The following is a 288,358-nucleotide window of genomic DNA, read 5'->3' on the forward strand; positions in this document are numbered from 1 at the left end:
CTAACGGAACTGCGCAAGCTATCGAAACACTGCCAGTTTGGAGCGGGACTAGCAGATACGTTAAGGGACAAGTTTGTGTGTGGGCTACAAAGTGAAGGAACCCAGAAATGGCTTCTATCAGAAAAGGACCTTACGCTGGACAAAGCTTTCAGTATGGCAGTATCACACGAAGCAGCCGCAAGGGGCGCTGCAGAGATACAATGGAGACCGCAAGAATATGGCACCAATGAAATGTCCTATGGAACAGGGAAGTGCTATCGCTGCGGCAGAACAACACATGACCAGAAAGATTGTTGGTTCAAGGACCAAGTGTGCAGACAGTGTGGGAAAGCAGGACACATAGCAAGAGTCTGCAGGTCTGGGAAGAAAACCAATAGTAAGAAATCTCCACAGGAGAAGTACAAAAAGGTACACCAGGTGATGGACAGTGGTTCAGACGAACAGAAAAGTGACACAGACTCCGGAAGCAAGGAGCTGGGTTGTCTGAAACTACATAAGGTAACCGAAATGGAGGATCACCAGACTATCTGGGTTACACTCCAGATAGACGGAGTCCAAGTGGAAATGGAATTGGACACAGGGTCAGCTCTAACAGTCATAAATCAAAGAGACTACAAGCGGCTATTTTCACACATACCCTTGAAAGCTACAGAGATTGTCTTGAAGACATATACGGGGCAAAAAGTCTACCCCAAAGGAAAAATAAGGGTGAAAGTGACATATAATGGCCAGGAAATACCTAAAATGGATATATATGTATTGCCAAATGGAGGACCACCACTGCTAGGACGTGAATGGATCCGGAAGATACAATTAGATTGGCATTCCATACAGGCACTGAAGAATGACGACGTCACACCTGGACGATTGTCAAAAATGCTAACTGACGCAAAAGAAGTGTTCCAGGAGGGACTAGGAACACTAAAAGGAATAACAGCAACGACTAAAATAGAGGAAAATGCAAGCCCAAAGTTTCTGAAGGCCAGACCACTGCCTTATGCGATCAGACCAGCTGTTGAAGCAGAGCTGGAAGGGTTGGAACGTTCAGGAGTACTGTCCAAAGTGAACTGGAGCAAGTGGGCTACACCCATCATTCCTGTAATGAAGAGGTCATTGAGTAATACGCCTGGGGAACCAAAGAAGGTCCGCATCTGTGGGGATTTTAAGGTGACAGTGAACCCAATCCTTCACACGGTGCAATATCCGCTTCCACGAATTGAGGATATTTTTGCCTCGTTATCTAGAGGTGAACGCTTCACCAAAATTGATCTAGCCCAGGCGTACTTGCAAATGGAGGTAGAAGAAGCTTCGAAACATTACTTTACGATCAACACTCATAAATGTCTCTATCAATACAACCGGCTGGTGTTTGGAGTAGCCTCGTCTCCAGCTATCTGGCAAAGGGCGATGGATCAGGTTCTGCAAGGGATTCCAGGGACCCAGTGTTATTTGGACGACATCTTGGTCACGGGCGGAAATGATGGTGATCACCACGCCAACTTGGAAAAGGTGCTCACCAGATGAAAGGAGTATGGGCTATGAGCTAATCGCCGCAAGTGTGAGTTTTTCCAGAAACAGATCTCGTATTGTGGCCACGTCATCGATGAAGAGGGGTTACATAAGTCCCCTGACAAGATTGAGGCAGTAGTCAAGGCTCCAGCACCGGAAAATGTGTCACAACTGAGGTCGTTCCTCGGGCTGTTAAACTACTACCATAAGTTCTTACCAAATTTGTCTACGGTATTACACCCGCTGAACACCCTACTGCAAACAGGGGTACCATGGAAGTGGGATGACGAACGTAGACGAGCTTTCCAGAAGTGTAAAGAATTGATCACACCAAAAGAAGTGTTGGCCCATTTCAACCCAGCACTACCAATTCGTTTGGCATGTGATGCATCACCCTACGGTATTGGAGAGGTGCTGTCGCACAAATTCCCAGACGGGTTGGAGAGGCCAATAGCCTTTGCATCTCGGTCACTAACCTCAGCCGAGCGCAACTACGCCCAGATTGACAGGGAGGCCTCAGCCTAGTATGGGGAGTGAAAAAATTCAACCACTATCTGCATGGGCAGAAGTTCACCTTGCTGACTGACCACCAACCACTTCTCTCCATCTTTAATCCTAAGAAGGGTGTTCCAGTGATGACTGCACAGTGGTTACAAAGATGGTCCCTGTTTCTAGGGGTGAATCAATATGAAATAGAATATAAAGGCACGAAACAGCATGGGAACGCTGATGGGCTATCGCGCCTGCCACTGCCTACTGTGGAGGAAGCACCAGCAGTGGACCCTATCGAGATATTTTATTCATCAATAATTGAACGATTGCCAGTAACAAACGCGGATATAGAGAAGGAGACCCGCAATGATCCGACACTGTCACGGGCATATGAATTGACGGTGAGGGGATGGCCAACACATGGCGACTCACTGTTGCCAGCATTCTCATCCAGAAGAGAACAGCTGTCAGTATGCCAGGGGACAGTGATGTGTGGATCCAGAGTGGTGACTCCGCCCAAGTTAAGGGAGAGAGTGCTAAAGGAGCTACATGAAGGTCATCTGGGGGGATTGAAAATGATAAGCCTTGCTAGGGCTTATTTGTGGTGGCCGGGAATCGATCAACAAATTGAAGACCTAACTAAGAGCTGCTTAGGATGCCAGAAGTTCCAAAATGCACCACCACATGCCCCTCTACACCCATGGGAGTGGCCCTCCTCTCCATGGCAACGGGTGCATATTGATTTTGCTGGTCCATTCATGGACTCAATGTTCTTAATAGCAGTGGATGGTCATTCAAAGTGGCCTGAGGTGATAAAAATGTCTTCAACCACTACAGAGAAAATGATTGCAGTCCTACGGACCATATTTGCCAGAAACGGTTTGCCAGAGCAGATTTGCTCTGATAATGGACCACAGTTTGTGTCCGACGAGTTCCAAAAATTCATGAAAAGGAATGGGGTAAGGCATTACACATCCGCCCCGTATCATCCAGCCACAAATGGATTGGCTGAGAGGTTCGTACAAACCTTTAAAAAGGCGATAAGGGCCATGTGCGATGATGAAATTCCACTACAGCATAAGGTGGACAATTTCCTGTTAGCTTACAGGAATGCGACACATGCAGTTACCAACCAAACCCCGGCCATGATGTTCTTTAACCGAAGGTTGAGATCTCGTCTGGACTTGCTCAGACCAAATGTGCGAAGAAATGTTGAGGACAAACAATTCCAGCACATCAATGAGAATCCGACAAGGAGCTTCAATGTAGGGCAACCAGTCTTGGCCCGTGACTATCGAACAGAGAAATGGCAACCCAGAACGATATGTACAAGGCAGGGGCCATTAATGTACACAGTGGATGTCGGGGAGAACATTGTGAGATGCCACGTCGATCAGATCTTAGCGTCACAGGAACGCGTCAACCCCATGTCTCGAGTACCTGGGGATGAACCCAACATACCAGTAGCATCTACTTCAGACCCAGTAGCAGTGGAACCCGATGAACTACCCGATGAAAAGGGGTCAGGATCGCCTCTGCACCAAGAACAAGAACCTCTGGAAAGGCGCTATCCCGAAAGGGTCAGGAAGCCGCCCCAAAGACTGAATCTATAAATGGACTTTTGTTGTTTAATGTACATGTTGAAATGTTAATTGTTATTTGAATATTAGGGGTATTACTAATTTAAAGGGGAGGAATTGTAGTGTATGTGCCTTTAAGTCAGAACTACTTTTACAGCTCCTGCATACTGTAGTACCGGCAGTGACCACACCGGTATATAAGCTTTGCGCATGCCTCTGTACCCCCAGTCTAGAAGCTACCCTCCTCCAGTAAAGACCTGTTATTTGTTAATGAACAGCATCTGTGTGATTATTTATCCACTGAACCACGCATCCAACACGCCCCACTTCTCGGCCTCTTTAGGCGCTAATTGGAGGTGCTGCCAACCGAATTTCTCCCCCTACGTGCCATTGTTCAGCCCACTTTTCTTTAATGGCCCGTAATTTGCAGTCAGCAGTGAGGTACAGGTGTTCGTCGCTGGCCGCGAAGGAAGCTGCCAACAGGGATCTCGCAATCTTTGTGGTGAGAATTTGCCTTTTTCGACATTCAACTGATTGCAGCGCTGTGAATAGGGGATTCCTATGGCAATGCTGCAGTGACAGCAAAAGCTGTCTCAGCAGCCAATCACATTGAAGAATTCTCACAGCCAGGAAACCAGGAGATGAGAAGTTGCTTTTATCCGCACTTTTTAAAAATGTTACAGAGAGCAAAATAAAGATTGGGACTTTCACATGGGGATAAGGTAGAAGCTGAAATATCATAAAAAAACTTTAAAAAAAAATTAAAACATTTTAAAATTTGTAAATTTTATCATAATGGAGAAATTTGGCACTCCACAAATATAAAAATTAGTTTTTCAGTGCCAGAATGTTTGTTTACCAGTCAACACGCTGCTAAAACCCCAGTTACACCTATTCCAACAAGGCACATGGAAATGTGAAATAAAAAGAGAAAATGCTGGAAATTAAAGACATGGTGATGGGATTCAGGCAGCTCCTGTGGAGAGAGAAACAGAGTTCATGTTACAGGTCCATGACCTTTCGTCAGAACTGCAAAAAGTTAGAGATGGAGATATCTGATCAAACACGAGAACAAAAACAGAAAGTATTGGAGACGAAGAAAGTAAAAGCCCAAACTTTCGTCAGTTTCACTGATTGCCTGCTATATGGCGGAGGTGGGGGGGAGGGAGGGGGGTCCACAGCGCAGTCAGTGTGGGGGGGGAGGGAGGTCCACAGCACAGCCAGTGTCGGGGGAGGGGGGTCCACAGCGCAGTCAGTGTGGGGGGAAGGGGGTCCACAGCACAGCCAGTGTCCGGGGGGGAGGGAGGTCCACAGCACAGTCAGTGTGGGGGTGGGGGTCCACAGCGCAGTCAGTGTGGGGGTGGGGGTGGGGGTCCACAGCGCAGTCAGTGTGGGGGGGGAGGGAGGTCCACAGCACAGCCAGTGTCGGGGTGGGGGTGGGGGTCCACAGCACAGCCAGTGTCCGGGGGGGAGGAGGGTCCACAGCGCAGTCAGTGTGGGGGTGGGGGTGGGGGTCCACAGTGCAGTCAGTGTGGGGGGGAAGGGGGTTCACAGCACAGCCAGTGTCCGGGGGGGAGGAGGGTCCACAGCACAGTCAGTGTGGGGGTGGGGGTGGAGGTCCACAGCACAGTCAGTGTGGGGGTGGGGGTCCACAGCGCAGTCAGTGTGGGGGTGGGGGTGGGGGTCCACAGCGCAGTCAGTGTGGGGGGGGAGGGAGGTCCACAGCACAGCCAGTGTCGGGGTGGGGGTGGGGGTCCACAGCACAGCCAGTGTCCGGGGGGGAGGAGGGTCCACAGCGCAGTCAGTGTGGGGGTGGGGGTGGGGGTCCACAGTGCAGTCAGTGTGGGGGGGAAGGGGGTCCACAGCACAGCCAGTGTCCGGGGGGGAGGAGGGTCCACAGCACAGTCAGTGTGGGGGTGGGGGTGGGGGTCCACAGCACAGTCAGTGTGGGGGTGGGGGTGGGGGTCCACAGCACAGTCAGTGTGGGGGTGGGGGTGGGGGTCCACAGTGCAGTCAGTGTGGGGGGGAAGGGGGTCCACAGCACAGCCAGTGTCGGGGGAGGGAGGTCCACAGCACAGTCAGTGTCGGGGTGGGGGTGGGGGTCCACAGTGCAGTCAGTGTGGGGGGGGAGGGAGGTCCACAGCACAGCCAGTGTCGGGGTGGGGGTGGGGGTCCACAGTGCAGTCAGTGTGGGGGGGAAGGGGGTCCACAGCACAGCCAGTGTCGGGGGAGGGAGGTCCACAGCACAGCCAGTGTCGGGGTGGGGGTGGGGGTCCACAGCACAGTCAGTGTGGGGGTGGGGGTGAGGGTCCACAGCACAGTCAGTGTGGGGGTGGGGGTGGGGGTCCACAGCACAGTCAGTGTGGGGGTGGGGGTGAGGGTCCACAGCACAGTCAGTGTGGGGGTGGGGGTGAGGGTCCACAGCACAGTCAGTGTGGGGGTGGGGGTGGGGGTCCACAGTGCAGTCAGTGTGGGGGGGGAGGGAGGTCCACAGCACAGCCAGTGTCGGGGTGGGGGTCCACAGCGCAGTCAGTGTGGGGGGGAAGGGGGTCCACAGCACAGCCAGTGTCGGGGGAGGGAGGTCCACAGCACAGCCAGTGTCGGGGTGGGGGTGGGGGTCCACAGTGCAGTCAGTGTGGGGGTGGGGGTGGGGGTCCACAGTGCAGTCAGTGTGGGGGGGAAGGGGGTCCACAGCACAGCCAGTGTCGGGGGAGGGAGGTCCACAGCACAGTCAGTGTCGGGGTGGGGGTGGGGGTCCACAGTGCAGTCAGTGTGGGGGGGGAGGGGGTCCACAGCACAGCCAGTGTCGGGGGAGGGAGGTCCACAGCACAGCCAGTGTCGGGGTGGGGGTGGGGGTCCACAGCGCAGTCAGTGTGGGGGGGAAGGGGGTCCACAGCACAGCCAGTGTTGGGGGAGGGGGGTCCACAGTGCAGTCAGTGTGGGGGGAAGGGGGTCCACAGCACAGCCAGTGTCGGGGTGGGGGGGGCTCCACAGCGCAGTCAGTGTCGGGGTGGGGGTGGCTCCACAGCACAGTCAGTGTCGAGGTGGGGGGGGCTCCACAGCACAGTCAGTGTCGGGGTGGGGGGGGCTCCACAGCACAGTCAGTGTCGGGGTGGGGGGGGTTTCCACAGCACAGCCAGTGTCGGGGGGGAGGGGGTTTCCACAGCACAGCCAGTGTTGGGGTGGAGGGGGATCCACAGCACAGCCAGTGTCGGGGGGAGGGGGGTCCACAGCACAGCCAGTGTCGGGGGGGAGGGGGTTTCCACAGCACAGCCAGTGTTGGGGTGGAGGGGGATCCACAGCACAGCCAGTGTCGGGGGGAGGGGGGTCCACAGCACAGCCAGTGTCTGGGGGGAGGGGGATCCACAGCACAGCCAGTGTCGGGGTGGGGGGGGATCCACAGCACAGCCAGTGTCGGGGGGGAGGGGGATCCACAGCACAGCCAGTGTCGGGGGGGAGGGGGGTACACAGCACAGCCAGTGTCGGGGTGAGGGGGATCCACAGCACAGCCAGTGTCGGGGTGAGGGGGATCCACAGCACAGCCAGTGTCGGGGTGAGGGGGATCCACAGCACAGCCAATGTCGGGGTGAGGGGGATCCACAGCACAGCCAGTGTCGGGGTGGGCGGGGGGGTCCACAGCACAGCCAGTGTCGGGGTGGGGGCATCCATAGCACAGCCAGTGTCGGGGTGGGGGGATCCACAGGACAGCCAGTGTCGGGTGGGGGGGGTCCACAGCGCAGCCAGTGTGGGGGGGAGGGGGTGGTCCACAGTGCAGCCAGTGTTGGGGGTGGAGGGGGGTCCACAGCACAGTCAGTATCAGGGGGGGCGTCCACAGCACAGCCAGTGTCAGGGGGGGTCCACAGTGCAGCCAGTGTCGGATGGGGGAGGGGGTGGTCCACAGCGCAGCCAGTGTTGGGGGGAGGAGGGGTTCACAGCACAGTCAGTGTCGGGGGTGGAGGGGGGTCCACAGGACAGCCAGTGCCGGGGTGGGGGGGGGATCCACAGCACAGCCAGTGTCGGGGTGAGGGGGATCCACAGCACAGCCAGTGTCGGGGTTGGGGGGGGCGTCCACAGCACAGCCAGTGTCGGGGTGGGGGCATCCACAGCACAGCCAGTGTCGGGGTGGGGGGATCCACAGCACAGCCAGTGTCGGGTGGGGGGGTCCACAGCGCAGCCAGTGTGGGGGGTGTTGTGTATGTAATAGGTATGTTACTTTAAACCTATGGCCAGGGCAGCAATACTTTGTAGGGCATAGTGATACTGTAGTACCACTCCTGGCCATAGGGGTATAAATAGTACTGTGGGTACTGATCTCCCCTCAGTTTCCTGCCTGTTGGTATTAAGTAAAGACCTACGTTGAATCTTCCAAGCTGTCTCGTCATTATTGCATTAAGTATAGACACATACTTTATACTGGCGACGAGTAAGGTTCGAACTCACCAGTACACGGTGCAACAAAGGAACGGTAGCAGTACGGAGAGAGAAGGAGAGAGGCTTCTTACCAGCCAGCCTGCAGAGCCCAGCGTCGACCGAAGGAGGCCGCCCAGCACTCCGGGTTCGGGAGGAGCGGCAGCAACGGAGCGAGAGAGAGAGGTTTCCAGCGGAGGCTGTGGCAGCTGAGAGAAGAGGCTGAACGGGCGCTCCAGCCACGGGGCAAAAGTCCACCCAGGGCCAGATAAACTGAAATTCTTCCCGGGGAACGGGAGCTGCAAGGGCCAGGACGGGCAGGCGATCTGGGGAACAAACGGAGCCACAAGGACTAGCGGGCCACGAGAGGGGAAGGTCATTGTTAATAGCGGCGGTGGCAATAACGGGAGCTGCAAGGGCCAAAAATAACGACGCTGGAGAGAGGTCGCTGACAGCAGAGGGAGAAAAGGCGGGAAAAACGCCATCTAGTGGAGAAAGCAGGAAAAGTTTTTTTTCTCTTCAAAAGTTTAAAATGGCTAAAGAAGGTTGGTTGTCAGCATTTGTTGAGGACACAGAAGAGTGGGATGCCTATATCAAAAGGCATGAACTTTATTGCATAGTAAACAAGGCGGAAGATGACCAAAAGGTAGCAACCTTATTAAATTTAATGGGGGCAAAAACATACGGTCTGCTGAGGAATCTTCTTACTCCAGAAAAGCCAGCAGACAAAACGTACGCCCAAATTGTTGATACGTTAAGGGAACATTTAAACCCTAAGCCACCATTTATAGCGGAAAGGTACCGCTTCTACAGACGCGACCAAAGGAATGATGAGTCGCAGGCAGCCTATTTAGCTGAGCTCAGAAGGTTGTCCAAACATTGCCAGTTTGGAGCCATATTGGCAGACGCGATCAGAGACAGATTTGTCTGTGGCATGTTAAATGAGAATACACGTAAACGGTTGCTAGCCAAGAAACAGCTCAGCCTAGATCAGGCGATTGAAATAGCATCGGTCCACGAAGCAGCAGCACAGGGTGCTGCTCAAATACGACAAAACACAACCGGCTATGACACCCATGAGGTGACATTTCACAAAGGTAAATGCTACCGTTGTGGCAAAACCACCCACGACCAAAGTAATTGTTGGTTTCGTGATAAAATATGCCGGCAGTGTGGGAAAAAGGGGCATATAGCGAAAGTTTGTCAGTCTGGTACGAAACCCAATCGTGGGGGCAATCCGAGCAGTACCAAGGCAAGGACAAAAATACATAAGATGTCTGACAGTAGCTCAGACGAGTCACAGGAAGGCACAAAAGCAGAGCCTAAAGGTCTGGGATGTCTCAAGTTATATGGTGTAGACAAAACGGAGGACCACAGCACAATGTGGGTTAAAATGAAGGTAGCAGGTGTCGAAGTTAATATGGAGCTGGACACGGGTTCAGCCCTATCAGTAATTAATGAACAAGATTATAACAGGCTGTTCAAACGCATTCCCTTAAAGGATACGGAAATTAAATTAAAAACATATACGGGATAAAAAGTTTACCCAAAGGGAAAAATGCAAGTAACAGTTAAATACAACGGCAGAAAAGTGCCAGGACTTTATTTATACGTCCTACCAAATGGCGGACCACCACTTTTGGGTAGGGAATGGATAAGAAAAATCGATTTCGACTGGAAGTCAATACATGAGTTAAAAGTAGAGACCACCACGGATGATACAACCATTACAAGCAGGCTGTCGAAACTATTGGCAAAAACGCCAGAGGTGTTCCAACAAGGGCTGGGGACCTTAAAGGACATTAGAGCAAAAATAACTATTGCTCAAGACGCATACCCCAAGTTTTGTAAGGCCAGACCGGTGCCTTATGCCATTCAGCCAGCGGTGGAAGCAGAACTGGATGCCTTAGAGAGTGCAGGTGTCCTTACAAAGATTGAGTGGAGCTCGTGGGCCACACCCATCATCCCAGTTATAAAGAAATCTGCAAATAATACACCGGGGGAACCAAAGAAGGTTCGCATTTGCGGGGATTTTAAGATAACTATTAACCCAGTCCTGCACACGGTACAGTAGAGGACATATTCGCATCGTTAGCTGGGGGTAGACACTTTACGAAGATTGACCTTTGTCAAGCTTATTTACAGATGGAGGTGGAGCAGGACTCGAAAAAGCTCCTAACGATTAACACACACAAGGGATTGTACCAGTACAATCGCCTGGTATTTGGTGTGGCGTCCGCCCCGGCAATATGGCAGAGGACCATGGAACAGGTCCTACAGGGCATTCCAGGAACGCAATGCTACCTGGATGACATCCTGGTGACAGGACAAACGGATAACGACCACCTCGCTAACCTGGAGCGAGTACTTCTGCGGTTACAACAATACGGACTCAGGGCGAACAAGCAGAAATGTGAGTTTTTCCAGGAACGTATCTCATACTGTGGTCACATTATAGATAAGGAAGGCCTGCATAAGTCCCCGGAAAAGATCGAGGCAGTAGTGAAGGCCCCGCCCCCTGAGAATGTATCTCAGTTACGATCATTCTTAGGCCTTATAAACTATTACCATAAGTTCCTCCCGAACTTATCGTCCATTTTACATCCACTAAATTCATTGCTGCAAAAGGGAGTCTCCTGGAATTGGGACGAAGCGTGTGAGGCTGCTTTTAAAAAGGGTAAACAACTCATTACATCAAAGGAAGTGCTCGCACACTTTGACCCAAAAATGCCAATGAGGTTGGCATGTGACGCCTCCCCGTACGGTATAGGGGCAGTGTTGTCACACAAATTTCCCAACGGGACGGAGAGGCCAATAGCATTTGCCTCAAGGTCGTTAACTACAGCCGAAAGAAACTATGCGCAAATCGACAGGGAGGCCCGCAGTCTGGTGCGGGGTGTAAAAAAATTCCACCACTACCTGCATGGGCAACGTTTCACACTACTGATGGATCATCAACCGTTGGTGTCGATATTTAATCCAACAAAAGGGGTGCCCCTGATGACGGCCCAAAGGCTACAGAGATGGTCACTGTTCTTAGGAGCACACCAGTACCTTATCGAATATAAGGGTACCAAACAGCATGGCAATGCGGATGGCCTGTCGCGGCTACCCTTGCCTGCCGAGATCGAGGAGATAGTACAGGACCCCGTGGAAATATATCATACGGCTGTTATGGAACACTTGCCCATCACCAGCCAATGTATCGAGCAGGAAACACGGAACGACCCGACATTGGCAAGGGTTTACGAATTAACCGTGAAAGGCTGGCCGGCGCAGGGTGACGCATCATTGCCGGCGTTTTCGGCAAGGAAGGACCAGTTGTCCGTCTGCCGGGGCACATTGATGTGCGGAGCCAGGGTGGTGGTCCCTCAAAAATTACAACATAAAGTGTTGCAGGACTTACACGAAGGTCATCTGGGGGGTGTCAAAATGAAAAGCCTCACCAGAGCCTACGTCTGGTGGCCCGGCATTGACAGGGACATTGAGGAAGTAGCAAAAGCGTGCCAAGGGTGGCAGATGGTACAGAACGTACCACCACAAGCCCCACTACATCCGTGGGAGTGGCCCTCAACGCCGTGGCAAAGGATCCACGTGGACTTCGCTGGCCCCTTCCTGGATGCGATGTTCCTTATTGTAGTGGACGCCCATTCAAAATGGCCGGAGGTCATAAAGATGTCATCAACGACAGCCGAAAAGACGGTCACAGTCTTAAGGACCATTTTTGCCCGAAACGGGGTGCCTGAGCAAGTCTGTTCGGACAATGGGCCACAATTTGTGGCAGAAGAATTTCAAGCATTCCTAAAAAGGAATGGAGTGCGACATTATACGTCCGCACCATATCATCCGGCTACAAATGGGCTGGCAGAGCGATTTGTACAGACTTTTAAAAAGACCATCAAGGCGATGGGGGAGGAAAGGTTGCCACTACAACACAAGGTGGACAACTTCCTATTCGCATACCGTAATGCTGCACATACGGTGACCAACCAGGCCCCCGCCGTCATGTTCTTTAATAGAAGGTTACGGTCTCGCCTTGAATTGCTCAGACCAAACATTCGGAGAGAGGTGGAAAACCGACTATTTCGTAGGGCTCCTGACAGACAGACACGGAGCTTCGAGGTGGGGCAGCAAGTGTTGGCCCGTGATTATAGGAATGAAAAGTGGCGGTCTGGTACGATAAAGGCCCGCCAGGGACCCTTGATGTACACAGTTGAGACAGGGGAAGGCATAATCAGACGACATGCTGATCAACTTGTGGAGTCCAGAAACCCAACTGATTCACTAGCTCAAACGTCTCAGCACATTGTTACTGCGGAATCACGGCCCAGCTCGTCGTTACAGAGGTCTCAGGATTGCGAGGAGTTCAGCACTCCAGTGATCTCCACGGCACAGGATGTGCCATCAGACACCGACGAGTCCAGCGATGAAGGGGTGATGGAAGTACCGCCGCCTACACCGAGACCGACTAGAGAAAGACGTTATCCTAGTCGAGACAGGAGGCCTCCTCAGAGACTGAATCTATAACATGTTTCTGTTTATATATATATAAGTAGACAACTCTTGATGTAAATATGTTATGTATATTGTGTTACCAAATGTTATTAGCCCTAGTTATGGAGCATCTATTGACTTAATTGCACGGGTACGTTTTAATTAAAAGGGGAGGAATGTTGTGTTAATAGGTATGTTACTTTAAACCTATGGCCAGGGCAGCACTACTTTGTAGGGCGTAGTGATACCGTAGTACCACTCCTGGCCAAAGGGGTATAAATATTACTCTGGGTACTGATCTCCCCTCAGTTTCCCGCCTGTTGGTATTAAGTAAAGACCTACGTTGAATCTTCCAAGCTGTCTCGTCATTATTGCATTAAGTATAGACACATACTTTATAGGGGGGAGGGGGGGTCCACAGTGCAGCCAGTGTCGGGGGTGGCGGGGGGGTCCACAGCACAGTCAGTATCAGGGGGGGGGCGTCCACAGCACAGCCAGTGTCAGGGGGGGTCCACAGTGCAGCCAGTGTCGGATGGGGGAGGGGGTGGTCCACAGCGCAGCCAGTGTCGGGGGGATGGGGGAGGGTTCACAGCACAGTCAGTGTCGGGGGTGGAGTGGGGTCCACAGTGCAGCCAGTGTCCGGTGGGGGGGTCCACAGCACAGCCAGTGTGGGGGGGGAGTGGGGGGTCCACAGTGCAGCCAGTGTCGGGGGTGGAGGGGGGTCCACAGCACATTCAGTGTCAGGGGGGGGGCGTCCACAGCACAGTCAGTGTCGGGGGTGGAGGGGGGTCCACAGTGCAGCCAGTGTCGAAGCAGTGGACTTGCTCCCACAACTTCAGGATTTCAGTGTTTAGATGCGCGTGCGCTAAATCCTGAAGTTGTGGTTAGAGGGATAATGATGGTGAATACTAACAGTTCGCCGTCATTACCCACTGCAAATTCCGGGCCATTATGTTTAGCTCATCTTGCCTCCTTTGAATCCACTACCCCTCTGGATTCGGTATCATCTGCAAATTTGACCAATTTGCATTGAGTTTCTGAATCCAACTCATTGGTGCAAATTAAAAACAGTAGTACTCCCAACATTGAGCCCTGGGGAACTCCACTCAGTACTTCCCCCACATTGACATAGACCTTCCAAAGGGTACCCTTAATTTTCTACGCTTCAATTAACCTCATATCCATACCCAAGTTTTGCCCTGAATTCCCACAGCTTTATAATTAATTAGTAGCCTTTCATGTGAAACTTTATAAAATGCCTTGTGGAAGACTAAGTACACAATGTAATAGAGTTTACCACAGTCAAATTAGCTTGTCACTTCATCAAAGAAATCCATGAGATTGGTCAGGCAAGATCTTCCTTGTCTAAAGCCGTGTTGACACCTGTTTATAAAGTTGTTGTTTACTCCTGATAGTTGATTCCATTATTTTACACAGGATAGGTCTGTAATGAACTGTTTTGCTATCCTTTTTGAATATGGGCTCCATGTCAGCCTGTTTCCAATCTACGGGCTCTTCTCCAGTGTCTGTTGACTCTCTCATAACGATTATCAGTGCCTCACAAATTTTCTTCTTGTTACCCTATCTCAACACTCAGGCGTAAATACCACAAACACTTGGGGATTTATTTAGCTTGTCCAGAACTTCCATCTCATTTTATATCAAAGTCCTGAACTTCACCTTGGTGTTCTTCTTTATTTTGATTGCGTTTTTAAAAATGTTATTATTCAGAGTAACATTAGCTATATTCCTACTCTTGTACTGTAGTATTTCTGCATATTATTTTATCTCACACACTCTGCTTATTGCACACAAAGCTTCCATTATCTTTGAGTAAGCATTGCCTAATTCCCTCCTGGTACCTATTAACAAAGCCCCACTTGCCATCATTCAGCAAAAGAAGTAAAACTGATATAATTTTACAAAGAATCAAAATGTCCAAACTTGATATGTGAAAGTGAATCATCTGCTAATGAACATCCCGAGTTAATTCTCTTCTGTCTCCTATTTCCAATTCTAAAGATGAAAATCCTGTCAATGGAGAATAGAATATCAGCATGTGAAGAGCCAGCAGTGTCAGCCAGGCCATTATCGTTAAATCTGCCGCATCGCCACTAAATGAAGTGAAAGATCAGTTACAGCAATCATTCCCCAAACCAAAACAAAACAGGCACCACCTGCAGAGTATTCTTGAGGGAGTTTAGCTTGTTTACTTTATAGGATGGTTTCACAAAATGGATGCAGCACCAACTTTCTGTGACTGTCATCTGAGGCCCATAAACTGTTCCAGTTGTGTTTCAATTAGTTCTGAATAAAATGCTTTACGCAACAGGATACAGAAAATGAGGAGAGATAAAATCTTGGAAAAGTAAGTTAAGCTGGTGCAAGTTGAGAGAGTATTTGGGGCTAAAGGCTAGAGGTTGAGGCACTGGAAGAAATGCGGGTGCTGCAACCTGTTGTGGTTTGGATCAGGCTGAAGCAACCAGGGGGTCTGTGGGAATGGGCATTCTGTGGCTCAGGCCAAGGTTTGGGAGCATAACAGGTAGTCTGGGGTCTGGTAGCATTTGTTAGGAAAGGACCTAGTGTTGAATCCGTGAATCTTAAAGTATGGTGTTTTCCAATAACTAGACGGAGGCTGTACATTAACAATCAACAGGTGTTTACTGGAGGAGAGTAGCCTAAAGACTGACAGTACAGATGCCTGCTCAAGGCTTATATACAGGTGTGGTCACTGCCGGTACTACAGTATACAGGAGCTGTAAAAGTAGTTCTCTCTTAAATGTACATACACTACACCTAGGACCTCAAAACAGTTGTGTTGGAGGTGAGGGCTGAGAGATGGTGGTACTTTGGGGAAAAATTGGAAGTGGAATGAATGAGATAAAAGTTGTCAATGATCAGATTTCCCTTCAACAGAAAAGACTTTATAATACCCACAACTGGACAATAGAGGAGCATGTCAGAAATGCGCTTACAGCAGATTTGAATTTAAATATAACAACATTCCATGTGATATTGTATAGCACAGCACAGAAAGCACATATAGAGAGTACTGATAAATATATATCTGATCTCTGGTAAGTAGTAGGGTGCCTCAAGGAAGGATCAGTGCTTGGGCCTCAGCTATTTACAATCAATAGCACCACACTATCAATTTGCTTGTCTGGCATCAATACCTGGATGAAGCTAAACTTCCTCTAGCTGAATATTACAAAACGGAGGCCACCATCTTTCGCTCCCATCAGCACTTCTGAGCCTCTGGTCTCAAGTCCATCAAATTCCTACCTAACTGCATTGTGGGTGCAACTTCACTGCATGGACTGTAGTGGTTCAAGTAAGAAGGCCCATCACCACTTTCTCAAGGGCAAATAGGGGTGGGCAATAAATGCTGGCCGTGACAAGGACACCCACATCCTGAAGATGAATTTTAAAAGGCAAACTGCTCACTAAGATTGCCTGTGGAGACTTTTGGCCATATCTTGGAACTCACTGTAGACATTGCAAAAACATAACCCTAGCTCGTAATTTTTATGCAACAGACCCATCGCAGGGAGCCACAGGGGACCATTGTCAGATCAGCCAATTTGCTGTGCATTCTTCTATTAGGCAAGTCACCAATGTCCTCTCTGCTAGGACAGCTCAATGATATACAGTTTGACAGTTCTCCTGCACAGATAACCGACAGGGCCATCAATTTTTCAGACTTGTTGAATTCCCCAAGGTTGCCTTGGTTATTGATTACAAACATGTGTCATTCTGCTCCCCAAATATAAACCCCTATATTTATAGGAAAGCTTCTGTTCCCTCAATGTGCAGCTCATTTGTGATGGCAGGCACAGCTTTTGTGAATTCATAACATGCTGGGAGCTGTGCTAATGCTTCTATGCTCCTATCAGTCCACTATATTAGCTCTGTTTCAACAGCAGAGGCAAGGGCCAGAATGGCTGCTGGGTGACAACAACAACAACTTGTCTTTATATAGCACCTTTAATGTAGTAAAACGTCCCAAGGCGCTTCACAGGAGCATTATCAAACAAAATTTCACACCGAGCCACATAAGGAGATACTGGCCCGTATTTTCCGATCGGAGGCTTCCTCCGTGCGGAGTCCTCCGATCTGGAAAAAATCTACGCCCTTACCTGAGGGCTCCAGAGGTTCGGCCATTTCTGATCCTGGGCCTCTCCACAACGAAATGCGCAGGGCCCACATATCCCAGGGGCGCATGCGGTTCGCAAGCATCCCTGGGATCACGTGGGCCATGGGGAATCAATGAAAGAAGGGAATCTCCCTTCATACTTTTGACAGCTCAGACCTGTCAAAAGTATGAATGGAGATCACTCCAAAAACACATCAAAACATTAAATAATTTTTTTTTAAATATCATGCATTTAAAATTAGTTAAAATTACATTAAATTAAATATTTTAAACAAAAATTTAATTTTTGGAAAAAAAATTAAAGTTTTTGATGGGTTTAAAAATAAACTTACCTTTTTTTAAAGTATTTTAAAATTGTAAATGAGTGAAAAAATGTTTTTAAACATTTTTAAACTGTTATGCTGGTAAAAGCAGGCCTTATGCCTGCTTTTACCAGGTGTAAGATTTTTAAGGGATTTCAGCGGGTGGAGGTTCTGCAGAAAGCGGAACTCTCCACCCGCAGAGGCCCTTCTCCAGGGCAGGCGTGCGATCTGTCAAGAGGCTTCGCATGCCTGAAACCAGCACATGCGAGGTCTCTACGGGTGTGTACACAGCTCGTACACATCCGTAGGGATTGGAAAATATGGGCCATTAGAGCCATTAGGGCAGATGGCAGATGGTAGAGGAGATAGGATTTAAGTAGTGTCTTAAAGGATGGAAGAGGGGTAAAGAGGTGGAGAGGTTTAAGGAGGGAATTCCAGAGCTTAGGGCTTTGGCAGCTGAAGGCACAACCACCAATGGTTGAGCGATTAATATCAGGGATACACAGAGGCCAGAATTAAAGGAGCACAGATATCTCAGAGGGGTTTGTGGGGTTTGAGGAGATTACAAAGATAGGGAGGGGCAACGCCATGGAGGAATTTGAAAACAGGGAACAGAATTTGTTTCTCCCATGGCTCATAACACCTCTTTGTAGGACCACCAGTGTCGTAGAGTAGCATTACAACAGCATGAAGACACGAATAAGAATTAACCAAGCCATTGGGCTTCTCAATGAAAAGTTCTGATGTCTGGATAGGTGCGGAGGCCACTGCATTATATTCTCAGTACTGTCACACAAATTGTGGTAGCATGCTGTGTACTTCACAACTTTGCAATCATGAAAGGACTGATGTCCTAAGGGATGTTAGAGAGCTTGATTATGACACTGCTGATGCTGAAGACCCAGCCCATGAAGAACAGGAAGCAGATTTAGGCAATGGCTGTTCGACACCTGAGAGACTGATTCATTTGGCACATCTGGCTGTGAGTGCACAGAGCTGGGAGTATCTGCTAAACAGAATGGCAACGGGAATTTGGTGAGAGTGGGAATTAAGTGCAGGGGGTGAAGGAGGTGGCACGTGTTTTAAACCAAGGGGTAACAGTAAATATATGAATAATCAGTAAATAATTAGATCGAAGGGGATAAAATTAAAATTAATTAAAAGAAGGATAGCAACATTAAAGGGATCAAAATTGGATTAAATTAAAATCTGGTGTACATAAATTATAAGTAGGAATAGGGGGATACTAAATTAAAAACATATATATAATGTAAGTAGATAAGACTTTTAAGCAAAATGATGGGACAGCTGAGTCTCATTGCCTGCAATTCCTGTGCCATGTGGGAACTCCAGGACGCTTCATATGTCCTGGATAACCACGTGTGCAGGAAGTGCTTCTAGTTGCTCGAACTCGAGCTCAAGGTTTCTGAGCTTGAGGAGCGGCTGGAGTTACCGCAGGACACATGGGTGGCTGTAATTTCCTGGCGCGCACGTTCCAGGAGGTGGTCACCCCGCAGCTACGGAAAGTTCAGGAGAATAGTAAATGAGTGGCGATCCAGCAGGTGTAGGGAGAGGCAGGCAGTGCAGGAATCCTCTGGGAGTGTGGCACTGTCAAACCAGTTTGCAGTACAGAACAACAGAGAGTTACAGCACCTTGGGGGAGTGCAGTCTAGAGCACATTCACAGCACTATGGGGCAAATGACTGCACGGGGGGAACAGCAAAGTGTAGAAATGCAGTGGTCATAGAGGATTTGATAGTCAGGTGGATAGACAGTCATTTTGTAGGGATTTCGCAATAATTTCAAGATTTCCTACAGTTCTGAAGATTAATTTTGATTAAAGAATACCTGGGTGATTATACCTTTAAAAATCCAGGGACCAAAATGGCCGTTGGTCCGCATGGCAGAAGATAAAGGACTTGAAAAGGCAGCTTGGATGTGTCTGTGAAAAGGTTCAATGGGGCAGTCAATCTGCCAATCAAAGGGGAGTTCCCCTCCCTGCAGCAGACAATCGATGTGTTTACAGAAACTGCTACTTTGTGTACACAAAGGATTAACCACTTGACTGCAGTTTCAGTTGACCACAGGACAATGACTTTCTGTTTACAATACCTTCAAGGCTATTTACTCAAGCAATCAAGGAAATGGACACATTTCAAACCACTGCAGCTTTATTCGATAGCCCATCACAGACAATGAGGACACATTCAAACCACTGCATCTTTATTCGAAAGCCCATTCACAGACAACGAGGACACTTTTAAACTGAAAAGAGGAACAGTTTAAATGAATGGGTAATTCATCCAAACCCATTCTAGACAATGGGACAGTTTGGATCCCTTTTGTTTAGCCCAGATACATCCGGATCTGGGCGGGAAGATTTTGGCCCCAAATGGGGTATAAAAGATAGCTTCTCAGAAGCCATCACTCTCTCTCTCTCTCTGTGGCCTCATCTCCATGCCTCTACAATGTGGGAGCCTGCCTAAAGAAGTGGAACACCAGCAGTTTACTTTTAAAATACTGGGGTGTTTTACTTCGGGGCAGTGAAGATCAAAGATCGCAGGGCACGGAGCAGGCAATTTCATTGGTGCGCATATATTTTTCTGGCCCATTACAAGGCAACTTAGAATAGGTATGGGGTGGGAATTAAGTGGGAATTTTGTTAGAACTGTGATTTTAGTCGATTTTCCCTCATTGTGTCCGTTCTCTCCTCCCCTATTTAAGTAACAGTGTTGCACTAGCAGTTAAGGCTGTAGTGAACACTGAGAGTAGCTGTATTAAAGTGCTGTTTTTAAGTAAAAGCCACTAAGCAAAGGTGCTGTAGTGAGCGAAGTGTTTCTATATTAAAAGTGCTATTAAAAAGGGTGTTGCACTAAGCAGAGAAGTGCTTCAGTGAACACTGAAAGTAGCTGTATTAAAGTGCTGTTTTAAGTAAAAGCCACAAAGCAAAGGTGCTGTAGTGAGCAAGGTGTAGCTGTTTTTAAAGTACTGTATTTAAAGGAGTGTTGCACTGAGCAAGGAGCGCTCTAGTGGACACTAAGTGTACTGCGTTAAACAAAAGTGCTGTACCAGGCATAAGTGCTGTATCGTTTACATTTTAAGTTGTTTCTTTCTTTTTGTTTCAATAAATACTGGTCTGTTTTGCACCCAAACCACGAGTCACGTTTTTCTGTCCACATCGCTACCGAATAAGTCCGGTGGTCAGAACCAGGAATAGGGGAGCGCTTTGAAACCGCACGGGGGTCCCTGGAGCAGCTCAGAGGCTTCTGACTGGCCAGAGACAATAACCCCAACCACGCTGTTTAATTCCTACAGTTTCTGCAACCGTCGATGTGAGTGTGACATGGTGTGTCGCCTCCCTGATGCCAGGGTAAAGGACATCACTGAGAGGGTGCAGAACATTTTGAGGGGGGGAAGGGGAACCAAAGCCAGAAGTCGTGGTCCATGTGGGAACCAATGACATAGGAAGAAAAAGTTTTGAAATCCTGCAGTCAGAGTTTCAGGAGCTCGGGAGGAAATTAAAGGTAGTAATCTCTGGATTACACCCAGTGCCACATGCTAGTGATTATAGGCATAGTAGGATAAGACTGTTTAACATGTGGCTGGAGAAATGGTGCAGGAGGGAGGGCTTCAGATTCCTGGGGCATTGATAACAGTTCAGTGGCAGGATAGACCTGTTCAAAGTGGATGGGGGTAGGGCGGGAAAGTGGAGTTGATGTAAAAGTTCAGCCATGATCTTATTGAATGGTGGAGCAGGCTTGATGGGCCATATGGCCTACTTCTGCTTCTATTTCTTATGTTCTTGCAGAGCTGGGACAATGTCCTCCTGGGAAGGTTAACTAGCGCTGTGGGGGAGGGTTTAAACTAATTTGGCAGGAGGATGGGCACCAGGATGAAACATTAGAGGGGAGAAGCAAGGTACACAGAGAACTATGAGCGACAAATGGCACTAGAAGTAAAGAATAGTTCAGAAATAGGAGGGACCAGACAAGGGGCAAAGATGAGGCAGTCTAAGATGGCTTTGGAATGCAGGTGCATAAATGCATGTAGCGTGGTAAATGAGGTTGGTGAGCTGCAGGCACAAGTTGCCACATGAGACTGTGATATAATGGCAATAACAAAGACCTACCTCAAAGAAATGGAGAATTGGGAACATAATATTCCTAGCTACAAGGTATTCATGAAAGATAGGGAATGAAAAAAGGATTGGGTGGCAGTATTGATCAAATAAACTATTATAACATTGGAGATGGGTAATGTAGTTGAGGGGCCAAGAACAGAATCTATTTGGTTAGAATTAAGGAATAATAGAGGAGCTATCACACTACTAAGTGTGTACTATAGGCCACTAAATAGTGGGAAGGACATCGAGGAGCAAATTTGCAGGAAAATTACAGAAAGATGCAAGAACTACAGGGTAGTGATAATGGGGGACTTCAATTATCCTAATATAGACTGTGATAGTAACAGTGTAAAGGGCTAAGAGGGGGAGGAATTCCTGAAATTTGTATAAGAGAACTTTCTTGATCAGTGTGTTTCCAGCCCAACGAGGAAAGAAACCATGCTGGATCTAGTAATGGGAAGTTAAATGGGCAGGTGGAGCATATTTCAGTGGGAGAGCATTTGGGGAACAGTGATCATAATATCACTAGGTTTAGAATAGTTATGGAAAAGGAGAAGGTATAAACAAGTGTAAAAATACTTAACTGGAGGAGGGCTAACTTCAGTGAGTTGGAAAGGGAACTGGCCCAGGTAGATTGGAATCAAAAATTGGTAGGCAAAACAGTCATTGAACAATGGGAGGCCTTCAATGAGGAGATGGTTTGGGTACAGAGTAGACACATTCCCATGAGGGGGAAAGAAAGGGTATCCAAAGCTAGAGCTGCCTGTATGACTAAAGATACAGAGGTTAAAATGAGAAAGAAAAATGATGCTTATGATAAATGTAAGGTTCATAATACATTGGAGAACCAATCTGAATATAGAAAGTACAGAGGAGATCTGAAAAATGGAATGAGGGGCAAAGAGATAATATGAGAATAGATTAGCAGCCAACATAAAAGGGAATCCCAAAGTATTTTATGAAAACATAAATAGTAAAAGGGTAGTCAAAGGAAGGGTGGGGCTGATTAGGGAACAAAAAAGAAATCTTCTTGTGGAGGCAGAGGGGATGGTTGAGGTACTAAATGAGTATTTTGCATCTGTCTTCACCAGAAAAGCGGATGCTGCCAATGTAACAGTAAAGGAGGAGGCAGTAGCAATATCGGATAGGATAAAACTAGATAAGAAGAGATACTTAAAAGGTTGGTAGTTCTCAAAGTAGAAAAGTCACCCGGTCCAGATGGGATGCATCCTAAGTTACCGAGGAAAGTAAGGATAGAAATTGGGGAGGTTCTGACTACAATCTTCAAATCCTCCTCGGATAAAGGTGTGGTGGCAGAAGACTGTAGGATTGCAAATGATACACCCCTGTTCAAAAAAGGAGAGAGATAAACCTGGCAACTACTGGCCAGTCAGCCTAACGTTGGTGGTGGGGAAATTTTTAGACACAATAATCTGCGGCAAAATGAATTGGTATTTGTAAAAGTATGGGCTACTAAATGAAATTCAGCATGAATTTGTTAATAGCAATTCTTGTTTGACTAACTTGATTGAGTTCCTTGATGAAGTAACAGAGAGGGTTGATGAGGTTGATGTTGTGTATATGGACTTTCAAAAGGCATTTGACAAAGTACCACATAATAGACTTGTTAGCAAAATTAAAGCCTATACGATTAAAGGGACAGCGGTAGAATGGATACAAAATTGGCTGAGGGATAGAAAGCAGAGTAGTCATGAATGGTTGTTTTTCAGACTGGAGGGAGGTCTCCAATGGTGTTCCCCAGGGGTCAGTATTAGAACTGCTACTCTTTTTGATATATATTAATGACCTAGACATGGGTATACAGGGCATCACTTCAAAGTTTGCAGATGACACAAAACTTGGAAATGTAGTAAACAGCAAGGAGGATAGTAACAGAATTCAGGAGGACATAGACAGACTGGTGAAATGGGCAGATACATAGCAGATGAAATTAAACGCAGAGAAGTGTGAAGTGATACATTTTGGTGGGAAGGAGAAGAGGCAATTTAAAAAAAAATTAATTCATAGGATGTGGGCGTCGCAGGCAAGGCCAGCATTTATTGCCCATCCCTAATTGCCCTTGAGAAGGTGGTGATGAGCCACCTTCTTGAACTACTGCAGTCCGTGTGGTGAAGGTACTCCCACAGGGCTGTTAGGGAGGGAGTTCCCGAATTTTGACCCAGCAACGATGAAGGAACGGTGATATATTTCCAAGTCAGGATGGTGCGTGACTTGGAGGGGAACTTGCAGGTGATGGTGTTCCCATCTGTCTGCTGCCCTTGTCCTTCTAGGTGGTAGCCAGACCTGAACCATTCATTTCTTTTTCCACTTTTTTCTCCAACCCTTTTCCTTGGATAAATACTTGAAGGGAAAAAAATTACAGAGCTATGGGGGAAGAGCAGGGGAATTTTCTCTGCCGCTTTGATCTAAGGTGACCTCCAACTTATGTCAATTTCACCATCATCTTTCTGCACCACTACCAACTCTCATTCCTAAGGCAACACACTCAATCCTCAAACTCTCTACCCTTCAAATAGCTTCTGACCTTCACTCGCCTGCTTTGGATAGCAGTTTGTCGATGCTCCGTGCCGGCTCCATCCTGCTTATGTCAGCTTTGTCCCTCCATGTGACCTCTGACTTTGATCCTGGTCTCCTTACTATTGTCTCCAACCTATTCCCTGCTACCAGGAAATATGCATCCTATTAATTACTACATAACCAGTCCTATGTAACCTGAGCTTTTCCCGTGTCCATTCATATGTGCACTTTGGCTGCCGCTCCAGACCCGAGCAGTTCATTTCTTTTTCCACTTTTTCTGCCCCCTTTTCCTTTTCTCTCTATCCCTCCCTGCCTGCTCTCTCCTGTTATCATGCCTCCTTTCATCTCTCCTCTCTCGGGTAATCTGCCCTCCTAAATCTCTACCCTAATCCTTCATTCCTCTTCCACCTTCCTACTCTCCTGCTGCCATCCCAGGCTTGACTTCCTCTTAGATAAGACTACAGCTTCCCTCTTTGCCTCTCTTGGTATCCTACGAAGGGCACTCATCACTGCCTCCTTATTAACAGCAACCCCAACTGTCCCACCCCATTCCCTCGCCGACCTTCCCGCCCAGTGCGCCCACCGAGGGCTAATGTTGCCAATCTCCTCCCCATCCAACTCACCCCTCCCAGCGCTGACCCTGTGGACACTGGCAGTGGATCAGCCATCACCGACCCTCTCTGCATCTCCCTCGAGAGTGTCTGTTCACTTGTGAACAAGGCCATTGCCATCCATAAGCTTATCGTGGATGATTGCACGACATCATGGCCCTGACGGAAACTTGGTTGAGGGGTGATGACACCTTACCCTTAATGAAGCCTCCCCACCTGGCCATACCTTCCACCACTTGTCCCGCTCAGACCGTCATGTGGCTCTCATCACCAAATCACAACTTGGCCTATCCCCCTACTCCTCCAGCACTTTCTCCTCCTCTGAGCATCTCACCTTACTCCACCCCTCTCACCTCTCATTTAAAATTCTCGTTCTCTACCGCCCACCCAATTACCATAACAATTTTATTACCAAGATATCTTCACTGCTTTCCTCCCTCAGCCTTTGCACTGAGCAACTTCTCATCCTCGGTGATTTCAACCTCCATCTCAATTCACCATGCTCTCTCTCCTCTGAGTTCACTAGCCTTCCATCCTCCATTAACCTCTCCCTCCATTTAAACTCCCCAACCTATATTCATGGCCACACCCTTGACCTTACCATCTCTCGTAGCCTCACTACTCCCATCGTAACAATCGCAGATAAGGCCATCTCTGACCACTTCCTCATATCGCTGTCCACCCATATCCGCCTTCCCCCCTCCCCCACCAACCCTACTTCCTTCTGTGTCCACCCCTAGAAAAATCTTTCTCCCAACTCTCTTACAACTGCACTTACGAAATCCCAACTGTCCAGCCTTTGGCTCTCCATTCACCAAGACATTTCTGCAGCTACTGATCTGATCAACCATGCTCATCACCAGCACCTTTGATGCCCTAATCCCTATTAAAACAATTACTCTCTCTCGCCCTGGCCATTCCCCTGGTACGGCCCTCATCTTCGCTCCCTTAAATCCAAGGGACGCAGACTTGAACAGATATGGCAGACAACTGGTTTAGCCATTTACCGCCAGATCTGGCTGGACTACATAAAGCACTATCGGGCCCTGCTCTCGTCTGTCAAAATTGCTCACTATTCCAGAATCATTCTGGAATGCAAACATAAACCCCGGCTTCTATTCTCCACTGCTAACCATCTTCTTAAACCCCTCTCCCCTGTCGCCTCCACCCTCACCTCCGATAACAAGTGTGAGGAGCTCATGGACTTCTTTGTTTCTAAGATTGAGGCCATCTGTTCAGCTGCCTCTGCCACTTATCTTCATTCCCCTAGCCCAACAGGCCAAACTTCCTCTAAGGTTCCCCCCTGCCCTAGTCCTGAACTTGCATCTTTCTCCAGTTTCTCTCTGATCTCCCCTTACGACTTCTCCACACTCATCTTGACCATGAGACCCACTTCCTGCTCCCTCTACGCTATTCTCACCAAACTGCTGTCCTTTTCTGGCTCCCATGTTAGCTGACATTGTTAATGATTCTCTCTCTTCAGGTACAGTCTCCCTCTCCCTCAAGTCTGCCATGATTGTCCCCTCCTCAAAAAAACAACACTTGACCCCTCTATCCTTGCAAACTACCGCCCCATCTCCAACCTCCCTTTCCTCTCCAAAGTTCTTGAGCATGTTGTTGCCTCCTAAATCTGTGCTCATCTATCCCGCAACTTAATGTTTGAATCCCTCCAATCAGGTTTCCACCCCTGCCACAGTACCGAAATGGCTCTCATCAAATTCACAAATGACGTTCTTTGTGACTGTGACAAAGGTAAACTATTCCCCCTCATCCTTCTTGACTTGTCTGCAGCCTTTGACATGGTTGACCACTCCATTCTTCTCCGACACCTCTCCACTGTCGTCCAGCTGGTGCTCTCACCTGGTTCCATTTTTATCTATCTAATCATAGCCAGAGAATCACCTGCAATGGCTTCTCTTCCCACTCCCACATAGTTACCTCTGGAATCCCCCAAAGATTTATCCTTGGTCCCTGTTACGTCCGTGTAATAATAAGAGAAGGACTGCAGAGAACGGTACAACAGGTGTTTACTCAACGTGGTTCAAACTGCAACTGAAACAACAGATTACTACTCAGGGTTATATACAGGTGTGGTCACTGCCGGTACTACAGTATACATGAGCTGTAGAAAATAGTTCCCCCCTTAAAGGTACATACATTACAATTCCTCCCCTTTTAGAATAACAGTACCATAACACTCATTTAACAATTAAATATCAAACTAATTACAATTAACACTTTTAACATGCAACATTAGCTGAAAATAGTCTATTTATAAATTCAGTCTTTGGGGAGGCTTTCTGATCCTTTCTGGATAGCGCCTTTCCCGAGTGTCTTGCTCTTGGTGCGGAGGCGATTCTGGCCCCCTGTCGTCGGTTGGTTCATCAGCTTCCGATGCTACTGTTTCTGGGGTAGATGCTACCTGTACGTCGGGTTCATCACCAGGTACGTATGGGTGAGGCATGGGGTTGACTCGTTCCTGTGACTCTAGGATCTGGTCAGCATGGCGTCTCACGATGCTCTCCCCAACGTCCACTGTGTACATTAGTGGCCCCTGCCATGTGCATATCATTCCTGGTTGCCATTTCTCTGTTCGGTAGTCGCAGGCCAAGACTGGTTGCCCTACATTGAAGCTCCTTGTCGGCTTCTCATTGATGTGCTGGAATTGCTTACTCTCAACATCTCTTCGTACATTTGGTCTGAGCAAATCCAGACGAGATCTCAACCTTCGGTTAAAGAACATCATGGCCGGGGCCTGGTTGGTGACTGCATGTGTCGCATTTCTGTAGGCTAACAGGAAATTATCCACCTTATGCTGCAGTGGAATGTCGTCATCGCATATGGCATTTACTGCTTTTTTAATGGTTTGTACGAACCTCTCAGCCAATCCATTTGTGGCTGGATGATACGGGGCGGATGTGTAATGCCTCACCCCATTCCTTTTCATAATCTTCGAAACTCTTCGGACACAAACTGTGGTCCGTTATCAGAGCAAATCTGCTCTGGCAAGCTGTTCCTGGCAAAAATGGTCCGTAGGACTGCAATAGATTTCTCCGTGGTGGTGGAGGACATTTTGATCACCTCAGGCCATTTCGAGTGCGCATCCACAGCTATTAAAAACATTGAGTCCAAGAATGGACCAGCAAAAGCAATATGCACCCATTGCCATGGAGATGAGGGCCACTCCCATGGATGTAGAGGGGCATGTGGTGGTGCATTTTGGACCTTCTGGCATCCTGAGCAGCTCTTTGTCAGGTCCTCGATTTGCTGATCGATCCCTGGCCACCACACATAAGCCCTAGCAAGGCTTTTCATTTTCACTCCTCCCAGATGACCTTCGTGAAGCTCATTGAACACTCTCTCCCTTAACTTGGGTGGAATTACCACTCGGGATCCACACATCAAGGTCCCCTGGCATACTGACAGCTGTTCTCTTCTGGATGAGAATGCTGGCAACAGTGAGTCGCCATGTGCTGGCCATCCCTTCACCGTCAAATCATATACCCGAGACAGTGTCGGGTCATTTCGGGTCTCCTTCTCTATACCAGCGTTAGTTACTGGCAAGCATTCAATTATAGTCGAATGAAATATTTTGACAGGATCCACTGCTGGTGCTTCCTCCGCAGTAGGCAGTGGCAGGCGTGATAGCCCATCAGCGTTTCCATGCTTTGTAGCCGTTGCGCAGTCATCACCGGAACGCCCTTCTTTGGATTAAAGATGGAGAAAAGTGATTGGTGGTCAGTCAGCAAGGTGAACTTCTGCCCGTGCAGATAGTGATTGAACTTTTTCACTCCCCACACTAGGCTGAGGGCCTCCCTGTCAATCTGGGCATAGTTACGCTAGGCTGAGGTTAGTGACCGAGACACAAAGGCTACTGGCCTCTCCGAGCCGTCCAGGAATTTGTGCGACAGCACCGCTCCAATGCCATAGGGTGATGCATCACACGCCAACCGAATTGGTAGTGCTGGGTTGAAATGAGCACGGTGGCATAGTGGTTAGCACTGTTGCCTCACAGCGCCAGGGACCCGGGTTCAAATCCGGCCTCGGGTGACTGTCTGTGTGGAGGTTGCACATTCTCCTCGTGTTTGCGTGGGTTTCCTCCGGGTGCTCCGGTTTCCTCCCACAGTCCAAAGATGTGCGGGTTAGGTTGATTGGCCATGATAAAAAAAAAAAATTAAATTGGCCCTTCGTGTTAGGGGGGATTAAATACGTGGGGTTACGGGGTTATGGGGATAGGGCTTGAGTGGGATGGCTGTCGGTGTAGGGACCGGGTGCTAGGGTTTGGATGATCAGCCATGATCTCGTTGAATGGCGGAGCAGGCTCGAAGGGCCGAATGGCCTACTCCTGCTCCTATCTTCTATGTTTCTATGTAACACCTCTTTTGATGTGATCAATGCATTGCTCTTCAGGAAAGCTCGTTTACATTCGTCACTCCACTTCCATGGTACCCCCGTTTGCAGTAGGGTGTTCAGTGGGTGTAGTACGGTAGACAAATTCGGCAAAAACTTATGGTAGTAGTTCACCAGCCCGAGGAATGACCTCAGTTGTGACACATTTTCCGGTGCTGGAGCCTTGACTACTGCCTCAATCTTTTCAGGGGACTTATGTAACCACTCTTTATCAATAACGTGGCCACAATACGAGATCTGCTTCTGGAAAAACTCGCATTTGTGGCGATTAGCTCGGAGCCCATATTCCTTCAATCTAGTGAGCACCTGCTCCAGGTTGGCGAGGTGATCACTGTCATTTTCGCCCATGACCAGGATGTCGTCCAAATAACACTGGGTCCCTGGAATCCCTAGCAGGACTTGTTCCATTGCCCTTTGCCAAATAGCCAGAGCTGATGCTACCCCGAACACCAGCCGATTGTATTGGTAGAGACCTTTATGAGTGTTGATCGTGAGGTACTGTTTTGAGGCTTCTTCTACCTCCATTTGCAGGTACGCCTGGGCCAGATCAATCTTAGTGAAGCGTTTCCCTCCAGATAGCGAGGAGAAAATATCTTCAATCCGCGGAAGCGGATATTGTACAGTGTGAAGGACTGGGTTCACTGTCACCTTAAATTCCCCATAGATGCGAACCTTCTTTGGTTCCCCAGGCATATTACTCAATGACCTCTTCATTACAGGAACGATGGGTGTAGCCCACTAGCTCCAGTCCACTTTGGACAGTACTCCTGAACGTTCCAACCCTTCCAGCTCTGCTTCGACGGCTGGGCAGATTGCATAAGGTACCGGTCTGGCCTTAAAAAACTTTGGGCTTGCATTTTTCTCTATTTTGATCGTCGCTGTTATGCCTTTTAGTGTTCCGAGACCCTGCTGGAACACTTCTTGTGCATCAGTTAGCATTTTTGACAGTCATCCAGGTGTGACGTCGTCAACCTTTTTGGCATCTACAGTCAGTGCTTGTATGTAATGCCAATCTAGCTGTATCTTCCGGATCCATTCACGTCCTAGCAGTGGTGGTCCTCCATCTGGCAATACATATAGGTCCATTTTTGGTGTTTCCTTGCCACTATATATAACGTTCACCCTTATGTTTCTTTTGGGGTAGACTTTTTGCCCCGTGTACATCTTCAAGACAATCTTTGTATCTCTCAAAGGTATATGTGAGATTAGCCGCTTGTAGACCCTTCGGTTTATGACTGTTAGGGCTGGTCCTGTGTCCAATTCCATTTTCACTTGGACTCCTGTTATCTTGAGCGTGACCCAGATAGTTTGGTGATCCTGCATTTTGATCACATTAGGTAGTTTCAGACAACCCAGCTCCTTGCTTCTGGAGCCTGTATCACTCTTCTGTTCATCTGAACTACTCTCCGTCACCTTATGTACATTCTTGTACTTCTCCTGTGGAGATTTCTTGCTGCTGGTTTTCTTTCCCGACCTGCAGACTCTTGCTATGTGTCCTACTTTTCCACACTGTCTGCACACTTTGTCCTTGAACCAGCAATCATTATGGTCGTGTGTTGTTCTGCCGCAGCGATAGCACTTCACTGTTCCGTATGACATTTCATTTGTGCCATATTCTTGCGGTCTCCATTGTATCTCTGCAGCGCCCCATGCTGCTGCTTCATGTGATACTGCAATGCTGAAAGCCTTGTCCAGCGTAAGATCCTTTTCTGATAGAAGCCGTTTCTGGGTTCCTTCACTTTGATGCCCACACACAAACTTGTCCCTTAAAGTATCTGCTAGTCCCGTTCCAAACTGCCAGTGTTTCGATAGCTTGCGCAGTTCCGTTAAATACTCAGCATTACTTTCATCTTTATGCTGGTTCCTTTTGTGAAACTTAAATCTTTCTGCTATCAGCAGTGGTGTGGGGTTTAAGTGGTCCTGTAGGATTGACACTATGTTTTCAAAATCCTTTTCTACTGGCTTCTCTGGGGTTACTAGGTTTCATAGTAAGCCATACGTTTTTGCACCCATTGAATTCAACAATACCAGCACTTTCTTGTCATCTGGCACTTCATTCGCCTTGCAGTATACTTCTATGCGTTCGACATATATCGTACAATCTTCTATTTCATTGTCGAACGCTGTGATACTGCCACTCTTCGGCATTTTTGGATGTGGTTAGACTGGCTTAAAATGGCGTCTCCCGCGCTGCAGCCAACGCCGCTCTCTGCGGTCCTCGTGGCAATGGCAGCGCCTCGCGTTTTCCTGCGCGCCTCTCTCCCCCGTTGACGCTGCTTGGCCCTTGACCACCGGCTGCGCTCTGCTCTCTCTCGCCTCTCTCCCCAGTTGACGCCGCTCGGTCCTGTACACCGGCTGCACCCTGTGCGCTCTGCCCTCTCTCTCTCCCCCGTCGACGCTGCTCGACCTTTTTCTGTGCCGCTCGGTCGGGCTCTAGCCCATCGCTGTCCGGGAAGGGCCTGCGCAGTACCTGTTGCCAGCCCGTTTTGCTGGACCACCGTGACTGGAAAGCCAAGCCTGGCTCTCGACAGCCTCCCCTGCGATGCTCAAATCTCCGCTGGATGACTGGGCGGTTGCCCGTGGTCGACGCCCGTGCTTCTGGACTCGACCTTCTTCCACTGTTCTCCAGGAGCGAATCCCTGGGAGGTGATGCAGAGTTGCAGGTAGGTTCGAACTTGCTCGTCGCCACTGTTACATCCGTGTAATAATAAGAGAAGGACTGCAGAGAACGGTACAACAGTTGTTTACTCAACGTGGTTCAAACTGTAACTGAAACAACAGATTACTACTCAGCGTTATATACAGGTATGGTCACTGCCGGTACTACAGTATACATGAGCTGTAGAAAATAGCTCCCCCCTTAAAGGTACATACATTACAGTCCCCTCCTATTTATTATCTACATGTTAGAACATAAGAACATAAGAAATAGGAGCAGGAGTAGGCCAATCGGCCCCTCGAGCCTGCTCCGCCATTCAATAAGATCATGGCTGATCTGATCCTAACCACCAATCCACTATCACAGAACCATCTCCTGAATCTAACAGAATTAGACACACGAAATAGGAGCAGGATCAGGCTACACGGCCCCTGGGCCCGCTCCGCTACCCACAGGGCCATGACCGATCCGAACCTAGACTCATGTCCAAATTCCTGCCCGCTCCCCGTAACCCTTAATTCCCTTTACTTCTAGGAAACTGTCTATTTCTGTTTTAAATTTATGTAATGATGTAGCTTCTACAGCTTTTTGGGGCAGCATATTCCATGGACCTACCACCCTCTGAGTGAAGTAGTTCCTCCTCATCTCAGTTTTGAAAGAGCAGCCCCTTATTCTAAGACTATGCCCCCTAGTTCTAGTTTCACCCATCATCGGGAACATCTTCCCCGCATCCACCCGATCCAACCCCTTCACAATCTTATATGTTTCAATAAGATCGCCTCTCATTCTTCTGAACTCCAATGAGTAGAGTCCCCATCTACTCAACCTCTCCTCATATGTCCATCCCCTCATCCCCGAGATTAACCGAGTGAACCTTCTTTGTACTGACTCGAGAGCAAGTATGTCCTTTCTTAAGTATGGACACCAAAACTGTATGCAGTATGCCCCTTAACGATATCATCCGAAAACACAGTGTCAGTTTCCACATGTATGCTGACGACACCCAACTTTACCTCACCACCACTTCTCTTGACCCCTCCACTGTATCTAAATTGACAGACTGCTTGTCCGACTGGATGAGCAAAAATTTTCTACAATTAAATATTGGGAAGACCGAAGCCGTTGTTTTCGGTCCCCGCCACAAATGCTGCTCCCTAGCCACTGATTCCATCCCTCTCCCTAACATCTGTTTGAGGCTGAACCACGCTGTTCGCAACCTTGGTGTCATATTTGACCCTGAAATAAGCTTCCGACCACATATCCGCAGCATAACTAAGACCGCCTACTTCCACCACCGTAACATTGCCCGTCTCTGCCCTCGCCTCAGCTCATCCGCTGCTGAAACCCTTATCCATGCCTTTGTTAACTCTAAACTTGACTATTCTAGCGCACTCCTGGCTGGCCTCCCACATTCTACCCGATGTAAACTTGAGGTCATCCAAAACTTAGCTGCCCATGTCTTAACTCACACCAAGTCCTGTTCACCCATCACCTCTGTGCTCGCTGACCTACATTGGCTCCCAGTTAAGCAACACCTCGATTTCAAAATTCTCATCCTTGTTTTCAAATCCCTCTATGGCCTCGCCCCTTCCTATCTCTGTAATGTCATCCAGCCCCACAACCACCCCCCCTCCCCCGAGATATCTGCGCTCCTCTAATTCTGCCCTCTTGAGCATCCCTGATTCTAATCACTCAACCATTGGTGGCTGTGCCTTCTGTTGCCTCGGCCCTAAGCTCTTGAATTCCCTGCCTAAACCTCTCCACCTCTTTTTCCTCCTTTAAGACATTCCTTAAAACCTACCTCTTTAACCAAGCCCTGTCCTTATGTGGCTTGGTGTCAAATGTTTTGTCTTATAACATTCCTGTGAAGCGCCTTGGGACGTTTTACTACGTTAAAGGTGCTATATAAATACAAGTTGCTGTTCTTGTTGGCTAATTGGATAGCTCTACCAAAGAGCAGGCATAGGTACGATGGGTTGAATGTCCTCTTTCTGTAAGGTATTATTCCATGATTCTATAATTCTATCTTCACAGATGAATATAGCACTATTATTTGGGAGTTTCAGCCCATCAAGTATCTGCCTCCTCTCACCAACCTCTCTCTGATCTAGGTGAAATCCTTGCTCCTCCCAGCTCGCCATCACATCCTAATCCTGAGCCTCAACATCAGTACTTTATCTGTTCCCTATTTTCATACAGGAGAACCAAACACCGAGCAGTCCTTACATCAAATAGTCTAGTGATTTTTTACAACTATTTATAAAAACACCATTAGGTTTCGTCAGCATGCCGCACCCCTTATGACCACATAAGTTTTTCTTTGCCCTATTCTAACACTTCTGCTGCACGCCACCTGAGGGCTTAGCCTGCTGCAAAATTTTTGAGCCTCTTAGGGTAGAGGTGGCCCTTCTTTCAGAGTCCCCAATTCCTGAGATGGATGCAGGACAGACTAATGCTTTATCAAGCGCCATTGAAAACAGCGGTGAGGGACAATTTGCTGCAATTAGGCCTGTTGTATCGCCACTGCAGAGAATCATAGAAATTTAGGGCACAGAAGGCGGCCATTTGGCCAATCATGTTTGTGCTGGCCGAAAAAGAACTATTCAGCCTAATTCCACTTTCCAGCTCTTGATCCGTAGCCTTGCAGGTTACGGTGCTTCAAGTGCATATCCAATTACTTTTTAAATGTGATGAGGGTTTCTGCCTCTACCACCCTTTCAGGCAGTGAGTTTCAGACCCCCACCACCCTTTAGGTGAAAACAGTTCTCTTCAACTCCCCTCTAGTCCTTCTACCAATTACTTTAAATCTATACCCCTTCGTTATTGACCTCCCTGTTAAGGGAAATAGGTTCTTCCTATCCATTCTATCTAGGCCCCTCATAATATTATACACCTCAATTAGGTCTCCCCTCAGCCTCCACTGTCCCAAAGAAAAGAACCCCAGCCTATCCAATCTTTCCTCAAAGCTAAAATTCTCCAATCCTGGCAACATCCTTGTAAATCTTCTCTGTACCCTCTCTGGTGCAATCACATCTTTCTTGTAATGTGGTGACCAGAACTGTAGTAAGTACTCTAGCTGTAGCCTAACTAGTGTTTTATACAGTTCAAGCATAACCTCCCTGCTCTTATATTCTATGCCTGGGCTAATAAAGGAAAGTATCCCGTATGCCTTCTTAACCATCTTATCTACCTGTCCTGCTACCTCCAGGGATCTGTTGCCATTCACTCCAAGGTCTCTCTGTTCCTCTACACTTCTCAGCTTCCTACCATTTATTGTTAGCCCTCCCCAAAAGCATTATCTCACATTTCTCCGGATTTAATTCCATTTGCCACTTTTCTGCCCACCTGACCAGGCCATTGATATCTTCCTGCAGTCTACAGCTTGCGGGAACACCATTTCAGAAAGGTAATGGAGAGTTGGACTCCACAAATCTGTTAATATCGGGATGATTATGAGAGAGACAACTGATGAAATTTAACACGCAGTGCATCAATTGATGCCACAGCCACACAGTGTGGTTCCTTCAATGATAATATAGTGTATATATAGTCTAAAAGTACAAAAACGATACATTCTCCTTTGGCTGTTTTTAAAAGGGTTGAATAATTTTATTCAGACGATGGCCAACCAAGTCACTGCAAGCAGTTAGCTTTTTGAGTAATCACTATTCAGGTTTTGGAATTAATCTCCCATTTGCCATTAGCAGTGTTGAACCAATAACAGAAAGGTAAGATAAATTACACTTTTGACTTGGCCATGATCATTGAGAATTTGTGAATTCTCAACAATATCCTGGAGATAACTGCGGAGGTACTTTTAAGGAATATACGAGGCAGTTTGATATGAGTTCATTTCAAAGCACTGCTGTTTTCTTCCATTTTGTAACAGTAATAGGATCCCCTTTGAGCAGTAGTACCGCTGTCTCAAATTAAACTGACTTGTGCATACAGCTGACCCGTTTCAGAGCTCCTTGGATTGACATGCTGATCACTGTGATGTATAATGATGAGTTTCCCAGCAAATTTTGGCTTTGGATCAGCCCTGGAGGATCAGGGTGAACAACGGTCTTACTTATGGCAATCATCGCTAATAACGCTGTTCCACAAATTCCAGACCAACATGTTTTACCTTGTGATGTGTACTTTTATATTGATGACCACTTTGCACGTTGTGGGGAGATGAAAATAACATTTCCTTCTGTGTGTGCATGCTGTTATTTTGGGGGATACTGTCATCGGTTTCTTTACTGATCATGCCTGCAGTTGAATTAATGGCTTCCACCTGTGCACGGAACCATGGCAGGAATTCCTTTCACCAATATTCAGTAGAGATACAGCCATCAAAGCTCCATGGTCTGGGACAAACTGATGTATCAAAGCATGTTCACCAGTCCGAAACAAAGGATGCAATAGACTGGCAATCCAAGTGTTGGACATTAAGATAAATACCTGAAGTGTGTTTAACTTTTTTTTGAAATGTACATTTAGGCATCATTGAAAATGTATCTGTTCTTACATGTATCCACTTTCTATTACAATGATGATATTAATTAGTGTATGTAGGCTAGGACTTCTTAAATGGCTCAATTCTGTAATAGCATAGACCAAATTGTGGTTTTGAGGCAATTCTATTATTCACAGATCATAAAATCACAAGAGGATTACAGACTAGGAATACCAATTGGCTCATATTAACTCAGCTGTCTCAAAAGGAAAACCTATAGTGCCTCTATAACAGCATCCAACTGGCTCCTGAATGATCATGTTTCTGCCTCTGCTGTCTTACCCAGAAGTATAATCCAAGTATTGTTTACTCTGTGTGATTACTCTTTCTTCCTGACAGCAGTCCTAAATTTTTCTTTCACCAGATTGTGATCATTGCCACATTTGTTCTACAATCATGGCTCACCTTCAAGTAGTACACTGCACTTTCTTTTTTTCATCTTATAAACGTGTTTAAATTCCCCTCTCAGTCAATGCTTTTAAGGCTAGAGTTCCAGGGGCCTAAATTCCTTAGTGCCCCAAACTGGGCACGATTCTGGTGGGACGTTGGAACAGAGAGGCCTGAGGACCAAAGCAAATTCATCCTCGGCTTCATCAGAATAAATCAGGCAAGGTGCAAGCACCAATTTTAACCTCTGTAATTCCACATAAATGTGTACAATTAGGACATTACAGAGAGGAAATGTGGGTGAAGATAATTTACTCTGCATCTTTGCCTACAATGCATGTGATGCACATTTCAAACAGGCAAAGTGAATCGTGCTGGAACTTCACATCAGAAATGGGTTAGAGCTTCACTTCAATATGGCAATGCAGCAGACGTGATGTTATTTAGATGTCAACACAATTTCCCAGGGATTACACTGGAAGTGCAAGGTTTCATCAGTTTGCCCATATAAAATGAGCACCACAGTTGATAGGGACTGTTTTGGAAGTGAATCCCATTTCAATGGAAACATAGCTAGTTATATTATTCAATTTCTCAGCCACTTCTTTATATTTTTGACTTTTTCTTTTAATGATTTTTTTATCACTACTCAGTTACTGAAAAGATTTGTGCCCTAGGTACTGCACCATCATTATTTTTTATTTGATCCTAGAATTGGAACAATGTGTATTCCCATGGGAATCCTGCTACATTTAAGGATGAACCAGTGGAGGAGCAATGAAGGGTGGCCAGACAGGTTGAAGGGATAATTACTAGTCCTAGCCCCTTTAGGGCTACCCCGGATCAGGCGTATTCCTCAGACGTTCACTTTCAACTAAAGTTTGAGGTAGCCGAATCCTAAAGATGCTTAATTGGGTCTAAAGGTCTGGACTATCTCTCCCTAAAGGAAAGGAACAACCTGAAAATGTTACCGTCCTCCAGATGGCACTTTTAATAAGTTTAGCTAGACTGTAAAGTTCTGGATATTATGAGGGTCCGGAAAAATCCCCCAGAATTCTGCAACTCCTCACCAAAGAGTTTTTTTTTAATTCATTGATGGGATGTGGGCGTCGCTGGCTAGGCCTGCATTTAGTGCCCATCCCTAATTGCCCTTGAGAAGATGGTGGTGAGCCGCCTTCTTGAACCGCTGCAGTCCATATGGTGTAGGTACACCCACAATGCTGTTAGGAAGTGAGTTCCAGGATTTTGGCCCAGCGACAGTGAAGGAACGGCGATACAGGTCCAAGTCAGGATGGTGTGTGGCTTGGAGGGGAAATTGTAGGTGGTGATGTTCCCATGCGTCTGCTGCCCTTGTCCTTCTAAGTGGTAGAGGTCGCGGGTTTGGAAGGTGCTGTTGAAGGAGCTTTGGTGAGTTGCTGCAGTGCATCTTGTAGATGGTACAAACTGCAGCCACAGTGCGCCAGTGGTGGAGGGAGTGAATGTTGAAGGTGGTGGATGGAGTGCCAATCAAGCGGGCTGCTTTATCCTGAATGGTGTCGAGCTTCTTGAGTGTTGTTGGAGCTGCACTCATCCAGGCAAGTGGAGAGTATTCCATCACACTCCTGAATTGTGCCTTGTAGATGGTGGAAAGGCTTTGGGGAGTCAGGAGGTGAGACACTCGCCGCAGAATTCCCATCCTCTGGCCTGCTCTTGTAGCCACAGTATTTATATGGCTGGTCCAGTTCAGTTTCTGATTAATGGTAACCCCCAGGATGTTGATAGTGCAGGATTCAGCGATGGTAATGCCATTGAATGTCAAGGGGAGATGGTTAGAGTCTCGCTTGTTGGAGATGGTCATTGCCTAGCACTTGTGTGGTGTGAATGTTACTTGCCACTTGTCAGCCCAAGTCTGAATGTTGTCCAGGTCTTGCTGCGTATGGACACAGACTGCGTCAGTATCTGACGAGTCTTGAATGGTGCTGAACAGTGTGCAATCATCAGCGAACATCCCAGAGATTGAGTTCGCGAGTTTGATACAGAAGTATTATGTGAGACAATTCTAAAAATATATAGATTTATTAAAGGACCAACATGTATTTTACAGTTGGTGATTCAATCGCAACATTAACAGTTCCAAAAAGAGAAAGCTTACAATTCTTTTATCAGAGATCCTTTTTATCAAATCTTAACTTCGCTACAGTTTTACAGTTTTTTAAGTTTATTCAGGATATCCAACAAAATCAAATACAGTACCTTGATCCCTGAGATACAAAGAGTTGTAGCCTTACAGAGCTGCGTCTGAAGACTGAGAATCGCTTTGCCCCTTTACAGCGAATCTAGTATCCTATTTGAGAGCTCAATAATTATACCCTTTTCCAGTGGTATTCCTTTAAGGTTTTCTGCTGATATAAGCTAATTATCTCTCATCATTTTTCTGCTGACCCCTGCAATTCTTACTCATCTCAGCTGGTAGCATTAAGAATCATGTCTCTGCCCTAGGTGTTCGAAGCTTACCATAAAAAATGGTGTAACAGCAGGTGCATTTCATTTGATGTCATTTTTACTAAGGCCTTCTGTTTGTGTCTCTTTACGAAGTGTAAATTAGAACACCTCAACCAGGGTGATCTATGCAATTCTTAGTCACCTCAGCTGGTTGCAATACAGAATTATGTCTCCTGTGTAGGTGTCTTAAGCTTAACACAAATACGGTGTGACGGCAGGTGTTCCTTTTACTTGATTTCATTTTTACGAAGGCATATGTTTCTTAATTTTATGTGCCTCTTTACGAAGTGTAACTTAGAACACCTTAACCAGGATGCACCATTGTCTTCTTTCCAAAGATTCAGACCATTGGGAGCCTCCAGCCTTCTGTTTCAACAAGGCCATTGACTCAGTGTCAACAACCATTCCATCCCCATAGCCAGAATGCTGTTAACAATACAGCTTCTCCACTGTTGGGTTTTTAGATTTCCAGACCCAGTTTGTCATGTTTTAATAAGGCCAGAGTTATTTCATAGAATGGTGTATTTTTCTGAATGGGTATAATGGCTTATTCCATCACAAGGTGAGACTGCACTACAGGTGGACTAGGACCACCCACTGTTGCCATTCCACCCACAATCACAAGCAGAGACCTGGATTAGCTGGAGGAATTCTAGTGGAATGAAAATTGGATGGGTTCTCTAACGGGCAGGCAATCCACCCTGCCAGATTATAACCCATGTGTGAAGACAACGATTTACCCTCGTGTTTCCCAATAAATTACATTAACATATTGCTGTCTATCTACTATGAACATGGAAAGCAGGACCAGTGAACAGGGAAGAACAAACTTTCTTTTTCAATTTTGTTCATTATTTTACTTTTCTGAGTTCAGATATGGATATTAATGGCACACAGATTAATAATTCATCCTGAACAACTGCAGGAGCTTGTTATATGTCACATTTTTCAATGATGAGTTCCATATTTCAGACATTTTGCCATGTTAGAAAATAATAGCCAGCAGGAAAATCCATCAACATTTCCAGAAAAACAGCCTGGAGCGAGAGTGGGCCCACATAGGATGATCAATTCTGCCCCCACCTCACTTAAATAACTCACAGGAAGAACAAACATCCAGGTGTAATTCTCTTTCCAACACTTTTGCAAAAAACAAATAGCTATTGCCAATAAATGTGTAGTGAGGAATTCATCCACCGTACACAACAAAAGCTACAAAATAAACATTTAAAAGACAAACATGATCAAGTGGATGGAATAAATGTTGGGGGCCATTTTAACTCCAGCTGCCTACAAAAATGGGGCAGTAGTGGAATTAAAATTGAGGTGGTCGACTTACTTGCCTGTTCCCACATTTTAAACCTGGCTTTCTGCTGAACGCTCCAGGCACCCATCTGAATCAAGTTGGGCCTCATCAATCTATGAAATACAGGGCCCTATGAGGTACATAGGACCCCAAAGCAATTTTAAGAGCCTATTGGGTGGAGCGTGCATGAGGAGACATGGGCAGAAAAAGAGTTAAAATGTATTTAAAAGAAAGGTATCTCATGCTTTTACTTTTCCCACTAAAAAGCAAAAGCCAAGCCTCAAGTGTAGATAAGCACATGCAAGCTTATCTTGTTCAGTATAAAAGAACCCATACATAGTACTGCATGCTGCTGTGTGAGACTTAATGAAGTGGATCTGGTGACCTTGAATGAGGAAGATAAGATGTATGGGACAGTGAAGGGAAATAGCGCTATGAGATGAAGTCATCTCACCCATGAAAATCAACAGTATAATTTTACCCATTGGTTATATGTACATCTTGGAGTTTAAAAAGGTAGTTATGTTGAGATACCGCGGCAAACGTAGGAGTCGAGACCATAGCTCGTAAAACACAACTGCTTTATTCAACCTCATGGCAAAGAGAAACTGGAAATGCCCGTGCATCCACTTAAATACTCCCCAGACAGGAAGTGCTCCCGGCAGCCTGTCCCTGCGGGAAACAAGTTGCTGGAGGAAAGGGCCCCCGGCTGGGAGCATCTGCTTAAACTGTTCGTGCCGCCGTGAGCGGATTATGTCCAGTGGTGGCGTGTCACCACAGAGCTCCCCCCAGAATCTGCTTAGGAGGAGTGGACGAGTCGTGACAGTGGTCTGATGGTTCTGCCGCAGCGGCTCTGAGTGGTCGCCGGTCTAGTTGGTGGGGCCGGGCGGTTCACCGCCGGCTGTGCTGGCTTGCTGGCGGGACAGCCTCTATTTGGAGGCCGGGCCAAGGGGACCTGTTCCCCTGGTTCTGTGTGTGCTGGTTTGAGCCGGTCGATGGAGACTGTGTCGACCCTGTCGCCGAGTCACAGCTTGAAGACCTTGTCCCCGGTTTGTAGTACCTCGTACGGTCCATCGTACGGGGGTCGCAGGGGCCCGTGGTGCGCGTCATGTCGCACGAAGACGAAGCGCGCCTGCTGTAAATTTGGCGGGACGTGAGGTGCGAGTTCGCCGTGTCGGTTGACCGGAAGTGGGGCGAACTGCTGAGCGGAAGAGAAAGAGTTGAGCCGCTGCTGTTCGGCCGACCAAGGCATGGTAGCCTCCGGAAGGAATTCGACTGGGACGCGCAGCGGTTGTCCATAGACTAACTCCGCTGCTGAGGACTGGAGGTCTTCCTTGACCGCGGTGCGTAGGCCTAGTAGCACCCACGGTAGGCGGTCAGTCCAGGTACTGTCCTGCAGGCTGGCGCGGAGTGAGGCCTTGAGTGACCTGTGGAAGCGTTCACACAGCCCATTGGCCTGCGGGTGGTACGCCGTGGTTCGGTGGAGCATCACCCCGAGGTTGCGTGCTGTGGCCGTCCAGAGTTCGGAGGTGAACTGGGCGCCTCTGTCGGAGGTTATGTCGGCTGGTACGCTGAGCCTTGTGACCCAGGTGTTAACGAACGCCCTGGCGATGTCGTCTGTAGTGGTGGAGGGCAGCGGCACTGCTTCAGGCCAGCATGTGTAGCGGTCGACCATCGTGAGGAGATAAGTTTGGCCTTGCGATGGCGGCAGAGGACCGACGATGTCGACGTGTACGTGGTCGAAGCGGCGGCTGGGTACCTCGAAGTCTCCCAGGGGTGCTTTTGTGTGTAGCTGTACCTTAGCCCGTTGGCAGGCGAGGCAGGAGGTGGCCCAAGTCCGAACATCTTTGCTGAGGCCGCGCCAGACGAAACGCTGGGAGAGGAGTTTGACGGATGCGCGGGCACCCGGATGGGAGAGTGTGTGTAGCGCGTCGAAGATGCGACGGCGCCAGGTTGCAGGGACGACCGGCCTGGGTTGGCCGAGTGAGACGTCGCAAGTGACTAACGTGGCTTCGGGCCCGTGCGCGACCTTGGCAAGGCGTAGCCCTGGCAGGCTGGTAGCCGCTGAGAGGAGGTCTGGGTCCATGAGCTGGGCCGCTGCTAGTTGCGCGTAGTCGACCGCAAGGTGATTCGCGCAGATGGCGGGGCAGGAAAGGCAGTCGGCGACAACATTGTCTCTACCGGAGACGTGCTGGATGTCCGTAGTAGACTCGGACACGGCCGCGAGCTGGCGTTGCTGCCTAGCGGACCAGGGTTCGGTGTGCTTGGCCATCGCGTATGTGAGCGGATTGTGGTCCACGTACGCGGTGAAGGGGCGGCCTTCCAGGAGGAACCTGAAATGGCGAACCGACAGGTGGAGCGCGAGAAGCTCGCGGTCGAAAGTGGAGTATTTGACCTCCGGGGGGCGCAGTTGGCGGCTGTAGAAGGCAAGTGGCTGCCACGCGCCATTGACCCACTGCTCGAACACGGCTCCGACCGCGTGGTCGGAGGCGTCGGTGGTGAGCGCGACCCGGGCATCGGCCCTCGGGTGCGCGAGCAGGGTGGCGTCGGCGAGCGCGTTTTTGGTGGCGTCGAAGGCGGCTGACGTGTCAGTGGTCCAGGCTACGTCCATCTTGCCGGATTTACCTCGGAGGGAGTCGTATAGGGGCTTCATGAGGGCTGCAGCTCTGGGGATGAACCTGTTGTAGAAGTTCACCATCCCGAGGAACTCCTGGAGGCCCTTGATGGTTTTGGGGTGGGGGAATTGCTGGACGGCCTGCACCTTGTTGGGCAGGGGGACGGCCCCAGCAGGGGTGATGTGGTGACCGAGAAAATCGATCTCGGTTAGGCTGAATTGGCACTTCGCCGGGCTGAGGATGAGCCCATGTTGGGCTAGGCGCCCGAACAGGATGCGAAGGTGTTCAAGGTGTTCCTGTTTGGAGGAGCTGGCCACGAGAATGTCGTCTAGATAGATGAATAGGAAGTTCAGGTCCCGGAGGACTGAGTCCATAAGGCGCTGGAAAGCCTGGGCTGCATTCTTGAGGCCGAAGGGCATCCTCAGGAACTCGAACAGGCCGAATGGGGTGATGACAGCCATTTTGGGGATGTCCGTGGGGTGTATGGGGACTTGGTGGTAGCCGCACACCAGGTCGACCTTGGAAAAGACGGTTCGTCCGGCCAGTCGGGCCGAGAAGTCCTGGATGTGTGGCACCGGGTATCGGTCGGGGGTGGTGGCGTCGTTGAGGCGGCGGTAGTCCCCGCAAGGGCACCAGCCTCCGCCGGGCTTGGGGGCGATGTGGAGGGGCGAGGCCCAAGGGCTGCTGGAGCGGCGGATGATGCCGAGTTGTTCCATGGTGGTGAACTCGGCCCGCGCGATTTCCAGCTTGGCCGGGTTGAGTCTGCGGGCGTGGGCAGAAACTGGGGGGCCGGTGGTGGGGATATAGTGCTCCACACCGTGTTTGGCGGCTTTGGCCGAAAAGGTCGGGTTAGTGAGGGCGGGAAACTCGGCTAGGAGTGCCGAGTAGTCGTCCGTGGCTCTGGCAAGGCAGTAGGTCGTCAGGCTGGCCGAACGGGCCGGGGTGAATGCGCTGGGGATGGGGGCCATAGTGTTGATGTCGATGAGGCCGTGCCTCGGAATGTCGACAAGTAGGCCGTGGGTGCGTAGGAAGTCGGCGCCGATGAGTGGGCAGAGTACCTTGGCTGTGAGGAACTCCCAGCGGTAGCGGCGGCCTGCGAGGTCGAGCGTGACCATGCGGGTGCCATATGTGCGGATGTCAGAGCCATTGGCTGCAGCCAGCGTGATACCCCATGTGCCGCGTTGGATTTCGAGGGCGGAGGCGGGGGTGATGCTGTGCTGGGCCCCTGTGTCGCACAGAAATTGGCGGTTGGTTCTGTCGTCGGTGACGTACAGTAGAGGCCCCTTTTGCCCCGCGGCTATCGCGGGGGCCGGTGCGGGGGGGTGTTTGAAAGTGCACGGTGGCGTGCAGCATTGGGCCCTAGTGCCAAAACGGGTGTGGTAGTAGCAGTGACCCGGTGTGGTAGGGCGGTCGGGCCTAGTGGGCCGGGAAGACCGCGTGGTCGTTGCCGTGAGGTCGGGCGCGACGTCGCGAGCGGACTGCGCAGAGAGCAGCCGGTCGGCCTTTTCGGCTATGTCATTCAGGTCCGTGGAGCCAGACTCCACAATGAGCGGGCGGATGCTGGCGGGGAGCTGCCGAATGAAAAGCGTGTGAAAGAGGGCGCCGGTGTTTTTGTCGTCCGAGAGGGACAGCATGTGGGAAAGCAGATCCGAGGGTGAAGCGTCACCAAGGCTGGGGAGGTCAAGGAGTTGGCAGTTGCGCTGGTAAGAGGACGTTTGAAATTTTTTAAGGAGCGCAGCCTTCAGATGTTCGTACTTGCCTTCCACTGGTGGATCCTGCAGCGCTGCCCAAACCTTGGGGACTGTGGCGTAGGTGAGAGAGGAGACGAGGTAGTCGTACTTTGTGGCATCGACTGTAATGTGTTTCAGCCGGAATCTGGACTCAGCTTGAACAAATCAGGCTTCGGCCAGGTTCTCCCAAAAGTCCGGTAGTTTAACCGTGACTTCGTTTGTATCCGCCATGCTAGCTTAGGATTCGTCCTGAGCGTCGGGGTCATCAGTGTTGAGGTACCGCGGCAAACGTGGGAGTCGAGACCAGAGCTAGTAAAACACAACTGCTTTATTCAACCTCATGGCAAAGAGAAACTGGAAATGCCCGCGCATCCACTTAAATACTCCCCAGATAGGAAGTGCTCCCGGCAGCCTGTCCCTGCGGGAAACAAGTTGCTGGAGGAAAGGGCCCCCGGCTGGGGGCGTCTGCTTAAACTGTCCGTGCCGCCATGAGCGGATTATGTCCAGTGGTGGCGTGTCGCCACAGTTACATGCTGTATAAGGATATTTAGATAGTGCTCTGTAGCTCAGAAAGGTATAAAAAATAGTGGAGAACTCAAGCGGGATTTTGGATTCGACTCTGCAAGTTTGAGCTCAAAGAGTTCTATACTCAATAGAACCTTATTTTCCAGAATCAGGTTTTCTTGATTTTGTAAGGAGCATTAAACTTTAAGTAAGTGAAACTTTGCTTCTGAGCATATTGTCTTCCTTTCGTTGAATGAACTCACCTAAAGTTAGCCACCGAACACGTGCACCACAGACGCTGCACTCAGTAAAACCTGGCGCTCAACAGGAAGAGGCCCCAAAATGATTTGTGGAGCCAAGAGAAGCAGGAGTGCTCCTGCGGCTTTTAGGAGAATAATGTGGGGCATTACCACCCAAGGCTCCTCTGACCGCCATTATGCTTCCCAACCCCTGGCAAGCTGCACCGAGACACCCGTTTGGAGTGTGCAGCTCAGCGGTGACCTTCAAAATGGACTTGGGCCTCCTGTCGAAGGGGTAGGGTGGCCGACCCATGTGCTCTGTTGGCCAGCTGCCCGATAGTTAAAATCACCCCATTAACTTCTGATATATACAAATGCAGCTTGCCTCTTTGTCGCAATAATAAGTAAGATCCAGGTGTTTCCATGGTTAACAATAGCTTTTTGAGAGAATAACAAAATTATCACTATAATCTTTTCAATACTTTTTTAGGACTTGGATTTAGTATATTTAACTAAAGCTGGACTTTAAAAATGAAATAGCTTAATCCGTTTGACAACAATCCGTAGGAAACCCGCTGTCAACCAGCCTCCATGCGAGTCTCCCAGGTGTCGGGTCTGTCTGCGCAGAACTGACCCGACACCAAGTGGCGGGGGATACAATTCAGGTACTTAAAAGGTTAGTTAAGATTATTTTGAGGTTTAATCTAATTTTACCTTCTCCCCCACTGGTTACCCGCTGTTCGGGTAACACGCCAGCTCAACCTGGTGTGTTTTAAATTTGCTCTGATGTTTGTGAAAAGTGACAGCTGCAGAAGTGGTGTAAAGGATTCCATGTTGCAAATGGTGAGTTTAGAGCGCAGAAAATGTTGCTTACTGCATTTTTAATACATATAGAGATTAGTTTAGCTTACAAGTTTTTAGATCTAACTGTATGTCCAGTGCCATTCGGCCCCTCCAGCCTGTTCCACCATTTAATGAGATCATGGCTGATCATCCAAATTCAGTACCCTGTCCCTGCTTCCTCCCCATATCCCTTGGTCCCTTTAGCCTTAAGAAATATATCTAACTCCTTCTTGAATATATTTAATGAATTGGCCTCAACTGCCTTGTGTGGTAGAGAATTCCACAGGTTCACCACTCTCTGGGTGAAGAAATTCCTCCTCATCTCAGTCCTAAATGGATTACCCCTTATCTTTAGACAGTGACCCCTGGATCTGAACTCCCCCGCCATCGGGAACATCCTTCCTGCATCTAGTCTGTCTAGTCCTGTTAGAATTTTATAAGTTTCAATGCGATCCCCTCGCATTCTTCTAAACTCTAGCGAATACATAGAAACATAGAAACATAGAAGATAGGAGCAGGAGTAGGCCATTCGGCCCTTCGAGCCTGCTCCGCCATTCAATGAGATCATGGCTGATCATCCAAATTCAGTACCCTGTCCCTGCCTTCTCCCCATATCCCTTGATCCCTTTAGCCTTAAGAAATATATCCAACTCCTTTTTGAATATATTTAATGAACTGGCCTCCACCGCCCTCTGTGGCAGAGAATTCCACAGGTTCACCACTCTCTGGGTGAAGAAATTCCTCCTCATTTCAGTCCTAAATGGCTTACCCCTCATCTTTGGACTATGACCCCTGGTTCTGGACGCCCCGGCCATCATAAACATCCTTCCTGCATCTAGTCTGTCCAGGCCTGACAGAATTTAATTGGTTTCGATGAGATCCCCTCTCAATCTTCTAAACTCCAGGGAGTATAAGCCCAATCGACACAATCTCTCCTCATACGTCATTCCTGCCATCCCAGGTATCAGCCTGGTGAATCTTTCATGGCAAGAACGTCCTTCCTCAGGTAAGGCGACCAAAAATTCACACAATACTCAAGGTGCGGTCTCACCAAGGCCCTGTACAGCTGTAGCAAAACATCCTTGTTCCTGTACTCGAACCCTCTTGCTACGAAGGTCAACATACCATTTGCCTTCTTAACCGCCTGCTGCACCTACATGCTTACCTTCAGTGACTGGTGCACAAGAACACCCAGGTCTCTTTGCACTTCCCCTTCTCCCAATCTATTGCCATTCAAATAATAATCTGCCTTCCTGTTTTTGCCACCAAAGTGGATAACCTCACATTTATCCACATTATAGTGCATTTGCCATGTTTCTGCCCAATCACCCAATCTGTCTAAATCGTACTGGAGTTTCTCGACATCCTCCTCACAGCTTACCCTCCCACCCAGCTTTGTGTTGTCTGCAAATTTGGAGATATTACATCCAATTCCCTCGTCCAGATCATTAATATATATTGTGAACAGCTGGAGTCCTAGGACCAATCCTTGCAGTACCCCACTAGTCACTGCCTGCCACTCGGAAAATGACCCGTTTATTCCAACTCTCTGCCTTCTGTCCGCCAACCAGTTCTCTATCCAAGTCAATACCTTGCCCCCAATCCCATGTGCCTTAATTTTGCACGCTAATCTCTTATGTGGGACCTTATCGAAAGCCTTCTGAAAGTCCAAATACACCACATCCACTGGTTCTCCCTTATTTATTTTACCAGTTACACCCTCAAAAAATTCCAGTAGATTAGTCAAGCATGATTTACCTTTTGTAAATCCATGTTGACTTTGTCCGATCCTGTCACTGCTTACCAAGTGCTCTGCTATTACATCTTTTATAATAGATTCTAGCATTTTCCCCACTACCGATGTCAGGCTTACCGGTCTATAATTCCCCGCTTTTTCTCTACCACCTTTTTTGAATAGTGGGGTAACATTAGCTACCCTCCAATCCCTGGGTACTGTTCCAGAGTCTATCGAGTTCTGGAAGATGACCAGCAATGCATCTAATATTTCTAGGGCCACTTCCTTAAGTACCCTGGGATGTAGATTATCAGGCCCTGGGGATTTATCGGCCTTCAGTCCCATCAATTTTCCTAACACCATTTCCCTACAAATACTGATTTCTTTCAGTTCCACCCTTTCATCAGGCCCTATGTTCCCCGGCATCTCTGGGAGGTTATTTGTGTCCTCCTTTGTGAAGACAGAATCAAAGTATGAATTTAGTTGGTCTGCCATTTCTTTGTTTCCCATTATAAATTCCCCTGATTCTGACTGCAAGGGACCTACGCTTGACTTCACCAATCTTTTTCTCTTCACATATCTATAAAAGCTTTTACAGTCAGTTTTTATGTTCCCTGCAAGCTTACTCTCATATTATATTTTCCCTTTCTTAATTAATCCCTTTGTCCTCCTTTGTTGAATCCTAAACTGCTCCCAATCCTCAGGATTATTGCTTTTTCTGGCCAATTTATATGTCATCTCCTTGAATCTTATGCTATCCCTAATTTCCCTTGTTATCCACGGTTGAGTCACCTTTTTTGTTTTATTTTTATGCCAAACTGGGATGAACAAATTCTGTAGCTCATCCATTCGGTCATTGAATGTTTGCCATTGCCTATCCACCGTCAACTCTTTGAGTGCCATTCCCCAATCAATCCTACCCAACTCGCTCCTCAGACCATCGTAGCTTCCTTTATTTAAATTGAGGACCCTAGTCTCCGAGTCAACTACTTCATTTTCCATCTTAATGAAGAATTCGATCATATTATGATCGCTCAGACCCAAGGGGCCTCGTACAACAAGATTGCTAATTAATCCTTTCTCATTACATAATACCCAGTCTAAGATGGCCTGATCTCTGGTTGGTTCCTCAACATATTGGTCCAGGAAACCATCCCGTAAACACTCCAGGAATTCCTCCTCCACAGCATTGTTACTAATTTGGTTGGCCCAATCTATATGTAGGTTAAAGTCACCCATGATGACTGCTGTGCCCTTATTGCACGCTTCTTTAATTTCCCTTTTCATGCCATCCCCAACCTCCACCTTACTGTTGGGAGGTCTATATACCACTCCCACTAATGTTTTTTTCCCCTTAGTATTTCTCAATTCTACCCATACAGATTCCACATCATCAGAGCTAATATCCTTCATTACAATTGTATTAATCCCTTCTTTAACCAGTAATGCTACCCCACCTCCCTTTCCTTTTTGCCTATCTTTCCTGAATATCGAATACCCCTGGATGTTGAGTTCCCAGTCTTGGCCATCCTTGAGCCACGTTTCCGTAATCCCAACCAAATCATATTCGTTTACGTCTATTTGCGCAGCCAATTCATCCACCTTATTACAAATGCTCCTCGCATTAAGACACAAAGCCTTCAAGCTTGTTTTTTTAACGCTCTTAGACCTATTAGAATTATTATTTACTGTGACCACGTTTGATTTAAACCGTTGATTTCTCTGACTGCCACTTTTGTTTTTCTCCTTCCTATCTTTTGCTTTTATCCCTGTTTCCCTTTCCTCTGTCTCCCTGCTCAGGTTCCCAACCCCCTGCCATTTTAGTATAAACCCCCCCGAACAATGCTAGCAAACCTCCCCACAAGGATATTTGTCCCGCTCTGGTTCAGGTGCAACCCGTCCGACTTGTACAAGTCCCACCTTCCCCAGAAGCAGGCCCAGTGATCCAGGAAACCAAAGCCCTCCCTCCTGCACCAACTCATTAGCCACGCATTCATCTGCTCTATCCTCCTATTCCTATACTCACTAGCACGTGGCACCGGGAGTAATCCAGAGATTACACCCTTTGAGGTCCTGCTCTTTAATCTGCTACCTAGCTCCCTAAATTCTTGCTGCAGGACCTCATCCCTCTTCCTACCCATATCATTGGTCCCAATGTGAACCACGACCTCTGACTGTTCACCCTCCCCCTTCAGAATGCCTTGCAGCCGTTCAGTGACATCCTTGACCCTGGCACCAGGGAGGCAACAAACCATCCTGGAGTCATGTCTACGGCCACAGAAACGCCTATCTGTTCCCCTTACGATAGAATCCCCGACCACTATTGCTCTCCCACTCTTTTTCCTCCCTTCCTGAGCAGCAGAAGCACCACTGGTGCCGGGAAGTTGGCTGCTGCTGCCTTCCTCTGGTAAGTCATCCCCCTCAACAGTATCCAAATCGGTATACCTGTTTGAGAGGGGGATGGCCACAGGGGTCCCCTGCACTATCTGCCTGCCTCTACTGCTCTGCCTGATGGTCACCCATTTCCCTTCTGCCTGTGCAACCCTACCCTGCGGCGTGACCACCTCATCAAATGTGTTATCCACGACCCTCTCAGCATCGTGAATGCTCCAAAGCCCATCCACCCGCAGCTCCAGCGCTGCAATGCGGTCTGCAATAGCCGCAGCTGGATGCATTTCTGGCATACGTGGCCACCAGGGATACCAGCAGTGTCCCTGAATTCCCACATAGAGCAAGAGGAGCATAACACGGGGCTGGGCTGTCCTGGCATGACTTACTCTTTAATTAATTTAAATTAATTCACTATCACCAATTAAAGATAAACTCTAAGGCGCTTGTATGGTTTACCAACAGTCCCCGCTACACCAGAAAAGACCTTAGCAAATATAAACCACAGAGTTAAAGTTTAAAAAAGAGAAATACTCACCAACCAATCACTTACCTGCTCCCTGGTGACGTCACACCCTGATTACTTTTTACCTCTCTCCCCGCTGCTGAGTTGGTCGGGCCTCGCCTCGCTCCTCCTTTTAACTGCCGCCTCGGTGCTCTCCTGGTCCGATCTGGTCGGGCCTCGCCTCGCTCCTCCTTTATACTGCCACCTCGGTGCTCTCCTGGACCGATCTGGTCGGGCCTCGCCTCGCTCCTCCTTTTAACTGCCGCCTCGGTGCTCTCCTGGTCCGATCTGGTCGGGCCTCGCCTCGCTCCTCCTTTTAACTGCCGCCTCGGTGCTCTCCTGGTCCGATCTGGTCGGGCCTCGCCTCGCTCCTCCTTTTAACTGCCGCCTCGGTGCTCTCCTGGTCCAATCTGGTCGGGCCTCGCCTCGCCTCGCTCCTCCTTTTAACTGCTGCCTCGGTGCTCTCCTGGTCCGATCTGTTCGGGCCTCGCCTCGCTCCTCCTTTTAACTGCCGCCTCGGTGCTCTCCTGGTCCGATCTGTTCGGGCCTCGCCTCGCTCCTCCTTTTAACTGCCGCCTCGGTGCTCTCCTGGTCCGATCTGTTCGGGCCTCAACTCGCTCCTCCTTTTAACTGCCGCCTCGGTGCTCTCCTGGTCCGATCTGGTCGGGCCTCGCCTCGCTCCTCCTTTTAACTGCCGCCTCGGTGCTCTCCTGGTCCGATCTGGTCGGGCCTCGCCTCGCTCCTCCTTTTAACTGCTGCCTCGGTGCTCTCCTGGTCCGATCTGTTCGGGCCTCAACTCGCTCCTCCTTTTAACTGCCGCCTCGGTGCTCTCCTGGTCCGACCTGGTCGGGCCTCGCCCAATCGATCCAATCTCTCTTCATTCGTCATTCCTGCAATCCCAGGTGTCAGTCTGGTGAATCTTTGCGGCACTCCCTCCATGGCAAGAACATCCTTCCTCAGGTAAGGAGACCAAAACTGTACACAATACTCAAGGTGTGGTTTCACCAAGGCCCTGTACAACTGCAGCAAGACATCCTTGCTCCTGTACTCGAATCCTCTCGCTATGAAGGCCAACATACCATTTGCCTTCTTAGCTGCCTGCTGCACCTGCATGCTTACCTTCAGCGACTGGAGCACAAGGACACCCAGGTCTCATTGCACTTCCCCTTTTCCCAATCTATTGCCATTCAGATAATAATCTGCCTTCCTGTTTTTGCCACCAAAGTGGATAACCTTGCAATTATCCACATTATACTGCATCTGCCATGCATCTGCGCAATCACCCAACCTGTCCAAATCATACTGGATTTTCTCTGCATCCTCCTCACAGCAAATACGCCTGTAGGGGGTGGCGTGTGTCCATTCAGCTTCACCTCTGACTGTCTCTGAGCGGTTCGAATCGCTCCCACACCCCTGGGTTCTAGATACCGGACTTAGGTACAGACGGCGATACAGAAAATAGACTAGACAAGTGGTTTGGTGCAGGAAAACCGCAATTTTTATCAAGGCACAATAAAGCACAATCTTACTGGGAATTACTGAAATAATTACAGGCATATACAATTACACTTATATGGGAATGGGGAATACACGGCACATCGAGGGAATCAAATACATTAAAAATCCCCTTATCCTTATCCCACCCCCAATACCTAACTAGATTAAGCTACGAGGGGTCAGGAATTTATGCTCACCAACTCGAAACCTGTTGATTTAACTGGTTGTAGGTTTTGAGGTTCACTCTTGTTGTCCTTTGGGGTTCGTCGTTGCCACGTGGTCACAGGGTGCGGCGATGGAGTTGTTTGTGTGAAGCACCCTCCCTTTTCCTCCGTTAACATCTTCGTTGAGTATCTTGTCGTGATGGGTCTTCTTCTTCTTCGGGCGGTTGGTCGTCGACGGGTTTGCTGTGGTTGGGGCTCGGTTGGCGGTTTTTACCGTTACTATGATTTTCCTACCCAAGCCTCGAACGCCAGTTTATTCTTAATTGGGCTTTACTGTCCATGCTTCAAACGCCAACTTATTCATCAAACGCCTGCTTATAACTAGGCCGTTTGTCCCCTAACGCGTCTTTCCGCTGCCCTTCTCTGCCTTTACCGGTTTTACCGTTTTTCTCATTTCATCTTGTCTGTTCGTGGCTCTGTATGTCCTGTGCATCTTCGATTCAGGTCACGTTCTCCTCCTGCGTTTGGCCCCAGTGTAGTAATGGGCATCCTTGGTGTCGAGCGGCGTGGGGAGGGAGAAGAGGGCCCGCAACGAGGCACGAAGCAAGAGCGAGAGGCAGGAGGCAAGAGAGGCAAGCAACAAGAGGCAAGAGCAAGAGATAAGAGACCAATCACTACCGGTGGGCCTACAATTATAATCGGTTCTTCACCCCTTATCTGCGCGCCAAATCAGGTCAGTCCTTTGTCTAACTTTTGGTGGGCTCGTCTAAAATGATTACAGCCATTTACTTTAATGACTTCTGGGGCAGTTGTCCCCTTGTATAATGGCTTCGATATCCTGCCTGTTTGTTATTTATGAAACTTAATCGTCTTTCCTGGCTTGGCACCTACCTGTGAGCTGTTACCGATTATTTATGCGAAGACTTGATGGCCTTCAGATTAGGGCCATCTTGACTTGATCTGTTCCAAGGTGAAAAATGCCTATTCTGTGTTTACCTAGCTGTCTGGCTTTACAAAGTCTTTTCACAGATCCATGCATGTTAGGTTTCGTTTCAGGGCCTGCCTTTTTGCAGTGCCTTGCTTTTAAAATCCTGTCGGTTTTGGTCACGAGGTTTCAGAAGCCATTTTGGGTACCCTTTTTAATAACTTATCCATACAGGGTCCCTTTATCCATTACTTTGGGGAATGTGGGAATTTTGAGAACCCTACACGCCCACCCAGCTTTGGGTCATCTGCAAACTTGGAGATATTACATCTAGTTCCCTCGTCTAGATCATTAATATATATTGTGAATAACTGGAGTCCTAGGACCGATCCTTGCGGTACCCCACTAGTCACTGCCTGCCACTCGGAAAAAGATCCATTTATTCCAACTCTTTGCTTCCTGTCTGCCAACCAGTTCTCTATCCAAGTCAGTACCTTACCCCCAATCCCACATGCTTTAACTTTGCACACTAATCTCTTATGCGGGACCTTATCAAAAGCCTTCTGAAAGTCCAAATACACCACATCCACTGGTTCTCCCTTATCTATTCTACCAGTTACATCCTCAAAAAATTCCAGTAGATTAGTCAAGCATGATTTACCTTTTGTAAATCCATGTTGACTTTGTCGGATCCTGTCACTGTTTTCCAAGTGCTCTGCAATTACATCTTTTATAATGGACTCTAGCATTTTCTCCACTACCAATGTCAGGCTTACCGGTCTATAATTCCCCATTTTCTCTCTACCACCTTTTTTAAATAGTGGGGTTACATTAGCTACCCTCCAATCCATGGGAACTGTTCCAGAGTCTATAGAATTTTGGAAGATGACCAGCAATGCATCTACTATTTCTAGGCCACTTCCTTAAGTACCCTAGGATGTAGATTATCAGGCCCTGGGGATTTATCGGCCTTCAATGCCGTCAATTTCCCTAACACCATTTCCCTACAAATACTGATTTCATTCAGTTGCTCCCTCTCATTAGAACCTATGTTCCCCGACATCTCTGGGAGGTTATTTGTGTCCTCCTTTGTGAAGACAGAACCAAAGTATGTATTTAATTGGTCTGCCATTTCATCACCTGCAGCTGCCATCTATTCCAGCAACATCAGAGCCAATGAAACAATTAGACCTTGGTCCTCCGAATCCTTCTACGACCAGTCCCAACACCAACATCAGTAATACGATAGCAAAATACTGCGGATGCTGGAAATCCGAAATAACAACAGGAAACGCTGGAAAAACTCAGCAGGCCAGGACAGCATCCATAGAGAGAGAAACAGAGTTAACGTTTCAGGTCGATGACCTTTCATCAGAACTGGAAAAAAGCGGGAAATGGAAAGCAGGTTTAGTGGCTGGGAAAAGGGGGAGGGAATGAAAGAACAAAAGGGAAGGTCAGTGATAGGATAGAAAGCAGGAGAGATTAAGGGACATTGAGAGACATTAAGAGATATTCAAGGTGAGAGGAGGTGGTAATGGAACAGGTTAAAATACAAGGGATGGCTCTAGATGGGGTGTGAATTGCGCTGGCAGAGTGAAGGACAGCTGCCATGTGGGAGGGAAGAAGAAAAAAAAAGAAAATATTTAAATGTGATAGGGGCACCAACCTTATCACCAACCTTCTCCGCCATCACCTGATGCTGCACCTGGGCTGGATTTTGCCAGCCCTGGGGAGGTGGGTTTGGAGGCAGGACAGTTGGCAAAATGGCAGAATCTGGGGGTGGGTGCCTAACCCGCCCCCAACACGCCTCCATGCCATCTTGCCAAGAGGCGGGTAGCTGTCCCGCACCGGGTCCCCTCTACTTGGAGGCGGGAAGGGATTACAGCCACTTAACTGCCTGTTATCAGGTAGATAAGACGATTATCCCCATTTTGCCCACAAAAGTGCGGGCTTCCCGAAGGCTCTGAAACCCACCTGGGTCACCAAGGCGAGTAGTGCGTCTGCGCGGTCGGAGGGGTGCAAAAGTGCGCTGTGAATGTAAGTGATGGGTGCAAGTGTGGAGAGGTGATTATCTGGGGTAAGTAGAAAGTGTTAGAAAAAGTGTACTTACCTTTGTTTCTTCCTGCAGGCTTTAATCGGTGGGTATGCGGAGAAGCTCGCACCTCCGCGGCAGAGATGACATATAGCCTTTGCACTCTCCAATGCAACAACCATCTAATTTCTGCAAAAGAAAGAGGTTTGATGATTTCTTTTATTCAAGAACTCATCAAACTACAGAGAATGTCAGTGTTTGACAGCTTCACAGAGCTGTCAAACGATGACAATTCACCTGTCAAAAACTCACCTCCCCAGGGCTGGCAAAATCCAGCCCAGGTGCAGGGTGGGCTTTAGAAGGTCAATCAAGGGAAAATAGCGTGGGTTGGCCAGAAGTTGATGGTGGCGGGACTGAAACCCGACAAGTGGGAGTCCCACCTCCAAAGGCTCCCCATTGGCAAAATCCAGCCCAGGGCATCAGCCCCTGATAAAATTGCTGGCCGGGAGGCCAACGATGGTATCACCATGGCCAGATTTTTTTCACTTGATGCTGTAAACCTTGGCTGCCACATGATGCGCCAGGTTGACACCATCCCACACCACTGGAACTCAGTAAGACACTTCTCAAGGTTTGCTCAGATCTGTCCAATAAGGGGCACTTTTGAAAAAGAGATTTCTCTGTATGACAACGTATTACCAGAAAATTCACATGGACATTGGCCAAACCTCTCAAGTGCCCACACTGTGTGTTGTTAGTTGGTATGCTTACAGTAGGAAGAGGGAAAAACCTACTTGATCTCGTCCTCACCAATCTACCTGTTGCAGATGCATCTGTCCATGACAGTATTGGTGGAAGTGACCATGACAGTCCTTGTGGAGACGAAGTCCCGTCTTCATGTTGAGGATACCCTCCACTGTGTTGTGTGGCACTACCACCGTGCTAAATGGGACAGATTTTGAACAGATCTGGCAACTCAAAACTGGGCATCCATGAGGCGCTGTGGGCCATCAGCAGCAGCAGAATTGTATTCAACCACAATCTGTAACCTCATGGCCCGGCATATCCCTCACTCTACCATTACCATCAAGCCGGGAGATCAACCCTGGTTTAACGAAGAGTGCAGGAGAGCATGCCGGGAACAGCACCAGGCATATCGAAAAATGAGGTGTCAACCTGGTGAGGCTACAACACAGGACTACTTGCATGCCAAACAACGGAAGCAACATGCGATAGACAGAGCTAAGCGATCTCACGACCATCGGATCAAATCAAAGCTCTGCAGTCCTGCCACATCCAGTCGTGAGTGGTGGTGGACAATTAAACAGTTAACAGGAGGAGGAGGCTCCAAAAATATCCCCATCCTCAATGATGGTGGAGCCCAGCATGTGAGTGCAAAAGACAAGGCTGAAGCATTTGCAACTATCTTCAGCCAGAAGTGCCGAGTGGATGATTCATCTCGGCCTCCTCCTGAGGGCCCCAGCATCACAGATGCCAGTCTTCAGCCCATTCAATTCACTCCACGTGGTGTCAAGAAATGGCTGAAGACACTGGATACTGCAAAGGCTATGGGCCCTGACAACATTCCGGCAATAGTACTGAAGACTTGTGCTCCAGAACTAGCTGCGCCCCTAGCCAAGCTGTTCCAGTACAGCTACAACACTGGCATCTACCCGGCAATGTGGAAAATTGCCCAAGTATGTCCTGTCTACAAAAAGCAGGACAAATCCGACCCGGCCAATTACCGTCCCATCAGTCTACTCTCAATCATCAGCAAAGTGATGGAAGGTGTCGTCGACAGTGCTATCAAGCGGCACTTACTCAGCAATAACCTGCTAACTGACGCCCAGCTTGGGTTCCGCCAGGGCCACTCAGCTCCTGACCTCATTACAGCCTTGGTCCAAACATGGACAAAAGAGCTGAACTCAAGAGGTGAGGTGAGAGTGACTGCCCTTGACATCAAGGCAGCATTTGATCGAGTGTGGCATCAAGGAGCCCTAGCAAAACTGAAGTCAATGGGAATCAAGGGGAAAACTCTCCATTGGTTGGAATCATACCTAGCACAAAGGAAGTTGGCTGTGGTTGTTGGAGGTCATTCATCTCAATCACATGACATCACTGCAGGAGTTCCTCAGGGCAGTGTCCTAGGCCCAACCATCTTCAGCTGTTTCATCGATGACCTTCCCTCCATCATAAGGTCAGAAGTGGGGATGTTCGCTGATGATTGCACATTGTTCAGCACCATTCAAGACCTGGACAACATTCAGACTTGGGTTGACAAGTGGCAAGTAACATTCGCACCACACAAGTGCCAGGCAACGACCATCTCCAACAAGCGAGACTCTAACCATCTCCCCTTGACATTCAATGGCATTACCATTGCTGAATCCCCCACTATCAACATCCTGGGGGTTACCATTGATCAGAAACTGAACTGGACCAGCCATATAAATACTGTGGCTACAAGAGCAGGCCAGAGGCTGGGAATTCTGCGGCGAGTGTCTCACCTCCTGACTCCCCAAAGCCTTTCCACCATCTACAAGGCACAAGTCAGGAGTGTGATGGAATATTCTCCACTTGCCTGGATGAGTGCAGCTCCAACAACACTCAAGAAGCTTGACACCATTCAGGATAAAGCAGCCCGCTTGATTGACACTCCATCCACCACCTTCAACATTCACTCCCTCCACCACCGGCGCACTGTGGCTGCAGTGTGTACCATCTACAAGATGCACTGCAGCAACTCGCCAAATCTCCTTCAACAGCACCTTCCAAACCCACGACCTCTACCACTTAGAAGGACAAGGGCAGCAGACGCATGGGAGCATCACCACCTACAAGTTCGCCTCCAAGCCACACACCATCCTGACTTGGACCTGTATCGCCGATCCTTCACTGTCGCTGGGCCAAATTCCTGGAACTCCCTTCCTAACAGCATTGTGGGTGTACCTACACCATATGGACTGCAGCGGTTCAAGAAGGCGGCTCACCACCATCTTCTCAAGGGCAATTAGGGATGGGCACTAAATGCAGGCCTAGCCAGCGACGCCCACATCCCATCAATGAATAAAAAAAAAATTAAAAAATTAGGATGAGGGTGAGTGTGAGGGGTGGCTAGTGAGATGGGGAAGTGATAAAGTAGATAGAGAGGGTTGGGTGGAGATGCAAGGTAAGTTGGTCTCCTGGGGAGGGAAGAGAACCTGCCTGTGTGCTGTGACTCCCTCCATAAGCATATGGAGGGAGTCATTGGAGAGCTTGGGCGCAAGCGTTTACCTTTGTGCAGTGATTGTCAGTGTTTGCAGCACCTCAATGCTGTCAAATACTGACAGAACAACTGTCAAACTCCATGTGGATGTGGTCACTTTAAGGAAACTGGCTGATGACGCGTCTTCAAATAACGTTGCGTCATCAAATGACGTCACCAGACCCGCTTCCTGTTAAATGGCCGGTAAACCCGCAGGGTGGGCTTAACAAGGCCAATCAAGGTAAAATCACGTCTGCAGAGTTGATGCAGCTGGGAGCGGGACCAAAACCCGGAAACCAACTGTCCCGTCCCCATCCCACCTCCTCAATTAATTTCGCGGCCTGAGTTTTAAAAATGACACAATAGTAAAAAAAAGGCTGAATGTATAAATTAAATCTACGCTAAACAGTCTAAACTCTTCAGTCTCTTCCCCTACTAGCTCAGTTGTACAAGAACATTTTAATCATTCCCATACATCATGCTTTGCTTAGTCATCTTGGTTCTATGTTACTTGATGCCCTTCTTTGACAGGTGGGTAAGTTTGATCTGGCCATTTCCTTTTCTAACAAGCCTGAGCCAGTCAAGAAAGTATTACTGATACACTGAAAAAAATGTAAGAAAGAAATATCCCTTCTTTTAAAATCACTCCCTCTCTATGTTCAAATAGGATAAGGCAAAAAAGGGAAGCTTATGTCAGATACCAAGAGCTAAATACTGCAGAAAGCCTGGAGGAGTATAGATAGTGCAGAGGTGAAATTAAGAAGGAAATTAGGAAAGCAAAGAGAGGGCATGAAAAAATATTGGCAAGTAAAATCAAGGAAAACCCAAAGATGTTTTATAAATACATAAAGAGCAAGAGGATAAATACAGAAAGGGTAGAGCCTATTAGAGACCATAAATGTAACCTGTGTGTTGAGGCAGAAGACATGAGTATAGTTCTTAATGAATACTTTGCGTCTGTCTTCACAAAAGAGCAAATTGTTGGAAAAAAATCTGAGGGACAGTATTAATCATTATTTAGAAAGGCACAGATTAATCAAGGACAGTCAGTATGGATTTGTTAAGGGAATGTCATGCCTGACTAACTTAATTGAATTTTTTGAGGAGGTAACAAGGAGAGTCAATGAGGGTAGCATGTTTGATGTAGTTTACATGCAATTTTGCAAGGCTTTTGACAAGGTCCCACATGGCAGGCTGATCAGAAAAGTAAAAGCCCATGGGACCCAAGGGAAAGTGGCAAGTTGGCTCCAAAATTGGCTCAGTGGCAGTAAGTAAAGGGTAATGGTCGACGGGTGTTTTTGTGGCTGGAAGGTTGTTTCCAGTGGGGTTCTGCAGGGTTCAGTACTAGGTCCCTTGCTTTTGTGATATATATAAATGATTTAGACTTCAATGTATGGGGCATGATTAAGAAGTTTGCAGATGATACAAAAATTGGCTGTGTGATTGACAGTGAGGAAGAAAGCTGTAGACTGCAGGAAGATATCAATGGATTGGTCAGCTGGGCAGAAAAGTGGCAAATAAAATTCAACCTGGAGAAGTTTGAGGTAATGCATTTGGGGAGAGCTAACAAGACAAGGGAATACACACTAAATGATAGGATAGTGAGAATGGTAGAGGAATAGAGGGACCTTGAAGTACATGTCAACAGATCCCTGAAGGTAGCAGGGCAGGTAGATAAAGTGGTTAAGAAGGCATATGGGATACTTTCCTTTATTAACCGAGGCATAGATTATAAGAGCAGGGAGGTAATGCTTGAACTGTATAACACTCTAGTTAGGCCACAGCTAGAATAATGCGTGCAGTTCTGGTCACCACATTGCAGGAAAGATGTGATTGCACTAGAGAGGGTACAGAGGAGATTTACGAGGATGTTGCCAGGAATGGAGAATTTTAGCTTTGAGGAAAGTTTGGATAGGCTGGTATTTAAGAAAAGATATACTTGCTCTCGAGGCAGTTCAGAGAAGGTTCACTCGGTTGATTCCGGAGATGAGGGGGCTGACTTATAAGGAGAGGTTGAGTAGGTTGGGCCTCTACTCATTGGAATTCAGAAGAATGAGAGGCGATCTTATCGAAACATATAAGATTGTGAGGGGGCTTGATCGGGTGGATGCGGTGAGGATGTTTCCACTGATGGGTGAGACTAGAACTAGGGGGCATAATCTTAGAATAAGGGGCTGCCCTTTCAAAACTGAGATGAGGAGAAACTTCTTCACTTAGAGGGTAGTAAATCTATGGAATTTACTACCTCAGAGAGTTGTGGAAGCTGCGACATTAAATAAATTTAAAACGGAGGTAGACAGTTTCCTAGCTGATAAGGGAATAAGGGGTTACGAGGAGAGGGCAGGGAAGTGGACGTGAGTCTAAGTTTGGATCAGCCATGATCCTGTTGAATGGTGGAGCAGGCCCGAGGGGCCGTATGGCCTACTCCTGCTCCTACTTCTTATGTTCTTATGTGCTTATGTGTTGTTTTCTTTGGAACAGAGGAGGCTGAGGGGAGACTTAACTGAGATGTATAAAATTATGAGGGGCTCCTTTTTGATCAGCACAGACATGATGGGCCAAATAGCCTCCTTCAGTTTCATAAATTTCTATGATTCTATGATTCCATGAAATACAACAATGACAGAAGAATGTTAGAAAATGTTATGACAATTATCCAACTTACAGATCAAGGTGTCAGAAAAAAGTACTTGTGTGAGGCACAGACAAGCATCAACAATGCTTCATTGTTGTAGGAAGGAAGGGTGAAAGTATTCCCTCAGTGCTGTTAGGAAGGGAGTTCCAGGATTTTGACCCAGTGACGATGAAGGAATGGTCAAATCAGGATGGTGTGTGACTTGGAGGTGACAGTCTTTTATACGAATTTTGACTTTATGAACAAAAATTTTTTTTAAACATATATGGTTAACTTCACCCACAATGCCATCTGCTTAGGAATGCAAGCCCTCAGAAATTTAATATCAAATAATTCAGAAATATTCTCACTTCTAACTTCTGGAATACTTGCACATCAAATAGCAGCAGCTCATGGTTGTTTTACAGAGAATAGATCAGACTGGTGGTAGGGGATTGTTCTCTTTCAAATACACATTACTCCTTCAGGGTGGGTATTGGTACAATTTGGAATTAATTGTATTATTTTGTTTCAAGCAGAAGCAACCCTAATTGGGCCAGTTCAGGTTAATTTGTCCAATACCCCTATTTGACCAAATTTAAATAATTCTGAGTTCCAGTTGATATTCTGATAGATTCCCACCAAGGTTACAGCAGGACTACACTTCAAAAATAATTCCTTTGTTGTAAAACAATTTAGGACATTGTAAGGATGTGATGTAAGGGCAATTCTTTTGTGTTTCTAAAGATGGTTGTTCATCAACAAATATCTAGCTTTACTGAATCCCTCATAGTTATTTTTTTATTCATTCACAGGAAGTGGGTGTTGCTGGCAAGGCCAGCATTTATTGCCCAACTCTAATTGCTCTTGAGAAGGTGGTGGTGAGCTGCGTTCTTGAACCGCTGCAGTCCGTGTGGTGAAGGTACTCCCACAGTGCTGTTAGGGAGGGAGTTCCAGGATTTTGACCCAATGATGATGAAGGAATGGCGATATATTTCCAAGTCAGGATGGTGTGTGACTTGGAGGGGAACTTGGAGGTGATGGTGTTCCCATGCGCCTGCTGCCCTTGTCCTTCTAGGTGGTAGAGGATGTGGGTTTGGGAGGTGCTGTCAAAGAAGCCTTGGCGAGTTGCTGCAGTGAATCTTGTAGATGGTAGACACTGCAGCCATGGTGCGCCAATGGTGGAGGGAGTGAATGTTTAAGGTGATGGATGGGGAACCAATCAAGCGGGCTGCTTTGTCCTGGATGGTGCCGAGCTTCTTGAGTGTTATTGGAACTGCACTCATCCAGGCAAGTGGAGAGTATTCCATCACATTCCTGACTTGGACCTTGTAGATGCTGGAAAGGCTTTGGTGAGTTAGGAGGTGAGTCACTCACCGCAGAATATACAGCCTCTGACTCGTTCTTGTAGCCACAGTATTTATGTGGCTGGTCTAGTTAAGTTTCTGGTCAATAGTGACACCCAGGCTGTTGATGGTGGGGGATTCGATGATGGTAATGCCATTGACTGCCACAATGAAGTGGTTAGAATTTCTCTTGTTGGAGATGGTTATTGCCTGGCACTTGTGCTGCATGAATATTACTTGCCACTTATCAGCCCAAGCCTGAATGTTGTCCAGGTCTTGCTGCATGCGAACACAGACTACTTCATTATCTGAGGAGTTGCGAATGGAACTGAACACTGCAATCATCAGCAAACATCCCCACTTCTGACCTTATGTTGAAGGGAAGGTCATTGATGAAGCAGCTGAAGATAGTTGGGCCTAGGGCACTGCCCTGAAGAACTACTGCAGCGATGTCCTGGGCTGAGATGATTGGCCTCCAACAACCACAACCATCTTCCTTTGTGCTAGGTATGACTCCAGCCAGTGGAGAGATTTCCCCCTGATTGGCAGTCAAATGCTGCCTTGATGTCAAGGGCAGACACTCTCACCTCACCTCTGGAATTAAGCTCTTCTGTCCATGTTTGGACCATGCTGTAATGAGGTCTGGAGCTTAGTGGTCTTGACAGAACCCAAACTGAGCGTTGGTGAGCAGGTTATTGGTGAGTAAGTGCCACTAGATAGCACTGTCGATAACCCCTTCCATCACTTTGCTGATGATTGAGAGTGGACTGATGGGGCAGTAATTGGCTGGATTGAGTTTGTCCTGATTTTTGTGGGCAGGACATGCCTGGGCAATTTTCCACATTGTCGGATAGATGCCAGTGTTTTAGCTGTACTGGAACAGCTTGGCTAGAGGTGCAGCTAGTTCTGGAGCACAAGTCTTCAGCACGACAGCTGGGATGTTGTCGGGGCCCATAGCCTTTGCTGTATCCAGTGCACACAACCATTCCTTGATATCACATAGCGTGAATCGAATTGACTGAAGACTGGCTTCTGTGATGTTGGGGGCCTCAGGAGAAGGCCAAGATGGAACATCCACTCAGCTGAATATGGTTGCAAACGCTTCAGCCTTGTCTTTTGCATTCGCGTGCTGGGCTCCGCCATCACTGAGTCTTATCTACATTTACCTATCAGTTTTTCATCTTGCTCACTCAACGTCAATGGCTCTTTCTAAATTTTAACAATATAACGTGCAAAGTCCAAGACCAACTTGAAATATTTTTTTCTGGCGTTAAGAAATACCTTGACATAATGGAGCTAGTTCTGCTGTGGTCTAAACTTCAAAAATGTATGCTTTCCAATAGTAGGATTGCCTGATTAAAATCGTGGCCTAGAAATTGAGTTTGCGCTGCGCCAGGGCTTTAGCGCCGGAAGTTAGCGCCGGCGCTAAGTCCCTTTGCGCGCGCCAAAAATTCAGTAGCGCCGCGCCCAAACGGCTGCCGGCGCTACTGAAGGGTTTTAGCGCCTGAAAACTGGCGCAACGCGCTGCATTGCGGCACTATTCCGGCGCTGCGGCGCCCGCTGCGGTGCGGCAGGCTCGGGAAGTGCAGGCCTCCTCCTTCCGTTAAGGAGGAGCTGCCTGCACCCGGCCGCGGCCCGCGCAAATCTCCTCAAAAATGAGTCCGGCACCTCGGACAAGTGCCGGGCTTGCATCTGCTGGGGGGGGTGGGGGGAGAAGTCCGGGGAGGGAGCTGCGGGCAGGCGGCCGGCGGGAAAGCGGCCGGCCGCCGCGCCTCCTTAAAGCGCCGGCGCAGACTCCGGCAACACTCGTTTGCCGGAGTCTTAGTTGCGGCTGCCACTGGCGAGGCGGCTGCAACTGAATTTCGGCTTGGGGCCGGGTTACCACGGCAACCGGGACGCTGCGCACACCGATGATGTCATCGGTGCCGGCGCAGCGCTACCGGTCTACCACCGCGGAAGGGCCCCAGGCAATTTAGAAACCGGCGCCAATTGCAGCGCTAGGCCCTCTAGCGCCGCAAAATCGGTGCTAAGGGCACTGAATTTCTAGGCCAAATCTTTTCTGTTATTATTACCAGAATGTATCTCAAGAGGCTTTAACATCTTGTTTAGGTGGAGCACTGGCTGGTTCAGTGCATTGGAATTTATATATGGCCTGCTGTCACTCTGCAAACAGATGTGCCTTTACTCCATCCAGATAACATTATCTTGCTGGATGTGAAAAATTCCATGGTTGATATGCATCTAAGGCTTTTGCAATAGAATTGTAAATTGTTGTAGATTGTTTAAAATGGAATAACTTGTTATCCAACTTGCTTTTTTTTTTAAATGTTAGGTTTCTAGCAAGAATGTCATTATATTCATGTTGAAAGAAAGCCTGAATTTTCGGCAGGCCCACTCCACTGTTGGACCTTCTTCTGCCAATTTGGATCCAGCCCTGACCCCTACCCTCCATCCAACCTATCAATTCCCAGGGATGGATGAAAAGGGTTCATGCCATTAACAAAACACTCTACGGGCCTGAAGGGTGCCAGGAATTTTGGACCAGTAACTTATCACTCCATCGACAGAGTGGGCTGACAGGGCTGAAGATCTCTGTATTTTAAATTATCTATCTCACTACAGCTGCCCCTGATGCCTGTTGCAACAACTCTCTGGCTCCATATTGGAGCAACTCCCCAGACAGGGCAAGGTAACCCACCCCTAGATGTAAACAATCCCAGGGGTCAGAGATATGACCAGGTCAGCAGAGCAATTCCCACTGGAGATGTATCCAAAAATAAGTGTAGACTGGGCCAGAAGGCCTAGACCATTGCTCTATGGTCCAGAAGCTGTATCTCCCTCCCATTATCTGCTCTTGCATGTGAATTACCTTATTTATAGTAATCTGCACACTGGATAGGTTTGCACCATCTTAACATTTGAACTTCAAAATAGGAATCCAAATGGGGTAGAAGAGCAAAGGGATCTCGGAGTACAAATGCACAAATCACTAAAAGTTGTGATGTAGGTCAATAAGGCCATAACAAAAGCAAACTAAGCACTAGGGTTTATTTCTAGAGGGATAGGATTGAAAAGTAGAGAACAAAAACAAAAACTGTGGATGCTGGAATTCTGAAATAAAATCTGTATCTGTTATCCGTGGAGAGAGAAAGAGAGTTAGCCTTTCAGGTCAATGACCTTTCATCAGAAGAAAAGTAGAGAAGTTATGCTAAACTTGTATCAAATCATTGGTTAGACCACACTTGGAGTACTGTCTGCAGTTCTGGTCGCCATATTATAAAACAAAATAGAGGCACTGCAGAGGATACAAAAAAGATTTACAAGGATGATATCAGAACTGTGAGGTTATACCTATCAGGAAAGGATGAACAGGCTGGGTCTCTTTTCTCTTGAAAAGAGAAAGCTGAGGGGTGACTTGATAGATATCTTTAAAATTATGAAAGGTTTTGATAGGTATTGTCCTCTCCTTCAAATCTGCCATCATCACTCCTCTCCTCAAAAAAAAACACTTGACCCCTCCGTCCTTGCAAACTACCACCCCATCTCCAACCTCCCTTTCCTCTAAAGCCCCTGAACGTGTTGTCGCCTCTAAAATCCATGCCCATCTTTCCCAGAACTCCATGTATGAATCCCTCCAATCCGGTTTCCGCCCCTGCCACAATACCGAAACAGCTCTCATCAAAGTCAAAAAAGACATTCTTTGTGACTGTGAAAAAGGTAAAATATCCCTCCTTGTTCTTCTCAATCTGTCTGCAGCCTTTGACACAGTTGACCACTCCATCCTCCTCCAACACCTCTCCACCATTGTCCAGCTGGGTGTGACTGCACTCGCCTGGTTCCATTCTTATCTATCTAAGCGTAGCCTAAAAATCACCTGCAATGGCTTCTCTTCCCACTCCCGCATCATTACTTCTGGGGTCACCCAAGGATTTATCCTTGGCCCCCTCCTATTTCCCCCTCCAGATTCTCACCAACTTCTACCGGTGCACCATCGAGAGTATCCTGTCCGGCTGCATCACTACCTGGTATGGCAACTGCACCGCCACAGACCGCAAGGCTCTACAGATGGTAGTGAATGCTGCACAACACACTATAGGAATTAAACTACCTGCTGTGCAGGATATCTACCCCGAGAGGTGCCGGGGGAAGGCCCTGAGAATCATTAAAGACGTGAGTCACCCCAGCCACAACCTCTTTGCCCTGCTCCCGTCCGGTAAGAAGTACCGAAGCATACGGTCTCATACCAACAGGTTTCGAAACAGCTTCTACCCCCAGGCCATAAGACTCATGAACGATTAATTTATTATTATTTATTACTGTTGTTTTATTTATTATTACTGTCTTTCTATTAGTATTTCTATTAGTATTTTTATCATTGTTATGCTATATTTATTCCGATGTTGGGAGGACTCGTAAAAATCAACATTTCATTGTGCAGTACACACGTCTGCTGCATATATGACAAATAAAATTGAATTGAATTGAATTGAATTTCTCATCTATATGTTGCCCCTTGGTGACATCATCCGAAAACACGGCATCAGTTTCCACATGTATGCTGACGACACCCAACTTTACCTCAGCACCACTTCTCTCAACCCCTCCACGGTCTCTAAGTTGACACACTGCTTGTCCAAAATCCAGTACTGGATGAGCAGAAATTTTCTCCAATTAAATATTGGGAAGACCGAAGCCATTGTCTTCGGTCCCCGCCACAAACTCCGATCTCTAGCCATCGACTCCATCCCTCTCCCAAGCATCTGTCTGAGGCTGAACCAGACTGTTCGCAACCTTGGTGTCACATTTGACCCTGAAATGAGCTTCCGAACACATATTCGTTGCATAACTAAGACCACCTATTTCCACCTCAGTAACATTGCCCGTCACCTCCCCTGCCTCAGCTCATCTGCTGCTGAAACCCTCATCCATGCCTTTGTTACCTCTAGACTTGACTATTCCAATGCACTCCTGCTGGCCTCCCACATTCTACCCTACGTAAACTTGAAGTCATCCAAAACTTGGCTGCCCGTGTCCTAACTCGTACCAAGTCCCATTCACCCATCACCCCTGTGCTCGCTGACCTACATTGGCTCCCGGTTAAGCAACGCCTTGATTTCAAAATTCTCATCCTTGTTTTCAAATCCCTCCATGGCCTCGCCCCTCCCTATCTCTGTAATCTCCTTCAGCCCCACAACTTCCCAAGAGATCTGCACTCCTCAAATTCTGCACTCTCGAGCATCCTTGATTATAATAGCTCAACCATCGGTGACCATGCCTTCAGCTGCCTAGGCCTTAAGCTCTGGAAATCCCTCCCTAAACCTCTCCGCCTCTCTACCTCCCTTTGCTCCTTTAAGACGCTCCTTAAAACCCATCTCTTTGACCAAGCTTTTGGTCATCTGTCCTAATTTCCTATGTGGCTTGGGGTCAATTTTTTTCTTATAACACTCCTGTGAAGTGCCTTGGGATGCTTTACTATGTTAAAAGTGCGATATAAATGCAAGTTGTTGTTGTTGATAGAGTAGACACACACGTAGGGCTGGATTTTACCAGCCCTGAGGAGGCGGGTTTGGAGGCCGGACTGCTGGTCCCAAACCCACTCCCAACCCACCCCCAACCAATCTTTCCGGAAGTCAGGTGCCCGATTTGTGCAGGGACCCGACTCCTAGCGGCGGGAAGAGGATTATAGCGACTTAACTGCCTGTTAATAGGTAGTTAACAGGCAGTTAAGAGGCTTTTTCCGATTTTTAGACTTCTGGTGCGGGCTTCCTGACTGTGGGGAACCCTGCCAGGGTAAGTGAGGTGTGCTGTGGGTCTGTTGTAATGTTTGTGTATAGATGACAGCTGCAGAAGTGGTGTGAAGGATGCAATAGGACACTGGTGAGTATCAGAGGTAAGGAAATGTTTGGAAAGTCATTTTAATGTGTTTATAGATTTTTCTGTAGGTGACAAACTTTGAAGTGTTTGTGTGGCCTCACCTCATTGGGAGAAGTGACAGATCGCTTCTGCACCCTCACCTACAGCTGCCATCTGTTTTATCCTAAGGAGTGAGCCATTGGAGAGCCTGGGTGCAAGGGCTCACACTTGTACAGTGATTGTCAGTGTTTGACAGCACCTCAATGCTGCCAAACACTGACAAACCATCTGTCAAAAATAAATGGTTCATGTGCCTTTAAGAAAACCGGCAGATGAAGCGTCATCAACTGACGTCATCTGACTTCAGCTTTCCCTTAATTGGCCAGCAAGCCCACAGCACAGGCTTAACAAAGCCAATCAGGGGAAAAAAGGTCTGTGTGTTGGATGTCGCTGAGGGCGGGACTAGAACATGGAAGGCAGCAGTCCCACCCCCCAGCTCGTCTCGGTAAGTAAATTCCAGACCAAAGTGTTTCCACTTGTGGGGACGAGCAAAACTAGAGACCATCAATATAAGATAGTCACCAAGAAATCAAATAGGGAATTCAGAAGAAACTTCTTTACCCAGAGAGCGGTGAGAATGTGAACTCGCTACCACAGGGAGTAGTTGAGGTGAATAATTTAGATGCATTTCAGGGGAAGCTAGATAAACATATGAAGGAGGAGGAATAGAGGGTTAGGCTGATAGAGTTAGATGAGGAAGGAAGGGAAGTGGCTCGAGTGCAGCATAAACGCCAGCATGGACTGGTTGGCCTGAATGGGCTGTTTCTGTACTGTATGTCCTATGTAATTCTATGTAACTTAGTGGAACATTAAACCAATGCAGGTTTTTCAGTCTAGAATAAATAAAATATTTATTTATGATTTAAAATAGACAAATGAAAAACCAAAAGAATTCAACAAATACCAATAAACTGGATAATAAACAAAAGTAGATGCAATGAGCCATGCCCATATAGAGTTAATTTATCCTTAATGATTTCTTCTGAAGTAGTGAAGTCAGCGAAAGGAAAATCAGCATAAGTCCAATTTTTAACATTTAGAAAATTCCTTTGATGTAAAGGAAGCAGTCATAAAAATTAACCTTCTCAAGTACAAAAGCTAAAGATTACAAAAGATGTTCAAGCAATTGTTAGGTCAAAAGGAATGCACAGGATGTTCTCTGGAGCAGAAGATGAGCTGCTGAGTGGAACAGATATGGGCAGATTTTCTGTTTTAATTATGATGTTTTTTGGCCATTAATTAGTTTTGTGGGGATGGAAATCAACCAGAGAACCATTGAGTCAGTTTCCTGCCCACTTGCAGCATTTTCCATCAGAAGTGATTCAGACATACAATGACTCCAACCCCGTCTCCAAATATGGGCAGGTGTAATTTTAAAAAGTGGTAGCGATTCAGGACGTCAGGGGAGGACAATTGTGTACACTTCTCTTGGACTTGTGGCTGTCAGGCACCCACTGGGCACCCATAGAGGATAATGTACCATTGCAGGTCTGCATTGACAGGGTGGTTTATGGGTAATAATTTTGGAAATTTAAGGATAGGAAAGATTAATGGGGAACAATGTTGTTACAGCTTGGTATTCTGCCAACTTCTGCTTGTATTCACAGTGAAAAAGCTGTTTCCCTAAGCAGGTCCAAAACCTAGGGGGTAATTTTTGACTTTGGGTGATTTCAGCCGCCCATTTTACATTTTTCCCGATTTTCATTTCTATTGAAGTCGCTGGAAATGAAAATTGGGAGAAATGTATAACAGATGGTTGAATCAATATCATCAGACCAATGATTAGAGGTTAAAACTAAAGTCAGAATTAGTTACAAGTTCAATAATATATAAAGGTCGCAAGACACCAAGCTCGTGGACACAACTTAAGGCCGGATTTGGTCCGTCTGATTAATTAAAATAAGAACATAAAAAATAGGAGCAGGAGTAGGCTATTTGGCCCTTCGAGCGTGCTCCGCCATTCAATAAGATAATGGCTGATCTTCTACCTCATCTCCACTTTCCTGAACTATCCCCATATTGCTTGATTCCCTTAATTTCAAAATTCTATCGTTCTCTGTCTTGAATATACTCAACGACTGAGCCTCCACAGCCTTCTGGGGAAGAGAATTCCAAAGATTCACGACCCTCTGAGAGAAGAAATTCCTCCTCATTTCCATTTTAAATGGGTGCCCCCTTATTCTGAAACTATGCTCCCTAGTTTTAGATTCCCCCACAAGGGGAAACATCCTCTCTGCATCTACCCTGTCAAGCCCCTTCAGAATCTTATATATTTCAATAAGATCCTCTCTCATTCTTCTAAACTCCAATGAGTATAGGCCCAAGCTGCTCAACCTTTCTTCATAAGACAACCCCTAAATCTCCGGAATCAACCTTGTGAACGTTCTCTGAACTGCTTCCAATGCAAATACATCCTTCCTTAAATAAGGAGACCAAAACTGTACACAGTACTCCAGGTGTGGTCTCACCAACACCCCGTTCAGTTGTAACAGGACTTGCCTACTTTTATACTCCATTCCCTTTGCAATAAAGGCCAACATTCCATTTGCCTTCCAAATTACTTGCTGTACCTGCATGCTAACTTTTTGTGATTCCTGTACAAGGACCCCCAGATGCCTCTTTACCTCAGCATTTTGTAATCTCTCCCCATTTAAATAATAATTTGCTTTTTTATTTTTCCTACCAAAGTGGATAACCTCGCATTTTCCCACATTATACTCCATCTGCCAGATTCTTGCCCACTCACTTAGCCTATCTATATCCCTTTGGAGATTCTTTGCGTCCTCCACACAATTTGCTTTCCCACCTATCTTTGTATCATCAGTAAATTTGGCTACATTACACTCAGTCCCTTCATCTAAGTTATTAATATAGATTGTAAATAGTTGAGGCCCCAGCACTGATCCCTGCGGCACCCCACTAGTTACAGTTTGCCAACCTGAAAATGAGCCATTTATCCCGACCCTCTGTTTTCTGTTAGTTAGCCAATCCTCTATCCATCCATGCTAATATATTACCCCCAACCCCCGTGAGCTCTTATCTTATGTAGTAACCTTTTATGTGGCACCTTATCGAATGCCTTCTGGAAATCCAAATACACTGCATCTACTGGTTCCCCTTTATCCACCCTGCTCATTACATCCTCAAAGGACTCCAGCAATTTGTCACGCCTGATCTCCCTTTCATAAAACCATGCTGACTCTGCTTGATTATATTATGATTTTCTAAATGTCCTGCTACCACTTCCTTAATGATGGACTCCAGCATTTTCCCAATGACAGATGTTAAGCTAACTGGTCTATAGTTGCCTGCTACTGTCTCCCTCCTTTCTTAAATAGGGGCATTATATTTGCGGTTTTCCAGTCTGCTGGGACCTCTCCAGAATCCAGGGAATTTTGGTAGATTACAACCAACGCATCCACTATCTCTGCAACCTAGAAAAAGTACTAGGCAAACTCATAGGACAATCCCCTCATCCCAGGAATCAATCTGGTGAACTTTCGTTGCACTCCCTCAATGGCAAGTATATCCTTCCTTAGGTAAGGAGACCAAAACTGTACACAATACTCCAGGTGTGTTTTCACCAGGGCCCTATATAATTGCAGTAGACGTTTTTACTCTTATACTCAAATCCTCTTGTAATAAAGGCCAACATACCATTTGCTTTCCTAATTGCTTGCTGTACCTGCATGTTAACTTTCAGTGATTCGTGTACAAGGACACCCAGGTCCCTCTGAACACCAACATTTCCCAATCTCTCACCATTTAAAAAATACTCTGCTTTTCTATTTTTCCAACCAAAGTGGATAACTTCACATTTCTCCACATTATATTCCATTTGCAATGTTCTTGCCCACTCACTTAGCCTGTCTATATCCCCTTGAAGCCTCCTTGCATCCTCCTCACAACTTACATTCCCACCCAGCTTTGTATTATCAGCAAACTTGGATATATTACATTTGGTCCCCTCATCCAAATCATTGATGTAGATTGTGAATAGCTGAGGCCCAAGCACTGATCCTTGTGGTACCCCATGAGTTACAACCTGCCAACCCGAAAATGACCCGTTTATTCCGATTCTCTGTTTTCTGTCCGTTAACTGACCCTCAATCCATGGTAGTCTATTACCCCCAATCCCTTGAGCCCTAATTTTGTTTAATAACCTCTTGTATGGCACCTTATCGAATGCCTTCTGAAAATCCACATACACTACACCCACTGGTTCCCCCTCATCTATTCTGCTAGTTTCAACTTCAAAAAACTCTAATAGATTTGTCAAACACAATTTCTCTTTCATAAATCCGTGTTGACTCTGCCCAATCCTATTATTATTTTCTAAGTGCCCTGTTACCACATCCTTAATAATAGATTCTTGCATTTTCCGTACTACGGATGTCAGGCTAACTGGTCTGTAGTTCCCCGTTTTCTCTCCTTTCTTAAATAGTGGGGTTACATTATAAATAAAATAGGCGGGGTGACAGTGCTACTTGCACTGTTAATTGGTAGCTCACCTAATGGGGGTTGTCAATATCGCGCATTGTTGACACCATTTAAAGGCAGCCTGCACCTTTTAACGGGGCGGTGCTCCTTGGCTGCAGGCAACTAAAACTGAGGATTGCAGACAATGGCAGGTACAGGAGAAGCTGCAATGGACCCCTGTTTTTATGACACTGCACTGAAGGTATTGATGGATGAGGTCGGGAAGAGGAGGGACATCTTCTGTCCATCAGACAACAAGAAGATGTCAAGGTAAGCTACTCAGCATGAGTGGGCTTACTTGGCAGCGTGGGTCTGTGCCAGAAGTATCGCTCCAATGACATGGCTGTAATGCAAGAATAAGTTTAATGACCTCACAAAGAAAGCCTTCTAACTCACATCTCTCATTACTTTCTGATTAGCCTTGCACGCACTAGCTGTTGCCCCAGCGTCACAATCCTTCACTCCCATGATTACTAGCACTCTCCTCCAATCACTACAGCACACTTCATTCCATATCCTTTTGCCACTACTGAAGCATTCTGCACCTGCTACGCTCCTCACTATTACTTCCTTCACCTCCTCACACCTCTGCCATCTTTCACACACCAGAAAAACTATTCTACCCTGACATGCACATGCTGTGTAACATATAAAACAGATACTAATAAAATTCTTCATTGCGACATAATATTGCAAAGTGTAATATATTTAATAGAGGCGTTCAAAATCATGAATGGTTTTGGTAAAGTAAATAAGGAAAAACTATTTCCAGTGGCAGAAGGGTCGGGAACCAAAGGACACAATTAAAGGTAATTGGCAAAAGAACCAGAGGCGAGATAAGGAGACTTTCTTTTTTACACAGTGAGTTGTTGTGATCTGAAATGCACTGCCTGAAAGGGTAGTGGAAGCAAAGTCAATAATAACTTTCAAAAGGGAATTGGATAAATACTTGAAGGGGAAATATTTGCATGGGCTATGGAGAAAGGGCAGGGGAGTGGACTAATTGGATAGCTCTTTCAAAGAGGCAACACAGGCACGATGGGCTGAATGCTTTCCATCTGTACTGTATCATTCTATGATTCTATATTTGTGGAATTCTGGTATGTGGCCTTCATAGGAAGATGTGTACTCAGACAAGTCAGAATGAAAAATATCAAAACTGACCATGAGCCAGTGGTATGTCATTGTTAGCAGTAGGGCGGGTGGCCCAACATTATACGTCTCCGCCGTATCTGCTCCGATGATGCCACCTTCCACACCAGTGCTTCAGACATGTCTTCCTTTTTCCGCAACCGAGGATTCCCCTCTACCGTGGTTGACACTGCCCTCGACCGTGTCAGTTCTACCTCCCGCACTTCTGCCCTCACCCCTGCCCCTCCCTCCCGGAACCATAATAGGGTTCCCCTTGTCCTCACCTTTCACCCCACCAGCCTCCACATTCAACGGATCATCCTCCGGCATTTCCGCTACCTCCAAAGTGATCCCACCACCAAACGTATCTTCTCCTCCCCTCCCCTTTCAGCATTCCGCAGGGACCGCTCCCTCCGAGACACCCTAGTCCACTCCTCTATCACCCCAAACAGCCCTTCCCCTTCGCCTGGCACCTTCCCGTGCAAGTGGAGGAGATGTAACACCTGCCCCTATACCTCCCCCCTTCCCACTGTCCAGGGCCCCAAACACCCCTTCCAGGTGAAACAGCGATTTACTTGTACTTCTCGCAATCTAGTATACTGTATTTGCTGCTCACGATGCGGTCTCCTCTACATTGGGGAGACCAAACGCAGATTGGGTGACCGCTTTGCGGAACACCTCCATTCAGTCCGTAAGGGTGACCCCGAGCTTCCGGTCGCCTGTCATTTTAATTCACCGCTCCATTCCCACTTGGACCTCACCGTCCTTGGCCTTTTGTACTGTTCCACGGAAGCTCAATGTAAACTCGAGGAACAGCACCTCATCTTCCGATTAGGCACTTGCAGCCTTCCAGACTCAATATCGAGTTCAACAATTTCAGATCATAACCTTGGCCCCTATTTCATTTTTTCTTGTAATTTTTCCACTCCTTTCCCCCCTCCCCCTTTCCTTTTGTTTCTCTCTCACACCTGGCAGCTATCTCTTGCCCTGCCAGTACACTTTACACCTAATCTCAGCCTATTACCATCTCGTCTAGCTTCTAATACCTTTTATTGTCTCTTTTACTTCTTTTGTTTCTTTTATTCTTTTGTCCGATTGCAGTCCTGCCTCCGATCTATCTTCTTTTCTTTCCAGTTTTGAAGAAGGGTTCGACCCGAAATGTCAACTCAAATTTCTCTCCACGCATGTTGTCTGACCTGCTGAGTTTTTCCAGCATTTTCTGTTGTTATTTTGTTTTTCATCATATATGGCATGATGTTGTATTCATTACAGTAGACAGCTTAATGATAAATGGAGGTATTGTTATCAACATCTCAATAAACCTGGGCTGGAAATTTCCTTGGAGCTGCTCCTGCTCTGTTGCCATAACTTCGCTGGGAGAGCAGTGGAATCCCGCTTTCCAGGCATAAACGTGGTTTCCGCCACACGTCTGAGGAAGTTACAGTAACAGAATGGGAGAAGCTCCGAGGCAAGTACTGGCCTTACCTAATTTCATCCTATTTGTGATGGAGTTCTGAAGCTAAACCTCAGGAATATTGTATGATTGTCATTCACATCCGGTTGCACATACAGTATACTGGATCAACTGGGCAATTTAATTGACAGATATACAGGAAACTTTCTTGTATCCGGCACGGACGGGACCGAGCTGGTGCCGGTCTATCAACAATGCCGGAGAATCGAGCGCTATAGTTAAAACATACGGAGCTTCTGAGCTCCGTATCTAGCAACAAACCCTGTTGCTTAGCAACAGCTTCAAAACAATCAGCACAGCTTGCAAGCATCTCTGTAGCTTAGCAACAGCTTCAGTTAGACGCTTGCACAGCCAGAAATGAGTAAAAAAAAGGTAACTAAAAGTAAAAAAAGTTATCTGAACCGACTCCTGAATTTTGCCGGTTAACCGACATTTCCGGTTATTTAGTGGCCGTTAATCGAAAGTTTCCTGTACTTTAGTAAAGCTTTCACTGGGCAAACAGAATCCTGATTAACAGGTTTTTTCAGAGCACCATTAAGGCAAGCCCCTCCTTAAAACAGTGGCATTTCATTTCTAGCAGAGAAAAAGCAGCAAGCAAAGCATGCAACATAATCTTTCTTCTTTGGCTACAATTACCTACTGGCTGGGAGATGATAAAACAAAAGATTCTGAAAACAATGTGATGTTAGGTCTCTCACATGAAAAGCTGATGCCTGCAAAGTATTCAGGTCATCAATCATAATTTAGCTATGAATATCCCCAGAGTTTGCATACAGCTTGGAGGACAACCTTCCTCTCTGTTTCCTGACACTATGGGCTGAATTTTGCCGGCGCTCAGAGTGCGGGTTTGGAGGCAGGTCCACTGTCAAAATCGAAATGATTGACAACGGTTTGGGCACCCACTGTGAACTTGCCTCCATGTAAGTTTCCAAAGTGTCGGGTCTGTGATTTCAGAACAGACCCGACACCAAGCGGCGGGGGAGGCATTTAAGATAATTAACTGCTTGTTAAATGCATGTTAACTGCTATTTTGCCAGCCTTTTTCTATTTTACCACATTTTTAACGGGGCTCACATCGTTCGAAGATCACATCAGGTAAGTAGGTTGGGTTCTCTATGTCTCCCTATTGCTGTGAATAGGTGACAGCTGCAAAAGTGGTATGAAAGCTCCCATTTCACAGCTGTTCACTTTCTAATGTCAGAAGCTTGAGCCTTCAGGACGTGGAGACACTTTTGAGCTTTATGCAGTTTGGAAGTGTTTGGAGCAAACTTTCTATCCACTGTCACCTCCTTGGAGCAAGCTCTCTCACCATTGACAGATCGCTTCTGTCATCTCAACTTCAGCTGCTATCTATTCCAGCAACATTGATGCCCTTGAAAAAATCTCGCCTTGGTCCTCTGAATCCCTCCACGATCAGCCCCAACACCAACATCACCAGGCACACCAACATCACCAACAACAATACCAACCTTCTCCGCAATCACCTGATGCTGCACAGGACACAGGGCATCAGCACCTGACTACATTGCTGCCCGGGAGGCCAGGGATAGTCTCACCATGGCCAAATTTATTTGACTGGACGCTGTACACCCAGGCTGCCACATGACACACCAGGTTAACACCACCCCACGCCAACAACATAAAGCATTCCTACAATGACCAAGTCATTCCTTTCACACTCATCACTATTGCGGGGATACCGTTATGTCTCACCATTCACTGCAACTCTCTAAGACACTTCCAAAGGTGAGCACATACCTGTACAATAAGGCAAAGTGTTGAAAATAAAGATTTAATTGTTTGACAACACATTAACAGAAAATTTACATGAACATTGCATAAAACATCCAAGTTCCTTGTGTGTTGTTAGTTGGTATGATTGGACTAGGATGAGGGTGAGTGTGATGGGTGGCTCGTGTCATGGGTGTAATGTATATACCTTTAAGGGGGGAACTATCTTTTACAGCTCATGTATACTGCAGTAACGGCAGTGACCACACCTGTATATAGCACTGATAGTAATCTGTACAGATCAGTTCCAGTGTGATCCACGTTTAGTAAACACCTGTTGTACCGTTCTCCTGCAGTCTGTGTCTTATTATACACGGACACAACATTGGCGACAAGGCAAGTTCGAACCTACCTGCAACTCTGCATCACCTCCCGGGGATTCGTTCCTGGAGGTCAGTGGATTGGAGGTCAAGGCCAGAGACTCGGGCGTCGACCACGGGCAACTGCCCAGTCATCCAGCAGAGACTCGAGAATTGCGGGGGAGGCTGTCGAGAGCCAGGCTTGGCTTTCCAGTCAAGGTGGTCCAGCGAAACGGGCTGGCAACAGGTAGTGCGCAGATCCTTCCTGGACAGCGGCGGGCTAGAGCCCGACCGAGCGGCACAAAAAAGGGCTGAGCAGCGTCGACGGGGGAGAGAGAGAGAGAGCAGAGCGCACAGGGCGCAGCCGGTGTTCAGGGGCCGAGCAGTGTCGGAGAGAGGGAGAGAGAGACGCACAGAAACCCGCAAGGCATCGCCAATGCCACGAGGACCGCCGAGAGCGGCGTTGGCAGCAGCGCAGGAGAAGCGTGCGAAACCTACAGGGCACCACCATTGCCACGAGAACCGCCGGGAGCGGCGTTGGCAGCAGTGGGGGAGGAAGGAAAGCACGGGAGATGCCATTTTAAGTCATTGGGAGACGCCATTTTAAAGCACACCCAAAATGCTGAAGAGTGGCAGTATCGCCGCATTTGACAATGAAGTCGAAGATTGGACTACATATGTCGAACGAATAGAGGTATACTGCCAGGCAAATGAAGTGTCAGATGACAAGAAAGCGTCGGTATTGTTAAATTTAATGGGTGCGAAGACGTATGGTTTATTACGAAATCTAGTAACCCCAACGAAGCCAATGGAAAAGAGTTTTGAAGACATAGTAACGATACTACAGGAACATTTAAACCCCACACCGCTGCTGATAGCAGAAAGATTCAAATTTCACAAACGGAACCAGCATAAGGATGAAAGCAATGCTGATTATTTAACAGAACTGCGCAAACTATCAAAACACTGCCAGTTTGGAGCGGGACTGGCAGATACATTAAGGATCAAGTTTGTGTGTGGGCTTCAAAGTGAAGGAACCCAGAAACGGCTTTTATCTGAAAAGGACCTTACGCTGGAAAAGGCTTTCAGCATTGCGGTATCATATGAAGCAGCAGCACGGGGCGCTGCAGAGATACAACAGAGACCGCAAGAATATGGCACAAACGAAATGTCATATGGAACAGAGAAGTGCTATCGCTGCAGCAGAACAACACACGACCAGAATGATTGCTGGTTCATAGACAAAGTGTGCAGACAGTGTGGAAAAGTAGGACACATAGCACGAGTCTGCGGGTCGGGAAAGAAAACCAGCAATAAGAAACCTACCAAAGGAAAGTACAAGAGGGTACATAAGATGACGGAGAATAGATCAGATGAACAAAAGAGGGATAACGACTCCGAAAGCAGGGAACTGAGTTGTCTGAAATTATATAATGTGATCACCACGGAGGATCACCGAACCATTTGGGTCACTCTCAAGATAGCAGGAGTCCAGGTAAAGATGGAATTGGACACAGGATCAGCCCTAACAGTCATAAACCGACGGGACTATGAGTGGCTATTCTCACACATACCCTTGAGAGACACAAAAATTATTTTGAAGACGTACACGGGGCAAAAAGTCTACCCCAAAGGAAAAATAAGGGTGACCGTTATATATAACGGTAACAAAACACCAAAACTAAACCTGTATGTATTGCAAGATGGAGGACCACCATTACTGGGACGTGAATGGATCCGGAAAATACAACTGGATTGGCATTCCATACAGGCACTGACTTTGGCTGACAAAAAGGATGACGACGTCACACCTGGGCGACTGTCAAAGATCCTAACTGATGCGAAAGAAGTGTTCCAGCAAGGGCTCGGAACACTAAAAGGCATGACAACGATGATTAAAATTGAAGAAAACGCAAGCCCAAAATTTTTTAAGGCCAGACCGGTACCTTATGTGATCCACCCAGCCGTCGAAGCAGAGCTGGAGTTCTGGAATGTTCAGGTGTACTGTCCAAGGTAGACTGGAGCAACTGGGCTACACCCATTGTCCCTGTGATGAAAAAGTCATTGAGCAGCACGCCTGGGGAACCAAGGAAGGTTTGCATCTGTGGGGACTTTAAGGTAACAGTGAACCTGGTCCTTCACACCGTACAATATCCACTTCTGCGGATTGAAGAAATATTCGCCTCGCTATCTGGAGGGAAACGCTTCACAAAGATTGATCTGGCCCAGGCGTATCTGCAAATGGAGGTAGAAGAAGCATCAAAAAAATACCTCACAATCAACACCCATAAAGGTCTCTACCAATACAACCGGCTGGTATTCGGGGTAGCATCAGCTCCAGCTATTTGGCAGAGGGCAATGGAACAAGTCCTGCAAGGGATCCCAGGGACGCAGTGTTATTTGGACGACATCCTGGTCACGGGCGAAAATGACAGTGATCACCTTGCCAACCTGGAGCAGGTGCTCACTAAATTGCAGGAATATGGGCTACGAGCTAACCGCCCCAAATGCAAGTTTTTTAGATAACAGATCTCGTATTTGTTAGATCCGTGATTCTGAGGGTATGCTGTTTTTCAATAACCACACGGATGCTGTAACTTAACAATAAAACAGGTATTTACTGGAGGAGGGTAGTCTCAAGACTGGGGATACAGAGGCATGCGCAAAGCTTATATACAGGTGTGGTCACTGCCGGTACTACAGTATAAAGGAGCTGTAAAAGTAGTTCTGTCTTAAAGGCACATACACTACAATTCCTCCCCTTTTAGGTTAGTAGTACCCCTAATATTCAAATAACAATTAACACTTTAACGTGTACATTAAACAACAATGGTCCATTTATAGATTCAGTCTTTGGGGCGGCTTCCTGACCCTTTCGGGATAGCGCCTTTCCTGAGGTTCTTGTTCTGGGTGCCGAGGCGAGTCTGACCCCTTTTCATCGGGTAGTTCATCGGGTTCCACTGCTACTGGTTCTGAGGTAGATGCTACCGATATGTCGTGTTCATCCCCAGGTACTCGAGACATGGGGTTGACGCGTTCCTGTGACGCTAAGATCTGATCGACGTGGCATCTCACAAAGTTCTCCCCGACATCCACTGTGTACGTTAATGGCCACTGCCTTGTGCATATCGTTCCGGGGTGCCAATTCTCTGTTCGATAGTCACGGGCCAAGACTGGTTGTCCTACATTGAAGCTCCTTGTCGGCTTCTCATTGATGTGCTGGAATTGTTTGTCCTCAACATTTCTTCGCACATTTGGTCTGAGCAAGTCCAGGCGAGATCTCAACCTTCGGTTAAAGAACATCATGGCCGGGGTCTGGTTGGTAACTGCATGTGTCGCGTTTCGGTAGGCTAATAAGAAATTGTCCGTCTTATGCTGTAGTGGAATTTCATCGTCGCCCATTGCCTTTATCGCCTTCTTAAAGGTTTGTACGAACCTCTCAGCCAATCCATTTGTGGCTGGATGATACGGGGCGGATGTGTAATGCCTTACCCCATTCCTTCTCATAAATTTTTGAAACTCTCCGGACACAAACTGTGGTCCATTATCAGAGCAAATCTGCTCTGGCAAACCGTTTCTGGCAAATATGTTCCGTAAGACTGCAATCGTTTTCTCTGTAGTGGTTGAAGACATTTTTATCACCTCAGGCCACTTTGAATGAGCATGCACTGCTATTAAGAACATTGAGTCCATGAATGGACCAGCGAAATCAATATGCACCCGTTGCCATGGAGAGGAGGGCCACTCCCATGGGTGTAGAGGGGCATGTGGTGGTGCATTTTGGACCTTCTGGCATCCTAAGCAGCTCTTAGTTAGGTCTTCGATTTGTTGATTGATTCCCGGTCACAACACATAAGCCCTAGCAAGGCTTTTCATTTTCATTCCCCCCAGATGACCTTCATATAGCTCAATTAGCACTTTCTCCCTTAACTTGGGTGGAAACACCACTCTGGATCCACACATCACTGTCCCCTGGCATACTGACAGCTGTTCTCTTCTGGATGAGAATGCTGGCAACAGTGAGTCACCATGTGTTGGCCATCCCCTCACCGTCAAATCATATACCCGAGACAGCGTCGGATCATTGTGGGTCTCCTTCTCTATATCCGCGTTCGTTACTGGCAATCGTTCAATTATGGACGAATAAAATATCTCGATAGGGTCCACTGCTGGTGCTTCCTCCACAGTAGTTAGTGGCAGGCACGATAGCCCATCAGCGTTCCCATGCTGTTTCGTGCCTTTATATTCTATTTCATTTTGATTCACCCCTAGAAACAGGGACCATCTTTGTAACCGTTGTGCAGTCATCACTGGAACGCCCTTCTTAGGATTAAAGATGGAGACAAGTGGTTGGTGGTCAGTCAGCAAGGTGAACTTCTGCCCATGCAGATAGTGGTTGAATTTTTTTACTCCCCATACTAGGCTGAGGGCCTCCCTGTCAATCTGGGCATAGCTGCGCTCGGCTGAGGTTAGTGACTGAGACGCAAAGGCTACTGGCCTCTCCAACCCGTCTGGGAATTTGTGCGACAGCACCACTCCAATACCATAGGTTGATGCATCACATGCCAAACGAATTGTTAGTGCTGGTTTGAAATGGGCCAACACCTCTTTTGATGTGATCAATTCTTTACACTTCTGGAAAGCTCATCTACGTTCGTCATCCCACTTCCATGGTACCCCTGTTTGCAGTAGGGTGTTCAGTGGGCGTAAAACCGTGGACAAATTTGGTAAGAACTTGTGGTAGTAGTTTACCAGCCCGAGGAACGACCTCAGTTGTGACACATTTTCCGGTGCTGGAGCCTGGACTACTGCCTTAATCTTTTCAGGGGACTTATGTAACAGCTCTTCATCGATGACGTGGCAACAATACGAGATCTGTTTCTGGAAAAACTCACACTGGTGGCGATTAGCTCGTAGCCCGGATTCCTCTAATCTGGTGAGCACCTTCTCCAAGTTGGCGAGGTGATCACTGTCATTTTCGCCCGTGACCAAGATGTCGTGCAAATAACACTGGGTCCCTGGAATCCCTTGCAGGCCCTGATCCATCGCCCTTTGCCAGATAGCTGGAGCCGAGGCTACTCCGAACACCAGCCGGTTGTATTGATAGAGACCTTTATGAGTGTTAATCATAAGGTATTGTTTCGAAGCTTCTTCTACCTCCATTTGCAAGGACACCTGGGCTAGATCAATTTTCGTGATGCGTTTACCTCCAGATAGCGAGGCGAAAATATCCTCAATTCGTGGAAGCGGATATTGTACCGTGTGAAGGACTGGGTTCACTGTCACCTTAAAATCCCCACAGATGCGGACCTTCTTTGGTTCCCCAGGCGTATTACTCAATGACCTCTTCATTACAGGAATGATGGGTGTAGCCCACTTGCTCCAGTCCACTTTGGACAGTACTCCTGAACGTTCCAACCCTTCCAGCTCTGCTTCAACAGCTGGTCTGATCGCATAAGGCACTGGTCTGGCCGTAAGAAACTTTGGGCTTGCATTTTCCTCTATTTTAATCATTGCTGTTATGCCTTTCAGTGTTCCTAGTCCCTCCTGGAACACTTCTTTTGCATCAGTTAGCATTTTTGACAGTCATCCAGGTGTGACGTCATCATCATTTTTGGCCTCAACCTCCAGTGTCTGTATGGAATGCCAATCTAATTGTATCTTCCGGATCCATTCACATCCTAGCAGTGGTGGTCCTCCATCTGGCAATACATATATATCCATTTTAGGTATTTCCTGGCCTTTATATATCACTTTCACCCTTATTTTTCCTTTGGGGTAGACTTTTTGCCCCGTATACGTCTTCAAGACAATCTCTGTAGCTTTGAAGGGTATATGTGAAAATAGCCGCTTGTCGTCCCTTTGGTTTATGACTGTTAGGGCTGATCCTGTGTCCAATTCCATTTTCACTTGGACTCCGTCTATCTTGAGTGTAACCCAGATAGCCTGGTGATCCTCCATTTCAGTTACCTTATGTAGTTTCAGACAATCCAGTTCCTTGCTTCCGGAGTCTGTGTCACTTTTCTGTTCGTCTGAACCACTGTTCCTCACCTGGTGTACCTTTTTGTACTTCTCCTGTGGAGATTTCTTACTGTTGGTTTTCTTCCCAGACCTGCAGACTCTTGCTATGTGTCCTGCTTTCCCACACTGTCTGCACACTTGGTCCTTGAACCAACAATCCTTCTGGTCATGTGTTGCTCTGCTGCAGTGATAGCACTTCCCTGTTCCATAGGACATTTCATTGGTGCCACATTCTTGCGGTATCCGTTGTATCTCTGCAACGCCCCTTGCGGCTACTTCGTGTGATACTGCCATACTGAAAGCCTTGTCCAGCGTAAGATTGTTTTCTGATAGAAGCCGTTTCTGGGTTCCTTCACTTTGTAGCCCACACACAAACTTGTCCCTTAACGTATATGCTAGTCCCACTCCAAACTGGCAGTGTTTCGATAGCTTGCGCAGTTCCGTTAGGTACTCAGCATTGCTTTTGTCTTTGTTATGGTTCCTTTTATGGAACTTAAATCATTCTGCTATCAGCAGCGGTGTGGGGTTTAAGTGGTCCTGTAGGATTTCTTCTATGCTTTCAAAATTCTTGTTCACCGGCTTCTCTGTGGTTATTAGATTTTGCAGTAACCCATACGTTTTTGCACCCATGGAATTTAACAAAACCAGTGCTTTATTAGCATCTGGCACTTCATTCGCCCTGCAGTACACTTCAATACGTTCCACATATGTCGCCCAATCTTCAACTTCATTGTCGAACGTAGAGATACTGCCACTCTTCGGCGTCCCTGGGTGTGATTTAACTGTCAAAAATGGCGTCACCCACGCTTCCCCTTCTTCTCCGCTGGCACAAAATGGCGTCCCCTGCGCTTTCCTTCCTTCCCGCGCTCACCCTTCTTCTCCACTGCGGCTTCTAAAAATGGCATCTCCCGCGCTCTCCCTTCTTCTCCCCGCAGACCCTGTTCAGCCCGTGAGCCCTGGCTGTGCTCTGTGCGTTCTTCTTTTTTTTTTTATCTCATAGAAGATAGGAGCAGGAGTAGGCCATTCGGCCCTTCATGCCTGCTCCGCCATTCGATGAGATCATGGCTGATCCTTTAATTCAGTATCCCGTCCCCGCCTTCTCTCCGTAACCCTTAACCCCTTTTGCCCGTAGAAATATATCTAATTCCCTCTTAAATATATTTAATGAGCTGGCGTACACTGCCCTCTGTGGCAATGAGTTCCACAGGTTCACCACTCTCTGAGTGAAGAAATTCCCCCTCATCTCTGTCCTAAATGGTTTAGCCCTTATCCTTAAATTATGTCCTCTAGTTCTGTTCTCACCCGCCAAGGGAAACATTCCTTCTGCATCCAGTCTGTCTAGACCTGTCAGAATTTTATACACTTCTATGAGGTCCCCTCTCAATCTTCTAAACTCCAGTGTGTACATCCCTAAACTACATAGTCTCTCCTCATAGGTCATTCCCGCCATTCCTGGTATCAGCCTGGTGAATCGCCGCTGCACCCCCTCCATGGCAAGAACATCCTTCCTCAGATGAGGCGACCAAAACTGTACACAGTACTCGAGGTGTGGTCTCACCAGTGCCCTGTACAGCTGCAGCAAGGTATCCCTGTTCCTGTATTCTAGCCCTTTTGCTATGAAGGCCAGCATACCGTTTGCCTTCTTGACCGCCTGTTGCACCTGCATGCTCGCCTTCAGTGACTGGTGTACAAGAACACCCAGGTCTCTCTGTACTTCCCCCTCTCCCAATCTATTGCCATTTAAATAATAATTTGCCCTCCCGTTCCTGCACCCAAGGTGGATAACTTCGCACTTGTCCACATTATAGTGCATCTGCCATTTATCCGCCCAATCGCCCAGTCTGTCCAAATCGCTCTGGAGCTTCCTGGTCTCTTCCTCTGAGCCCACCCCCCCTCCTAGTTTAGTGTCGTCTGCAAATTTGGAAATGCTGCATCCGACTCCCTGATCCAGGTCATTAATGTAAATTGTGAACAGCTGGGGGCCCAGGACAGATCCCTGTGGTACCCCACTTGTTACTGCCTGCCATTCAGAAAATGAGCCGTTTATTCCAACTCTCTGTTTTCTATCTGACAGCCAGTTCCCTATCCACGCCAAAACTTTCCCCTTTATCCCATGAGCCTCAATTTTCCATGCTAATCTTTTATGTGGGACCTTATCGAAGGCCTTTTGGAAGTCCAGGTACACCACATCTACTGGCTCTCCCCCATCTATTCTACCAGTTACTCCCTCAAAAAATTCCAATAGATTAGTCAAGCACGATTTACCCTTTGTAAATCCATGTTGACTCTGTCCTATCCTGTCCCCATTTGCTAAGTGCTCCGCTATTTCATCCTTAATGATGGACTCCAGCATTTTGCCCACAACTGATGTAAGGCTTACAGGTCTGTAATTACCTGCTTTTTCCCTACCCCCCTTTTTGAATAGTGGGGTAACGTTAGCTACCCTCCAATCCATCGGCACTGTTCCCGAGTCTAATGAATTCTGAAAAATCATCCTTAGTGCATCCGCTATCTCTAGGGCCACCTCCTTCAGTACCCTAGGATGCATGTTATCAGGCCCTGGGGATTTGTCCACCTTCAATCCCTTTAGCTTCCTTAACACCATATCCTTAGAGATATTGATTTGCGTCAGTTCCTCCTTTGCCAATGTCCCTATTTTTCCCGATATCCCAGGGAGGTTTTTTGTGTCTTCCTTCGTAAAGACTGACCCAAAGTATGCATTTAGTTGATCTGCCATTTCCTTATTTCCCATTATATATTCCCCCGTATCTGACTGCAATGGACCAACTTTGGTTTTCACCAGTCTTTTCCTTTTGATATATTTATAAAAGCTTTTGGAGTTAGTTTTTATATTTTCCGCCAGCTTGTTTTCGTAAGCTATTTTGCCCCTCTTGATCATGCCCTTTGCCCTCCTTTGCTCTATCTTAAACTGTTCCCAATCTTCCGCTCTGGCGCTTTTTTTGGCTATTTTATACGCCCTATCTTTGGATTTTATGCTGTCTCTAATTTCCCCTGTTATCCACGGTTGAGTCACCTTTTTAGATTTCCTTTTATGCCAGATTGGTATAAACAATTTTTGCAATTTTGTCATTCTATCTCGACGCCACTCGGTCTTGAACCCGGCTGTTTCTTTACCCTCTCTCTCTCCGGTTTGTTTTTATTTATTTATTTTTTTTCTCTCGACGCCGCTCGATTTTCAACCCCCGGCTGCACCCTGTGCGCTTCACCCTCTGTCTTACCCCATCGACGCTGCTAGGCTTTCTCTCCGCCGTCGGTCAGCTCCAGCCGCCGCTGCCTGGGAAGGGTCTGCGCTGGACCTGTCGTCATGTCTCCTGCTGATCGTCGTGGCTGGGGAACCAAGCCCGGCTCTCCCCAGCCTCCCCTGCGATGTTCACTCTCTGCCTGATGACTGGGCGGTTGCTTGAGGTCGACGCCCGTGCTCCTGGCCTCGACTTTTTTGTTGTTGTTTGCAGGTAGATTCGAATCGACACTCGTCGCCACTGTTAGATCCGTGATTCTGAGGGTATGCTGTTTTTCAATAACCACACGGATGCTGTAACTTAACAATAAAACAGGTATTTACTGGAGGAGGGTAGTCTCAAGACTGGGGGTACAGAGGCATGCGCAAAGCTTATATACAGGTGTGGCCACTGCCGGTACTACAGTATACAGGAGCTGTAAAAGTAGTTCTGTCTTAAAGGCACATACACTACAGTATTGTGGCCACGTTATCGATAAAGAGGGTTTACATAAGTCCCCATAGAAGATTGAGGCTGTAGTCAAGGCTCCAGCACCGGAAAATGTGTCACAACTGAAGTCGTTCCTCGGGCTGGTAAACTACTACCATAAGTTCTTGCCAAATTTGTCTACAATACGACACCCACTGAACACCCTATTGCAAACTGGGGTGCCATGGAGGTGGAGTGACGAATGTAGATGAGCTTTGCAGAAGAGCAAAACACTAATCACATCGAAAGAGGTATTGGCCCATTACAACCCAGCATTACCAATTCGGTTGGCATGTGATGCGTCAACCTACGGCATTGGAGCGGTGCTGTCGCACAAATTCTCGGACGGCTCAGAGAGGCCAATAGCCTTTGCGTCACGATCACTAACCTCAGCCGAGCGTAACTACGCCCAGATTGACAGGGAGGCCCTCAGTCTAGTGTGGGGAGTGAAAAAGTTCAATCACTATCTGCACGGGCAGAAATTCGCCTTGCTGACTGATCACCAGCCTCTTGTCTCCATTTTTAATCTGAAGAAGGGCGTTCCGGTGATGACTGCACAACGACTACAAAGATGGTCACTTTTTCTAGGGGCGCACCACTATGAGATTGAATATAAGGGCACGAAACAGCATGGAAATGCTGATGGGCTATCACGCCTGCCACTGCCTACTGCGGAGGAAGCACCAGCAGTGGATCCTGTCGAAACATTCCATTCGACTATAGTTGAATACCTACCAGTAACGAACGCTTGTATCGAAAAGGAAACCCGAAATGACCCGACACTGTCTCGGGTATATGATTTGACGGTGAACGGATGGCCAGCACATGGCGACACACTGTTTCCAGCATTCTCGACAAGGAGAGAACAGCTGTCAGTGTGCCGGGGGATCTTGATGTGTGGATCCCGAGTGGTAATTCCACACAAGTTAAGGGATAGAGTGCTCAATGAGCTTCATGAGGGTCATCTGGGAGGGGTAAAAATGAAAAGCCTAGCCAGGGCTTATGTGTGGTGGCTGGGAATCGATAAACAAATCGAGTACCTGACCAAGAGCTGCTCAGGATGCCAGAAAGTCCAAAATGCACCACCACAGGCCCCTCTAAACCCATGGGAGTGGCCCTCATCTCCATGGCAACGGGTGCATATTGATTTTGCTGGTCCATTCGTGGACTCAATGTTTTTAATAGCCGTGGATGCGTACTCAAAATGGCCTGAGGTCATCAAAATGTCTTCCACCACCACGGAGAAAACTACTGCAGTCCTACGGACCATTTTTGCCAGGAATGGCTTGCCAGAACAGATTTGCTCTGACAACGGACCACAGTTTGTGTCCGAAGAGTTCCGGAGGTTCTTGAAAAAGAATGGGGTAAGGCATTACACATCCGCCCCGTATCATCCAGCCACAAATGGATTGGCTGAGAGGTTCGTACAAACCTTTAAGAAGGCAATAAAGGCTATGTACAATGACAACATTCCGCTGCAGCAGAAGGTGGACAATTTCCTGTTCGCCTACCGGAATGCGACACATGCAGTTACCAACCAGGCCCCAGCCATGATGTTCTTTAACCGAAGGTTAAGATCTCGCCTGGATTTGCTCAGACCAAACGTACGAAGAGATGTTGAGAGTAAGCAATTCCAGAACATCCATGAGAAGCCAACAAGGAGCTTCAATGTAGGGCAACCAGTCTTGGCCCACGACTACCGAACAGAAAAATGGCAGCCAAGAACGATATGCACGAGGCAGGGCCCACTAATGTACACAGTGGACGTTGGGGGGAGCATCGTGAAATGCCATGCTGACCAGATCCTAGAGTCACAGGAACAAGTCAACCCCATGCCTCGCCCATACGTACCTGGTGATGAACCCGATGTACAGGTTGAATCTACCCCAGAAACAGTAGCATCGGAAGCTGATGAACCAACCGACGACAGGGGGTCAGAATCGCCTCCGCACCAAGAGCAAGACACTCGGGAAAGGTGCTATCCAGAAAGGATCAGGAAGCCTCCCCAAAGACTGAATATATAAATAGATTATTTTCAGCTAATGTTGCATGTTAAAAGTGTTAATTGTAATTAGTTTGATATTTAATTGTTAAATGAGTGTTATGGTATTGTTAATCTAAAAGGGGAGGAATTGTAATGTATATACCTTTAAGGGGGGAACTATCTTTTACAGCTCATGCATACTGCAGTACCGGCAGTGACCACACCTGTATATAGCACTGAGTAGTAATCTGTACAGATCAGTTCCAGTGTGAGCCACGTTGAGTAAACACCTGTTGTACCGTTCTCCTGCAGTCTGTGTCTTATTATACATGGACACAACAATGGGGAAGTGATAATGTAGATAGAGAGGGATGGGTGGAGGTGCAAGGTAAGTTGGTGTGAGTAAAGATGTGCAGGAGTAGGGTAGGGAAGACAGAGTGATGGGGATGTGATGAGTGGCACAGCAGGATGAGGTTGAGTGTGGCTTTGCAGTAACATTTCGTGATCTACTGCAGCCTGGTCCTCCTGATGACATCCCTGCTTCTGTCCTCCAGTGCAATGTGCAACCAGGCTGCGTTGGTGTCCTGGGGAGGTCTTTTCTGCCCATGGGAAGGGAAGAGCACCTCCCTGTGTGCTGGGACTCCCTCCATAAGCATATGGAGGGAGTCATGGGAGAGCCTGGGTGCAGATGTGCACCTCTGTGCAATGTTTTTCAGTGTTTACAGCACCTCAATGCTGCAGAACACTGACAGCACAACTGTCAAAATCAATGTGGACATGGTCCCTTTAAGGAAACTGGCTGATGATGTGTCATCAAATGACGCCATCAAACCCACTTCCTTTTAATTGGCTGGGAACCCCACAGGGCGGGCTTAATAAGCCAAATTAACGGAAAATACTTTTTACAGAGCAGCTGGAGCTGGGAGCGGGACTGGAACCCGCCAACCACCTCTCCCGCCGCGATCCTGTGTCCGCCGGAGAAATCGCGGCCTAAAAGAGCAGAAATGAACACATGTAACATTATTAATATTGAACATGAGCAATACGAAATTAAATAAATATATAATTTGTTTAATCTATCTCCCCATCCCATGTCACATTGCAGAAATGAAGCAGCCTGTCAGTGTAAACCTCCAACAGTAACTTATATTTACAAAGCACTGCTTACATCAAAGAAAAACATCATAGACTGCTGTACAAGCAGAAGATGCTGCCTAACAGCAATTAAAGGAAGGGGAGAGACTGCAGGCATGGTCAGAAAGAGGGTTTCTGCAGTTTTCCGCAGTTCTTGCTATGAACTAGCTTATTGCTTTATAGCTATTGTGATATCACCACAAGTTTAAGACTACCCCACTTTGACCCAATAAAAAGGCGGAGTCATTCTACATTAAATAAACAGTTCTTTCAGTCGCAAATCAGGATAAATTCAGTAACATTTTTATAGATTTTAATCACACAGATATTTCATACAAATTGTGAGCTTGATTTAAAAAAAGGCATGGGGGCAAAATTTGGTTGCTTTGTGCCTCCCGTTAGCGCCCTAGGGCGTTAATGGAGCGTAAAGCAACTAGTGCGTGGGCACGGCACTACTAACGCCCCCGCAAAATTCAGCGGGAGGTTAGCGGTGGCGGTAGCCCGTACCACCTCGGGGCGCTGCGCCTCTGGCGATGATATCATCGCCGTGCGCAGCGCCCCACAAATTTTGGTCACACCCCTTGACTTACCTCCAGACGCTATGTCCGACAGGGTCAGGGGGGCGAATGTGCAGCCAGGGTGGCGATATTTAAAGGGGACGTGCCAGGTGGCCATTTTCTTTGCTGGCCGCCTGCCAGCACCTGCCTCCTCTGCCGTCACCCCACGGGGCACCGGTCGCGAACGGGCAGCCCGGCACTCCTCTTGAGTGCTGGCACCCTGATCCCTGGTGGCCCAGCTGGGCCCCAGGTTGCGCTGCGCAAGGCTCTTCCCCTTTAATCATGGGAGGGAGGCCTGCAATAACGTGACGCTACGTGCTGGCGAGCGTGCCGCCACGATATTGCCTGGGAGCATCCCAAGAGGGAGGGGGAGCACTTTCAGTAACGCCTCCTTCTTGGGGTGCAACCATTCAATTTCAGGCTCGACTTCAGCTGAGATATTTAAAGGAGCAATCGACAGATATCACTTGAAGGCTGGTTGAGGTGGAAGCCAGGTTGTGGGAATAGTGAGTTGGTTGTGTTGTAACAATTTAATAAAGCTGAAACCTTAAAAAGACAGAAAGCATCCTGTCGAAGTCTCGACTCCCTAGTAAGACTCTTAAACACAAAGTATCGTTAAAGACAGGCTTTATTTGCTTGCAAGGGAAGAGTTGTGTAGACAAGGGCTACATCAGACCTCTTCAAAGTAATGCAGAATTTGTAACATATTTATACAGTACAGAAACAAAACAGGCTTTCTATGCCACATGACATAGTATTGAATCATACCTGGTTACAAAGGCACAGACCTTGCGAATTATTGGAACCACATATTCCAGGCTTCGTTAGAATAACGAACAGAAATACCTTGAGATAAGATTAATTAATCCTTTATTATGGGATCCTTCTGTTCTCCCACTGTACCAACTGAGCCTGTGGGCCGATGTTTACCTTAACATGTCCTTGGCTATTTGTTTGGTGAATGAGGCTCTTTGTAAGCTTATTACAGATAAGGAGTACGTATATAGCATTCCTAAATTATCTCGTTCCCTTGAAACATGATTAGTGAATCATGCTGTTGGCCATTTTAAAGTTTAAATGGATTTCATTCTATGCCCAGGAAGCCATTTTATGTCTAAATGAGAAACTGTACTTCCACATTCTTCCCTTTTGTCCTTACTAGGACAACATAACTGAAATTAACCTCTTCCTATCGGTCCTCGTACTAAATTTAGATTTTAGCCAAGGATACTGACTTCTTTTCCGTTTGGAACCATCCCCGGGATTTACCTGTATTGATGGTTGACCTTGTTTAAGATCGTCTTTCTTCTCTGTCTATTCTTAGTGTTTGGGCGTGTGTTTTTGTAGGGGTATAATTGTGTTTGATTTGATTTCAGGTTTATGTCTTTGTATATTTCTGCAGCTTATATTAGCCTGCAGTGTTCTAATTTTCCTGCAGCTTATATTAGCCTGCAGTGCGGGTGCCACTATGCACTTTCTAAAAGATAGGGAACAGCAGCTTATAGAGGAGGACTAATTCATGGCCCACACAGTTTATAACTAACCTGTGGGGTTCTCCTAAGCACAAGTGCTTCTATGTAAGCCCCCAAAGTGCGGACCAAGTGATATACAAAGTCGATGACACTGGCTTGTTGTTGAAAGGAGTCCTCTCTCTTTTTCCTAGCCTGCAGTTCCCATTTAAATGGAAAATGTGTTTTGCAGAAAGAGGAGAGCATGTGGAGTATATATATGTATATATTTGTCTAAGTTTTCTAATCCCTATAATTGTATTTTATTCAATCGTCTCAGTTCCTCATCCAGGGGACCATTCTTTTCCTCTACTGACTTTACTTCTCTCTGTATCATCATATTCATCGCAGGCAAGACTGCCTTACCCAACCTATTGCAGCAACACTTAATCGTTGTGACAAACAGAGCAATGCATACGATCAGGGCTATCACTATTACTAGTCCATGCAATAATATTTGTCCTGCTGATCCCAGCCATCCTCCCAATATCCAGTCAGCCCAGCCTTGGTTCTTTGGGTTTTCATACTGACTTACTGCGTCTAGCATATTCATAAGACATGTACAAAAAAGTATGCACGTGTAATTCTCGTTTCTTTCGGGATCTTTCCCCATCTCCTTGGCATATTAGACTCAGTAGTCCGATTAGTATACAAAATATAAGTAACGTCTTCATTGTTAGAGTCTTTCAAAATTCAATTGTCTCTATTCGGTGCCTTCTTGCAGTGGGATGCGTGAATCCAGGAAGATCTTTCCTTGACTTTTACGGCTGTGTTTGTTGTTAGGAGCACTTGATATGGTCCTTCGAAGCGTGGTTGTAGACCGTTCTTTCTTTTAAAAACCTTCACGTGGGCGTCATCTCCTGGTTCCAAGTCGTGGCACTTTCCCTCTGCTGGGCTCGTTTGAGCTTCCTTTACCTGTTGGTGAAAGCTGGAAATACATTTAGTTAATGCAATGCAATAGTTTAGCATAGCCTCGTCCATTTTATGAATGTCCATTTGTTTCACCGTAAATGGTGCTGAGAATGGCAGTCTTAGGGGTCGTCCCATAACAATCTCATGTGGAGACAGTCCATTTGTCCTGTTAGTTGCTGCTCGCATTATCATCAATGCTAAGGGTAATAGTTCGACCCATTTTAGTCCAGTTTCATTGCAAAGTTTAGAAAATTTATTCTTCAGCACTCCATTATGTCTTTCCACCAGTCCTGCGGATTGTGGATGATAACTGCAGTGAAGATGCTGGTTAATCTGCAAAGCTTTACATAGTTCTTTTATAATTGCTCCAGTGAAGTGCGATCCTCTGTCGCTTGAAAGCTGCATAGGTATTCCAAACCTTGGTATGATTTCTTTTAACAAGCACTTTGCTACTGTTACAGCATCATTCTTTTTACATGGGAAAGCTTCGACCCATCTTGAAAACATATCTATAATTACTAACACATACTTAAATCCTAAACATGGAGGTAATTCAGTAAAATCCATTTGTAAATGTACGAAAGGGCCTGATGGATTCGGGTGGGAGGCAGCCTGTACTTTCTCTGTCTTGCCTGGATTCATTTCCTGGCAAATGGTGCACCTTTCACTAATTTGTTTTGCAATTGCCGAAATACCTGGTGCATACCATGTTTGATTAATATAGTCTGCCATCCCCCCTTTGCCCACATGCGTGAAAACATGAACGCATCGGGCAATCCATGGAAGTAAAGACTTTGGAGCCACCATGCGGCCGTCATGGTGAACCCATACCCCTTCAGGCGTTTTAAAGCAAAACTCCCTTGCCCAAGCTAACACTTCGTCCGGGTTAGCCTGTGACTGAAAGGCTAAAACATCATTAATAGAAGGTGGGTCATTATCTGATTTTTGTTGACGCAAAACAAAGGCTGAGATGAGTGGCCCTGTATCTGACAGAGCGGCTGATTTAGCAGCTCTATCTGATCGCTCGTTACCCAAGGATATCTGATCCTGACTACCTGGATGAGCCTGACATTTAATAACTGAAATCTTAGTGGGACACACTAGAGACCTGGAGTCGGTATAAATGTTAACAGTTTGATCAGTAGCCAATATACAAGCTCAGGTAAGAGCGAAGAGTTCTGCTTGTTGCGCTGAAAAGGATTGAGGTAGTGAGAGTGCCTCCACAATCGAGTGATCATCTGATATGGCATATCCAGCCCTAGGTGATCCTTTATCATCCCTAAGGGCCGATCCATCTACGTAGAATACCAAGTCACTATTAGGAACAGGAGTTTCAGATAAATCTGTTCGGGGCTTAGTAGCTAACTGGGTAACCGTGTCACAGCAGTGGGGGATTCCGTCCTCTTCTGTGGGTAGCAGCGTGGCTGGATTCAAAACTGAACATCTTTGAATTAGGAGATTGGAGTTGGATAACAGTTCAACCTCATATTTGCTGCTACGGGCTGATGTTAGATGCTGAGTGGCGTATTTTGATAACAGAACTTCCACTGAATGTGGTACAAACAAAACAGTTCGGTGATTAAGCGTGAAACCTTGAGCCTGTTGTACAGCAGCAGCTAGAATTGGCAGGCATCCAGGCAGGCCGCATGCAACGGGATCCAATTGAGTAACTGTCTTTTATAGTCGTGTCTTTTCCCGTGCCTTCATAAAAGGCAGTGCAATGCACATTCATGTGCCAGCTGTCTAATTTCAAATCCTTCTGGTACTCTGAGACTATTCTTGAGGCACGGTGTAGTGCTCCTACAATTATCATTAGTTTATGGCTTATTTCTTGGTTTTCATTTGCCCACTGGTAGACAATGGGAGGAGAGCATTCTTGTAAAAGGCACATAGTACATCTATCGGTCGGAACGTGTATCTGCAGTCCCTTTTCTGAACAAATTATTGTTGCCTGCATTTTGCACAACAAGTCTCTCCCTAAAAGGTTCATGGGGGCGTCGTCTGATAACAAAAAAGCATGTTGGCCAGAAAAATTATCTGCTCGTATTTGTAACGGTTGTGACCATGTCAGAGTCTGTGAGACACCAGAAAGTCCTATGCAGGTAACATCCTTGTCAGTGCATGGAATTCCTGTAGCGTATTGTTTTGTCAATAGTGAGGTTGTGGCTCCTGTGTCGACGAGAAAAGGGACTTTCTTGCCTTGCATATTTATGGATAGATATGGCTCATCTCTAGAATTTAGCGATACTAGTGGTAATTGGAGAGTGTGGGTATTGTTCGGGGCCGTTTCTCTGTGTCATGCTGAATAATTTTGCCCTGGGGGTCCGAATTGTCCTTCCATAATCTGACCTCCCCAAGGATCCCTTGTTGTAAAGCCTGCTTGTGGACGAGTGTGAACCTGGGCTTGGGTATTTACATTGTTGGGTGCACCTTCCCAACCTTGATTGTGCGGTTTTGGGTAAGGGCAATTGGCTTTCCAGTGGCCGATCAGACCACAATTAAAACATGAGCTTGTATTTCCTCCTCCGTTCCACTGGCCCCTGCCACCACCTCCTCTACCCCGCCTCTGAATCTGCCTCTGTTATACCCTCTACCTCGTCCCCTGTTTTGACCCTGGTAGTAAATAGTAGTCTGGGCGGTCGGGGCTGGAGAAGCTGCCTGCTCCATTAACAAAGAAATTTTACTCTTTTGATCTTTATTCCTTTCCTGTATTCATTTCAAGATTTGTGTCAATTCAGGAATGGTTTTATGTCTCCAGTCAAGGCAAACTAAAGTCAACGGTTCCTTAAGTTCTGTTCTGAGGCCGTTTACAAGGGCGTTAATTAAAGGGATTTGGTCATTTTCTTTTGTCATACCTGAATGCTGTCCCATAACTGTTTCCATTCTTTCTATATAATCCTCAACGTCTTCATCCCTTTTCTGAGTTGTCTCAATTATCTTATCTAGTGTTGATTATATTCTCCTGACTTACAGCACTGGGGTCGGGTGATTCACCACCTGCTGCGCCTTGTTGTTGTGCTTCGTAGTCAGGAGGCGGGGCTGGTCTTCTGAACCATCCCTGATCCTCGTTATCACTGGAATGAGTCGTGGGCATGGGAGGATATTCACAGGGAGGAGCGGTAGGCTTCGGGTTTTGTCTTAAAGGCATTAGCGTAACCTTTTCTTGTTTAATCAATTTATTCATTAGATCTCTTTTCTTATTTTTGTTCTCAATTTTACTAGCTAATATGCTGCGTTCCTTACGTTTTTCTGCTTCCCTTTTCCAATCTGAGAAGGCAGACCAATTTACTGACTTTGCACCCCTTCTACGTGGGTCTCTGCCTGCTAGGCAGTTTTCTAGACACGTGATTCTGTCTAGATTGAATGTACCATCCATGGGAAAGGGTGTCTGTCTTTCTTTGTCCATCTAGCCCACTTAGGTAAATCATTTGTGGATATCTGACCATAGTAGGTAAAGACATAAGAAGCGGGAGTTCCTTTTTTTTTTCTGGGATCTTGCTCTGTGTAGCTCCCATCTTAGTTTGTATGTTTTTTTTTTAACTAGGCTCTCTTCTTCTAGATCGCAAGTTTCACCCCTTACCCCCTTACGATTATTACTGACTGTCCAAAGGACCACAAGTGATGAAAAATAACAAGTAATAACAACAGTCAAAGAAATGATAAGCAATGCAGCTGCCCAAACAGGCAAACAGACCAAATATTCAGACATTTATCTTATACTCTAAACTAAACAAATAGTCAATTCTCAGTTTGCGTTGTACGCCACTACAAGCTGAGTCCTTAACATTTAACTTATACTTTATGTGAGAGTCTTCTGTCTTAACGTTGTCAATAATCAACAAACAAAACGGAAAACAATGGTTGCGATAATTCTTAACCTCTATATTCATATAAAATCCTTATGCTTTAATGCGAGTGGCTTGAACCCTCGTAGAAGGTATCTCAACGGAGAATAATCCTGGACCTGATAATACAGATCTTAAAAAATTACAGTGACAATTCTCAAATGATACGTTCTGCCGCGGGACTCAGCCCCGGCTCAAGGGACCCACCCTTGATCAAGGGACCCACCCTTGATACTGCAGTTTTAACTTGGTACCTTATCTGTCTGGGACTCAGCCCTGTCGACTTTCCTCTTGCCTTCTTTGCCCGATACTTTTTTTTTAAAGACTTGAGTTGTCAGTATTCTCCTCCTTTCAGTGGTCAACAATAAAAGAAGCAAAAGTTACAGAATTCAACTCAAGTCTAAAACATGAGTCTTAACTAGATCGCAGTACTCCCGTCGGAAGAAACAGACCACACCAATTCAATATCTAATGAGAAATCCTTTTATGTGATAAAACATCACTGTGGCCATTCAGGATCTGTCATTAGAGATTCACGATGTCGTTGTCCGTGACTTACCGAAAGGCAGCAAGCGATCTCGGTGGAACCTCCAAGTAATACTGTCGAAGTCTCGACTCCCTAGTAAGACTCTTAAACACAAAGTATCGTTAAAGACAGGCTTTATTTGCTTGCAAGGGAAGAGTTGTGTACAGAGTGGAGCTATAGTAGGGGGTGATTTACGGCCAAATACAGAGGGAAAAACAAGTCAGCTGGGAAGGCAGAGCAAATATGTGAAGGCAAAAGAGAATATGGCAGGGCTGGAAGGCATTTATTTTAATGCAAGGAGTCTTGCAAATAAGGTGGATGAACTGAAGTTGTTGTTGAACACATGGGAGTACGATATTGTTGCTATCACGGAGACATGGTTGAGGGAGGGTCAGGACTGGCAGCTCAATATTCCGGGGTATAGAATCTTCAGGCGAGACAGAGGGGGGTGTAAAAGGGGAGGGGGTGTTGCAATATTAATTAAGGAGTCAATTACTGCTGTAAGGAGGGATGATATATTAGCGGGTTCCTCTAATGAGGCCATATGGGTAGAACTTAAAAACAAAAAGGGGGCAAGCACTTTGCTGGGAGTGTACTATAGGCCCCCAAACAGTCAGGGGGAGATAGAGGAACAGATATGTAGGCAAATCTCCGAGAAGTGCGAAAATAATAGGGTAATAATAGTGGGGGATTTCAACTTCCCCAATATAAATTGGGACAGTCAGAGTGTGAAAGGCTTAGAGGGTGCAGAATTCTTAAAGTGCATCCAGGAGAGCTTTTTGAGCCAACATGTAGAAAGTCCTACAAGAGAGGGGGCGGTACTGGACCTAATTCTGGGGAATGTAGCCGGGCAAGTGGTGGAAGTGTCAGTAGGAGAGCATTTTGGCGACAGTGACCATAATTCGGTGAGATTTAAGGTGGTCATGAAAAAAGACAAAGACGGCCCGGAAATAAGGGTTCTAAATTGGGGGAAGGCCGATTTTAATATGATAAGGCAGGATCTGGCCAAAGTGGACTGGGAGCAGCTGCTTATAGGAAAATCCACATCAAAACAGTGGGAGACTTTCAGAAGGGAAATAGAGAGAGTACAACGCCAACATGTTCCTGTAAAGGTCAAGGGTGGGACCAACAAGCAAAGGGAACCTTGGATGACAAGGGATATACAAAAATGCATTAGAAATAAGAGGGGGGCTTTTGGCAGTTACAAAAGACTAAAGACAGAAGAAGCCCTAGAGGAGTATAAAAAGTGCAGGGGCATACTTAAAAAAGAAATTAGGAGGGCGAGGAGGGGCCATGAAATAACACTGGCGAGCAAAATAAAGGAAAATCCTAAGATGTTTTATAAGTATATTAAGGGCAAGAGGATAACCAGGGAAAGGGTAGGGCCCATTAGGGACCAAAGTGGCAATCTGTGTGTAGAGCCAGAGGAAGTAGGCGGGGTTTTAAATGAATTTTTTGCATCTGTGTTCACTATGGAGAAAGACGATGCAGACATAGAAATCGGGCAAGGGGACTGTGACATACTTGAACATATTAGCATCGAGAGGGAGGAGGTGCTAGCGGTTTTAGCGGGCCAAAAAGTGGATAAATCCCCAGGCCCGGACGAGATGTATCCCAGGCTGCTGTGGGAGGCAAGGGAGGAGATTGCAGGGGCTCTGACACTAATTTTCAGAACCTCTCTGGCCACAGGGGATGTACCAGAGGACTGGAGAACAGCTAACGTAGTACCATTATTCAAGAAGGGTAGCAGGGATAAACCAGGGAATTACAGGCCAGTGAGTCTAACATCTGTGGTGGGGAAATTATTGGAAAAAATTCTGAGGGACAAAATTAATCTCCACTTGGAGAGGCAAGGATTAATCGGGGATAGTCAGCATGGCTTTGTTAAGGGTAAATCATGTCTAACAAATCTGATCGAATTTTTCGAGGGGGTGACTAGTGGGGTGGATGAGGGAAATGCTGTGGATGTGGTGTACATGGACTTCAGTAAAGCTTTTGACAAAGTCCCGCATAGGAGACTGGTCAAGAAGGTAAGAGCCCATGGGATCCAGGGTGCCTTGGCGCGTTGGATCCTAAACTGGCTGAGTGGCAGGAGGCAGAGGGTGATGGTCGAAGGTTGCTTTTGTGACTGGAAGCCTGTGTCCAGTGGGGTACCTCAGGGATCGGTGCTGGGTCCCTTATTGTTTGTGATCTACATTAATGATTTGGATGAGAATGTAAAAGGTATGATCAGTAAGTTCGCAGATGACACGAAAATTGGTGGGGTGGTAAATTGCGAGGAGGAAAGCCTCCGGCTACAGGACGATATAAACGGGTTGGCCAGATGGGCGGAAAAGTGGCAAATGGAATTTAACCCTGAAAAGTGCGAGGTGATGCATTTTGGACGGACAAATAAGGCAAGGGAATACACAATGAGTGGTAGGACCCTAGGAAGTACAGAGGGTCAGAGGGACCTTGGTGTACATGTACATAGATCCCTGAAGGCAGCGGAGCAGGTAGATAAGGTGGTTAAAAAGGCATATGGGATACTTGCCTTCATTAGCCGAGGCATAGAATATAAGAGCAGGGAGGTTATGATGGAGCTGTACAAAACGCTGGTGAGGCCACAGCTGGAGTACTGTGTGCAGTTCTGGTCGCCTCACTATAGGAAGGATGTGATTGCTTTGGAGAGGGTGCAGAGAAGATTCACCAGGATGTTACCTGGGATGGAGCGCCTCAGCTATGAAGAGAGGCTGGACAGGCTGGAGTTGTTTTCCTTGGAGCAGAGAAGGCTGAGGGGGGACCTGATTGAGGTGTACAAAATAATGAGGGGCATAGATAGGGTAGATAAAGAGGAACTTTTCCCCTTAGTGGGGGGGTCAATAACAAGGGGGCATAGATTCAGGGTAAGGGGCAGGAGATTTAGAGGGGATTTGAGGAGGAACTTTTTCACCCAGAGGGTGGTTGGAATGTGGAACTCAATGCCTAAAAGGGTGGTGGAGGCAGGAACCCTCACAACATTCAAGAAGCATTTGGATGAGCACTTGAAATGCCATTGCATACAAGGCTATGGACCAAATGCTGGAAAATGGGATTAGACTGGACAGGGATGGATGGGCGGCGCAGACACGATGGGCCGAAGGGCCTCTTTCTGTGCTGTAAAACTCTATGGCCTAGAAATTGGGTTTTGGCTTAGCCAGGGCTTTAGCGCCGGAAGTTAGTGCCGGCGCTAAGTCCCCTGCGCGCGCCAAAAATTCAGTGGCGCCACGCCCAAACGGCTGCCGGCGCTACTGAAGGGTCTTTGCGGCGGTACATCGGCGCTAACTGCCGTTTTGCGCCGCAATTCCGGCGCTGCGGCACCCGATGCGGTGCAGCAGGCTGGGGACGTGCAGGCCTCCTCCTCCCGTTAAGGAGGAGCTGCCTGCACCCGGCCGCGGCCCACGCAAATCAGCTTAAAAATGACCCCAGCACCTCGGACAAGTGCCAGGCTTGCATCTGTTCCGGGGGGGGGGGGGAGAAGTCCGGGGAGGGAGCTGCGGGCAGGCGGCCGGCGGGAAAGTGGCCGGCCGCCGCGGGGCCTTTAATGCGCCGGCGCAAACTGGAGTAAGGCACCTCTGCCAGAACGTTGCTTGCGGCTGCCACGGGCGAGGCGGCCGCAACTCAATTTCGGAGTTCGGGCGGGTTACCACGGCAACCGGGACGCTGCGCACACCGATGACGTCATCGGTGCCGGCGCAGCGCTACCGGTGCAACGCCGATTTAGGGCCCCAGGGAATTTTTAAACTGGCCATAACTCTGGCGCTAGTCCCTCTAGCGCCTCAAAAGCGGCGCTAAGGCTCGTGAATTTCTAGGCCTATGACTCTATGACAAGGGCTACATCAGACCTCTTCAAAGTAATACAGAATTTGTAACATATTTATATAGTACAGAAACAAAACAGGCTTTCTATGCCACATGACATAGTATTGAATCATACCTGGTTACAAAGGCACAGACCTTGCGAATTATTGGAACAACGTATTCCAGGCTTCGTTAGAATAACAAACAGAAATACCTTGAGATAAGATTAATTAATCCTTTATTATGGGATCCTTCTGTTCTCCCACTGTACCAACTGAGCCTGTGCGCCGATGTTTACCTTAACATGTCCTTGGCTATTTGTTTGGTGAATGAGGCTCTTTGTAAGCTTATTACAGATAAGGAGTACGTATATAGCATTCCTAAATTATCTCGTTCCCTTGAAACATGATTAGTGAATCATGCTGTTGGCCATTTTAAAGTTTAAATGGATTTCATTCTATGCCCAGGAAGCCATTTTATGTCTAAATGAGAAACTGTACTTCCACAATCCCCAAGATTCAGTGATGCCTCCTTGGAGATATTACTCCAAGGAGTCAGGGCCCACAATTACATCCACTTCCCAGCTGATGGGAGGAACGCGCCTCTCAGACTAAAAACGCATGGCTGGAGATTGCTGATGAAGTGAGCAGCAGAAGTGTTGCTGGCAGGACTTGGATCCAGTGTTGGAAATGCTTTAACCACCTCATGAGGTCAGGAAAGGTGAGTACAATGCCACATTGCCCTACATCCTGATGTGCATGTCACCCCAACCCCCTCACTCTGCTTTCCCAAGCCGACTCCTACTCACACATCGGTGGGTCCAGTAAGTGAGAAAGTAGTGTAATCACCTGGGCCTAGAAATTCAGTATAGCCACTTTTGGGGCGGTAAAGTCGGGCGGCCGCTAAAGTTTGCGCCCGGCGCAAAGTGGAGGCCACTTCGCCGATATTCAGTAGCTTTGGCCAAGGAGTTTGCTCGAGCGCTAAAACTGGCGATGCACGGCTATCTTTAGGTGCTAAGCCGGCGGTGCAGAGTGATACCGCCGAGGCCGGGCGCAGCGCAGGTGCAGTCATTTCTTGATTGACAGCAGACACCCTGGCGCCGGCCAGCTCTTAAAGGGGGAAGGGTCGAGTTCGTCTGCTGCCACGCCCTGGATACTGCAGCCCTCCAGCTAGGCCTAAACACTGCTGCTGGAGAGAAATAGCACCAGGAAGGATGCAGAGGGCCCGTGAGCGAGCGCAGCGCTTCTCTGCCCATGATTTAAAGGTGCTGGTTAGGGCTTTGGAGAGGAGACGCCATATCTTGTTCCCGGACAGTGGCAAGAAGCCTGCCACCAGGGTGTACAGGAAAGCCTGGAGGGATGTCGCCCAGAGGGTCACAGCCACCTGCGATGTCCCCAGGACTGGTGTCCAATGCCGGAAAAAGTTTAACGACCTCACTCGGATTGTCAGGGTGAGTACCCTTTCCAGTGTCCTCCTCATCCTTGCATGTGCACCTCACATTATGGGCAAAGGGACCTCAAAGCCCTAATGGCCAGCCCTCATCCAGCAGCTATGGCACTGGCATGAACATCAATTGCACTTTCTGTACTTTACACACTGGCCAAGATATTCGACCATGGGAGGCAGTGCATACAGCAACAGGGCACCACACTGGCCAAGCTATTCGACCATGGGAGGCAGTGCATACAACAACAGGGCACCACACTGGCCAAGCTATTCGACCATGGGAGGCAGTGCACACAACAACAGTGCACCACACTGTACTTAGAGGCCGTCCTTTCTCTTGCAGGCCAAGCTGGCCCAGAATCTGAGGAGCCGGACTGACACCGGGGGAGGCCGTCCCCAGTTCCAGCAGCTCAGTGACCTGGAGGAGCGCGTGGGTCGACTCATGGGTGGCCGGCTGATTGGCCCCGTTGCATGTGGAGATGCCGACCCTGTGCTGGGCCCCAATGGTAAGGACATCACCTTTTGGACCTCTCTCGTTCCCCTTGCGCTTCAGATCTACATCCTTTGCCACTGTCCAACCAATGCGCTGAATGCCACCACTCATGCCTCCCTCGCTGACGCCCTGTCCTCACTCTAAAGCTACTCTTGTGCCTTCCTGCTTTCAGCTGGTGAGGAGGAGGTCCCTGAAGCTGCCAGTGACAGTCCCTCGGAAGAGGAGGACGAGGAGGAGCAAGAGGAAGGCGGCCCATCGGGGGAACCCTCATCCGCGCCAGGGGATGGCAATGGAGGGGACACGTCTTCCCTGGAGGACAGCCAGGGGGAAGTGTCGGAGGGGGGTGTAGCTCCTGTGCCCAGTGGCGTCCAGCAATGCAGGAAGGGTCGGCCAGCTCGGCGGCCTTCTCCCCAGAGGGGGGAAGTGTTGCAGGGGAGTGTATTTGCTGGGCCCAGTGGCGTCCAGCCACGCGGGAAGGGTCGGGCAGCTCGGCGGCCTTCTCCCCAGAGGGAGAGTCCAGCCTCCAGTCCGGAGACGGTCCTCGCCCAGGAGGTGCGCCTCCTCGATCAAATGTCCGTGGACTCGGATCGCCGGCACACCGAGTTCATGGGGGTTGTGGCACGGTTGCCTGAGGCCATCGAGTCCCTGGCTCATAGTGTGTCCGATTTCGGGGCCTCACAGGCCAGGGGTTTCGAGCAACTCGGGGCAGCACAGGCCAGGGCTTTCGAGCAATTCGGGGCAGCACAGGACGCAAGTCGGGCCGAATTCAGGGCAGCACAGGACGTGAGTCGGGACGACTTCAGGGCAGCACAGGCAGCGAGTGGCCAGTTGATCAGTGGTGCCGTGCAGTCACTGGCTGGTCTGATGCGGGCACAGACCAGGGCAGTACGGGCACTCACTGCTGCCACGCTCGCTGTGTCAGCCAGGCATCGCCAGGGCACCCGCCGCGCTGCAGCAGCACAGCGGTCTGGCCTTCAGCAGATTGCTGCGCTTGCTGCAGTGCCAGCCCGGCCGAGTGCCAGTGTCTCAGGCGAGCAGCGAGCGCCTGGCATCAGCCAGCTTGCCCCCATTGCTGCAGCCGCCACTGCCACTCCCCCAGTGAAGCTGCCACGAGCTGCTGGAGAGACTGATGCTGCCCAGCCACAGCTGCAGCAGTCAGCAGCCGGCCCCTCGAGGGCCAGAGCTCGTCTAGGCCGACCCCCAAGGGCATCTGCCGTCACGCCATGTGCCCCTCAGGAGCCTTCCCCCAGCCTTGCAGCACCCACAGGGCCCAGGTTGAGGCGGAGCAGCAGGTCAGCCAGGGGCCGGAAAAGGCTGGACAAGGACTCGCCCTCTCGGCACACAAAGTAGAGGGCGTTGCCAAATGTTTTTTTATATGGGGGTGGTTGTGTGGTCTATGGGGGTGGTTGTTTTGGTAAGGCCGAGGATGAAGGCCATTTAGATGGAAAAGTTTTGTTATTCCTCCCCAGGTTGTGGGAGTGAGTCATGTGTTTGACTGTTTTTTGGGGGTGTTGTCTGTATTTGGGTTTCATGTGGGAAGGGCCCTGAGTTTGTTCAATAAAGCTTTTTCTTTATTCAGCTTGTCCATGTTTGATGTTTGAAGTGGTTGTTGCGTTAACTGGCTGAGGGCTTGCGGAGCGGCTGCATTCATGTCCCTTCATTGCCACAAGCCATTCCCTGACAGGGGGCCTAGAAGTGTCGTTCAATAAGCCGCCGACGGACGGCCCTTGGACCTTGTGGCTCCCTCCTGGGCTGGTACTCCTCCTCCTCCTCCTCCTCATGGTCCTCCTGCTCCTCCTCCTGAGGTGGTGGTCCAACGTGAGGTGGCAGTGCCTGAGTCCTGCGGATAGCCAGGTTGTGCAGCATGCAGCAAACGACGACGAACTGGGAGACTCTATCCGGCGAATACTGCAGAGATCCGCCGGAGCGATCCAGGCAGCGGAACCGTTGCTTGAGGACGCCAATCGTTTGCTCTATGATGTTCCTTGTGGCTTGATGGCTTTCGTTGTATGCCTCCTCAGCAGGGGTCCTGGGCACGCGGAGCGGGGTCATGAGCCATGTACACAAAGGATAGTTTTTGTCCCCGATAAGCCATCCTCTTGGGGGAGGCCGTGCCTGGAACATGTCAGCCACAGTAGTCTGGCGCAGGATAAATGCATCGTGGCTGCTGCCTGGAAAGCGGGCATTGACAGCCAGGATGCGCTGCCTGTTGTCACACACCAGCTGTACATTGAGGGAATGGTAGCCCTTCCAGTTGCGGTAATCCTCGGCATTGTCGCTAGGTGCCCGCAAAGCCACATGCGTGCAGTCAATGGCACCCTGCACCATGGGGAAGTCCGCGATCCTCGCAAATCCGACTGCACGCTGCTCCTGCCTCTCCAGGGTCATGGGGAAGGAGATGAATTGGTGTCTCCTTGTGAAAAGGGCATCGGTGACCTGCCGGATGCAGCGATGCATGGCAAACTGGGATATGTTAGTTATGTCCCCAGCAGCGGCTTGGAAGGAGCCGCTTGCATAAAAGTTCAGAGCCACCGTGACCTTCACTTCCACCGACAGAGACGTCCTGCACATCAGCTGTGGACGCAGATCTCTGTGAAGCAGCTGGCAGATCTCTGCAACCACCTCCCTTCTGAAGCGCAGCCTCTTAACACACTGCGCGGCAGTCATGGTGAGATAGGACACCTGCTGGCGGTATTCCCTGAGTGGGTAAGGCCTACGTTGCCGACGCCTGATGCCCCCTCTGCGTCTAGGCATGGCTGCCCCTCTCACACAGTGTCTGCGAGCCCTTCGCACATAATGCTGGAACTGAGGGTTGGCACCCCATGCAGCCCCCATAATATACTGGCAAACAATGAAATCACAATGAGGCAATTTGCCAAGCTCTGGCCAGAAGCCAAAAATACCTCTCCTATGTTGGGCCAAATCAGTAAGGTCTCTTCCTTGGTCTCTGTCCAGAAATCCGTTGCACAAAAGTCATTGCAGCAAAATGGCTGGCCTTTATAGTTCAGTGTAAGTGCCCTTTAATTAGCGCTCCCCGAGGCCCGCAGGGCCTCTGCTGCGTTCCGCTTCACAGTTCTTAGCACCGCCACGCCCACATTGGGCGGGCGTGACTGAAGTTCCGGTTTGGGGCGCACAAAGGGCGTTGCACGACGAAATGACGTCATAAGCTCTGCGCGCAGCTGAGTGCCGCAAACACTTTGCGCCGGCTCTAAATGTCTACTGAAGTTGGGCGTAGGCGCAAATCACGCGGCGCCTGGCCGCTAAGTGCCTAGCGCTCGAAGTCTACTCCTCTTAAGGTGCTAATGGCTGGCGCACGCAACTGAATTTCTAGGCCCTGGTGTCTCACAGATCACACGTGAGCAAGAGCAGATGGAGAAGACAGGGACAGCAGTGGAGAGTCCTTGTCGGAGGGCGCAGGACACTCCAAGCAATGCTCAGCTGGATGCAGATGCTAAAGCTTGGGGGCCGTCAACAAAGCGGATGATTCTTGAGGAGCAACAGTAAATGCAGGAGGCTCTGGCAGCTTTTCTAGCCACAATGTGCTCAATTGTAGGGAGAATGGGGGAGTCCATCTCCAACATGAGCAGGGGACATAGAAACGGGGGCTCTACTCAAAGCGCTCCCACTTCTCCCCCATTGCCCCCCCCCTCAGTGAGCACCCCACATGCTGCCTCGTATCCGAGTCTGTCCCTGCACAGTTGCTGGAGGAGCAGCCTTTAGTGTGGCCCTAACAGGCTCCAAAACCCAGAGGACGTCCACCAAAAGTGTCTAAACAGTCAGAGCAGGGAATTGAGCAGCCTGTCTCTACCTCTGGTGAAGCCATTGTGATTGCATGGCATAGGAGTTGTAGGAAGAGAAAGATGAAACAATTGTAGATGCACCAGGGTATGCACATGGGTGTGTTATTAAGTGTTAGATGTTTAAGTTTCTGTTGAATTTTTAAGCCACGTGAAATTATTTCTTTGCACCACTTTGCCACCTTGTCCATTTTTGCCTGCTGTCTGGCAAGAGGCCTTGCCAGTTGAAGTGAATGGTAAGACATTACTTAAACTTGAGCAATAGGCGTGTGTGACAGAAATGGTTTGGTCATTTTAGGACTACTTTGTGGTGGTGGGGGGGTGGGTGGTGGGTTCAGCATCTGGGAGCCATATGGGTGCACTGGTGCAACCTAACTAAATTGGGCCATTATGAAGCCATCCCGGACCTCGCGGACAGCAATGTGCACCTCTGCTGGTGCCATGTCCACTTCAGGTTCCCCCTCCTCATTATGTTCCTCCTGCTCCTCCTCATGTGCCTCCTCCACATCTGAAGAGCCTCTGCACTCTGCACCTTGCTCCTCCAGCAGCTCCAATCCTTGCTGCTGTGCTACATTGTGGTAAAGGAAGGCCTCTGAGAAGACAGAAAATGCTGCAAATACTCAGCAGGTGAGGCAACATCCGTGGAGAGAGAAAAAGAGTTCACGTCTCAGGTTGAGATGCTCCCTGACCTGCTGAGTATTTCCAGCATTTTATCCTGACATTTCAGATTTACAGCATCCGCTCACAGAGGGAAGAGGAAGATGCAGAAGAGGAAAACGCAGAAGAGGAAGAAGTCGAAGAGGAGGAAGCCAAAGAGGAGGAAGCAGAAGAGGAGGAAGCAGAAGGAACCCAGACAGCCCCTTTCTAGCTGGGATATCTGTGATGGAAAATCCACCTGTGGTACCAGTGACCACAACCCCATTCCCCTTTCAAAATTTGTCCTACACGTTACCTTCCCTCTGTTACTGATCATCACAGCATCCTCTTGGCCACAATGCTGAAATAAAAGTCACAACAAAGTTTCCAAACTAACTTTATCCATCTATCTGATGTGCCTCAATAATTCCGAGACTCGATGTTAGCGAAACAAAACAAGGCTTTTATTAACTTAGAAAGTAACACGTAAGAGAGAGAGGTATCTTCCTTCTGGAGACTGAGGCCAGACTGAGCTAGCTTACAAAAGGGGCCAGGTATGGGCGGAGCCCTACACACAGCACATTCCAGCACATTCCAATAAACAATACAATGAGGACTGGGGGAAGGGAAATGACACTGAAACCGACCACAGTCACAGGCAGTGATGAATGGAATATTTCATCACATTCACCCCTTCTATAGATTTAGTCTGTTTGGGGGTTTGATAGTCCTCTGCGACCGACGTGGCTGTTGTGGTGCCGCGGGTGTCGGCTGGGTGTCCCCGGTAGCCTCCTGGGTCTCTGCCGGGGGTGCCGCCAGGGTTGTTGAAGGGGTAGTTGGTGGGGGTGCCGTTGGTCGATGTTCTTCCGGGGGTGATGAAAGAGTAGTGGGTGGGTAAGAGTTGCTGTGATCGTTGTTGCTGCTATTGCCGTGGTTGTTGTCGATGCCGGCTGGGGCGACGTCTTTTATGGACACGGTGTCCTCCCTTCCGTCGGCGTGCCGGACATATGCGTATTGGGGGTTGGCGTGGAGTAGGTGTACTGGCTCCATGAGAGGGTCCGTCTTGTGGCCCCTCACATGCCTTCGCACGAGTACCGGACCTGGGGTGGAGAGCCATGACAGCATGGATACGCCTGAGGTGGATTTCCGGGGAAAGACAAACATTCGTTCATGAGGCGTGGCATTAGTGGCCGTACACAATCGCGACCGTATCGAATGGAGCACATCCGAGAGGACTTCCTGCCAGCGGTAGATAGGGAGGCCCTTGGTCCTTAGAGCTAGAGTGACTGCTTTCCATACTGTCCCGTTCTCTCGCTCCACTTGGCCGTTACCCCGGGGGTTGTAGCTGGTGGTACGGCTCGTGGCGATCCCCTTGGACAGCATGTACTGGCGTAGCTCTTCACTCATGAAGGACGCCCCCCTATCCGTATGGATGTAGCTCGGCATACCGAACAGGCAGAACAGGCTGTTGAGGCATTTAATGACCGTGGCGCTGGTCATGTCTGGGCAGGGGAAGGCGAATGGGAACCGAGAGTATTCGTCCACAATGTTCAGGAAGTAAACATTGCGGTCGACGGACGGGAGGGGGCCCTTGAAATCTAAGCTGAGCCGCTCAAAGGGCCGTGTAGCTTTGATTAAGTGGGCTCTATCTGGGCGGTAGAACCGAGGCTTGCACTCAGCGCAAGTGCGGCAGTTCCTGGTCAGAGACCGAACTTCCTCAATCGAGTAGGGTAAGTTACGGGACTTTATGAAGTGGAACAGCCACGTGACCCCTGGGTGGCAGAGGTCGTTGTGGAGGGTCTGTAGCCGATCCCCGGTGGCGCTGGCACACATCCCTCGTGAGAGGGCGTCAGGGGATTTGTTTAGGGCCCCTGGCCGGTAAATGATGTCGTACTCGAAGGTGGAGAGCTCGATCCGCCACCTAAGAATCTTATCATTTTTAATCTTCCCCTCTGTTTATTATTGAACATAAACGCTACCGACCGCTGGTCGGTAAGTAGGGTGAAGCGTTTGCCGGCTAGGTAGTGGCGCAAGTGGCGCACTGCCTCCACGATGGCTTGGGCCTCCTTTTCCACGGAGGAGTGTCTGATCTCGGGCCCTTGGAGGGTCCTCGAGAAGAAAGCTACGGGCCGCCCCGCCTGGTTGAGGGTGGCCGCCAAGGCGAAGTCAGACGCATCACTTTCCACTTGAAATGGAGTGTTCTCGTCCACTGCCTGTAGCGTGGCCCGCTCAATATCCTGCTTAATGCTTTTGAAGGCGGCGTGGGCCTCAGCAGAGAGCGGAAAAGAGGATGCTTTCAAGAGGGGGCGGGCTTTGTCGGAGTAGTTGGGGACCCATTGGGAATAATAAGAAAATAACCACAGGCACCTTTTCAGGGCTTTGGGAGTGTTGGGCAGGGGCAGCTCCCGTAGGGGGCGCAATCGGTCAGGGTCTGGTCCGATTTCCCCATTCTCCACCACGCTGCCTAGTATGCAGAGGCGCGTGGTGTTGAAAACGCATTTGTCCTCATTGTAGGTGAGGTTGAGTTTTTGTGCGGTTTCCAGGAACCTCTCGAGGTTCGAGTCGTGATCCTGCTGATTGTGGCCGCAGATGGTGACGTTGTCGAGGTAGGGGAAGGTTGCCTGCAAGTGGTGGTCATCGACCATGCGGTCCATCTCCCTCTGAAAGACCGAGACCCCATTCGTCACCCCAAAGGGGACTCTGAGGAATTGGTAGAGGCGTCCGTTCGCCTCGAAGGCGGTGTACGGGCGGTCCTCTGGTCTGATAGGGAGCTGGTGGTACGCTGACTTGAGGTCGATGGTGGAGAACACCCGGTATTGGGCGATTTGGTTCACCATTTCTGATATGCGGGGTAGCGGGTAGGCGTCTAGTTGGGTGTACCTGTTGATCGTTTGACTATAGTCGATCACCATCCGTTTCTTCTCGCTACCCCTTACCACTACCACTTGGGCGCGCCATGGGCTGTTGCTGCGTTCAATAATGCGCTCTTTCAGGAGCCTGTCTACCTCGGTCGCGATAAACCGCCTGTCCTCCCAGCTGTACCTCCTGCTTTTGGTCGCTATTGGCCGGCAGTTAGGGGTAAGGTTCGCGAATAGCGAAGGCGGCTTTACCTTCAGGGTAGCCAGACCGCACACTGTGAGGGGCGGCTGGGACCCACCGTACTTGAGCGTGATGCTTTGGTGGTTGCACTGGAAATCCAGGCCCAAGATCACGCTCGCACATAGGTTCTTCATGATTAATACTTTAAAATTATCGTATACAGTTCCGTTAACGCCCAATTGTACCGTGCAGTAACCCAGAATGGTCGATGTCTGGGTTTTATCAGCCATAGAGATGGTACCCTGAGCAGGGACCACCTTTAGGGAGAGTTGTTGTGCCAGTTCAGGGTGGATAAAACTCTCCGTGCTTCCACTGTCAATTAAACATTTAACCCGGCACCCGTTTACCTCGATGTCCACCATTGATTTGGATAGCGGGTGCGGCCTGGTCTGGTCCACTGTGACCGATGCCACTGTAGGGCCCTGATCGATACAAGATGGCGTCCACGCTGTCTGCTCATAAGATGGCGGACCCCACGAGGTCGGGCAAGATGGTGTCCAAGATGGCCGCTCCCACGGCGCACACGCAGCGGTGGCGGGTTTTCCGGCGGTTGGTTTTCCGGCGGGGTTCCCTCTGCACACATTCTCGAAGTGCCCCTTCTTACTGCACTTAAAGTAGGTGGTGCCTTTCGCCAGGCACAGGTTTCTGGTGTGTTTTGGCTGCCCGCAGAAGTAGCAGTTGGGTCGCTGACGCGTCGCGGCTGTCGTAGGGCTTCTGGGGGGAGAGCGGGGCCCCGCCGGTGTCGGGCTGCCAGGCGGGGAAGATGCCTTCCAAGATGGCAGCGCCCTCGGTGCACACGTGGCGGCGTGGACGGCGCGGGCTGAAGAGTAGGCGTCCGAGTTTCTCTGGGCCACATCCAGGGATCGCGCGGTGTCCGCAGCCTGTTTCAGGTCCAACCCCGTTTTTTCCAGCAGTCTTTGCCGGATGTAAGTGGAGCTGAGGCCTGTGATAAAGGCATCGCGAACAAGCTCATCAGTGTACACTGCGGCTTTTACATCTCGGCACTTGCAGTCTTTGCCAAGCATTTTCAGGGTGCTTAGGAACTCCTCCACCGATTCCCCAGGTCGCTGTGCGCGAGTAGCGAGCAGATGCCTAGCATACACCTCATTCGTAGGCTGCTGGTAATGCACCTTTAAGATGTCGCAGGCGGCCAGGTACGTATCGGCGTCTTGGATGAGGGGGTAAGCCCGGTGGCTTACCCAATTCCGCAGAATTCCGAGTCTCATCCTCGCAGCGTCCGTAGCGTCTTTGACGGCTGCGGAATTGTCCAGGAAGAATTCCATACACTCAAACCAGTGTCCGAAGCGTGCTGATGCGTCCGGAGCATGTTGATCCAAATCCAAACGTTCGGGTTTCAGGAGTTGATCCATAGTGTTGAAAAATAAGTTAATAAAATTGATGTGCCTCAATAATTCCGAGACTCGATGTTAGCGAAACAAAACAAGGCTTTTATTAACTTAGAAAGTAACACGTAAGAGAGAGAGGTATCTTCCTTCTGGAGACTGAGGCCAGACCGAGCTAGCTTACAAAAGGGGCCAGGTATGGGCGGAGCCCTACACACAGCACATTCCAGCACATTCCAATAAACAATACAATGAGGACTGGGGGAAGGGAAATGACACTGAAACCGACCACAGTCACAGGCAGTGATGAATGGAATATTTCATCACACTATCCATCAAATATGACATCTAAAAATCAACTCATCACCCTTATGCAGTCTCTTAGTGACTGTCTTGTGTGTGCCTTTGCCTATCCTACTGATGACACGCAGTGCTACCCCAGTGTTGCAGCATGGCTGGTGGAAGGCTGCTGACTTTCAGTGGGGGACACTGCAAATGGCCTTGCTGCTCGACCTTGAGGACTGGCGGCTGGGAGTGTGAAATCGAGTGACGGTGTTTCTTCTTCTTCACTCTCTTCTCCCTCTTCTTGGTCAACCACTGACTGGGCAGGCTGCATTTCTTGGGTGTGTTAAATATGGAAGGTACAAGGGTGGAGTTGTGGTGAGAGGAGGGCGGGAAAGCAAGAGGTGCATGTGAGAAGGATGAAAATGTATGAGGATACCAACACCTTTTAGCCTTCCTGCCCCACCACTGGCCAATGGCTCAGTCATGCCCCTGTCAAGAATGGCTTGCACCGTCTCCTCCAAGCAGGTGAGGTGAAGCTAGGAATGGGAGGTGTGCCTTGTGATTGGTACAGATTGTTGGCAGTTAAGTGAAATCAGGGGGAGTTGCACTTTGAGAAGTGTGTGAGGCTAGTGATTTAGTTGGCAGGAGATAGCTTTTGAAGATGCATTAACTACCTTGACCACTGGTCTGAGGTCATGAAGCTTCTTTGGGCACTGGAGCCAAGTTTTGGGGATGACACTGCGGGCAGTGATGGCCTTGGTGGTATGGCTCCACATCGTTCTTTCTGGAGGACATCCTGGCCCCTGTGGGTAGAGGGCCTCTCTTGCAGTGTTGACCCCCTGCACAAAGCTGGAGTGCTGCATGTGAGACCCTGGGTTCCCCTTCCCTGGCTTGCTGAGCTATTTGTGTTAGTGCTGTAGCACGTTTCCCATTTTTTTGTAGGTGCGGAATACAATTCAGCTTTAAACCTGAAGACTAAGGTCTGAAAACAGAATTTTCTTACTTCATTTTTATATTTATTAGTTCAGAATGCATTGCGCTTTTAATGTCCCACAATACCGAGCAAATTCATTGCCTCACTTCCAGGCTGTTGGAAGATGGAACGCTGCTTCTGGGTGACAACGTTGCCTCCGATGCCTGCACTAACGCCACCAGGAGATTGTTACACAGTGAGTTAGCGCTGGGCTAAAAATCTTTAGTCCCCAGCGTGAATTTTTCTCTCTTACTGGTGCGACCATTTTCAGTGGTCATTAAACCGAGGCGGTGGTGACACAGGCAACTGTTTGATCCGTGATTCAAAGGATACGCTGTTATTAAATAATCACACGGATGCTGTACATTAACAATAAACAGGTCTTTACTGGAGGAAGGTAGTCTCAAGACTGGGGGTACAGAGGCATGCGCAAGGCTTATATACCGGTGTGGTCACTGCCGGTACTACAGTATACAGGAGCTGTAAAAGTAGTTCTGACCTTTTTAGATTAGTAATACCCCTAATATCAAATAACAATTAACATTTCAACATGTACATTAAACAACAAAAGTCCATTTATAGATTCAGTCTTTGGGGTGGCTTCCTGACACTTTCGGGATAGCGCCTTTCCAGAGGTTCTTGTTCTTGGTGCAGAGGCGATTCTGACCCCTTTTCATCGGGTAGTTCATCGGGTTCCACTGCTACTGGGTCTGAAGTATGTCGGGTTCATCCTCAGGTACTCGAGACATGGGGTTGACGCATTCCTATGACGCTAAGATCTGATCAACGTGGCGTCTCACAATGTTCTCCCCGACATCCACTGTGTACATTAATGGCCCCTGCCTTGTACATATCGTTCCGGGTTGCCATTTCTCTGTTCGATAGTCACGGGCCAAGGCTGGTTGCCCTACATTGATGCTCCTTGTCGGCTTCTCATTGATGTGCTGGAATTGTTTGTCCTCAACATTTCTTCGCACATTTGGTCTGAGCAAGTCCAGACGAGATCTCAACCTTCGGTTAAAGAACATCATGGCCAGGGCCTGGTTGCTAACTGCATGTGTCGCATTTCGGTAGGCTAATAAGAAATTGTCCATCTTATGCTGTAGTGGAATTTCATCGTCGCACATGGCCTTTATCGCCTTCTTAAAGGTTTGTACGAACCTCTCAGCCAATCCATTTGTGGCTGGATGATACAGGGCGGATGTGTAATGCCTTACCCCATTCCTTCTCATAAATTTTTGGAACTCGTCAGACACAAACTGTGGTCCATTATCAGAGCAAATCTGCTCTGGCAAACCGTTTCTGGCAAATATGGTCCGTAGGACTGCAATCGTTTTTTCTGTAGTGGTTGAAGACATCTTTATCACCTCAGGCCACTTTGAATGAGCATCCACTGCTACTAAGAACATTGAATCCATGAATGGACCAGCGAAATCAATATGCACCCATTGCCATGGAGAGGAGGGCCACTTCCATGGGTGTAGAGGGGCAAGTGGTGGTGCATTTTGGACCTTCTGGCATCCTAAGCAGCTCTTAGTTAGGTCTTCGATTTGTTGATCGATTCCCGGCCACCACACATAAGCCCTAGCAAGGCTTTTCATTTTTACTCCCCCCAGATGACCTTCATGTAGCTCATTTAGCACTCTCTCCCTTAACTTGGGTGGAATCACCACTCTGGATCCACACATCACTGTCCCCTGGCATACTGACAGCTGTTCTCTTCTGGATGAGAATGCTGGCAACAGTGAGTCGCCATGTGTTGGCCATCCCCTCACCGTCAATTCATATACCCGCGACAGTGTCGGATCATTGCGGGTCTCCTTCTCTATATCCGCATTTGTTACTGGCAATGGTTCAATTATTGACGAATAAAATATCTCGATAGGGTCCACTGCTGGTGCTTCCTCCACAGTAGGCAGTGGCAGGCACGATAGCCCATCAGCGTTCCCATGCTGTTTCGTGCCTTTATATTCTATTTCATATTGATTCGCCCCTAGAAACAGGGGCCATCTTTGTAACCGCTGTGCAGTCATCACTGGAACGCCCTTCTTAGGATTAAAGATGGAGAGAAGTGGTTGGTGGTCAGTCAGCAAGGTGAACTTCTGCCCATGCAGATAGTGGTTGAATTTTTTAATCCCCATACTAGGCTGAGGGCCTCCCTGTCAATCTGGGCGTAGTTGCGCTCGGCTGAGGTTAGTGACCGAGACGCAAAGGGTACTGGCCTCTCCAACCCATCTGGGAATTTGTGCGACAGCACCGCTCCAATACCATAGGGTGATGCATCACATGCCAAACGAATTGGTAGTGCTGGGTTGAAATGGGCCAACACCTCTTTTGATGTGATCAATTCTTTACACTTCTGGAAAGCTCATCTACGTTCGTCATCCCACTTCCATGGTACCCCTGTTTGCAGTAGGGTGTTCAGTGGGTGTAATACCGTAGACAAATTTGGTAAGAACTTGTGGTAGTAGTTTACCAGCCCGAGGAACGACCTCAGTTGTGACACATTTTCCGGTGCTGGAGCCTTGACTACTGCCTCAATCTTGTCAGGGGACTTATGTAACCCCTCTTCATCGATGACGTGGCCACAATACGAGATCTGTTTCTGGAAAAACTCACATTTGTGGCGATTAGCTCGTAGTCCATACTCCTTCAATCTGGTGAGCACCTTCTCCAAGTTGGCGAGGTGATCACCGTCATTTTCGCCCGTGACCAAGATGTCGTCCAAATAACACTGGGTCCCTGGTATCCCTTCCAGGACCTGATCCATCGCCCTTTGCCAGATAGCCGGAGCCCAGGCTACTCCAAACACCAGCCGGTTGTATTGATAGAGGCCTTTATGAGTGTTGATCGTAAGGTATTGTTTCGAAGCTTCTTCTACCTCCATTTACAAGTACGCCTGGGCTAGATCAATTTTGGTGAAGCGTTTACCTCCAGATAGCGAGGCGAAAATATCCTCAATTCGTGGAAGCGGATATTGTACCGTGTGAAGGACTGGGTTCACTGTCACCTTAAAATCCCCACAGATGCGGACCTTCTTTGGTCCCAGGCGTATTACTCAATGACCTCTTCATTACAGGAATGATGGGTGTAGCCCACTCACTCCAGTCCACTTTGGACAGTAGTCCTGAATGTTCCAACCCTTCCAGCTCTGCTTCAACAGCTGGTCTGATCGCATAAGGCACTGGTCTGGCCTTCAAAACTTTGGGCTTGCATTTTCCTCTATTTTAATCGTTGCTGTTATTCCTTTTAGTGTTCCTAGTCCCTCCTTTTGCATCAGTTAGCATTTTTGACAGTCTTCCAGGTGTGACGTCATCATCCTTTTTGGCCTCAACCTTCAGTGCCTGTATGGAATGCCAATCTAATTGTATCTTCCGGATCCATTCACGTCCTAGCAGTGGTGGTCCTCCATCTGGCAATACATATATATCCATTTTAGGTATTTCCTGGCCTTTATATGTCACTTTCACCCTTATTTTTCCTTTGGGGTAGGCTTTTTGCCCCGTATACGTCTTCAAGACAATCTCTGTAGCTTTCAAGGGTATGTGTGAAAATAGCCGCTTGTAGTCCCTCTGATTTATGACTGTTAGAGCTGACCCTGTGTCCAATTCCATTTTCACTTGGACTCCGTCTATCTTGAGTGTAACCCAGATAGTCTGGTGATCCTCCATTTCGGTTACCTTATGTAGTTTCAGACAACCCAGTTCCTTGCTTCCGGAGTCTGTGTCACATTTCTGTTCGTCTGAACCACTGTCCATCACCTGGTGTACCTTTTTGTACTTCTCCTGTGGAGATTTCTTACTGTTGGTTTTCTTTCCAGACCTGCAGACTCTTGCTATGTGTCCTGCTTTCCCACACTGTCTGCACACTTGGTCCTTGAACCAACAATCTTTCTGGTCATGTGTTGTTCTGCCGCAGCGATAGCACTTCCCTGTTCCATAGGACATTTCGTTGGTGCCATATTCTTGCGGTCTCCGTTGTACCTCTGCAGCGCCCCTTGCGGCTGCCTCGTGTGATACTGCCATACTGAAAGCTTTGTCCAGCGTAAGATCCTTTCTAATAGAAGCCATTTCTGTGTTCCTTCACTTTGTAGCCCACACACAATCTTGTCCCTTAACGTATCTGCTAGTCCCGCTCCAAACTGGCAGTGTTTCGATAGCTTGCGCAGTTCCGTTAGGTACTCAGCATTGCTTTCGTCTTTGTGTTGGTTCCTTTTATGGAACTTAAATCATTCTGCTATCAGCAGCAGTGTGGGGTTTAAGTGGTCCTGTAGGATTTCTATTATGCTTTCAAAATTCTTGTTTACCAGCTTCTCTGGGGTTATTAGATTTTGCAGTAACCCATAAGTTTTTGCACCCATGGAATTTAACAGAACCAGTGCTTTATTAGCATCTGGCACTTCATTCGCCCTGCAGTACACCTCAATACGTTCCACATATGTCGCCCAATCTTCGACTTCATTGTCGAACGTAGAGATACTGCCACTCTTCGGCATCCTTGGGTGTGAGTTAACTGTCAAAAATGGCGCCTCCCGTGCTTCCCCTTCTTCTCCGCTGGCACAAAATGGCCACAGCCTCCCCTGCGAAGTTCAATCTCTGCCTGACGGCTGGGCGATTGCTCGTGGTCGACGCCCGTGTTCCTGGCCTCGACTATTTTTTAATTAAAACATTTTTTTTTTTTTAAGTTGCAGGTAGATTCGAATCGACACTCGTCGCCACTGTTAGATCCGTGATTCAGAGGATATGCTGTTATTAGATAATCACACGGATGCTGTACATTAACAATAAACAGGTCTTTACTGGAGGAGGGTAGTCTCAAGACTGGGGGTACAGAGGCATGCGCACAGCTTATATACCGGTGTGGTCACTGCCGGTACTACAGTATACAGGAGCTGTAAAAGTAGTTCAGACTTAAAGGCACATACACTACAGCAACTCTCGTGGCGGCCACAAATTTCTAGGTCATAAAGTTTGCAAAGTGATATAGACAGGTTAAGTGAGTGGGCAGGAAAGTGGCAGATGGAGGATAATGTGGGGAAATGTGAGGTTAATCACTTTGGTAGGAAGAATAGAAAAACAGAATATTTTTTAATTGGTGAGATACTATTAAATGTTGGTGTTCAGAGAGATTTGAGTGTCCTTGTACACGAAACACTGAAAATTAACATGGAGGTACAGCAAGCAATTAGGAAGGCAAATAGTATGTTGACCTTTATTGCAAGGGGCTTGGAGTACAAGAGTAAAGAGGTCTTGCTGCAATTGTACAGGGCTTTGGTGAGACCACACCTGGAGTACTGTGTACAGTTTTGGTCTCCGTACCTAAGGAAGGATATACTTGCCTTAGAGGCAGTGCAACAAAGGTTCATTTGATTGATTCCTGGGATGAGAGAGTTGTCCTATGAGGAAAGATTGTGTAGAATGGGCCTATACTATCGGGAGTTTAGAAAAATGAGAGGTGATCTCATTGAAACTTATAAGATTCTGTGAAGGCTTGGCAGGGTAAATGCTGAGAGGATGTTTCCCCTGGTTTCCCTCTAGAACTAAGGGTCACAGTCTCAGAATAAGGGGTTGGCCATTTAGGATTGAGATGAGGAGAAATTTCTTCATTCAGAGAGTTGTGAATCTTTGGAATTCTCTACTCCAGAGGGCTGTGGATGCTCAGTTGTTGAGTATATTTAAGGCTGAATTCAATAGATTTTTGGGAATTCTGGGATATGGGGATCAGGCTGGAAAGTGGAGTTGAGGTTGAAGATCAGCCATGATCTCATTGAATGGCTGAGCAGGCTCAAGGGGTCATATGCCCTACTCCTGCTCCTATTTCATATGTTCTTATGTCAGGAACTTGCTGTCTGAGTTGCCCTGCTCCTCCAAAAGCTGCACTACACCGGTACATCGCTGAGAGACAGCATTGAAATATATGGAATGGCATGATGTTGCTGAACTTATATGATAGATACCCACTAAACTTGCCAGAAAAAGTTAGGCCTTGGTCTATTCCAAAGCAAGTAAATGTTTAACAGCATGATATGTCTTAATTATTGCCAAACAACCTCTTTGGCACTGAGATTATATTTTACAAGTGTGGAGAATCATTCCTTCAGGTTTTAATTATTGTTGGAAATTTTAAAATATAAAAGAATGTAATTTTTTTAACTTTTTCTTTCTGTCTCTCTTAATCAAATCTTTCTTTTTGTCTCTTTATATTGCTTTCTGTACCTGATTTGACGTTGAATTAAATATTCTAACTGACATTTCCTGGTTCAGACTCTGCGCTGCTCATGAATGATTCTTCAATCTGATTGGTTAAGGAGATACACAGTTGCTTGTCCTGTCCACCCAGGTCCCAGATTCCCTGTAGAGGGCACAACATCAAAATGGCTCTCCAATTACAGTAAGTTCCAGTGCAAAATCCCCCAGAAAGTCTGTGGGCAAGTGCAAGTGTGGCTAATGTCATTTGTTTGCTGCTGACAGCAAAGTCTGGTCCATTTAGACAGATTCATATGAACTATAGGAACAGAGCTATTTGAGCCATGAAGAAAATGATGATCATAAATTGTGTGGTTCTAATACACCTAAGTAAAATGGGTACTAATTGCACTGTGCTTTATGATATACCTATGCATCAGATTTGCTTAAGCATTTGGGCCTGGAGTTTCCACTAAGCTGTTACTTTTTAGCACAATTCACCCAAAATAGGCCAAACCAGCGCAAAAGATCTTGGAATTTCAAGCGCAAATTATGCAAATCGAGTTGTCACAATCTTTTGTGCTGGTTTAAAAAACATCCCGCTGGTACCCTGCCCTGCCCTGCCCACAGAACAAGCCGTGCCCCCAGATCAAATTAATCACCATTGCGCGTTTCCACTAATTGCACCTGTTTGCTTCGAGGAGGCTCTTAAAATTAAGTTGGTTCTTTTGGGCGCAAGGACAGTAATGGGCACATATTAAAAGCTTTCAAATATCCTTTTTCTTTAATTTCCTAAGAAATTGACTACTGTACACCAAATTAACTAGCAAATGGTTCTGTAAAGTTTTTTAAAGTCATTTTCAGTGATTTAAAATCATGTTACTCACAGGTGGTAGACTAGACACCATGATTAAAATGCTTAGATTTTGTGATAAACCCATTTTCAGCTGTATTAATCTGCACCAAGTTACCACTCTTAAATATATCAAGGAATACCTTTTGAAGCGAAAATGTTTTAAATTTCATTCTAAAATGAAAGAAAAGAAAATATTGCATTTATATAGCGCCCTTCACGACCACCGGACGTCTCAAAGCGCTTTACAGCCAATGAAGTACTTTTTGAAGCGTAATCACTGTTGTAATGTAGGAAACGCAGCAGTCAATTTGCACACAGCAAGCTCCCACAAACAGCAATGTGATAATGACCAGACAATCTGTTTTTCAGATGTTGATTGAGGGATAAATATTGAACAGGACACTGGGGTTAACTCCCCATGCTCTTCTTCGAAATAGTGCCATGGGATCTTTTCCGTCCACCTGAGAGGTTTAACGCCTCATCAGAAAATGTTGCCCGATTGCGCTGGTTCGTGGCAGGTTTCTCGTTCGGTGATATGCAAATGAGTTTGAGTGGAAACATGAGGAAAAAAGTAGCGCAATTTTGGGCGTAATTTGCGACGGGATCGTTGATTGCACCCAAAGTGGAAACGCTAATATTCATTTGGTGAATCATTTGGCTGACAATAGAACAATTATAATTATCATTGGTGTGATACATAAAAAATAAAGTTGTTTACATAAGTATTGGCAATTCTGCTACATTTTATTAAAATATAGTTTCAATAATACAATTAATTAGGAAATCCATGCAGAAGTTTCTGTACAAATCTTACAGTAAGTTACAAAAATGGAATAATCAAAGTATGATTCATAGAATTAATATAAATCACACCAATTATGTGTGACTGTTTTCAAAATGTACTGCAACATGATAGTGAAACAATGCGATAATATTTGAAAAGTTTGACACAGCACCCATACAAGTAATAAACAAAATAGAAATTAAATTCAATGTAATTCTTTGGATAAGGTGATAAAACACTTTGTAATAATGAGACCAAATTAAAAGAATTAAGCATTCTGTAATGATCGTAGCTTATAATATTAGATTTCTTTTGTGATAGATTTTTAAAAATATTATGACTGAGAGTAGCCAAATCATACATAGTTTACAGCATAGAAGGAGATCATTCAACCCATCGTGTCTTTGCCAGAAACAGTGATCTTTTGAATGATTTTACAATGCTTTCATATTTTCTAATAATTTTGAAATTAGTTATGATATTTACTGAAGGGACAGGCACTTGAGTGGGTTTAATTTCCTCTGGACACTATTTTTCACACATTGGTTAATACATTCCCATCAAGTTCCTGTCCGTGCTACAATACAGTCATTAACAGAGGAAATTAAACTCCATGGGGGAAAAATTCAGTATCGTCCCGTTTGGGGTGCGATTATTGGCCGTGCGCAAAGTTTAGCACCTGGCGCTAATTATCACCTCCGACTGCAAACTTGGCTTTTATCGCTCCTGGAGGTGATTGCAGTGCTAAATCAGGTGCTACACACCTGTCTGAAGGTGCAAAAGGCCGAGGAGAGAGGCGCTAACTCAGAGTGCAGGCGCAGGTGCTGTCAGTTAGCGATGGAACACAGACACACTGGCGTCGGACAGTTCTTAAAGGGGAGGGTCGATCTTGCTCTCCATCCACACCCTGCTCATTGGAGCCTTGAATCTCAGCCTGGACAGACCTGTGCCTAAATCTTGCAGCCAAGGACTATGGAGAGGGCCAGGGAGCGAGCACAGCGCTTCAGTTAGCGGGCCTTGGAGGCTCTGGTTGGCGCGGTGGAGCGCAGAAGATGAATACTCTACCCAGAGAGTGGCAGGAGGCCTTTGCCGCACGATGACAGAAGATTGTGGAGGGAGGGGGCACAGAGCGTCTCCTCCAGGAGCATGGTGCTCAGGACCCATATACAATGTAGAAAAAAGTTCAACAACCTCACTCGGGTCGTCAGGGTGAGTGGATTTTTTTCAATACCTCTCCATCCCTCCATCTCAAACTCAGTCCATGGCCAGAGGGTCTTAAAACCCCAATGCCCAACACTCATCCAACACCTATGGTCCTCTCATGAAACACAAATGCACATTCCACACTTTGAATACAGTAAGGGCTATTCACCTTTGGGAGGCACATCAGGCAAGACCATGGCTGTATACAGTAAGGGCTAATCATCTATGGGAGGCACATCAGGCAAGACCATGGCTGTATATTTACTCAGACGCTGTCCTTTTTCTTGCAGGCCAAGCTATCTCATAATAGGAGACAGCAGCAATGGACCGGTGGAGGGCGGCCTCAGCTGCAACTCCTCAGCGATCTCGAGGAGCGCGTCCACAGGATTGTGGCAAGCCGGGTGATTGGTCACGTCACCACTGGAGAGGCCGACCCTGTTCTGGACAGCAATGGGAAGGTCATCACTGTGGTGTATGTAACCTGTTCCACCTTAAGAGAACTTAAGCCTGTTCCACCTTAAGAGATGTACTACTTTCTCTGGCTGCTGTATATGTAATACCGGTGGTGACCACCGGTATATAAGCACTGTGTAGTAATATTGTATTTTAGTATAGTCCTGACCTCCAACCAGTAAAGACCTGTTGAACTTTAATCTTGTAGTCTGTGTTAGTAATTACAACCAGAACACACAGACTTAACAATCACCTTTTTTGTCATCTCTTCTTCCACTTGTCCCTCACAACACCAGCCTTTGACACTTTCAATCCAACTGGCTAAATCGCTGCACTTATTCCTACCTTACTGTCACCCTGTCCTCACACTAAAGCCACTCTTGTACCTCCCTGCTTTCAGATGGTGATTCCCCAGCTGAGGAGACGGGCCCTCAAGCTGCCAGTGGGAGTGAAGCTGCAGGCGAGGAGGAAGATGAAGCCGGAGCATCAGCGCCACCCTCTGACGAGGAAGCCGATGCCCACACTGGGAACATGCCTTCCCTGGAGGGGAGCACGGGGAAAGGGTCTGAAGCTCCAGGACCCAGCAGGCTGCAGAAACGCGATGGGGGTAGGGAAGCTCGGGGGCCTTCTCCCCGGAGGGAGAGTATGCCAGCGAGTCCTACAGCACTGGACGCAGAGGAGGAGCGGCTGATCACTGAAATGAACACCCAGGCGGTGGACATGCACACTGAGCTCATGGGTGCAGCGGGAAGGGTACCCGAATGCACTGAATCACTGGCAAGGAGTGTGGAGCACTTCACTGAAGCACAGGCGGATGACACGCAAATGTTTAGTGCTGCAATTCAGTCACTGTCTGCCATGACCTAATTTCTGACTGCTCTCATGCAGATTCAGATTGAGGCCACGCGAGCACTGACTGCTGCCATCCTCGCTGGTTCGGATACATTTCCCCGGGGCTCTCACCACGCCGCAGCAGGCCAGCAATCTGTGCTCCAGCAGATTGCTCCGGATGCTGAAGTGATGCCCCGTGGGAGTGTCAGTGTGTCAGTTGAGCAGGGAGTTGCTGTCCTCTCTCAAGATGACAGCATTCCTGCTGCCACCACTGTCACTTCTCCACTGCACGTGCCACCGCCTGTAGGATGGACTGCTGCCGCCCATGCAGGGTTGGTGCAGTCTGCAGCCGGGCCCTCCAGGTCCAGAGCTGGTCCAGGCCGTCCTTCAAGGGCATCTGCAGTCTCAGGTTCTGACAATCAGCAGCCTTCCACCAGCCTTGCTGCAGCCACTGGGGTCCCATTACGGAGGAGCAGTAGGGTGGGAAGGGGGGAAGTGCGCAAGGGAAAGAGATCACCCTCGAAGGGCAAAAAGTAGGAGGTGTGACAAAATGTTTGTCATTTTTTTATTAAAGTCCGAGGTTCGTGGTCAAACTTTGGTTTAGTGTTTTGGACATTATCTCCAGGTTGTGAGAGCCACTTATGTTAATGACTTTTTTTTGTGTTTCTTTCTATTAGTTTGTCATGAGGAAATGACACACGCAGAGTTTGTAAAATAAATAAGTTTTTGTTTTCAAAATGTACATGTTTGGGCTTTGCAATTATTGCTACCTTGGCCGGCTTAGGGGTTGCGGGTTGGTTTCATTCATGTTATTCTCAATGGCAGAAGCCATTTCCTCAGCAGGGCCCTAGAAGCGGCTTGCTATCAGCCATTGACGGACAGCCCTTGCAGTTTCTACATTCTGGGCCTCCCTCCCACCTTGGTGCTGTTGATGATCATCCAATAATTGCAATGTTCCCCAATCCATCCTTGCCAACTCGCGCCTCATGCCATCGTAGTTTCCTTTATTTAAATTCAGGACCCTAGTCTCTGAGTCAACTACTTCACTCTCCATCTTAATGAAGAATTCTATCATATTATGATTGCTCCTCCCCAAGGGGCCTTGAACAACAAGATTGCTAATCAATCCTTTCTCATTACTTAATACCCAGTCTAAGATGGCCTGATCTCTAGTTGGTTCCTCAACATATTGGTCCAGGAAACCATCCCGTATGCACTCTAGGAATTCCTCCTCCACAGTATTGTTACTAATTTGGTTAATATGTAGATTAAAGTCACCCATGATAACTGCTGTGCCCTTATTGCACGCGTCTCTAATTTCCCTCGCATTTCTGGTATCAACCTTGTAAATCTTTTCTGTACCTTCTCCAGTGCCTCCATATCCTTTTTATAATAAGGCTACTAGAATTGTATGCAGTACTCCAAGTGTGGTCTAACCAAGGTTCGATACAAGTTTAGCATAATTTTAGCATGCAGGTGCAGCAGGCGATTAAGGAGGCAAATGGTATGTTGGCCTTCATAGTGAGAGGGTTTGAGTACAGGAACAAGGATGACTTGCTCCAGTTGTACAGGGCCTTAGTGAGAGCACATCTTGAGTATTGTGTGCAGTTTTGGTCGCCTTATCTGAGGAAGGATGTGCTTGCCATGGAGTGATATATTTCTTAAGGCTAAAGGAATCAAGGGGTACGGGGAGAAAGCAGAGACAGGGTACTGAATTTGGATGATCAGTCATGATCTCATTGAATGGCGGAGCTGGCTCGAGGGGCCAAATGGCCTACTCCTGCTCCTATCTTCTATGTTTCTATCTTTCTATGTTTTTACCCATATTGTTGGTACCTATATGCACCACGACAACTGGCTGTTCACCTTCTCCCTCCAGAATGTCCTGCAGCCACTGCGAGACATCCTTGACCCTTGCACCAGGGGGGTAACATACCATCCTGGATTCTCGTTTGCAGCTGCAGAAATGCCTATCTATTCCCCTTACAATAGAATCCCCTATCACTATAGCTCTCCCACTATTTTTCCTCCCGTCCTTTGCAGCAGAACCACCCATGGTGCCAGGAAGTTGGCTGCTGCTGCCTTCCCCTGATAAGCCATCTCCCTCAACAATATCCAAAGCGGTATATCTGTTTGAGAGGGGGATGGCCACAGGGGACCCCTGCACTACCTGCCTGCGCCTACTACTCTGCCTGGCGGTCTACTACTCTTCCTGCCTGTGCAGCCTTTACCAGCGGTGTGACCAACACATTAAACGTGCTATCCACGATGTCCTCAGCATCGCTAATGCACCAGTATGTATCCATTCGCAGCTCCAGCGCCACAATGTGGTCTGCCAGTAGCTGCAGCTGGATATTCTTCCCGCACACATGGTCGTCAGGGACACAGGATTTCCCACATAGTGCAGTAGGAGCATGCCACAGGGCCGAGCTGTGCTGCCATGACTTACCCTTTAATTAATTTAAATTAAATCAATACCACTAATTACACTACAATTAAGCGATATACTCAAGGGCCGTTGTTTACTAGCACTCCCCGCTACACAACAGAGACCTTAGAAACTATAACCACAAAAATTAAGACCTTCTAAACTTTATAAACTATTAACCTTAACTGTCAAACTATAGAGTAGTATAAATACTCACCTGGCCGTACTCACCCAATCAGCTGCTTCCTCTTGCCCACGTCACTTTTTGAATCGTGATGTGGCTCTGGAACGCCGCTGCTGGTCTGCAAGATTGGTAAGCCTTGTACTCTCCTGCTGCTCCCAACACCAGTTAGTTGAACTAACCTGAAGCTTATTGCAAGGTGACACATTGCGGAGTGATTGCTTTTTGCTCTAATGACTTGGATGAAGTGGCTAAGGGAATTATATTGAACCCATTTAGATTTTAGCATCTGAAAATAATGGATGTGAAATTGTTTGACAGCACCGATAGTGAGCAACAGTTCCAATTAATCTGTTACTCTTCAAAAAGTGATTGAAAGGAAATGCAAACTGTACTCTGGTTATTAACAAAAAATATCTTCTGGCATCTTTGCCCTTGTGCTGTGTGGCCTTTCTTTAATTGGGCTAAATATGATAGAAGTTTTTTTCTCAGAAAATTAGCAGTCAGTAATACATTTCATAATGAAGTACTGAACTTTTCCAGCTTGGTTTATTTGCATTGTGTCACATTCGTTGTTGTTAAGAGAAGCCTGTTAAAATCATCCAGCAGAGCATGGAAGATTTATATATCATTTCTGTGGATTTGTAATGAAGCAATCATAGTATAATGCTTCTAGTGGAAATTAAGGCACATAGTAGTATAGGGAATGTAACTGCACAGTTAGAGAGGTGGCTAGGTGTCAGGAACGCAGAGTGTAGAAGTAATTATAGAATCTTACAGCACAGAAGGAGGTCATTCATCCCATCGTGCCTGTGTCAGCTCATTGAAAGAGCTTTCCAATTATCCCTCTCCCTTGCTCTTTCCCCATAGCTCTGCAATTTCCCCCCCTGTCAAGTATTTATCCTATTCCCTTTTGAATGTTACTATTGAATCTGCTTCCTCCACTCTTTCAGGCACTGCATCCCAGATCATAAAAACTCACTGTGTAAAAAAAATGTTTCCTCATGTCGCCTCTGGTCCTTTTGTCAATCACCTTAAATCTGTGTCCACTGGTTACCAACCCACCCGCTACCCACGATTATCTGGTCATTATCACTTTGCTGTTGTGGGACCTACATTACAATAGTGACTGCACTTCAAAAGTATTTCATTGGCTTTAAAATGCTTTTGGATGTCCCAAGGTCATGCATGAAAATACAAGTTCTTTCTTTTCTTTTACTCTATGAAAACCCCATATAATTTTGAACACCTAATTTAAATCTCCCCTTAACTTACTCTGCTCTAGGGAGAAAAACTTCAGCTTCTCTAGCCTCGCCGCATAATTGAAGTCCCTCATCCCCTGGTATCATTCTGGTAAATCTCTTCTGCACCCTCTCCAAGGTTTGACATCCTCGGTCAGTGGACATTTTTCAGATTGGTGGAATGTGGGTAATTTTCTTTTGTTTTCCATTCATATAAAGGTTCTCCAGTAACCTCTGCTAGAAAATGCATATGTGCGGACAGAATGCATATGCAAGGTCAGAATGGGGCCAGATGTGATGCTTCTGATGATTAATTAGCCTGCTGATACTCACTGTCAAGGATCACACATGAAAAAATGCAACTTAGGTGAAGGTGGTACCAGAGGATACTGGTGCCTATAGGTCTGTATCCCAGCAAGGAGTCAGTGCCTTCAGGAGAGGAGAAAATTATGGGTAAAAATGTTACTTATTCCAACAAGACATACAGTGACTTATTCCGATGCAATTTTGTTATCGGTGGGCTAATAAATGGAGCAGCTAAAATGTTTGTGCATGAATTCTGCTGATCAGAAGTTCTACTTTTAATTGTTCACAGAGCTGTCATTCTAAAATTGAATATTCTAAAAATGTAAACGAGTTGCTTTTAGTGTGAACTCAGCTCATGTGCATGTCGCAATTACACGGCACTCTCAGCAACAGAAAAAAAACAATGGAAATTTCCTTCGAGCTATTCCCGGTCCGCTGCTGTATCATTATCGAAAGTGTGGTAGAATTCCTGTTTACACGACTAAGCAGGCCATTCGCCGTACTTCCACCAAAATTACAGGGGAGGGGCGAGAGCAGCTCCAACGAAATTCCAAAGCCATGGGAGGAAAAATTCAGTTGGTTTGCGCCTCCCGTTAGTGCCTTAAGAGGGTACGGCGATATCTGCGCCTCTCGCGAAATTGACCGGACATTTTGTGGCAGCGCTAAACAATACCACCCCGATCTCCTGCGCACAAAGATCTTGACATCATTCGAGCATGCAATGCCCTTGGGGCGCCCCAGAACGGAAATTGAGTGGCGTCCCTCTCCTTTCTGCATGGCGCAACCAACGACAGGTAGACTGGAATGCTTCCCAGTCGCTGTGGTGCTGGGGGGGGCACTATTTAAAGGGGGCCGCTTCCTGGCTTTTTCTGTGGTAGACATTTTTGCACCACTCCTTCTGAGAGAGTGGGAGAGAGAGGTTTTGAGAGAGACAACGAGAGACTTCTGCATTGAGTCAATGCTGTGTGAAGTAGTTTTGGCTACTGAGCATAAATTTGCAGGTACTTTGGTTTTTGACCTTCATTACTTTGATTGCCAAGAGTCTATGGGGACTGCACTAATTGGGGGTGTTGTCCTGCGCCAGCAGAATCGGAGGCCACAGAGACGCAGACAGAGAGTGGCAATCATGGCCAGACGGAAAAGGGCCAACAGGCCTCTGTACAGGAGACCTTACCCTCCCAGGGTATTTCACCAACAATTCTCATACATTAGTATGTCAGAGGAGCAGTGTTTGTGAAGGCTGCGCTTCAGCAAGGAGGTGGTCACTGAGCTCTGCCACCTGCTGCAGCCAGATCTGCAGCCTCAACTGAGGAGAGGTCGTCTCTGTCGGTGGCAGTGAAGATAACAGTGGCTCTCAACTTTTATGCCACACTCTCATTTCAATCAGCAACTGGGGACATCGCCAATATCTCCCAGTTCACGGTCCATTGCTGCATCCGTCAGGTCACAAATGCCCTCTATAAAAGGAGACGAGAGTACATCTCTTTCCCCATGACCCCAGACAAGCAGCATGAACACGCTATGGGCTTTGCGAGGATAGCGGGCTTCCCCATGGTGCAGGGAATGCAGAGAATACAGAGGATTTCCGCAACCGAAAGGGGTTCCATTCCTTAAACGGTTCTGTCTTCACAAAGGAGGACACAAATAACCTCCCAGAGATGTCGGGAAACATAGGGTCTAATGAGAGGGAAGAACTGAATGAAATCAGTATTTGTAGGGAAATGGTGTGAGGGAAATTAACGGGATTAGCGGCCAATAAATCCCCAGGGCCTGATAATCTACATCCTATGGTACTTAAGGAAGTGGCCCTAGAAATAATAAATGCATTGCTGGTCATCTTCCAAAATTCTATAGACTCTGGAACAGTTCCTATTTATTGGAGGGTAGCTAATGTAACCACACTATTTAAAAAAAAGTGGTAGAGAGAAAACAGGGAATTATAGACCGGTAAGCCTGACACCGGTAGTGGGGAAAATGCTAGAGTCCATTACAAAAGATGTAATAGCAGAGCACTTGGAAAACAGTGACAGGATCGGACAAAGTCAACATGGATTTACAAAAGGTAAATCGTGCTTGACTAATCTATTGGAATTTTTTGAGGATGTAACTGTCAGGGCGAGGCTGCTTCTGGACCCAAGTGCAGACAGACGAGGCGAGAAGCAGGTATGCAGTATTAAATAAAAGTACTTTACTAGAATCACACAGGTAAACAGTTACAAACATAGGAGCTCAAGACAAGCTACCACCAGGCAAATGGCTTGTCAAGACTGAGCACAGAGGGAGGAAACCAAAGAATTAAATACAAGCAAAAACAGGTGAAACCAATAAACCTGATAAAAGGCAGTTAAGTAAACTAGTAACAATTTAGCAAAGGGGAACAAACAAGTGAATGTGCCATCTAGGGGTTACTGAGGGAACTAACCGGCACCCGCACAGGACACCCTCCCCTAGGAATGGCTCCTGACATTTCTCCTGGATGATCAGGGTGGCGACGGCGAAAATCCCTGATGAGTTCAGGATCCAAAATGTCCCGGGCCGGAACCCAGGAACGCTCTTCAGGACCATAACCCTCCCAGTCGACCAGGTATTGAATGACCTCCTAACGCGGCGACTATCAAGGAGGCGACGGGCAGTGTAGGCTTGCTGACCGTCAATCATGCGGGCAGGGGGGGAGGTCTGGAAGCAGGAATCAAAGGACTAGTAAGTACCGGCTTGAGGTGAGAGACGTGGAATGTGGGATGTATCTTCATCGACCGAGGAAGGAGGAGCCGGTAGGCCACAGGGTTAACTTTTTCCAAAATCCTAAAAGGTCCGATGAACTGGAGAGCCAACATGCGGGACTCCACATGGAGCGGAAGATTCTGGGTAGACAGCCAAACCTTCTGTCCGGTCCGTAACTGAGGAGCTGGGCAGCGGTGTCGGTCAGCCTGCACTTTCTGCCGAGAAGAAGCGAGCTGCAAGGCGGATCGGACCCTCCTCCAGGTACGGCGGCAGCGTTGGATGAACCCCTGGGCAGCCGGGACTCCTACCTCCCTCTCCTGTTCAGAGAAGAGTGGCGGTTGGAAGCCATATTGACATTCGAAAGGTGAGAGGCCAGTGGAGGAGCTCTGAAGGGTATTGTGCGCGTACTCTGCCCAGACCAGATACTTGCTCCAGGTGGAAGGATTGGAGGACACAAAGCTTCTTAGCACCCTCTCCAGATCTTGGTTGGTTCTCTCAGTCTGGCCGCTAGGCTGTGGGTGGAACCCAGAGGAGAGGCTGACGGAAGCGCCCAGGAGGGAACAAAAAGCCTTCCAGAACCTGGATGAGAACTGGGGACCACGGTCAGAGACGACATCCAGGGGCAAGCCATGGAGGCGGAAGACATGCTGGACAACCAGCTGGGCAGTCTCTCTGGCAGAGGGAAGCTTAACAAGAGGGATGAAGTGAGCAGCCTTGGAAAAGCGATCGACCACAACTAGGATGTTAGTGAATCCCTCAGATGGAGGTAGCCCAGTGATGAAATCCAGGGCGATATGAGACCAGGGACGGCTGGGGATGGGCAAGGGATGCAGGAGACCAAGCGGAGGTTGTTGGGATGTCTTGTTCTGGGTTTCAGACGGGACAAGCGGAGACAAAGGCCCGGGTGTCGGCTTCAATAGAGGGCCACCAGAACCTTCTCTTAAGGAACTCGAGAGTCCGACGGATCCCAGGATGACCAGTCAATCGAGAAGAGTGCCCCCATTGAAGGACCTGGGTGCGCACCTGACTGGGGACATAAAGGCAATTAGGAGGGCCTCCTCCAGGGTCAGCCTCCTGACGTTGGGCCCCTTGCACCATAGTCTCAATCTCCCATGCGACGGGAGCAATGATGCAGGAACTGGGGATGATAGGTTCCGGGGTCCAGTCCTTTTCCGAGGGGTCAAACTGGCGAGAAAGGGCATCTGGTTTGAGGTTCTTAGGCCCTGGGCAGTAAGACAGGAGAAAGTTGAACCGGTTAAAGAAGAGAGCCCACCTGGCCTGCCGAGGGTTGAGGCGCTTGGCGTCCTGGATATATGTCAGATTTTTACGGTCGGTCCAGACGACAAAAGAATGCTCTGCTCCCTCCAACCAGTGTCTCCACTCCTCCAAGGCCAACTTAACTGCCAAGAGCTCCCTGTTGCTGACATCGTAGTTACTCTCTGCTGGCTTCATGCGACGGGAAAAGAAGGCACAGGGATGTAGCTTTTGGTCCTTAGGGGAGCGCTGGGACAGGACAGCCCCGACTCCAATATCCGAGGCATCCACCTCTATGATAAAGGGCAGGGTGGGGTCCGGGTGTACCAGAATGGGAGCAGAGGTGAAACGTTGTTTGAGCTCCTGGAAGGCCCGTTCCGCTTCAGAAGACCAACTGAACCATAAAGATGAGCCCTTGGTCAATGCGGAGAGGGAGGTGGCAATGGAGCTGAAGTTGCGGATGAAGCGTCTGTAAAAGTTGACGAATCCCAGGAACCGCTGAACCTGCTTAACTGACGTGGGACGCGGCCAGTTCAAGATGGCTTGAACCTTGCTAGGATCCATCTGGACGCTACCACAGGAGATGACGTAGCCCAGGAAGGTGACCTTCGAGACGTGGAATTCACATTTCTCGGATATGGCAAAGAGACGGTTCTCCAAAAGCCTCTGCAGAACCTGTCTGACATGTTGGACATGCTGCTGGGGGGACTTTGAGAAGATGAGAATGTCATCCAAATAAACAAACACGAACTGGTTCAGCAGGTCCCGGAGCATGTCATTGACCAGAGCTTGGAAGACAGCAGGAGCGTTATTGAGACCAAAGGGCGTGACGAGGTATTCCCAGTGACCGCTAGGGGTGATAAAGGCAGTCTTCCATTCATCCCCCTCCCTAATGCAGACCAGGTTGTATGCGTTGCAGAGGTCAAGTTTGGAGAAGATGGTAGCTCCCTGCAGCTGCTCAAACGCTGAAGACATCAAAGGGAGAGGATAGCGGTTCTTAATGGTAATTTTGTTAAGCCCCTGATAGTCTATGCAAGGCCTGAGACCACCATCCTTCTTCTTTACAAAAAAGAAGCCAGCACCCGCTGGGGAGGTGGAAGGGCGAATGAAACCTGTAGCGAGGGCTTCCTTGATGTATTCTTCCATGGAAACATTCTCAGGGCCAGAGAGAGAGTAGAGCCGACCCCGAGGGGGGCTAGTGCCAGGCAGGAGATCAATGGCACAGTCGTAGGACCGATGTGGGGGGAGTGTAGTGGACTGCCTCTTACTAAACACAGCATGGAGGTCCGAATATTCAGGGGGCACATGAGCAAGGTCCAGCTGATCAGCTGGCTCGGGAGAGGAAGGACGGGGCAGACTAGGGAAGACCTTAAGACAGTTGGCTAGACATGAAGGACCCCACTCCAGCACAGTCCCGGTAGTCCAGTCAATGTGAGGGTTGTGAAGAGAGAGCCACGGATGTCCAAGAACGAGAGGGAGCTCAGGTGAATCGATAAGGTGAAACTGCAGCAAATCTTGATGTCTCTCCCCTACTTGGGCATGTAATACTTCGGTGATATGATGAATGCGCCCAGAACCAAGGGGCCTGCCGTCGAGGGCGGTGACTTGTAAAGGCTTGTCAAGGCGGGAGAAAGGAATTTTCAGGCTGCGCACAAGGATGGCATCGATAAAAGAGCCAGCGGCCCCGGAGTCAACAAACGCCTGGAGGTTGTACTGTTGTCCCTCCCAAGAGAGACGAGTGGGAAGCAGGGTTTGGAAGACAGAAAGGGTAGGAGAAGGGATTTGATCTGTCAGTATTTTCCCAACCTTCCTGGCTTTTTCCTGAAGCTCAGGACATGTGGCTCTGAGATGGCCAGACAGGCCACAGTAAAGACAACGCCCCTCTCTCAATCTCCTCTGTCTCTCAAACTGGGAGAGCCGAGTTCTGCCGAGTTGCATAGGTTCCTCTTCGGTGCTAACAGGTGGACTCGGGGGTACTTGGAAACTCTTGGTCAGATTCAAAACACCGGAAGATCTCACCTCTGTGGAAGTAGTGAATCTCCTCTCTCTACCATGCTCCCGGAGGCAGTTATCCACTCTGATGGCAAGGGAGATGAGCGTGTCAAGGTCCTCCGGAACCTCTCTGGACACCAGTTCATCTTTGAAAGATTCGGAAAGGCCATGAAGAAATGTGGAGAGAAGGGCCTCGGTGTTCCAGCGGCTTTCCGCAGCGAGTGTGCGGAACTCAATGGTGAAGTCGGCTACGCTGCAGTTGCCCTGGCGGAGATTCAAAAGTCTCTTAGCTGCCTCTTGTCCACTCACAGGATGGTCAAAGACTTTGCTCATCTCTTCGGCGAAAAGGAGAATATCCGAGTAGACGAAAGATTGCTGCTCCCAGATAGCAGTAGCCCAGGCGAGAGCTTTTCCCGAGAGTAGTGATATGATGAACGCTACCTTAGGGCAGGGTGATAGGAACATGGAGGGTTGGAGTTAAAAACTAGGAAGCACTGGGTCAAGAAGCCGCGACACTTGCCCGGATGACCATCATAGCGCTCTGGTGCGGGTAGGCGAGGCTCTCGGTGAGTCTGGAGGTTGGCGACCGGTGGGGTAGTAACCAAAGGAACTGACTGAGGAGGAACATCCTGAGCAGAAGCCACAGCGGCTGGGTGTTGAATGGTCTGAGTCCACGTATTTACCTTGTCCGAAATGCTTTGGAGAAGTTGCTCAAGGCAGCCGAGGAAAGCACCTTGATGGGAGAGAATAGAACAAAATTCCTGCATCACTGCTGGGTCCATACTGGCTCAGTCTTGCTGTCAGGGCGAGGCTGGTTCTGGACCCAAGTGCAGACAGACGAGGCGAGAAGCAGGTATGCAGTCTTAAATAAAAGTACTTTACTGGAATCACACAGGTAAACAGTTACAAACATAGGAGCTCAAGACAAGCTACCACTAGGCAAACAGCTTGTCAAGACTGAGCACTGAGGGAAGAAACCACAGAACTTAAATACAAGCAAAAACAGGTGAAACCAATAAACCTGATAAAAGGCAGTTAAGTAAACTAGTAACAATTTAGCAAAGGGAAACAAACAAGTGAAGGTGCCATCTAGGGGTTACTGAGGGAACTAACCGGCACCCTCACAGTAACTGGTAGAATAGATAAGGGAGAACCAGTGGATGTGGTGTATTTGGACTTACAGAAGGCTTTCGATAAGGTCCCGCATAAGAGATTAGCATGTAAAGTTAAAGCACATGGGATTGGGGGTAAGGTACTGACTTGGATAGAGAACTGGTTGGCAGACAGGAAGCAAAGAGTTGGAATAAATGGGTCCTTTTCCGAGTGGCAGGCAGTGACTAGTGGGGTACCGCAGGGATCGGTGCTAGGACCCCAGTTATTCACAATGATATTAATGATCTAGACGAGGGAACTAGATGTAATATCTCCAAGTTTGCAGCTGACACAAAGCTGGGTGGGCGTGTGTGCTGTGAGGAGGATGCAGAGAAACTCCAGTATGATTTGGACAGGTTGTGTGATTGGGCAGATGCATGGCAGATGCAGTATAATGTGGATAAATGCAAGGTTATCCAGTTTGGTGTCAAAAACACGAAGGCAGATTATTATCTGAACGGCAATAGATTTGGAAAACGGGAAGTGCAACGAGACCTGGGTGTCCTTGTGCACCAGTCACTGAAGGTAAGCATACAGGTGCAGCAGGCGGTTAAGAAGGCAAATGGTATGTTGGCCTTCATAACGAGAGGATTCGAGTACAGGAGCAAGGATGTCTTGCTGCAGTTATGCAGGGCCTTGGTGAGACCACACCTTGAGTATTGTGTGCAGTTTTGGTCACCTTATCTGAGGAAGGATGTTCTTGCCATGGAGGGAGTGCAGCGAAGATTCACCAGACTGATACCTGGGATGGCAGGAATGACGTATGAAGAGAGATTGGGTCGATTGGGCTTGTATTCGCTAGAGTTTAGAAGAATGAGAGGGGATCTCATTGAAACTTATAAAATTCTAACAGGACTAGACAGACTCGATGCAGGAAGGATGTTCCCAATTGCGGGGGAGTCCAGAACCAGGGGTCACGGTCTAAGGATAAGGGGTAAGCCATTTAGGACTGAAATGAGGAGGAATTTCTTCACCCAGAGAGTGGTGAACCTGTGGAATTCTCTACCACAGAAGGCAGTTGAGGCCAATTCATTAAACATATTCAAGAAGGAGTTAGATATATTTCTTAAGGCTAAAGGGATCAAGGGATATGGGGAGAAAGCAGGGACAGGGTACTGAATTTGGATGATCAGCCATGATCTCATTAAATGGCAGAACAGGCTCGAGGGGCTGAATGACCTACTCCTGCTCCTATCTTCTATGTTTCTATGTTTCTATGGTGTGGAGATGCCGGTGTTGGACTGGGTTGGACAAATGTAAGAAATCACACAACACCAGGTTATAGTCCAACAGCTTTATTTGAAATCACAAGCTTTCAGAGCGCTGCTCCTTCGTCAGGTGAAGTGGAGAGATGCATAAAAACACAGCTTGTATAGTCAGAGAATAATGTCAGATGTTTACAGGTAATCCTTCTAACTGCCATTTATCACACCTCGGCAGAGAGATAATCACAGCAATCAAAGGTGTAAATGGTATCCAAACAGGTCAGTCAGGAAAACATTACATCAAAGAACAATGAGGTGGGGTCACAAGGGGTCAAATGTTGCAGATGCTGGGGTCTGTATGAAAAACAAAAAAAACAGACAAAAAACATTTTTTTTGCTGGAAATCACAGCAGGTCCGGCTGCATCTTTGTGGAGAGAACAAGCCAACGACGACTCGAGTCTGGATGACCCTACGTCAGGTGCGGTTACATGTAGCATGACATGAACCCAAGATCCCAGTTCAGGCCATCCTCATGGGTGCGGAACTTGGCTATCAGTTTCTGCTCGATGATTTTGCGTTGTCGTGTGTCTCGAAGGCCGCCTTGGAGAATGCTTACCCGAAGATTGGAGGCTGAATGTCCTTGACTGCTGAAGTGTTCCCCGACTGGGAGGGAACACTCCTGCCTGGCGATTGTTGCGCGGTGTCCGTTCATCCGTTGTCGCAGTGTCTGCATGGTCTCGCCGATGTACCATGCTCCGGGGCATCCTTTCCTGCAACGTATGAGGTAGACAACATTGGCCGAATCACATGAGTATGTACCATGTACCTGGTGGGTGGTGTCCTCACGTGTGATGATGGTATCTGTGTTGATGATCTGGCATGTTTTGCAGAGGCTGCTGTGGCAGGGTTGTGTGGTGTCGTGGTCACTGTTCTCCTGAAAGCTGGGTAATTTGCTGCGAACGATGGTCTGTTTGAGGTTAGGTGGCTGTTTGAAGGCGAGTAGTGGAGGTGTGGGGATGGCCTTAGTGAGGTGTTCGTCGTCATCGATGACATGTTGAAGGCTGCGAAGAACATGGCGTAGTTTCTCCGCTCCGGGGCAGTACTGGACGATGAAGGGTACTCTGTTGGTTGTGTCCTGTGTTTGTCTTCTGAGGAGGTCTATGCGATTTTTTGCTGTGGCCCGTCGGAACTGTCGATCGACGAGTCGAGCATCATATCCCATTCTTACGAGGGTATCTTTCAGCGTCTGTAGGTGTCCATCGCGTTCCTCCTCGTCTGAGCAGATCCTGTGTATTCGCAGGGCTTGTCCATAGGGGATGGCTTCTTTAACATGGTTAGGGTGGAAGCTGGAGAAGTGGAGCATCGTGAGGTTGTCTGTGGGCTTGCAGTAGAGTGAAGTGCTGAGGTGTCCGTCTTTGATGGAGATTCGTGTGTCCAAGAATGTAACCGATTCTGAGGAGTAGTCCATGGTGAGTTTGATGGTGGGATGGAACTTGTTGATGTTATCGTGTAGTCTTTTCAGTGATTCTTCGCCGTGGGTCCATAGGAAGACAATGTCATCGATGTATCAGGTGTATAGCGTTGGTTGGAGGTCCTGTGCAGCGAAGAAGTCTTGCTCGAACTTGTGCATGAAGATGTTTGCGTATTGGGGTGCGAATTTGGTCCCCATGGCTGTTCCGTGTGTTTGGGTAAAGAACTGGTTGTCGAAGGTGAAGACATTGTGGTCAAGGATGAAGCGGATGAGTTGTAGGATGGCGTCTGGAGATTGGCTGTTGTTGGTGTTGAGTACTGAGGCTGTCGCAGCGATGCCGTCATCGTGGGGGATACTGGAGTAGAGTGCCGAGACGTCCATAGTGGCAAGGAGTGTTACTGGTTCGACTGGTCCGTGGGTGCTGAGTTTCTGTAAGAAGTCTGTAGTATCACGAGAGAAGCTGGGGGTTCCCTGTACGATGGGTTTCAGGATGCCCTCGACGTATCCAGAGAGGTTCTCACACAGGTTTCCATTGCCTGATACGATAGGACGTCCGGGTGTGTTGGCTTTGTGTATCTTTGGGAGGCAGTAGAAGTCTCCCACGCGGGGAGTACGTGGGATGAGAGCGCGTACGATGTTTTGAAGGTCTGGATCGAAGGTCTTGATCAGTCTGTTGAGTTGGTGGGTGTGTTCTTTGGTCGGATATGTTAACTCTGAGATTACTAAAACCTCAAATTGATCTGTTCAACACACTGAATCCAACACTCCGACTACTATATGCTTAGCTCAGGAGTTTGTGAGCTGTGTCTAAGACTAAAGATTGTACATTCATTGCAGGCTTGGCTCTTTTACTGGTACAAAGTTTATGGCCCGGAATCTGGATCATGCCCAAATCGAAGCACCATCCCAGTGCAGCACATGCTGCTTGCGCCTAATGAGGCCGGTGGCAGGGATCACCTGAAATTTGTCTGCCGGCCTCAATTGTCTTCTACGGGGGAGCTGTGGGTGCCAGTCGTAGCCCCAGAGGCACCCCTGCTCGTCCCAGTTCCAAAATAAGGTAAATAAGATAATAAAAAGTTACAGCCTCGATATTAACCCACACACATGATATCAGGGCATCTGACTGTCCCTTCAGGAGAGGTGGGATGCTTAATTAAAATATTTGAATCAGGCTCCCATAGTACAATTAGGAAACCAATTTAAGATTGACTGTTGCTGCATAGGTTGCCCAGTCATCGGGAAATCCCACAGTGACAGGGAGGCGGGAACTGGGTGCTCCACAAGGTCATTTCCTTTTTCAGCTCTTCTTGTGGGCCACGAGGAGCAGGGGTGCTCGCCCCAGGCCTCTCAAAGAAGCCTTCGGCCTTCCCTAGCTCCAATTACCAGTCTCCCTCCCACAAACCCCGATCGCCATTCTACACAGCCCTCCCCCCCAGCCCTCCCAATTTGCTGACCACTCTCCCCATCCCAATCGAGCCTTCTCTCCTCCTTCCTGATCACGGCATCCCTTCCCCCACCCGATTGCCGGGGACGGACCCCAATTTTCTCCAGCTGCAGCCTTCTGCTGTTCCCTCCCAGCCACCGGCCAGTCTGTCTATTTGGCCAGATGCCAGGTGGAAAAAGGAACTAAAAAATGTTAATGAGCTCCTGCCGTGAAGATCAGCAGGAACTCTGTGTCCTCAGATTTGCTGGGTTCTTCGGTCATTTTCGGCCTACCCACACCCTCCCTACCTCAGGGTCTACCTCTTGAAAGGCAGCCTCCAGCTGTCCCTTTAATGACTACTGGTTTGGCTTCAATCGACTGAGAATACTGACCACAGCATGCGCTAATGAATTTTGGAAAGGAGGCCTCAAACAGGCATTCAGCCCCCTATTTGCCTATGCAATTGTCCTAATGCCTTTTTCAGGTGGTCTTGGATGCCCATACTGGAGCCTTTACCAATATGTTGGAATGTGCACGTCGCCTGTTATATTGGATTTTTAGGCCTGTAAAACTGGTGTGGCACCAACAAATTTCTAGGCCGATATTTGGTACATTATTTGGTGTGCTCATTAGGAAAGCCATACCTGTTCCTGAGATCCCTTGATTGTGGTGGGGTCCAAAAATCTTCTGGTGGCCTGACCTTGTGTGATACAGTCATAAGCAAGTGCAGGTATTTTTAGAGATAATTATTTTAAAAAGGTTCAAAATGCCATTCCACATTGTAGAAATCAATGTTTAAAGTCTCAAGACTCACAACAGGTAGAAACGACCTCCACCCATTTTTCCTGGTTCAGAAAATTTCCTATGCTGTTTCTGCACTGCTAATGTACTGAAAATGTAAGGAAAATGTACCCTCTTATTCTTTCTAAAGACTTCCCCTAAAGATTCTAAAGTTTTCTGTACCGAAATTGTTAAACAAACTGGCCAGTAATTATACTGGTTAGTTCTGTCTCACTTTTTTAAAATGTGTATTACATTGGCCACTGTCCAGTCCTCTGGCACATATCTGCTCTCAATAGAACACTGAAATATATTGGCCCTGAAATTAGGATCGGGTGCTTGCTGCGCGTGCAAGCCCCCGATCAGCACTCACCCTGCGCGCCGACATCTGAAGCCCGGGCCTGCTTGCATTTCCTGTCACTAGCCCGGTTCAGATGTCGGCGCGATGTGCTTACCTGATCCAGCGGTGTAGTTAGTGCGATGTGCCCGCTGGGATCAGGTGAGCACTGTGCAGCCAATCAGGGGAGGGGAAACTCATTCATGAGTTTGACAGAAAGAGCTGTCAAACTCATGAAAACTCCTGGCCCCAAAACACTACTTAAACCTGAAAGAAAATTTTAAAAAACATTGCACTACTTAAATGAACAATAAAGAACTCGGAAAAACTATTTTAAACAATAATTTTGAAATTTGAAAAAAAAAATTTTTTTTAATCGGGGCTAAAACTAAACTTACCTTACTGTAAATTCTTTAAAAATAACAAACCAGTGGGAAAAAAAATTCTCAATTGTACAAAAAGCCCACTTACCTGAAAAACTAAGTACTTACGTGTGGTTTTTCAATGCGTAAAGACCGGAGGCCTTTACACACGCGCAACTCTGAAATAAAAAAGGAACTTCACTGCACTGTGCAGCCGCGCGGGTTCTGCCTCTTAACCCCTTGGGTCAGAGGACAGGAAATGCCGGTTTTCAGCGCATGCGCTGTGCATGCTGAAAACTGGCAATTCCTCCGGGCACACGCGTGAGTACCCCGTCCTTACTCACGCGCTGTGCCCGGAATTACTGGGCCAATGACTTAGGCCTCCTCTATTACTTGCCCCATTTCCAACTCAGGTACTGGTACTTGGTCCTCCTTTAACTTAACTAACTTCTCGAATACTTTCCATTCATTTATTATAATATCTCATCTCACTTTTTCCACTTCAACATTTACTTCCTCTGCTATATTCTTCTCTTTTTTGTAAACATTAAAGTGAAGTATTTGCTCGCCAATTTTTGCTTATCCTCTACGATCTAACCCCTGCTTCCAGGGACCCCACCTCACATCTAACAGTTCTCTTTTTAGTGATATATTTGTAGAATAGTTTACTGTTCGTTTTTAATATTTTTGAGATTCTCTCCTCAGACTCCTTCCTTGCTTTTCTTAGCCCTTTAGGAACATATTTCCTTATTTTCTTTTTTTTAATCATTAATTTATGCAATCTCTTCAATTTTAGATTGTTTCTAACCTCATTATTTATCCACGGCATTCTGAAACTGTTTTTAATGGTATATATTTAATTTGCAACTTTGCAAGCTCCTTTTTAAAAATATCTCATGAGTCGTGACTCAGCACAAGGGGTACAAGGCCAGTTCAATCCCAAGATGTTAAAATAGGCAACCAACAGAAGGCCCCCTTATTTACACCTTCCACTGGGGAAGTGCCTAAATATAGGACTAGATAGATTCTGCAAGGCACTGTTACCAAGGAGAAGCACCAGAATAACAAAACACTAAACACATATCCGTAGATCACTTATGGGAAATACATTATTGAACTTTACTTCAAATTTGTTCAGAGTTTCTTTCTGGTGGTACACAATAAGGTAGCAGCAAATCCAACAATAGGCTTCCATGATATTTAAGTAGTGCAGAGGACAGTGATGGGAACGGTGTATGGGATGGTGTACATGTTGACAGAAATGTTAGTGAAATGAATCACTAAGGCACTTGGAAAATATTCTTCTTTCTGACAGCAAGCCTGTAAAGTCGGTTCTGTGACAATGTCCTCAGGCTAAAGGGATCAAGGGATATGGGGAGGAAGCAGGGACAGGGTACTGAATTTGGATCATCAGCCATGATCTCATTAAATGGCGGAATAAGCTCGAGGGGCCGAATGGCCTACTCCTGCTCCTATCTTCTATGTTTCTCAGGGTTATTGCCAGTGTTGTCCTCTAGCCTTGGATGAGTGTCCTCTTTTCTGGTTAGGTCTGTTTGGCTGGCAACGTTGTTCAGCATACATCACACAATGACACGCTTGGGGAATCAGGTGAGTTTCCATCCTCGTCTGTCCAAGTTTCTCAAGGCGTAGTTTCAAGGTGCAAATAACTGGTTCAGTTATCACCCTAGTAGGTGCATGTGCCTCAGACTGGATGGAAGTATACAGTGGTGTCCTCTAGGAGTCAGTATTAGGACCACTGTACTTTTTGATATATATATTAATGACCTGGACTTGAGTATAGGGAGTACAATTTCAAAGTTTGCAGATGAAACAAGTCTTGGAAATATAGGGGGAGAAATTGGGTGAGTAGCGCCACCTGTTAGCGCCTAAAGAGGCAGTCAGTGGCTGTAGCACCACTGGCTGCATCTCCCGCGATATTCAGTAGGGGCGCTAATGGTGGCGTTAGGCATTTGCGCTGCGCCGCCACCGATGACGTCATCGGTGTGTGCAGCGCCCCATTCATGCCCCGTTCGCGATATTTGGTAGCGAATGGCGCAGTTGCGCCATTCGCTACCCGCGCCCGGTTCACGGGGCCTTACTGTGCCGGCAGCGGCGCAAGTTAAGGTGGAGGTGCGGGGCGGCCGCTTTTTCGGCGGCCGCCTGCCAGCACCTCCGTCCCCGGCCTCCTAACCCCGCCCCCCGCGGCATTGCCGGCTGTTTCCCGAGAGCCCGGCACATCTCCTTGGTGCCGGGCTCATTTGCCGGCACTCACGAGCGGGGATCGCGATGTTGCAGGCACCTCCCCCTTAACAGTGGGAGGAAGGCCTGCAGTACTGCAGCGTGCCGTGCTGCAGCGTGTGGCACTGCGGCACGTTGTGCTGCGATAATCAGTTTCAGCGCCCTAAGAGGGACGCGGAGCGCCTCGAGCCTCGCCCCGTGCCCCTCAAGGGGCACTGAAACTGAATTTCTGGCGATCGGTATCACTCCGATCGCTGCGCTAAATCCTGCGCTCAGGCGACTTTTGCGCCACTTTGGCGCCCCAACCCAATTTCTAGGCCATAGTAAAAAGTGAGGAGGAAAATAGCAGACTTCAGGAGGACGTAGACTGGTGAAATGGGTGGACACATAGTGGATGAAGTTTAATGCAGAGAAGTGTGGTGCTGCATTTTAGGAGGAAGAATGAAGAGAGGCAATATAAAGTAAAAGGTACAATTTTAAAGGGAGTTCAGGAAAAGAGAGACCTAGAGGTTCACATTCATAAATCTTTTAAGGTGGCAGGACAAGTTGAGAAAGCAGTTCAAAAACAAATGGGATCCTTGGCTTTATAAACAGAGGCTGTGGGGAAGAAATTCATTATCGCCCCGTTTAGGGGCGGTAACTTTTGAAAGCTGGGAAACTTAGCACCAGGCGTTGATGATTCCCAGCTTTAAAAAAAATGAGTTTTAACACTCCAGGAAGGAAGTGGAGCGCTAAATCAAATGCTCCACTTCCTTTCTGGAGTGAAAGAGGCAGCAGACGGGGCGGTAGATGTATAGCACTGCACAATGGGCCATGCAGCGCTACCACGTTGGAAGGCTTCTTCCTTCCCTTAAAGGGAAGGGCCAATGCTGCAGGCTCTGCAAGGGGAAAATTTACCTGGTCCCCGACGCCAGCCGCGATGCGGCCTGATCAGCCCAATGCACTGCAGCAGAGTGCCGAGCTGATCGATCGCTGGCAAAGACAAAGGAAAAACAAAAGAAAATGGGGAAATGGGGCGCCATTACTGGCGGTGCGCAAAGTTTCGCGCCTGGCGCTAATTATCGCCGCCGACAGCAAACTTGGCTTTTATCGCCCCTGGAGGTGATTGGGGCACTAAATCAGGCGCTACACACCTCTCTTAAGGCGCTAAGGCCGAGGAGCGAGGTGCTACCTCAGAGGGCGGGCGCAGCGCAGGTGCTGTCAGTTAGCGATTGAACACAGACACACTGGCGCCAGTCAGTTCTTAAAGGGGAGGGTCGACCTTGCTCTCCAGCCACACCCTGCACATTGGAGCCTTGAATCTCGGCCTGGGCAGACCTGTGGCTAAATCTAGCAGCCAAACACTATGGAGAGGGCCAGTGCGAGCACAGCGCTTCTGCGAGCGGGCCTTGGAGGCTCTGGTTCGCGGGGTGGAGCGCAGAAGATCCATTCTGTACCCAGAGAGTGACAGGAGGCCTTTGCCACGTGAGTACAGAAGAGTGTGGAGGGAGGTGGCTCAGAGAGTGTCCTCAAGCAGCATGATGCCTAGGACCCATCTCCAATGTAGGAAGAAGTTCAACAACCTCACTCGGGTCGTCAGGGTGAGTGCCTTTTTTTCAAAACCTCTTCATCCCTCCATCTCAACCTCACTTTATGGCCAGAGGGTTTTGAAAGCCTCAATGCCCAACACTCATCCAACACCTATGGTCCTTTCATCAAACACACACGCACATTCCACACTTTGCATACAGTAAGTGCTATTCAACCATGGGAGGCATTTCAGGCAAGACCATGGCTGCATACAGTAAGGGCTATTCACCTATGGGAGGCATTTCAGGCAAGACCATGGCTGCATATTTACTCAGACGCCGTCCTTTTGCTTGCAGGCCAAGCTGTCTCATAATAGGAGACAGCAGCAACGGACCGGTGGAGGGCGGCCTCAGCTGCAACCCCTCAGCGATCTTGAAGAGTGCATCCACAGGATTGTGGCAAGCCAGGTGATTGGTCCCGTCGCCACTGGAGACGCCGATCCCGTTCTGGACAGCAATGGTAAGGTCATCACCTTTTTGTCCTCTCTCCTTCCACTTCTTCCTCACAACAGCAGCCTTTGACACTTTCAATCCAACTCACTAAATTGCTGCACTCATGCCTCCCTTGCTGTCACCCTGTCCTCACGCTAAAGCCACTCTTGTACCTCCCTGCTTTCAGATGGTGATTCACCAGGTGAGGAGACGGGCCCTCAAGCTACCAGTGGGAGTGAAGCTGAAGGCGAGAAGGAAGAGGAAGCCGGACCATCAGCGCCACCCTCTACTGAGGCAGCCCATGCCCACACTGGGAACACACCTTCCCTGGAGGGGAGCAGGGGGGAATGGTCTGATGAGGGTGAAGCTCCAGGACCCAGCAGGCTGCAGCAACGCGATGGGGGTAGGGAAGCTCGGGGGTCTTCTCCCCGGAGGGAGAGTATGGTTTCGAGTCCTGCTGCACTGGACGCAGAGGAGGAGCGGGTCCTCATTGAAATGAGCACCCAGGCGGAGCACAGGCACACTGAGCTCATGGCTGCAGTGGAAAGGTTGCCCGAATCCATCGAATCACTGGCAAGAGTGTGGAGCACTTCGCTGTAGCACAGGCGGCTGCCACGCAAATGCTTAGTGCTGCAATGCAATCAGTGGCTGGTCTCATGCAGACGCAGATTGAGGCCACGCGAGCACTGACTGCTGCCACCCTCGCTGGATCGGGCACATTTCCCTGGGGCCCTCACCGCGCCACAGCAGGCCAGCAATCTGTGCTCCATCAGATTGCTCCGGATGCTGAACTGCTGCCCCGTGGGAGTGCCAGTGTGTCAGTTGAGCAGGGAGCACTGTCTTCTCTGAAAATGACAGCATCCCTGCTGCCAGCACTGGCACTTCTCCACTGCAGTTGCCACCACCTGTAGGACAGACTGCTGCCACCCATGCAGAGTTGTTGCAGTCAGCAGCCAGGCCCTCCAGGCCCAGAGCTGGTCCAGGCCATCCTTCCAGTCTCTGTTTCTGACAATCAGCAGCCTTCCCCCAGCCTTGCTCCAGCCACTAGGGTCCCATTATGGAGGAGCTGCAGGGTGGGAAGGGGGAATTTCACAAGGGAAGCAGATCACTCTCGCAGGGCAAAAAGTAGGAGGTGTGGCAAAATGTTTTTCATTGTTTTATTGAAGGCCAAGGTTCGTGATCAAATTTTTGTAACTGTTTTGGACATTGTCTCCAGGTTGTGAGAGCTAGTAATGTGAATGACTGCTTTTTTTTGTGTTTCTTTCTATTACTTTGTCATGCGGAAATGAGACACACAGAGTTTGTGAAATAAAGAAGTGTCTGTATTCAAAATGTATATGTTTGGTCTTTGCAATCATTGTTGCCTTGAACGGCTTAGGGGTTGTGGGATGGTTTCATTCAGGTTGTTTGAATGGCAGAAGCCATTTCCTCAGAGGGGGCCTAGAAGCGACTTGCTATGAGCCTTTGACGGACGGCCCTTCCACTTTGTGCCTCCCTCCCGCCTTGGTGCTGCTGATGATCATCCTCCTCATCTTCCTCATCCTCTTCCTCCTCTGCTGGTGCTCCAATGCTTGGTGGCATTGGCTGGGTCCTGATGATTGCAAGGTTATGCAGCATGCAGTAAACAACAACAAAGTGGGAGACTCGCTCAGGCGAGCGCTGCAGGGCTCCTCCAGAATGGTCCAGACAGCGGAACCGTTGCTTAAGCACGCCGATTGTGTGCTCAACGATGTTCCTGGTAGCTTGATGGCTCTCGTTGTATCGTAGCTCAGCAGGGGTGCTGGGCGAACGGAGCGGTGTCATCAGCCAGGTGCACAGAGGATATCCCTTGTCCCCGAGAAGCTAACCTCCTGGGTGATGCGGTGCCTGGAAAAGGTCTGCCACAGAATTCTGGCACAAGATGAAGGCATCGTGGCTGCTGCCAGGAAAGTGGGCATTGACAGCGAGTATCAGCTGTCTGTGGTCACAGACCAACTGGACATTTAAGGAATGGAAGCCCTTTCGGTTGCGGAAATCCTCGGCATTCTCTTGCGGCGTCCGCAAAGCCACATGCGTGCAGTCAATGGCGCCCTGCACCATGGGGAAGCCCGCTATCATCGCAAAGCTCGTTGCGCGTTCTTGCTGCTTGTCCGGGATCATGGGGAAAGAAATGTACTCTCGTCTCCTTTTAAAGAGTGCATTTGTTACCTGACAGATGCAGCAATGCACCGTGAACTGGGAGATATTGGCGATGTCCCCAGTGTTATCAATCTCATTATTCATCAAGAAACTACTCATGAAATAATGCTGGACTGCCAGCTGGTGGCGCCGTCAAAGGAGTATAAATACTTGGGCGTCGGCCCCAGCTTTCCAGGGACATTTTGTAAGACAAGGAACTAATGAACTACAACTAGACCTCCATGTTCTGAAACAAGTTGATTAAAGCCTTGCTTTATGCTCAAACCAAGTGCGTAGTGAGTTTTATTACGTGACCCATTAGCTGATTGAAATGAGCCGGTGGCATAAAAGTTGTGAGCCACTGTTATCTTCACTGCCACTGACAGAGACGTCCTGCTCCTCAGTTGAGGCTGCATATCTGGCTGAAGCAGGTGGCAGAGCTCAGTGACCACCTCCTTGCTGAAGCGCAGCCTTCGCAAACACTGCTCCTCAGACATATTAATGAAGGAGAACTGTTGGTGAAAAACCCTGGGATGGTAAGGTCTCCTGTACTGAGGCCTGTTGGCCCTCCTCCGTCTGGCCATGATTGCCACTCTCTCTCTGCATCTCTGTGCCCTCTGAATGTGATGGAGAAGGACATTGCAGCCCCCATAGTATCTAGGCAATCAAAGTTATGAAGGTCAAAAAGCAAAGTACCTGCAAAGTTATGGTCAGAAGCCAAAACTACCTCAGACAGCGTTGACTCAATGCAGAAGTCTCTCTTTCTCTCTTTGTCTCTCTCAAAGTCTCTCTCTCTCTCTCTCAGAACGAGTGGTGCAAAAATGGCTATCACACAAAAGCCAGGAAGAGGCCGCCTTTAAATAGCGCCCCCCCCCAACCCCACAGCGACTGGGATGCATTCCAGTCAACCTGTCATTGGTTGCGCCAAGCAGAAAGGAGGGGGGCGCCACTCAATTTCCGGTCCGGGCCGCCCCAATGGCGTTGCACTCGCGAATGACGTCAAGATCTGCGTGCGCAGGAGATCGGGCGGTATTGTTTAGCGCCGCCGCAAAATGTCAGTTCAATTTTGCAAGAGGCGCAGATATCGCCGCGCCTGGGCGCTAATTGCTTTGCACCCCACTTAGCACCCTCTTAAGGTGCTAACGGGTGGCGCTACCAACTGAATTTTTCCCCCAATGAGCCTGGGCTTTATAAGTAGAGGCATAGAGTACAAAAACCAGGAAGTTATGCTAAACCTATAGAAAACATTAGTTCGGCCCCAGCTGGAGTATTGTGTCCAATTCTGAGCACCACACTTTGGGAAGGATGTGAAGGCTTGGAAGAGGGTACAGAAGAGGTTTACTAGAATGGTTCCAGGGATGAGGGATTACAGTAACATGGATAGATTGGAGAAGCTAGGGTTGTTCTCCTTGGAGCAGAGAAGACTAAGAGGAGATTTGATAGAGGCATTTAACATTATGAAGGGTTTAGATAGAGTAAATAAAGAGAAACTTTCCAATGGCTGAAGGGGGCACAGATTTAAGGTGATTGGCAAAAGAACCAGAGGCGACATGAGGGAACACCTTTTTACGCAATGATTGGTTATGATTTGGAATACTCTGCCTGATAGGGTGGCGAGTACAGATTCAATAGTAACCTTCAAAAGGGAATTGGATAAGTATTTGAAGGAGAAAAAATTGCAGGGTTATGGGAAAAGAGCGGGGGAGTGGGACTAACTGGATTGTTCTGTGAAAGAGCCAGTGCAGAGCCAATAGGCTGAATGGCCTCCTTCTGTGCTGTACTATTCTTTGATTCTATTATTCTATGAATTGGATAGCTATATTAAAGGGCTAGCACATGCACAATGGGCCAAATGGCCTCCTTCTGTGCTGTATGATTCTATGTTTGTATCTGTGTTCATTTTTTGTCACTGGATCACGCAAGGGTGTCATTAGCCAAGGTTACAGGCAATCTTACCAAGGAGAAGCATCAGACAGAAAAATATTAAAGACACATGCATGGACTACTTAAAATACATTTTAAATTACATCCAGAGTGTTTCTTTCTTACAAGATTGTCATTAGCCAAGGCTGCAGAGTGTAACCATGGTTTACCAGGAGCCAACCTTCAAGTCTACTTTGTCCTTCCAATAAACCGGCATAGAGGATTGCTTTAGAATAACATCAATTGCTGCCTGGGAATTATGAATTACTTTGCATGGTTCTGTGTTGATAGTTGCAGACTACCTGGAAATTGATTGACTGTAAAGCACTGTAGGTCATGAATACCATGGCATTTTGTCTAGGTGTCATTAAAGCCCCTGGACTAATTGGAAATCCAGAAACATGGAACAATTACAGTGGCCTCTCATTCTGCTGTTGCTTTCCTATGATGAAGGAGTTTGCTCTCATGAACAAATCGATATCCTGCTTAATCTATCTGTGCACTGTGGATTGACTGATTTTGGAGACATACCCTGTAGTAGCCTGGAAGGAACGAAGGCATAGGGGTTCAGGACAGTGGTGGCCTTCGGTGTCATTGGCAGTACCATCATTGTGGTTGAGGTTGTTTGAAGTTCAACTTGAAGTAGATTACACAGCTCTGTCACTGATTCCTTGATGAACCTCAACCCTGCACCTGGGTTTGTAGACATGGCACTGTAGATAATGGCAGAGGTGAGCAAAATACCTCAGTGTGAGCAAACCTCCCTAACATTAATTCATTTCATCTTCTTCTACTACCTTAAAAAGAAATTCTGGGAGGGAGGACACTCAATGCTATATTTTTTTTTTAGTGAATTTAAGTTGCAGCAAACCAGGTTCCAGTTCACCTTTATGGAATGACTTCCTGGATGGCCAGAATATCACTGGCCTTTAATGCCTGTTATGTATCGGCACAATCCAAACATGGGAAATTTCACTAGACTGGTTATCATTAAAATCACCGTGGAAATGAAAGGCTTATAGCCTTGCCTTACGTTGCTGTATACTTCACAGGGCTCAACTATGGGAAGTGGAGTGGGCCTTTGGCGTAGCGGTAAGCATCCCCACCGCTGGGCTAGAAGGTGTAGGGTTTCGAACCCCGCTCCAGACAGTCCCGGCAAGTAGAGTCGGAGCTCTGGCTCTAAATTCTGGGTTGACATCCAGCGGGATACTTGCGTCCGTGGGTGTGGGTGCCCCCCCCCCACTCGTATGGGTTGTGGGAGCCTGTAAAACCCTCCCGCCATAGGACTACCCACCCTAATGGCTGGTATGAAGATGGTTACGGTCACGGAAGGAGCATTTAACATGGCCAGAAATCTTTCCACTGCTTCATACTGTTCCCCAAAGGGAACAGTGTGTAGACACAATAAGAAGAAGAACTATGGGAAGTTTGCAAGCAAGGTATTTTTGTCCCCATCTCCTTTCTCTAATCTTCATTTGCCATGCATAGAGATCATTAAAGCCATTTTTGTTATTGCCAATTTTAAAACCCATGTTTTTCTGGTATTTTCCAGGTTTTATTTTCAGCATGAAAAGGTAGGAAAAAATCGAGGGGGATGGGAAAATATTGGAGCCCAAAACAACTAGGTAAATTTAGAGAACATTGTTAAAAATTGTTATTTATTGGCAACCTCCTTAAATTCAAAAAGGCAAGCCAAGGATTTAAAAAAGTGTGCTGTTTTATTGATAAACAGTTACTAAATTTCTGCACGAGTCCAAATTGTACAAATTAGACTTTGATGACTCAAACTTCTCAGCAAGAGGCGAACACTTCATTTTCACCTGTGTGCTCGGCTGCACTATGGTTGAGGATGGGGATGTTCATGGAGCCTCCTCCTCTCATGAGTTTCTTGGTTGTCCACTACAGTAATAGACAGGAAACTACTGGACACAAATTATTATACCTATCCAATTTGATTAAATATACTGGAATGAGAATAACATTAAACGCATAACAAATCTGTAATTTTATAATATTTTACTCTAGAATCATTCAAAATATGGCAACAATCCCAATAATACTTAAAATGATAGCTTTCTGACAATGAACCAATTAACCTCTAGAACTTGCCATGTAGGAAATAGTGAATGCACACAACATTAATCTCTGTTACAACCTCTGCATCATCACTCATTACTATATCTTTGACTTATTTTTAATTAACATTTATAAAGGTAAATTACCGACTTCCAGGTGAAGTACTCATTAGTCTTTAAATTAATGTATGCACCACATAACACAAGGAAGGTATCTAACTAGAAGTCACTGTGATGTATGAAACTTTAATTGCTTTTAAACCAGAACCACATTATCATCCCTTCCTGCACCTCAATCTAGGAAGCTACCATTAGTATTCATTAACAAGGTCTGTTGTTTCCAAAAGGCCTTTAGATTTTCAAAAGGCCTTCGATAAGGTACCACTTAATAGACTAATGAATGCAAGTAGCAGAATGGATAGCTAGCTGGCTGCAAGACAGAAAGCAGAGAGTAGGGGTAAAGGGTAGCTATTCACAGTGGCAGAAGGTGGGTAGTGGTGTTCCACAAGGATCAGTGCTGGGACCACTGTTGTTCACATTTATATTAATGATTTAGACTTTGGAATTAAAAACACATTTTCTAAATTTGTGGGTGACACCAAATTAGGGGGGGAGGGGGGTGGGGATAGTTAATACTGAGAGGACTGCAACAAATTACAGCAAGACATTAATAAACTTGCAGAATGGACATACAATTGGCAAATGAATTTCAACACAGATAAATGTGAGCTGTTACATTTTGGTAGGCAGAATAGGGAGGTCACTTATTACTTGAAGGGTGTGAGTCTAGGTGGGGGTAAAGGAATATAGGGATCTCGAAGTACGAATACACAAATCACTAAAAGTAGCGACACAGGTTAACAACAATAACAACAACTTGTATTTACATAGCGCCTTTAATGTAATAAAATGTTCCAAGGTGCATCACAGGAATAGTAAAAGACAAAAAAATTTGACACTGAGCCACATAAGGAGAAATTAGGGCAGGTGACCAAAAGCTTGGTCAGAGAGATAGGTTTTAAGGAGCGCCTTAAAGGAGGAAAGAGAGGTAGCGAGGTGAAGAGTTTCAGGCAGGGAATTCCAGAGCTTAAGGCCTAGGCAACAGAAGGCACGGCCACCAATGGTTGAGCGATTATAATCAGGGATGCTCAAGAGGGCAGAATTAGAGGAGCGCAACTATCTCGGGGCGGGGGGGTGCGGTTGTGGGGCTGAAGGAGATTACAGAGATAGGGAGGGGCGAGGCCATGAAGGAATTTGAAAACAAAGATGAGAATTTTGAAATCGAGGCATTGCTTAACTGGGAGCCAATGTAGGTCAGCGAGCACAGAGGTGATGGGTGAACGGGACTTGGTGCGAGTTAGGACACGGGCAGTTTTGGATGACCTCAAGTTTATGTAGGGTAGAATATGGGAGGCCAGCCAGGAGTGTGCTGGAATAGTCAAGTCTAGAGGTAACAAAGGCATGGATGAGGATTTCAGCAGCGGATGAGCTGAGGCAAGGGTGGAGACGGGCAATGTTACGGAGGTGGAAATTGACCGTCTTAGTTATGCTGCCTCTATGTGGTCAGAAGCTCATTTCAGGGTCAAATATGACACCAAGGTTGCGAACAGTATGTTTCAGCCTCAGATTGATGTTAGGGAGAGGGACGGAGTCAGTGGCTACGGAACAAGGCCATAAAAAAAGGAAACCAAGCACTGGGGTTTATTTCTAGAGGAATAGAATTGAAAAGTAGTGAAGTTATGCTAAACTTGTATCGAACCTTGGTTAGACCACACTTGGAGTACTGCATACAATTCTGGTCGCCATATTATAAAAAGGATATAGAGGCACTGGAGAGGGTACAGAGAAGATTTACAAGGTTGATACCAGAAATGCGAGGGTATACCTATCAGGAAATGATGAAAAAGCTGGGTCTCTTTTCTCTTGAAAAGAGAAGGCTGAGGGGTGACCTAATAGAGGTCTTTAAAATTATGAAAGGTTTTGATAGAGTAGATACAGAGAGAATGTTTCCACTTGTGGGGAAGAGCATAACTAGAGGCCATCAATATAAAATAGTCACCAAGAAATCAAATAGGGAGTTCAGAAGAAACCGCTTTACTCAGAGAGTGGTGAGAATGTGGAACTCGCTACCACAGGGAATGGTTGAAGCAAATAGTATAGATGCATTTTAGGGGCGGTGAGATAAGCAAATGAGGGAGAAGGGAATAGAGGGTTATGCTGATAGAGTTAGATGAGGAAAGATAAGAGGAGGCTCGAGTGGAGCATAAATGTAACATGTAATGTGTTACCTCTTTTAAGAAGATGACCCAGCAAAGTTCAATTCTGAAAAATTCAAAAAAATCTGGAAGTATAAAACTGACTGAAGCTACCGGACTGTTGCAAAAAACCAACTGGTTCATTACGGTGCTTTAGGGAAGGAATCCTGTTGTCCTTGAACAACTGCTGGTTTGGCAGCTCAAGACCTGAAAATACTAGTTGCGCATTGCAAGCTCCAACTAGTCTTAACAAATTTAGGAATCTGAAATGGGCGCAGGTCCCTCATTTCAACTGAGGCCTGGGCTCAATTCAGGCAGCTGCCTCAAAAAAAGGCCTCTGATCAATTTAGTAGTGGTCTGCACACTCTTGCAGATCGAGCGTGGGCCTTTGCACAGCTAAATTGTTCAATTTAGGCCCCGTTGCCTCTTGAGGGGTGAGCTGGATGGGATAGGAGCACCTTGGCCATTATATTCTGGATTGTGATAAGGGTGGGTGGGTGATGTGAACTTCCTGAACTGCCTCCATTGACTCTTCCTCTTCCTCCTAAAAGTTAAGATATAGGGATATTCCTAATGGGAAACTAATTATCATCTCATTAGAATTGTGTGGTGCGAGGGCAGGAATCCTACAACAGAAGACACAAAGGCAAAAAAGGTGAAGCAGTTATCAGCAGCAGAAAAAGAAAATAATATCCAATTCATCTGACAAAAAAGCTTTCTGTGAATCTTTTTATAATACCTGCTGGGCCCTTTAAATTAACTTTCACCTTTTCCTTATTGCCTAGCAATGCTGGATGCCAATTTAAAATGGGCATTGTATGTTCAGTGTTAACTAAGGTAGTAATAATGGAAATAAAAACAGAAAATGCTGGAAATACTCAGCAGGTCAGGCAGCATCTGTGAAGAGAGAAACAGAGTTAACGTTTCAGGTCGATGACCTTTCGTCAGAACTGGAAAAAAGCAGGAAATGGAACAGATTTTTAAGCAAGTGGCTGGGTAATGGGGGAGGGGGTGAAAGAACAAAAGGGAAGGCCTGTGATAGGCAGGAAGGCAGGAGAGATTAAGAGACATTAAGAGATATTAAGAGATATTCGAGGCAAAAGGGGATGGTAATGGGACAGGTTAAGAAACAAAGGATGGCTCGAGATGAAGTGTAAATTGCGCTGGCAGAATGGAAGACAGCTGCCCTGTGGGAGAGAAGAACAGGACAAAAGTGTGGATAAAATATATATATATATGTTATGATCTGAAATTGTTGAATTCTATGTTGAGTCCAGAGGGCTGTAAAGTGCCTAATCGAAAGATGAGGTGCTGTTCCTCAACCTTACGCTGAGCTTCAGTGGAACAATGCAAGAGGCCGAGGACAGTGAGGTCTGAGTGGGAGTGGAGCAGTGAATTAAAGTGACAGGCGACCGGAAGCTCGGGGTCCCCCTTACAGACTGAACGGAGGTGTTCCACAAAGTGGTCACCCAATCTGCATTTGGTCTCCCCAATGTAGAGGAGACCACATCGTGAGCAGCGACTACAGTATACTAGATTGCAAGAAGTACAAGTAAATCACTGTTTCACCTGGAAGGGGTGTTTGGGGCCCTGGACAGTGGGAAGTGAGGATGTATAATAATGGAAATTGAACGCATGATGCCACCACTTAATTTAAATACACCCACCCATTTTAGGGCAGGTACTTCTGATGATAATGGAAAAATTGGGTGTGTGCTAACATCCAGTGTAACAGATCCTGCTACATTTGTTAGGCAGTATGAAGCGGAAAATCCAAACTTCCCACCCTGCTATCCCCGAGAATGCCATGCATCAAAGCAAAAATGCAGACTCAATAAATTGTTAAAAAATCCCGTGTATTGGCAACACTGATGCTCGTGGCCAAATGTGCTGGTTCTTCAGGGAACTACAAAGTTAGTTCAAGAGCAGATGGCATCTCTAATCTACTGCTCAGCAAGCCAGGAGCATTTGTCATCATGTCTAAAGCTCATGTAGCAGTGCAGCTTGATTGATGGTACCAGACAGAGACAGTTGACCAGTCAATGTAATGTGTGAAGGCTGAGTTTGATGTTGGTGTTGGCACATGAATTCAAACTTTATTACTGTTTTTCTTCCCCACTTAAAAGTCTACCATTATTATGAGTCTTTGCTTTACAAAATGAATGCTGCATGGATAAATTATCCCTTTCTTATAAATATATCACAAGTCACATGTTATTTCAGTCATACTTTGGTAGGAATAATAGAAACATCACCTACACCTTAGAAAATAAGAAACTGAATGGGGTAGAAGAACAAAGGGATCTTGGGATACAGGTGAACAAATCATTAAAAGCAGCATTGTAGTTCAGCAAAGCAATTAAAAATGCTAACAGAACACTGGGATTTATTTCTAGGGGTATAGAATTCAAAAGTAGAAAAGTTATGTTAAACTGGTATAGGCCCCTTGTCAGGCTGCACTTAGAGTACTGTGCACAGTCAGGTCACCATACGATAAAAAGGACATAGAAACACAGGAGAAAGTGCAAAAACGATTCACAAGGACGGTACCAGAACTGAGCCATTACAGATATCAGGAAAGATTGAACAGGTTGCGGCTTTTTTCTTTAGAAAAGAGAAGACTTGGAGGTGACCTGATAGGGGTCTTTAAAATTATGAATGGGTTGGACAAGGGGCATAAATACAAAATAGTTACTAATAAATTCAATAGAGAAATAAGGAGAAATTTCTTTACTCAGAGAGTGGTTAGAATGTGGAACTCGCTACTAAAGGAAGTGTTTGAGGCAAATTGTTTAGATGCTTTCCAAAAGAAACTAGACGAGTACATGGGAGAAAAGGATTTCCCTGAGGTGTGTGCTGATAGTTGAAAGGCTGAGATGAGGTAGATGGAATGGGAGGAGACTCATGTGGAGTATAAACACCAGTACAGATTAGTTTGATTGAATGGCCTGTTTCTGTGCTGTATATTCTATGTAATTCTATGAAATTATTTGCGTTCTGAGAATAAAGAATCAAAAGGATTAAGAGGAGGTGGAAGAGATACTTCAGAGCGGCCAAGCATCATGTGTAAGTTCAGTGAAAGACTGGAGAAAGTCAGGAAGAGCAGTGTGCCTGCAGAGTTTTGATCTGTGGTGCAGGCAGGTGAAGTTCCTCACGGCCAACAAAAACTGAGAAAATTACCCCCATCTTTTGCCAAAAAAAGGATTGAAAATTTGCAAAATAATACTATTAAAATAGTGTACATATGAACTTTATGCAAATGTGTTAATTAGGCTGTTGCAGAATGTTAGATCTATGATTTCATTAGATTCTGCGACACCAAAATTTAAAAAAAAATAATCAGTGGATTCTGATGTTCTAGAGTATGCTTCACGGACTTTGGGAAACAAATTATAAGCATGGGCCACATCTGCAATATTTTCCTTCAGTACTGAACAAAGTTACAAAAGAAAGTTGTTTTACCATGAGGTCACTTCTCGGACTAATTGTGTGCCACTTTTGTTTACTCGGTATGGTGAAGATTAAAGACAGCACACTAATTGGAATAAATGTAGCGCACAATGCACAGACATTCTGGTCTCAATCTTTAAACCCAATTAAATCCAATAATTACGTCCTAACCCCCCCAAAAATAGTGGGGCTGAATTTTGAGGCTTCCCGCCTGGCAAAAACGAGGCAGTACTGCCCTGTAAGTGGTGGGGAATGACTTACTGCCCTGTTCCCACCATCGTTGTGGCTGTGACTCCCCAGCCCTCCCGCTGGGTGGCTAGAACGCCCTGAGTTAGGTGGTAGGACCATTTGAAATGCAAATCGGGGACCTTTGACACACATTTTAGGAGAGTACTGGGCAGAGTGAGTGCCACCCACTCTCTGTATCAGCTCAGACATTCAGTGCAACATGTTGACAATGCCTCTGGAACATTAGCTCAATGTGAACCTGAACAGATATGTAGTTATTAACAAAAGTATGGCATCTTTAAAAACATGGTCCTGCAAACACTGTTCAAATGTTTGTTCGTCCTTTTCAAATAACTTTCCTTAGAAAAACAGAGCTGCATCAATGACTCAGAACAGACTGACAGCATTATTAAACAGTTCACAGTGCTTGTAGGTAAAAGAAACATTATCAATGGAACCTGTCAGAGCAAAATGAACCTCTGTACAGTAATAGACAAAACACAAAAGGCCAGAGTCAGCAATTCAACACAGAAAACATTCAAAGTGAACCGGCCATGCACTTATGGCAGCATGCAAAGGCACCCCTGAAGGTGAGAAGGAGCAGGAGAAGGTGAACTCAGCAAGCAGGCGCGCACCCTAATCCTTCAAGGCACTGTGTTTTCCCCAGGTGCCAAGAGGAGCCCGTAGGCCAGAGATCCTGCTGCTGTGTCTGACAGTTTTGTCAGGATCAGGGAGGTGGGAAAGGGTGAGGCGGCTGATGATAAAAAGAGAAAATGCTGGAAATACTCAGCAGGTCAGGCATCATCTGTGGAGAGAGAAACAGAGTTAACGTTTCAGGTTGATGACTTTTCATCTGAGCAGGGGGCTGATGATGCTACATTGAAGAGCTATGGGGCTGAGGTGTCTCTTGGCCCATGGGAGCTGGCTCCTGGAGTGGACTGCTGCTGGGCGAATCTCTGGAGGGAGCTCCTTAGCAACCTGGTCTTGCCTGCCATATGCCACTGGCACAGTACCCTGGGGGAGGGTGAGGGGGAGGTCGGAGCCTTGTGAAATGAAGCCGTCCTGAGAGTCAGCTGCATTTACCACTTTGACAGCGACCAACACCATCCCACCAGTCGCTGGGTCTGCAGCCATGGGCATCAGCTGACTAGCCGGCGCCGTGGCTTGCAGCCACATCCTGGGGGACCCTGAGTGACCAGCTTGAGTTAAAGACCGAAAGGCACAATTTAATGTCACCTCCAGTCTGTCCCCTCGAGGCCACGAATGCTGTCATCCAGGAATACTTGCTGCCATAGACCACAGGAACGTCCTGTGTGGCCACAGCCGTGAGTTACCTCAACTGACTGGCGGTGAGCCCCAAAGTGTGCATGTGCTTGTGATGTTCCCGGAGCATACTTCCTTATGGCACGGATCCGTGAAGTCTGCGTCTTCACTCCTTGGCTGCCTTCTACAGTGCCTCAGTGGAGAAGCCATTATCCCTCCCTTATTACTCTTCCGGGGCCCCCGAACTTCAAAGTCAGCTGGGTTGCTTACTGGCTGTCCCCAACTGCCTTTATTCGCACGGTGCCTGTGACAGGGGAGTGGAGTGACGTTGCTACTGAACCATTGGTGCCAGGAGGTGGTGAAGAAGTAGGCCTCCCAGAGGAGGAGATGGGAGAGGGGATTGGCTCTCTCCCTCCCTCTGCATCAGCACCTTCACGGCAGTGTGCAGGGATGAAAAGGCACCACTTTCCCCAGAGATGCTATTCCTCCTCTTCCTTGTACACCTCCCCCTTCAGGGCTGGGTGGGTGGGCTTTGCCAGACCTGTGGGAGGGAAAGGTATGAGGTTAGAATGGTTGAGCCTGTTGATCCTCAGATCCAGTCTCTATGTCAGGGGGGCGGGGGGGGGCGAGGCTGGGTCAGTGCGGAGTGCTACCGTGAAGCATGTCCAGGTACGTAGGAACTCACCCCACTGTGGCTTGGAATCACCCACCTTGGCCTGCATCACAAGCAATGCAGCATGGCAGCCCAGAATCTGGAGGGCCTGTTTCTCATGGGGATCAGTTTTCTAGAGGTATGGGTTGCTTTTACACTCCCTCGCACTGTGCGGCAACTTGCCCTGCAAAGACAAAAGAGAATGTAGGTGAGGCTTACAGTTCGCTGACTTGGTGTGCAAAAGGTGCAGGTGTCAGGGTACCAGCTTGTATGGTGGATTGTACTAGTCGGTTACCATGTTATTAGGGAGCTTTGCAGGTGTCCATACTACAGGATGGGGTGATTAATGTAAATCAGGCTTTCCTCTTGTAGCCTGCTGCTGCCTGTGCAAAAGGTGCTGGTGTCAGTGTCCCACTGTTAAAAACCTCTCTCTGCCTAATTAACAGAGGTTAAAAGGATTTGTCAGCAACAAGCTGCTCAGTGTTTACCTAAGTAACCAGGACACAGTCAAACAGCTGTCCATCCCGCATTTTAAAGAACTGTCACCTGTCTCTGCAAATACAGCTCAGCTGGAGGTCGACCTGAAATGCTAAGACATTTTAGGCAGCTGTTGCTCAGAGAACATTGTTCGTACTCAAGTCTGTCCCCCAGAAGAAAGGGAGTGCATGGTGATTGCCTTATCTTGCCAGTCCTGGTCAGATCGTTGAATTTCTTACAATACTGTTCAGGGGTCCATAGGGTCACAGAATACGCACTGAGAGCTAGTGCCAGCTCCCTCCAGGTGCCCTAGCTAACTTTAATGTTGACTAGGCTTTCCTGCTTCCTCAGCCCTCTTCCTGGCTGCCCTTTCCTCAGTGGACATCTTTGTGAAAACAGAGATGTTATTGAGACACTGGAAACAACTTATAAAGTCATTTTTAGCAAAGGAGACTGAAGAGAGAAAACAATACGCCACTTACTCGCCACTGCCAAGCCTCACTCCACCTTTTATAGTGCCATGTATGCTTCCTGGGGCCCGTCATTATTTACACCACTTCTGAGCTCGTTGTTATACGTTCTGGCGTACGCTAATGAGATTGTCATTTAATTTCACCTTAAGTTGCCATCGGCAAGATCAGCACGGAGATGGCGTAAATTTTGATGAAACTTAACGGTTACACCGATCCAGGAAACTCCAGGCCGAAATTCCTAGGTAAAGATGTGCATTTGTTTAGATTAAAATTTAAACAATTGATTGTGGAAAACCTGGCAATCAAGATAGAAGATATTGGAAATGCACCACAAGTCGATCAGCATCTAAAGAAAAGGCATAACTCTTCATTAGAACTGGCAAAAGCAGAATTTATAAGGGGAATTTTAACCCCCAAAAATGGGTAAGTTTGGGTCAGGTGGAATGTTAAAATTTTAAAAATCACAAACTTGAACCCAACCTACCTCGAACCCACCCACTTCCGGTTTCAACAGAGGTAGGAAGGGGGGGGGAGGGTGGGGGGGTGGGCGACCAACCCTCTCTCAGAAGGCGGGTCACTCATTTAAATATTATAATGAGGCTGCGTGCCTCAGGTTTTAACTCTGTTCCAGCTTTAATGTTGGCTGGCCTGGTTTCCAGGGCCTTCGGAAACTCAGAAGCTAAAGGGAGGCGAGGACTGCTGTGTGGTCGAGGTAATTGTCTTTCCAGCACTGCTTGTGGGCGAGGAGAAGCAGGAGTGCAGGAGTTAAAACTCCACAGCGTCACAGATTGGAAAACAATGTTGCACACCAGTTAAAGTCAAGTGTTGTATCTTATGCTTTATCTACAGATTGACACACATGGAGCATCAGACCCTAGATGACTAAGCCCATGCACGTGTGAATAAACAACATAATGGGCCAGTAATTCCGGTCCCAACGCGTGAGTATGGACGGGGTACTCACGCGTGGGCCCGTTGGAAGTGCCGGATTTCAGCATGCACAGCGCATGCGCGGGAAACCGGCATTTCCTCCAAGGGGTTCAGAGGTCCAACGCGTGTGCACAGGACTCTGCGCGCACGCGTTGAAGTTCCTTCTTTTTGACAGGTTTGCCCGTGTGCAAGGGCCTGAACTTTTTACATATATAAAAAGGAGGCGTAAGGACTGGATTCTTGAAGGTAAGTGGTCTATTATTTAAAATTATTACATTTTTTCCACAGCTTCATTGTTTTTAAGGACTTTACAGTAAGGTAAGTTTATTTTTAGGCCCAATTTCTTAAAAAATTATTTTTTTCAAAAATTTTATTAATTGTTTAAAATAGTTTTTTAAAGTTATTTATAGTTTATTTAATTATTGGGATTTTTTTTAAATTTTATTTAAAGTTAAACTAGTCTTTTGGGCGCCCGTACTTTTCATGAGTTTGACAGTTCTTACTATCAAACTCATGAATGAAGTTTCCCCTCCCCTGATTGGCTGCACAGTGCTCACCTGATCCCAGCCGGCACATCGCACTAACTACGCCGCTGGATTAGGCAAGCACATCGCGCCGACATCTGAACCAGGCCAGTGACAGGAATTCCAAGCAGGCCCAGGCTTCAGATGTCGGCACGCCGGGTGAGTGCACATCGGGGGCTTGCACGCGCGGCAAGCCCCCGATCCTAATTTCTGGCCCATTCTGTCCAGCAACAATGGCCCATATACTCAGTGTAGAAGAAAGGATTAAGGCAGGAGCAGCTAAACTTTCTGTCTGTATCAGCCATTGGGTACATACTACGGAGCCTCACAGTCACATATAAAGTTTAAGTGACATATTTCCATCAATTTACATACATCTCAAACTGCTGATGCTAACAGATCTTAGCATTTGGATTTTAGATTTATTTACCAAATAGGGACCAGAGTTGAGACCAGTGCATTCCTAACTTTAGGACATGAAATTCAAATGGCAGAAACCAGCAGGCTAAGAGATGCAGAGACTTTCCACTTTGGGGCTCCCATAACATCACTTTAATAAATGGAAAATTGGGGGCTGGATACCCAATATCTGCCCCTGGGATCTGCTGGGGGCACCAGAGTGGAAGATCTTTCCTATCAAACAGAAATGGTTTCTTGGGCTTTATTGACTGGACACCCAGGAGTCCCAGACCACATTTGCTATGGGCTATAGTGTGAGTATCTCAGGATTAAAGCAATGTGCTTTGGTCTTTTCTGACGGGTCCCTTGGATTCTTTGAAAACTTGTTCGAAACATACAGTAGATGCGTATGTGAGGCCGGGAGGGAAGACTTGGAACTTCATAAATCCTACGTTTTTAAAACAAGTTTTTCAAACACTATTTTTTTTTTTTTTCTGTATTTAATGAACCAGGTAGACTGAATCTAAATGCAGCAACAAACAGGAAAGGTGTGAAGCTTTTGTGCATCTTTATATTCTCCCATCTTATTTTCCCATATCATTGTCTATACAACTCCCATTTACCAGAAAGTGCTCACATTCATAATGATAGCCACATACCTTCTTGTTTGTTATTGCCAGCAGACATAGGTATTCCTATTAGATACGATGTATACTGTACATATATTTTTGAAAATTTTTGTGTAATTTTTATACAAAATGTTACAAATTTACAGGAGTGACTAAAAAAGAGTTAATATATACATAGAGTAGTTACTTTTATTAAGTAGCAGAAATAATGATTCAACTAAAATACTTGCCCAACAATCTATTCGAACACAATTTAGTTTTTACAAATATGCTTATATACTTTTATTTATCGGGGTAATTTTACTTGTTGCTAAACATGAACATTACTGGCTGTAAAAAAAGGTTAATTTTCCAGTTCCCATCCTCAGAGGGTAATTCACTGGCCCCGAAAACCCTTGGGGTGCAATCCTGGCACTCACACCCACTGGTGACCTCCAGCGCTGAGTTAGTGGGAGTGCTCCTCATTTGCATGGAACAGGTGGGCAGATGCAGGTGCCACTGTGGGCACATTTCCAGCACCTGCCTATCCCATGCAGCCAGAAAATCCTATGCCTGCCTTCTATGGGGTAGGCAGGAGGGGGTTGCCTAGCCCCCACCACCTCCCACCGCCCCCCTCCCCCCATCAATCCGCTGTGTAAGGAAACCTGGCCTGGACCTCTCTCCCTTGGTGGGGCCTACTTGCACCCTTCTGGAGGCCAGTATGCCTTCTCTCACTCAGTGTACAAGCCTCCAGTGCTATGTCAGATCCCTAATGAGGCAGGGACGCGGGAGCTCCTGGCGTAGGAAGTCCCTGCTCCTTGCTCTGCACCCCCCCACCCCCCCCCATAACATTTTTCTTGTAAGGGTCGGGTGGAGGTTCCGCCCCTTACAAAGCATGCAGGAAAAACCTGGAAACAGTGGTGACCTGGTGTAATAGGATCCCTGCCATGTCCCAATAGGTTCTGGTTGTCTGTTGCCATAGTCACAGCAGGAGACTGACAGAACCACAACAGATTTTCAGGGGCCAGTATCTTTAAGATAAGACCTCATCAGTTTCAAATATTTCAACCTTTAAAGTATATATGCATAGTCACAAAATAAAATAGCAAAACACTAAAATAATAAACATATCATATTAAATGCCAAGTTTGAAAAGTTGTGCTGCGTAGGTTCCGAACAGAATTCACTTCTCTGTGTGCAATATATTGTTAAAAAAATTAGTTTTTAAGATGGGCAACGTGCGACTTGCTGAGGCTACTCTGATGATATGGATGTTTTGTCCAAGTAATTGTAGTAGAGTCCAATATCTAACTGCATTTATACAGTGTAACAACTATCAGTATACCAAGGTAATTATAGAGGTTGCATCCAAAACTAACAACATCTCATCGGTTAGACTGATCATATTGTAACTATGTTCAAATTTGCCTAGATTTTTTGATTGGGACCTTTTGTTTTACTGATGTAAATCAGACAGCCCAGATTAGCTCCTAAGCTGGTTGGTCACCCAAAACTCAAAATCAAACCGCTAGTATACTCCCTGCACACATCCTAATTGGTATCCAGATCTAGGCCTAGAAATTCAGCTGTTTGCGCCAGCCGTTAGCACCAGATTTCCGGCGCTAGCCACTTAGCGCCCGGGCACCGCCGGATCTGCGCCTACGCCGAAATTCAGGTGGGATTTAGCGCTGGCGCAAAGTGTTAGCGCCCGCTCAGCTGCGCGCGCATCTTATGACGTCATTTCGTCGTGCAACGCCGTTTGTGCGCCCCAAACCGGAAATTCAGTGGCGCCCGGCCGATGTGGGCGTGGCGCTGCTAAGAACTGTGAAATGGAACTCAACAGAGGCCCTGTGGGATTCGGGGAGCGCTAATTAAAGGGCACATCCACTCACCCATAAAAGCCAGCCATTTCGCTGCAATGACTTTACTGCTTTGGATTTCTGCACAGAGAGCAAGGCACAGAGATTACTGATTTCGGACACCATAGGAGAGGTATTTTTGGCTTCTAGCCAGTGCTTTGACATTTGCATCCTTGTGATTTTGCTGTTTGGAACTTTGTAATGGGGGCTGCATGGGGGGCCAACCCTCAGTTGCTACATTTTGTGCGAAGGGCTCGCAGACGCTTTGAGAGAGGGCCAGGCATGCCTAGACGCAGAGGGGCCATTAGGCGTCGCCAACGTAGGCCTTACCCAGTCAGGCAATACCGGGAGCAGGTCTCAGATCTCACCATGACTGCGGCGCATTGTGTTAAGAGGCTGTGCTTCAGAAGGGAGGTGGTTGGAGAGATCTGCCAGCTGCTTCACGCAGATTTGCAGCCACAGCTCATGTCCAGGACATCTCTCTCAGTGGAAGTGAAGGTTACGGTGGCTCTCAGTGTTTATGCAAGCGGCTCCTTCCAAGCCGCTGCTGGGGACATTGCGAACATCTCCCAGTTCGCCGCGCATCGCTGCATCCGACAGGTCACCGAAGCACTTTTCGCGAGGAGGCACCAATTCATTTCCTTCCCCATGACCCAACACAAGCAGGAGCAGCGTGCAGTCGGATTTGCCAGGATCGCGGCCTTCCCCATGGTGCAGGGCGCCATTGACTGCACGCATGTGGCTATGCGGGCACCTATCCACAATGCCGAGCAATACCGCAACCGAAAGGGCTACCATTCCCTAAATGTGCAGCTGGTGTGTGACCACAGGCAGCGCATCCTAGCAGTCAATGCCCGCTTCCCAGGAAGCAGCCACGATGCCTTTATCCTGCGCCAGACTACTGTGGCTGACATGTTCCAGGCACAGCCTCCACCAAGGGGATGGCTTATCGGGGACAAGGGCTACCCTTTGTGCACATGGCTCATGACCCCGCTCCGCGCGCCCAGGACCCCAGCGGAGCTGGCATACAATGAAAGCCATCAAGCCACAAGGAACCTAATAGAGCAAACGATAGGCGTCCTCAAGCAACTATTCGCCGGATAGAGTCTCCCAGTTCGTCGTGGTGTGCTGCATGCTCCACAACCTGGCTATCCGCAGGACTCAGGCACTGCCACCTGACATTGCCCCACCACCTCAGGAGGACGAGCAGGAGGACCCTGAGGAGGAGGAGCACCAGGCCAGGAGGGAGCGACAAGGTCCAAGGGCCGTCCGCCGGGGGCTTATTGCTCGACACTTCTAGGCCCCCTGTCAGGGAATGGCCTGGGCCACTGAACGCAGCTGAAGGCAGCCGCTCCGCAAGCCCTCAGCCGGTTAACCCAACAACCACTTGAAACATGACACCTGCACATGGTGAATAAATAAACATCTTTATTTCAAAAACTCAGGGCCCTTCCCACATGGAAGAGCAAAACAGAGAAGAGCCCCAAAAAACAGTCACAAACTTCTGTCACTCCCAAAACCTGGGGAGGACTAACAAAACATCAACATCCAAATGGCCTTCCTCACTGGCCTAACAAAAACAAGCCCCCCCCACAACACAAACACCCCCATAAAACCAAACAACATAATGCCCCCCAGAACAGAAGCCCCCGCATCACCCAAACCCTCGCTCACCACACTCTATTCGGTGTGGCGAGAGGGCGAGTCCATTGACAGCCGTCTTTTGCCCCGGCCCGTCCTGCTGCTGCGCCTCAAGCTGGGCCGTGAGGCTGTGGCGAGGCTGGGGGAAGGATCTTCAGGGCGACAAGGCGTCTCGCCAGATGCCCTTGGGGGTCGGCCTACACGAGGGCGGGCCCGGGAGGGGCCGGCTGGTGGCTGCTGCAGCTGTGGGTGGCCCTCTTCACTGCCTGCAGCAGCTCCTTGCACCCTGGCTGGGGGAGTGGCAGGCTCGCCTGCACCAACGGGGACAAGGTGGGTGATGCCAGGCGCGCGCTGCTCGCCAGACACACGTGCACTCGGGCGGCCTGGCCGGGGAGCAAGCGCGCCAAACTGTTGGTCGCCAGACCGGTGTGCGGCAGCAGGGCGGCGGCTGGCCTGGCGACGCCTCCGCGCCAGTGCGAGGGTGGCAGAAGTCGGTGCCCCAATTGCGCCGGCATGTGCCCGCATCTGCAGTGCCATTGTCTGCTCAGCACCTCTCAGCTGGCGACTGGCGTGCTGCGCTGCCTCCAGTTGTTGCACCCCCCTCTCATGCGCTGCCACAAGGAGGTCCACTCCCCTGGCGTGCGCTGCTGCGATTTGCTCCAGCCCCCTGGCCTGGGATTGGCCGAAAGCCACCACACTTTGTGCGAGGCTTTCGATGGCGTGAGGCATCTGTGCCACCACCTCCATGAATTCGACGTGCCGCCGCTCCGACGCCGCCGACATCTCGTCCAGGAGGCGCAACTTCTGGGCGACGTCCGAGTTCGGACTGGAGGGTGCCTCCCCCCTCTGGGCAGAAGGCTGGCGTGCCGCCGGAGCCTTGCCGCGTGCGTCCATGCCACTGGGACCAGGTTCGGGGCTCCCCTCCCCCGCCTCCCCCTGGCTCTCCGGCACGCCAGACGTCTCCCCTTCATTGCCATCTCCTGGAGCGGAGGAGGGTTCCCCCGAGGTGACGCCTTCCTGCTGCTCCTCGACGTCCTCCTCCTCCGAGGGCCTGGCTGTGTGGGCTTCAGGGAGCACCTCCTCCTCACCAGCTGAAAGCAGGAAGGCACAAGTGTAGCTTTAGAGTGAGGACAGGCCGACAGCGAGGGAGGCCGCACTGGTGCATTATGCGCATTTTTCTGCCAGTGGGGAAGGATGTAGATCTGATGCGCGAGGGCAAGGAGAGAGGTGCACCCGGTCCTGTCCTTACCAGTGGGTTCCAGTATAGGGTCTGCGTCGCCGAGCGCCACAGGCCCAGTCACCGGGTGACGCAGGAGTCAAGCCACCCTCTCTTCCAGAACCGTTAGCTCCTGGTAATCGTGAGGGCCTCCACCAGTGACACGCAGGCTCCTGGCGTTCCTCGCCAGCTTGGCCTGCAAGAGAAAGGAGGGCGTCTAAGTACAGTGTGGTGCCCCGTTGGTGTGTGTGAGTCCTCCCATGGTGGAATAGCTTGGACAGTGTGGTGCCCTGTTGCTGTGTGTGAGGCCTCCCATGGTGGAATAGCTTGGACAGTGTGGTGCCCTGTTGCTGTGTGTGAGGCCTCCCATGGTGGAATAGCTTGGACAGTGTGGTGCCCTGTTGCTGTGTGTGAGGCCTCCCATGGTGGAATAGCTTGGACAGTGTGGTGCCCTGTTGCTGTGTGTGAGGCCTCCCATGGTGGAATAGCTTGGACAGTGTGGTGCCCTGTTGCTGTGTGTGAGGCCTCCCATGGTGGAATAGCTTGGACAGTGTGATAAGTGCAGAAAGGGCTATTGATTAACATGCAAGTGCCATTGCAGCGGGAGGAGGGCTGGGCATTAGACCTTTGATGTCCCTTTGACCCTAATGGGAGGTGCACATGCAAGGATGAGGGGGACACTGGAAAGGGTACTCACCTTGACCAGCCGACATAGGTCATTGTATTTCTTGTGGCACTGGTCCGCACTCCTGGGAACATCGGAGTTGGAGGAGACCCCCCGGGCAATTTTGGTCCAGGCCTCCCTGAACTTGCTCCTGGGAGCCTTCCTGCCACTAGCCGGGCACATGACCCGTCTTCTCTTGCGTACCCCATGAAGGAGCACACCCAGCGCATGGTCAGAGAACCGCTGGGCTCTTTCACGGGCCCTCTCCATTACCTCCAGGCGTTGATTTGGGACACAACCAGTGCTGAGGCCTAGTTGCAGGGCTACAGCATGCAGGGCGTGGCTGCAGTCAAAGTTGACCCTTCCCCCTTTAAGAGCTGGCCGGCGTCAGGGTGTCTGCTGACACTCAGCACATGATCGCACCTGCGCTGCGCCCGGAATCGGCGTTATCAGGCCGCATCGCCGGATTAGCGCCTGAACACAGGGTTCCAACGCCTATTGCAGCGCTCGGCCAAAAAGTTGGCCAAATCTACTGAATTTCGGCGAGATCGCCTGCACTTTCCGGCGGCCGCTAAATTTGCCGAGCGCCCGACTTTAGCGCCGCAAGAGCGTCCGAACTGAATTTCTAGGCCCTAGTCTAATAAACTGACCTTGCAAAATTCGGTTCAAACAGCCCACTTCATTTTGAGTCAGTCTAAAACCCGATTGTGCATATTGGCCTCCTTATAAACTGCCACCATATTGGAAAATTCAGGCTAATGAGTCATAAACATCTCTGTGACAAGACACCTTCATCTAACCTACTAAACTACTATTAAAGTTTGATAAATTCAGAACTCATTTTCAAAAAGTTTTGTTTTTGGATCTGAGTTTCTAATGGATTGAAGTGAATGAGAATGGCACACTGAAAATTTGCTAAGTTTAGATCTAATCTAAGGTTGAGTTATATGTGTGTTTATTCACATCCACTAGGATTATTAACTTAAAGAATTGCTAAACAGATATTTCTGAATTTTTTTTTTTACTTTCCACCATTTGCAGCATGGAACAATAAACATTACCATATTAAATACATTGTCAGGATTGCATGAAATACATCTCGTGAAATGACATGCAGTCCCATTAATTTACCCATCCTTCACTTAGCTCAGTGCGAAAGAACAGACAAAAACAATAAACATTTTAAAGGTTTGCCAATGATCATTGGCATTTAACATACTCTTCTTCAAACACAGTTGGTAGAATGCCGACCTACCAGCCAGTTGGCCACAGGTTTGTTGATTCCCAGTGCAATCTTTCTCTGAAGCCAGCTGCTTTTGCTGGGAGCAAACTGTGGCCAAACCTCTTTAGTCTTGTTTGCTTTGGAAGTCAAGCATAATTTAATTGACAACTTTTCAAACCTGGTTTTTAATCCATGAAGGTACAATAAGTCTGACAAGAGGCCTAATAACCCTTAGCTACAGTTAACAAGACATACAGCTCATCTCTTATAAGTAGAAAAAATGTTTTCATTTTACATAAAGCAAGAGACATAAAGAGTACAAAAGCACAGCTTTTGTCATTTTGGCAATATTGCAATTTTACAAACATTTGCATAGAATGTGTAAGAAAATAGTTTCCTTTATCATTCAGATTAAATTTTTCATACATAAAGAAAATGTACTTTAATGAGATCAGTAAAGAAAGAAAGGAAAATGGCTAGCAGGCCTGGTGTATCACATAAAAGATTACATGTGATGTCCTTTAGGGATGAGTGTAAATCCAAGACTGAAATTAAGTGGTTCAGTAGAACCAGGCCAAAACCAAGCTTTGCTAGGTTCAGGGAGCACCACATTTTTCAATTTACCACTGAGTCATCAAGGAAACAACAATTTAAGCAGTTGAAATTTGGCCTTGATTTGGGCTGGCCCAGGATATACTGGGTATAGTCTGGCCAGATGGTATGTTCTGGGTGTTTTTCACTGGATTTAGAAAATGGATGTTCGCTCACCCCCTAATATGTCCTTAAGAATCTCTTGATGCTGCCTTACTGGTTAGTAGCAGCTGCATTGTGCAGTGTTTGGAATTTACATCACACGCTCAATTCTTTGGTTTATACCACATCACAAAAGAAAATCAATAACACAAAACCATGGTTTCACCAACAATGCTATGAGAGGTCCTGGGAAGTTACGGTTGACATGATTTTTTTTCACATTGAAAAAAAAGGAGGCAAGAATGAACGATTCATCCATTCCTTTCCAAATGAATGACATGCAAATACCACATTATATTTAAATGTTCAATTAAAACTACTTAGGAATTTCTTGAACTCTCATTTGGTACTATATGGCAAAACCAAAGTCCATTTAGATGTTGAAAAGGAAATGAAAGTTCTGAGAAATGACTTATTATCATATTTGTGGTATTAAATATTCAATCCTTTCGTAACCAGGTCCTGCTAACAATAAAAAACTATGTGCTTTACTTAGATTAGCAAAGGCACCTGTGTATTTCTCCCCCTTTCTGGAAAAGGATGGTATCCAGGTTGTCCTGGTGCAGGCATATCTCTTCACTGACAGTTTATACACCGACTGGTCCATTCCCATTCGAAAGGCAGCCACATCCTCCTGCTGTGTGGCAACAGAGGCTTTGTAACATCGTTGTGGTTCCTGATTCACCATGAGAGTTAAAACAGATGCCAAGGGACAGTACCAAAAAGGCTTTTACGGTGTAGAATTGCAACAGCGTCCATGGATTTAAATCCGCAAACAGATGTTGCTGCTCAACTGGCAGGTGGAGCCTGCCGCTGCTGGAGACAGAAAGAGTTTGCCATTGGGACACACGCACACTTCGTAGACAGTCTGACGTAGGTTTGAAGAACTGGTTGAAGAGGTGGAGCCCTGGGGGATGTTTCCCAATCGGATTGTTTTTGCATTTAAAAATATCTGACGAAAAGAAATAAAAAGAGAAATCTTATCCACTATTTAAAGAGTATGTTCTGTGATGCTAGTAAGACCCTACTAATGTAGACTGGACACATGCTGATCATTTTTGAATACTTCAGTTAAACTAAATGAAAATTTTGTTCCATTTAATTCATGTTGGTTTACAGGACAGTTCCAGTTAAAACCACTGACAAAATTCAAATAACACATATGTAGTTTTACAATGGTGTAACTTATCTTCAGGGCTCTGTTATGAAACATAAGTCATGTTCTAGAACTGCCGTGAATCCAATTTATTTCTTGTCTAATGTCAGATAGGTTTTGTTTTCTACCCAGATTTTGCTGACAGAACACCACCCTTTCATTAGATATTCTCTTACACGTTATAGTCTCTGATAAAATATGCAGCCCTGAATTTCCCGGGAGCCAGTGGCACAATCCACATGTAGGTTGTCCAGGAGTCCAGTGTAACCTCAGGGAAATCGGGTAGGATCTGGATTTGCCGACTTCTGGCCCAGGCAGTAAGTTTCTGATGATGCTTGGTCGGGACAAAACCTCCGTCCACCCGAAACATGGACCATGCTGTCAGATGGGGCAGTCCCGGGGGAAGGAATTCCCACACTGGAAGTTTCCTCAGCCCTAGACTCCCTCAGGGTGAGCCTGGAATTCTGGTCTGCTCAGCGGCATAAGTCGGGTTCACCTATGCCTGAGTCTTAGCTTAGACCCCCACTAAAATCTTAGCTCCATTGTAAGAATATAGGTTTAGGAGGGTGTTTAGAGGGACTAGGCTTGAAAGGGTTAAGGGACTACAGCTTTGGCTGGAACAGTTGTTCCATGAAATTAAACTGCTTTTGGACTAACTGGCTGCAGGTGCAGGATGACTAATGGTTACAAGTATCTTGTTGTTGCAAACAAAGGGAGGGAAGAACAGTCTGAGAATTCCGACTGCCTCTCTTCCGCGGCTTCGTTCGTGCCCGGGTGTCCCTAGAGATGGAGCACGTGGTGTCCACCACCACGCTTGAGGCCTTCTATGACTGGTGGGCACCGGAGGCCTGGAGTGCATCATGACCCCGGGATATAGAATTCTAATTTAATTTGTTAAGTTTCCTTTTAATTTTGGTTAAGTTACAGTCTTTATTAGTTGTGCCCCTTTAAGAAGGGGTCACATGCTTACCTCTAAATTGGTGATGGCAATTGCCATCCAGCAGTGCAATAAGAAGAGTGAACAGTCTGGGATTTGAAGCTCTCTATACCATTATCTTTTATCCCTCCTCTGTAACTGTGGTATGCATACTAAGAACTCTTGTTTTTTGTTGAAATATAATCAAATGTAATCCCCTTTTACTATTTTTCAGTATTAAGCTTTGCAAGATTGCAGTTTAATAAGTTTGCTAAACTATATTTTTATTTCTCCTCTGTTAGAATTAGGGACAAGAATAATGTTGAACCTAGGTTTTATTTACAGTTAGAAATCTAGTTATCTTCAAGGTCCATACAGTGAGTCATCAACTGTAGGATCAGAAAAAGCTTGTGCTAAGGCTAAAAGACAGATAATGGAAGGAGGGTGCGGGGGTAGTGTGCCCAAGGTCTGTGCCTAGATATATGCGTACTGTACCTATGATGGGATGAATTTTGCCATAGTTCCGGTTTTTGGGGTATAACCTAGGAGGTTTGGATTTCTCTCAGTGTAGAAGGTCCACGGAGGGGACCAGGCAGATGAACAAGGTATGTGAGTAGGCAGCACAGGAAATGGGTCATGCCATCCAGCCAAAGGACAATGGGTAATATATTTCTCAATTGTACTTTGTAAACAACTGCTTGAATAATGCAATGTATTAATTCTTGCTTATGCCAAATGAAGTCATATAACTATAACCAATATGATGTCTGCATCGAACAATTGAAAAGACAGTCCAAAAGGACAATATGCATATAAGCCCCCTTATAAAGGGGATCTTGTGGGCTGCAGGCTAAAGAATTTCTTAGCATCAGCTGTGACACTAGTAGTTGGCCAGTTCCGCTCTTCCGGTGGGCCATAGTGGAATGGGTACCTGCTAACCCTATTCAAGTTAACTAACCCATAATCTTAACCTTATGGTTTTTCTGCCGCATTACTACCCACATTCTTTATGGTACCATGATTAACTGAGAAACTACAGAAACTATCCTATCTACAATGTATGCCTCACTAAAATACATTATTTTGTATGACCACCAAAGAAAGTTACAACAACTTTCATTCAGTTGAAATTCCTGGAGTCAAACTCCACAAGAGGAAATTCGGTGGAGAGACTGCCTGCTACCTAGACACAGTGACGCAGACCCCATTTCAAATCATATGGATGGAGTCAACGCCATGGTCACTGGTGCCTGAAAGATTGTGGGGGGAATTTTTCAGGGGGGCAGCGGACACATTTGGTGGGGGGAAAAAAAATTTGGGGTAGCTTCCACGCTAGTCTCCCAGATGTCGGGTCAGTCATCGCTGAACAGACCCGACACCAAGTGGTGGGGGAGGCAATTTAGATCAATAGAGAGATTGTTAAGAGGCACTTAAATAGTATTTTAAGCTTATCTTTCAATTTTACGTGTTCCCCAATGGGTTATACGCTGCTCGGGGATCATGTCAGCTCAGCAGGTCGGATTCAGCATTGAATTATCTGAATACCTGACAGCTGCAAAAGTTGTATAAAATCTCCCACCTCTCAGCTGTTCGCTTTCCAAGCTCTGAAACTATTGCTTATTGCATTTGGAAGACAGATTGAGCTTTATGCATCTTGCAAGTGTATGGAGCAAACTCTCTATCCAGTGCCACCTCATTGGAACAATCGCTCTCCGCACTGACAGATTTGCTTCTGTCATCTCGCCTTCACCCGCCATCTATTACAACAGAATGGGTACGGTTTACACTCTCTCACCGTGGTTCTCAGAATCCCACCATGATCAGCCCCAACACCAGCAGAACCAGGCACACCAGCAACACCAACTACAACACCAAAATGTGATCCTTTTTTGGGTTCCAGGCCACTCCTCTCATCAGGACCCCCTAAGTGGGTCCCATCTGCAGGCCAGTACCCCTCATCTCACTTAGTGTACCAGTCTCCAGTTTGAAGATGGGTCCCAACTGAGCTGGGGAAACAGGAACTCCCTGCCATCAGTGGGTGTCTAAGGGGTTGGTGGAGTTCTGCCCCTTACAAGGCAGACCGGAAAATCCAAGAAGCAGCAGAGACCCCCACACCACCGGGGTCCTGCTCTTTACCAGTGGGTTCCACTGGACTCCTGCCGGAGTTGTTATGGGAGTGAGGTGGAATCCCTGAGTAAATTCAGGGCCATAGTGAATATGATTGAAAATAAATATATTCTATCCATTAATCATCGTCTAGATGATATCCATAAGCCAATGTCTCAATTAAATGAGTGCTTGGTCATTCCCGCTCACACACACAATACTGCTTATACAGTTTGCGGCTACACCAATTGTTTTGGTCAGCATGTAATGTAAAAGCTAGAAATTACTATTGGCTAGATTAGTGAATGAACACTTAACATATTTATTTTAAATAGGCTAATGCCTTTGTTAAAATAGCAGAATGTTATAGAATGTATTAAGTGTTTCTGCCAGTGTCACCAACTATAACTACAGGGCTCAGATCTTCAAAAATCCAGCCTCAGTAATCTTTTATAATCTTGGAAACAGAGGTCCATACTTCGGAAATTTGCAATTCACTAAACCAGCAGTCACAGCATTTCTAGTAATTGTAGTTAAACCAACCAGAAGTAATTACTCGGATCAGAATCTATCAATAGAGCACCACTTTGTGAGATTCCTTCAAGCATATTGATAAAATGTTTTATAATTTCTTAAAATTGAGGAAGCCAGTCCCTAGCAATTTTATTCTATCAAACTACTTTTATCAAACTTGAACTTTAAAAGCCATCAGTTCACAAGTAATTTGCAGAACCACAAATATTTGGAAAAGGCACTCAAAGGGCTGGATTTTCTCAGCCCCGAGGAGGCGGGTATAGAGGCGAGACTGCAGAAAGTGGGGGCAGATGGCAATCCCGCCCCCAGCCCGCTCTTCCAAAATTCGATAGACTCTGGAACAATACCCATGGATTGGTGGGTAGCTAATGTTACCCCACTGTTCAAAAAAGGTGGTAGAGAGAAAATGGGGAATTACAGACCGGTAAGCCTGACATCGGTAGTGGGGAAAATGCTAGAGTCCATTATAAAAGATGTAATAGCAGAGCACTTGGAAAACAGTGACTGGATCGGACAAAGTCAACATGGATTTACAAAAGGTAAATCGTGCTTGACTAATCTACTGGAATTTTTTGAGGATGTAACTGGTAAAGTAGATAAGGCAGAACCAGTGGATGTGGTGTATTTGTACTTTCAAAAGGCTTTCAATAGGTCCCGTATAAGAGATTAGCGTGTAAAGTTAAGGCACATGGGATTGGCGGCAAGGTATTGACTTGGATAGAGAACTGGTTGACAGACAGAAAGCAAAGAGTTGGAAAAATGGGTCTTTTTCCAAGTGGCAGGCAGTGACTAGTGGGTTACCGCAGGGATCGGTCCTTGGACCCCAGCTATTCACAATATATATTAATGATCTGGACGAGGGAACTAGATGTAATATCTCCAAGTTTGCAGATGACACAAAGCTGGGTGGGCGTGTGTGCTGTGAGGAGGATGCCGAGAAACTCCAGTATGATTTGGACAGGTTGGGTGATTGGGCAGAAGCATGGCAGATGCAATATAACGTGGATAAATGCGAGGTCATCCACTTTAGTGTCAAAAACAAGAAGGCAGATTATTATCTGAATGACAATAGATTGGGAGAAGGGGAAGTGCAACGAGAACAGGGCGTCCTTGTGCACCAGTCGCTGAAGGTTAGCATGCAGGTGCAGCAGGCGGTTAAGAAGGCAAATGGTATGTTGGCCTTCGTAGCGAGAGGGTTTGAGTACAGGAACAAAGATGTCTTGCTGCAGTTGTACAGGGCCTTGGTGAGACCACACCTTGAGTATTGTGTGCAGTTTTGGTCGCCTTATCTGAGGAAGGATGTTCTTGCCATGGAAGGAGTGCAGCGAAGATTCACCAGGCTGATACCTGGGATGGCAGGAATGATATATGAGGAGAGATTGGGTCGGTTGGGCTTGTACTCGCTGGAGTTTAGAAGAATGAGAAGGGATCTCATTGAAACTTATAAAATTCTAACAGGACCAGACAAACTAGATGCAGGAAGGATGTACCCGATGGTCGGGGAGTCCAGAACCAGGGGTCACAGACTAAGGATAAGGGGTAAGCCATTTCGGACAGAGATGAGGAGGAATTTTTTCACCCAGAGAGTGGTGAACCTGTGGAATTCTCTACCACAGAAGGCAGTAGAGGCCAATTCATTAAATATATTCAAGAAGGAGTTGGATATATTTCTTAAAGCTAAAGGGATCAAGGGATATGGGGAGAAAGCAGGGACAGGGTACTGAATTTGGATGATCAGCCATGATCGCATTGAATGGTGGAGCAGGCTCGAGGGGCCGAATGGCCTACTCCTGCTCCTATCTTCTATGGATCGGGAGTCCCGACATCTTCCTTGTAGATTTCACAGACTGGCTGTTGGATCCTCCGAACCAACAGTCATCTGAAATCTACAAAGTAGAAAGGTTTGATGAGTCCTGAATGCAAGAGCGCATCAAACTACACAGAATGTCAGTGTTTGACAGCTTCACAGAGCTGTCAAACATTGACATTTCTTCTTTCAAGCAGTCTTGACAGACGGCAGGTCAGACATTGACGTGCTCTGTCAGTGACTTCCCCATAGTTGGCCTGCTGAGCCCGCAGGGCAGACTTAACAAGGTCAATCAAGGAAAATCGGGGAAAATCCCACTGCTTGGCCAGGAAGATGATGGAGGCGAGATATAGACCCGACAAGCAGCAGTCCCGCCTCCAACTCATCTCCACTCACAAAATCCAGCCCATATAATCTTTGGGGGAAACATTCAGTATTGCCCTGTTTGGAGCGTGATTATCAGCGCAAAGTTTAGCGCCTGGCGCTAATTATCGCCTCCGACGGCAAACTTGGCTTTTATCGCCCCTGGAGGTGATTGGGGTGCTAAATCAGGTGCTAAAAACCTCTCTTAAGGTGCAAAGGTCGAGGAGCAAGGCGCTAAATCAGAGTGCTGGCACTACGCAGGTGCTGTCAGTTAGCCATGGAACACAGACACACTGGCACCGGCCAGTTCTTAAAGGGGAAGGTCGATCTTCTCTCCAGCCACACCCTGCTCATTGCAGCCTTGAATCTCGACCTGGAGACCTGTGCCTAAACCTTGCAGCCAAGGACTATGGTCTGGGCCAGGGACCGAGCACAGCGCTTCAGCGAGCGGGCCTTGGAGGCTCTGGTTGGCACGGTGGAGCACAGAAGATCTGTACTGTACCCAGAGAGTGCCAGGAGGCCTTTGCCACGTGAGTACAGAAGAGTGCGGAGGGAGGTGGCACAGAGCGTCTCCTCAAGGAGCATGGTGCCCAGGACCCATATCCAATGTAGAAAAAAGTTCAACGACCTCACTCGGGTCGTCAGGGTGAGTGGCTTTTTTTCAATACCTCTCCATCCCTCCATCTCAACCTCACTCTATTGCCAGAGGGTCTTAAAACAACCAATGCCCAACACTCATCCAACACCTACGCCCCTCTCATGAAACACACGCACGCACATTCCACACTTTGAATACAGTAAGGGCTTTTCACCTATGGGAGGAATATCAGGCAAGACCATGGCTGCATTCAGTAACGGCTATTCACCTATGGGAGGCATATCAGGCAAGACCATTGCTGCATTCAGTAAGGGCTATTCACCTATGGGAGGCACATCAGTCAAGACCATGGCTGTATATTTACTCAGACGACATCCTGTTTCTTGCAGGCCAAGCTATCTCATAATAGGAGACAGCAGCAATGGACGGGTGGAGGGTGGCCTCAGCTGCAACCCCTCAGCGATCTTGAAGAGCGCGTCCACAAGATTGTGGCAAGCTGGGTGATTGGTCCCGTCACCACTGGAGAGGCCAACCCCGTTCTGGACAGCAATGGTAAGATCATCACCTTTTTGTCCTCTCGCTGTCCACTTGTACCTCAGAACACCAGCCTTTGACACTTTCAATCCAACTTACTAAATCGCTGCACTCATTCCTCCCTTACTGCCACCTAGTCCTCACGCTATAGCCACTCTTGGACCTCCCTGCTTTCAGATGGCGATTCACCAGCTGAGCAGACGGGCCCTCAAGCTGCCAGTGGGAGTGAAGCTGCAGGCGAGGAGGAAGATGAAGCCGGAGCATCAGCGCCACCCTCTCCCGAGGAAGCCCATGCCCACACTGGGAACACGCCTTCCCTGGAGGGGAGCAGGGGGGAAGGGTCTGATGAGGGTGAAGCTCCAGGACCCAGCGGGCTGCAGCAACGCGATGGGGGTAGGGAAGCTCGGGGGTCTTCTCCCCGGATGGAGTGTATGCCAGCGAGTCCTACTGCACTGGATGCAGAGGAGGAGTGGCTGACCACTGAAATAAACACCCAGGCGGTGGACATGCACACTGAACTCATGGGTGCAGTGGGAAGGGTGCCCGAATACATTGAACCACTGGCAAGGAGTGTGGAGCACTTCGCTGTAGCACAGGCAGATGCCGCGCAAATGTTTAGTGCTGCAATTCAGTCACTGGCTGCCATGACCCCATCTCTGACTGCTCTCATGCAGACTCAGGTTGATGCCACGCGAGCACTGACTGCTGCCATCCTCGCTGGTTCAGACACATTTCCCCAGGGCTCTCACCGCGCCGCAGCAGGCCAGCAATCTGTGCTCCAGCAGATTGCTCTGGATGCTGAAGTGCTGCCCCGTGGGAGTGCCAGTGTATCGGTCAAGCAGGGAGTTGCTGTCCTCTCTCAAGATGACAGCATTCCTGCTGCCACCACTGTCACTTCTCCACTGCACTTGCCACCGCCTGTAGGACAGACTGCTGCCACCCATGCAGTGTTTGTGCAGTCTGCAGCCGGGCCCTCCAGGCCCAGAGCTGGTCGAGGCCGTCCTTCAAGGGCATCTGCAGTCTCAGGTTCTGACAATCAGCAGCCTTGCTGCAGCCACTGGGGCCCCATTACGGAGGAGCGGTAGGGTGGGAAGGGGGGAAGTGCGCAAGGGAAGGAGATCACCCTCGAAGGGCAAAAAGTAGGTTGTGTGACAAAATGTTGGTCACTTTTTTATTAAAGGCCGAGGTTTGTGGTCAAACTTTTGTTTAGTGTTTTGGACATTATCTCCAGGTTGTGAGAACCAGTTATGTTAATGACTGGTTTTTTGTGTTTCTTTCTATTAATTTGTCATGAGGAAATGAGACACACTGAGTTTGTAAAATAAATAAATTTTTGCATTCAAAATGTACATGTTTGGTCTTTGCAATCATTGCTGCCTTGGCCGGCTTAGGGTTTGCGGGTTGGTTTCATTCATGTTGTTCTCAATGGCAGAAGCTATTTCCTCAGCAGGGGCCTAGAAGCGGCTTGCTATCAGCTGTTGACGGTCGGCCCTTCCAGTTGCTACATTGTGGGCCTCCCTCCCGCCTTGGTGCTGCTGATGATCATCCTCCTCCTTTTCCTCATCCTCTTCCTCTTCCTCCTCTGGTGGTGCTCCAAGGCCTGGTGGCATTGGCTGGGTCCTGAGGATTGCAAGGTTATGCAGCATGCAGCACACAACAATGAAGTGGGAGACTCGCTCAGGCGAGTACTGCAGGGCTCCTCCAGTATGGTCCAGACAGTGGAACCATTGCTTGAGCATGCCGATTGTGTGCTCAATGATGTTCCTGGTAGCTTGATGGCTTTCGTTGTAATGCAGCTCAGCAGCGGTGTTGGGCGTACGGAGTGGTGTCATCAGCCAGGTGCACAGTGGATATCCCTTGTCCCCGAGAAGCCAACCACCTGGTTGATGCGGTGCCTGGAAAAGTTCTGCCACAGTAGTCTGGCGCAGGATGAATGCATCGTGGCTGCTGCCAGGATAACAGGCATTGACAGCGATTATCAGCTGTGGTCACAGACCAACTGCACGTTTAAGGAATGGAAGCCCTTTCGGTTGCGGAAATCCTCTGCATTCTCATGCGGAGCATGCAAAGCCACATGCGTGCAGTCAATGGTGCCCTGCACCATGGGGAAGCCCGCTATCCTCGCAAAGCCCATAGCGTGTTCATGCTGCTTGTCTGGGGTCATGGGGAAAGAGATGTACTCTTGTCTCCTTTCATAGAGGGCATTTGTGACCTGACGGATGCAGCAATGGACCGCGAACTGGGAGATATTGGCGATGTCCCCAGTAGCTGAGTGAAATGAGCCGGTGGCATAAAGGTTGAGAGCCACTGTTATCTTCACTGCCACCAACAGAGCCATCCTGCTCCTCATTTGAGGCTGCAGATCTGGCTGCAGCAGGTGGCAGAGCTCAGTGACCACCTCCTTGCTGAAGCGCAGCCTTCGCAAACACTGCTCCTCAGGCATATTAATGTATGAGAATTGTTGGCGAAATACACTGGGAGGGTAAGGTCTCCTGTACAGAGGCCTGCTGGCCCTCCTCCATCTGGCCATGATTGCCACTCTCTCTCTGCATCTCTGTGGCCTCTGAATCTGGTGGCGCAGGACGATGCCCCCAATTAGTGCAGCCCCCAAAGTCTCTTGGCAATCAAAGTAATGAAGGTCAAAAACCAAAGTATCTGCAAAGTTATGGTCAGAAGCCAAAACTACTTCAAACAGCGTTGACTCAATGCAGAAGTCTCTCTTTCTCTCTCTCAAAATCTCTCTCTCTCTCTCTCTCAGAACGAGTGGTGCAAAAATGTCTACCACACAAAAAGCCAGGAAGAGGTCCCCTTTAAATAGCGCCCCCACCCAGCCCCACAGCAACTGGGAAGGGTTCCAGTCTACCTGTCTTTGGTTGCGCCAGACGGAAAGGAGGGGGGCGCCACTCAATTTCCGTTCCGGGGCGTTACAAGGGCACTGCACGCTCGATGCCATCAAGATCTGCGTGCGCAGGAGATTGGGCGGTATTGTTTAGCACCACCGCAAAATGTCCAGTCAATTCCGCGAGAGGCGCAGATATCGCCTCGCCGGGGCGTTAACGTGAGACGCAAAGCAACTGAATTTTTCCCCCTTTGTGTGAAAACTGACCTGTATTTTTCCAAGTATCAGAGCAAAAGTAAAGGTGATACAGAATTTCTGCCTTCAAGATGCAAATCAAAGCACCAGTATATACTGGGGTTACATTATTTTCTGACAGTTGGTGTTGAAACCTGGATCAATGGTTAAATGAAATGTCGTGGCTTGCAAGTTAGCAATTCCTGGAAACACTTTCTTTAATATTATTCTGAGGATGTTTAATAGGCTGTTTGTTTAAGAGAGAACCACACCTGCAGGCATCCCCATGGCATTGGGGTGAGGACGATTTGGCAGAGATGTGTTACCTCAGGTATCCATCCCCATTGCAATGCTCTGGGATTTCCTGGGGCTTTCCCACTGGCCATACCTCGGCCTGCACCTGTATTCGGCACAGACCCACCATTGCTATGATAATGGGGTGGGAGGGTGTGTTTCCAGCTTACTGCCTCATTCTTTCTCTCTGTTCACTTGTTCAGCGTGGGCCTGTCACTGGAGGTCCCTCTGGGCTATGCAAATGGCCTGAGAAAGGAAAAACTAGTGGTAGCTGCACCAGCTGGGGATCCAGCAGGCACCCTTAGAAGATGTACCGTATTAACTCAATACAAGTGCATCTGAAGGGGCATGGTGGCCAGCCACCAGATGTATGAAAGCAGGCCAGTGGTTGTCCCCATCCAGCTTGTCCTCCCCCAGAAGAAAAATATCTGTTCTCCACTCAGAGCCCACCTCAGCGACCACCCCACCCCCTCCCCCTTCCCCCGCCACCAGACTGAGAATAGCATGGCCAAGATTTGGACCGCAGCAGAATGGAAATCATATGCACATTCTTATGATCGGTGGTGACACGCCATACAATTACATAGAATCTACAGTGCAGGTCTCCTCTTAGTCTTCTCTTTTTCAGATGTAAGAGCCCCAACCTGTTGAATCTTCCCTGATGGTTGTATTCTCTCAATTCTGGTACCATTCTTGTAAATCATTTCTGTACTTTCTCCAGTACTTCCCTATCATTTTTATATGGTCTAACCAAGGTTCTATATACATTTAACATTAGCTCCTTGCTTTTGCTTTCTAATCCTGTAGAAATTAACCCCAGTACTTTGCACTCTTTTATGTCCAACCCAGGGCCAATGCACCAATACTGATATAAGAGGACAGAATCAGGTTTTTTTTATTCATTCAAGGGATGTGGGCATCGCTGGCAAAGCCAGCATTTATCGCCCATCCCTAAAGTGGTCTGTGACAGATTTACAAATGCAAGTCTCCATCAGAAGAGCTTACCTCCCCATCTGTAGACTGGAGCTGTAGTTCTCTTCGACAGGTGGCCTTGAGGTCCCCTTCGACTGCAGAAATAAACACTCCCTTCGGGGCTTCCATTGTCAGAGCCCGGGTCGGAGATTCCAGCCTATAAATTTCATTTGGAAAACAAATTCATGATGAACAAAGTGCCTGCTAATATCAATGCAATTCAGTCCCACCTCCGGGACTGTGAAAAATGGATTGAATTGTCAAATTATACCATTGATTTGTTAGGCTACTGAAAATGAAAAGAAACAGTGATGCGCTAGTTCAGGAAGCTGTAGGCATTTTAATCAAACTGTAAATCAAAACATCAGCAGGATTTATTTTGGGCAAGATTTAGACACATTTTATACAAAAGATGTGTCTCAAGAAGCTTATTTTTGCAATTTGCATTCTGAGTACATCATGGCAGATTCAGGCAACTGAAAAAATATACAATTGCTGAATAAAAAAATAAGCTTCACAGTTAGCCTTTAGGAAAACTTTTATTTAGCTGAGGAAGAAGGAGAACGCTGTTCTTACTGTGGAATTAGCACAACAATGTCATATTTGGAGTAACAATACAGTAACAGATTTTGTTTCTGTCTTTAAATAATTATTTGACAGAACGGAACATTCTGCATCCATGATAGACTGTGTTATACCAGTAATTGTGAATAAATTATGCATTCAATTTAGCATGAGACAGAATCAGGTGACCAAATTAGAGGCTGGTGTGCTAAAAGATAAATAAACACATCTCTTTGCATTTACTGTTACAGTAGATTAGAACTATTGCAGGGTATTTATCATTTTTTGTTCTTTTTCATGATAGTTTTCCCATTTATTTTCTCCTGCTGCCTGCAATTGACTTCACAGCAGTAGCCTGGATGTAAAACAAGAGGTTCTGAGCCTGGTATGGTGTCCTCATTGGGTCTTTTAAGTAATTCCACACAAATGAGGCAACTCCTTTATCCTCAGCTGTAATCAAGGCAACAACGAATAAGAAGGAAATACTCAGCAGGTCAGGCAGCATCTGTGGAGAGAGAAACAGAGTTAACGTTTCAGGTCGACGTCAACCTGAAACGTAGGGCGCAATCTTGCCAGCCCTGGGGAGGCGGGTATGGAGGCGGGACTGCTGGGAAAATGGCAGAATCTGGGGCAGGTGCCCATCCCGCCCCCAACCCACCTCCGTGCCATCTTGCCAGGAGGCAGGTAGCCGACCCGCGCCGGGTCCTGTCTCCTTGGAGGTGGGAAGGGGATTAGTGCCACTTATCTGCCTGTTAACAGGTAGTTAACAGGCAGATAAGATGATTATCCCCATTTTACCCACGCAAGTGCGGGCTTCCCGCAGGCTCCAAACCCTGCCAGGGTCACCAAGGTGAGCAGTGGGTCTGAGGGGGTCAGAGGGGTGCAAAGGTGCGCTGTGAAGGTAAGTGATGGGTGCAAGTGTGGAGAGATGCTTATGTGAGGTAAGTGAAAAGTGTTAGTAAACGTTTACTTACCTTTGTTTCTTCCTGCAGGCTTCAAGAGTTGGGTATACGGAGAGTCTCGCACCTCCGCGGCAGAGATGACAGATGGCCGCTGCATTCTCCAATGCAGCAACCATCTAATTTCTGCTAAATAAAGAGGTTTGATGAGTCTTGAATTCAGGAACTCATCAAACTACAGAGAATGTCAGTGTTTGACAGCTTCACAGAGCTGTCAAATGATGACAATTCATCTGTCAAAAATTTTTGACAGATGAAATGTCATATGTTGACGTTCTCTGTAACCAGCTTTCCATTAATTGACCTGCTAAGCCCGCTGGGCGGGCTTGACAAGGTCAATCAAGGGAAAATAGTGTGGGTTGGCCAGAAGTTGATGGAGGCAGGATTGAAACCCGACAAGTGGGAGTCCCGCCTCCAAAAGCTCCCCATTGGCGAAATCCAACCAGTTAACTCTGTTTCACTCTCCACAGATGCTGCCTGACCTGCTAAGTATTTCCAGTATTTTCTGTTTTTATTTCCGATTTCCAGCATCCACAGGATTTTAGAACATAAGAAATAGGAGCAAGGGTAGGCTACCATTCGAGCCTGCTCTGCCATTCTGTAAGATCATGGCTGATCTTATTTTGCTTTTGTAAAAGAATAAGAAAGTGTGTGCACTGCATTGAGTTTATCATTTCAATACCAAGAGGTAGGTTTGGTGAAAATGCCAACACTCAATGCCTTGGATTTCAGTACTGCTGTCAGATTCCATACTGAAAAGATATTTTTAAAATAGTTAACGAGACTGACATAAATACTGATTACAGGTCGAGCAGCCTCCTGATATCTTAGTGGGTAAAATGGACTGAAGGATGTGGGACTGAGTCATACACACCAAGAAGTTCTCTGGTTCGTGCTGAGCCAGCCAATCTCAGCCAGAACAACAATCAAACTCACTATTCTCAGGGCTGGAGAGAAAATCAGCTGGGGTTCCCTGCGTTCCTAATCACTATCTAGCAATGCTTATAGGAGAGTATTCATGCGGAAAAAAATGAGAGGATAGAATCAGTGTTTGTTTTGTCTGCGACAGCCTTCACAAGTGAAGTCCAGGATCACACATAAAGAACGGTCACTTAGGTAAGATACTAGAGGGATGCAGCCATCTATACCGCAGTACGAGGTGTTGCCTTCAGAAGGTGAGGGGTAAGAGGAGAAAACTGGAGGGTCAAAAAATAAAATAAAGTCAAACAAGCATAGGGAAGATCCTTCAGGCACATAGGCATGGAGCACACAACAAAAGGATTGAATCAACATTGTCAGTGAGTAGATGAAGAGTATCACCATATGTGCAGAAATTATAGCATTTGACATTGATTCCTCAGAGATCTAATGAGTTTCAGCAATATTTTAATCAAAACTCCCATGCAGAACATGAAACATTGCACTTTTTCTGTTATTGCTATTTAGTATACTTTCTTTTTAATTGTGAAAGAATACTGGTGGAATTTTATATGTAATAAAAGCAAATGCGAATAAAGACAACACGCATATAGGGCTTGATTTTCATTGAGTCGGGGAGGCGGGCTTGGAGGCGTGCGGAGGGTTAAAATCGCAAAAATGGGCGGGCGGGACCCCCCCCCCCCGGCCTGGTTCCCGACTCCGAGCAATTTTAACTCAGTCGTGTCTGATGGTCCCGGCTCCGTCCCGCATCCAACAGGCGGGACTGGTCGTTAAGACCCTTAACAACCACTAAATGGCCTCTATAGTCCTATTTTGAAAGGCCCTTGCAAATTTAACCCTTTTCCCACATGAAACACGCCTGGTGGGAAACACGAATGTGAAACCTGGTGGGAGCACTATTGGATTGCTGACTATCAACTGCAGGTCAACCATTAAAGAGGAGATTTGATCAGCCATCATTTGCAGGTGGCAGGACTTAGTGGTCTCAGGTCTGGGGCAACTTTTAGAAGGCTTAACCACACCTGTGGAAGGATGGAGCCTCATGCCCATCTCCAGTGTGGCCTCCTGGGAAACCCCTCTCACCACCTTCACTCAGCGCTTCCTCAATGGAGGCATATACCAGAAGCATGGGAGCCATTTATTTCCTTCCCATCTGGGCATTAGAGGAGCTCGAGCACCAGCCGCGGCAGCAGCAGAACCAGGAACAACAGCAGCACCAGCAACAGTAGCAGCAGCAGGAGCGCCAGGCTGCTGCTCACCCACCTGAAGCTGCACAGGCCAGAAGGGGCCAGTGGCTGGAAGTGGCTGGAGAGCACCTTGCTGCACATCAGGGGGGCCATGGGGACCCGTATCTGCAATGGCAGTCCTACTCAGAAGGACTTCCTTGAAGGTCTGGTTTCTCTGTTCAATAGATGCCCATCGCTCCTCAAGAGATGTCACTCTATTGTGAACAATGACCATGTTTTCCATACCCTAGCAACTAAGCTCCTCCATGGCCATAGCCATCCTCTCCTCTATGGTAGCCAGCCTTACCACGGAGGTAGCAATCCTTTCCGTGGTGATGCGTTCATGCGCCAATGACTCCACAAAGGCTCTGCTCATGTTCGCTATGGACTCCTCCATTCGCTCCACACTCGCATGGACCCTAGAGACAAAACCTGCCAGAGACTCCTGCATCTGTGCCTGGAGTTCCATCACCTCTGATCTTATGGATGAACCCAGATGCAGAGGGTCGACATGCTGCTGAGCCGAGCTGGCAGAGTCCTGCGCCCTCCGACTAGGACTCTCCACTGCTGTCCCTGTCTCCACAATCTGCTGATGCTCACTTGTGAGCTGTGATACACCAGGTGACAACACTACTCTATGTCCCGAAAGTCCCACCGAGGTGTGAGTGTCTGTGCTGGTGCTGGGTGCGCTGAATTCTGCTGACGCTGTGCCCTCAGAGGTTGCAGCTTCCTCTGAGGAGTCTGGCTGCTCAGCCTCTTCTTCCTGGCTAGGGGGGGATGGATGCTTGTGATGGTCCTGTGGGGGAGTAAAGGAAAGAGTCAGAGATGTGATGCAAAGGCTACATGCACATAGCTTTTTGCAGATGCTCATAAGTCCATCTGTTACAGCTTCACAATCATCAGTGACTCGTACAATGTCAAAGAGAGAGATAGGAAACTTTTCTGTCACCAGCTTGCTGTGTTACACCCGTCTGTCTGTCCCCCCCATGTGAATCATCCTCTATTCCCATAATTTCCAGGACGGCCTCCTCCCAGGGGGTCAGGTGGGCTGTTGAGGCTGTCCCTCCTCCTGTCCTGGCTCACACTCTTTTGTTGTGAGCTCTCTTTTCCTGCAATGAGGGAGACAAGTGGAGGTTGATTGAGAATGAAGGAGTGAGTGTAGAGATTGCATAGCATAGATAATTAGAAGGAGACAAAGATGGAGTGAGGTTGCAAGACCAAGGGCCCTCCCTGTGTGTTGCCAGTTGTGTTCAAAGCATCAGAGTGATAGGGAGTGTGAGGGCTGCATGGTCGAATAGTTAGTGAATGTGAGCATAGAGAGAGAGGGAATGGGTAAGGGTGCATGGATGTCAGTGTCAAGTGGGATGTGGAGGAAAAGATTGCTAAAGCTGAGTGCTGGTGAGGAAAGGCAATGGGGGTCAGATTGAGGGTGATGGGAAATTCATACTCACTTTTCCAGTGCGCTGAAGGTCATGAAATCTTTTCCTGCACTGTGTCCAGGTTCTGCGGGTGACTCCCAAGGAGTTGACCTCCTCAGCCACCTGCATCCACACTCCCTTGGTCTGAGTGGGAGGCCTCTTCCTCCCTGATGAAGGGAACAGGACCTCCCTGTTGGCCCTAGCCCCATCCACTAATGCCTGCAGTGCCACCTTGTCAAAGCGAGGAGCTGATCTGGCCCTCCCACTTGTCATATTTGCTGCAGCTCCCTCACGCTGCACAGTCAAGAAGCTTGGCAGTCTGCAGAAGAAGCAAGGCTTGCTGTGGACTTTAAATGTAGCAGCAATGATGACATAATCGGAGGGGACTTTCAGTCATGAAAAACCTATTTGCAAAGGCTTCCCACATGTTGGAAATCAATTGGCCAATTCAGTTAAAATTGCATCAATCTCCCACATCTATTTAGATTCGTGTGGGAAACACGAAATTCGGATAACATGACACCATCCCGCACCCGAGTTAAAATCACCCCCATAAAGTCTATAAATGACACTGCAATCATAGTGTACAAACACTTAACATGTTCATAGTAAATGCCTTTGCTGCTATTCTAATGGAGGAGTTAAAGTTCATATAGAAGATGAGGGGATTTCATACACATGGATTAAGTGTCTGTAAGCTAATATTGCTCAGTGTAATTCTAGTCATTATTTTATACTGTTGGAATCATTCACTTGGTCAGTGACAATGCAAAGCATCTTTAAGCCTGTTGTGAAGCAATAGCAATGCTACCTGCCACAATCAATTCAAAGACAATCGATATTTAAGCATAAACCCTTAAAATATGAAATGGTAAAATTGGAACTTTGAACTCAAGCATACTGCAGACTAATTTACTACTGCAAGCTAATTTAATTCATGAGCCTCACTCGCCATCAGTGACACCAGATCTTTGCTTTAATGATTAGACAGGATTTGAACTTGGTTTAAATGCTAAGCTCAAATCCTGTTTGGATCTTAAAATGTACATTGGTCACTCTCAAATTCTACTTATTAATGTTTGATTAGTAATTATACCTAATAAAAGTGACAGTGAAAGTTAGTGTGCAATTCATTAATTTTTTGATTACTGAATGTCCTTTAAAGTCTTAAAAGTACACATGCATTCCATTATATAACAGTGGCAAAAATTATATATAAATATCCAGAATATAAGACATGATTAGCCATACACCCAACCACTAAGCATTCCTTTAGTCAGTTAATTGAGAGTCACGTACTGCATTTATACCTTGCACATGTTCAGCAGAGCTCCATGTTTTGGAGGTGACCAGAAAGCCTGGTGTGTCTGCTACATTTGGCCATACATTATATGAGTGTGCACTGGGCAAAGGGACAGTTATCTAGTGTCAGCAGCTCTTATAAGGCTGTTAGCTGCCTTTAAAACTGTCCTGCAACTAAGGGTGAGAAATGGCTGTGGAAAGACCACAACATAGAACAGCATCATACCAGGATGCAGTTTTGAAGATCCTCCAGGAAGAACTGAAAAAAAGGGTGCTATTATTTAGAGTGTACGGACATCCTCCAATATAGCTCAGCATTAGAACAGCCTGGATGAAGGTTGCTGAAAGACAGAATGCTGTCTCACTAGTGCACTGATGCTGGGAGCAGGTGAAGATGAAATTGAAGGTTTTTGCAAGGTTGTCAAGGTAAGTATGCACTAACTTTACTTAAGTTTACCATTTAGCCTTACAATGCATTTAAGAGCATGTCACTGTAAGCTGGGTGGAGCATCAGAGAGAAGAAACACAGCACTCCAGCAATTGTCTCCTACCATTCAAAAGCACAAACATGCCATTATTGCAGGGCATTCTGTACTAATACCAGGCCAATGCCTTTGGTTATGACCTATTATATGTGGGACCAACCCCAAGCACAAGCCATCACAAGGTGTCTGCATGTTCATTGGTTGCCTAAATGGTAGCTGCTGGGTTGGGCATTTGCCCAACACACATCTTCTCTCACATTCCTCATTCCAGTACATACAGACTGGAGAAGGTTTGCTTAATCTAGCATCTTTGAATCCTCATGAATTCAGATCCTGGGAGGAGGTAATACAGGAAATAGGGAAGGGGGAGTTTGGAGGTTCACCTCTCCTAAAAGCACAAACTCACAGCTAGTATCATTCTTTTTTTAAATTTGTTTTCCTTCTACTTATTCATTCACTCCTTCACAAATAGACATACACTGCAGCACAACAGCATAACAGACTAGAATGTCTTGCTGTGTGAGTTCTATTTCAAGAGCTATCTTACTGCCAGCAGCCTGGAATGGCCAATTTAATTTGTTGTTGGAGGTGAGGCTGGAAAGGGCTGGAAAGGGCAGAAGAGAGGGGTTTAAGGAGATGGTTGGTAGTGCAGAAAAGAAACTGGAGGTTATCTTTGCATTCCAGGATGATCTTAGATTGGTGAGCAGTTTTGGAAGAGGAGATCAGGGTCCGATAGTACATGATGTGGTCCAGCCAGATCTGGCGATAGATAGCTAAACAAGTTGTGTACCAGGCACATTCAAGTCTGGAGCTCTTGGATTTGAAGGAGCAAAAATAGGGTCCGTAAGAGGGGGATTGATCAAGATGGGAGATTAAAGGTTTTACTGGGGACAAGAGCATCAAAGTTAGAGGTGAGGAAGTAATTGAGCATATCAACAGCTGCAGAACTATCCTGGCAAACAGAGGGGCAAAGGCTGGACAGTTGGGAGTTTGAAAATGCAGTTGTAAATAACTTGGGAAAGGGTTTTTTCCAGTGATGGATACAGAAGGAACTGGGGTTGGAAGGGGGACTGGTGAGAGATAAAAGAAATGATCAGAGATGGCCTTGTCTGTGATCAAGATGATGGGAGTAGAGAGGCCATGTTGAGGGGCTGCCTGTGAATATGGGTAGAAGAGTTTTTATGGAAGAAGAGGTTAAGGAAAGATAGAAGGACAATGAAATCAGAGAGGAGAGGGCAAGGTAAGTTGAGATGGAGATTGAAATTACCAAGGATGAGGGTTGATGAGGGTAATGCGGTTAATGTTGTGTATATGGACTTTCAAAAGGCGTTTGACAAAGTACCACATAATAGACTTGATAGGAAAATTAAACCCCATGGGATTAAAAGGACAGGGCAGCATGTATACAAAATTGGCTAAGGGATAGAAAACAGAGAGTAGTTGTGAATGGTTGCTTTTCAAATTGGAGGGATGTATACAGCAGTCGGTATTAGGACCACTACTCTTTTTGATATATATTAATGAGTAAATAGGGCATAATTTAAATTTGCAGATGATACAAAACTCGGGACTGTAGTAAACAATGAGGAGGATAGTAACACACTTCAGGAGGACATAGACATACTGGTAACATAGGCAGACACATGGCGGCTGAAATTTAATGCAGAGAAATATGAAGTGATACATTTGGTAGGAAGAATGAGGAGAGGCAATATGAACTAAAGGGTACAGTCTTAAAGGGGGTGCAAGAGCAGAGAGATCTGGGGTTGTCTGTTGGCAAACCTTTAAAGGCTGCAGGATAAGTTGAGAGGGCTGTTAAAAAGCATATGGGATCCTGGCTTTATTAATAGAGGCACAGAGTACAAAAGCAAGGAAGTTATGCTAAACCTTTATAAAACACTAGTTGGGCCTCAGCTGGAGTATTGTGTCCAATTCCAGGCACCACACTTCAGGAAGGATGTCAAGGCCTTGGAGAGGGTGCAAAAGAGATTTACTAGAATGGAACAAGGGATGAGGGACATCAGTTATGTGGAGAGACTGGAGAAGCTGGGGTTGTTCTCCTTAGAGTAGAGAAGGTTAAGAGGAAATTCGATAGAGGTATTCAAAGTAATGAATAGTTTTGATAAAGTAAATAAGGAGAAACTGTTTCCAGTGGAAGAAGGGTCAGTAACCAGAGGACACAGATTTAAGATGATTGGCAAAAGAACCAGAGGTGACATTAGGAAACATTTTTTGACACAGTAAGTTGTTGTGATCTGGAATGCACTGCCGGAAAGGGTGGTGGAAGCAAATTTAATAGTAACATTCAAAAGAGAATTGGATAAATACTTGAAGGGAAAAAATTACAGGTCTCAGGGGAATGCCCCTTTGGGGCGCTAACAGGAGGCACAAAGCAACTGAATTTTGCCCCCCATGATTCTATGTGCCACTCAGTTCAGAGACTGAGGGAGGAAATCAGTATGGGGGAGAATTATGAAGGAGAGGCGGGAGGGTGGAACAAGGTGAGGTGCTTAACAGAGGGCCACACCGTTACTGCGGCGGTTTGGGTGCGGCAGGTAGTGGAAGGTACAGCCAAGCAGGGAGGCTTCAGTAAGGGACAAGGTGCCATCAGCCCTGAGCTAGGATGCCAATTCATCATCCACAATAAAGCTGTGGATAGTACCTTGTTTGCGAGTGAATGTGCATTCTGGAGCGAAATAGAGAGAGTCGCAGTGATGGTTAATCCGCTGGCAGAATCCAAGGGGGTAGTGGTGGGTGGGTTGACTGGGACAGAAAGGTGGTTGGCGAGATTAACCCCCAGCGTGTGAGCTGGGCGGGAAGATCGGTGCAAGGGGAGGATGGGACAATTGGGGTTGCTGCCCATAAGGAGGCAGTGACAGGTGCCTTAATGGACCCTAAGGAGAATCCCAAGAAAGGCGCAGAGGATTTATCTAAGGGCATTCAAGCCTGGGACTGCAGCAGGGAAATAGGAAGGCAGAGAAATAGTGAAGGTTTGGGGTAGGGATTTGGGGGAAGGGGGGAAAAATACCCCTGAAGATGAAATGAAAGTCAGCATGACTGGGTGACAGGAAGGGGAGGAGAAAGAGAGAAGGGTCCAAGAGAAAAAAAGGAAGATAGAAGTAATGGGCTCAAATCCAGAGTGGCAGCCAAAATGCACATATCCAAAGATATGAATGAGAGTTCCTTTAACAAATACCCCCAAGTGGGAAATGAGGTCTAGATTTAAAAGGTTAACCTTTCTTGGGCAGTAACATTAAAAAAAAGCAAATAAACTGCTGAATCAATTCACAATTTGTAACAACTACCAAACAGACTTCCTTTTAAGAAAAAGTGCCAACATGACCGGAGGGTTTTATATGGGCATTGAGCGACTGCAGCATTGTTTAGGTACTGTGAATGCATATGGACCTGATAATCTACATCCTAGGGTACTTAAGGAAGTGGCCCTAGAAATAGTAGATGCATTGCTGATCATCTTCCAACATTCAATGGAATCTGGAACAGTACCCATGGATTGGAGAGTAGCTAATGTTACCCCACTACTCAAAAAAGGTGGTGGAGAGAAAACGGGGAATTACAGACCGGTAAACCTGATATCGGTAGTGGGGAAAATGCTAGAGTCCATTATAAAAGATGTAATAGCAGAGCACTTGGAAAACAGTGACAGGATCGGACAAAGTCAACATGGATTTACAAAAGGTAAATCGTGCTTGACTAATCTACTGGAATTTTTTGAGGATGTAACTGGTAAAATAGATAAGGGAGAACCAGTGGATGTGGTGTATTTGGACTTTCAGAAGGCTTTTGATAAGGTCCCGCATAAGAGATTAGCGTGTAAAGTTAAGGCACATGGGATTGGCGGCAAGGTATTGACTTGGATAGAGAACTGGTTGGCAGACAGAAAGCAAAGAGTTGGAATAAACGGGTCTTTTTCCGAGTGGCAGGCAGTGACTAGTGGGGTACCGCAGGGATCGGTGCTAGGACCCCAGCTATTCACAATATATATTAATGATCTAGACAAGGGAACTAGATGTAATATCTCCAAATTTGCAGACGACACAAAGCTGGGTGGACGTGTGTGCTGTGAGGAGGATGCCGAGAAATTCCAGGATGATTTGGACAGGTTGGGTGATTGGGCAAAAGCATGGCAGATGCAGTATAATGTGGATAAATGTGAGGTTATCCACTTTGGTGGCAAAAACAGGAAGGCAGATTATTATCTGAATGGCAATAGATTGGGAGAAGGAGAAGTGCAACGAGACCTGGGTGTCCTTGTGCACTAGTCGCTGAAGGTAAGCATGTAGGTGCAGCAGGCGGTTAAGAAGGCAAATGGTATGTTGGCCTTCGTAGCGAGAGGGTTTGAGTACAGGAACAAGGATGTCTTGCTGCAGTTGTACAGGGTCTTGGTGAGACCACATCTTGAGTTTTGTGTGCAGTTTTGGTCGCCTTATCTGAGGAAGGATGTACTTGCCATGGAAGGAGTTCAGTGAAGATTCACCAGGCTGATACCTGGGATGGCAGGAATGACGTATGAGGAGAGATTGGGATGATTGGGCTTGTACTCGCTGGAGTTTAGAAGAATGAGAGGGGATCTCATTGAAACTTATAAAATTCTGACAGGACTGGACAGACTAGATGCAGGAAGGATGTTCCCGATGGTCAGGGAGTCCAGAACCAGAGGTCACAGTCTAAGGAAAAGGCGTAGGCCATTTAGGACAGAAATGAGGAGGAATTTCTTCACCCAGAGAGTGGTGAACCTGTGGAATTCTCTACCACAGAAGGCAGTAGAAGCCAATTCATTAAATATATTCAAGAAGGAGTTGGATATATTTCTTAAGGCTAAAGGGATCCAGGGGTATGGGGAGAAAGCAGGGACCGGGTACTGAAATTGGATGATCAGCCATGGTCGCATTGAATAGCGGAGCAGGCTCGAGGGGCCAAATGGCCTACTTCTGCTCCTATCTTCTATGTTTCTATGACCAGCTGTTCATTTACATTTTGGGATTGCACAACAGCCCTCAGGCTTCATCTCTGGTGAAGAAGGCCCAGCAGCGCCTATATTTCTTAAGGAGGCTGAAGGGATGTAACCTGTCACCCCTGATCCTCTCTAACTTTTACCGCTGCACAATAGAGAGCATCCTGACAAACTGTATCACAGTATGGTATGGCAGCTGTAGCTACTATGACCGGAAAGCCCTGCAGCGGGTAATCAAAACTGCCCAACGTATTACCGGCACCCGGCTACCGTCCATAGAGCACATATACCAGAAACACTGTTTACGGAGATCACGGACCATCATCAAAGACCCTACCCACCCCAGCCACAGTCTGTTCACCCCCCTGCCATCTGGGAGACGCTACAGATGCATTCGCACCCGAATGACCAGATTTAGGAACAGCTTCTTTCCTAGGGCTGTCATCCTACTGAACTCCACAAATAAACTCTAAAGCCTGCACATCTGTCAATGCACTTTATTATGTTTATGTTAATATATTACAAGCCAAATGAATGTTGAATGTTTAAATGTCTTAATCTAAATGTACACTCTCGGGAGCCGCAAGCCTACATTTTGTTGTACTGCACTTGTGCACTAACAATGACAATAAAGTTGATTATTATTATTATTATTAATAAAGGTTACCCTCTTCTGATGTGCATCTGTACTACTGGTGTCAATTACCACATTAACAGCTCCTAAATCTAATTACTACCACAGGGGAAAAATTGGGTGTCACTCCTTTTGGAACACTAACATTGCTAATTTTAGCACCCCAAAAAAGCTAGTGCCCCACCGCCGGAAATTCAGTAGTAGTGCCCCAAGCTGGAGGTGGAGCGCGACTAGAAAGCATCAGCATGTAGTTTCGTGTCATTGCAGGCCTCCCTCCCCTGATTAAAGGGGAGGGGCCTAGCGCTGCGTGCACCGGGGCTCTGCTAGACCACCGGGGAGCGGGGTGCTGTGAAAACAGCCTGGTACTCAAGAGCAGTACCGGGCTGAATGATCGCAGCCGACACCCTGAGAAAAAAAGGGGAAGGGGGCAGGTGCTGGCAGTTGGCCCAAAAACAATGGCCGCCCGAGACCTGCCCCTTTTACTAGCACCGCCACCGCTGCAAAAATGCCCCCCTGACCCTGTCGGACATATCGTCCGACGATAGGTCAGGGGGCGCAAGGAAAGTTTGAGGCCGGGGCAAAAGCGGGGTGCTGCGCACGGCGATGACGTCATCGCCAGCGGCACAGTGCTGCGGGGTGCTACTGGCTACCGCCACTGCCAACCTCCTGCTGAATTTCACGGGAGGCATTAGTGGCACCACGGCCAGGCGCGAGGGGATTTACACCCCGTTAGCGCCCCCAGGTGCGTTAACGAGAGGCGCAAATCAACCCAATTTTTCCCCCCATGAGTCTACAAACTTGGGGGTGGGGGTGCATTTATGTTGATATTTAGATAGTGACATTTCAATTCGAGTCAAGAGTACTGGACCTCTCGCAGTACCACTTCAGTACCGAGCCACCTACCTGGTTGGCTTTGGTGGAGGTAGAGCAAAGAAATCAAAATTCAGTTCTGCTGCTCTGCATTATGTTTTTCATGCTGAATTTATGCTGTTATTGGCATAAATTTAGCATGAAATTGTTGTCTAACACAAATTAATATCACTATTATATTGGTTTTGACAGTACATTAGTGACTCTATTTGTGTAGTGGAGCACAGAGGAAACACCAAGTTATATTAGCTAATCGCACTACTATCAAGGGAGGGTGATAGGACTGCATGTAAGTGTTGTTGCATATAAATATGAATACAGAGTGCTTGAAATCTAGCACTGTATTTTCTTAGGAACATAAGGGGGGAGCTTTTGAGGCCTCCAGCCATGGGGAAATGGCATGGTAATGCTCTGAAAATGGTGGGAATGACTTATGACCCTGTTCCCATTGTTGCTGTGACCGGCACAATCTTCTCACAGGCCTGCCGCTGGGCGCCTGGATGCCGGCTGAGTCAAGCACTGTTAATGTGCAAATTGGGGTCCTATGATGTGCTGGCGGATTGTGTGTGGTGCACGCTCTGTTCAGTATCAGCTGGTGGGCCGGCCAAAGGTAAATTTTACTATATTTTTGTAGGGTCTGGAGGAACAGGAGTTCTCTGGCTGCCCCTCCTCCCAAAATTCTGCCCCTCCTTCCCTTCACCCTGCCCCCATGGACCTACCCAGCTCCTTGACCAGGGCACCAGGAGAACTCCCTCTTCTTAGTAACTTGAGATCTTTTATAGCCATCTGAGCATGCAGACTGTCTTCAACTTCGCATCTTATCTGAAAGACAGCACCCCTGACAATGCAGCACTCCTTCAGTCATGCACTGAAGTATCAGCCCAGATTATGTGCACAAGTCCATAATGGGCCTTAAACCTCTCAAGAGGTGAGAGTGCTGCCAGCTGAGCGAAGGTGACACAATTATTAAGCATTAAGTATTTCAAATAAACAATTTTTATTTTTAAGTAGTTCAGCAGGGATAAGGTGGGAAAAATTCGGTTGCTAAGAGGGTTCTAACGGGGTGCAAAGCAACTAGCACCCAGGCGCATTGCCGCCAGCACCACCCGCTAAATTCAGCGGGAGGTTAGTGGCGGCGATAACCGTTAACGCCCCGTGGCGCTGCGCCACTGGCGATGGCGTCATCGCCGCGCGCGGTGTCATCGCCGCGCGCAGTGTCCCGCTCGTGCCCCGGCCGCTATCTTCGGTAGCGGCCCCTGTGTTACTACGTTCGACGGGGTCAGGGGACCTACCTGCAGCTGGGGCAGCGCTATTTAAAGGTGAGGTGCCGGGTGGCCATTTTTGTTGCTGGCCGCCTACCACCACCTGCCTCCGCTGCCATCCTTGGCCTCCTGAGCACACCCCCTGCCCTGCGGAGTGCCGGCTGCACTCCATGAGCCTGGCACTTCTCTTGAGTGCCAGGCTTTTTTGCCAGCAATCCTGATCCCCGGGGGCCCAGCTGTGCTAGGCCCCTCCCCTTTAAGAAGGGGAGGAAGGCCTGCAATACCCTCGCAGCGCCCCAAGTGGGAGGCAGGGTGCTTCCCATAGCGCTCCACTTCACTGTTGGGGCGCTACCACTGAATTTCAGCCGCGGGGGCGCTAATTTTTTCAGGGCGCTTAGCGCCCCGGCGTGACTCAATTCTTCCCCCAATGTGTTAATATTATCAAATCAAAACTTTAGAGGCAAGATCTGATGAAGATCCTATCCTTTCCTCTTGTTGATGCTGATCACGTTTCTGTGCATTTCAAACATTTCCTGATTAAAACAGATGAGGCTAGAAATTACTGATCTGATTGTAAACTCCAATCTCAGGGAATAAAGCTGATATGCTTGTGAAACACTAACAAGGTAGCAAACAGGTTAAAATACTGATTGGCATGTGTGGAAAGAGGAACAACTAATGTCACTACAACAGAGGTGAGGCACCAATACAATAGCCTGAAAATCCTCAGACCATGATCCTAGCAGTTACAGCAGGATTGAATCATAGAATCATAGAAATATACAGCACAGAAGGAGGCCATTCAGCCCAGCGTGCCTGTGCTGGCACTTTGAAAGAGCTAGCCAATTAGTTCCATGCACCTGCTCTTTCCCCATAGCCCTGCTATGTATCCCCTTCAAGTATTTTTCCAATTCTCTTTAGAAAATTATTATTTAATCTACTTCCACCACCCTTTCAGGCAGTGCATTCCAGATCATAATAACTTGTTGCGTAAAAAAGAACTCCTCATCTCAACTCTGGTTCTTTTGCCAATTACCTTAAATCCGTGTCTTCTGGTTACGGACCCTTCTGCCATTGGAAACAGTTTCTCCTTATCTACTCTCAAAACCCTTCATAATTTTGAACGCCTCTACTAAATCTCCCCTTAACCTTCTCTACTCTAAGGAGAACATGAAGTCTTTCATCTCTGGCACCATTCTAGTGAACCTCCTCTGCATCCTCTCTAAGGCCTTGACATCCTCTTTCCTAAAATGTGATGCCCCGAATTGAACACAATACTCCAGTTGGGGCCTAACCAGTGATTTATAAAGGTTTAGTATAACTTGCTGATACTGTCCTCCTTTTTTCTTAGTTTCTCATAAAATTCACTCACTGGTACCCCCAGCACTGACCCTGTTGGCACATGAAGGGTAAGAAGGAGGACAACTCATTTGCATAGGGCGACGAGTGCCTGCATCACTTTGGGCAAACCTTGGGCACCTGCCAGCCCTATGCTTCTGGAAACTCTGGTGTCTGGCTCTCATTTGGTGAAACAGTTTTTGTGTCCCCCTTTGTATGGGGGCCCATACTAATTTAAAAATAAACTTTTGATCATCTTTGAGAGTCCAGGCCTCAGCTGACCAGGCATAAAGTCAAGGAAGTAGGAAATCTTTGCCATTAACTCTCTCCATTTTAATGGACTTGCTTGGGGCAGGCGTTTGCTCCACCCCCAAACATGTCCACTAGAATCTCTTGTGTAAGTCCAGGGCCTGGCGCATCCAGATCTTGGTGAAGTTTCCAGCTGTTCCACAGAACTTCCACCAGAGTCACAGACTGAGTCTGCTAGAATGGCCAAATAAATTCGTCCCTGATGTATTTTTTGTGGCTGGCATAATTAAATTTACAGGCAGTGCTGGCCTCAAAAGGTATAATATAACAAGTCCCCATTGATCTTGGTGTAATTCAGCAGTTTATAAAAAAAGAAAGACTTGCATTTATATAACAGCTGTCATGACCTCAGAATGTCCCAAAGCGTTTTTCAGCCAATTAAATACTTTTGAAATGTAGTCACTGTTGCTATGTAAGAAACACAACAGATTTGCACACAGCAAGGTCCCACAAACAGCAATGTGATAATAAGCAGAGAATCTGTTTTAGTGATGTTGGCTGAGGGATAAGTATTGGCCAGGACACTGGGGAGACCTCCCCTGCTCTTCTTCAGAATAGTACCATGGGAGGATTACACTTTCAAAAATATAGGTGGTCAAAATGGGGTTCACTGAGGGAGCACTACTTCTAAAGAAGATGAGATATTATTTCAAATTGGTACTTTCATTAAAAAAAATGCAAGGTGTTCTCAATGTAGCTTTTAAAAGCAAGATTTTATCCAAAAATAACTTTTTATTTCCTGGAAAAACATGATTGCTATAAAATAAGATCATCTCATCAGTAGCCCTTTCCAGTTACATAACACACATGCACTCAAGAGAGGATGGAACAAAACCAAAGGACAATAGAAATTCTTGAGGAAAAGGTGAGACACCCAAATCAATTGTCCAAGTAGGAGCAGAATGATTCCGAATCATGATCATATCAATGCCTGGACTTCAGAACTGTCCAGCTCTGGGGTTTCTGCTGATCCGCCTTCAAGTGTGGCATCCTCAAAATTGAATTTTTTTTTTTACTTCTTCCCCTTTTGATAGCTTAAGTTTCAGCAGACAAATATTGAGTCTTCATTCAGCTGTCGAAGCATTGGCTGAACTACACTCAATTAGGCCAATGTAACTTGAGAATGCCACTTCTGTAAATGATTAAGGGTTTTGCTTTGCTGTTTCATATCTGCAATTTGGTTTCATTATGTAAAGCAAAGGTTATAAAAATACATTGATAAGATGAGTGTTTAGCTGGTTTGTGTATTGCTGTTTGCATGCTTTTTGGTCAAATTATGATGTTTATATGTTACCACCTTTGTAAGTAATAACAAAGGCTAATTTGGAGAACAAATGTAAAAAATAACTCTTAAAAATGATTATTGATTTATGAAAATCATAATTCATATTTTGCATGATATTAAATAATAAGCTGCTAGTTTGAGAAAGTTGAAAGTTTGCAACTGTGGCTTTTGTATTAGATGCATGAAAATGTTTCTTCCACAATCTAGAAAGGCACTGGACGTAGATGGTAAATTCAGAAAAAGATGTTACCCCAAGGGTACTGGGAACACATTAAGAAAGATCCAGCCTCAGGCTTTCTATAGATTTTACATAACCTGTAGTAAGCTCCAGTGACATGTTGTTCTGACTACTTCCAGTCTTTAGTGATACAGGAAGACATAGGAGACTGCCATTTGATTTGGGCATTTTGGAAAGAGATTAAGAAGCAAGTACTCAGTGCCCCTCCATCAGAATGAATAACCACCTTCTTCATCAACGGCAGTAGCTGCAGCATGCACTATCTACAAGATGCAATGGAACAACTCAACAAGCTTACTTCAACAGAACCTTCCTGCCCCACCATGTCTATCACCAAGAAGGACAAGAGCTGCAATGTCGTGAGAGCACCATCAACTCCAAGTCACTCACCATCCTGACTTGGACAGATGTTGTCATTCCTTCATCATCACTGGGTCAATATCCTGGAATACCCTACCTAACAGCATTGTGGGAGCACCATCACAAGGACTGCAGGTTCTAGTAGAAGGCCCATCAGCACCTTATCACAGCAAATAGGGATGGGAACTAAATATCGGCTTCTCCCACACTCCAAAAGCAAATAAAAATCATGATATATATTTCACTTGACTATACAGGTAGACTATCCTTTATCCGAAAACCTCGGGACCAGCCGTGTTTCGGTTTTTGAAAAATTTCGGATTTCAGAAGGTATTTTATAAGACTGGGAAATTTGTCGGGGGTGGGGGTCGGCGGGGGGATTGGGGTCGGCGGGGGGTCGGGGGTCGGCGGGGGGTCGGGGTGGGGTCGGCGGGGTCGGGGTCGGCGGGGGGTTAGGGGTGGGGGTCGGCGGGGGTCGGGGTCGGCGGGGGGTCGGGGGTGGGGGTCGGCGGGGGTCGGGGTCGTGCGCACGACTTACACTGAACGAAACCTTTCGGTTTTCAGAGGATTTCGGTTTTCGGAAGTGCGGATAAAGGATACACTATCCCTTATCCGAAAGGGTGGGGGGTCGGCGGGGGGTCGGCGGTGGGGGTCGGCGGGGGTCGGGGTCGTGCGCACGACTTAAGCTGAACGAAAAAACCTTCGGTTTTTAGAGGGTTTCGGTTTTCGGAAGTTCGGATAAAGGGTAGTCTACCTGTATATGTTGGTTGAACAAGCAAGGTGATGTGGTCCAGAAGGTATGGTGAGAGTGGTGCTCTTGGGTCTTTTGCTACTTTAATATGAAGCAGCTGGAAAGTGCGGAGCACATCAGACTAACCAGAGGGATATATGCAATGATTCAGGCTGCAGTATTTGATAGCATGATCAATGAAATACATTTTAAATCCCAAGATAAAAGTAATAGTGAAAAGCATGTAGATGACTTGAGATCCACAATGGACATATGCACCACCCCATATGCTATGGAGCCATGCAGGCTGTAAAGGTCAAAGGTTCAATTCTTGGTCTGTGCTGAATTTATTAATCTCAGCTGGGAAATTAGCTTCAGTGTTCCCAGATAAGGAAGGAAAAATCATTTCCAATGAAGTGTTCACACTTGAAACGTTGACTCCTCTGTTCTCTCCACAGATGCTACCCGATCTACTCAGTGTTTTCAGTATTTCCTGTTTTTGTTTGTGGAATAATCGAGCAGCATTCCCGTTATTGATTGCTACCATCAGTGACTACACTTCGAAAATATTGTATTGGCTGTAAACCGCTTTGGGACGTCCTCAGGTCATGAATGGCGCTGTATAAAATGCAAGCTCTTTCTTTACCCAGTGATGCCGACTGGAACTGTCGGGTGACAAGAGGGCTGGGTTTGGCTGTGATGTACCCACAGCTGAACAACCTACCAATGTTGACTGGCAAAACTAAATCGGCGATTAGGGAAGGGTATTGCAATGCTCATGACACATGTGAAATAGTGTCCCTGTATAAGTCACCACATCAATACATGAGAGATAAAGAGGGGAAACTAGAGGGGGGATTTTCTTTTAAAAGATCTGATGACTGGATGTTACTTTTCATGTGGGGAGAGGCATAGGTACTAATCTGAAAAAGGAAAATAATAGTGTTTGATGATTCAGCTAGCTACCCTGCTGCTAGCTTCCTTGCAGCTTTCAATGATTTATTTTGCTATCAGAAGGTATTCCCTAAGTCATGTATATGATTAATTATGTTATTTGTGTTGAGTTGTATAAGTAACAGCACATGAAGTGGAAAACATTACCTGTGATGGAATTTATATGCGGTTATATATACTAGTGGATACTTGTATCTGTGAATATATTAAGGCTGAAAAAATAAGATTTAAAAAGTGCAACATGTTTGGTCAACTGGGTGACTGACCAGATGTAAACCCATCATTAAAGATATATGACCAAGATTACATAATATTTACAACACAGAAACAGGCCATTCGGCCCAACAGGACCATGCCAGTGTTTGTGCTCCACAGGAGCCTCCTCCTACCTTTCTACATCTAACCCCATCAACATATCCTATTCTTTTCTCCCTCATATGTTTATCTAGTTTCCCCCTTAAATGCATTTATGCTATTCGCCTCAACTACTCCTTGTGGTAGCGAGTTCCACACTAACCACTCTCTGGGTAAAGAAGTTTCTGCTGCATTCCCCATTGGATTTATTAGTGACTATCTTATATTTATAGCTCCAATTCTGGTCTCCCCCACAAGTGGAAACATCTTCCCTACATCTCCCCTATCAAACCCTTTCATAATCTTAAAGACCGCCATCAGGTCACCCCTCAGTCTTCTCTGTTCTAGAGAAAAATGCCCCAGCCTGTTCATTATCTCCAGATAGGTATAATCTCTCAGTTCTGGTATCATCCTAGTAAATCTTTTTTTTAATATGTAACACTTTGAAATGTTTCTCAGACACATGATAAGGTACTTTTTAAATGCAAGTCTCTTTTTTTCCATGTTTCTGTGCACAGATTGAAGAAATATGGGGGATAAGACAACATTTTTCTGCTTTCAAATACAATAATAGTCAATAGAATGAACAGAGCTACCATCTAGAGAGAACCATTACTGTAGGACGCAGTCACTTTTTACAATGGATTTTGTAAGAACATTACTAATTCTGGCTGGAGGAAAAACTAATTGAACACAATTACATTTTAAACTTTATCTCTACAATGTGCCACAGAAGCAGTGATAAATGTGGAACAAAGTAATTTACTGCACAGGAAGGGCAAAAATACGTGAACTCTATAGTGTTCTACTGAGCTATAGTAGTGAAGGAGGATCGCAATACAAAATTAAATAGAAAGGGGGAATTTAATGGAATGAAACTTCTAGCCAGAACCAATTTGTATTATTGTGTCTGCTGCATACTTAATGCCATTATAGAAATATAAGATTGAAGGATTCTGGATCCCCCCCCCTCCACCTACATTTCTATAATGGCATTACATATGAAGTCAGACACAGTAATACAAATTGCTTCTTGCGAGACATTTCATTCCATTAAATTCTCCCTTTCTACTTATTGAGATCCTCCTTCACTGTTTGGTTAAAAGTGTAGCTCAGTAGAATACTATAGAGTTCTTGTTATTTGTCCATTCTTTGCATTAAATGACTTAGTCCCACATTGAAACTTGATTCATTTCTATGGCACATTGCAGAGATAAAGTTTGAAACGTAATTGTGTTCAATTAGTTTCTCCTCCAGCCAGAATTAGTAATTTCTTACAAAATCAATTGTAAAAGATTACTGCGACCTACGGTAATGGTTTTCTAAGATGGTTCCACTGTTCACCCTATTTAATGTATTGAAAGAAAATAAGCTTGTCCCTTTCCTTCAGATGACATTACGTTAGGAGAAATTTTTTAAAAATTTAATCATATAATCAACAATTACACAACTGAAATATTGCAAGGAAGCAACCAGAGAATATATTTTATAAAGGTCACAGGGGTGATTTTAACATTGGGCGATAGTGTAAAACGAGCGGAATTGAATCAGTCGTCAGTTATACATCTCTTCAGATTTTCTTTTCCATTGGTAATCAGAAGGTCATAGGTTCAAGCCGCATTCCAGAGACAAGCATATAATGTAGGCTGCCACTTGAGGGAGTGTGACACCACTGGAAATCCAGTTTTTCAAATGAGACATTACACCCAGGCTCCATCTGCCCTCTCAGGTGGACGTAAAAGATCCTATTGCATTATTCAAAGAAGCGTGTCTGGGCCAACATTTATCCCTCAACTAGTACAACCAAAACATATTATATGGCCGTTTATCTCATTGCTGTTTGTGGGATGTTGCTGTGTGCAAATTAGTTGCCCTGTTTTTCTACATTACAACAATGACCACACTTCAAGTTACATTCCATATCCTGCAAGCCATCTGTTTGCTACTCATTCACAGTTATTAGGGTCAAGTATAGGTAGACTATCCTTTATCCGAAAACCTCGGGACCAGCCGTGTTTCGGTTTTCGGAGAATTTCAGATTTCGGAAGGTGGGTCGGCGGGGGTCCGCGGGGGGGTCGGCGGGGGGTCGTGCGCACGACCCCCCGCCGACCCCCCCGCGGACCCCCGCCGGCCCCGACCCCCGCGGACCCCCGCCGACCCCGACCCCCGCCGACTTACGGTCGGGGTCGGTGGGGGTCCGCGGGGGGGTCGGCGGGGGTCGGGGCCGGCGGGGGTCCGTGGGGGGGTCGGCAGGGGGGTCGGCGGGGGGTCGTGCGCACGACTTACGCTGACGCTCAGCGTAAGTCGGCGGGGGTCGGGGTCAGCGGGGGTCCGCGGGGGTGTCGGCGGGGGTCGGGGCCGGCGGGGGTCCACAGGGGGGTCGGCGGGGGGGTCGGCGGGGGTCGGGGTCGGCGGGGGTTGGCGGGGGTCGAGGCCGGCGGGGGTCCGCAGGGGGGTTGGCGGGGGGGTCGGCAGGAGTCGGGGCCGGCGGGGGTCCGCGGGGGTCCGCGGGGGGTCGTGCGCACGACTTACGCTGACGCTCAGCGTAAGTCGGCGGGGGTCGGGGCCGGCGGGGGTCCACAGGGGGGTCGGCGGGGGGGGTCGGCGGGGGTCGGGGTCGGCGGGGGTTGGCGGGGGTCGAGCCGGCGGGGGTCCGCAGGGGAGTTGGCAGGGGGGTCGGCAGGAGTCGGGGCCGGCGGGGGTCCGCGGGGGGATCCGCGGGGGGTCGTGCGCACGACTTACGCTGAACGAAAAAACCTTCGGTTTTTAGAGGGTTTCGGTTTTTGGAAGTTCGGATAAAGGGTAGTCTACCTGTATCACACAAAATTCCATTGAAATCAATGCAGCCATACAGCTCTTGGCAATCTCATGTCTGCTGATTACAATTTGTATCCCCAATGGCACCTTGACTCCCTTTCAAACCAGCAACTTTTCCTTTGTGTTCCACATTATTGCATCTATAATATTTGATTGCACTTGAATGACTCCTCTGTACAGTCACCAATTCATGGGGTAACAGCTGATTACCTAGTTCGGCAATTGAATGGAGTGGGTCCTCTGCTTTTCCATCTGCTCGTTAGCTCTCCAACATTTAGGAGGCCACAAAATGATCAGTTTGCTTGGCCTTCTCATTTAATGTCCTGCTTCCTTGGTCAAATCATCTTTAAATAATTTCCAGAACATGGTCTCTTAATATAAATTCACAGATTTCTTCTGAAGACTTTACAATTTCCCCCTCTAACCATCATTTCAATACATCGTCAAGTTCTATTGCCAGTTCTCTGTAGATATAGGCCTGAGCTTTCTGTAACATTTTAAATCTCCAACTAATTGCTTCTGGCATCAGTCAAAAGCAACAAGAATCATTGGGGCTAATTTTAACTTTTATTGCTGGGCAAAAATGGATGACAGGGAATCGTCGGCCGGTTTGACATCTTGCCTGATTTTCTTTTGTGGACGGTTTGTGAACCTTGCCATGTGCAAGAACTCAGAAAATGTACCCTTAGATCTACTTGTGAAAACACAATTTCCACCACTCAGTGACTGTACCAGACTTTAGGCCCATATTCCCCCGGCTGTTGCAATTCAAAAACCCGGAAGAAACTTTGGGGTCAGTTTTTGTTTTGGGCATTAGCAGAAGGCCCGATCTGTTTTGCTGATCGGGTCTGATTTGAGCGACGAGCTGCCAATGCATTGCAGGGTGGGGTGGTGGTGGTGGTGTGGCGGGGGGAGGAATCTGCCAGCTCATACACGGAGTCAAGCCGGCAGTATTCAATTAAAGGGGGACAGACGATCATGGGGAGAGGGTGGATCGGCAAGCATCCGGCAGCAGGTGGAACGATATTTGTGGGCACAGGAAGCACATTCATTAAAAAGTACTTTCGGAGTGGCCTCTGGCAGTCCCTTTAAAAACTATTTGTTGGGCAGCTCTATCTTGAGGTCCACGACAAGCAAGGCTTGCACAGTGTGGTGGGCCGTATGTCAGCGGGAACAGGGCAGTAGGTACTGCATAGTGATTTTGGTCTCATTACTTCCCCGTTCCCACTGAAAGACATCAATAATGAGACCAAAATTGTCCCCGATAGATATTGTGACCCCTTTTATAAAATCTGGAATTACGTTAGATTTGATAAAATATTTTGTTAGAGATATGGGCTGAATCAATTGGGACCCGCACCCCCCCACCACCCCCACTGGTCTCATTACATTTAACTCTGCCAAATTGTGTGCACAATGATGGTGTTTTTCCTTTTGCTCCGCCTCATGTCTGCACTGCGCCTCTTCATGCTGGCACTGTGACTCCTTTTCTTCCTCTCCGAGCTTGTGCTACTGCTCCTTGTGTCTGCACCTATCTTATTTCTCCTCTGTTGCCAACCTACACATTTCAGCTACATAATGGCGTTGCCTTTCATCAACAATTCCAACATTCTGCCCATACCTTTACATGCTCTTGTAGTCATAGTAATTGTTGCTTGTTCTGGTAATTTAAACTTTAAAATGCCTATTTGAGCTGAGAGTGCTATTTAATCCACTTTAGCTGCCAATGATTGTTCCAATTTGGGCTTTCTCCAAACACCATTCTTCACTAATACTTAAGGTAGAATGGCAGTTGAGTTGCTCCTTCCAGTATCTCCTGTTCTGTTCTGTGCTGTATAACTCTATCTATAACTCTAATATCTCCTGTTCTGTTCCGTGCTGTATAACTCTATCTATAACTCTAATATCTCCTGTTCTGTTCCATGCTGTATAACTCTATCTATGGGCTGGATTTTTATTCAGCAGTCGGGAAGGAGGCGGGACTACAACTATCGGGTTGTAGTCCCGCCTCCATCGACGTCCGGCCAATCCACGCGATTTTCACTTGATTGACCTTGTTGAGCCCGCCCAGCGGGCTCAGCAGGCCAATTAAGGGCCACCCGGCAACAGGTGACATCACAGACTGAAATTTCATCTGTCAAGAGGTGTTGACAGATGAAATATCAGTGTTTCACAGCTGTTTGAAGCTGTCAAACACTGACAGTCTGACTTCTAACCTGAGTCCTTCTACGCAGACTCAGTTAGAACTCTCACCGGCACTGAAAGCTGAAGGCTGTCACTTTTGACAGATCACAGCCATTCAGCTCTCTGTGCCGGCTGAGTGATGGACTCCCGACACCGAGAGGAAGAAAGGCTGTTAAGGTAAGTACAGGTAATTTAAACTTCTTTACACACTTTAAACACACCAAACACACTTACCTTTGCACTCATGCACCCATCACTCACCTGAACACCGACATCGCGACCCCTCCAAGTCCTTCAACCCGATGGCCCGCCTGCTCTAACCTGGTGTGGTTTGGAGCCATCGGGAGTCCCACACGACACCCCTCAAAATAGGGATTAGGCTAAAAACTGCCTGTTAACTACCTGTTAACAGGCAGTTAATTGGCACTAATCCCTTCCCGCCTCGGGTCGGCGGGTCCCAGTGTGGGGCGGATGCCCGCCTCCTTTGAAACTTACGTGGAGGTGGGTTTTGGGCGGGATGGTGTCAATAACCCCGAATTCAGGATTTTTGCCCCCCGCATGCCTAAAAGCCCGCCTCAGGGCACACTGAAAATCTGGCCCTATGACTAATATCTCCTGTTCTGTTCTGTGCTGTATAACTCTATCTATGACTCTAATATCTCCTGTTCTGTTCTGTGCTGACACTCTGGCTGGGATTTTACCGGCGCTGAGAGGGTGGGATCGGAGGCAGGTCAACTGTCAAAATAGAATATATTGATAGCGGGTCAGGAACCCGCTGTCAAGCTGCCTCCACATGAGTCTCCCAGGTGTCGGGTCTGTCAGTGCTGAACAGACCCAACACCAAGCAGCAGGGGAGACAATTTAGATCATTAAAGGCATTGTTAAGAGACAATTAAGTGGTATTTTAAGCTTACCTTTAGATTGTTAGAGTTCGCCAATGGCTTCCCCGCTGCTTGATGATCACGTCAGGTAAGGAGGTCGGTTTTGTGTCAGCATGGGATGATTTACTAACTGGACAGCTGCAAATGGTCTATAAAAGCTCCCATTTCATAGGTCTTTACTTTCCAAGGTTAGAAGCTCTTGCTTACTACATTTGGAAGACAGATTGAGCTGCAGGTTGCAAGTGTTTGGAGCAAAATCACGATCCAGTGTCACCTCATTGGAACAACCTCTCTCACCACTGACAGATCGCTTCTGTCATCTCAACCTCACCTGCCATCTATTCCATCTGCATCGGTGCCCTTGAAAAAATCTCACCTTGGTCCTCAGAATCCCACCACGATCAGCCCCAACACCAGCATCACCAGGCACACCAGCAGCACCAACACCAACACCAACCTTCTCCGCAATCAACTGATGCTGCACAGGACACAGGGCATCAGCACCCGACCACATTGCTGCCCGGGAGGCCAGGGATGGCCTCACCATGGCCAGATTTACTTCACTTGACACTGTACACCCTGGCTACCACATGATGCGCCGGTTGGCACCAACCCACACCAACACCATAAAGCATCCCTACAATGTCTAAGTCATTCTTTTCACACTCATCACCATTGCGGGGGGTGGCGGGGGGGCGGGGGGGGGTGTTGCGGATAGGTACCCTTATGTCTCCCCATTCACTGCAATTCATTAAGCTACTTCCAAAGGTGCACACAAATCTGTCCAAGAACGCAAAGTGTTGAAAGTAAAGATTTCAATGTCTGACAGCACATTACCAGAAACTTTGCATGAAACATTGACTAAAACATCCAGGTGCCTACCCTTGTGTGTTGTTCATTGGTATGATTGGACTAGGATGAGGGTGAGTATGAGGGGTGGCTAGTGAAATGGGGAAGTGATCATGTAGCTGGAGAGGGATGGGTGGAGGTGCAAGGTAAGTTGGTGTGAGTAAGGATGTGCAGGAGTAGGGTAGGGAAGGCAGAGTGATGGGGATGTGTTGAGTGGCACAGCAGGATGGGTGTGGCTTGGCAGTAACGTTTCGTGATCTACTGAGATCAGTGAAAGGTTTACGCCACTGCAACCTGGTTCTCCTGACGTCATTCTTGCTTGTGTCCTCCTGTGCAATGTGCAACCAGGCTGCATTGGTCTTCCACCCATTGACATGGTAGAGAGCCTCCCTGCGTGCTGTGTCTCCCTCCATAAGCATATGGAGGGAGTCATGAGAGAGCCTGGGTGCAGCTGTGCACCTTTGTGCAGTGCTTGTCAGTGTTTGCAGTACCTCAATGCTGTAGAACACTGAGAGCACAACTGTCAAAATCAATGTGGACATGGCCCCTTTAAGGAAACCGGCTGATGACGCGTCATCAAATGACGACATCACATCCGCTTCCGTCAATTGGCCGTGAACCTCGCTGGGCGGGTTTAACAAGCCCAATCAAGGTAAAATCGCTCAGAGAGTGTGGGCTGGAGCAGGCAGCGGGCTGGGACCGCAACACCGACCCCGGCCGGCCCGGACCTGCCTCAGTCGGTGAAATTGCGGCCTGTGTCACTTCTCTTCCTAAACAAACTGCACGTTCATATGTGCATCATTAATGCAAGATAAACTTGAAAACAAGCATGAGTGAATTTGGATGCACCCTAATTGCTGCTTAATAGACCATTAACAAGCAAGCAAAAACATTAACACTGGATGTGTTAATATGTGTTAAAACTGACTTACTCCCAGTGCTTCTTTAGAAGCATGGACAATAATTTATAACTGCTCCATTAATAGTCATGCACAAAATTTCTACTCCTTAATGCACAATTAGCATGTGCACTAGCTCTAATACAGAATGGAATTCCACCCCCTCAGTAATTTAGTGAACAGCATCCTAACCTCTGGTTTATGTCAGATACACTTTTACCCAGAGATCTGCCATACTTTGAAATGAGCACTGGAATATATTTTGTTAGTAAGAAACACAAGTTTTACTTCATTACAAAATCATGCTATTCAAATAACAGCCATGGAGTTGCTCAATAGTATCAGTAACTATAGGGGGGAAAAATTCGGTTGATTTGCATCTCCCGTTAGCGTCCTAAGTGGGCGCTAATGGGGTGCAAAGCAACTAGTGCCTGGGCACGATGCTGCTAACGCCTCCCGTGGAAAAATAGCGGCGGCGGTAACCGTTAGCACCCTGTGGTGCTGCGCCGCCGGCGATGATTTCATCGCCGTGCGCAGCGCCCTACTTGTGCCCCAGCTGTGATCTTTGGTAGCACCCACTGATTACTGCCGGATGCTATGTCTGCCAGGTCAGGGGGATCTACCTGCGGCCACGTCGACGCAAATTAAAGGGAAGGTGCCGGGCGGCCATTTTTGTTCCTGGCCACCTGCCAGCACCTGCCCACTTTGCCGTCCCCGGCCTTCTGTGCAGCTCTTTTGCCAGCACTCTGATCCCTGGTGGCCCAGCTGGGCCCTGGGTCACGCTGTATTAATAAGGGGAGGAAGGCCTGCAGTATCGCGGCGCGACGTGCCGCAGCGCCGCGATATTCACTCGCAGCACCCCAAGAGGGAGGCGGGGTGCTTCCAGTAACGCCCCGCCTCCCTCTTGGGGTGCTACTGGTAAATTTCAGGCATGGGGGCGCTAACTTTAGCACCCCGGCAAAGTTAATGCCCGAAAGGGTGCACGGCCCAATTTTTCCCCCTAGGAGTTTAATTTCATTGTTTTAATTTCTCATCTTTAATTGGACTACCTTTTAATTTTAATTTGTTGCAATTAATTCATGTTACTCAAATAATCTGGTAAACAGAGTTATGAAATAAAAACAGAAAATGCTCGAAACACTCAGCAGGCCAGGCAGCATCTGTGGAGAGAGAAAGGTAGGGATAACGTTTAAGCCCGATGACCTTTCTTCAGAACCACATGTTAATCCTACCTCCCTCACGCAACAGAAGCTGCCTGATCTGCTGAGTGTTTCCAGCATCTTCTGTTTTTATTTCAGGTTTCCAGCATCTGCAGTATTTTCCTAACATTGTTATGAATGAAGTTTACAACTTGAGATTGTGAGGAAGAAAAATAAGGGACCAGAGGAACTATACTTCGTCACTACACAATAAATTACACGGTAATGTGTTCTGTATATAAAAGAAAGGTTGTAGGCAACTGTACAAATGATTATATGCCTCTATCCTCGTACAGTTAAAGCCCATTATAGAATCATAGAAAGTTACAGCACGGAAGGAGGCCATTTCGGCCCATTGTGTCCGTGCCGGCCAACAAAGAGCTATCCAGCCTAATCCCACTTCCCAGCTCTTGGTCCGTAGCGCTGCAGGTTAGAGCATCCCAAGTGCACATCCAAGTACTTTTTAATGTGGTTAGGGTTCCTGCCTCTACCACCCTTTCAGGCCGTGAGTTCCAGACCCCCACAACCCTTTGGGTGAAGACATTTCCCCTCAAATCCCCTCTAAACCTTTAGGCACTTTACAGCCTTCTGGACTCAATATCGAGTTCAACAATTTCAGATCATAGCCTCGGACCCTATCATATAGATATTTTTTATCCAGACTTGTGGTGTGTGCCTTTTCATTTTTTTTCTCTCCCACATGGCAGCTGTCTTTCATTCTGCTAGTGCATTTCACAACTCATCTAGAGCCATCTTTTGTTTCTTAATCTGTCATATTACCATGTCGTCTCGAATATCTCGTCATGTCTCTTTACTTCTCACAAACCTTCCCACTGGTAGCTAATGTGACCCCACTATTCAAAAAAGGTGGTAGAGAGAAAACGGGGAATTACAGACCGGTAAGCCTGACATCAGTAGTGGGGAAAATGTTAGAGTCCATTATAAAAGATGTAATAGCAGAGCACTTGGAAAACAGTGACAGGATCGGACAAAGTCAACTTGGATTTACCAAAGGTAAATCGTGATTGACTAATCTACTGGAATTTTTTGAGGATGTAACTGGTAAAATAGATAAGGGAGAACCAGTGGATGTGGTGTATTTGGACTTTCAGAAGGCTTTCAATAAGGTCCCTCATAAGAGATTAGCGTGTAAAGTTAAGGCACATGGGATTGGCGGCAAGGTACTGACTTGGATAGAGAACTGGTTGGCAGACAGGAAGCAAAGAGTTGGAATAAACGGGTCTTTTTCCGAGTGGCGGGCAGTGACTAGTGGGGTACCGTAGGGATCGGTCCTAGGACCCCAGCTATTCACAATATATATTAATGATCTAGATGAGGGAACTAGATGTAATATCTCCAAGTTTGCAGACGACACAAAGCTGGGTGGGCATGTGCGCTGTGAGGATGATGCCGAGAACCTCCAGTATGATTTGAACAGGTTGGGTGATTGGGCAGATGCATGGCAGATGCAGTATAATGTGGATAAATGCGAGGTTATCCACTTTGGTGGCAAAAACAGGAAGGCAGATTATTATCTGAATGGCAATAGATTGGGGGAAGGGGAAGTGCAACGAGACCTGGGTGTCCTTGTGCACCAGTCGCTGAAGGTAAGCATGCAGGTGCAGCAGGTGGTTAAGAAGGCAAATGGTATGTTGGCCTTTGTAGCGAGAGGGTTCGCGTACAGGAACAAGGATGTCATGCTGCAGTGGTACAGGGCCTTGGTGAGACCACATCTTGAGTATTGTGTGCAGTTTTGGTCGCCTTATCTGAGGAAGGATGTTCTTGCCATGGAGGGAGTGCAACGAAGATTCACCAGACTGATACCTGGGATGGCAGGAATGACGCATGAGGAGAGATTGGGTTGATTGGGCTTATACTCGCTGGAGTTTAGAAGAATGAGAGGGGATCTCATTGAAACTTATAAAATTCTAACAGGACTAGAGAGACTTGATGCAGGACGGATGTTCCTGATGGCCGGGGAGTCCAGAACCAGGGGTCGCAGTCTAAAGATAAGGGGTAAGCCATTTAGGAAAGAGATGAGGGGGAATTTCTTCACCCAGAGAGTGGTGAACCTGTGGAATTCTCTACCAAAGAAGGCAGTTGAGGCCAATTCATTAACTATATTCAAGAAGGAGTTAGATATATTTCTTAATGCTAAAGGGATCAAGGGATATGGGGAGAAGGCAGGGACAGGGTACTGAATTTGGATGATCAGCCATGATCTCATTGAATGGCAAAGCAGGCTCGAGGGGCTGAATGGCCTACTCCTGCTCCTATCTTCTACTCCTACTCCTATCTTCTATGTTATGTTGTTCTTTCATCCCCTCCCCCATTTCCCAGTCCCCAACTTGCTTTTTCATCTGTTTCATTTCCTGCTTTTTTCTCAGTTCTGAAGAAGTGTTTTGACCTGAAACGTGAACTCTGTTTCTCTCTCCACAGATGTTGCCTGGCCTGCTGAGTTTTTCCAGCTTTTTCTGTTGTTATTCCCCTCTACACCTTCCCCCAATTACTTTAAATCTGTGCCCCCTGGTTTTTGACCCCTCTGCTAAGGGAAATAGGTCCTTTCTATCCACTTTATCTAGCCCCTAATAATTTTATACACCTCAATAAAGTCTCCCCTCAGCCTCCTCTGTTCCAAGGAAAACAGACCCAGCCTATCCAGTCTTTCCTCATAGCTAAGATTTTCTACTCCCGGCAACATCCTTGTAAATCTTCTCTGCACCCTCTCTAGTGCAATCACATCTTTCCTGTCATGTGGTGACCAGAACTGCATGCAGTACTCTAGCTGAGGCCTAACTAGTGTTTTATACAGTTGAAGCATAGCCCCCCCGCTCTTGTATTCTATGCCACGGCTAATAAAGGCAAGCATTCCGTATGCCTTCTTAACCACCTTATCTACTTGGCCTGCTACCTTCAGGGTTCTGTGGACATGCACTCCAAGGTCCCTTTGTTCCTCTACACTACTCAGTGTCCTACCACTTAATGTGTATTTGCTTTCCTTGTTAGCCTTCCCCAAATGCAGTACCTCACACTTCTCCAGATTGAATTCCATTTGCCACTGTTCTGCCCACCTGACCAATTTATTGATATCTTCCTGCAGTCTACAGCTTCCTTCTTCAGTATCAACCACACAGCCGGTTTTAGTATCATCTGCAAACTTCTTAATCATACCCGCTATATTCAAGTCAAGATCATTGATATATACCACAAAAAGCAAGGGACCTAGTGCTGAGCCCTGCAGAAACCCACTGGAAACAGCCTTCCAGTCACAAAAACACACATCAACCATTACCCTCTGCTTCCTGTCTCCGAGCCAGTTTTGAATCCAACTTGACAGTTTGCCCTGGATCCCATGGGCTTTTAACTTCATGATCAGTCTGCCATGTGGAACCTTATCAAAAGCCTTGCTAAAGTCCATATACACTACATCAAATGCACTACACTCATCTACCCTCCTTGTTACCTCCTCAAAAAATTCAATCAAGTTTGTCAGACACGACCTTCCCTTAACAAATCCGCGCTGACTATCCTTGATTAATCCGTGTCTTTCTAAATGAAGATTTATCCTGTCCTTCAGGATCAGTTGGACTCTGGTTCAGTCTAATGATAGCTCAAACACAAAGCAAAGTGGTTTGATTAAAGGCCTATCTGAAGATGAACTGTTGGAATCACTTAATAACAAGCCACGGCTGCAAAATACAGGCACCAGCATGGTTGGAAAGGAACCAATCTGTGTTAGCTCCTAGCACCTGGATCAATTTCCATCTCATTATACTCAGTACTGGGTAGCAGGATTAGTCAGACACCAATGACACACTATCTGCTATTCTGAAGCAAATAAAGCTATTAAAGCCGATCTGCTGGCCCTCCCTGAGGGTTCGGAAGAAAAACCTCACCAAAATAATTTACCTCCTTACTAAAGAGATGACAGAGGGTATTATGATCAACTAATCGCACTGTGGGCTAGAGCTGTGTTGTACCTCCTTTGAATATATATAGCCATTAATGGAGTGTATTTTCTAGATTAATTTCATCACTACCAATAAGTCTTCTACTCTAATATTGCCACTGCAGCTTCGATGGACTCTTATCACAATAAACTTGTCAATCATCAATAAAGGATCACAAAGACATTTTACTTTTGGTACTCGACAAAAAAAGATTTAAAGAACAAAAATGGGAAGGAGACAGCATAATCAATTCAGCTGAGAAAAATATATACCATCAAATTTTATATATAAGCAAAATCAAGTGACGGGGGGGGCGCGGTCAGGGGTGAGGGGAAATTTAGAAATCAAAAGAGAAATGTCAAGGCAGTAGAACAGCGTAACGATTTGGGTAAAAATAAGCAGAGTGTGACAGGAAGGGACAGAGTTTAATGGTAGCAGTGCAGCAGAGAATAAGGTCAAAGCAGGAAATAATGGTAAAAAATTTAAATTAAAGGCTCTTTATCTGAATGCATGAAGCATTCATAACAAGATAGATGAACTACTGGCACAAATAGAGATAAATGGGTTTGATCTAATAGCCATTACAGAGACGTGAAGGCAAGGTGGCAAAGGTTGGGAATGAAATGTTCCAGGGTACTTGCCGTTTTGAAAAGACAAGCAGAATGGAAAAGGAGGGGGTAGCCCTGATAATAAAGGATAACATAAGGACGGTAGAGAGAAAGGATCTCAGCTCGGAAGATCAGGAAGTAGAATCAGAATGGGTGGAGATAAGGAATAACAAGGGGCAGAAAACACTGGTGGGAGTAGTATATAGGCCCCCTAACAGTAGCTATACTGTTGGACAGAATATTAATCAAGAAATAGTAGGAGCATGTAACAAAGAGAGGAGGAGAGGAAAGAACAAAGAGAAGGTCTGTGATAGGTTGAAAGGCAGGAGGGATTAAAAGACAAAAGGGATGATGGTGCAAGGCAAAAGGAGATGGTAATGGGATAGGTTAAGAAACAAAAGATGACTCTAGATGAAGTGTAAATGGCAATGGCAGAATCATCAACAGCTAATTTTAGCGGCCCGAAAAATTTAGCACCCCTCCACCATAAATTCAATAGTAGTACCCCAAGCAGGAGGTGGGGCGCTACTGGAATTTCACGGTGCTTCATGCAGTAGTGCAGAGGCCTAGCGCTGTATGCATCACGGCCCTGCTGGACCACCGGGGAGCCGGGTGCCGTGTAAACAGTGATTGCAGCAGGCACCCCGCATAAAAAAATGAAAGGGGGCAGGTGCTGGCTATCGGCCAAATTAAAAATGGCCGCCCATCACCTGCCCTTTAAGTAGCGCCGCCGCCGCTGCAAAAATGCCCCCTGATCCTGTCGGACATATCGGCCAGCAATAGGTCAGGGGGCGCAAGGGAAGTTTGCGGCCGGGGCGCAAGCGGGGTGATGCATATAGTGATGACGTCATCACCGGTGGCGCAGCAGCACGGGGTGCTACCAGCTACCACCAGTGCTAACCTCCCGCTGAATTTCATGGGAGGTGTTAGCGGCACTGCGCCCCATTAGTGCCCCCGGGGGTGCTAACGAAAGGTGCAAACCAACCCAATTTTTCCACCTGAAACTTAAATAAAGCCATTTACATAGGTATGAGGGGCGAGTTGGCTAAGGTTTATTGGAAAAATAGATTAAACAGTATGGCGGTAGATAAGCAGTGGCTAGCATTTAAAGAAATATTTCATAATTCTCAACAAAAATACATTCCATTGAGAAACAAAAACTCCACGGGAAAAACGATCCATCCGTGGCTAACTAAAGACGTTAAGGATAGCATTAGATTGAAAGAAGAAGCGTATAATGTTGTGAAGAATAGTAGTAAGCCTGAGGATTGGGAGAGTTTCAGAAACCAGCAAAGGATGACCAAAAATTGATAAAAAGGGAAAAAGTAGAATGAGAGAAAACTAGCAAGAAATATAAAAACAGATAGTAAGAGCGTCTACAAGTATGTAAAAAGAAAGGGAATAGTATAAGTAAATGTTGGTCTCTTAGAGTCTGAGACAGGAGAAATTATTATGGGGAATAAGGAAATGGCAGAAACATTAAACAAATATTTTGTTTCTGTCTTCACAGTAGAAGACACAAAAAACATACCAAAAATGGTGGGAACCAAGGGTCTATGAGGGTGAGGAACCTAATGTAATTAACATAAGTAGAGAAAAAGTACTAGAGAAACTAATGGGACTAAAAGCCGACAAATCCCCTGGACCTGATGGCCTACATCCTAGGGTTCTAAAAGAGATGGCTGCAGAGAGAGTGGATGTATTGGTTTTGATCTTCCAAAATTCCCTAGATTCTAGAATGGTCCCAGTGTATTGGAAAGTAGCAAATGTAACACCACTGTTCAAGAAAGGAGAGAGAGAAAAAACAGGGAACTATGGGTCAGTTAGCCTGACATCATTTGTCGGGAAAATGCTGGAATCCATTGTTAAGGAAATGGTATCAGGGCACTTAGAAAATCATAACATGATTAGGCAGAGTCAACATGGTTTTATGAAAGGGAAATCATGTTTGACAAATTTATTAGTTTTTTGAGGATGTATCAAGCAGGATAGATAAAGGGGAACCAGTGGATGTAGTATATTTGGATTTCCAAAAGGAATTCGATAAGGTGCCACATAAAAGGTTATTGCACAAGATAAGGGCTCATTGGGTTGGGGGTAATATAGTAACATGGATAGAGGATTGGTTAACGGACAGAAAACAGAGAGTAGGGCTAAACGGGTATTTTTCAGGTTGGCAGGCTGTAACTAGTAGGTTGCCACAAGGATCAGTGCCTGGGCCTCAGCTATTTCCAATCTATATTAATGACCTAGATGAAGGGACCAAGAGTAATGTATCCAAGTTTGCTGACGATACAAAGCTAGGTGGGACAGTAAGCTGTGAGGAGAACACAGTGGCCACGATTTTGCCAGCGGGTTTGGAGGTGGGTCAGTGGTTAAAGTTGTTTTGATTGATGGCGGGTTTGGAACCTGTCGTCATCCCGTCGCCACACAACCTTCCCAAGTGTCGGGTTCCCGATTTGTGAATGGACCCGACACCTAGCGGCAGCAAACGGATTAAGGGCAATTAACTGCCTGTTAATAGGTACTTGTGAGCAATTTTCAGGGTCCTTTTCAATTTTCCAGCTTCTGGGTCGGCTTTTACGACATCTGGACAACACGCCAGGTAAGTGTGGCATGTTGTGAGTCTGGTCTGAAGTTTGTGAAAAGATGACGGCTGCAGAAGTGGTGTCAAGGATGCCATGTTGCACATGGTGAGTTCCAGAGCAAAGAAAATGTTGGTTACTGCATTTTTAATACATATACAGATTTCTTTAGCTTACAAGTTTCTAAATCCAACTGCAGGTCCAGTGCCACCTCATTGGGAGATCCTCTCTTACGAGTGACAGATCGCTTCTGTCATCTCACCTGCAGCTGCCATTTATTCCAGCAACATCAGAGCAAATGAAACAATCAGACCTTGGTCCTCCGAATCCTTCCACAATCATCCTCAACACCAACATCACCAACCATAAGCATATGGAGGAAGTCATTGGAGAGCCTGGGTCCAAGAGTTCACCTTTGTGCAGTGATTGTCAGTGTTTTCAGTCCCTCAAAACTGTCAAACACTGAAAAATCAACTGTCAAAATAGAATTGTGCATGGTCTCTTTAAGGAAACCAGCAGATGACGCGTCATCAAATGACGTCAGCAGACCCGCTTCCTGTTAATTGGCCGGTTAACAAGGCCAATCAAGGGAAAATCACGTCTGCAGAGCAGAGGCAGCTGGGGGCGGGACTGGAACCCGGAAACCAGCTGACCCGCTCCCATCCCGACACCGCTGTGAAAATCGCGGCCAAAGAGTCTGCAAAGAGATATAGATAGACTAAGTGAGTGGGCAGCAAGGTGGCAGATGGAGTAGCAAGAATAGAAAAACAGAATATTTTTTAAATGGTGAGAAACTTTTAAATGATAGTGTTCAGAGAGATTTTGGTGTCCTCGTGCAAGAAGCACCAAAAGCTAGCATGAAGATACAGCAAGCAATAAGGCAGGCACATGGCATGTTGGCCTTTATTGCAAGGGGGTTGGAGTATTAGAATAAGGAAGTCTTGCTACAATTGTACAGGGCCTTGGTGAGACCACACCTGGAGCACTGTGCACAGTTTTGGTCTTATCTAAGGAAGGAGATACTTGCCTTGGAGGCATTGCAATGAAGGTTCACTAGATTGATTCCTGGGATGAGAGGGCTGTCCTATGATGAGAGATTGTGTAGAATGGGCCTATACTGTCTGGAGTTTAGAAGAATGAGAGGTGATCTCATTGAAACATATAAGATTCTGAAGGGGATTGACAGGGTAGATGCTGAAAGGTTGTTTCCCCTGGCTGGAGTGTCTAGAACTAGGGGGCATAGTCTCAGGATAAGGGGTAGGCCATTTAAGACCGAGATGAGTAGGAATTTCTTCAATCAGAGGGTTGTGAATCTTTGGAATTCTCTGCCCTGGAGGGCTGTAGATGCTGAGTCTTTGAGTATATTCAATGCTGAGATAGATACATTTTTGGACTCTAAGGGAATCAAGGGATATGGGGATCGGGCGGAAAAGTGGAGTTGAGGTCGATGATAAGCCATGATCTTATTGAATGGCGGAGCAGACTCGAGGGGCCGTATGGCCTACTCCTGCTCATATTTCTAATGTTCTTATGTTCCTGCAATAGATTTTGAACTTGGTGTGAAAAGGTATATAATAACAATAGTCTAGAAATTATTGTTTGTGATGATACTGTACAAATGCTTAATGTATTCTTGTGAGATGGTACCCTTTTATTTTAAAATATGAGAGCAATGTCACATAAATTTAATAATTGCTCGTACACTAATATTGCAAACAGCAATTTCTAGGCTTATATGTTAAAATAATTCCACTGCTTACTCCAATGCACTATTGAAAGCTTTAAGGCATATGTATTGCCAAAACTAATGAGCCAACCAGAATATTTTTTGCTAAGGACATTTGGTTAAATAGCTTTTGATTTTCAATAACTGAATATGTCTCTGTACAAAAAAAAATAATTGTAACAGTAAAATTAATTCTAAGCACATCACGTTATCAAAATTAAATTATAAATTGAAAAGATAAGTTTATCAAAGTCAAGGAATTTCTGACATTAACTCACTGCAAAACAGCAGCACAGACTCAAAGAAAGTTAAGGTCTAAATAAAACAAAAATAATATTATACAGGTAGGTAAATCTTTTATACATCTAACATCCTTTTCAATTAGGCTTGCTAATTTGGAACCTGCCACAGAATTTCAATAGTTGGTTGATGGGCAAATTTTACAGATAGGGCTCCCGTTGTGCAAAGATTTGTACTGGCCCATCATACATCAGAAGACTTGTGGCAATCCAAGTCTGACTTTGTAAGACCAATGGGCTGTCTGCCAGCAAGCTTATGTACAATGTCGGAGATCATGGGGGATCTAGCTCCAACTTGAGTGCTGTCTTTTCTCATGGCATCACGGCCATGCAGTCAAACATAGAGTGAGAGGTCAGCTCTATGAGCACTGCAGGAGACCCCATAGCGATGGAGCCTCTGGTGACAGCTCTGACAGTTTTGATGGAAGCTGAGACTGCTGCCAATCTTGGCTCTGCGTTCCAGCATCTCCTCTGGCTTACAAAATCTGAAGGAGAGCGTGGGGAGGAGCTTTGAAAGTATCCCGGTATGCCTGCAGCTCAGCCCTGAGAGTGGCATGACTCCATGGGAGAGGCACATGTTTTTTTTCATTTGTTTATGGGATGTGGGGGTCGCTGGCAAGGCCAGCATTTATTGCCCAACCCTAATTGCCTTTGAGAAGGAGGTGGTGAGCCGCTTTCTTGAACCGCTGCAGTCCGTGTGGTGAAGGTACTTCCACAGTGCTGTTAGGTAGGGAGTTCCAGGACTTTGACCCAGTGACGATGAAGGATCGGCGATATACTTCTAAGTCAGGATGGTGTGTGACTTGGAGGGGAACTTGGAGGTGGTGGTGTTCCCATGCGCCTGCTACCCTCATCCTTCTAGGTGAAAGAGGTCATGGGTTTGGGAGGTGCTGCCGAAGAAGCCTTGGTGAGTTGTCCTCGCTCAGGATGACAGCATGTCTGCTGCCCTGCCAGCCTCTCAACCAGTGACCTTGTTGGTGCCAAGTTCCAGCAGTCTGCAGTTGGGTCCTCAATGCCCACAGCTCTTTGTGGTCATTCAGCACGGCCATCTCAAGTGTCCTCAGTGGAAGATCAGCAGCCTTCCACCTCCCAAACAGTAGCCACTGGGGAAACACCTTATAGGAGCACTAGAATAGGTAACTGAGCACACAAGACAGGTATAAAGGGGTTGCAGAAGGCAATTTGTTGATAGGCATGACTCGTATAACGATTTGTCAATTGGAGACTGGAGTATTTTGAAGAAGTGAAGTAAAATGTTTTGATTTGGTACAGATGTTGGTGATCATAATCTTAGTGATGTAACAGGAACACTCATGAAGTTGCACTGCTTGAGGGCATTAATATGGTGGGTGTCTGGAAAAGGTCAGCTGGAAGGAGGGAGTGCTGCTGCTCTGGGGAAGGAAGGGATGGTTCAGGAGAATCCCTCCTTGCTAATTTGATGCTTTACAGCTGTGACAGCTTGCATTACTGCTGGCTCTTGCTCTTCCTCTGCAGTTTCAGGTTCTATTATGTCCGTGAATGATTGAGACACGGACAGCAGGAGTTGAACAAAACAAGTCTTTACTGATTGAAGTCAATCGGGAAACTGAAACTACAGAGGCTCACTAGCGCCTTTTATACAGGGGTGGTCACTGCCGGTACTGCAGTCTGAGACCAGTTATTCTCTTAAAGGTACATACACAACAATTCCTCCCCTTTTAGATAAAGAGTACATAACATTCATTTAACAACTAAATGATAACTAATTACAATCACAATTACGGTTGCTAGATACATTGGTTGAGGTTAAGCAATTATAAGTTCAGTCTTTGAGGAGGCTTCCTGATTCTGTCTGGATAACGCCTCTTTGGGGTATCAGATTCTTCTGGCAAGGTTGAGTCGGGATCAATGTCGTTGTTTGGTTCATCTGCTTCCAATATCACCAATTCTGCGGTAGCTGCAATTGGTATGTCGATTTCATTGCCAGGTGTATCAGATCGTGGTGTGGAGTTGACGTTTTCCAGTGACTCTAGAATCTGGTCAGCATGGCGTCTTACAATGCTCTCTCCAATGTCCACGGTATACATGAGAGGTCCTTGCCGTGTACAAATCGTTCCTGGCTGCCATTTCTCAGTGCGGTAGTCCCGGGCCAAAACTGGTTGACCTATCTTAAAACTCCTGGTCGGCCTTTCATTCGTATTCTGAAACTGCCTGTTCTCCACATCTCTTCGGACGTTTGGCTTAACCAAATCCAAGCGGCATCGTAGTCTTCGATTGAAGAACATCATGGCTGGAGTTTGGTTGGTAACCGCATGTGTCGCATTCTGGTAGGCAAACAAGAAGTTGTCCACCTTGTGTTGTAGGGGTATATCGTCATTACACATTGCCTTGATAGCCTTCTTGAATGTTTGAACAAACCTCTTGGCCAATCCATTAGTGGCTGGATGATATGGGGCAGATGTGTAATGCTTAACACCATTGTTCTTTAAGAACCTCCGGAGCTCTTCAGACACAAACTGTGGTCTACTGTCAGAGCAAATCTGTTCAGGCAGCCCATTCCTGGCGAATATGGTTCATAAAACTGTGATAGTTTTTTCCGTGGTGGTTGAGGACATTTTTATTACCTCTGGCCACTTTGAATGTGCATCCACCGCAATTAAAAACATCGAGTCCATGAAGGGACCAGCAAAATCAATGTGCACCCTTTGCCATGGAGATGAGGGCCACTCCCATGGATGCAGAGGAGCTTGTGGTGGGGCGTTTTGGAACTTCTGGCATCCTGCACAGCTCTTGGTCATCTCCTCGATTTCTCTATCGATTCCCGGCCACCATACAAACGCCCTGGCTAAGTTCTTCATTTTTACCCCACCCAGATGACCCTCATGAAGCTCATTGAGCACTCTATCCGTCAACTTAGGTGGAATTACTACTCTGGATCCACACATCAAGGTTCCTCTGCACACTGACAGCTGTTCTCTTCTCGGTGAGAATGCTGGCAGCAGTGGTTCGCCATGTGCTGGCCATCCCTTCACCGTTAAATCATAGACCCGTGATAGTGTCGGGTCATTCCGTGTTTCCTTTTCTATGTTTGCATTCGTCACAGGGAGACATTCGGCTATGGTCGAGTGGAATAACTCCATTGGATCCACTGCAAGGTCTTCTTCTTCCACCGTCGGCAACGGTAGGCGTGACAATCCATCAGCATTCCCATGCTGTTTAGTTCCTTTGTACTCGATGTCATATTGGTGTGCCCCTAGGAAAAGGGACCACCTCTGTAGCCGTTGTGCTGTCATTATCGGTACGCCCTTCTGAGGGTTGAAAATGGAGACAAGAGGTTGATGATCGGTTAGTAGAGCAAATTTTTGACCGTGCAGGTAGTGATTGAACTTCTTCACCCCCCACACTAGGCTGAGGGCCTCTCTGTCAATCTGGGCGTAGTTACGCTCGGCAGAAGTTAACGAGCGTGACGCAAAAGCTATCGGCCTCTCTAAACCATCAAGGAATTTACGTGACAGTACCGCCCCAATGCCGTAGGGAGACACATCACACGCCAGTCTGATCGGCAGTGCTGGGTTGTAGTGAGCCAATACTTCTCTTGAAGTGATTAAGTCCTTACTCTTCTGAAAGGCCCGCTTACAGTCATTGCTCCATTTCCATGCTACTCCCGTTCGTAGCAGGGCGTTCAGTGGGTGCAGAATTGTCGACAAATTCAGCAAAAACTTATGGTAGTAATTCACCAATCCGAGGAATGACCTCAGTTGCGACACATTTTCAGGCGTTGGGGCCTTAACAACCGCTTCAATTTTGTCAGGGGACTTATGTAACCCCTCTTCATCAATCACGTGGCCACAATATGATATCTGTTTCTTAAAAAACTCGCACTTGGGGCGGTTGGCTCGTAGCCCATGTTCCCGTAGTCTAGTGAGCACCTGTCCTAGGTTGTTAAGGTGTTCACTGTCATCTTCACCTGTCACAAGGATGTCGTCCAAGTAACACTGAGTCCCCGGAATCCCTTACAGGACTTGTTCCATCGCTCTTTGCCATATCGCCGGAGCCGATGCTACTCCGAATACCAATCGATGATACTGGTAAAGACCTTTGTGAGTGTTTATCGTGAGATACTTCCTAGAGGATTCTTCAACCTCCATCTGCAAATATGCTTGCGCTAGGTCAATTTTTGTAAAACGCTTCCCTCCAGACAGTGAGGCGAAGATGTCTTCTATCCTTGGAAGAGGATATTGTACTGTGTGAAGGACAGGGTTCACCGTCACCTTGAAGTCCCCACAGATGCAAACCTTCCTTGGCTCCTCAGACTTATTGCTTAACGTTTTCTTCATGACAGGAGCGATGGGTGTCGCCCACTCGCTCTAGTCGACCTTAGACAACACGCCTGCCTTCTCCAGATTCTCCAGCTCTGCCTTGACGGCTGGGCGAATTGCATATGGTACCGGTCTTGCTTTGAAAAACTTGGGAATTGCATTCTCTTCTATTTTTATCGAGGCGGTTACGCCTTTAAGAGTGCCCAGTTCTTGTTGAAATACCTCTTTGGCGTTAGCTAAGATTGTTGACAATCGTCCAGGAGTGACGTTGTCACCTTTTTTACCATCCACCGTCATTACATGAGTGGAGTGCCAATCTAAGCTTGTCTTCCTGATCCATTCACGTCCCAATAACAGTGGTCCACCATTTTGCAGTATGTAGAGATACAATTTCCGTATTTTCTTGCCGTTGTATTCGACAGGCACCCTTATTTTTCCTCTGGGGTATACTTTTTGCCCCGTATACGTCGTCAAGACGATGGATGTCTCTCTCAAGGGTATGTGTGAGAATAGCCGCTCGTAGTCTCGTCGATTCATGACGGTTAGCGCTGATCCTGTATCCAATTCCATTTTAATTTGGGACCCTGCTATCGTGAGGGTGACCCAAATGGTTCGGTGATCCTCTTTTGCGATTACATTGTGAAGTTTGAGACAGCTTAGTCCCCTGTTCTCGGATTCACTATCGCTCATCTGGTCTTCGGAACTACTGTCCATCATCTTTTGTACTTTCTTGTACAGTTCCTTAGCAGCCTTTTTGTTGTCGCTGGTCTTCTTCCCAGACCTGCAAACTCGTGCAATGTGTCCCATCTTTCCACATTGCCTGCATATTTTGTCTTTGGACCAGCAGTCCTTCTGGTCATGGTTAGTTCTGCCGCAGTGATAACATTTTGCAAATCCCCGTGTCATTTCGTGGGTGCAGTATTCCTGTGGCTTTTGTTGAATTTCCGCAGCTCCCCTGGCTGCTGCTTCGTACGATACTGTCACGCTGAAAGCCTTATCTAGCGTCAGCTCTTTCTCTGAGAGTAACTTCTTCTGTGTTCCTTCACTCAGGAGTCCACAGACAAATTTGTCCCGTAGGGTATCTGCCAGTCCTGCTCCGAACTGGCAGTGCTTTGATAGCTTGCGTAGTTCCGTAAGGTACTCAGCATTGCTCTTATCTTTATGCTGAGTTCTCCTGTGGAATTTAAATCTTTCTGCTATCAACAGCGGTGCAGGGTTTAGGTGTTCCTGTAGGACAGCAACAATTTCGTTAAAACTCTTCGCCTTCGGTTTGGCTGGAGTAATCAGGTCCCGCAATAGGCCGTACGTTCTAGCGCCCATTAAGTTTAGCAATACCGATGCCTTTTTCTCATCGGCTATTTCGTTTGCCTCGCAATATACCTCGACTCTTTCCACATACGTGGTCCAGTCCTCTATTGTATTATCAAAGGCAGTGATACAGCCAGTCTTCGGCATCTTGAAAATCTAAAATGGCGCCTCCCGCGCTTTGCCTTCTTCCCCGATTTAACAAAATGGCGCCTCCCGCGCTTTGCCTTCTTCCCCGCTGATTAAGATGGCGCCTCCCGCGCTTTGCCTTCTTCCCCGCTGTTGCTAGCGCTGCTTTCCGCGGTTCCCGTTGCAACCTGCAGCTCCTCGCGGTTTCTTGTGCGTTTAATATTTCTTTTTTTATTATTTTCCCGTCGTGGAACAACCCTGTGGGACTCTTGCCTCCCTCTTCTCGGGTCTATACGCAGCCCGGCTTCGTAGCACCGGCCGCGCCCTGTGTGCTCCACCCTCCCTCTCTCCTCTTCCCGACAACGCTGCTCGGCCCCGTTGCAAGCCACCCGCTCGAGTTCACGAACGCTGCAGCCCAGGAAGGATCAGTGTACTACCTGCCACCAGCCCGATTAGCTGAAGCACCGTCGACAGGAACCAGGCCCCGCTTTCGACAGCTTCTCCAGCAATCTTCAACTCCACTAACACAGGGACGGATGCCCACGGTCGACGCCTGTTTCTACTGCTTCTTTCTTCCTTCTGGCCTCGACCTCTGCTCACTTCGCTGCAGGAATGGATCCCAGGAGGTGGTGCAGACTGTAGGTAAGTTCGTATCTGCTCGTCGCCAGTATCATGTCCGTGAATGATTGAGACACGGACAGCAGGAGTTGAACAAAACAAGTCTTTACTAATTGAAGTCAATCGGGAAACTGAAACTACAGAGGCTCACTAGCGCCTTTTATACAGGGGTGGTCACTGCCGGTACTGCAGTCTGAGACCAGTTATTCTCTTAAAGGTACATACACAACAGGTTCCTTATCTCTTTCATCTTCCTGATCCACTTCTTCCTCCTCAGGAAGCTCCAAAGCAACTCCCCTTTGTCTTGAAAGACTGTGGAGCAAATGATTAAGGATTTTGACACTCGCTCTGAGCTGCACTGAAGGAATCCTCTCGAGACATTTTTGTTTCAGGATGCCAGTGGTTTACTCAATTAGAACCCTTGTTGCTGCATGCCTCTCATTATATCAGCACTCTACAACTGTGCCAGGTCCCTGGGAGGAGTCATGAGTCAGTTGGTGAGGAGATATACTTATGACCCAGCAGCCAGCCTGTCACCCAATGGTCTGGGTGCAATATGAAAGCATCATGACAACTGCCAGGAAATCAAGCACAGACCTGTATGACTCGCTGCCTGTGGTCACCACAAGTTGAACATTGAGCGAATGGAAGTCCTTCCTGTTGAGAATCAGAGCTGGTCCATGCTGGGGAGCACACAAGGCTACATGCGTGCAGTCTGAGGTGCACTGCACCTGCAGTAATGCAGCAATGCGGGAAATCCCAAAGCTCTTTGTTCCTGCTTGTAAGCCTCCATGGGGAAGGTAAAGAACTGTTGTCGCCTTGCAAACAGTGCATCAGTGATCTGCCAGATCGCCATGTGCAAAGCAAACTGACTGACGTTGATGTCACCAGTGTAGTTTGGAAGGAGCAAGAGTCATAAAGGCTTCGAGCCACAGTGATCTTCACTGCCACAGGCAGTGCGGTGCATGCCCTAGTGTCAGACTCCAATTCTCCCTCCAACAGCTGGCACAGTTAAGTGACTGTCTCCCTGGTGAAACATAGCCATCTGACACTCTCGTTCTCTGAGGTTCAGGTATGATGTTCTGTTTCTGAATACATGCATGCTGTAATGCATTCCTGGTGCCTTTGCCTCCTTCAACTTCTTCTTGCAGCCTGTGCAGGTCATTTCTGCCTTAATTGCTGCTGCTCCTCCTCCTGATTGGGAGCTTCAAAGCTAGGCCCAGTAGCAGTCCCATGTTCAAAAATTGAGAACAAGAAAATCCTTTGAAACAGTGCCTGCCCTCCATGTACCCACACATAACAGGCAAAAACTTGGCCCAAAAACACCCTAGAGGCCTAAAGCGCCTAACCAGAGACTTAGCTTATGGAGGTGAGGATCCCTTTAAATACAGCTTGTGAAAACTGCTTTCCGACTGTTCCTGCCATGATTTGCTGAGCAAGCTTAGGAAGTGACATTACAGGTGTGCACGGGCACCAGTTTCACAAAAGGATCTGATTCAGGCGCAGGACCCTTATTAACATACTTAAATGATGCCAATCAGTGGAAATAGTTTCTCTCTATCTACCTTATATGTTCCTCTTAATACCTTGAAAACTTCGATCGGATCACCCCTTAACTTCTAGGAATACAACCCTAATTTGTGTAAACTCTCCTCGTAACTTAACCCTTGAAGTCTGAGTATCATTCTGGTAAACCTACGCTACACTCCCTCCAAGGCCAATATATCCTTCCTGAGGTGTGGTGCCCAGAACTGCTCACAGTACTCCAGGTGTGGTTTAATCAGGGCTTTGTATAGCTGCAGCATAACTTTTACCCCCTTGTATTCTAGTCCTGTAGATATAAAGGCCAGCATTCCATTAGCCTTTTTGTTTATTTTCTGTACCTGTTCATGACATTTTAATGATCTATGTACCTGGAACCCCAAGTCCCTTTGTAAAAAAATGTTGTGTTGATTTTGATATCCCTTGCAAGTTTCTTTTCATACTCATTTTTAGTAGCTCTTAGTGTTTTGTCACCCTTTGCTGTTCTTTGTATCTTTCATAGAAACATAGAAGATAGGAGCAGGAGTAGGCCATTCGGCCCCTCGAGCCTGCTCCGCCATTCAATGAGATCATGGCTGATCATCAAAATTCAGTACCCTGTCCCTACCTTCTCCCCATATCCCTTGATCCCTTTAGCCTTAAGAAATATATCTAATTCCTTCTTGAATATATTTAATTAATTGGCCTCAACTGTCTTCTGTGGTAGAGAATTCCACAGATTCACCACTCTTTGGGTGAAGAAATTCCTCCTCATCTCTGTCCTAAATGGCTTACCACTTATCCTTAGACTGCGACCCCAGGCTCTAGACTCCCCGGCCATCGGAAACATGCTTCCTGCATCAAGTCTGTCTAGTCCTGTTAGAATTTTATAAGTTTCAATGAGATCCCCTCTCATTCTTCTAAACTCCAGCGAGTACAACCCCAATCAACCCAATCTCTCCTCATATGTCATTCCTGCCATCCCAGGTATCAGTCTGGTGAATCTTCACTGCACTCCCATCATGGCAAGAACATCCTTCCTCAGATAAGGCGATCAAAACTGCACACAATACTCAAGGTGTGGTCTCACCAAGGCCCTGTACAACTGCGTCAAGACATCTTTGTTACTGTACTCGAACCCTCTCACAACGAAGGCCAACATACCATTTGCCTTCTTAACCGCCTGCTGCACCTGCATGCTTACCTTCAGCGACTGGTGCACAAAGACACCCAGGTCTCATTGCACTTCCCCTTCTCCCAATCTATTGCCGTTCAGATAATAATCTGTCTTCCTGTTTTTGCCACCAAAGTGGATAACCTCGCATTTATCCACATTTTACTGCATCTGCCATGCATCTGCCCAATCACCCAACCTGTCCAAATCATACTGGAGTTTCTCGGCATCCTCCTCACAGCACACACACCCACCCAGCTTTGTGTCGTCTGCAAACTTGGAGATATTACATCTAGTTCCCTTGTCTAGATCATTAATATATATTGTGAATAGCTGGGGTCCTAGGACCGATCCCTGCGGTACCCCACTAGTCACTGCCCGCCACTCGGAAAAAGACCCATTTATTCCAACTCTTTGCTTCCTGTCTGCCAACCAGTTCTCTATCCAAGTCAATACCTTGCCCCCAATCCCATGTGCCTTAACTTTACACGCTAATCTCTTATGCGGGACCTTATTGAAAGCCTTCTGAAAGTCCAAATACACCACATCCACTGGTTCTCCCTTATCTATTTTACCAGTTACATCCTCAAAAAATTCCAGTAGATTAGTCAAGCACGATTTACCTTTTGTAAATCCATGTTGACGTTGTCCGATCCTGTCACTGTTTTCCAAGTGCTCTGCTATTACATCTTTTATAATGGACTCTAGCATTTTCCCCACTGCCGATGTCAGGCTTACCGGTCTATAATTCCCCGTTTTCTCTCTACCACATTTTTTGAATAGTGGGGTAACATTAGCTACCCTCCAATCCATGGGAACTGTTCCAGAGTCTATAGAATTTTGGAAGATGACCAGCAATGCATCTACTATTTCTAGGGCCACTTCCTTAAGTACCCTAGGATGTAGATTATCAGGCCCTGGGGATTTATCGGCCTTCAATCCCATCAATTTCCCTAACACCATTTCCATACAAATACTGATTTCTTTCAGTTCCTCCCTCTCCAAAGTATGTATTTAATTGGTCTGCCATTTCTTTGTTCCCCATTATAAATTCCCCTGATTCTGACTGCAAGGGACCTATGCTTGACTTCACCAATCTTTTTCTCTTCACATATCTATAGAAGCTTTTACAGTCAGTTTTTATGTTCCCTGCAAGCTTACTCTCATACTCTATTTCCCCCTCTTAATTAATCCCTTTGTATTCCTTTGTTGAATCCTAAACTGCCCCCAATCCTCAGGTTTGCTGCTTTTTCTGGCCAATTTATACGTCCTCTCCTTGGATCTTATGTTATCCCTAATTTCCCTTGTTAGCCACGGTTGATTCACCTTTTTTGTTTTATCTTTATGCCAAACAGGGATGAACAAATTCTGTAGTTCATCCATGCGATCTTTAAATGTTTGCCATTGCCTATCCACCATCAACCCTTTGAGTAACATTCCCCAATCAATCCTACCCAACTCGTGCCTCATACCATCATAGTTTCCTTTATTTAAATTCAGGACCCTAGTCTCTGAGTCAAATACTTCACTCTCCAGCTTAATGAAGAATTCTATCATATTATGATCACTCCGCCCCAAGGGGCCTCGCACAAGATTGCTAATTATTCCTTTCTCATTTCTCAGCACGGTGGCATAGTGGTTAGCACTGTTGCCTCACAGCGCCAGGGACCCGGGTTCAAATCCGGCCTCGGATGACTGTCTGTGTGGAGTTTGCACATTCTCCCCGTGTTTGCGTGGGTTTCCTCTGGGTGCTCCGGTTTCCTCCCACAGTCCAAAGATGTGCGGGTTAGGTTGATTGGCCATGATAAAAATTGGCCCTTAGTGTTAGGGGGGATTAAATACATGCTGCGGGTGGATGAATTTTGGAGCATGCGCGATGCTGAAAGGCTCGTGGATAACACGTTTAGCGAGTTGTGCACGCCTCAGGGTAGGGCAGCACAGGGGGTGACCATCAGGCGGAGCAACAAAGGCAGGCAGGTAGTGCAGGGAACCCCTGCGGACATCCCCCTTTCAAACAAGTATACCGCTTTGGATACTGTTGAGGGGGATGACTCACCAGGGGAAGGCAGCAGCGGCCAACTTCCTGGCACTGGGGGTGCTCCTGCTGCCCAGGAAGGGGGGAAAAAGAGTGGGAGAGCAATAGTGGTAGGGGATTCTATAGTAAGGGGAACAGATAGGCGTTTCTGTGGCCGTAGACGTGAATCCAGGATGGTTTGTTGCCTCCCTGGTGCCAGGGTCAAGGATGTCACTGAGCGGCTGCAGGGCATTCTGGAGGGGGAGGGAGAACAGCCAGTGGTCGTGGTCCACATTGGTACCAACGACATAGGTAAAAAGAGGGATGAGGTCCTGCAGCAAGAATTTAGGGAGCTAGGTGAAGGATTAAGGAGCAGGACCTCAAAGGTTGTAATCTCTGGATTACTCCCGGTGCCACGTGCTAGTAAGTATAGGAATAGGAAGATAGAACAGATGAATGCGTGGCTAAAGGGATGGTGCAGGGGGGAGGGCTTTAGTTTCCTGGATCATTGGGTCTGCTTCTGGGAAAGGTGGGACTTGTACAAGTCGGACGGTTTACACCTGAACCAGGGGGGAACCAATATCCTTGCGGGGAGGTTTGCTAGCACTGCTGGGGAGGGTTTAAACTAACTTGGCAGGGGGTTGGGGTACAGAGTGGAGCTATAGTAGGGGGTGATTTACGGCCAAATACAGAGGGAAAAACAAGTCAGCTGGGAAGGCAGAGCAAATATGTGAAGGCAAAAGAGAATATGGCAGGGCTGGAAGGCATTTATTTTAATGCAAGGAGTCTTGCAAATAAGGTGGATGAACTGAAGTTGTTGTTGAACACATGGGAGTACGATATTGTTGCTATCACGGAGACATGGTTGAGGGAGGGTCAGGACTGGCAGCTCAATATTCCGGGGTATAGAATCTTCAGGCAAGACAGAGGGGGGTGTAAAAGGGGAGGGGGTGTTGCAATATTAATTAAGGAGTCAATTACTGCTGTAAGGAGGGATGATATATTAGCGGGTTCCTCTAATGAGGCCATATGGGTAGAACTTAAAAACAAAAAGGGGGCAAGCACTTTGCTGGGAGTGTACTATAGGCCCCCAAACAGTCAGGGGGAGATAGAGGAACAGATATGTAGGCAAATCTCAGAGAAGTGCGAAAATAATAGGGTAATAATAGTGGGGGATTTCAACTTCCCCAATATAAATTGGGACAGTCAGAGTGTGAAAGGCTTAGAGGGTGCAGAATTCTTAAAGTGCATCCAGGAGAGCTTTTTGAGCCAACATGTAGAAAGTCCTACAAGAGAGGGGGCGGTACTGGACCTAATTCTGGGGAATGTAGCCGGGCAAGTGGTGGAAGTGTCAGTAGGAGAGCATTTTGGCGACAGTGACCATAATTCGGTGAGATTTAAGGTGGTCATGGAAAAAGACAAAGACGGCCCGGAAATAAGGGTTCTAAATTGGGGGAAGGCCGATTTTAATATGATAAGGCAGGATCTGGCCAAAGTGGACTGGGAGCAGCTGTTTATAGGAAAATCCACATCAAAACAGTGGGAGACTTTCAGAAGGGAAATAGAGAGAGTACAACGCCAACATGTTCCTGTAAAGGTCAAGGGTGGGACCAACAAGCAAAGGGAACCTTGGATGACAAGGGATATACAAAAATGCATTAGAAATAAAAGGGGGGCTTTTGGCAGTTACAAAAGATTAAAGACAGAAGAAGCCCTAGAGGAGTATAAAAAGTGCAGGGGCATACTTAAAAAAGAAATTAGGAGGGCGAGGAGGGGCCATGAAATAACACTGGCGAGCAAAATAAAGGAAAATCCTAAGATGTTTTATAAGTATATTAAGGGCAAGAGGATAACCAGGGAAAGGGTAGGGCCCATTAGGGACCAAAGTGGCAATCTGTGTGTAGAGCCAGATGATGTAGGCGGGGTTTTAAATGAATTTTTTGCATCTGTGTTCACTATGGAGAAAGACGATGCAGACATAGAAATCGGGCAAGGGGACTGTGACATACTTGAACATATTAGCATCGAGAGGGAGGAGGTGCTAGCGGTTTTAGCGGGCCAAAAACTGGATAAATCCCCAGGCCCGGACGAGATGTATCCCAGGCTGCTGTGGGAGGCAAGGGAGGAGATTGCAGGGGCTCTGACACTAATTTTCAGAACCTCTCTGGCCACAGGGGATGTACCAGAGGACTGGAGAACAGCTAACGTAGTACCATTATTCAAGAAGGGTAGCAGGGATAAACCAGGGAATTACAGGCCAGTGAGTCTAACATCTGTGGTGGGGAAATTATTGGAAAAAATTCTGAGGGACAAAATTAATCTCCACTTGGAGAGGCAAGGATTAATCGGGGATAGTCAGCATGGCTTTGTCAAGGGTAAATCATGTCTAACAAATCTGATCGAATTTTTCGAGGGGGTGACTAGTGGGGTGGATGAGGGAAATGCTGTGGATGTGGTTTACATGGACTTCAGTAAAGCTTTTGACAAAGTCCCGCATAGGAGACTGGTCAAGAAGGTAAGAGCCCATGGGATCCAGGGTGCCTTGGCGCGTTGGATCCTAAACTGGCTGAGTGGCAGGAGGCAGAGGGTGATGGTCGAAGGTTGCTTTTGTGACTGGAAGCCTGTGTCCAGTGGGGTACCTCAGGGATCGGTGCTGGGTCCCTTATTGTTTGTGATCTACATAAATGATTTGGATGAGAATGTAAAAGGTATGATCAGTAAGTTCGCAGATGACACGAAAATTGGTGGGGTGGTAAATTGCGAGGAGGAAAGCCTCCGGCTACAGGACGATATAAACGGGTTGGTCAGATGGGCGGAAAAGTGGCAAATGGAATTTAACCCTGAAAAGTGCGAGGTGATGCATTTTGGACGGACAAATAAGGCAAGGGAATACACAATGAGTGGTAGGACCCTAGGAAGTACAGAGGGTCAGAGGGACCTTGGTGTACATGTACATAGATCCCTGAAGGCAGCGGAGCAGGTAGATAAGGTGGTTAAAAAGGCATATGGGATACTTGCCTTCATTAGCCGAGGCATAGAATATAAGAGCAGGGAGGTTATGATGGAGCTGTACAAAACGCTGGTGAGGCCACAGCTGGAGTACTGTGTGCAGTTCTGGTCGCCTCACTATAGGAAGGATGTGATTGCTTTGGAGAGGGTGCAGAGAAGATTCACCAGGATGTTACCTGGGATGGAGCGCCTCAGCTATGAAGAGAGGCTGGACAGGCTGGAGTTGTTTTCCTTGGAGCAGAGAAGGCTGGGGGGGGACCTGATTGAGGTGTACAAAATAATGAGGGGCATAGATAGGGTAGATAAAGAGGAACTTTTCCCCTTAGTGGGGGGGTCAATAACAAGGGGGCATAGATTCAGGGTAAGGGGCAGGAGATTTAGAGGGGATTTGAGGAGGGACTTTTTCACCCAGAGGGTGGTTGGAATGTGGAACTCAATGCCTGAAAGGGTGGTGGAGGCAGGAACCCTCACAACATTCAAGAAGCATTTGGATGAGCACTTGAAATGCCATTGCATACAAGGCTATGGACCAAATGCTGGAAAATGGGATTAGACTGGACAGGGATGGATGGGCGGCGCAGACACGATGGGCCGAAGGGCCTCTTTCTGTGCTGTAAAACTCTATGACTCTATGACATGGGGTTACGGGGTTATGGGGATAGGGCTTGGGTGGGATGGCTGTCAGTGTAGGGACCGGGTGCTAGGGTTTGGATGATCAGCCATGATCTCGTTGAATGGCGGAGCAGGCTCGAAGGGCCGAATGGCTTACTCCTGCTCCTATCTTCTATTACATAATACCCAGTCACATTACATAATACCCAGCCCAATAACCAGGATGTATGCTATTTTTTGCATTTTTGTATGCTTTTTCTTTTATTTTTATGTTGTCTCTTTCGTCATCCATGCCTGTTTTTTTGGCAAAAAGGTAAGATTTTAGTTAAATCAAACTTTAGTAGTCTACTTTTTAATATATATATTCGTTCCTGGGTGTGGGTGTCGCTGGCAAGGCCAGCATTTATTGTCCATCCCTAATTGCCCTTGAGAAGGTAGTGGTGAACCGCCTTCTTGAACCGCTGTACCACCATTCACATTTTAATGAATTAACAAAAAGATCTTGTTATTTTTGATCTTTAAAAATCAGATGTGTTGTGGACAGTAAGGAATGCTTCTTGTACTGTTGCACGTGCATGGAGCTCTGCTATGCGTTCTTCCACTTTATAATGATGCGAGCAGGCAGTGAAAATGTGATTCCGTGAGGCTTTGCTGCAAAATAAATCCAATATTCCATTCTCTTTTACCTGCCTTTTTTCATGCTTCCTTCTTTCTTATTTTATTTTCTCTTTCTCTGTTCTTTGGCCTGGATCTTCTTTCTCAGTTTTTTTCCCAAACCTGCTTTCCTTAGAGCTGATCTTAACTTTTGTCAGTGTCGGAAAATAGGCGATGGTGTGTCGGCAGCCCTTTATACACCCCACCCGACATTCCGCTCCATTTAATCGGGCAGGTGAATAACAGGCAGCCGATCCACTATGGCTGCTATCCACCACTGCCGAAATTTAAAACCAGCCTTTTTACCTTTTTTTTCTTCTTTTTGCCTAACTTTCTTTTGCTTTCTCGTTTTCTTATTTCTTTTTTTCTTTATTTTTGTATCCCTGTTTCTTCTCTTGTTATTTCCTTTAAAATGATAAAGGAATTCAATAGGGTAGATTCAGAGAAGCAATTCCCTCTGGTGTGGAAATCCAGAACAAGGGGACACAATCTTACAATTAGAGCTAAGCCATTTAGGAGTGAAATCAGGAAGCAGATTTTCACATAAAAAGGTTAGTGGGAATCTGGAACTCTCTTCCCCCAAAAGGCCATGGATGCTGGGTCAATTGAATTTTCAAGACTAAGACCGTCAGATTTTTATTGGGTAAGAGTATCAAGGGATATTGTCCAAAGGCGGATAAATGGAATTGAGGTACAGATCATCAATGATCTAATAGAGAAGTGCAATATGCTCAAGGGGATGAATGGCCTACTCCTGTTCCTATTTCTATCTTCACATCCTGGCTGTGAATGCAAATGCCACAATTGCAGTTTCCTTTCATTTTCTTACTCTTCAACAAGGAAAAACAAAAAGAATGTCGCAAAGCTGGAATTAAACATCACTGTGCAGGTGGGTGATCACAAGCACTAATAATGACCAATTACTGTGGAACAGCAATCAGCAAAGCAAGGATGAACCACTGCCCCAGAATTGGAAATACAGCAAATCAGGCACACTGACCTCTGTGCTAGATTCTTTAATCTGTGCTCCCATTGAGAAAGACACTGCATCAGGAGTGAATCCTCTTAATGTGGTGCTACATCGAGATCAGGTTAGAGAATGGCTTGTTGAACTGTATTGTGCTTTGGTCAGTCCATATCTTGAAACCAGTTTTACTCACTGTGTCACAGAAGAGTCACTTAAGCATGGTGCAGAAAAGGGTTACAAAGCTGACCCTTGCTATCAAAGAACTGAGTTAAGAGGAAATATTAGAGAAAGTTGTGCCTTAAAGAAAATGACTGCATGTAGTGTATAAGATAGCAAGCAGCATAGAAAAATAAACCCAGAACAATAATTTAAGTGAAACCATGAGAGGGATGAGAAGGGACACAGATTTAAACTCAAAGGGCAAATTTAGGAATGAAGTCAGCAAGTTGTTTTACATCCAAAGGGTACTAGACACTTGGAATGGATTTCTGGGTAGGGCAGTTCAGAGGAAAACCTTGGAATCATTTAAGAAATAGTTGGATTCTGTGATGGGGAACTGTACATTATTCTGAATAGATGAGCTAAGTTGGGCTGAGTGTCCTTCCTCATCCATACCTATCTTGTAATCTGCAACAGCAGAACTGGGCAGCCTATGGGTGAGGACCATGACGGAGGCTCTTAAGGGTTGCAATTAGTTCTCAGGCAAATAAATACATGCATATACATAATTATACCAGGATTCATTTATTTTCTTTAATTCTGAATATAGTTACTATAATCTTCATTTATCCAGGTTGTATTTCGAAGAAGCTCTTTGAATCTCAAAATAATCCTTTGGCTTTACATTAAGAATTATTGATGCCTTACATGAATTATAGTTTCATATATCATGGATGAACATGAGATACCATTTAATTATTAAAACCATGCGAAATAGGGTGGAAAATAAAGCAGCATTAACCTCTGTGTTCTCAGTAGGTTTGTAATAAAGATGAATGTTGCTACAGAGTCAGATTGAGATGAAACATGGTTTCAGATGCTGATAGGGGAAACATATTTTCTTACTCTTACAAAATTGACTCCCCACTTTCACTTTCTTGCAGTAGAACTCTGTGGTTGGAAGGTATCTATGCAATAAAGCTAGCAATTTTCTTTTAATAAAAGCTTAATACATTAATCTTTTTGCTTTATAAATAATCTATAGCATATTTCTTTTAGATCTAGGTACCTTAAAACATATTTTGAACATTTTAATATATCAGGCTCTCTTGACTAAACTGCATCTGTTTGGTTGGTGACTAGTTTGCAGTTCGTTACTTTGTTTTTGCAATTTTTTATAACATTGCAATGATCATTCAGGGGTATAGAGTGTTCAGAAAAAGGAAAGAGTGGACAATAAAGGAGAGCTTTATGTCAGGGACAATTGGGAAGTAAACAAAGGTGATTCTGTGGAAGGGCGAAAGCTACTGAACGAACTAATCTGGGTAAGCTCATCGAAAAAATTCAAACTAACAATTGGGGAATACTATAGACCACCAGGTCAGCGTACGATGGAAAACAATTTGCTCTATGAAAAGATTGGAACGGTATGGGTGGGCAAGAAATTTATTTCAAGGGAAACCTCAATCAACCTAATAAACGAGGAAGCCCAAGTGTTTCAGAATTAGAGTTGGTAAGACCGAAGAAGCAACAAAAATGCTGTGCCCTTCTTGACTTGGTATTTGTAAAGGATCCAGACAATATATACGTAATGGAATTCATAGCACCCCGTGGGTGACAGCAACTATACTATGGTAAAGTTTAACATTCACGCCACACAAGTGCCAGGCAATGACTATCTCCAACAAGAGAGAGTCTAACCACTGCCCCATGACATTCAATGGCATTACCATCGCCAAGTCCCCCACTGTAGTGTCCGTGTGTCGATAAAGACACTGAAGACAGGAGTTGGTTCATAGGTATTTACTAAGCAAAGTCTGGGGGGGGGGGTTCTAACGGATATACACAATATACAGGCTTATATAGCCCGAGTGGCAATTACCAGCATTACAGCACACCTGGGGCTCTTAAAGGCACATACACCACAATTCCTCCCCTTTTAGCTAACCAGTACATCATATTTTAAGTAATTATTAATTACATGTTATAAGCAAAATAATATACTTTGCTGTAGTTAATTAATTATAAGTTAGTCTCTCAGGAGGCTTCCTGACTCGGTCCGGATAACGCCTCGGGGGTGTAGTAGTTTCTGGTGGTGTAGTAGGTTCTTCTGGCAAGGTTGATTCGGCTTGAATGCCAGTGTCGGGTTCATCGGGTTCCAGTATCACCAGATCGGAGGTAGATATGGGTATCTCTACTTCATCGTTAGATGTATAGAGTTGTGGTGTAGGTTGTCCCTTTTCGGATGACTTTATGATTTGGTCAGCATGGCGCCTTATTATGCTTTCTCCGATGTCCACGGTATACATCAGTGGTCCTAGTCGTGTGCAGATAGTTCCAGGCTGCCATTTCTCGGTACGGTAGTCCCGGGCCAAAACTTGTTGACCTATCTGGAAGGTTCTAGTTGGCCTTTCATTCATGCCTTGAAACTGCCGGTTCTCCACATCCCTTCTGATGTTGGGCTTGACCAAATCCAGCCGGCATCTTAGGTTTCTATTGAAGAACATCATGGCGGGAGTTTGGTTGGTAACCATATATGTTGCATCCCTGTGCTGAAGTTTTATGTCTTCATTACCCATGGCCTTTATGGCCTTCTTGAAGGTCTGGACAAACCTTTCAGCCAATCCATTGGTGGCGGGATGGTATGGGGCGGACGTGTAGTGCTTAACCCCATTGTTTTTTAAGAACTTTCTGAATTCTTCGGACACAAATTGCGGTCCATTATCAGAACATATCTGTTCCGGCAGCCCATTCCTGGCAAATATGGTCCTTAATACTGTGATGGTTTTTTCCGTGGTGGTGGAGGGCATCTTTATTAGCTCTGGCCACTTGGAGTGTGCATCAACCGCGATTAAGAACATTGAGTCCATAAATGGACCAGCAAAGTCGATGTGCACCCTTTGCCAGGGAGATGAGGGCCACTCCCATGGATGTAGAGGGGCTTGTGGTGGAGCGTTTTGGACCTTCTGGCATCCTAGGCAGCTCTTGGTCATTTCTTCGATGTCTCCATCGATACCTGGCCACCATACAAACGCCCTAGCTAGGTTCTTCATTTTCACTCCACCCAGATGCCCCTCGTGAAGCTCCTTTAGCACTTTATCCTGGAGTTTGGGTGGAATCACCACTCTGGATCCACACATCAAGGTTCCTCGGCACACTGACAGCTGTTCTCTTCTTTGCGAGAATGCTGGCAACAGTGGTACGCCATGTGCTGGCCATCCCTTCACTGTTAAATCGTAGACCCGTGAGAGAGTCGGGTCATTTCTCATCTCCCTTTCAATGGCAGTATTTGTCACTGGTAGACATTCCACTATGGTAGAGTGGAACATCTCTACTGGGTCTACTGTAGGTGCCTCTTCTACCGTTGGCAACGGTAGGCGCGATAAACCATCAGCATTCCCATGCTGTTTTGACCCTTTGTATTCTATGTTGTATTGGTGTGCCCCTAGAAAAAGGGACCACCTCTGTAGCCTTCTCGCTGTCATAATGGGAACACCTTTTTTAGGGTTGAATATGGAGATGAGGGGTTGATGGTCAGTCAACAAGGTAAATTTTTGTCCGTGTAGGTAATGGTTGAATTTCTTCACTCCCCATACCAGGATGAGTGCTTCCCTGTTGATTTGGGCATAGTTACGCTCAGCTGAGTTTAATGAGCGTGACGCAAAAGCTATTGGCCGTTCTGAGCCATCAGGGAATTTATGGGATAATACTGCTCCTATGCCGTAAGGGGATGCATCGCACGCCAGTCTGATTGGCAGTGATGGGTTGTAATGAGCCAAAACTTCTTCGGATGTGATTAAGTCTTTGCATTTATGGAAGGCACGTTTACAGTCTTCGTTCCATTTCCAAATCACTCCTGTTTGTAGAAGTTCATTAAGAGGGTGTAGAAGAGTTGATAAGTTCGGTAAAAATTTATGATAGTAATTTATTAATCCCAGGAGCGACCTTAATTGTGAAACATTTTCAGGTGCTGGGGCTTTTATAACCGCTTCAATTTTTTCAGGTGACTTATGCAACCCTTCATTATTAATTATGTGGCCACAATATGATATCTGATTTTGGAAAAATTCGCACTTGGGGCGATTCACTCGTAGGCCCCGTTCTTTCAGCCTAGTGAGCACCTGCTCCAAATTGGCAAGGTGCTCGTTGTCATTTTCTCCTGTTACAAGGATGTCGTCTAGGTAGCATTGAGTCCCCGGAATCCCTTGCAGGACTTGCTCCATAGCTCTTTGCCAGATAGCTGGAGCTGATGCTACTCCAAAAACCAGTCGATTGTACTGGTACAGGCCTTTGTGTGTGTTTATCGTGAGATACTTTTTAGAGGCCTCCTCAACCTCCATCTGTAGATATGCCTGTGCCAAGTCAATTTTGGTGAAACGTTTCCCTCCGGATAGTGAGGCGAAAATATCTTCTATCCTCGGAAGAGGATACTGTACTGTGTGAAGGACCGGGTTTACAGTCACCTTGAAGTCACCACAGATGTGAATTTTTCTCTGTTCTTCAGAATTATCTTTATTCAATGCTTTTTTTATGACTGGAATGATGGGTGTTGCCCATTCGCTCCAATCTATTTTGGATAATACGCCTGCTTTTTCCAAATTCTCCAGCTCTGCCTCGACTGCTGGACGTATTGCGTATGGCACCGGTCTTGCCTTAAAAAATTTGGGAATTGCTGCATCTTCCACTTTTATTGAGGCGGTGATGCCTTTCAAGGTTCCTAGTTTCTCTTGAAACACTTCTTTGGTGTTGGCCAAGATGTCTTTTAATCGTTCAGGTATGATGTCATCATTGTTTTTTTCCTTACTGGTCACCGTCAGTGCCTGAATGGAGTGCCAATCTAAACGTATCTTCCTGATCCATTCACGTCCCAACAACGGTGGACCACATCTTGTAGAATGTATAAATACAACTTTTGTATTTCTTTGCCGTTGTGTACAACAGGCACCCTTATTTTTCCTTTGGGGTATACTTTCTGCCCCGTATATGTTTTTAAGATAATGGATGTGTCTTTTAGAGGTATAGGCAAAAATAGCCTCTCGTAATCCCATCGATTTATTACGGTTAGAGCTGATCCTGTATCTAGCTCCATTTTAACTGGGGACCCTGCTATTGTGAGGGTAAGCCAAATGGTTTGGTAATCATCTTTGGCAAGTACATTATGTAATTTGAGACAGCTTAGTCTCTTGTTTTCGAAGTCACTATCGCTCTTCTGGTCTTCGGAGCTACTGTCCGTCATCATTTGCACCTTCCTGTACTTTTCTTTATTGATTTTTTTTTTTCTGTCAGTGGATTTATTTTGTCCAGATCGGCATACCCGTGCAATGTGTCCAATCTTTCCGCATTACCTGCATGCTTTGTCCTTGAACCAGCAGTTCCTCTGGTTATGGGTGGATCTGCCGCAGCGATAACATCTTTCGAAACCCTGTGTCATTTCATGGGTGCCGAAGTCCTGTCTCTTTTGTTGTATCTCTGCAGCTCCTTTTGCTGCTGCTTCGTATGATACAGCCATACTGAAAGCTTTGTCCAATGTTAAATCTTTTTCAGAAAGCAGTCTTTTTTGTGTTCCTTCACTTAAGAGACCACAAACGAATTTGTCTCGAAGATAATCTGATAGTCCTGCCCCGAATTGGCAGTACTTTGATAGCTTTCTTAATTCGGTTAGGTAATCAGCGTTACTTTCATTCTTGTGTTGATTTCTCTTGCAGAACTTGAATCGTTCCACTATCAGCAGTGGTGTTGGGTTTAAGTGCTCCTGCAGGGTATCAACAATTTCTTTAAAATTCTTGTCCTTTGGTTTGGCTGGAGTGATTAAATTTCGTAACAGCCCGTATGTCTTTGCGCCCATTAAGTTCAGAAGTACTGAAGATTTTTTTTCATCTTCTATTCCATTTGCAGTGCAATATACCTCTACTCTTTCCACGTATGTGGTCCAATCCTCTATTTCGCTATCAAAAGCATCAATATTGCCAGACTTAGGCATTTCAGAAAAGATATGGCGCTTCCCGTGCTTTTTTTTCCTTTTCTGTAGCAAAGATATGACGCTTCCCGTGCTTTCCCGCCACTGCTGCTGATAACAACGCTGTTTACTGCAGTTTTCGTTCTCTTTTTTTTTTTAATTTACTGTTGGAGACTCGTTCCCGCCGGAGGTCTGAACGCTGACCTGCTTGCCGCGCCGGCCGTCTCCCGAGTGCTCCCTCCCAGTCCGTTATTGATTGCCTCCGATTTCGCTGCCTGTCTCAGCTGTAGAGCCAGCCGCTGGAGCCCCAGCCTGACGCCCAGGAAGGATTAGCGCAGTACCTGCCACCAGCTTGGCCAGCTGGTGAAACCACAGCTTCTCTCACTTCCTTTAGTCTTCTGGACGCCCGAGGAATCGATGTCCTTGAGGTGCTGCCGAATTGCAGGTAAGTCCGTTTCCACCTCGTCGCCACTGTAGTGTCCATGTGTTGATAAAGACACTGAAGACAGGAGTTGGTTCATAGGTATTTACTAAGCAAAGTCTGGGGGGGGTTCTAACGGATATACACAATATACAGGCTTATATAGCCCGAGTGACAATTACCGGCATTACAGCACACCTGGGGCTCTTAAAGGCACATACACCACACCCACTATCAACATCCTGGGGGTCACCATTGACCAGAATCTTAACTGGACCACCCACAAATACTATGGCTACAAGAGCAGGTCAGAGGCTGGGTATCCTGCAGCGAGTGACTCACCTCCTGACTCCCCAAAGCCTTTCCAGCATCTACAAGGCAAAAGTCAGAAGTGTGATGGAATACTCTCCACTTGCCTAGATGAGTGCAGCTCCAACAACACCATCAAGTCACACACCATCCTGACTTGAAAATATATCGTCATTCCTTCATCGTCGCTGGGTCAAAATCCTGGAACTCCCTTCCTAACAGTACACCACAAGGACTGCAGCGGTTCAAGAAGGTGGCTCACCACCACCTTCTCAAGGGGAATTAGGGATGGGTAATAAATGCTGGCCTTGCCAGCGACACTCACATCCCATGAATGAATAAATAAAAAACATATACCAGGAATTTCCTTGGAGTTGCTCTTTGCTGACATAACTTTGCCGTAATTGTGGTGGAAACCCAAAGGAATTTTTTGGCCATGATCTGGAAGTTAGATATATCCAAGACCAGGTATAAAACCTTAAAAAAGCTAAATTCAATGAAATGAGAGAACAAAAGTAAATGGATTGACAGAGATTGTTCAACAACACTTAAATAGTGGACAAAACAGAAGATATGAAAATGCTGAATAAATACATACCGAAATCCAATAAGCTCAAACAAAAGAAATGTGATGGAAAATGGATGAAAAAAACCCAAATTAAAACTGATATAAACAGGAAAAAATAACTGCAGAAATAAAAGGCAAAGGGATCACTGGAGGAATATAAGAAAATTCAGAAATTAATTTAAGAAGCACTCAAAGGGACAAAAAGACTTGTGGTAAGTGTTGCACGCTTGGGAGGAAAATTTTAACATGAAGAAACGGGTGGGAAGTTAAAGTTTTAGGGTTGGATTTTAATTGCCGAGGCGGGCTGGAGTCGGGTTGCGTGGTGGGCAGGTTCCGGAGCTGCTTCTGGCGGGATCAACTGCTGATGTCCAATGTTGATTCAGTGAGCTTATTAATTTCATGAGGCACACTGGCCGGTCTATTGAGTGTGATAGGATCGGCTGGCTGCCTCTGATGGCGTCATCATAGCTGCTGCTTTTAAAGCTGCCATTCAGCCTAAGCCTTTCTCTTGTGGATTCCTAGACTTATTAATATCGATTTAGACGCAATGACTTCTTCCAGAGGCAAGGCAGCTCCTAGTTTTAATGATGACTCCCTCCATGTTCTTGTGGATGCTGTCAGAGGGCACAGGGATATTCACTTCCCTCCTGATGGCTGGCGGAAGCCTCCTCAGCAGAGGCATCCGGGAAGGCCCTGAACACCTCGAGTCTGTTTGCTGGGAGCAAGCGGAAGCCAAGTGCAAACAGGGGAAGGAGCGCCGTCAACCCAAGCACCCCATCCACCACCCCTTCAACCACTGTCTGCCCCACCTGTGACAGAGATTGTAGGCCCCGCAATGGACTCATCAGTCACCTGAGAATTCATTTTTAGTGTGGAAGCAAGTCATCCTCGCTTTCAAGGGACTGCCTAAGAAGAAGACCAAGGCAGCCTGGCTGCGCATTGCTGAGGAGGTCAGCACAAGGTCCATATATGCACGTTCATGGATCCAATGCCGAAAAAGGTTTAATGATCTTGTGCGAACATCAAAAGTGAGTATCCCATCACACTTGCCTTCACTCTGCTTCCCTTCTCTTCTCGTCACCTGCACTCTGCATTGTAAGCCTCCTCCTTCACATCCCGCCTTACCCTTACTTCCCTTGCATCCTTACCTATCCATCTCTGTCTCTGCACTTAATCACTTCAGCATCCTGCCTGTGCACCCCTTAGACTCACTCTCACAGTCATGCAGTGACAACAACTAACAACGCACAGGGAGCTAGCTTCCTCTTGGCATGTTACCCCATCTTCGTCTCACTCAAAGCTTCTATGGTAGCGATTCTTCACACTCACTCCATCACTGTGGCTGAAACACCTCTTGTGTCCCTCCTTGCAGGAAAAGATAGCCCACAATAAGAGGGAGAGAGCAATGACTGGAGGAGGAACACCTACCCTAGTCACATTGACCAGTGCTGAGGAGGCTGCAAACGAGAATGTTGGAAGTGGCGAGGACCTGGAAGTGGGCGATGGAGAGACGGGCACACTAGAGGAAGCTGGTGACATAATAGAGTTTCATCCCTCTCAGAATACAATGGCATATGATGTTCATAGAGAATCGTGTTGTAACATCTGCTCAAAAGGACATGTCGGCTACATCAATATCAGATGTCTAAATCATGCCTTTACTTTCTCACAGGACCATCGAGCGCCCCCCTCCCCACGATCCAGGAAGAAGAGCCAGACGACTCCTCAGAGGAACCTGAAGCCTCTGAGGGACCAGCGTCACCAGGACTCAGCGCACCCAGCACCAGTGCAGCAACACACACCTCGGTTGCCCTCGCGAGTTAGAGTAGTGTTGCCACCTGGTCTATCACAGCGCATAAGTGAGCATCAGCAGATGGTGGAGACAGCGACAGCAGTGGAGAGTCCTTGGTGGAGGTCGCAGGACTCTCCTAGCTCTGCTGAGCTGCATGCAGATGCTGTGCCTCTGGGGCCATCCAGAAAAAGAGCTGCTTGGGAAATACAGGAACAAGTGCAGGAGTCTCTGGAAGGGTTTGCCTCCAAGGTTAGTGCGAGTGTGGATAGAATGGAGGAGTCCATCTCTAATATCAGCACTGCCACGGTGGAGGCAATGGCACATGAACGCACCACCATGGATAGGATGGCAACCTTCGTGGAAAGGCTGGTTACCTCAGTGGAAAGGATGGAAGGAAATAAGTCGCCAGAGTCAGGAAAACATGGTGACTATTCAAAATAGATTGTCATCTCTGGAAAGAGCGATGGACAGCTATTGAGCAGAGAGGCCAGAGCATTATGGACGTCCTTTTGAGGAGGACTGCCAGTGCAGATACGGGTCCTCATGGTCCCCCTGAAGTGCAGCAAGGTGCTCTCCAGCAACTTGCCAGCACTGAGGCGCGGCTGACCCATGAGAAGGATGTTCGTGGTAGGACAGAAGGAAGTGTCGGCTCCTCTCAAAGCGGTCACACGACCATGCCACTGCGGTCAGAGACCCACTTTGCGGAGACAACTGAGATGGCTGTTTCAGCTCCTGCACAGCCGCAGGAAGAGCAGACTGTTGAAGAGCCCTCCCAGGCTCCCAAACCCAGAGGACACCCGCCAAAGGCGTCTAAGCAGGCGCAGCATCCTAGTCAGCAAGGTGCCTCTACATCTGCTGAAGCCACAGGGGAAGCACTACATAGAAGCACGCATAAGAGAAAAATTAAGCACCTATAGTCACAAGGGGAGTTACTTGGGTGATTTAGCTTTTTTTTCTAACTGTTGCTGGTTTATTATCCTGTTGTGATGTGTAAAAGAAAAGTTATGGCAAACAGTGGATTGTGTGGCCTACGTCTTCTGGGAAATGGTAAAAGTGCATTGAGGGCTCATAGAAACATAAAAAAAAGGAGCAGGTGTAGGCCATTCGGCCCTTCGAGTCTGCTCCGCCATTCAATATGACCATGGCTGATCCTCTATCTCAATACCATATTCCCACTCTCTCCCCATACCCCTTGATGCCTTTTGTATCTAGAAATCTATCTAGCTCCTTCTTAAATATATTCAGTGACTTGGCCTCCACAGCCTTCTGTGGAAGAGAATTCCACAGTTTCACCACCCTCTGAGTGAAGAAATTTCTCCTCATCTCAGTCCTAAATATCCTACCCCGTATCCTGAGACTGTGACCCCTCGTTTTAGACCCCCAGCCAGGGTGCTTCTCTTCAGGGCGACTTGCGTTTGTAATGCTGATGGTAAAAGGAAATAACAGGGATGATGTATGATGTTGGACAAATGTTGGCTGCAATTTCAGAGCCATATGGTAGCCACCTATGGTTGAAGAGTAAGCTTATGCGAATGTGGCATGGCAGTGTGCATACCCTGCATGACGGGCAACAGTGAACTGGAGGGATGCTGCATTGGTCACAACAGGGTGCCCCTCATCCTCTTCCCAGGAAGATCTGCACTGAGCCACGCGGCTGCTGCTCCTTCGATTATGAGGACCAGGATGAGAGGACATAAATTTTCCCATCCCTTTGCTCTAGATTTCATTTGAGGCAACAAAGCTTGCAAGCGCAGTCGAAGTGGCCTGAAATTATTCCATTCCTGTCACACTGCAGATGGGTGAGAGCTTGAACAGTCACAAGGGGGTCGATTTTCAGTGTGCCATGAGGCGGGCTTTTAGGTGTGCGGGGGGCTAAAATCCCGAATTCGGGGGTCCCGACACCATCCCGCCCAAAACCCGCCTCCATGTAAGTTTCAAAGGAGGCGGGTACCCGCCCCGCACTGGGACCCGCCGACCCAAGGCGGGAAGGGATTAGTGTCAATTAACTGCCTGTTAACAGGTAGTTAACAGGCAGTTTTCAGCCTAATCCCTATTTTGAAGGGTGTCGTGTGGGATTCCCGACAGCTCCAAATCACGCCAGGTTAGAGGAGTCGGGCCGTCGGGTTGAAGGACTTGGAGGGGTCAAGATGTCGGTGTTCAGGTGAGTGATGGGTGCATGTGTGCAAAGGTAAGTGTGTTTGGTGTGTCTAAAATGTGTAAAGAAGTTTAAATTACCTGTACTTACCTTTAAAGCCTTCCTTCCTCTAGGCTTCGGGAGTCCATCATTCAGCCGGCACAGAAAGCAGAATGGCCGCGAGCTGTCAAAAGTGACAGCCTGCAGCTTTCAGTGCCGGCGACATTTCTAACCGAGTCTGCGTAGAAGAACTCAGGTTAGAAGTAAGACTGTCAGTGTTTGATAGCTTCAAACAGCTGTGAAACACTGATATTTCATCTGTCAACACGTCTCAACAAGGTCAATCAAGTGAAAATCGTGTGGACTGGCCGCATCTCGATGGAGGCGGGACTAAAACCCGAAAGTTGTAGTCCCGCCTCCTTCCCGACTGCTGAATGAAAATCCAGCCCAAGGTCAGTAGATGTGCAAAATCTTATCCCATACCTACAACAGCAAAGTTGTTGCATTTGGATGTCAGCCATGTTTCAGGGGCTGTTTTAAAGTGCTCCACCAATAAATACAAATCATGTCCTCCAACAACTCATCTCCTTGAACCTGGCCTGTTTCTGACAAGATGGGAAACAGGAGCCAGAAGCACGAAAATGGGAAGCCACTATCAAAATAGGATTAGCAAGGCAGTTAACAGGCTGTTAACTGCCTTAACTACCTGTTCCACCGATTCCAGTTGGGTCAGTTTGGGAGCGGCTAAACAGACACCAATGAAAATCAAGTGAGGGTGGGATGGTGTCTAAAGCCATTTTTTCTGATTTTCACTACAGACCCTCCGCCAAACCCGCCTCCTCAAGGCTATTAAAATCGAGCCCCTAAAATATAAAACCTGCCCCAAACCCACCTCTAACCCAGCCACCTTTTACTCAGGCGGGACGGGGTGTGGGCGGGAGTGGGGGTGGGCAGCCAACCTTCTGCCAGGAGGTGGATTGGGATTTTAAATATGTTAATGAGACCATGAAGCCTCTGTTTTAACCAGGTTTTACTGGTGGCGGCCAGGGATCCTGGAGGTCGGGATTCCCGATAGCTGCAGCGAGGTGAGCACAACCACGGGGAGCAATCTTTGTGGGCTGGGAGGAGCAGGAAAACTGGTGAAAACCTTTTCATTGGTGAAAACCTTCAATGATGCAAACAGAACCAAAACTGAAGAGAAGCACAAGATAGTCAATATTCTGACTGGTTACATCTTCCAAGTATTCACAAGGGAAGTTAGGAGAACATACCCTCCCAAACAGAGTTAACCAAAGTAAAAGTAACAACTTCAGTCATAAATAGGCCAGATGGGCTCAAAACTAATAAATCAATGGTAATAACTGGTATTTATCCCAGAGTGCTGAAAAAAGCTAAGTAGGAGATTGTGAGGCACTAATAATCATTATGAGGGAGTCACTGGGCACTGAGGAGGTAATGGTAGATTAGAAGTATGCCAAAGTGGTGCCTGTAATTAAAAGGGGGATAAAGCAAACACAGATAACTACAAACCCATCAGTCCCACCTCCATTCCATGTAAAGTAATGGAATTGATCAGCAGGACTAAAATGAAGAGCATCTGTATAATAATTACCTTGTAAATAGTGGCCAACATGGATTTAAAGAAAGAAAGAAAGAACTTGCATTTATATAGAGCTTTTCACAACCTCAGGATGTCCCAAAGCGCTTTACAGCCAATGAAGTAGTTTGAAGTTAAGTCACTGTTGTGATGTAGGAAACACGGCAGCCCATTTGTGCATAGCAAGGTCCCACAAACAGCAGTGTGATAATGACCAGATAATCTGTTTTAGTGATGTTCATTGAGGGATAAATATCAGCCAGGACACCAGGGAGAACTCCCCTGCTCTTATTCAAATAGTACCATGGAAGTTTTTACATCCATCTGAGAGGTCAGATAGAGCCATGGTTTAATGACTCAGCTTAGATTTTCTCTGGAGTGGGACTTGAAACCACAACCTTCTGACTATGCCTGACCACCTTCCTCAACTTCTTTCAGGAAATAACATTTCCACTGGACTGTGGATAGCCCTACGACACAGTGTACCTAGATTTCCAAAAGGCATTTGACAAAGTCCTTTATCAAAGGCTATTAGTCAAACTCAAAGCCCCGCTCCTCTGCATTGCTTCCTCGAGATGAAATCTTACAGCTCCACTGGAAAAGCAGCCAGTCTGTGGCCTACTTGCAGCCATTGTTTTGGCTGGGTTCACTGTCAAAATCAAAAAGATTGACAGCAGGTCGGTATCCCACTGTAAATCCACCTCTGTGTCAGTTTCCCAAGTGTCGGGTCTGTCATCTCTGAACAGACCCGGCACCAAGCGGTGGGTCAGCCAATTTAGATACTTAAAAACTTGTTAAAAGGTAATTAAGCACCATTTTCAACAACAACAAAAACTTGTATTTATATAGCGCCTTTAACGTAGTAAAATGTCCCAAGGCGCTGACCATTGTACTTACCATTTTACCAGGTTTTTAACAAGGTTCCCGGAGAGAGGGTATCATGGCAGGTAAATATGTCGCATTCTCAATGACTCCATTGTTGTGAATAGGTGACAGCTGCAAAAGTGGCATAAAACCTTCCATTTCACAGCTGTACACTTTCCAATCTAAGAAGCTGGGGCCTTCATGATTTTGAATCCACTTTTGAGCTTTATGCAGCTTGGAAGTGTTTGGAGTAAACTTTCTATCCACTGTCACCTCCTTGGAGCAACCTCTCTCGCCATTTATAGATCGCTTCTGTCATCTCAAGTTCACCTGCCATCTATTCCAGCAGCATCGGTGCCCTTGAAAAGATCTCACCTTGGTCCTCAGAATCTCACCACGATCAGCCCAAACACCAACATCACCAGGCACACCAGCACCAGCAACAACAACACCAACCTTCTCTGCAATCACCTGATGCTGCACAGGACACAGGGCATCAGCACCCGACTACATTGCTGTCCGGGATGCCAGCAATGGCCTCACCATAGCCAGATTTACTTCATTTGATGCTGTACACCCTGGCTGCCACATGATGCGCCAGGTTGGCACCACCCCCCACCAACACTATGTACGAAAGGCTGATATTTAGAGATATTTAGTAGATGAGAATCATATATGTATAACTTCCAGTGTAGCCATTGACCAAATAATATTACCCATAATTACTCCTGGGTAACAAAAAAGCTAAGACTTGTTCAAAAGGCAGCTAAGAAGGACAGTCAAAAGCAGTTTTGACTAAGTTTTGATAACAAACAACCACAGACTGCGAGTGAAGGTTAAATTGCTAAAAAAAAACATATTATGATGCTAAGTAGAAATTAGAATTCGATTACCAAAAGTAATTGCAATGATATTTTAAAAATATTTAGAATGCAGATGACACAAAGCTGGGTGGGTGTGTGTGCTGTGAGGAGGATGCCGAGAAACTCCAGTATGATTTGGACAGGTTGGGTGATTGGGCAGAAGCATGGCAGATGCAATATAACATGGATAAATGCGAGGTTATCCACTTTGGTGTCAAAAGCAAGAAGGCAGATTATTATCTGAACGGCAATAGATTGGGAGAAGGGGAAGTGCAACGAGACCTGGGCGTCCTTGTGCACCAGTCGCTGAAGGTAAGCAGCAGGTGCAGCAGGCAGTTAAGAAGGCAAATGGTATGTTGGTCTTCGTAGCGAGAGGGTTTGAGTACAGGAACAAGGATGTCTTGCTGCAGTTCTACAGGGCCTTGGTGAGACCACATCTTGAGTATTGTGTGCAGTTTTGGTCGCCTTATCTGAGGAAGGATGTTATTGCCATGGAAGGAGTGCAGCGAAGATTCACCAAGCTGATACCTGGGATGGCAGGAATGAAGTATGAGGATAGATTGGGTCGATTGGGCTTGTACTCGCTGGAGTTTAGAAGAATGAGAGGGGATCTCATTGAAACTTATAAAATTCTAACAGGACTAGACAGACTAGATGCAGGAAGGATGTTCCCGATGGTCGGGGAGTCCAGAACCAGGGGTCACAGTCTAAGGATAAGGGGTAAGCCATTTAGGACAGAGATGAGGAGGAATTTCTTCACCCAGAGAGTGGTGAACCTGTGGAATTCTCTACCACAGAAGGCAGTAGAGGCCAATTAATTAAATATATTCAAGAAGGAGTTGGATATATTTCTTAAGGCTAAAGGGATCAAGGGATATGGGGAGAAAGCAGGGTCAGGGTACTGAATTTGGATGATCAGCCATGATCGTATTGAATGGCGGAGCAGGCTCGAGGGGCCGAATGGCCTACTCCTGCTCCTATCTTCTATGTTTCTATGTTTCTATGATGTCATCTGTGTCCGAGAGGTTCCAGAAACCAGGGGCTGCGAGCTACTCATTAAAACTATCGCCTAATATTAAGTATTAATTACGCTGTAAGCTTAATAAATCTTGATCTATTGCTCAAACATACTGGCTGCTGCCTATTGGTGACTTGCCCAAGAACTCAGAGATTATTAAGATCTTACAACTATAAAGCATCCCTACAATGTCTAAGCCATTCCTTTCACACTCATCATCATTGGGGGGGGGTGGGGGGCGGTTACCCATATGTCTTACCATTCATTGCAACTCACTAAGCCAGTGCACACAAATCTGTCCAAGAATGCAAAGTGTTGAAAACAAAGATTTCAATGTTTGACAGCACATTACCAGAAACTTCACATAAACATTGGCTAAACTATCCAAGTGCCTACCCTTCTGTGTTGTTAGTTGGTATGATTGGACAAGGATGAGGGTGAGTGTGTGGGGTGGCTAGTGAGATGGGGATGTGATAATGTAGATAGAGAGGGATGGGTGGAGGTGCAAGGTAAGTTGGTGTAAGGATGTGCAGTAGTAGGGTAGGGAAGGCAGAGTGATAACGATGTGATGAGTGGCACAGCAGGATGAGGTTGAGTGTGGTTTTATATTAACGTTTCATGATCTACTGAGATCATTGAAATGTTTGCGTCACTGCAGCCTGGCCATCCTGACAACATCCCTGCTTGTGCCCTCCTGTGCAATGTACAACCAGGCTGCGTTTGTGTCCTGGGGAGGTGTCTTCTGCCCATTGGAAGGGAAGAGGACCTTCCTGCGTGCTGTGACTCCCTCCATAAGCATATGGAGGGAGTCATGGGAGAGCCTGGGTGCAGCCGTGCACCTTTGTGCAGTGCCTGTCAGTGATTGCAGCACCTCAATGCTACAGAACACCGACAGCACAAATGTCAAAATTAATGTAGACATGGCCCCTTTAAGGAAACTGGCTGATGACACGTCATCAAATGGCGTCATCAGACCCGTTTCCTTTTAATTGGCTGGGAACCTCGCAGGCTCAATCAATGGAAAATTCTTCTCACAGAGCGGGATGGAGCCGTGAGCGGGGTCGCCACCCGTCACCTACCTCAGCCGCACTGAGTCCACCTCAGTAGGCAAAATTGTGGCCAACATCTTTTTCTTTCCCAAATTTTAAAAAATCTGTTTGCCGGCCCCCTTAAATTCTGTGGCTGCATGTGATTTCCTGCTCCTCAGTAGGCAAGCTCTCAATCAGAAGCATTTTTCTTGTCTGGACCTCACCCATCAGATTTAAATTAGGCTGACTTTGGAAATATGATCATCACATGGCTGGTCAGGTGGCTGCAATTTACACACTGCCCAATTTCTGGTTGGGTTTATGTCCAATTGCAAATCTAGACTAAGAGATTAAACACAAAAGCCCTGAAACTCTGTGGGGTTCTTTCAATCTCCTGCCACAACTTTGGTGGGAGATTGGCAGAATTCCTAAAGAAAACATAAATGATTTAAAACAGGCCCAAGGATATATGGTAGCTTCTTTACAGAGACAAGTCTAGGACTCAGTTATTATAAATTTAGATTTACTAATCAGGACTATGCTAGGAATTATGATAGGATTTGGATAGTTATGTCCCCAGAAATTCTATCTTGCTTGTGCCAGAGATCACAGAACTCACTCTCCATGCCTTTTTTCCTCCCTAGCATTCGACACTTATCATCTGTCATGTCCCAAAGTGTTATTTTCTGAAAGAAATCAATCTAATTTTCATTTGAATTAATCAATACTAACTGGTTCCATCGTTTCTCTAGGACGCCTGTTCCATAGACTAACCACTCGCTCACTGAAATAAAGGTGGGAATTTTAACCCCCCTATTCTGCCCTCGCAACGCGTGGCTATGCAGAGCTAGACAGATAGCGAACAACTTGATATCTTCCCGTAAAATCACAAGGCTTGACTTTTCTTGTAATGCTTTATTGAAAGATTCTTATTATTGTAAAACTGAAATACAACACAGAAATGGAAGCACACATTAGTATACAAGCGCATAACTGATATGTATACACAGATTTAGTTACGCCTGAGCAACACAGTACATTTAGTAAACTGGGAGGCATTCTCTTTAAATTAGCCCTGTACATAGTGTATCAAAACACAGCTACTAGTTAATCAGCTAGACAGCGAAAAGTTACAACTAAACATTTTCTACAACATGCAGTGCACACTAATCATCTATAGCATTCTAAAATACTTACAGACAAACAATTTCCAAGACTCAAGCATGGGGACAATACAACTGCCCGGAGCCTGTGCTGCTGCAGGAGCACCGTGGTGTAGGTCTGTGTCCCAGCGAGGACTCCACGAGGACTACGTAGCAGTCCTGTGGGGAGCGTGATGACCTCATCACGCTCGGTTGCGTTGTCCGCGCTTGGGGCGTCACGTGATGCGCGTGGTCGCGTTTCTGGCCATTGAGGCCGAAGTCGGGAGCGGGAGCTGGAGGCCAGGCTGAGCCGGTGCTTGCCGCGGGAGCGGAAGATCGCGTCGCTCCCGGCGGCTGGTAGATGCGGCCGAAGATGCTAGGCCGGGCTGTGCCGGCGGCCTTTCTGGAAGGCCGAGTCGGGCCGGCAGCTGCCTCACACACGTCACGTTGTACGTGCCGTGACGTCAGCACGCTACGTCGTACGTGACGTGACGTCAGCACGCTAAGGCGCGTCTTAAAGGGGCAATGGCCCTAAAAGGTAAGTTAAAGGGGCAACGGCCCCAACAGGTAGGTTATACATATATAAGTAAGTTAAATACATACAGTAAGGTTAAGTTAGAGGGAGAGACAGCACACTCCCCGCTTGGTACAATTCCATTTGTACCACTACAGATACAAAATAAACCTGAAGAAAACGTCCTTTGGCAGCGACATACTCAGAGCCCGCTCTCTAGGTTTCTTCGGAAAGGAGGACTACGATCTCTGTGACTGGCCTCAGAAACACTTTGACAGTCCCCTCCTTGACGATCTTCACCTCCACCTTGCGGACCCTCTTGTCCCTGCTGGGCAGAGTTTTGACGACCAGTCCCACTGGCCATTTGTTTCTGTGTGCTTGGCTGTCTTTCAGCAAGACGACATCTCTCACTTTGACATTTGGCTTGTCTTCTGTCCATTTCCTACGGTTCTGTAGGGTGGACAAGTACTCTCCTCTCCATCTCTTCCAAAAAGTGTCTGCAAGACACTGGACTTGCTTCCACTGCTTCCTGTGCAGCTCGGCCATGTCAAAGTTTCCAGGGGGGGCTGAAATAGCACTCATCTTTTGAGTCAGGAGCATCGCTGGGGTGAGGACTGCAGGCATGTCTGGGTCGGTGGACACCGGCACCAGGGGTCTTGCATTCATGATCGCCATGACTTCAGCCATGAGAGTGCTCAAGACGTCGTGTGTGAGATGAGTAGGTCCCGTCCGAAGCAGCATGGCATCCAGAATACGCCTGGCAACACCGACGAGCCTCTCCCATGAACCACCCATGTGGGATGAATGCGGGGGGTTAAACACCCACGTGCACCCTTTCTTTTGGAGGTAGCTTCCTACCGCTGCATCGTCCGTGTGGATGTCCAACTCCTTACAGGCACCCACGAAGTTAGTCCCTCTGTCAGAGCGGAGAAGTTTGGCTGGACCACGGATTGAGAAAAGCCTCCTCAGTGCGTTGATAAAGCTGTCTGTGGACATGGATTCGAGCAGCTCAATGTGCACGGCTCTGGTAGACATGCACGTAAAGAGCACCGCCCAGTGCTTGCTGCCTGCACTACCTCCTCTAGTGCGACGCGTCATGATGGTCCATGGCCCAAAGATGTCAAGGCCCACGCTGGTGAATGGAGGCTCTGGAGTGAGTCTGTCGGCGGGCAAGTCTGCCATCTTTTGGTCCTCTAACCTCCCTCGTAGCTTGCGGCAGGTAACACACTTGTGGATAACGGAAGAAACCAGGCGCTTGCCCCCGATTATCCAGTATCCGGCTGCTCGGATAGCTCCTTCTGTTATGTGTCGTCCTTGGTGAGCCACTTGCTCATGATAGTATCTCACGAGTAGCGTGGCAATGTGATGGGTGCGCGGGATGATCAGAGGGTGCTTTTCTTCTCTTGACAAGTCTGCGGATGATATGCGCCCTCCGACCCGGAGCAAGCCATCTTCGTCTGTAACTGGGTTGAGCTTTTTAAGTGGGCTTTGCTTGGGGAAAGTCTGTCCCTCTTCAAGGCATTTGAATTCCTCCTTGAAGACATCATGCTGGGCAGAGTGAATGATCACATCTTTGGCTTGTGAAAGCTCACTTGTGCTGGATACTTCTTTAGAACATTTCCATCCTTTGCGTTCTATGTTGTCCCTTTGAAGGATGCTGCTACGTGAATGAGTCGGGCTGTGGTTCGGCAGAGTGTCCTCCAGCTTGAGAATCGCTCGAAGCGTTGTGAGCCCAACTGAGATTCTGAGGCTTTGGTGACCAGGGTCATAACTTCAGGCCGAATCTCAGTATCAGCTTCAGGCTCCACAAGGGTGAAGGGATTGGGCTCAGGAGTCTCCTCTGCGTTGGCATTAGACAGGAAAGCGGGGCCCGAGAACCAACTGCTTTGCTGTAGGTGTGCTGCTGGTATAGGCCTGGTGGCATGGTCTGCAGGGTTCAGGTCTGTGGAGACATAGCACCACTGGTCAGGGTGAGTGGATCGTCTGATACGAGTCACCCGGTTGGAAACATACACATAAAACCTTTTTGTGGAGTTGTGGATGTAACCAAGTACAATCTTGCTGTCCGTGAAGAACTTGACGGCGTCTACATCGATGTCAATCTCATCTCTGATCAACTCGTACAGTTGAACAGCCAACACAGCTGCACAAAGCTCGAGGCGTGGAATGGTGTGGGCAGGCCGAGGGGCCAACTTGGACTTCCCCATAACGAATCCCACGTGGTATTTCCCATCGGCGTCAGCCGCTCTCAAGTAGGCTACAGCTCCTATTGCTACTGTGGAAGCGTCTGAGAAGATGCACAGCTCTCTTCTCTGTGTTGAAGACAGCGAGCCTGGAATGTAGCACCTGTCTATGCACAGGTCTTCGAGAGCCTTCAAGGACTCCTTCCATAGGTTCCATTTTGCTTCTTTTTCTGGGAGGAGTGGAGCATCCCACTCACTCTGATCCGATGAGAGTTCCCGTACTAATGCTTTTCCTTGCATCGTTATGGGAGCTACGAACCCCAACGGGTCGTACAAACTGTTGACCGTGGACAGGACGCCTCTCCGTGTGAATGGCCTTTCTTCACGGGACACCAGGAATGTGAAGCTGTCTGTTTCCAGGTTCCAGGAGAGCCCCAGGCTCCGTTGAAGGGGGAGAGGATCCACTCCAAGGTGCAAATCCTTCCGATCCTTGGCACGGTCCTCTGCAGGGAAGGCTTCCATCACCCGTCCACTGTTCGATGCTACCTTGTGTAGCCTCAGGTTGGACTCTGCCAACATCGCTCTGGTTCTTGTCAGGAGATCTATTGCTTCTTCAGGTGTGGTAACCGAGGTAAGACCATCGTCGACGTAGAACTGTCTCTCAACAAAATGCTTCGCATCGGAGCCATATTCTTGCTCACCTTTCTGAGCGGCTTGCCTCATGCAGTAGATAGCCACAGCAGGTGAAGGGCTGTTTCCAAACACGTGGACCTTCATCCTGTACTCCACCACCTTCTTGTTGAAGTCGTTGTCCTCATGCCACAGGTAGCGGAGATAGTCCCTGTGGTCTTCTCGGACGACGAAGCAATAAAACATTTGCTGCACATCTGCTGTCAGGGCTACGGGTTCTTTCCTGAACCGCAGGAGAACTCCCAACAAGGTGTTGTTCAAGTCCGGGCCGCTGAGGAGTACATCGTTCAGAGACACTCCTTTACATTCAGCGCTTGAGTCGAACACAACTCGTACCTGGCCTGGCTTTTGTGGGTGATACACACCGAATGTTGGCAGGTACCAGTGTTCTTTACCTTCTTCCAGAGGTGGGGCAGGCTCGGCTTGGTCGTTGTCCAGCATCTTCTGCATGAACTCTATGTAATGGCTTTTCATTTCTAACCTTTTCTCCAGTGTTCTCCTGAGTGAGCAGAGGCGCTTCATAGCTTGTTCCCTGTTGCTCGGAAGACGGCGTCTGGGAGAGTGAAATGGTAAGGGTGCCACCCAGCTGTGTCCATCGTCCTGGTAAACCTCCTCATCCATGAGGGTTAGGAAGGCTTTGTCGTCCATGGATAGTGCTGGCTTGTCATCATCCTTGGACCTTTCAAACACTGAGCATCCTAGGCTGCCTGTGCTCGCAGTGAGGCCTGCCTCTTCCTCACAGGCAGAGGAGGTTGACCTATGATGCTGCGTCGTGCCATCGTAGTCTTCCTTTACCTGGATCCTGTTTGGGCATGGGCTGAGAAAGGATGTGCGGCCATTGTGCAACACGTTTGTTTTATAGACGCTGACATCCGCTGGTTTGTGGACTGTTCCCAGGCAAACTCCACCCACGAGGACCCATCCCAGGTCAAGCCGCTGCGCATAAGGAGCGTTGTGGGGCCCGTTGATTTGCTCACGCACCTTGTGCACCCTTAAGATGGCTCTTCCCAAGAGCAGGAGGATTGGAGCATCCGGGTCCACAGCTAGAATCTTGTCGGCGACTGGCCGTAGGTGGGGCTGATAGCGTGCGACCTCTGGGGAGGGAATTTCCGTCCTATCGTCTGGCATCATGTCACACTCAATTAGGGTGGGGAGGGGAAGCTGTAGTTTCCCATCCATGGACTCGATCATGAAGTTCCCGACTCTCCTACCCGTAGTCTCTGTTGTCCCTGCACAGGTTTTTAGCATGTACGGAGCTGCGCTGGCCTTGACTTCAAAGAGATTGAAGAATTCGGTCTTCGCTAGAGACTTGTTACTTTGCTCATCAAGCACTGCGTACATTTTGATTGCTTTCTCCTTTCTCCCTGCAGGATATGCTTTAACCAAGCAGATTTTGGAGCATGAGCGTGGGCTGCTTGCATTTCCACAAACCTCTGTGCACTTGGAGGTGACTGAAGAAGATGTGCTTTCGCTTTGCTCCCCGCTATCCTCTTTGTCGACCGCAGCACTCTCGGTGGTTGAAGGAGGAGGACCTGGATGCAGGGCCGCGATGTGTTTTTCGCTGTCGCACTCAAGGCACTTGATTGTCGCCTTGCAGTCTTTTGCCATGTGCATGGTCGACCCACAACACCTGAAGCAGATGCGATTCTCTTTCAGGTATGATTTGCGCTCATCAATAGGCTTGTCTCTAAAGCTCCGACACTTCTTGAGTGGGTGGGGCTTCTTGTGTATTGGGCACTGACGATCTGGGTCATCCACTTTATTCCCAGCAGAACTGGATTGGTTGACTGAGGGTTCGGCTGGAACATCTGTTTTGTGCACACTCACAGAGGCTTTATTGCTGTACTTTGTGGGTTTCTCTGTTCTCGAAGGAGCGTAACTGCTGGAGGTGGAGAAAGTGAAACTTGGATCATTCCTCACCTTTGCCTGTTGTTGGACAAATCTGGAGGAGAGAGAGAAAGGGGGAAATGCCACTCCATTTTCCTCCTTGTACTTGGATCCCTTAGCTATCCATTTCTCTCGAAGGTTGTGGGGGAGCTTTTCCACTATTGGGTTTACCCCACGAGCTGTATCCAAATACGTGAGGCCGGTCAGGTAACCTTCTCCCTTGGCACACTCCAGTTCGAGGAGAATGTCGCCCAGTTCTCTGAGCTCGACATTGTCCTTGTTGGTTAGCTTCGGGAAGTCCTCAATCTTCTTGAGCAGAGCGTGTTCGATGACTTCTGGTGTCCCATAACAGTCTTCAAGACGTTGCCAAACCAGGTTGAGGCCTGCTGTGGGATTGAGGATGTGCGCTGAGCGAATTCTCTTCGCCTGTCTTGACGACTCAGCTCCGAGCCACTTTGTCATCAAGTCTAGTTCTTCTCTGGCTGACAGATTCAAGTCCTTGGTGGTACTCAGGAAGGACGCTTTCCATGACCAATAATTTTCGGGGCGGTCATCAAATTCTAGGAGGCCTGAACTTAGTAATTCTCGGCGGGTAAGGTACCTAGCGAGGTCTTGTGCGCCTTGCGGCTCAGGTGAGGACTGCTTGGCTGGATTGGTCGAGCGTTGTGGAGGTCTCTGCAGGTGAGTCTTACTTGTTTCTTCTCTTTTAAGCTCAGTGTCTCCGAAAACGGGCCGTTTGTTGCTGTGGTGAGTAGCTGGTTCTACGTCGAGATACCTGAATGTTTCCTTTGAGAACAATTTGGAGTGTTGTTGGACATACTCACTTGTACGTTGCACTGGACTGAGGGGCTGTTCCAGATCATATGTTTCCTGGCTGGGCTCCCGGCCTGTGCTCTCCTCACCTTCTTCATAAGCTGCGGCTTCGGCTTTAGCGGCAGCGGCAGCTCTCTGGCTTTGGAGAATGTGGAGAGTGGCGTCGTGGTCAGCTCTCTGCTTCGTAACACTAGCGTCGAGGTCAGCTTTCTGCTTCATCACACTAGCTTCTTTTTCAGCAAGGGCCAATTGAGCCTGGGCAGCTTCTGCCTTGGCACGTGCTTTGGCGGCTGCAGAAGCTGTCGATGACGACGGTCTGCTGGGCTGCCGAGATGATCTAGTGGATACTTTAGAGGACTGTGCTGTCTGCTTCATCATACTAGCGTCGAGGTCGGCTCTCTGCTTCATAAGGTCAGCTTCTTTTTCAGCGAAGGACGATTGAGCCTGGGCAGCATTTGCCTTGCCACGTGCTTTGGCGGCTGCAGAAGCTGTCGATGACGACGGTCTGCTGGACCGCTGAGATGACCTAGAGGATGCTTTAGAGGACTGTGACTTGGCATCGTTTGCTAGGAGAGGTTCATGTTTCTCGCTTGACTGGTCGACGTCCTCTATGGTATATTGTCTTCCTGAGCGTAGACTCATGGTAGCTGAGTGGTATCTTCCTGTGCTTGAGCCCGCTGTGCTGTTGTCTTTTTACTATTCTGCCCTCGCAACGCGTGGCTATGCAGAGCTAGACAGATAGCGAACAACTTGATATCTTCCCGTAAAATCACAAGGCTTGACTTTTCTTGTAATGCTTTATTGAAAGATTCTTATTATTGTAAAACTGAAATACAACACAGAAATGGAAGCACACATTAGTATACAAGCGCATAACTGATATGTATACACAGATTTAGTTACGCCTGAGCAACACAGTACATTTAGTAAACTGGGAGGCATTCTCTTTAAATTAGCCCTGTACATAGTGTATCAAAACACAGCTACTAGTTAATCAGCTAGACAGCGAAAAGTTACAACTAAACATTTTCTACAACATGTAGTGCACACTAATCATCTATAGCATTCTAAAATACTTACAGACAAACAATTTCCAAGACTCAAGCATGGGGACAATACAACTGCCCGGAGCCTGTGCTGCTGCAGGAGCACCGTGGTGTAGGTCTGTGTCCCAGCGAGGACTCCACGAGGACTACGTAGCAGTCCTGTGGGGAGCGTGATGACCTCATCACGCTCGGTTGCGTTGTCCGCGCTTGGGGCGTCACGTGATGCGCGTGGTCGCGTTTCTGGCCATTGAGGCCGAAGTCGGGAGCGGGAGCTGGAGGCCAGGCTGAGCCGGTGCTTGCCGCGGGAGCGGAAGATCGCGTCGCTCCCGGCGGCTGGTAGATGCGGCCGAAGACGCTAGGCCGGGCTGTGCCGGCGGCCTTTCTGGAAGGCCGAGTCGGGCCGGCAGCCGCCTCACGCACGTCACGTCGTACGTGCCGTGACGTCAGCATGCTATGTCGTACGTGACGTGACGTCAGCACGCTAAGGCGCGTCTTAAAGGGGCAATGGCCCTAAAAGGTAAGTTAAAGGGGCAACGGCCCCAACAGGTAGGTTATACATATATAAGTAAGTTAAATACATACAGTAAGGTTAAGTTAGAGGGAGAGACAGCACACCCCCCAAAATGGGTAGGTTCACGTAGAAAGTACAAATGTTAAAAATTTCAAACCTGACCCCAACCAACCTTAAATCCAAAAGCAAAGTACTGCGGATGCTGGAAATCTGAAATAAAAACAGGAAATGCTGGGAATACTCAGCAGGTCAGACAGTTCTGACGAAAGGTCATCGACTTGAAATATTAGGGGGCATTTTTCGGGGGGCTCAGCGGGCGTGTTTGGTGGCGGGTCGGGAGGGAATTTTTTTTCTGATAGCGGGTGGGATCCTGATGTCAACCCACCACCACGCGCCTTTCCCAGATGTCGGCTCTGTCAACGCTGAACAGACCCGACACACAGCAGTGGGGGAAGTCATTTAGGTCATTATGACCTTGTTAAGAGCCACTAAAAAAGTATTTTGAGCTCACTTTTAAATTTTACGAGGTCACCCATGGGTTCCACGCTGCTCAGAGATAATGTCAAGTAAGGAGGTCGGGAATTGTGTTAGCATGAAATGATCTCTTATCATTGATCAGCTGCAAATGTGCTATAAAAGCCCCCATCTCACAGCTGTTCACATTCCAAGCTCAGAAGCTGTTGCTTACTGCATTTGGAAGACAGATTGAGCTTTATGCAGGTTGCGAGTGTTTGGAATAAAATCTGTATCTAGCATCACCTCATTGGAACAACCTCTCTCACCATTGACATATCGCTTCTGTCATCTCAAGTTCACCTGCCATCCATTACATCAGCATTGGTGCCCTTGAAACTATCTCATCTTGGTCCTCAGAATCCCACCACAATCAGCCCCAACACCAGCAGCACCAGGCACACCAGCAGCGCCAACTTCAACACAAACCTTCTCCACAATCAACTGAGGCTGCACAGGACACAGGGCATCAGCACCTGACTACATTGCTGCCCGGGAAGCCAGGGATGGCCTCACCATGGCCAGATTTACTTCACTTGATGCTGTACACCCTGGCTGCGACATGATGTGCCAGGTTGGCACCACCCCACACCAACACCATAAAACTTCCCTACAATGACCAAACCATTCCTTTCACACTCATCTCCATTGCGGGCGGCACATTATGTCTCACCATTCACTGCAACTCACTAAGCCACTTCCAAAAGTGCACACAAATCTGTCCAAGAACGCAAAGTGTTGAAAATAAAGATTTCAATGTTTGATAGCACATTAACAGAAACTTCACATGAACATTGGCTAAAACACCCAAGTGCCTACCCTTCTGTGTTGTTAGTTGGTATGATTGGACTGGGATGAGGGTGAGTGTAAGGGGCGGCTAGTGAGCTGGGGAAGTGATAATGTAGATAGAGGGGGATGGGTGGAGGTGCAAGGTTAGTTGGTGTGTGTAAGGATGTGCAGGAGTAGGGTAGGGAAGGCAGAGTGATGGGGATGTGATAAGTGGCACAGCAGGATGGGGTTGAGTGTGGCTTTGCAGTAATGTTTCGTGATCTACTGAGATCATTGAAAGGTTTGCGCCACTGCAGCCAGGTCCTCCTGACAACATCCCTGCTTGTGTCCTCCTGTGCAATGTGGAACCAGGCTGCATTGATCTCCTGGTGAGGTGTCTTCCACCCATTGGAAGGGAAGAGAACCTCCCTGTGTGCTGTGACTCCCTTCCACGCATATGGAGGGAGTCATGGGAGAGCCTGGGTGTAGCCGTGTACCTTTGTGCAGTGCTTGTCAGTGTTTGCAGCACCTCAGTTCTGTAGAACATTGACAGCACAACTGTCAAAATCAGTTTGCGCATGGTCCCTTTAAGGAAACCAGCTGATGAAACGTCATCAAGTGATGTCATCAGATCCACTTCCTTCAATTGGCTGGCAAATGTGCCGGGCGGGCTTAACAAGCCCAATCAGGGGAAAGTCATTTTGGACCGCGGGCTGGTGCCAGCAGCGAGGTCGGGACCAGCCACAACCCCAGCCGCACCTGGCCCGCCGAGGTAGCGGAAATTGCACCCGTTAACTCTGTTTCTTTCTCCACATATGCTGCCTGACCTGCTGAGTATTTCCAGCATTTCCTGTTTTTATTCCACCTCAAATCCATTCACTTCCAGTTTTAACAGAGGTGGGACTGGGGTGGGTAACCAAACTGCTCTCATGAGGTGGGCCCATCATTTAAATATTTTAATGAGGCTGCGTGCCTCATATTTTTTTCTCAGTTCCAGTTTTAAAGCTTGCCAGCTGAGTTTCCTGGGCCTCAGGAACCCCAGCAGCTAAAGGGAGGTGAGGAACTCCTGCATGGAACAGATAAGTATTTTTTCAGCACTGCATGTGGGCCAGGAGGAGCAGGAATGCTCTCCCTGGGCCACCAAGCTACCTTGTTAACTTCCCCAGCGATCGCACACCTCCCCACCCACAATTCGATGCCTTTCTGATGTCTTCCACAACCCACGATCTATTCCCGGTACCCTTACCCCATGTCCTTCATGCCCACTATATATAATTGCTCTATTCCCCTCAATCATTCTGGTAGCTCTCTTCTGTGTCCTTTCAATAGCTGCTATATACTCCTTGCGCTGTGGCGACCAGAAGTGTACACACAATATGCGGCCGCACCAATGATTTATAGAGTGGCAGGATTAACTCACTACTGTATTATGAATTAATACTGATCTTCTAATTTATTTCAATATCTGATTTTCTTTATTCACTGGTGCCAAGCATTGTTGCAATAGCTTCAATTCATTGTCAATCAGGAACCCCAGATCGCTATCATTTTCCAGGCATGTTATTAATGCCCAGAACTTCGGGTCTCCACAGGTGAGTACGCACGGGGTGCTCACCCGTAGGCCCAATGGAAGTGTCGGTTTCCTGCATGCACTGCGCATGCGCGGGAAACCGGCACTTCCGTTCCCCTGAAAGAAGGGGTTCAGAGTTCGAACGCGTGCGCAGGAGAGGCTGCGCGTGCGCATCGAACTTCTTTTTTTTTGCAGTTTTTCCCGGGAGGGTAAGTCTGCAGAAGTTAGACATTTAAAAAGCAGTTGCAAGGCCTGCTTTTTACAAGGTAAGTGGTGAATCAATTAAAATTAAAACATTATTTCCACAGGTTTATTATTTTTAAATACTTTAAAGAAAGGTAAGTTTATTTTTAGCCCGTTAGAAAATAAAATTATTTTTTCCAAAAATTTAAATTATTGTTTAAAATAGTTATTTCATGTAATTTATAGTTTATTTAAAAAATGTGATTAAAAAAAAATTTATTTGAAGATTTAGTGATGTTTTGGGGCCCGTAGTATTTCTAAGTTTGACAGCCCTTCCTGTCAAGAATTATGAGTGGAGCATTCCCTGCTCCGATTGGCTGCCCATGGCCCACGTGATCACAGGGGATGCTTCGAACTAACTGCGCCCCTGGGATACGCAAGCACTGCGCGCCGGCAGTTGGAGCAGGCCAAGGATTGGAATACCATGCGGGCCCACAGCTCAATGGCCGGCGCGCAAGCTAAGTGTAGGTCGGGGGCTTGCACCGACAGGAAGCCTCCGACCCGAATTTCTGGGCCAATAGCCCAGAAATTCGGGTCTCCATGGGTGAGTACACGCTGGGTACTCACCCATGGGCCCGATGGAAGTGCCGGTTTCGTGCATGCACTGCGCATGCGCGGGAAACCGGCACTTCCGTTCCTCTGAAAGAAGATATTCAGAGGTCGAACGCATGCGCAGGGGAGGCTGCGCATGCGCATCAAACTTCGTTTTTTTTTACAGGTTTTCCCGGGAGGGTAAGCCTGCAGAATTTACACATTTTAAAAGCAGGCGTAAGGCCTGCTTTTTACAAGGTAAGTGGTGAATTAATTAAAATTAAAACATTTTTTCCACAGTTTTATTATTTTTAAATACTTTAAAGCAAGGTAAGTTTATTTTTAGCCCCGTTAGAATATAAAATTATTTTTTTCAAAAATTTAAATTATTGTTTAAAATAGTTATTTAATGTAATTTATAGTTTATTTAAAATGTGATTTAAAAAAAAAAATTATTTGAAGGTTTAGTGCTATTTTGGGGCCGTAGTATTTATAAGTCTTGACAGCACTTCCTGTCAAGACTTATAAATGGAGCATTCCCTGCTCCGATTGGCTGCCCATGGCCCACGTGATCCCAGGGGATGCATCAAACTAACTGCACCCCTGGGATACGCAAGCACTGCGCGCCGGCAGCTGGGCCAGGCCCCGGATCGGAATTCCACGGGGCCCTACAGCTCAACGGCCGGTGTGCAAGGTAAGTGCAGGTCGGGGGCTTGCACCCGCGGGAAGCCACCGACCTGAATTTCTGGGCCATTATCTTTCCATATAAGTAATATTGTCTTCCTGGATTTTTTGTCCCCATGTGGAGCACTTTTAATTTATTGATATTAAGTTGCATCTGCCACCTGTCTGCCCAATTCCCAAGTATATTCAAATCCTCCAGTAGCTTTGGAGTTTATCACCTTTATTCGCTTTGTATTATACTACATGAGGTTCACCTTTCCCCAGTCATTAAATTATGACAAAGTTGACATGCTCTATTCAAATATATTCCACTGAAATCAAAAATGGGATTTTAACCTCCTGGGAACAGGAGTTAAAATTGGGGCATTGTGGCACTCACCTTGTTTGCGATGCACTCGCGTTTTGCATCATTTTATCAGGTGTGTGTTGTGCAGCACCAGACGCGGACCCCAGGCAGGCAAGGGCCTCATAAATATTCACAAGTCAGGGTTTGATGATGTCATTCAAACTCCAAAGCAAATTTAATGCAGGCCACGTGACTCTGACTAAGTTACGAACGAGCCCGGTAAAGCTGGCAACAGATAGATTCAGGTCCCAAAGAGGCCCAGGAGGTATTTCTTTTTAATATAGGTTTTCTCGTGGACTAGCAGGAGCAGAGAAACCTTGTGCCTCCCCTGCTTTGCTCACTCCCCCGACAGTGATTGCTTCCTGAATCTTTGCCACCCCACCCCGATGCTTGACCTTGGCACCAGGAACCATTCCCTCCAGTCCCCAGCAGCGGTCTTCAGCTGCCCCAAATACCATTCCTGCCTGCCGGCCTCCACATAATTGCCGCCTGGTTCGAGCAGGAGTCAGCATTCCAAAAGTTAAATGAGGTCCAGGAGTTAAATGAGTGCGAGTCTGTCATTCACTTCAGCCACCGTACACCCCATCTATACTTCCAATTAAAATCAGGACTCAAGAGTTACCTCTCAAGACATTTGCTGGAGGTAGAATCAGTCTGGGTGGAGCTAAGAAGCACCGAGAGGCAGAAAACATTGGTGCGAGTTGTCTATCGGCCTCCAAACAGTAGTGGTAATGTAGGGGATGGCATCAAACAGGAAATGAGAGATGCATGTAACAAGGGTGCTACAGTAATCATGGGTGACTTTAATTTACACATAGACTGGCCAAACCAAATTAGCAATAATAGTGTGGTGGATGAATTCCTGGAGTGTGTACAAGATGGTTTTTTGAGGAGCCAACTAGGGAACAGGCTATCCTAGATTGGGTATTGTGCAAAGAGAAGGGGTTAATTGATAATCTTGTTGTGCAGGGTCCTTTAGGGAAGAGTGACCACAACATGATAGAATTCTTCATTCAGATGGAAAGTGAAGAAGTCCAATCCGAAACTAGGGTCCTAAATCTAAACAAAAGGAAACTATAAAGGTATGAGGAGTGAGTTAGCTATGATAGATTGGGGAGCTTCATTGAAAGGCATGATGGTGGCTAGGCAATGGCTAACGTTTAAGGAATGAATGTATGAATTACAACAGTTATACATTCCTTTCTGACACAAAAACACAAAAGGAAAAGCAGCCCAACCATGGCTAACAAAAGAAATTAAGGATAGTATTAGATCCAAAGAGGAGTCATATAAAGTTACCAGAAAAAGTAGCAAGCCTGAAGATTGAGAGCAGTTTAGAGTTCAGCAAAAAAGGACCAAGAGATTGATTAAGAGGGGAAAAATAGAGTATGAGAGTAAACTTGCAAGGAACATAAAAGCGGATTGTAAAAGCTTCTACAAGTATGTAAAAAGAAAAAGATTAGTGAAGACAAATGTAGGTCCCTTACAGTCAGAAACGGGAGAATTTATAATGGGGAACAAGGAAATGGCATAATAATTAAACAAATACTTTGGTTCTGTCTTCACGGAAGAGGACACAAATAACTTCCCAGAAATGCGAGGGAACCAAGGGTCTAGTGAGAAGGAGGAATTAAAGGAAATTAGTATTAGTAAAAAAATAGTGCTGGAGAAATTAATGGGACTGAAAGCCGATAAATTCCGAGGGCCTGATAATCTGCATCCCAGAGTACTAAAAGAGGTAGCCATGAAAATAGTGGATGCATTGATTGTCATCTTCCAAAATTCTATAGCTTATGGAACAGTTCCTGCAGATTGGAGGGTGGCAAATGTAACCCCACCATTTAAAAAAGGAGGGAGAGAGAAAACAGGGAACTACAGACCAGTTAGCCTAACATCAGTAGTAGGGAAAATGCTAGAGTATTATAAAGGATGTGATAATAGGACACTTAGAAAATATCAACGGGATTAGACAAAGTCAACATGGATTTATGAAAGGGAAATTGTGTTTGACAAACCTACTGGAGTTTTTTGAGGATGTAACTGGTAGAATAGATAAGGGGGAACCAGTGGATGTGGTGTACTTGGATTTTCAGAAGGCCTTTGATAACGTCCCAACATTGCTCCTGACTAACCTCCTTTTCTGAATATAATTGCAAAAATTCTTTATGTTCCACTATTTTACAGTGATATTCTTGTCTTACCTTTGTACTCTTTTTGACACTTCCTACCAAGTCTGCACAATGGTGAATACGGTGCTCATATTGTTGTGACATATTGCTATGCTTGTTGTTTTTACAGCATGTTGAGAGGCCTTACTCCTACCAGTGGCAAAGGTGCTGAGCCTTTGCACAAACTGTTATGCACTCCATAGCTGGATTACTGAATTTTTCATCATTTATACTGATTAAGTGGCTTGTTAAATGCTTGAGTAGTGTTCAAGGATCATTACTACAGTTTATTGTGATTGCCCATTTCAGAAGCACACCTTCCTGCCATTTTGCTAGCTGGTTGTAAATTTTTTAATACAAAGGAAAATATACTCCTATGTTCGCCTTGGAGATCTTAATCTACACCACCAAAAAACAAATAGCTGGTTATGCATCTCATTGCTCTTTGAGGAATCTTGCTGTGTGCAAATTTTCTGCTGTGTTTGCCTACAAAACAACAATGACCACACTTCAAAAGTATATAATTTGCGAGAAAGCATTTTGGGACATCCTGAAGTTGTGCAAGGCACTATATAAATGCAAGTTCCGGTGTGCTATCCTCTTCCTGCCTTGTAGACGCTAAATTGTTTAGTCCATGCTACAAAATGTTGATTTTGAGCTTGATATCAGTCTCCTCTTGGTAGAAGCTTCCTAAGGACTGAGTGGCTCATTGGACTTAGTGGCCGCGAAATTTGAGGTTGCAGCGCCGGTCGTTAAGACCGGTTTTGTTGAAAAAATGGTGGCTGCCTCATTTCTGCCCTCTTCTGGCGCGGAACACGGCGGCCGCCATTTTGGCCAGGTTGCCTGCACTCGCTTCTCCCATGTAAATATGCAGATCGTGAAGTCAATTGGCGTGCAACGCCTGAATTGATGCACGACTGCAATTTTGGACGTCGCTGCTCTCCATACCGCCTCTTCTAACCTCGTTCAGAAGAACTTGCATGCAGCAGTTGTACAGAGATGCGGTCAGTGCTTCTTAAAGGGACACACGCATCTTTCAGGTAAGTTTCGATTTCAGCTTTTGGAGTGTTTTTTCACATTTTATTGGCGTAGTGGCTTGGTGCAATACATTTAAAATGCTGTTAAAGTGTGCAGGGAGTGCTGCTGGACGTTTGCAAGGCTTTGGGTGTTAAAGGAAGGCCTCGCTCACAGTCCTTGGGGCTCTAGTTGCAGTCCCCCTTGGGCTGCAACATCACATGGAGATGAAGCAGAGGCAGCAAAGGGGACAAGTTGCTCACAGAGTGAAGAGGAGGGAAATCATCCGCCTGCAATACCAGTGACCACGACCCCAATTCCCCTTTCAATATTTGTCCCACACCTTACCTTCCCTCTGTTACTGACCATCACAGCGTCCTCTTGGCCACAATGCTGAAATAAAAGCCATCACAAAGCAAACTTTCCAATCCAACTTTATCCATATATGCATCCAATATTACATCAAAAATTCAACTAATCGCCCTTGTGCATTCCCTTAGTGATTGTCTTGTGTGTGCCTTTGCCTATCCTAGTGAGGTCACACAGTGCTACCCCAGTGGCTGCAGCATGGCTGGTGGAAAGCTGCTGACTTTCAGTGGGGGACACTGCAAATGGCCTTGCAGGACGAGCTCGAGGAGCTGGTGGCTGGGAGTGTGAAATTAAGTGACAGTGTTTCTTCTTCTTCTTCACTCTCCTCTTCCTCTTCTTGATCAACCACTAGCTGGGCAGAGTGGATCTCTTGGGTGTCTGAAATGAGGAAGACACAAGTGTAGGGTTGTGGTGAGAGGAGGGTGGGGGGGAAGCAAGAGGTGCATGCTTACACCATGTGCAGCTTGTACATCAGAACAGATTGTGGGATGAGGGGGAAGTGGGATGTGAGAAGGAGGATAATGTATGAGGATACTGGCATCTTGTATTCTTTCAGCCCTGCTGCTGGCCAAGGGCTCAGCCATGCCCCTGACAAGAATGGCCAGCACTGTCTCCTCCAAGGGGATGAGCTGAAGCTAGGAATATGAGGTGTGCCTCACGTTTGGTAGAGATTGTTGGTAGGTGAGTGATGGAAGTGTGGTGCATTGAGCAGTGTTTGAGGCTAATGATGCAGTTGGTAGGAGATGGCTTTTGAAGTTGCATTCACTGACCTTGACCACTCGTCTGAGGTCATGAAACTTCTTTGGTCCCACAAGGTGCCAGGTCCTGGGGGGCGACACTGCTGGCAGTGACCGCCTTGGCGATCTGGTCCCACATCCTTCTTTCTGAAGAGCCTCCTGGCCCCCTGTGGGTAGAGGACCTCTCTTGCACTGTTGACCCCCTGCACAAAGCTGGAGTGCTACTTTGAGACCCTGGCTTGTTAAGCTGTTTGCGTTAGTGCTGAAGCACTTTTACCATTTGTTTACATGCAAAAGGCAGTTCAGCTTTAAGAACTGGAGATTGCCTAGGTTGGAATGATTTTTTTCGCAGAAGGCAGTTGAGCTTTAAAGGCTCGAGATTGCTTTCAAAACTGACATAAAGTACAAAAGCAAAATAGTGTGGATGCAGGGAATCTGAAATAAAACAGAAAATGCTGGAAGTACTCAGCAGGTCAGGCAGCATCAGTGGAGAGAGGAACAGAGTTAACGTTTCAGTTCAATGACTTTATGTCAGAACTGGAAAAAGTTAGAGATTTAACAGGTTTTAAGTAAGTATAGCGGCAGGGAAAGGCGGGAGTGAAGGAAAGAGCAAAAGGGAAGGTCTGTGAGAGGGTGGAAGGCAGGAGAGATTAAATGACAAAAGGTATGATTCTCCCAGTTTCTCCATCTCTGTTGCATCTGTTCTGACGATGCCACCTTCCATACTAGTGCTTCTGATATGTCTTCCTTTTTCCTCAACTGAGGATTCCCCTCTACCATGGTTGTCATGGCCCTTGACCGTGTCTGTTTCATTTCCCGCACTTCTGCCCTCACCCCTTCCCCTCCCTCCCAGAACCACGATAGGGTTCCCCTTGTCCTCAACTTTCACCCCACAGGCCTCCACATTCAATGGATCATCCTCCGCTATTTCTGCCACCTCCAGCGTGATCCCACCACCAAACACATCTTCCCCTCCCCTTTCAGCATTCCGAAGGGAAATTCCCTCCACGACACCCTGGTCTACTCCTCAATCGCCCTCAGCACCCCCTCCCCTTCCCACAGCACATTCCTGTGCAAGCACAGGAGATGCAACACCTGGCCTTTTACCTCCTCCCTTCCTACCATCCAGGGCCACAAATGCTCCTTCCAGGTGAACCAGCGATTTACTTCTACTTCTTTCAATTTAGTGTACTGTATTTGCTGCTCACAATGCAGTCTCCTCTACATTAGGGAGACTAAATGTAGGTTGGGTGACCGCTTTGTGGAACACCTCCGTTCATTCCGCAAGTGGGACCCCGAGCTTCCGGTCACCTGTCTCTTTAATTCTCTACTCCACTCCCACTCTTGACTTCTCTGTCCTTGGCCTCTTACACTGTTCCAACAAAGCTCAATGTAAGCTTGAGGAACAGCACCTCATCTTTCGATAAGGCACTTTATAGCCTTCTGAACTTCTTCGAGTTCAACAATTTCAGTCCCTAACCTCTGCCCCCATTTTTTCAGATGGCAGCTGTTGATGATTCTGCTATACCCATTTACACCTCTTCTAGACCTGTCTTTAGTTTCTTTACTTGTCCCATTACCATCGCCTTTTGCCTTGTACAATCACACCTTTTGTCATTTAATCTCTCCTCTCTACCCTATCACAGACCTTCCCTTTTGTTCCTTCCTCCCCTCCTCTCTTTCCCAGCCCCTGCACTTGTTTGAAATCTTTTATATCTTTTTCCAGTTCTGACAAAAGGTTAATGACCTGAAATGTTTACTCTGTTTCTCTCTCCACAGATGCTGCCTGACCTGCTGAGTATTTCCAGTATTTTCTGTTTTTATTTGAAAACTGACAGCCTTCCTTTAAGAAAATGCAGTGAGCGACACCACATTGTGCCTCCTGCTGAGCCCACAGCCTGAAGTAGCGTGATAGTCACTGGGCTGTGCACTAAAATCATTCAAATTAGCAGCCAGCACCAAATTAACATGCAGCCTGCGTTTTCTAAATGGGCAAGAGCAATTCTCGACCCGTGGTGCCCCTGCCCGTTTTTGGGCCTTATCGAATTTCACCCCCAGCGACTGTGTTGTTCAAGGAAATATACATGTTTAATTGGAATAATTTATTCAGGCTCTAGAAAATAAACTGTAAATACACTGGACCATAATTTGCCATAGCAGGGCATCCAATGGTGCCTGTCGTTAGTTATACTTACCCTTGTATGTTTAGGTTTTTACATTTTTTGCATGGAAAGTTTCTGGAAATGTGAGCTGATAATGCCGCTGCGAGAGAAACAGGGCATTTGGGACCTGATTGAACAGGCCAAGCAACTGTGTATCTCCTTAACCAATCAGATAGAAGTATTATGAAATTAACAGCTCAAGGACTGAGAAGGAAGTGTCAATTAGAGTGAGTGAATTCAATGTAAAAGCAGGTAAAGGAAGAGAAATAAACAGAGGGCAAGAAAGATTGGATTACGAGAGACAGAGCAAAGAAACAGGAAGCAAAAGTAAAAAAAAGTTTTAATTTTACATTTTACATTATTAAAATCTCCAACAACAATTAAAACCTGAAGGAATGAGAGTCCACATTTGTAATTTTCAGTGCCAGAGACGTTAATTGGCAGTAATTAACACTTATCACATCATTAAAAGGGTACTTAGACTTGAAATTACAAGACTTAACTTGCTGTGGTGAGTTTAGTTTGTATCTATTATGCAAATACAGCAACTTCATGCCATTAAATGCATTTCAATGGTGAGCCAGACAGCGAGATGCCATTTTCACGAAGTTAACGGCAGGACGCCGCAACTGGTACAGCAACTTCTGGATTTTTCAATTTAATTGTGCATCTGTCCCTCGCTGAAGTTGCTATACTGTTTGTGCATAAATAACAGTGAATGCCATTAGCCTCACTGTTTCTTTGGTAGCAAATTCTGGCCCAATAACACAAACTGATCAAGTGCTTACTTCAAAAGAAGCAGCCAACTTAGTAATGATATCATCTAATCATTTATACGTATTTTGCTGAGATTTACATCTCTTGTAATTTGTTGGCACTCTGGTGCACTGATACAATTTGTGCCATATTATCGAATAATACTTTATGCTGTACTGCAGTGCTGGTATAATCAAACATGGTGCTGTTGTCAGCAGAAAGTACAACATCTAGAGCTACATTTTAATATTTTTAATATACTATCTGCCTGTCAGCGCACATACAAAATCAACTTAGTTGGCAAATGTCATTATACACAACTCACTAAATAATGTTTTTTGCAGAAGAAATGCATTAAAAAGTAACAGCATATACTTTAAAGGCAAAAAGTGACATACAACCCTTCTTCTTCTTAGGCAGTCCCTCGGAACCGAGGATGACTTGCTTCCACATTAAAAATGAGTTCTCAGGTGACTGATGAGTCCAATGCGGGACCTACAGTCTCTATCACAGGTGGGGCTGACGGTGGTTGAAAGGGCGGGTGGGTGGGGTGCTTGGGTTGACGTGCGCTCCTTGTGCTGCTTGCGCTGGAGTGGAGCTAATTTACAGAACTAACGGGAAACTGTTCAACCTCCGTCGCCTCCATTCCAGATGCAAGGTCGTCCCATCCTGTCGTCGAATTACAGTATGCAGACGTTGCTTGTGTCTGCGCACACTTGGAGGTCGAACTCCAAAACATCGTCAACACCTTCACCAAAGCATATGAGAGCATAGGCCTTACACTAAACATCCGTAAGACAAAGGTCCTCTACCAACCTGCCCCCACCACACAGTACTGCCCCCCGAATATCAAAATCCACGACGAGGCCTTGGACAACATGGATCACTTTCCATACCTCGGGAGCCTACTTTCAACAAGGGCAGATGTCAATGACGAGAAGTCCAACACCACCTTCAGTGTGCCAGTGCAGCCTTCGGTCTCCTGACGAAGAGAGTGTGTGAAGACCAGGACCTCAAACCCGGCACCAAGCTCATGGTCTACTTACAATCATTGCAGGAACAGCTATATACGTAACATATTTAACTTGTTATTTTTAAGTTATCATTTTCTTCCTGTCGTGGTGGGGGAAGGGGGCAGCTGTTTTACCAGAAGGTTTTTTTTCCCCATTGCCAGTTGGGCTATTTTATATGATGTCAAGAAATTAATTTTAAAGAGTGTCAAGTTGCAGCATGCCGTCTTCACATCTAAGCTCGTTATCCCAAGCAGTGCAGACAAAGAGATTCCAGCAGCTGTAGACTGTGTCAGCAATGGGAATTTTGCACACAATGTTATGAAGTGCTATTTGGATGAATTCCAAACAGCATGGTACAACAATGGTACAGTGTGTAAAAATAAATATCTGAGAGTGATCTATTTGGAGACACCATGACTTGTCAAAGCAAAGCTTCTGCAGGTTGTAAATGTCATTGCCATCCTTAGATTATGTTCCTCTTCCAAGCGCCTAATTTTTTTATATATTCTGCATCATACAAGTCAATCTTGCTTTTGTGTTTCATAGAGTTGTTAACTTACTAGATGGTACTGTGCTGTTCGACGACAGTATTTATATTCTGGTACAAAATGGTTACAATCCTACCTGAATGTGCAAGATCGTTTATATTGATGTTATTGTGTGTACAAGCTTGGTAGTGGTAGCATTCTTTTCAACACAAGATGTTGATAAATTTACAGTCATGAGGTTTGAAGTTGCTAATTTGAAATGAAAGATAATGCATTTCACCTTTGTTTATAACTAGTACTCCCAAATAAAGAAATATCTTATAGTTGGCCAAATCACAAACATTCCTTTGGTACAAAGTTTTGTACCAGACTGGAAGATCAGAAGAAGAATTGTGATTCAATGAACAATGATAATGCTACAAAAAAAATTTGACTGAAGCTTACATTCAATTACAGTGCTTTGCTACTTTATCTATTGACTTTAGATTCTGTGCCCTAAGCACATATGTCTGAATTGGCACCTATTTAAGTTTTACTGTATGTTCAGGTTTCATTCAAAATATCTCATAGATATCTTTATGAAGTTAGTTAATTTGAAAATGAAATTGTCTGTACAATATGGGAGTGCTTTTTGGGGAAATGTTTTTATTCAAATAATTCATAGCAAGTATTAGTAATTTTGGAACACCTTCTGTAGTTTCCAATGCCTGCCATGTGAGTTCCCTACTGTTTCAGACTGCAAGATTGAGACCATTCATCTGCTGTAGACTACAAGGGACCTGTTGTGTAGTTCTTAATGAGTGAGGGAATTAAGAACATCCTCTTTCTCAAACAGCAGATGACTCCCTAAACAGCTTTTAGAACATTTTCAAAAATCCTTATTTTGTTCAGTGATTTAAAAATAGAGAATTATATCCCTATCAGCACAAGATCCAGTCAAAAGGATAGAAATAAAGAGGAACATTTTGAACCTCTTGCCAGTGATATCAGGTTTGTTCATTTTGGCTTCAGATATGTGCATAGATCTTAATGACATGATGCACCATTAAGTATCATTTCTTATCAATGGTACTTTGTTTAATGGTTTCAATTGTGATAAGAAGTTGGAGTCCTCAACCAAGATTATAGACATATACCAGAGAGCTGCAGATGACATAGTTCAAAGTAAATCAAATGAAGTGCTATGTGGAATATGGGCACAGTCTACTTTTAGGGTAATGTATTATCACATGGTTTGTCACATGGTTTAGTTTGAGCATGCTAAGTTTGCTCTGGCCTAGTAAAGCAAGCACATGGACTAGCAACGCACTGTCTACCCACATATATTACATTTTGGCAATGAGGATGGGATCCCAAAGCCATTTTTAGGGATCATGGAAGAACACAGTGTTCAACCTTCGAGTGGAAAAATTTGAGGCGACAACGAAACTGAATTTTTGTGATGTTTTACTGTTAATGCTGATGCAGAATCGTCTGTGCTTCGCCTTCATGTGTGTGTATACACAGCAACAGTGGCGTTGATTCTCACAGGTACACAGGTAGCATGCTGAGTCACTGTTCAACGGGATCGGGACAATCATGGCCGCGCCTACGGGATTCATCAGAAGCCTCGGCCTGTATGACCGAGCTCACGATCCATTCAGTTCTTACTTTGAGCGGATGGAGATTTTTTTAGGGCCAATAACATTATTGAGACCAAAGGTGCAGATGAGAATGTTCAAGCTCAAAATAAAGTAAGTCGTGAACAGAAGAAAGCAAATTTTTTAACGGAGATCAGGCCAAATGTCTACGGAACGTTGACAAACCTACTCGCGCCAGGGAAAGAGAAGGATGCGTCATTTGAAGACATTGTCGAGAAACTTGAGGACCAGTTCGACCCAAAGCTGTTAGAAATAGCAGAGAGCTATAGGTTTGGTACCAGAAACCAAAAAGAAAGTGAAACCATCAGTGAGTACATTGTAGCTCTTAAGAACCTGTCTTTGCATTGTAACTTCAGCACATTTTTGGATTGTGCGTTGCGAGATAAGTTTGTGTGTGGACTGGTGGATGAGCACACACAGTCCAAGTTACTGACCTACTCCGCACACTACAACTGGATATACCCCAGCAGAACTCTTGTTGAAGAGGAGATTGAGAACATCATTGAGTCTTGTTGAACCAAATTTGGCCTCAAGAGTCAAACAGAAACAGTTGAGTCAGAAACGTTATTATGACAGCAATCAGAAAGAACGCAGTTTCAAACAAAACGAGTGTGTTCAAAAGCTGAATTCACACAAGTGGGATGTAGGAACCATAGTAGAGGTTGGTGGAACCAAGAGGTATTTGGTTGAAATTGGTGACAACATCCGAAGTGTTCATGTAGATCAAATGATGTCTGCTAAAGATGAACCAAGACGTGATTTGAATCCCTTGATCATGAACACATGAGTTTGACTCAGTTTAGACTTCAGTAACTGAAGTACCAGGTTCAAACAAGTCTGAGATAGAAACAGGATCATCTTTGAATTTGGAACCAAAACAAAACAGCCCGAAAATTGGTTCAACGCCAAACCTTTGTTAAGGAGATCAGGAAGGCTCCGCAAACCTGTTATTAAACTGGATTTGTAGTTCATTTGTAGGATTTGTAGTTCATTTTTTTTTAAAAGCCAGGAGTTTTTGTTATGTGGTACATGTAATGCTGAGAAAAGTGGGACCATAGTTTTGTTGTATTTGAGAGGGGAATACATACATTTTTTTTAAGGGGAAAGCAGTGTACTCTTTTGAGCAACCCATAAACAAAAAGACTGTAACTAATAAAACATTAAATGAAAATTAACAAATTAAATTGAAATTTGGTTGTCCGGGGTGATGATGCATTCCAGTCCCTGCGGTGCCCACCAGTCGCAGAAGACCTCGAGCGTGCCGGCGGACAGCGCATGCTTCATCTCCAGGGCCAGCCAGGTGCAAATGTGGCCGCGGAAGAGAGCCAGGCAGTCAGGCCGAATGACCCCCTCTACCGCCCGCTGCCTGGACCAGTTGATGGCCACTTTGGCCTGGCCCAGGAGTAGTCCCATGAGGAGGTCCCCCGATCTGTCCATTCCCCTCCGCACTGGGTGACCCAATATCAGGAGTGTGAGACTGAAGTGCAGCCAAAAATCGAGAAGCAGCCCCTTCAAACGATGGAAGAGGGGCTGCAACCTCTCACATTCGATATATACAGGAAACTTTGGTTTATCCGGAGGTTGTATGTCCGGAATACTCGATCTAACGGCAAAAATCAGGAGCCATTTTCTATAAGTTTTTTAGTTCTCATTCTTTTTTTTTCCCCAGTCAAGCACTGCAAGGTCTGTAGCTATAGCAACAGCTTCAGCTAGAGATGCTTGCAGCTGCAGCCGACTCTTTAGAAGCTGTTGCTAAGCAACAGTGTTTGTTGTCAGATATGGAGATGAAAACCTCCGTATGCTTCAACATTAACTTTGTATGTCCGGCAGTTTTGATAGATCGGCAACACGCCAGTCCCGTCGGTGCCGGATATCACAAAGTTTCCTGTACATGGAACACAGGCTCCAGGAAGGCAGTGCAATGTATTATCACATGGTTTGTCACATGATTTAGTATGAGCATGCTCAATTCGCTCTGGCCTAGTAAAGCAAGCTCATGGAAGAGCAATTCATCGTGTCTCTGTCCTTCATTTGTTCTACCCACATATATTACAGTTATCAAGGAATTAGAGAATTAATTCAGGACCACTTCAGTGATGAATGGATGTAGGAAATAGAAAGATAGTAAAGCAGTGTGCAATATTAAAAATAGAAAAGGACTAGGCCATAAAGCCCCTCAAGTTTGTTATGCCATTCTATTAGATCATGGCTGATCTGTACCTCACCTCCAGTTACCCGCTTTTACCCTGTAACCATTGATACCCTGACCGATCAAAAATCTATCGAATTCAGTCTTGAAATTTTCATTGACCCAACATCCACAGCCTATTGGGGAAGGGAATTCCAGATTTTCACTACTTTTTGTGTGAAAAAGTACTTCCTGTTTTCATTCAAGACCTCATTAGATCACCCCTCAACTTTCTAAACTCAAGAGAATACAAACCAAGTTGATGCACATTGTCTTCATAATTTAAGCCTTTAAGCTCTGGTATAATTCTGGTGAATCTGCGCTGTACCTCCTCAGAGGCCAATATATCCTTCCTGAGGTGCGGTGCCCAGAACTGAACACAGTACTCCAGATGGGGTCTGACCAAGGCTGTAGAAATGAAGCATCACTTTTTTTTATTCGTTCCTGGAATGTGGGCGCCGCTGGCAGGGCCAGCTTTTATTGCCCATCGCTAATTGCCCTTGAGAAGGTGGTGGTGAGCTGCCTTCTTGAACCACTGCAATCCGTGTGGTGAAGGTGCTCCCATAGTGCTGTTAGGGAGGAAGTTTCAGGATTTTGACCCAGCGACGATGAAGGATCGGCGATATATTTCCAAGTCGGGATGGTGAATGACTTGGAAGGGAACTTGCAGGTGGTGGTGTTCCCATACGCCTGCTGCCCTGGTTGAGGTCGCGGGTTTGGGAGGTGCTGTCAAAGAAGCTTTGGTGAGTTGCTGCAGTGCATCTTGTAGATGGTACACACTGCAGCCACGATGCACCGGTGGTGGAGGGAGTGAATGTTTAAGGTGGTGGATTGGATGCCAATCAAGCGGGCTGCTTTGTCCTGGATGGTGTTGAGCTTCTTGAGAGTTGTTGGAACTGCATTCATCCAAGCAAGTGGAGAGTATTCCATCACATTTCTGACTTGTGCCTTGTAGATGGTGGAAAGGCTTTGGGGAGTCAGGAAGTGAGACACTCACTGCAGAATACCCAGCATCTGACCTGCTCTTGTTGCCACAGTATTTATGTGGCTGGTCCAGTTATGTTTCTGGTCAATGGTGACCCCCAGGATGTTGATGGTGGGGGATTCGGTGATGGTAATGCCGTTGAATGTCAAGGGGAGGTGGTTAGACTCTCGCTTGTTGGAGATAATCATTGCCTGGCACTTGTGTGGTGCAAATGTTACCTGTCACTTATCAGCCCAAGCCTGAATGTTGTTCAGGTTTTGCTGCATGCGGACGCAGACTGCTACATTATCTGAGAACTTGCGAATCGAACTGAACACTGTACAATCATCAGCGAACATCCCCACTTCTGACCTTATGATGGAGGGAAGGTCATTGATGAAGCAGCTAATGCTGGTTGGGCCAAGGACACTGCCCTGATGAACTCCTGCAGCAATGTCCTGGGGCTGAGATGATTGACAACCAACCACCACAACCATCTTCCTTTGTACTAGGTATGACTGCAACCAGTGGAGAGTTTTCCCCTTGATTCACATTGACTTCAGTTTTACTAGGGCTCCTTGATGCCACACTCGGTCAAATGCTGCCTTGATATCAAGGGCAGTCACTCTCACCTCACCTCTGGAATTCAGCTCTTTTGTCCATGTTTGGACCAAGTTTGTAATGAGGTCTGGAGCTGAGTGGTCAGGCCAGAACCCAAACTGGGCATCAGTGAGCAGGTTATTGGTAAGTGCCGCTTGATAGCACTGTCGATGACTTCCATCACTTTGCTGATGATTGAGAGTAGACTAGACTGATGGGGCGGTAATTGGTCGGATTGGATTTGTCCTGCTTTTTGTGGACAGGACATACCTGGGCAATTTTCCACATTGTTGGGTCGATGCCAATGCTGTAGCTGTACTGAAACAGCTTGGCTAGAGGCATGGCTAGTTCTGGAGCACAAGTCTTAAGCATGACAGCTGGGATGTTGTCGGGGCCCATAGCCTTTGCTGTATCCAGTGCGCTCAGCCGTTCCTTGATATCCCGTTGAGTGAATCGAATTAGCTGAAGACTGACTTCTGTGATGGTGGAGACCTCAGGAGTGGGCCAATATAGATCATCCACTCGGCACTTCTGGCTGAAGATGGTCATCTTGTCTTCTGCCTTGTCTTTTGCACTCACGTGCTGCTGGGCTCCGCCATCATTCAGGATGGGGATATTCATGGAGCCTCCTCCTCCCGTTACTTGTTTAATGGTCCACCATCATTCACGACTGAATGATGCAGGACTGCAGAGCTTTGATCTGATCCGTTGATTGTGGGATCGCTTAGCCCTGTCCATAGAATGCTGCTTCTACATCACCCCGTTTGTATTCCAGCCCCATTGAGATAAAGACTTTTTTGATTGCTTTTTGTACCTGTGCACTTGCCTTCCTGTTCCCCTGGCCCCACCAAAAAATAAATTTGCTATTTCCTGAGGCCTTTTACGTGAAGCTTCCAGCGGTCCCATTAAGAAACACTGCATAAGGCGCCCAACACTTGGTATAAATGGATGCAGTGCGCACGGTGCATGCTCCACCCATTTACACTCAAAATTCCAATTGGGGCCCTATGAATATGGAACTCTGATTTTACGGCCACTGTAGCCTCATGCCCACCATTAAAATTGGCCCTGACAAATTATTTGTTAATTATATTTCTCAGTATGTGCATAATAATAAAGGTGCCACTCACCATAGGGGTGGATTTTCAACTTGCTGCCCAGGTGTAAAACTGGCATTGAAATCAATGAAATGGAAAACCGAGCAGTTTATACAATGTGCGGCCGATCCGCAATGTCAATTTTCTGGGCAACAAGTTGAAAATCTACCCTTTAGATTTCAAAACGCTATCTCACTCTTACATTGTGAAACATGCCACAGCCTACCTCCTCTGCTAGCTGGCACAATCTTATACACAGAGGGCTAGAAATTCATCTACTTACCGCCACTCCGTAGCACCAAGAAATGGCGGAAAACTGGCGGCCACCACTCATTCGCCAGCTGGTGGCAGGTTCTATGGAAGCCGCCATTTTTCTCCCTGCCTTTGTGCTGGCGTGGTGACGTCAATCGGTATGCAATACTGACTTAATGTCACCACTCTGAACTTCGACCCTAGTGCTGAATTCATTGGTGGGTCCTAAGCACACCAGGTAAACCTGGCGTGCAAGTAGGCTGACAGTGGCGATGTTGGCACCTCTTAAAAGGACACACACATCTTTCAAGTAAGTTTGGATTTAAGCTTTTGGACTGCTTTTTTAAATTTTATTGAAGTAGTGGCTTGGTGCAATAGATGGTAAAAGTTTTTAAGTGTGTAGGGAGTGCTGCTGGATGCTTGCAAGGCCTTGGATGGTATAGGAAGGCCTCTGAGAAGAATGAAAATGCTGCAAATCCTCAGCAGGTCAGGCAACATCCGTGGACAGAGAAACAGAGTTTATGTCTCAGGTTGAGATGCTGCTTGAACCATTGAATATTTCCAGCATTTTATGATTTACAGATTTACAGCATCCATTCGCAGAGGGAAGAGGAAGACACAGAAGAGGAAGAAGCAGAAGAAAGGATGCAACCCAGGCAGCTCCTTTCTGGCTGGGATATCGGGATGGAATCATCCGCCTGCAGTACCAGTGGCCACAACCCCAATTCCACTTTCCACATTTGTACCACACCTTACCTTCTCTCTGTTACTGACCATCACAGCATCCTCTTGGCGACAATGCTGAAATAAAAGCCACCACAAAGCTAACCTTCCAATCTAACTTTATACGTCTATTCATCCATAATGACATCAAGAAATCAACTCATCACCCTTAAGCATTCTCTTGGTGACTGTCTTGTGTGTGCCTTTGCCTATCCTACTGATGTCATGCACTGTTACCCCAGTGTCTGCAGCATGGCTGGTGGTAGGCTGTTGACTTGCAGTGGGAGACACTGAAAATGGCCTTGCTGGTCGACCTTGAGGAGCTGGTGGCTGGGAGTGTCAAATCAAGTGATGCCATTTCTTCTTCATCTTTTTCTTCACTCTCCTCTCCCTCTTCTTGGTCAACCACTGGCTGGGCAGGCTGCATTTCTTGGGTGTGTGAAATGAGGATGGCACAAGGTGGAGTTGTGGTGACGGGAGAGCGGGAAAGCAAGAGGGGCATGCAAGAAGGAGGATACGAGCATCTTTTATCCTTTCTGCCTCGCCACTGGCCAATGGCTCAGCCATGCTCCTGCCAAGAATGGCCTGCACCGTCTTCTCCAAGGGGGTGAAGTGAGGCTAGGAATGGGAGATGAGCCTTGTTATTTGTGCAGATTGTTGGTAGGTGAGTGATTGGGAGTGGGATTTATGCATTGAGCAGTGTGTGAGGCTAGTGGTGCAGTTGGTAGGAGACAGCCTTTGAAGATGCATTAACTGACCTTGACCAGTGGCCTGAGGTCATGAAGCTTCTTTGGGCTCTGGAGCCAGGTGGTGGGGATGACACTGCTGGTAGTGATAGCCTCAGTGATGTAGTTCCACATCGTTCTTTCCGGAGGGCCTCCTGGCCCCTGTGGGTAGAGGACCTGTCTTGCAGTGTTGACCTCCTGCACAAAGCTGGAGTGCTGCATGCGAGACCCTGGGTGCCTCTTCCCTGGTCTGTTGAGCCATTTGTGTTAGTGCTGAAGCACTTTTCCCATTTTTTGAGGTTTGGAAGGGAATTCAGCTTTAAGAACTGAATAATCATATTTGGGACTTCTTTTTAATGTAACATTTTTTTTTGCAAAGCAGTAAGGGCTGAAAACTGCATTTTTTTCACTGCATTTTAATTTGTATTAGTTCTGAGTGCATTGCCCTTTTAATTCATAGCCCTTTTAATTGCCCACAATTCATTGCGAGCTCCATAGCCTCGCTCCCACAGGCTGTGCGAAGCTCGAACGCCACTTCAGGATGGGAACTTCGCCTCAGAGGTCTCCAGTAATGCCAGCAGGAGGGCATTGCACGGAAGCTTAGCGCTGCGCCGTCAATCTCCAGCCCCCCAGACGAATTTATTCTACTGAACGTTGCAGCCATTTTCAGCGGCTGTTAACTCCTGTTTCTGGTGACACTGGCAATTTTTGTGGTGAACATGAATTTCTAGGCCCGAGATTTTCTGCTGGTTGGAAAGCTGAAAACTGACTCTCAGGTAAAAAGTTTTCCCAGAAAAATATAATCCACACCCTTATGAATTTCTACTAAATCAAAAGGCACGAGATGACTACATCTCTCATAATTGTATTAGATCAACAGATATTCATAGACTATCAATGACTAAAAATATTGTCCAATGAAATGCCAGTGTAGAGCAGAGAGATATTGGTGCTGAATTTGGTATCCAGCACACATTGGGCTGGTAGTGAGTGGGAGAATAGTCCCCCATACGCTCGATGACGTTGGTGGGAGCCCCAATCCATTTTTGTGGTGGGGCTTCATTATAATAGAATCAGCGAGCTGCCAGTGCTGGACGGGTGCTGACAACAACGACAACAACAATTTGTATTTATATAGCGCCTTTAATGTAGTAAAACATCCCAAGGCGCTTCACAGGAGTATTATAAGACAAAAAATTTGATACTGAGCCATATAAGGAGAAATTAGGGCAGATGAACAAAAGCTTGGTCAAAGAGGTAGGTTTTAAGGAGCGTCTTAAAGGAGGAAAGAGAAGTAGAGAGGCGGAGAGGTTTAGGGAGGGCATTCCAGAGCGTAGGGCCGAGGCAACAGAAGGCACGGCCAGCAATGGTTGAGCGATTATAATCAGGGATTCTCAAGAGGGCAGAATTAGAGGACCGCAGATATCTCAGGGAGGTTGTGGAGCTGAAGGAGATTACAGAAATAGGAAGGGGCGAGGCCATGGAGGGATTTGAAAACAAGGATGAGAATTTTGAAGTCAAGGCGTTGCTCAACCGGGAGCCAATGTAGGTCAGCGAGCACAGGGGTGATGGGTGAACGGGACTTAGTGTGAGTTAGGACATGACAGCCAAGTTTTGGATGACCTCAAGTTTACGTAGTGTAGAATATGGGAGTCGTCAGTGTACATGTGGAAACTGACGCTGTGTTTTCGGATGAAGTAGCTCACTGATTGGAAGAGGATATCCAACTGCGGGAGGGGCCGTGGAGGGTCTGGCACTGGGCAGAAGGAGCATTCATGTACCTCCTGGTTCCACAAAAGTCACGTAAAAAGCTTTTAGTCAACTTTTTTTTTGGAGTGGCCTGCAGCAGTCCCTTTAAGGATCCCTGGTTTGGCCACTCTATGCTTAGTTCGTTGAGATCAATGGAAATTAAAATTCGGGCAGGTTAATAACAAGCAGCCAATCCCCTAGCTCCCAGTTTCCGCCACCGCCGAAACTCAAAATCAGCCCCTTAAAATCTGTAATTTGACACAAAATTAATGAACATTTGGAATTGCATAAGTTAATCAAAGACAGTCAACATGGAATTTTTAAAGGCAAGTCATGTGTGACAAATTTACGAGAGTTTTTTGAAGAGGAGATGAAGGGAATGCAGTAGCTGTAGCATACATAGATTTTCAGAAGGCATTCAATAATATATCTCACAAGAGGCTTGTTAGAAAAATTCAGACACGACGTGGCTGCATTAGGAAATGAAGCCGCATCGATAGAAAATTGTTTGGCGAACTGAAAACAAAGAGTTAGGGAAAATGGGTGTTGCTTGCTTTGGAGAAGGGCTGGAAGTGATGTGCTCAGAAGTTAGAGCTGGGTCCACTTTTGTTCTCGGTGTATACAGATAAATTGGACTTGGGTATAGGAAATATTTACTGATAACACAAAAGGAGGAGGTTGGGCAAGCAATTAGGAGGACTGTAAAAGATTTCAGGATAGCATCAACAACCACAATTTGTATTTATATAGCGCCTTTAATGTAGTAAAACATCCCAAGGCACTTCACAGAAGTATTATCAAACAAAATTTGACACCAAGTCACATAAGGAGAAATTAGGGCAGATGGCAAAGTAGTAGGTTTTAAGGAGTATCTTAAAGTGGGAAAGAGAGGTAAAGAAGCGGAGAGTTTTAGGGAGGGAATTGCAGAGATTAGGACCTTGGCAGCTGAAGGCACTGCCGCCAATACAATTAAAATCGGGGATGCTCAAGAGGCCAGAATTGGAGGAGTGCAAATATCGCATACAGAATGGTTAGCCAAATAGAAAGACAGCTGGCAGATTCAATTTAACGTTGATAAGTGTGAGGAAATAAAGTTTGGATTTTACACTTTATTTGGTCATTTGTTTTTAGTGGTTTCTAATGGTTGTGCACATTTTCCAATGTGGTGTAAGAAATAGCTGTTAGGTTCAAAGATGGGTTTTAATTCTTAGAACAGAGACTGACAACAGGCAAGCGGAAAAAGATAGCATAATGTCAGCAAGGTCAAATAACAAACACTGAAAGGCCTGAAAGTGATAAGGGGATCGTAAAATGCAAGACAACACAGGGTGGTGGTACTATAGATAGACAAAAATGGAGCCGAAAAGTCATAAAATGTCCTTAAAGAAACATAACAAAACATTCCTCAGAAAGATAAGAGGGAGGCTTCATCAGCCATGCAGAAAGGGGCGGCGAGGGATGCCTTCCCGCTTCACAATTGGACAATAGGATGGGGGATCAAATGATTGACACCAGGTGATTACCAGCCCACCGAAATAACTATAAATATAGACGACCGAGAGAGGAAACCAGGCAGTCAGGGGTGAAGGCTTCCCCAAGGTGGCCTAACACCTTGGTCAAGTTTAGCCTCTGAGGTGGCTGATGGCCTAACACCTTGGTCAAGTTTAGCCTCTGAGGTGGCTGATGGCCTAACACCTTGGTCAAGTTTAGCCTCTGAGGTGGCTACGGCCTAACACCTTGGTCAAGTTTAGCCTCTGAGGTGGCTGATGGCCTAACACCTCCAGCAGCTTGAGAGATGACCCAACGGAAGTGACCACTGCAGCAGACTGCAGGAATCCACCCAATCCGAAACCACCCTACTGCCTCCCCGTCCGTCCGGCCGTGTCATTCCGATTCGGGAGTCGTAGATCGCTCCTACTGTCACGGGTTGTATGTCTATTATACTCGGCTTAAACCATATGTAATATCTGATTATGCCTTAAAACTGTAGCTCTTTAATAAAAGCCTTTCAACTTCTAAAGCCCTGTTGGGTAATCTGTGTGAGACTGTGATCCTGAATCTTACAGTGGTTTAGTGGTTAAGTATTCATTTCCTGTGGTACTTTAGTGGTAGTGATGGGTAGATTTGGGTGCTATTCATTCAATTCTTGGTAGTCTAGCCAGGGTGGGTATCTATTTGTGTGTGGGCAGTATCAACTGAGTCCCTGATAGGGTACTGAGAGGTCTTCCTATTCAGCCACAAAAACATTAAATTTGAATTTTGGAACCGGATTGCAAAGTCCTTATTATCCCAAAGGCTCTCCCAAATGCTTACCCTGACTGGACTGTGAACCAGCTGTATGTGATATGAAGATTTAAACAAGCAGCATTTAGTCAAATCAACGTCTGCTAAAAATGTCCAAGGCATTTACTTACTTGAGTTCTTGTGAGGATTCGGCTCTGATGTGAGGTGTTTCCACTGACTGTCCAAACACTGCACCTTCTGGACCTATGGGAGAAACACAAGGGAAATCATAATTCTAGTAACATCCAATAACGACATATGCTATGCACTCTCATCTAATGAAATCAATCATGCAAGTAATTACATCACTTATAAATTGGCAAAATCTATCTTTTCCTACATTTCTTGATGATACTCTTGGTTAACCTGCAACGTATTTAAAAAAAAAATATTATTGACAAAACTACAAAATTTCAGTTCTATAGCTTCAGTTCTCAGCAAGTGTTTACACAAATCGTTTCAAACTTAAAACTGTGAAATTGAGTGTTAAACATGCTGGTTCTGAAAATGTAATTAGATGGACGTTGCTGGTCGGCTATTGAGAATAAATAAAGTGCTGTGATAGCATTGAATTCATGGGAAGTAATCAATAACTTTTTATAAGTCACATAAATTTTCCTCAGCATGCCGCCCAATTTTCTTTCTCCAGTTTGAAGTATGTGATTATTTTTTGCTGCCCTTCAAACTACTAAGTGGAAGAACTTGGGCTTGAGAGCCACAG

The sequence above is a fragment of the Somniosus microcephalus genome, chromosome 2 (genome assembly GCF_052327205.1).
Source record: "Somniosus microcephalus isolate GS21.2 chromosome 2, FLI_Smic_1.0, whole genome shotgun sequence".
In the NCBI taxonomy this organism is placed as follows: domain Eukaryota; kingdom Metazoa; phylum Chordata; class Chondrichthyes; order Squaliformes; family Somniosidae; genus Somniosus; species Somniosus microcephalus.